This window comes from Patella vulgata, chromosome 2, assembly GCF_932274485.2.
Source record: "Patella vulgata chromosome 2, xgPatVulg1.2, whole genome shotgun sequence".
Classification (NCBI taxonomy): domain Eukaryota; kingdom Metazoa; phylum Mollusca; class Gastropoda; family Patellidae; genus Patella; species Patella vulgata.
The window spans coordinates 32,209,203-32,438,601 of record NC_065880.2 but is presented as its reverse complement, the minus strand read 5'-3'; the positions used below and the strand labels follow the sequence as shown (position 1 = coordinate 32,438,601).

General features: G+C 35.6%; 4 protein-coding genes and 3 long non-coding RNA genes across 12 annotated transcripts; 5 read left to right on the top strand and 2 right to left on the bottom strand.

The window, feature by feature from the left end:
• Positions 1-10,373: 10,373 nt before the first annotated feature.
• Positions 10,374-126,961, bottom strand: LOC126811727 (uncharacterized). 2 transcript variants are annotated; one of them, XR_008786214.1, is made up of 3 exons: positions 126,867-126,961; positions 48,027-48,061; positions 10,374-12,082 (listed from the first exon to the last, which is right to left on the bottom strand). It is a non-coding gene; the product is annotated as an uncharacterized LOC126811727 (long non-coding RNA). The 2 variants fall into 2 exon arrangements; XR_008786213.1 differs by lacking the exon at positions 126,867-126,961 and adding an exon at positions 96,286-96,628.
• Positions 15,710-34,353, top strand: LOC126811718 (uncharacterized). 4 transcript variants are annotated; one of them, XR_007675720.2, is made up of 7 exons: positions 15,710-15,816; positions 27,615-27,639; positions 27,860-27,959; positions 28,168-28,188; positions 28,343-28,387; positions 29,979-30,077; positions 30,826-34,353. It is a non-coding gene; the product is annotated as an uncharacterized LOC126811718 (long non-coding RNA). The 4 variants fall into 4 exon arrangements; XR_007675718.2 differs by lacking the exon at positions 15,710-15,816 and adding an exon at positions 19,085-19,183 and having other exon boundaries at positions 29,982-30,077; XR_007675717.2 differs by lacking the exon at positions 15,710-15,816 and adding an exon at positions 19,085-19,183.
• On the top strand, positions 39,206-45,222 carry LOC126811722 (uncharacterized). The gene is made up of 7 exons (XR_007675724.2): positions 39,206-39,281; positions 39,804-40,032; positions 41,832-41,894; positions 42,120-42,182; positions 42,746-42,790; positions 43,694-43,795; positions 44,421-45,222. It is a non-coding gene; the product is annotated as an uncharacterized LOC126811722 (long non-coding RNA).
• LOC126811714 (uncharacterized) lies at positions 93,620-169,427 on the top strand. The gene is made up of 7 exons (XM_050537577.2): positions 93,620-93,671; positions 133,379-133,444; positions 134,784-134,985; positions 139,299-139,337; positions 160,618-160,743; positions 161,945-162,064; positions 162,376-169,427. The coding sequence occupies exons 2-7, from the start codon at positions 133,418-133,420 to the stop codon at positions 163,053-163,055; spliced, it is 1,194 nt and encodes a 397-aa protein (XP_050393534.1). The 5' UTR covers positions 93,620-93,671; positions 133,379-133,417; the 3' UTR covers positions 163,056-169,427.
• An 11,614-nt stretch (positions 169,428-181,041) lies between these two features.
• On the top strand, positions 181,042-190,496 carry LOC130010754 (glutathionyl-hydroquinone reductase YqjG-like). Its single transcript, XM_056098759.1, has 8 exons — positions 181,042-181,261; positions 183,156-183,334; positions 184,927-184,999; positions 186,128-186,326; positions 186,870-186,963; positions 188,491-188,607; positions 188,942-189,058; positions 189,836-190,496. Exons 1-8 carry the CDS (start codon positions 181,174-181,176, stop codon positions 189,917-189,919), a joined length of 951 nt encoding a protein of 316 aa, XP_055954734.1. The 5' UTR covers positions 181,042-181,173; the 3' UTR covers positions 189,920-190,496.
• Positions 190,497-191,010: 514 nt separating this feature from the next.
• On the bottom strand, positions 191,011-202,430 carry LOC126810325 (uncharacterized). Its single transcript, XM_050535324.2, has 2 exons — positions 202,233-202,430; positions 191,011-192,840 (listed from the first exon to the last, which is right to left on the bottom strand). Exon 2 carries the CDS (start codon positions 192,824-192,826, stop codon positions 192,047-192,049), a length of 780 nt encoding a protein of 259 aa, XP_050391281.1. The 5' UTR covers positions 192,827-192,840; positions 202,233-202,430; the 3' UTR covers positions 191,011-192,046.
• Positions 202,431-208,972: 6,542 nt separating this feature from the next.
• On the top strand, positions 208,973-217,449 carry LOC126810324 (glutathionyl-hydroquinone reductase YqjG). 2 transcript variants are annotated; one of them, XM_056098757.1, is made up of 9 exons: positions 208,973-209,044; positions 209,340-209,502; positions 210,121-210,299; positions 211,485-211,557; positions 212,238-212,436; positions 213,885-213,978; positions 214,351-214,467; positions 215,584-215,700; positions 216,634-217,449. In XM_056098757.1, exons 1-9 carry the CDS (start codon positions 209,018-209,020, stop codon positions 216,721-216,723), a joined length of 1,059 nt encoding a protein of 352 aa, XP_055954732.1. In that variant the 5' UTR covers positions 208,973-209,017; the 3' UTR covers positions 216,724-217,449. The 2 variants fall into 2 exon arrangements, with proteins under 2 accessions (XP_055954732.1, XP_055954733.1); XM_056098758.1 differs by lacking the exon at positions 208,973-209,044 and having other exon boundaries at positions 209,304-209,502.
• Positions 217,450-229,399: the final 11,950 nt, after the last annotated feature.

The following is a 229,399-nucleotide window of genomic DNA, read 5'->3' as shown; positions in this document are numbered from 1 at the left end:
GTAAATTTTTACTACTTGACCAGATACCTGATTTCCTGGATAGTAGTTACTGTTATCCGGCCATACAGATTAAAGTTTGACTTTTAAAGTAATGTAATGTTATTGCAAGAAAAATGCATGCTTAAACTATACAAAACCTACAAGGACTTGAAGTTATTTGTGACAAACCGAAATCTGATCACCATATTTTAGTCTGTCATTTCCTTCAACAGCCTTGTATTGTCTTATTTTCAAGTCTTATCGTCTTACATGTACTTAAAAGGGAAGCATGACAAATGTCTGACAAGGACTGAAAATGTTTTTTTTTTTTATATATACTATTCAAAAAAAGTAGGGGATATTTGATTTTGGGGGCATAATACTAAAATATGCAAATGACTATGAAAAAAGTCACTATAGAACCTAACAGAAGAAACATTTCCAGTTACATGTGACGCCCAAACGCACCAACAGCTACCGCATGGAATGTAGGTGATGCTTGGGATCATCATGGGGGTCCAACCCAAGATTTGCACGACTCTGACTTTGAATGTTACAGTCATTGTGGCATTGAATTCCAGGGTGGAAACATCAGTTTAATTGTTTTAGTGACCAGAAAACAAATTTTGATATGCGTCGGCTTACCCAAAATGAAAGGTTACGTGCCCTTGGCATGCTACAGATCGGCACAACACAGGCGGTTGTGGCGCGGACGATGAATGTTTCTCAGTCTGTCATAAGCAGGCTATGGTCCAGATACCGTGATACACAATCTGTACAGGACAGACCACGCTCAGGTCGACCAAGGGCGACAACTCAAGCCCAGGATTGATTTATCCGTACCTTGGCCTTGAGAAATCGTGTCATCACAGCAAATCAGATCAGCGCTCGTCTTCAAACAGAAACTGGTGTGAGAGTGAGTGGCCAGACGATTCGGAATCGACTGCATAGGGGTCACCTTCGCGCCCGACGTCCTCGCGTGATCCCTTGTTTGAGAGATCATCACATTCAGGCAAGACGTCGTTGGTGTAGGGATCGTCAACACTGGGATAATCGACGCTGGAGCAATGTGATGTTTTCAGATGAGTCAAGGTTCACTGTTAATTTTTTGGACAGACGTAGGAGGGTGTGGCGTCATCGAAACGAGCGCTTCCAAGACGTTAACGTCATCAGACATGATCAATTTGTGGGTGGTTCTGTTATGGTGTGGGGAGGCATCACTGTTGCTGGAAGAACGGCTTTACATGTTGTTGCAGGGCGTGTTACAGGCCAGTACTACCGGGACAACATCTTGGCAGTCCATGTTGTGCCGTTCGCACGACGTCATGGCCGCCGTTTCATCTTCCAGGATGACAACGCAAGATGTCACAGGGCCAGGATCGTTACAGGTTACCTCCAACAAATGAACATCACCACATTACCTTGGCCAGCACTGAGTCCCGACCACTCCCCCATCGAGCATGTCTGGGACATGCTTGGACAGAGGTTACGTCAACATCAACAACGTCCTGCCAATGTCCAAGAACTTGCTGCTGCGTTGCAACAGGAATGAGACAATCTGGACCAAAATGACCTTAGACGTCTCATTAGGAGTATGCCACGTCGGATCAATGCTTGTTTGGCAAACAGAGGAGGATTTACCCGTTACTGACTTGGTTGTGATGCTGTGGTAACTTTGCTGTTTGACCCCGGGTATCATTTTACCCTTATAATGGTCAGTCTGTGCCTTACTTAGTCTAACGATCATTTGGAATAAATCGATGAATGTGAACTTCATTTCATTTTGTCATTTGTTTCTTCGTCAGTTTCATTAGGTGACTTTAATAACACTTAAAAATCAAATATCCCCTACTTTTTTTGAATAGTATATATAAAACATACATGTAGTTTTCCTTGGGATAAGTAGAAAACTTCCCAGTCTAATGTAGATTTAGACTGCCTTTATCCCAACCTGATACATTCACGTGAACATTACATGTAACCTACTGCTCTGACATACTATATCTGTTGGACCCTGACTAGACTACAGTGTATATGTTCGATTGCTACTCTGGTTACCCCATAAAACTAGTCCACGTAAATGTAAATAGTTAAATATACATTATGCAAGAGCTAAATCTGCCTACTGCAGGTCTTTCTTTAGGCCTGAAATGTTACATAAACTATTAATTAGACATTAATTAACTTCGATCCAGACCATAATAAACTCTCGATGGCATCTTATGTTTAGAACTTCCACTGGATTTGAATCCGATCTGCAGCTAAACGCTCTTGATTAAATCCAAAAATGGATAATTGAGACTATGTTTTTTATCCTACCAACTTTAGTAATGGGAGAGAGAGAGAGAAATGGGGTGTAACATCCACTCGACACAAACTAGGTCATTTTGGGACTAACACATGGTTCAATTTTATTTCAATAATTCGCTTGCACGTAGGGGTCTTTAGCAGTTGGAGGAAACTGGAGGACCCGGAGAAAACCCACAAGGTTGGACAGGCAACCTTCTCCTTGTCACGTACAACCAGGGAATCAAAACCACACCAGTTTACTCAATGACAGACCGTATGATACAGTGCCCACGTGCTAACCATTCGGCCATCCAACTCCCCTCCCCCCCCCACTTTAGTAATGATGATCGAGGCTAGGCTTAAAATTCAAAAGCTAATATCTCGGTTCAGAGTGGAGCAATTTGACTGAAATTTTCAACATATTCTATTTACGTTATCTATTTTTTAACTATTAAAGCGAGAACAGTCAACTCTTTATCTAATCTTCTATAATGCCATTTTAAATTTGCTAACATTATTCACTTGCCTTGTCTAAATTAAAACTTAAAGCTTAAGCTTATAGATAACAAGTTGTTTTACAAATTACTTTGCTAGGGCCTCTCTGCTACATGCATGTAGTCTACACTGTATATTAAATGAGATGGAAACTGTGAAACCAATCAAGGTCAAGATTATTGAATGAAAATGAATAGAAATCCTGACCTTGATGTATATTTACATTGATAATTTTCTAATAGACCTATACCACAAGGCAAAGACACTGTCAAATACTTACGACTTACGTACATGTATGACATGCATCGACTATATATAAATATTGATTTATGCTGATTTGTTTTGATTAAAATAGTGGCACTTACATAAATTAATTAATCTGGGAAATTCTTCCACTAAACATTCAGATAAATCCAACAGAATCCACCGGTGATCACATACAGTGCATGTTACATATTAGCTTATTGTATAAATCACAAAAAAATGAAAACATATGGCAGCAGGTGGAGATAAATTTCATTGATTATTCATGGGAAAATAATCAATTCTACATTAAGCATGTTGCCAATAGGAAGGACGTCTGCTATACAAATAAATTGCCGGCATTGGGCATTACTATGTGCACAGAATTCCAACAAATCTTATCAATCAATGAAACGATTAATCCAGCTCTAGCTCAGTAACTGGATCACAAGAATCCAAATTTTCAATCAAAAATAAAAGCTGCATTCAAAGCAGAAACCACTGTATTCCACTATAAGATACTGTCAATTCTATGAAGCCAATTCATCAATGTTGTTCGTGCTGGTAGCTAGGTCCGGTATTCCTGTATTCATTATTGATTTTTTGACAGATGAGATATCGACTTCCTTCTTTTAATGATGACATCTGGATGTCCGAGCCTAGAGACTGAAACGACAGAAATAGATGTTTTTCGACCACGAACATGAAATCATGCATCAAAGAAAGAGATTAACTTTCCCTATGTAAATATCCACATACAGCATGAATGTCCTTGCAAACTTTCAAAACAAATACTTTTGTTGTTGTTGTTTTTTTTAATTTTCAGTCCAGATTCAATGTTTTGGTTAGCAGCTCTCCCGGAAATGTAGCCTTTATCTTCCAGTCATAATATCTGTCAAACTATAAACGAAAATTGACCGCAGAGAATCTAAATTAAAGCAGTTACACGTCAGCTGCGATTAGCTAAAGTCGGGCCTATACACATGTGTGGGCCTCTATACTTTATATATCAAGACACTGTTCTCTTTATGCACATAATTATTGTTGTGCATGAAAAGTGCGGAATATAAATAATGGCATTAAAAAAGAGTTTGCTATATTATTAAAGGGAGACAACCTCAAAATGTTACCTCATGGATTATTTTATTGTAAGGTGGTGGAAGACGACCAGTCACATATTCTCTAAATTTACCTAGTAATATGAAACATTCTTCGATTTGGTCACTTTTGTTCATTAAAGGGACAATAACACTCTTGCTGGCTTGACAGCTCCAGAAAATAAAAAATAGCCTTATTCTAAGTACTAGATGTGTTAGTGTCCTACTTGTTGTGTAAATTATCCATTAAATCTTATTTTACTTGTCCAGAGGGTTCAAAAATATTTTTAAATACAAGTCACATTTTAAAAAGCTTCACGTCAGGCTTTTCAAATCATTTAGTTTAATTTTTCCAATTTTTTAAATTAGGTGTGTTAAGATGAAATTTGTATCATCAATTAATTGGAATATTGTAAAATAGTACAATTTGTTGACCAGAATAAAGATTGGGACATATTATTCAGTTACAACAAGAGTGGTATTGAGCCTTTAAACAACTTTTTAGAGACTAAATGAATAATGAAATCTGAGCTACCATTGACTTAAGCTTGAAATTTAAACAAACTGATAAAATATTATTATTAAACTAGAAAGAATTAGGCCGATATTCATGTTGTAACCACCGCTGCCCTCCGTTTCCCCGAGAAAATTTTTATTTTCAAATTAAACAAGACATTGAAGGAACTAGATGGTTTGTCTGTAGGTATCAGCTAGTTCCTTTATTTATAGGTATCAGTGTGAAAACATAGGTGGACTATAATTAATCACATCTCTTAATGTCAGCTACATTCTGTTCATTATATTACTGAACATGAAGCTTGCGTGTGCACAAAATGTTTTAATTGTTGATTTAAACATTTTTTTTATTCAAATACATTTTATGTCAGGTTCACACAGTATGATTTAGATTAAATAGGTGTTGAATTAGGTTGATATGATATTAGTGATGGAGCAGGCTCTATATGATAAAAATTGTTTGATAGATTAAGCAAGCAATATCTTGCATGGCAACCGCTTGTTCAATTTCAACAAGCCAACGTAATGGTCAAGTATTTCGTTCTAGGTAAGAGTTTACCGGTACATAGGATGTACAATGATATAGACAAGTAATATAACTTGGGGCCATTTATAGCTCACAATAGATTATAATATCTACCTCTCAGTAGCCTAATCTGTGATTGTTCTACAGGTGTCAAGGTTGATCTTTTCAAGTACGTACTTTCATCTTAGTAACAAATATTCTGGATCGCTTACCTGTAGGCCTAACATAAATGACTTCTTTATTATTTTTAGGGGCATGCTAAATACTTAAGAGCTCATAAAATGATCAAACAAAACAAATTAAATTAACCATATATTTTAATTCATTTGCGTGACAAATGTAATAGAACACACTAAAGCGGTTTTTCGTTTTGATTCGTTCTAAATTTTAACCCTGTGATTGGAAATTATCCTATCAAAATTAGGGAGAGAGAAAAGGGTGTAATGTCCACTCAACACAAACTAGGTCATTTTGGGACTAATTCATATCGTTAAATGTTATTTCAATAATTCACTTGAGCATAGGGGTCTTTAGCAGTGGGAGAGGGAAATGGGGTTTCGTCCACTCGACACAAACTAGGTCATTTCGGGACTAACACATGGTTCAATTTTATTTCAATAATTAACTTGCGCGTAGGGTCTTTAGCAGTGGGAGGAAACCGAGGACCCGAAGAAAACCTACGAGGTTGGACAGGCGATCCTACTTCTTGTCACATACAACCGGGGAATCAAAACCACGCCAGTTGAGTCAATGACAGACCTTATGATACAAAACACACACGCTAACCATCCAGTCATCCAACCCCGCTATAGAAATGAAGTGAATGTCTCATTGTAGGTATATTGTTGGCTTACACGAATTTGTTTTGATCAAAAGGATACTAGGGAATATAGCTACAGCGACTGTCATGGCAATTATACGATAATTTCTAAATATGCCCCATTCATTTCATATAAAACAAATTATTCCGTAGTTCAAGTAATGGTGTGTCATTTGCATTTTTCACTAAAATATCAAATTTCTCACGGCATAAATTATTTAAAGGACAATATTGGTGCCAGTCATTATCAGATATGTGATAGAGCTGGTTAAACACATTCCAAATATAATTTTTATCTCAGAGATCATTGCTACGATAGCTGAGTAATACAGTTTTTCTGAATCGGAAGTGACGAACGCCAAAGGAAAACACGAGTCGCCTCTCTGAAGAGCTGACTGATGTGACGAATGATAACAGATATACGGGCAAATTTCTGCTCACTAATAATTCCTTCGAAGACCAAAAGTTGTTGTGTGAGACTGTGAGAGGATATCTGACAATTCATAAAAAGAATTGACTGTCACTAGATAAGTGAACACGAAAGAAAAACAGAAAAAGTCCGTGCATTACCATGTTTTTATAAGGTATAGAATGAATATAAACAAGGGAATGTACGGACTATTTCTATTTTTCTCGTGTTCTCTTATCTAATGACATTCAATTACTTTATTGAATTGTCAGGTATCCTCCTACAGTCCCATATAACAACTTTTGGTCTCCGAAGGAATTATTAGTGAGCAGAAATTCGGCCATGTATCTGTTATCACTCGTCACATCAGTCAGTTATATAGAGAGGTGACTCATGTTTTCCTTTGGCTTTCGTCACTTCCGATTCAGAAAAACTGTATTACTCAGCTATCGTAGCAATGATCTCTGAGATAAAATTATATTTGAAATGTGTTTAACCAGCTCTATCACATATGTGATAATTACTGGCACCAATATTGTCCTTTAACTTTTAATATAGAAGACAAAATCAAAATATCAACACAAGATAATGTCCCGGCTTGGATACAATCGGATTTAAAACAGGCCTTTCAATAATAATAATAATAATAATAATGGACATTTATAGAGCGCCAACATCCAGCTAGATTAGCTGCTCTGGTGCTCTGTTACAACAACAACTAAGAAAACAACTGCGCGTAGGGGTCTTTAGCAGTGGGAGGAAACCGGAGGACCCGGAGAAAACCCACGAAGTTGGACAGGCGACCCTACTCCTTGCCACATACAACCGGGGATTCGAAAAAATTTTGGATTGATATTCCTATTAGAGATGCATCTTTCACAATACACAATATGGTAGTTTGCAAGTGATTCATATAGCGCTAAAATGAAGCATCAAGACGTGAATAATTGTTTTATTTTATTAGGGCATTAAGGAATCAGGCATTAATGAGTACACACCCCGGCTACATATATTAGCAAACACATTAAGTACATGTAATTTTGTTCTTTAAATTTTTGAAACAATCATTAAATTTACTAACCTTATAGTAAGGTTAATATAGACAGTATTGCTAATAAATAAAATTCTAAATGTTTATGTAATCTGTTAGAGCTATAGTGCTAGTCTACCAAAGTAAAGATGAAGACTAGAGGGTAAAAATAGATTTATTTGGGTTAAAATCACATTTCCTGTTTAGAACATTTACTAATTGTTAAATCCCCGTTTAGTAGGTATTGACACTCTATGATGACATATCGTTCGCGAAAAGCCAGACGAGTGCATGTATTCTTGGTAATACCATTTACATAAATTTGTAAGAGAAGACCCCATATATATACATGTATATATTATAGAACCGAGCCTTGTAATACTCTTGAGATATATCTATTCTTCAAACTATATTACTTTACAAAGTATCCCCACTACTTAACCTTGTCAAGTGTTTGTATCTTCATTCAGGACATGATCGTCATGATGGAGAAGTTATAAGCCTCCTCATTAAAATTACAAATGAACAGAATTGGCTTCTAATAGGAAGGATTAAAAAAAAAACATTTAACCCTGACCCACATTGTTAATAGACTATTTTATTCCACTTCAAAACCTAAAGGTCTAGAACTATTTACTGAATTTCTAAATGAATTCTTGGTATTGGTTTAATCTCCAATGGACCACAAATTATTGAATAGAAACCAGTGCATTTGTTTGTGATGCCCCTGCCAGATCTTTAGTCCAGAATATAAAGTGCCACGCTGGATATTCCCGTGAGCGTTGATTAACGAAGATCAATATCATATGCACCCCTTTAGCCCATTGGAGAGAGAGAAATGGGGTTTAACATCCACTCAACACAAACTAGGTCATTTCGGAACATTGTTCAATTTTATTTCATTAATTCACTTGCAGTGGGAGGAAACCGGAGGACCCAGAGAAAACCCACAAAGTTGGACAGGTGACCCTATCCTCATCACGTACAAGCAGGGAATCAAAACCACGGCACTTCACTCAATGACAGACCTTATGATCCAACGTGCACGCGTTAACCATTCAGCCACCACCGCTGGCATGAATTGGTATATTATATATACGAATCCTGTCTTTATTTGGTAACTTGCAAAACTTTTTATTGTTGTCTGTTAGCATTTATATTTTTCTGTGCCAGGCCCTCCATTATGCATCACCTACAGCCAACACTGGGATCAAACATGGAACCTCATGGTTAATGAGCCAGTGCCTTACTTACAGAGCCACCTTATTACAGATACTTTTAAACTAAAACATTGTGACTTATGTATTGCAGTTACCCCTCTTTGTCCACTACCCCCCAACGCCTTACAGAGACCAAACAACACAGGTAAACTTGATAAAAAATCAACATTCACTGCCTCAGGACTTACCTGGGGCCCAGTTTGGACTACAATGTTCAATGGAGATCGATTTGACCAGTTGCCACCAATTATTGTTACTATGAATTTACTTTTAGGCAATTTTTTTAATATAATTTTTTCGATATGACCTAGCAGATAAACTGCCTTTGGGAGATCATGTTCCGCATAAAAGCTGTATGAAAATATGTAAAAAACAAGGTAACTTCATAAATGGTGATCTAATCTGGCAAACACTACTTTGTCGCCCCTTCAAAGTCATTTACAAGAGCCTATGGTATGCACTAAACCTTATACAGTGGTATTTATTTGTTCATGTATGTTTGAGGGTGGTGATAGGTGTTCCATAATATATAAACAAAACTTATTAGCCATGCATACTCCTCAAATGAAAAGTGGTGTTTGGGGTGCTAGAAATAATTGTAGTATCAGGTGTGTGTTCAGAAATAATGTCTCAGAGCTTCCGATTTTAAGTCAAACTTTAAAAAAGAGTTGGATACTGTCTTGTCAGACTAAAGGATCTCAAAGGTTTGTAGCATAATGGAGATAAAGAGAGACTCATTTGCCTCGTAGATATATGGATATAAAGGAGGTTTGTGTGCCCTGTGGCCATAAAATATATGGAAATTGAGGAGAATCGTGTGTCATATAGTTTAAACGAGATCAGTGGGATTCATCCCATGGGATTCATCCTTCTTGTAACTTTATGGAGATCAGTGAGATTCGTGGGTAATCTTGTAACTTTAGGGCGATAATGGAGGTTCAGGTTATTGTCTTGTAGCTCTATGGGAACTAATGGGTCATGATTATATCAGAAATGTGTCGGGGAAGCTCATGTTTTTGGTAGCTTTGTGGAGATCGTGAAAGATGCATGTCCCTTGCTGCTTTATGACAATTATAGTTTTAGCTTTATGGAAATCGAGGTGTTTTTTTGTGCTTGTCACTTCTTGGAGATTAAAGATTCATGTGTCTTAACTTTATGCATATCTGTGATTTCTTGAGATTGAAGAGGTTCATGTGCCTTGTTGCCATGTGAAGATCACTGACATTTGTGACAGGCATACACCATACATTTGCCCGAACAGCACCACTACAGCCTACTCATATCAAATTCCAACTGCAAAGGGATCTTTTACGTGCACGCTAGTTTTTCATTCCATCCAAACAACTATACGTTATCCCTTGCCAGGCCCTCTGGTTTATTTATGTTCCTGTGTTATACAATACTGATATTCAGTTATAATAGTGTTAAACATGACATTGCCACAGGAGGACGTTCTTTTGAACTCCAAAGTGATGAACCTAGGTTTTATCCTTACTTAAGAAAACATAAGAATCTCTACGATAGTTCCCATGAAGCTGTTGACTAACCATCACTCTCAGACGCTTGTGTTCTTCAGTCAACATTCTAGACATAGGCCTACACCTTGTTCATGTGCAAATGTTCACAGATGTTTTGCTAATGTCATGTGAAGTAGATAACTATCGAACAGTTACTCACATGTCCTGCATTATTGTCTCCAGAACAGCATTTGTGTGCCTCAAACAAAGAATCAACAAAAATAGCTTGGTATATTATAAAATGTCATTTATTATTCATAAACAAATAAATGACTGTAACAAAATTAGAATAAAAACATTAATCAAATGAGCATTATACATGAGTAATAATTAAAATACATCCTCCCCCCTAACTATTACTCCTGTTGGGCTAAATTAGTGCCCCCATTTATGTCAAGAGCATCCGCAGCTGGAACCCAGCATAAGGATGACTAGCCCGGATGGTTTGTTTTCAATGCTGGGGGGGTTGGATGGCTGAATGGTTAGCACATGCGCGCTGTATCATAAAGTCTGTCATTGAGTAAAGACCCCTACGCACAAGAGAATTATGGAACCATATGTTAGTCCCGAAATGACCTAGTTTGTGTCGAGTGGACGTTAAACCCCATTTCTCTTTCTCTGTCTGTTTTCATTGCTGATCCTGTAAAATTCAGCACACCACTCTTTGACTAATGTTTGTGTCATTTTATCATAATGATACTTAATCACAGATCTGCAGGGTATTTCCGCATTAACTGTCATCATGAATTTGCTTTGGAGTAAAATTTTTGAAATGTAGATACTTAATCATAAATAATTTTCTAACAACATAAGTAGATTGGTTGAATTTGGGCAATCCGTTCATGGAGAGGCCAGAAACGTTTGAGACATCCCTCATATATATACATAAACAAGTCCATTCATTTACAAGTTGGTATGCATATAAAAAAACAGCGGCTGCCAGGCAGGATACACCCACATTTTGCAAGAGATGGATAGAGAACAAGATAAAAAGGAAAGAAGATCTTAGTGTGTAACGGTTATATATTCACACGTTTTTTTTAAATCGTATAAAAATTGTGACCTCTACAGGGACCACAAGCTAAAAACAGGATTTTTTGTACAATCAAGGGCCATAATTCAAGAAGTTAGAATCTGATATGCGCGAATATCAAGAGAAACCAAGATCTTTGGGTTATAAACATGTATTTCAAGTTTCATCAACATCGGATCAAAATTGTGACCTCTAGAGGGTCCACAACCACAACCTTGATATACCAGATGTTTACACATTTGCGTAAGAGGGGCGGACATTTTGTCCGGCAGTTTTGGCACTATTTTCACGAAATTCGAACTTAATCAACATTAGGGTGTAACAGTGATATATTCAAACATTTTTTTAAATCGGATAATAATTGTGACCTCTTAAGGGACCACAAGCGAAAAACGCAATTTTTCATACAATCAGGGACCATAATTCAGGAAGTTACGATCGGATATGCACGAATATCGAAAGGAACCAAGATCTTAAAATAAATTTTCATTTCAAGTTTCATCAAAATCGGGTGAAAATTGTGATCTCTAGCGTGTCCACAAGCTAAAAACGTGATTTTTCATACAATCAGGGGCCATAATCCATGAAGTTATGGTCCGATACATGGCAATATCGAAAGGAACCGAGATCTTTGGGAGATAGACCTATATTTCATGTTCCGTTAAAATTGGATAAAAATTGTGACCTGTAGAGTGTCCACAAACATTTTGGACGAACAGACGTCATAATACGTCCACATGAAAATGTGGGCGTTTAAAATCTCTTGACAAGTGGAAATTTGAAGAAAGTGGAAATACTAATGTTTGCAAAAATTCTTTCATATCAGACTGCTTGCATGTAATAATAAGATTGTGTTGATAAGTCTATTAACTACACCAAATTCCATTACTCTTCTACTAATGGTAAACCTGGAAAACATCAAAGAACAGATAATAAATAATTGTATAATCATTTTGAAAGTAACATGTTATACTTAAATTTCACTAACTCACTTGCATATATAGAGATCTTATGATCTACAGCTTACATTGTAGACCACTTGGCCACATTTGAAATCTTTCATCCAAGAGTACATGTCAGCTTACACAGTCAATCTATCAGATTTATTTGTACAAAAAAGCGAGCTAATGTAGTCAGAATATTGAACATACATTTTACACAGGGGTGAATTAATCATTAAGTGTCTGCTTAGGGCATCATTGGAAGGGAGGCACCTCAGAATTTCTGCTTTGTTAGATGACAAATTCAAAATAATATCCTTGGATGACATTTGGAAGTAGTGGTATAATTTCATAATAACACAACTTTATGGATTTATTACTTCTTTCAGTTAATTACAATTCAATACTCTTACAGGTATCTTTATTAAGCAAGATATTGAGTACTGAAACGTTGCATGTAATGAACTAAGAAGTAGTAAATTCATAATACTATGTTATAATGAACTTTTAATTAGTTTTTCAGTTTTTTCTTACATAACCTTCTTTGTCTCAATATATAATTATAATAGTGTATATTAAACCTCAAAACCAGAGGCTGCCAGGCAGGATACGCCCACACTTTGCAAGAGATGGATAGAGAACAAGCTAAAAACAAACACGATTTTTTTTACAATCAAGGCAATAATTCAGAAAGTTATGGTCTGAAATGTGCAAGATATGTTTTAAAGTATTTGTCAATAAAGTATTTGTAAATAAAGTATTTGTCAGGCTGAAAATCTGAAATGTCACGCCGATAAACAGTTCAGCCTGACATGATGTTATTTCATCAGCAGTTATTTCAAGGCTTGGGTGTAACGGTGATATATTCGAACAGTTTTTTAAATCGGATAATAATTGTGACCTATACAGGGACCACAAGCGAAAAACTCTTATTTTTCGTACAATCAGGGGCCATAATTCAGGAAGTTACGATTCGATATGTACGAAAATGGACAGGATCCAAGATATTTGGGTTATAAACATGCATTTCAAGTTTCATCAAAATCAGATGAAAATTGTGACCTCCAGAGGGTCCACAACCCTGATACACAATATATTTGCGAACGAGGGGCGGCCATTTTGTTTGCCATTTCTCATTTGAGGATTTCACATAGCTAACAAACATTTGTTCTGTGTTAATATTTTGAATCCTGTTGGGGTAACAATGTATTATTGATATTACAGTATTACAAGATCTATATAGAGGGAGTGGGATGGGGCTAAGCTATAAAGGTCAGTCTGACTTGAGGAAGTGGTTCGATTTTCGAAAAACACATTGTCCATGCACTGATCCATATTAATTTGTGTTAAGTTTCAAAATGTAACTGATGACCATAGAACGATCAGCTCCAAAATATTTGGTTAGATTTTAGAAAAAAAATTTCCAAGTATGTATCTTTGTTTCTGTTTAGTTTCACTCATTTAACTGATGACCATATTATTAGCCCTGTGAAGAGATATTGGGCATGGTCTGACATAAGCAAGGCCCGGAAATTTTGGTTACATTGTCAAATATTAACTTCAGCTATGAATACTTATTTGCTTCTAGAAGTTTCAGCCTATATATATAACTTATGACCTAATTTTTAACCCTATGGGAAGTACTTTCAGGTGCTGCTGTGACTATATGACCAAGCAGTGCCCGGTCTGACCAATTGATTTTTGATTTTATAGACACCCACTACAAATTTGGGGGGTCAAACCTTTTGTAACTGATGACCATATTATTTTGTCATTAGCTCCTGGACTACAAAAGGAAAAATACAAATACAACAATTACATTGGCCATAAATAACATAAAACAAGATTTTACGTAAATAATTAAACATATAAGAAATTAAATCTTGGCCTTTGACATGTCAAACGTTGAATAATATTATATGTCTGTCTTAGAATCTGTCAAATAAGAATATTGTGACATTGTGTATGCATTTATCAGTTTTGATATATTTATAGCATTGTCCTATATATACTATTCAAAAAAAGTAGGGGATATTTGATTTTGGGGGCATAATACTAAAATATGCAAATGACTACGAAAAAAGTCACTATAGAACCTAACAGAAGAAACATTTCCAGTTACATGTGACGCCCAAACGCACCAATAGCTACCGCATGGAATGCAGGTGATGCTTGGGATCATCATGGGGGTCCAACCCAAGATTTGCACGACTCTGACTTTGAATGTTACAGTCATTGTGGCATTGAATTCCAGGGTGGAAACATCAGTTTAATTGTTTTAGTGACCAGAAAACAAATTTTGATATGCGTCGGCTTACCCAAAATGAAAGGTTACGTGCCCTTGGCATGCTACAGATCGGCACAACACAGGCGGTTGTGGCGCGGACGATGAATGTTTCTCAGTCTGTCATAAGCAGGCTATGGTCCAGATACCGTGATGCACAATCTGTACAGGACAGACCACGCTCAGGTCGACCAAGGGCGACAACTCAAGCCCAGGATCGATTTATCCGTACCTTGGCCTTGAGAAATCGTGTCATCACAGCAAATCAGATCAGCGCTCGTCTTCAAACAGACACTGGTGTGAGAGTGAGTGGCCAGACGATTCGGAATCGACTGCATAGGGGTCACCTTCGCGCCCGACGTCCTCGCGTGATCCCTTGTTTGAGAGATCATCACATTCAGGCAAGATGTCGTTGGTGTAGGGATCGTCAACACTGGGATAATCGACGCTGGAGCAATGTGATGTTTTCAGATGAGTCAAGGTTCACTGTTGATTTTTTGGACAGACGTAGGAGGGTGTGGCGTCGTCGAAAGGAGCGCTTCCAAGACGTTAACGTCATCAGACATGATCGATTTGGGGGTGGTTCTGTTATGGTGTGGGGAGGCATCACTGTTGCTGGAAGAACGGCTTTACATGTTGTTGCAGGGCGTGTTACAGGCCAGTACTACCGGGACAACATCTTGGCAGTCCATGTTGTGCCGTTCGCACGACGTCATGGCCGCCGTTTCATCTTCCAGGATGACAACGCAAGATGTCACAGGGCCAGGATCGTTACAGGTTACCTCCAACAACAGAACATCACCACATTACCTTGGCCAGCACTGAGTCCCGACCTCTCCCCCATCGAGCATGTCTGGGACATGCTTGGACAGAGGTTACGTCAACGTCAACAACGTCCTGCCAATGTCCAAGAACTTGCTGCTGTGTTGCAACAGGAATGGGACAATCTGGACCAAAATGACCTTAGACGTCTCATTAGGAGTATGCCACGTCGGATCAATGCTTGTTTGGCAAACAGAGGAGGATTTACCCGTTACTGACTTTGTTGTGATGCTGTGGTAACTTTGCTGTTTGACCCCGGGTATCATTTTACCCTTATAATGGTCAGTCTGTGCCTTACTTAGTCTAACGATCATTTGGAATAAATCGATGAATGTTTCTTCATTTTGTCATTTGTTTCTTCGTCAGTTTCATTAGGTGACTTTAATAACACTTAAAAATCAAATATCCCCTACTTTTTTTGAATAGTATATATCTTCTTTTATAAGTTTGGGTTTACCCACTTTTACCAAGACATGCGTGTCATGTGATCTTGAACAGAACTCTCCTTTTGGCCAAATAACGTAAATAGGTGACATACCTGATTTGCATATTCTCTGAACTTGTCGGCTATTTTGTGGCAGATTCAACCAAAGAGGTAAGAGATGTATTTCGCCTATTTGTAAATTATATATACTCATGTATAGCCAGCTAATGTATAGCCTAATGCATGTAATTGTATCTTACAGTTAGATCTTTACTACATTGTGAATGACTAACCGTCAAGTGTTATTACAATAAAAACCTGAGAATAATACACTACTTATCATTCCGCTATATACTCACTCAATTTTATATTTATCAGGACTTAGTTAGTCCTGCATGGCCTGTGAAAAGTTTAAATAATTACACTACACTTTGAAGATAACTGGAAAATGACTGTAACTAAATAATACTTGATGTCTTGAATAGAATATGTATATTTATCAAATTCATCAAACTCATGTGTACTCATATTAGGCTTATTCTTCCAGAACAACTAATACTACTTCATGTGGCATGCAACATGATCAAATGTTTTTGGTGACCCAATTAAACTGAGATCGGCGACGTGAAGTTAGCTTGTGGTTCATTGTTCATTGTTCGGTATTCGCGAATAACGAGCCAGTTTGTTGTTCGGTATTCACAAATCATGAACAACAAACTGGCTTGTTGTTTGTTATTTACCAGATATGGAATTAGTAATATAATCAATTCCTGGGGGGAAAAGATTCTAACAACCTGTCTTTCTACCTGAACAACGAGCAGTTTCATATTGGCGAATAAATAACAAGCAAGTTTGTTGTTCAGTATTCGCGAATAACGAACAACGAGCCAGTTTGTTGTTCATTATTCACCAGATATGGAATTAGTGATATAATAAAGGAACTGTTGTAGGGAATATGCCGGAAGTGGGTTTTTATGAGCCCAATTAGATTGTAAAGTTTTGGGAAAAAGATTCTAACAACCTCTCTTTCTACCCGAACAGCGAGCTGTCTCGTATTGGCGAATAACGAACAAGTTTGTTGTTCGGTAGTCGCGAATAACAAACGAGCTGGTTTGTTGTTCATTATTCACCAGATATGGAATCACAAATATAATAAAGGCACTTTTATAGGGAATACACCAGGAGTTGGTTTTTACTAGCCTAATTGGTTCATCTCTCTCTCTCTGTGCATGCCAAAGTATAGACCAGACCAAACCTAATATTTTTCATACCATCCTCCTAATTACAATTTGAACTCAACCTTCATTGATGTGTAACAGTGATATATTTAAACGTTTTTAATACAAATTGTGACTTCTAGTGGGTTCACAAGCTACAAATGTGGTTTTTCGAACAATGAGGGGCCATATATTTACACTATTAGCATACAAATGGCGGCATTAGTTACTAACGGTGATATATTCAAACGATCTTTTAAATTGGATAAAAAGTGGGACTTCAAGTTAAAAACGTTATTTTTCGTACAATCAAGGGCCATAATTCAGGAAATTACGATTCAATATACACGAAAGGAACCAAGATCCGTGGGCTATAATCATGAATTTAAAGTGACCTCTAGAGGGTCCACAACCTTGATATACCATAGTTTTACACTATTTGCTTACAAGGGTTGGCCATTTTGTTCGGCAGTTTTGGTCCAATTTTCCCAAATTTTGAACTCAACTGACATTACAGTGTGATGGTGATATATTCAAACGATTTTTTTAAATCAGATAATAATTGTGACCTCAAGCTAAAACCATGATTTTTCGTACAGTCAGAGGCCATAATTTAGGAATTTACTATCCAAAATAGAAAGGAACCAAGATCTTTGGGTTATTAACATGTATTTCAAGCTTCACCAAAATCAGATAAAAATTGTGACCTCTAAAGTGTCCACAGGCTAAAAACATGATTTTTCGAACAATCAGGGGCCATAATCCATGAAGTTATGATCCGATACATGCCAATATCGAAAGGAACCAAGATCTTTGGGAGATATACCTATAATTCAAGTTTTGTCAAAATAGCATAAAAATTGTGACCTGTGGACAGGCTGTTGTCCGCACGGACGGACAGGGCGATGGCATAATACGTCCACATGAAAATGTGGGCATATAAAAATGGAGAAGTGAGATTAAGCCTCAAACAACAAGTACGGTGGTTACAATCAATGCACACATCTTGTCAAACCTTCAAAGGCTAATATCTTCACTCAATACAAGCCAACAGTGAAGCTGATGTTCCCGCTGACATCCCAAAATAAATAGATGACACATACTAATTAACTGCATCTTAGTCCTAGCAATTAAAAGCAGAGTTATGTTCCAAAGTCTTGACCAATCAAATTGCTTATCGCTCCTTTGCCTAAGCAGAAAATTCCCATCATCGGACTTAGTTATGGTATTGATGTAATGAATCTATATTCTGAGTTGCATCACTCTCACCCTATTAGAACCAAAGTAATCGTGTTCCAAAGTCTCAACCAATCAAATTGCTTATCTCTGCTTAGTCTTAGTGGAAAATGCACATTGTCGAATACTGTCAAGGTATTCGCCTAATAAACACCTCCACCAAATTTGAAAATTCTACCTCAATTAGAAGAAGAGTTATTGTTTTCCAAAGTCTCGACCAATCAGGCTAAAGTCTCTACTTTGCCAAAGAAGAAAATGCTTATCATCGAAGTTAGTCAAGGTATTGATGTAATGAAGCTATACACAAAGTTTCACCAATCACACTCGATTAGAATCAAAGTTATCAAGCTCCAAAGTCTCGACCAATCAAATTGCTTATCGCTTTGCTTACCCTGAGCCAAAAATGCGCATTATCAAATTTAGTCAAGGTATTGATGTAATGAAACTAAACACCAAGTTTCATCACTCTCACTCAACTAGATCTAAAATGTTCATCTTCAAACTCCATCAAGGCATTCATCTAATAAACACCTACACCAAGTGTGAACATTTTAGCTCAAATGAAATGAAATGAAATGGAGTTTAACGTCCTACTGTTCTGCTCCTAACCTGGGCTAATGAAGACGGGCATACGCCATACAGTGTGCTATGAGGGAAATTTTGCCCGGACAGCGGCACTACGGCCTACTCTTATATCGAATTCCAACTGCCAAGGGATCTTTTACGTGCACGCCAATGTGTACACGGGACCATTCTAGCTCAATTAGAAGGATAGTTATTGTTTCCCAAAATGTGTGACTGACGGACGGAAGGATGGATTGACTCTTTATCTACTAATGTTTCTTTAATTGATTTGTAACCACACCCGCCAACCTCTAACTTTATTCCAAACATATTTATAAATAAAGCTTATATAATTCTTATCTTTATTTTGCGTATTGAGATGACTCATTAATAAGACAGCTGTTCATGATACAAATAAGACGACTTGATAATCCAAGCTTCTATTTTCTATTCACCCACAAGTTGACTGGAAGTCGAGACTGTGACATTGACTAGACAGACGCATATATTATAGTAGTGGGGTAAGTAAAAGATCTTACTGAATTTTGATAGTCTTGTTATGAAGTATATATGTTTCTTTACATATAATAAAACAAGATTGTTAAAGAGACATTATGCAAGAGCTAAATCTGCCTATTGCAAGTCTTTTTTCTGTATTCAAAGTATTTATGGAGAATCACCTACCAGTCTTTTTTGATATCAAAAAAATCAACAAAAGTTGATAAAGTAACAAAAAAACGAGGCTCTGCCGAGTGTTGATATTTTTTGATAACAAAAAAGACGAGTAAGAGATTTTATTTATCACCCAATCCCTTCTTATATGCTGTAGATTTCACTTTCACTGAACATTACGGCATAGTGATACATCATTATTTTCAACCATTGCAAAGTCCTTTATATTGACCTAGTGTTTCCATCAAGGTCAACTGAATAACAATAGTTCATTTTTAATAAAAAAAAATAAGAAATGAACTGTTCTTTGAAAATAAAAAAGATAGGTTGCCAGGCAATGAAACATACGCCCACAACAGCTAAATCGTCCGGGCATTCAACAACAGTTGTCGCATATTTTTATTTTTTTCGGTAATGAAACATTTGTTATACACTAAAATCTGAATAAGAGCAACAACTCATGAAGTAATTATCAGAAAACCATTAGAATTTGTTTGTTTTTATAAAGTTCTGCCACATGCTAATGTTTTGTATACAAAACTTTTAATATCATGCATGGCTCGAAATGTTCGCCTGTCTACTTGTCGCCGACAGGCGATTTTTTCGTCTGACAGGTAGCAAATAAAACTACCTGTTCAGTAAATTGACCACAATACTCACGTCCACGTCACGTACATTTAATTGTTTGTTTCTAAATGCAAGAATTAAGCACGGAAATACCGCGAAAAGCCGCCATTTGCACTGTTTACATTTCGCTCTGTCGTAGGCTACAGTTACTCACACAGTTCGGAAGTAGACAATTTTATATCAATGAATTTCACAACATCTACGCTTCATCTGCTGGACACTAGTTCATCGCATTATGGAGTATTATATCTAAATAAATTAAAACGTACCCCCAAGTCACCTGAAATAATTCTACCGTAACGACACCACAGTAAATATAGTACTAGTGGTTGGAATGGAAATGCACACGGCTCGTTGCTTGGTGTATTTAATCGTTTAAAAAATTTTAAACAATTTCCATAAATAATTAATAAACTCTATGAATAATTTATAAGACAATTTGACAAAATCAAAAAATCAGGTCGGAAAAATATTTCATATATAAATATAATTTGTAGCGTAAATATAGTCCGGATATGTGAGAAGGGAATTCCAGGTGGCGTTATCTGTCCTTCGCACGCGGTACATGTAAATGGAACCAAGCTGATTGGGCCAAAAGTCAAAGCTGATTGGGACCACATTCCAGGCTGATTGGGACCACCACTAGGTTGATTCGGACCACACGATAAAAAATACTAGAAACTGAGGTTTTGATATTGAATTAAGTTTAAAGGAGTTTTACCTAGGCTATAATGTGACTATAATTATATGCTTTTATGTAGGCCTACGCTATTTATGTTTATATTCCATTTTTTTATGTCACAGTTACTATCTTAACAGAGATTATCTCATTAATCTTATGTCAATTATCATACGTTTTATGCAATTTAAACAGACCATTTTTATTTTATTTTATAAACTTCAGAGCTTGTTACGGAATCCATTATAGCCTATATATTGTGTGTAATTATACATAGAAATACTGTTTAAACCAATTTCAATAAGTCATACAAATTTCAAAACTAATACTAGCAATACAGTAGCATAACGGAAATATTGGTTTGTAAAGGAATTGAATCGCCACCAAATGTCTCGTTATATGAAATAAAATGATATTTACTAATTAAAATATTATACAAAGAACAATTTGTCTGTCATTTTTTCAACTTCACTCATTACAAAATATCGCATTCGTTGCAGTAATTATACTGATATGGGGCTATTTGACATTGGGTTACAATTTGATAATACTGGGTAGTATTTATTGTCATGCAAACATATTTAAAACACTCTCGTCATTGGTCTGATCATGGTCCGAATCAGCCAAGAATCTGGTCCCAATCAGCCAAGAATGTGAAGCATCTTCTCTGTGATTTAGCTCATTTGTATTGAAGCCGTCATTCACTAATCACACTATTATTTGTGACTAATTACACTATTTATTGTCATAGTTGTCTTATTATCAAAAATATGCAAACATATTTTAAATACTCGCGTCATTTAAGTAATGGTCCGAATAAGCCTTGTCGTGGTCCCAGTCAGCCACAAATCTGGTCCCAGTCAGCCAGGTCCCATCAGCCATGGTCCCAATCAGCCAATTACCATGTAAATACGGTGCCATGCACAGGTGTGATTTGTGTTTGATATTCAATTCATTACGGATATTTTAAAATCTGAATTCTACAAATAGATGGTGAAGTATTCGATTTAGTACGGAAGTGTGGTACCATAATACTTTGCGGAATTTACGATATTTATATAGAGCAATGTACGTCAAAGACCTAACCACGTGCGTGTGTACCTACATGTATGGATAAGTGTGATGTGATTAGTCTTTGAGTTTGATATTTGAGAGTGACAGGTTATTTACTGAAGCGACAGGTAGCTTTTTTTAAACATTTCGAGGGCTGTCATGATTTAGCTGTCAAGACATAAAAATTCATTGAAAATCAATATACTTGTTCGTCTCAAGAATTAATTTCCGTGTATCAATCTGAAGTCAATCGGATGATAACTTTAGCCTTTAGAGCGTCCCAAAGTGATCGAGGGCCATAACTTTGGCAGTAATTATCGGAAATTGTTGAAAAATCAATAGGATTCCTCGTCTCATGACCTTAAACACTGTGTATAATTTTATAAAGTCAATCAGATATTAACTTTGACCTCTAGAGCGTCCGCAAGATTTTTCAAAGTGATCAAGGTCCATAACTCTGGCAGTAATTATCGGAAATCGCTGAAAAATCAATAGGCTTCTTTGTCTCATGACCATAAACACTGTGTATAAATTTGAAGTCAATCAGACATTAACTTTGGCCTCTAGAACGTCAACAAGATTTTTCAAAGTGATCAAAGGCCATAACTATGGCAGTAATTATCAGAAATCGCTGAAAATCAATAGGCTTCTTCATCTCATGACCATAAACACTGTGTATAAATTTAAAGTCAATCGGATATTAACCTAGGCCTCTAGAGCGTCTACAAGATTTTTTGAAGTGATCAAGGGCCGTATCTCTGGCAGTAATTATCAGAAATCGCTGAAAATCAATAGGCTTCTTCGTCTCATGACCTTAAACACTGTGTATAAATTTAAAGTCAATCGGATATTAACTTGGGCCTTTAGAGCGTCCACAAGATTTTTGAAGTGATCAAGGGCCATAACTCTGGCAGTAATTATCAGAAATCGCCGAAAATCAATAGGCTTCTTCGTCTCATGACCGTAAACACTGTGTATAAATTTAAAGTCAATCAGATATTAACTTTGGCCTTTAGAGCGTCACCAAGATTTTTTGAAGTGATCAAGGGCCATAACTTTGGCAGTAATTATCGGAAATCGCTGAAAATCAATAGGCTTCTTCGTCTCATGACCTTAAACACCGACGGACGGACGGGGGCGACGACAATATGAGACCACATTTCAATGTGGGCGTAAAAAAAGGAGTTCCTTTTCAACTGACCAATCAAATTCACGTAAAGCGATATCTCCTAAGGAGATATTGCAGTAGATTATGAAATATATCAAACAAGCGATATCTACTGTAGAATGTATTATTGGGTGATAAAGACATTTATTCACATCGCATGCCCATCAAATCAACTAATGGTTTCTAGACCTAAATATTTAATGAATAACATTAAAATGGATAATCAAGATTTTGATTATTATCGTAGCAATGGTACTTGACAATGGGGCATACTTGTCAGAACTTTAATTAACACTCATAAATTTGCTCAGAATAAAGTAATTTGACTGAAATTTTCAGTAGATAAAATTTTCATTACCGGGATCTAATTTTGAACTATTATAGCAAGAACGGACAACTCTTTATCTAAATCTTACATAATGTATCTTTAATATAAATCGACACGCATGGGGAGGCGAAAGGATTCTGTAAGCATGTAAGTGTAATAATGCAAAAGCGTTGACCATTTGGTAATATTACAACCAGTTTTTCACCAAATATATTAGCATGCGTGGAACATTTATTAATAATATATAGGCACTACACAAAGTTTTTCACTGTAGGAATTAGTGAAATGAGGTTTAAAAACATCATGCTTTTCGGCACCAACTGGGCTAATGAAGATGGGTCTACAGTCTACACCATGCAGGCAGTGTGTTTCAGTATAACATATTGAAACCAAAACGCATCACACAATGCAAACTAGAAAATTATCTTGCCATTAACCTTTTCATCATCATTTAATTTTTTAAGAGAGGTGTAGTCACTGTAGTGGCACAACAAGGGCATCATTTTGCACATAAATTCTTAAGTGCTGACTTAATTACAAAGTATAGGTCTAGGTCTATAATTTAGGATTAAATCATAATTTTCAAATCCTTGGGTAAGGCATAGTTTTATCTAGATATGTAAAATTTCAAATCCTGGGTTAACATGCACCACCTTTTTTTTTTAGCAGTCAAATTCAGACAATAATTTTTAAGATTAATATTCCAGGACTATTTTACTAAAAAGATGGGTTGCCAGGCAATGAAACATACACCCACAGCAGCTAAATCGTCCAAGAGGTCAACAAGGGTTGTCGCATATTTAATCTTTTGTAGGTATGGGGGGCATTTACAGATCAGATTATAATTTTCATCCTTTGAGGGTTCACAAGGTGCTACAAACTTTAAAAAAGGCCTTTACTCTGGAAGTAACAAAAACTGTTGAAATTCAACAGTGTTTTTCGTTTTACTAATTTAAATAATGCATTTAAATTTTCATTTAGATTAGATTATGACTTATTGCTCGAGCATTCACATTGTTCAACAAAGTAAAACAAGACCCATAACTCAAGAATTATTGGAAATTGCTGAAATTCAATAGACTTCTTCCTTTCGCAAAGTTTAATAATGCATATAAATTTCATACAGGTCGGATGATAACTTTTGTTGTTAGAGCATTCACAGGGTTCGACAAAGTGAAACATGGAACATAACTCTAGACGTAATTAATGGGAATTGCTGAAATTCAATAGGCTTCGTTTCACTAATTTAAAGGTTGCACATAAATTTCATACAGATCGGTTGATAATTTCTGTCATTAGAGCATTCACAAGGTGCAATAAAATAAAACAAGGGCCATAACTCCAGAAAAAATTAACAGAAATTATTGAAATTAAATAGACTTCTTCATCTCACTGTAAACAACATATGTCAATTTCAAAACAATCAGCTTATAAATGTAGTCTGTAGAGTGTTCACAAGAAATTGTGTACGGCGGATCAATGAACGGACGGGGGCAACAACAATATACGTCCACATTTCCATGTGGGCGTATAAAAAGCCCCAAGCAAACAACCCAGCAATATTATACATTGTGTGGATTTATATGTGGAGGCAGAGTTTATCATTTGATACAGTGGGGGGGTTGGATGGCCGAATGTCATTGAGTCAACTGGTGTGGTTTCGATTTCCTGGTTGTACATGACAAGGAGTAGGCTCGCCTGTCCAACCTTGTGGGTTTTCACCGGGTCCTCCAACTGCTAAAGACCCATACGCACAAGCACATTATTGAAATTACAACACAATTAGTACTTAAATTTTAGAAATTTAATTAAATGCATTTAAGGTTACTTTACATTAACAAGCCATACAGTTAAAGGGAAGGTACTCCATTTCACAATATAACGTTACACTCTATCCAATTATAGCTTCCATTTATTACCATGGAAGTCATTAATATAGTGTGTAATACTGGGAATTACACACTATAGACAGAACCTCAAACTTCTCCCCCAAGATAATCTTTAAAGTAAACAATAAAAATATGAACAAAATTGGTTACTTGGACTATGTTAAAATCCCCTCCCTGACTTATCTGTGAATATAATTACTGCACTTAACAAAAAATCAGTTGGACCTTTAATAGCTTGAATTATAATTATATAACTATATGTGGAATTAAAATTTTGATATTTGACCTAGCTACATGAAATTTTGCCCGGCTAAAATGCTTTTGTATGTAAGATAGCAACTTTTTGACAGATTTTTTCAGTCCATGGTCTAAATAAGAAAAAACACAAGTTATGTAATTTAAACGAGATTTTTCGAGAGTTGACGTCCATTTTATTTTTTAGAAAAACATCACAGGTGAGAAAATCTGACACTAAATAGAGATCTTATTTTATCTCATCCATTAAATAAACATTGAGTATTTTGTTACAGAAAGATCTTATATATATTGTGAAAGAGCCATTTATGTTATGAACACTACTATAGAATACAGGATCAAACATACCTTTACAGAGTCATTCAGCCATTTAATCATACACAACCAGCCATTGACATTTCATTGTCAATTTAATACAATTACACAACCATTTTGGGAATCAAATTAGAAATCATAATCTGCTGAATTAATTTTTTTATTTCTTTTTGTCCATAAAATAGCACAAGAAAACAGTGTGAACTCTCCAATTTGTTTTAAGATAAGGCCCCAAGTTCACAAAGCATTCTCAGACTTAAGTTAAGAAATTACTCAACTTTCAATCACTATTTATGAGAAATATCTTTGATCCAGAAAAACAAAACTTCGCACATAGTTTTTTATTGATGTATTTAAGACAACAAATGTTTTATACAGGGCTATATTTTAGTTAAAATAAGGCTGACAATTTTGAGTAAATTCTTAACTTAAGTCTGAGAATGCCTTGTGAACTTGGGGTAAGATAGCCATGCAAAGCATGGAAATATACCCACATAGCAGCTATGTCTCAACTGCAGTAAATCTGAAATGACAATCTCTATCATGGTCACGAGATTTTCTGAAAATAAACAGGGTTCATCCTTTCTAATTCCAATGCTTCAGACCAGATTTAAAGATACATTATGGGAGATTCGATAACGAGTTGGCAGTTCTCACTATAATAATTAAAAACTAGATAATGTAAAGGCAATTTGCTGAAAATTTCATTCAAATTGATCCACTATGAACCGAGAACTAAGCGAATGAAATTTCTGCCTAGCCTCGTTCATCATTACTAAAGTCAGTACGATAAACATTTAATCGTTTAATCGAGAAGGAAAGTTGTGCAGTAAATCGGCTCACAATCCACTTAAGATTGTAGGCTAGCGATGCCATCTAGAGTTGATTATGGTCTGGATAAGTTAATTAATGTCTAATTAATAATTTAGATAACATTTCAGGCCTAAAGAAAGACCTGCAATAGACAGATTTAGCTCTTGCATAATGTATGTTTAAAAAGCAACAGGGTTAATCTTCTCACAGTCCTACTGCTTCATACCAAAGTTGAAAAAAACGCTATTGAAAACTGTAGTCTCCAACACTTTATCAAGGTTCTCCTAAAAGTGTGGGGGATCACGTGGCTAAGTGGGTAAGACACTGGCTCGCTAGCCTGGAAGTCGGGTGTTCGATCCCTGCATTGGCCGAGAAAGTTCATCTAGATTTTCCAGCATGGTTTCCCCTTGTCAATGAACCAAGATCTTTGGGTTATAAATATGCATTTCAAGTCTGTACAGGGTCCACAACATTGATATACCATATTTTTATGCTGTTTGTCCGTCGATCAGTTTCGGTCCAATTTTTACGAAATTCGAACTCAATCATTCTTAAGGTGTAACGGCGGTGATATATTCACATGTTTTTTTTTAAATCGGATAAAAATTGTGACTTCTATGGGGTCCACAAGCTAAAATCGCGATTTTTCATACAATCAGGGGCCATAATTCAGGAAGTTATGGTCCGATATGCGCGAATATCGAAAGGAACCGAGATCTGTGGGTTAAACATACATTTCAAGTTTAAACCAAATCAGATAAAAATTGTGACCTCTACAGTGTTCACAAGCTAAAAACGTGATTTTTCGTACAATCAAGGGCCATAATCGTACAATCAAGGGCCATAATCCATGAAGTTACAGTTCGATACATGCCAATATCGAAAGGAACCGAGATCTTAGGGTGATGAACCTATATTTCAAGTTTAGTTGAAATTGGATAAAAATTGTGACCTCTAGAGTGTTCACAAACAATTGTGGACGGACGGACAGGGGCGACGACAATATACGTCCACATGAAAATGTGGGCGTATAAAAAGTAGATTTGAGTGTAGCTGCCATTGTTTATATATAGAAATAGTTTAACTGTTTCCTTTAGATACTGTAAATCATCTTCTGTAAGAGTCTAAATAACTTTTTCTTCTTTTTTTTTAGAAAAGTCAAGATGCCTTTAGTACAGGTAAATATAAATTTTTTAATACAAATTTTCATTTTATTGTCTTATCCAGCTGCGAATGATGAAAATTGATAAAGACATTCTTTGAAACATTTCAAAAGCATTAACTGGAGAGAGATTCACAACTTTTTAAACTTTAACATTCAATCAAATTGAAATCATTAATTGGATATTGGAGACTTAACCTTACGGTAAATTAAGTGCTGATTTTTATATTTTTCAGAATACATGTAGAATGCTGTTTACAGCATTGATGTTTCTTTGTCCCATTATAATAATGTTTATCTACATTTTAAATATGAAATTAGACTTAAGAGATTTAGGTAAGTTGAATACCAACTTCTTACAAAGATCCAGCATATTTTTGTAGACATCTTCATCAATCACTACAGGAACAATCATAGCCAGTTTAAATGCTAGAGTGAACAGTTAACCACAATAGATATTACAGCTCAAAACAATTTTTTTTTTTTTTTCTTCAAATTTTGGTTGTTTATTTTCATTACTTTAATTTATTTTCTTATTTTTCAGAAATTAAATATTTGACTACTGGTAAGGATATGTTTATTGTTCATTAAATGAAATGAATTTTTTTATGTACCAGAGTAATTTCTGGTTTTACAAGATTCTTCCCGTTACCCAAATATCAGCATTTACAGTGAAGAATATACTACTGTAATTTTAAATATAAAAATATATTTTTCAGTGTCGCAGCTACCTGACACCATACCTGGACTCGTAGAGAATACAGGTGAATTATAATTTAGGTCATTTTATTTATAAGCAATCATGTCAGAATTTAAGTCAATTAAAGAGTTGAACTTCTAGTTTCATATTATAAGGGCAATGGTGAGATCAAGAGACCTGATTGCAATGGATGATTGAGCCTGTAAGAAATTTTGGATTTTCAAGTCTTTGCAATAGATGAATTCTTCAAGTTTCATATATGTCATTTTGGTGATTAATCATCAAAGTTCTATTTTTATCATATTAATAATGGCGAAATATAAAGAACGTTGGATAATGTACTTGAATTGCTTAAACATACATTATGCATGAGCTAAATCTGCCTACTGAAGGTCTTTCTTTAGGCCTGAAATGTTAGTCTCAGAATCACTTGCATGATTAAACAGGCTTGATGCAAGAGCTAAATCTGCCTATTGCAGGTCTTTCTTTATGCCTTAAATGTTATATATAGAGAATCTCCTACCAGTGTTTTTTGATATCAAAAAATATCAACACAATTTGATAAAGTAACAAAAAACGAGGCTCTGCCGGGTGTTGATATTTTTTGATATCAAAAAAGACGAGTAGGAGATTTTATTTATCACCCAATCCCTTCTTACATGCACAAATAGATAAATATAATTCTTTGCTGTAGATTTCACTTTTACTGAACATTACGGCATAGTGGTACATCATTTTTTGACAGCAATTCAACCATTGCAAAGTCCTTTATATTGACCCAGTGTTTCCATCAAGGTCAATTGAATAACAAAAGTTCCTATTTAATAAAAAAAAAGTTACTTTTAATAGGAAATGAACTGTTCTTCGAAAATAAAAAAAATAGTTCCTTTTCAACTGACCAATCAAATTCATGTAAAGCGATATCTACTGTAGAATGTATTATTGGGTGATAAAAATTATTAATTTGACGTTAATTAACTTACCACGAACATAATCAAAACTTGATGCCATCAGATGGCTCCAATTTTAAGTAGATTTAAACAGGTTTTGCGGTTTATGATTTTAAAAACTAAAATTGGATAATTGAGACTTTATTTATAATCTTAACAATGATAGCAATGACAATCAAGGCTACATGGTTCTTGTAATGGTGATGTCTCGGCTGTGAGTGAAGTAATTTGTCTGAAATTTCAACATATTCCCATTTCATTATCTTTTTTTATATCTATTATAAAGAGAACCATCAGCTCTCTATCTGATTTTGCGTAATTCCTCTTTAAGTCTCTCACTTTTTCCAAGTCCGCTCGCCATCTTGTTTATCAACATATTAAGCACTCACTAATGCAAAAAGGTCAGACGATCTGCGCGTGCAACCACTGACGTCACTCAAGCAGACAGCCCTAATCATCCAACTAATAATTAGTGATACCCTGTTAGTTTTGTCCCGGGTGTTTTCCAGGGAATCCAGTATTTTTCTAGTAAGATTGTGTCTCTACTTTCCATATATACCAAAATTGGCATACTCTTATTGGAAATAACCACCCGATAAATACTTTTGTGGGAATGCATCTTTAACAAGTACTATAAATATAATCATATAAATATAAATAACTATGTCTGTCCAAGTTATAATCTCTCTCCTATCTTTTTTCCAGCAGAAAACTACATGATTAGTATCTTTGACAATTTATTAATGGTTGTACTATCAGTTTGTATTTTTACGATAGTTACATGTATAGAATTCGCTGAGAAAAGTAAGTTTATATTCACACAAAATGGTACTACGTATAAAAATATATTTACAAATTTGACCAACAGCCAAGAGCTGTAGTTGAATTGAACATACATTATGCAAGAGGTAAATCTGCCTATTGCAGGTCTTTCTTTAGGCCTTAAATGTTATCTAAATTATTAATCAGACATTAGTTAACTTATGCAGACCATAATAAACTCTCGATGCCATCGTTAGCCTGTGATATTTATTGGATTTGAATACCATTTTGTGATGGACAATTTAACGTCCAAATGGATAATCAAGACTTTGTTTATTATAATACCAACATTAGTAATGATGATCGAGGCTAGCTTAAAATTGAATCGATAATATCTTGGTTCAGAGTGGAGCAATTTGACTGAAATTTTCAGCATAGTCTCATTATCCATTTGTTAACTATTACAGCCAGAACTGTCACCTCTTTATCTAATCTTACCTGCTGCCCCTTTATTAACTTATCAATGAACTATGATGAACATTACACAAAATCTGAAGTGACTACAGTTAGGATTTATCTAGCGAGTCCTCCTCTTGAAATAAATCAACTGTTTAGGAAGTTTTAAAAATTGTTTCAAGGCAAGGCAGATTAAGGTTATGTAATAATGACTTGGATTAAATGAAATATATTGTTAGTTCCAAATTTCAAGCTCCTAAGTCTAAATGTTATTATTCATTTCTTGAACTAAGCTGCTTTTGCCATTAACCTTTATCATTATTTAATTCTTAAGGGAGAGGTGTCGTGGCACAACAAGGACATCATTTTGCAGAGACTCAGTTATCAATGGTCAATGGTGCCATAGAACAGCTGACACTTCAATATGACGCGGAAAGAAACCCCACTAATTCAAAAGTACTGTCCAATGATGAAGACTCTGGATTGGGGTTAACGAGCATACCACTGCCTTCTGATAGTTTTACAGACCTAGATCTGGCGATGAGGCAAATGAACTGTCTCCCTACTACTGAATGTACAGAATCGCATCCTTTTGATACCTACTTAGAGTGCTATAGGAAGTCAAATGACACAGCCGTACATCTTGGATGCTGTTAAAATGTAAAAGGGTTAATTGAATATATTTGGTATTTTTTGCTAAGAAAGATGTTTTGTGAATAAATTAATGTATGTCTATTTATTTTCAACAGTGTGAGGGTGGATAAAACCCCCCAGCTTTTATGGTTATGATTATGAACTGTTATAAATTGAGTGTTAAACATAAAATGAGTGTTAAACATAATAATATTAATGCCAAATTTGTGAATGACTTGGGTACCAATCTGGACCTTATGACATAGTTTTTGTTCCAATAAGAAATAATATTATCTTCCCCCACCCCAACCAACCAGGGGGAGTGAGTTCAGGCACAAATAAATTACAATAATGTAATCTGAGTTGATCTTGTGACCGCGGCAGTCTTGCAAGATTTCATTTTGAGCGTATATGCCAGTGAAAGACCACATGTAAACATTTGATAGAGAATTCAATTGCCCCCCCTCCCCCTCTCCTTAGCCTGCTCCACCAAACTTATTGATGCTCTATTTTTAGATTGTACCGCTTTATGTTTATTCTTATTGGTTTTTATGTTTATGTTTGCTTTATGTTTACACACAGTCGGTGGTCTAGGGTGTGTATCAAAAAATAATATAAGTGGTTCAAAAAGGGCCTAAATTTTTGAAAAAGTATTAAATTACTGAAAATGCTCTTCTATTTTCCTTTTTTTTTAAAACTTTTAAATGGATGTTTCTGAAACTTCTGGTACAGGTAGTTAAGTATCCAAATCACTTGTTAAAACTATTTCCAAAACCGGAAGTTGTCAGGAAAAAAAAAACGTAAAAAAGTTACCTTAAAAAAGAGTGATTTCTATGCTAGATGTTTATGGATCAAACCAACTAAAGTGTCATTGGATAGCCTGAATAATGGACTATTATATGACATTGGATGGTTAGTCAATAGATTATGGGATGCTGAAAATGTAGTATTTTCCTTTATGGAGCCTTTTCAGATGCTTTTATCTTGAAAACTACTTTTATTTCTTTCCCTAAACTTCTGTTACTCAGATTCCTATCTGTCGTCTAGTGTGTGAATCCAAATGTAAAAGCCTCGCACTGATATAAAGGGTCCAAATAGGGTCTCAAACTTTGAACCAGCGCCTGCCAGGTACGATACCCCCACATTTTGCAAGAGATGGATAGAGAACAAGCTAAAAACAAACGGGATGTTTTGTACAATCAGGGGCAATAATCCAGAAAGTCATGGTTTGAAATGTGCAAATATCAAAAGGGACTGAGATATTTGGGATAGGGTCCACAACCTTGATATACCATTTTCTTACGCTATTTGAGAACGAACGGCGGCCATTTTGTCTGTCAATTTTGGGCCGATTTTCACGAAATTCAAATTCAATCGTCCCTAGGGTGTAACGGTGATATAATAATACGTTTTTTTAAATCGGGTAAAAATTATGACTTCTATAGGGTCCACAACCTAAAATCGAATATCGAAAGGAACCGAGATCTTTGGGTTATAAACTTACATTTCAAGTTTAAACAAAATCGGATAAAAATTGTGACCCCTATAGGGTCCACAACCTTGATATACCATATTTTTACGCTATTTGGGAACGAACGGCGGCCATTTTGTCTGTCAATTTTGGGCCGATTTTCACGAAATTCGAACTCATTCATCCTTAGGGTGTAACGGTGATATAATAGAACGTTTTCTTAAATCGGATAAAAATTATGACTTCTATAGGGTCCACAAGCTAAAAACGTGATTTTTCGTACAATCAGGGGCCATAATTCAGGAAGTTACTGTCCGATATGCGCAAATATCGAAAGGAACTGAGATCTTTGGGTTATAAACTTACATTTCAAGTTTCAACAAAATCGGATAAAAATTGTGACCTCTATAGGGTCCACAAACTAAAAACGTGATTTTTCGTACAAACAGGGGCCATAATCCATGAAGTTTCGATCCGATACATGCCAATATCGAAAGCAGCCGAGATCTTTTGGGGATAAACCTATATTTCAAGTTTCGTCGAAATCGGTTAAGAATTGTGACCTGTAGAGAGACGGACGGACGGACGGACGTCCGGACGGACAGGGGCGACGGCATAATACGTCCACATGAAAATGTGGGCGTATAAAAATTGTGACCTCTATAGGGTCCACAACGAACGGCGGCCATTTTGTCTGTCAGTTTTAGGCCGATTTTCACGAAATTCGAACTCAGCCGTCCTTAGGGTTTAACGGTGATATAATAATACGTTTTTTTTAAATCAGATAAAAATTATGACCTCTATAGGGTCCACAAGCTAAAAACGCGATTTTTCGTACAATCAGGGGCCATAATTCAGGAAGTTACGTTCCGATATGCGCGAATATCGAAAGGAACCGAGATCTTTGGGTTATAATCATACATTTCAAGTTTAAACTAAATCGGATAAAAATTGTGACCTCTACAGTGTTCACAAGCTAAAAACGTGAATTTTCGTACAATCAGGGGCCATAATCCATGAAGTTACAGTCCGATAGATGCCAGTATCGAAAGGAACCAAGATCTTAGGGTGATAAACCTATATTGCAAGTTTAATTGAAATCGGATTAAAATTGTGATCTGTAGACTGTTCACAAACAATTGTAGACAGACGTCCGGATGGACAGACGGACAGGGGCGACGACAATATACGTCCACATGAAAATGTGGGCGTATAAAAAGGGCCTCAAACTTTGAAAAAAAGTCGAAAAATCGTTAAATTATTTAAAATGCTCTTTAATTTTCTTTTTGTTTTAAACTAATCAATGGATGTTTCTGAAACTTCTGATACAGGAAGTTAAGTATCCAGACCACTTGTTAAAGCTATCCCGACAATGATCTGTAAACCAGAAGTAGTTAAAACAATATCCGATATTTTTTGGGAAAAAAAAAGGGTACTTTTCGTCCTGTTTGATTCCAGAAAGCCAGTTCAGTGCTGCTTACAAGTCTAGTTCTTAACGGTTTTTAAATTATATTGTCATAATCATGTTTATCATTATTGAATCTTAATTAAATTGTATTGCTTATGTTTAGATACTGACGTTGGGCCATATTTTGTCACCTTGCTAAGTCCAACATCAGGTTTTTGAAGTACTTTGTGTACAGTCATTTATTATGTTTTAGTTAGATTAAGTAAACTAAATGACATATTGAAATACTTTTTGTACAGTCTTTTATCATGTTTTAGTTACATTAATAAATGACATCTTCCTCCAACCAACCATGAGTTTGTTTATTGAAGGGGAGGGAGTCCAAGCATAAATTAATATTACGAAGTAATAGCCTTTGTGATCGGGCTGTTCTTTCCTCTGGGACTAACATTTACAGGCACTTCCGTTTCTTTCTCCTTTTCCCGCCACTTGTACAGCACTTCCGTTTCCTTCCTCTTTGTCTCGCCACTAAGCTTCGCAGAGAATTTCTTCAGAGCGCAAAATTTAACGGTTCAATGACTCTTGACCATTGCATAATATGATGACCCTGACTTTGGTCTTGAAGTATAACTTCAGGTTTAATTTATCGTTCAAAATAACAGTTTTTTCCACTTAAATAGATATTGGATGTTACTATACTCAATAGTTCATGGTGAAGTCTGTCCCAAACTTTTAAGCTTAAAACTAAAAATGTGAACAGAAAGTCATTGAAATTTAAAAACCAAAAATTTGAAATTTGATAGGCTGTTATTGAAAAATTTTGAATATCAATTGGGTTCCTCTTTAGCCCAAACGAAGAATCAACAAGTGATTGCCATGCAAGATGTGCCCACATTTTCCAAGAAATGGATAGAGAACAAGCTAATAAAAAAGTGATATTTCGTACAATCATGGGCCATAATCCAGTAAATAATGGTTTGAAATGTGTGAATATCGAAAGGAACTAAGATCTTTGGGATATAAAAATATATTTTAAGTTTCATCAAAATTGGACAAAAATTTTGACCTCTAGAGAGTCCACAACCTTTGTATTACATACTTTTACACTATTTGCGTACAACCTTCATTACAGTGCAATATTTAAACTGTTTTTAAAATCAGATAAAAATTGTGACTATAATCTATGAAGTTATGGTCTGATGTATGCAAATATTGAAAGGAACCAAGATCTTTCGGATATAAACATACATTTTAAGTTTCATCAATATCCTTGGTATTACATACTTTTAAACTATTTGCGTTCAAGGAGTGGCCATTTTGTTGGGCAGCTTCTTTCTAGTTTTTACGAATTTTGAACTCCTACAAATCAGGGTGTAACAATGATATATTTAAACGATTTTTAAAGTTGGATAAAAATTGTGACCTCTAGAATGTCCACAAGCTAAAATCGTGATATTTTTGTACAATCAGAGGCCATAATCCAGGAAGTTACGGTCTGATATGCGCGAACATTGAAAGGATCTGCGATCTTTAGGTTATAATTTTATCTCAAGTTTCATCAAAATCAGATACAATTTTAAATTATGACCACTAAAGTGTCCACAAGCTAAAATCGTGATTTTTCGTACAATCAGGGGTCATAATCCATGAAGTTACTGTCTGATACAGTATTGAAAGGAACCAAGATCTTTTGTAGATAAACCTATATTTCAAGTTTGGTCAAAATCGGATAAAAATTGTGACCTGAAGACTGTCCATAAACAAATTGTGGACAGACGACCTGATGGACAGGGGTGACAACAATATACCTCCAAATAAAAATGTGGGCACATAAAAATATATTTAAAAATTCCATGCAAAACTTTTCTTGTATTGGACAGTCAAAATTCAAAATCATTTGTGATTGAAAAATTCTGGCCTGAAAAGTGTTCACATTAATCATGGATACGCATGTAGAAACAAAGCATGTTTACCTGGGTACTATTTACCAACTCATATAGATTTCCCGGTATTAAACACTTACATGCATGGAAGTATATATACATTAACTGAAATATGGGGCATTTTCACAAAACCATATGAAAATTATCAAGTAAATCACTTAAGGTACTAGAGAGAGAGAAAGAGAGAGAGAGAGAGATGGAGTTTAACGTCCACTCGACACAAACTAGGTCATTTCGGGACTAACATATGGTTTAATTTTATTTCAATAGCAGTGGGAGGAAACCGGAGGACCCGGAGAAAACCCACGAGGATGGACAGGCAACCCTACTCCTTGTCACGCACAACCGAGGAATCAAAACCATGCCAGCTGACTCAATGAGAGACTTCATAATACAGCGCGCACACGCTAACCATTCAGCCATCAACCCACCCCTGCCACTTAAGTTACTAAGTTACAGAGTTGCGCAAAAAAGACCACACATACAATAAAAGATAGGTTGCCAGGCAACAAAACATGCACCCACATATGCTCATTTCCAGCGGCATACATATCGATTTTGTTTGGGGGGGGATGTTTAGCAAAAATGAGACTGACTGATCCACAATGCCCCTAATATGAGTGAAGCAGCCATGAGTCAAGCACTGGAGGTGCAAGCTTTCTAGGGAGGTGCGGGGGCATGCTCCCACAGAGAAATTGTTTAATCTAGAGTCCCTGAAATGGAATTTAGGGGAAGATTTTGCAGAATTATGATGGTCAGAAAAGACTTATAACATGAGTAAAATTGAGTACTATGCATGGGAATTCATGTTATTAAGAGTTTTGCAAGAACATACAAAGTACTGTGAATCCGAGACAAATTCTGAAAGTTGTAATCACATCACTTACATGGACCTACATCTTCATTAGCAAAGGTATGACTATGTCCTCATATTTTCATTTAGCATTCGCGCTTAGTCAATATTAAGTTTGACTACCTATCAGCAATTTTGTCAAGATCGATCCAGAAACCATTAGATCAAGCAAGACGTAGACATTTTAAGCAAGACCGTAGACATTTTTAAAACCAATTTAAAAACTCATTTATACAACCAAGCCTATCAGTAATAAAAAGTAGTATATATCATGATTTGACATATGTCGGGTAATGTGATATGGTGATTGTAAAGCGTTTAGAGCATCTTAGGACTATTAGGTGCTATATATTAAATGCCTTATTATTATCATTATTATTATTACAATTATTGAAGTTTTAGGATGTGAACTCCCTGTGCTGTGCGTTACACACATTTAAAAACCAATTTAAAAACTCATTTATACAACCAAGCCTATCAGTAATTAAAAGTAGTATATATCATGATTTGACATATGTCGGGTCATGTGATATGGTGATTGTAAAGCGTTTAGAGCATCTTAGGACTATTAGGTGCTATATATTAAATGCCTTATTATTATCATTATTATTATTACAATTATTGGAGTCTTAGGATGTGAACTCCCTGTGCTGTGCGTTACACACATGATAAATATGCTACTCCCCATCTATCTCTCAAATAGAACCAAAAGTTCATTATTTTCACTTCAGCGGTACTGCCCCACTGCTTCTGTATGTTTTGACAAGGCGGTGGGGCATTTCATTTACTGTACAAAAAATGTTTTATACATAATATATATACCGGTATACACCTTTAGTTTATCCTTTTCTTGATATATTGTAACCACAATGAAACTGATCCTAATATTAAGTTAGACACTGTAATATTAAGGTTCCATAAACACTGTATCAGAAAAGACACAGTTGTCCCTTTAACCAACGGGAAGGAAACTGAGAATTCCTTTATCGCCCTCCCATTCCTACACATATGCTTGACTTACCCACCTCTCAATCATGACTGACTAGCTCCAGTTGTACAACCACACCAGGATTCTCATAGAAAAAGAGGACAAATAAAAGTACAAAGAGCTTGTTTTATAAAGGTGTCTAACAATTGTTAATGGTATTCTAAAATTGTACAAGCCAACAGTGAGGCTTATGTCCCCCGCCAAAATCCCGAAAAAAGTAAATGACATTAATTAATTGCACATTTACTTTTTTCAAAATTATCAAGCAATCAAATTGATTATCAACTATACACTTAATTTCATCACTCTTTATCAGATATAATCAAAGTTATTTTGTCCCAAAGCATTAACCGATGAAATTGCTTAGCTTCGCTTAACTTTAGTGGGAAATGTTAATCATTGAACTCAGTCAAGACATTCACCTACTGAGCATCTACATCAAGTTTAAACCTTCTACCTCAATTAAAAGCGAGTTATTATGTTCCAAAGTCTTGACCAATCAAATTGTGTATCGCGCCCCAAAGTTATCATGCCCCAACGCATCAACCAATCACATTGTTTATCTCTGCTTACCATAAGCAGACAAAGTTCATCATCGAGCTCCACCAATGCATTCACCTTATAAACACTAAATGTGAACCTTCTAGCTAAATTAGAAGGAGAGTTATTGTGTTCCAAATTCTCGACCAATCAAATTGCTTATCGCTCTGCTTACCCTCAGCAGAAAATGTTTATTATCGGAATTAGTCACACCAAGTTTCATCACTCTCACTTAATTAAAACTAAAGTTATCGTGTTCCAAAGTATCAACCAATCATATTACTTATCTCTGCTTACCCTAAGCAGAAAATTCTCATCTTTAAACTCCATCAAGACATTCACCTAATAAACACCTACACCAAGTGTGAACATTTTAGCTCAATTCGAAGGAGATTTATTGTGTTCTAAAGTCTTGACCAATCAAATTCCTTATCGCTCTGCCTACCCTTAGCAGAAAATGCTCATTATCGAACTTAGTCAAAGTATTGATGTAATGAAACTACACACCAAGTTTGATCACTCTCACTTAATTAGAACTAAAGTTATCGTGTCCAAAAGCATCAACCAATGAAGTTGCTTATCTCCGCTTACCCTAAGCAGAAAATTCTCATCTTCAAACTCCATCAAGGTATTGACCTAATAAACACGTATACCAAGTTCGAACATTCTAGCTCAATACTCAATTAGGAAAGTTATTGTGTCCCAAAAAGTGTGACGGACAGACAGACAGATCCATTTTAATAGTCCCCTGCTTTCTTCGAAAGGCAGTGGACATAATTAATGGGTTGAGGTCAAAACCTTATAAAAACCTTTTTGATAGTTTTAATGGGTTATACAATTTCGAATTTTATAAATGGGTTTACCCACAACAATGTTATAAAAAGCTGTGTATGATTTGTGTTATCACAGTTCATAACAGAACATAACTGAGGGAGTGTTTACATATACTTTAAAGTGAGTACTCTTATTTACTAACAAAACTCCAGTTATCAAACTGTCGTTTATTTTTTCTGTCTTCTGACATTTATAAACCAGTAAGGTACCACATACTTGTTTTTAAAAATAATTGTTGTCTAATTTGAGAAGGAAATAGGGACATAAATCCTTTTTATACTTACAGAATAGAATGGGGCTTAACCGCATTAGCTAAATAATTGGGCAGTCATGGTGGCTCAGTTATTATTAAGTTCCAAGTTTGATCCCTGCTAGGCCGATAAAATTTCTCAAATTTCCAGCACAGTTTTTCATTGTGAGTGGCGCAGGATGGAGGGACTGGTAAAGAACTGTCTCATTGGCAAACTTTACAGTTTGAATTCAAAATAAAAACTGTGCCACTGTCTGAGTGTATGGGTGCCTTCATTAGCCAAATTGGTGTAGAAAAGTAGCCTGATATTATTTTGGCTAAATAATTGAGCATTAGTTGCTTAATTTTTTTCTGTGGTTCCAATCAATGGACATTTTTTTATAACCTTACAGATGAGTCCATCAATAGTTTTACTAGCTACTATATCATTAGTGATAACAAATTTAGAAAAATCAACAGCTGAACCTCAAAAATATGTTATGTGTGGAATTGATCCATGTGATAAAGGAGAACGGTTTTGTGATAAAATGGACATGATTTGCAGTCCATGCGGCTATCTTGAAAGCTACTGCAGGGCTAATCACGAAGATGTGGGATGTCTGATGTACAACTGTATTATTAGTAAGTAATAAATATTCCAATTTAAAAGTTTTTTATGTATTTAAAAATTCAACTAGAATTGATTCTTAAGAACAATTTGAATATAAAACATTTCAATGTGGGCATATAAATACTGGGACTGGAATCAACATTATCCATCAAATTTCCTGTCACATTTGGATTAAAAGATGTCCTATTTTCCTATACATTTCTCTAAGTAGATCATTTATCACTTCTTGCAGTTACAGTAATTTATAGAGTCTATAATTAGGGCATTTTTAATATGACGTTATTCACATTCTTGGTGAGGGTGATAATAATGTCCCTTAAAAGATGACACATATATTGTATCCCATGCAGAAAGGAGGTATGTTATAATTCTCTTGGCATCAGGGCTCACACTGTCGGTCGCCAAAGTCGCAATTTGCGATAAAAATTTGAAAGTGGCGATTAAAATTTGATTTTGGCGATGTTTTGCGGTACTGGCGATTCTTTTTGAGAACTGGCGGAAGAAAATCTCAAAATTCTAATCGTATTTATCCTGGATTAACCATTATTGAGTGTCAATCACATGGCGGGATACTATAAATTAATCAACAGGCGGATAATCCGGATCGGGTCAATGAGTAATACCAATCAGTTGTTTTGGATTAATGATTAGTTGATTGATGATTGCCAATGATATATTTAAACCTTATCTCAAGTCATTATTTACTCCTAATGATTGCGAAGAGAATTAAATATTTTAATAATTGAATTCGTTTACCATGGCTTCATATACGGCATGTAAAAAATACAAGCATGCCGATCAGATATCATTATTTCAAATTATATTATCACCACTGGACGAGAACGAGTTGAATAGTGACTATTCTTGAGCGAGAAAACAGTTCGACATTTTTATCATATTACCGTTGGTCGACAAAATGCTCTAAAAGTTAACAACAGGTTTTAAGCATCTCTTAACAAATATAATTGAAATTTATACCATTATATCAGAGATTCAGATTCTGATAACTTTCCGGTACCTGAAAATAACAATAGGCCCATTGTGCACGCAACACATAAATTTATAGAAAACTGGCAATCCTTGGATGAGATTTGACTTGTAAATACAGAAAAAATATTGTACAGTATGGTGTTCAAATAGACTAAAGTCACCAAAAATAAAATATGATCTTATTTAAAAATCCCAACTTTGCTAATCTATGTAAAGACAGAATTTTAAAGTTGTATATTGTATTGTATCTATCGGTAATTGTTTTATAATAATCCAAGTTGAGATGTAGAATTGTTATGTGTTGTCATTCAATTTTGGCAGCTAAAATATTCCAGTTGGGGGAAAAAAATATGAACATTTTTTTTATATAAAAATTATCATCCATTTTGGCAAAAAAAAAATTGAAAGCCAGTGTGAGCCCTGCTTGGCATGGAATGGTTTAATGCTCCGTCTACACAATGCTTTGGTCATTTTGAGACTAACATATGAATTTTAATTGTCACATGTACAATGTCAGAGAATTTTGCTTGCAAAAATGTGTTCCTGTCTACTTCTCTTGAATTTCTAACCACAGGGATTCCTTTATGTGTGCACATATATATGTGCCCACAATGGAACTTGGGTTGTTTTTTTTTTTGTTACTAACCGAACAACAAGGAACTATGGCACATGAGAACTGGACTGGGTTTTGAAACTTGTGACATTCAATTCAAGAGGCCAGTACCCTACTGCTCAGTATCTTAGCACATTTAATAAAGACCGATAATATGTAGGTCTATGGATTTTAACTTTAATATAGAAAGTATCTGTTCTGTTTCAGCGAAGAACCAATCAACTGACATGGAAAAAGTCAAGTCTGAATATCAACAATTTAAATTGCAAAGTGAGTCATGTGCCCACAGTGGAACTTGGGTTTGTTTTTTTTGTTACTATCCGAACAACAAGGAACTATTGCACATGAGAACTGGACTGGATTTTGAAACTTGGGACATTCAATTCGAGAGGCCAGTACCCTACTGCTCGGTATCTTGGCACATTTCAAAAAGACTGATAATATGTAGGTCTATGGATTTTAACTTTAATACAGAAAGTATCTTTTCTGTTTCAGCGAAGAACCAATCAACTGACCTGGAAAAAGTCAAGTCTGAATATCAACAATTTAAGTTGAAAGGTGAGTTATGTGCCCACAGTGGAACTTTTTTTTTTCTTTTTTTTGTTACTATCCGAACAACAAGGAACTATGGCACATGAGAACTGGACGGGGTTTTGAAACTTGGGACATTCAATTCGAGAGGCCAGTACTGCTCGGTATCTTGGCACATTTAAAAAAGACTGATCAATATATGTACCGGTAGGTCTATGGATTTTAACTTTAATACAGAAAGTATCTGTTCTGTTTTAGCGAAGAACCAATCAACTGACCTGGAAAAAGTCAAGTCTGAATATCAACAATTTAAGTCATTTGACTTATTGTCAGGCAGCAAAAATGTTTGTACAGTTCCCAGATTCCCCAATGATAATTCTAAAACTTTCATGAGCCTTATTCATGATAATCTCCATTCTTAAACACAATGCATTAATTCATTTATTTTAGGCAAAAAAGAAGCTGAAAAAAGTCCAAGTTAAAGCTGGCTTAAACTTCCTAATGAAAATTTTAAAACTTTCACAAGCCTAATTTATGATAATCTAATAATCTCCTCACTTAAATACATTGTATTATTTCATTTATTTTAGGCGAAATGAAGCTGAAACAGAAAAATTTGACAATCCTAATATTAAGTAAGTTCTGTTGAAATTCAGAATGATTGTCGGTTGATAATAACTTTGGTTGCTAGTAATTTTTACAAAATTCAGCAAAGTGAGCAAGGGTAATAATTCTCTTGCGGTAACTGACAAAACTGGTGGAATTCAATTTTATTTTCATTTATCTGACATGTCTATCAATTACAACTACAAGGCATTTGATGGTAACTTCAGACATAAAAAAAATATGTTAAACGGATGCGTAGTGTGTACGAGATCCTTTTATCGTCTAGTCAGTTCTAGGAGGTAGAATTTGGTTATTTATGTTTTTATGTAATTAGGCAAGATGCGTCCCTTCCTGTTTTTTTCACATAGTCAAAATTATTATGTTATACTTTTGATATATTCACTATTTTGGCTGGTGTTTTTGGAGAATATCTTTGCGCGTGGACCACTTAGGCATATTCTGCTTTTTTTTTTTTCATTTTTTGATTCATCTTAAATTTTTAAACATATATCTTCCAACGAAGTATTTTAGTGCATTTATAGTATCAGGAATGTATTGCAAAAAACTAATGTGCCCCTTGATGTTTCATCTTGTATTTCCAGATAAACTTCTTGATGTTTCATCTTGTATTTCCAGATAAACTAACACTATAAATCCCTTCCATTTTTCTTTTCATTGCGCATGCAGTTGAATGATCCGACACAGCCCAAAAAAGAAAAAGATACATTTGGTAAATGTAGGATGTGCAGAGGATGACTTAGGATCTCACTGTTCCATAATATCTCTTTTGTTTGATCAATGTTTGATTTGTTGTAACTTCAAGGAAACAATAAAAACAATGATATAAAACACTGGCTCTGTACAACTATCAGGACTTTATGCAATTACTACTTTTGTTGAATTACATAAGTTATTAATTTTATGTTTTACAGGTGTTGTTGTGGGTGTTTTAGTTTTTATTTTACCGATATTTCTACTAGTATTCCGCTTGAAAAAATGCCCAAAACTAAAGGATTTTTTACCAAATTATAAAGGTTGGTCAATAATTATATACTACTATAATCATACTTGGTCCTATTGAACAGTATGAAATTAATTAAAGTCTTGATATATCATTTTAACACTATGGGAGTTATTTGCAAACTACAATATTGTGAACAATGAACATCTAAGAAGGATATCAGTCCAAAGATAGTTCAATTCCACTCAGTATTTACTATGTGGAATTAAAATATCATCCATCTATACTATTTGTTATGTGATCAGCCTATTGCAATTTTGTTGTCCACAAAAATTATTTTCATGCTTGTTTTAAATCTAATTGAATTGAATCCAAGCCCAAACATTATCTAGTGTTGGTATTTTGATTTTATTTTCGAGCTAAATGTTAAATAATCAATCTGAAATACATCTATTAGCTTGGATTAATAGAACCAGACCTTATAGACAAGCCAGAAGAAAGACATAGTCATAGTATAAGCATTGAAACTAATTCCAACCACAAATTTTTCAAATCCACCTAATCAAGATGAAGCTAAAGTGGTTTGAAAAGATTAATCCCCAATTAAAATTATGTAATCTCGATGCCACAGTAACCAGGGTAAAAATAAAAAAAATTGCTTATTAAAGAAATAGCATTTGATTGTGTTTACATTTCAGATAAAAATGATATGGTAGTTTGTCAAGATGAAACTAAAGTGGTGGATCCAGATTTGCCTCCTGAAGTACAGCAACCAGAACAAGAGGCCATTTCCCTTCACCCTGAATCTAAAACACCATTACTTCGTGAACCTGTCCAAGATAACTATCCAAAGGATCCTGAATATTCAGTATGCCAAACGACTACACAAACCAAACAGACTGATCCCCATAAATTTCCTCCCTCAAATATAAACCCAACTGAAGGAAACATGATGGGAAAAACACAGATAGTGTGTAACTGAAGCTTATAATATATCTACATGTCATAGTTAGTTTTCTTAATCGCTGTATTTTGTCAGCTTTCATCAAAAACTTTAGTTCTGATCACGTATTATTCAAATCCCGTATGTAATAAAAATAGGTTCACCTCGATATTTTTGATATACGTGTTTTCGTAATATATTGATTGAATGAAAGCTCTCCGATCCTGCTTTGGCTTCAAATTTACAACAGTTATATTTCTTCAAAATTACGTGTCTTCGTTTATACGATAGCAAATGTATGCAGAACTTCCGAAATAAGAATAGTTTGTGATGTCAAAACATTGTTTTCTTCTTTATAAAATGTCAACAAAATATTCAAATGAAAATAGGAACACTTCGCTATTTTTGTATGCCCACATTCTGGTATTGTCGCCACCACATGTCCGCCCTTCCGTCAACAATTTATTTATGGGCCCTCTACAGGTCATAATTTTTATCCATTTTCAACAAAACTTGAAACATAGGTTTATGTCCCTAAGATCTTGGTTCCTTTTGATATTGGCATTTATCAGACCGTAACTTCATGGACTATGGCCCCTGAATTTACGAAAAATCATGTTTTTAGCTTGTGGACACTGGAGGTCACAATTTTTATCCGATTTTGAAAATTAAAAGGTATGTTTATAACCCAAAGATCTCAGATCCTTTCGATATTCCTGCATATCGAATCTTAACTTCATGGATTATGGACCATGATTGTACAAAAAGTCATGTTTTTAGCTTGTAGCCACTCCAGAGGTCACAATTTTTATTCGATTTTAAAAAACGTTTTAATATATCACTGTTACACACTAATGATGGCGGAGTTCGAATTCTGTGAAAATAGGACCGTAACTGCCGGACAAAATGGCCGCAAATAGTGTAAAAGCATGCAATTCCAAGGTTGTAGACACCCTCGAGGTCACAATTTTTATCTGATTTTGGTGAGACTTTTAATATATGTTTAGGTCCCAAAGATCTCGGTCCATGTCGATATTCGCACATATCGCATTTAACTTCGTGGAATATGACCCCCGATTTTCAATATATCACTGTTACGCCCTAATGACAACTAAGTTCGTATTTCATGAAATTCGAATCGAAACTGCCGAACAAAATGGCCGCTCGACATACGCAGATAGTGTAAAAGTATGCAATTCCAAGATTGTGGACACTCTAGAAACACAATTTTTATCCGATTTGGATGAAACTTAAAATGTATGTTTATATCCCAAAGATCTTGATTCCTTTCGATACTCGCTCATATCCTGAATTATGACCCCTGAATATACGAAAAATCACGTTTTAATCGTGTAGTCCCTCTTAACACCACAATTTTTATTCAACTTGATGAAACTTTTATATTATATACTTTTATATCCCAAAGATCTTGGTTCCTTTTGATATTGTCGCATGTCAGACTGTAACATACTGGATGATGGCCCCTGGTTGTACGAAAAATCGCTTTTATTTAGCTTGTTCTCTGTCTATCTCTTGCAAAATGTGGGTGTATCTTGCAGGGCAACCACTTATTCATATTTAATTCCCGTATGGTATTCAAATTTATGTCAGTAATATTCCTACAAAATTTTGTGTTTTCGTAATAGGATAGAATGAAATTTGCCGATCCGTGCCTGTTTTAATCAAATTCACGCAAATAATATTCCTCCAAAATTACGAGTCTTCGTTTATTCGGCAGCAAACGAAAGAAAGGCATCTGAAATAAGAATTATTTGTGGTGATGAATTTCGTTACTTTTCATGCTGTTGAAGATTAGTTGACAACGATTTTATTTTTTATGTTGTTAGAACAGGTCAAGCTGGAGTTATCACAATTTGAAGAAAGAGTATAATTCAGGTGTCTGCAGACATGTATTTTGTGTAGTGCCATGACACCTACGGAAAGAGAGGTTGCACTGGGTGACCATTATAATATGGTAGGGTGAGACCTGGACTATAACCACCAACCAAAACTTAGTTCGCCATTGGTCGATTGATGGCTATAGCAATGCTACACAAATGGTCGAAAATCAGCCGAAAAACATAATCAGGCTGTATCTCAGAAACGGTTGATTTCTAAAATCGGCGATTTTGGCTGGGGAGTAGGCTCGATGGGTCGACCAAACCCTGTAAATATGAACTCAATCGGCCAACGCCCACCTTCGAACCTTCTGCATGGTTTTCTCGTGGAATGACTCTTAATCCCATACATATTTTTTTTTATTTTTATTGAGATTGTTCTGAGGCCATGTAATATCTAACACCACTTCTCTATCTCCCTTATGAACAATCCTCCCATATTCCTTAGACCCCACAAAATTATTGAATATGAATCAACATGTCCCTTTACAATCTTTAACATATTACAGTTGAAAAAAACACACAAATGAATTGAACATAAAAATTCTTAAAAACAGTACACAGACTGAAATTTACTTGCTATACATAAGTACATTTTCTTCTTAATCGTTCTACAGCCTACCTACATATCTATATGTGTACAGCTAAAATTCCTGGTTACGTAATATTCGCAGAATAACTTATCTGACATTTAATTCCACTTTCTGAACAATTCAATCCCATGTTACATTTAGAGTTGTTCAACCAGACATTAGATTATACTTCCATGACAAAATCCAGACATTGGCTGATACTTTTGAAACAGTAATTTCTTTTTTCTGGTTGAGGTGCGGGTGTGGTCTTGGGAGAAGAAGGAAATTAATAACAATCTGTGCAGGACCATCCTGCACACACTCCTACATTAAACAGATCCAACTGGGAATAAAATCAATTGATTTCAGGCATTATGAACAGCTGGTAAAGTAGTTGTCTTGTCTGCCTTAGTCTGGAAATCATGGCTACTTTATTTGTGTTGTAATGAATTCATCTCTTGTATGCTTGATATTGATTTTTTTAAAAAGCAGATTGCATAGATAACTGTGATAATCGATGGACATTGTTTAAATGAAAAGTGAAAATAATTGTTTTGCGACTCTTGAATATTGATAAGTTTAATTCTAAACCTGTAACTATTCACCAGACATATCACCATGACAAACTTGTGAACTCAGATATGCTCCCCACCTCAAGCTCATAAACATTCCACAAAATATGTCAACAACAAAAATCATGATGGGTAGGTGTATGGTTGTTAGACTAAAGTAGGGTTAAAATTAAGTAGACCATGGACCTTATAATGTATGTATTATAAGGTCTATGGTAGAACTAGATTGAAAGGGAAATATGCACAAATGTACATAATATTATTTTACTGAAACTGTAGAAATTTCTGTTAAAGTTGGAAATTATAAAGTACAACTTACCCAAGTACATACTGCTAATCCTTTTTGAAATTGTCCTGGAAAAAAAAGGGTAAAATCTTAAATAATGAATTTTGATCAGCATAATTAGTGAGAATGCTAAACATATTTTTGCACATAAAAACTGTAATTCTAATTTTATGCCACGTTAATTGACTGACAGTTAAGTTCAACAGCTGGTCAATTTCACTGCCAGTCAATCAAGATCGGCAAATTTGACATAAATAAGAGCCTTGGTATTAGTGATTGAGTGATCATGTTCAGTTTTAATCCTTAGAAGTTAAGTCTGTCATTTTTGAAGTGTCATTTATACATTACAGTCATTTTGAGACCAACATATAGTTATCTATTTCTCCTACAGATGTATGTAACATTGAGGAGGCTAATTTCTACCTGTACTTTTTTCAAATTCAACCATAAACAGATCTTTTATGTTTATCAATTAGTACATCACTATTTGCCGTTTATTGGCTTACTGACGCACATCAGTATTTGCCAATAATTGGCCATTTTACAGATGTTTTGACAAAACTGCACTGACAGTAAATAACTTATCTCCGGTCCATGAAGTAGTGTTCAGCCAATGTTATGCGGATAAGAACATCCCACCAGTAGCACTGGTGGTATTAATGGGCACAGCACTGGTGGTATTAATGGGCACAGTCATCTTCTGATTCTTCTCCTATGTTCATATACCGATGTAACATTGACTGAACATTGTCAAATAGAAAACGAAAGAGAGCAGCATCTGCAGCAAGCTAGGGGACATAAATGCCTGGACAATTTTCTTATTCACATCCAGATTTATTAGTATAGAAATTTATTATTAGGAGTAGTGATTTCTGGCTAATTTTATATTTCAAAAAAAAAATTTGTCTCATTTTACGATAATTTTATGAGAAATAATGAAATTTTATACTTTTTATGATATTTTTCCATTTTCTGATAATCTTGTGAGAAATGATGAAATTTTATGAAAATATAAATGTTAATAACTAATAATCTCGACTTTATTAATTAATCATACAGCAAACAAGCCAACAGTGAGGCTGATGTCCCCCACAAAAATCCAAAAATAAATAGATGACACATATAATTAATTGCACATTTATTTTTTTCAAAAGTATCAAGCTCTCAAACTATACACTGTAGTAATGTTTTGTGTCAATATGTTTTCTGGACACAGATTCGATTTCTGCCATTAACAGCTGCGTGAAATGATAGTATGTTCACTCATTCCGCATATTTCCAACATGGCTGCCGTTTGTGGCAGGGCGCTTTCTAAACACATTACTGAAACGGTTTCTGAATCCAATTCTGCTATGTATAAGCTTGTAGCATGTTCCTGGAAGCCATTGCCATGTTTTACCCATTAGGTATATTATCCAACGATGAAAATTCCTCATTCGAGTTGACCACTGAGCTAATATCGATATTCCAGGAAAATAGTGCATTTAATTGGTCGATCAGTCTGGTTTTAAGACTTGTGGCGCCATCAAGACTTTCAGTTTATGTTGTCTGTCAGTTATAGACTAACAACTTTTGAAAAGGTAATTAATAAATTAAAGATAGGTTGCCGCCCACAGCAGCTAAATCGTCCGGGCTGTCAACAAGAGTTGTCACATATTTTTACTTTTTTCAGTAATGAAACATTTATAATACACTAAAAGAGTAACAACTCATTAAGTAATTATCAGAAAATCATTAGAATTTGCTTGGATCTTATTCAGTTCTGCCCCTTGCTAACGTTTAGCTAATGAAACATTTAATATCATGGATTTAGCAGATTCATTGAAAATCAATATACTTGTTCATCTCAAGACCTTAAAATCTGTGTATCAAACTGAAGTCAATCGGATGATAACATAAGCCTCTAGAGCGTCACAAGATATTTCAAAGTGATCAAGGGCCATAACTCTGGCCATAATTATCGGATATCATTGAAAATCACTAGGCTTCTAAGTCTCATGACCATCACTAATCAGGGGTCATAATCTAGGATGTTATGATACGATAAGTGCCAATGTCAAAAGAATTAAGATCTTTGGGATATAAACTATATTGTTGTTACAATGGGTTCCATGTCGGCCACATAGGCCGGTCAGGACGGAGGGCTTTTGAAAATGACCGAAACTGCACCAAACCCGTAGGTCATTTTGCACACTTGTGCAGCCATATTTACTGTAAAAGCTTTACTTTGATATCTTCACTTGATAACTGGAGCTAATCATGCAAATGATATATATACTCTTAAAAAAAATTAGGGGATATTCAGAAACAATACAAAACTGCGGAAATGCACTGCTGTTTTTATTAAAAGTAACCAGTGTATGTTAATAACATGCCAATTGCCTACACATGAACATAAACAGTTCATATGGGCGGCTTATCTGACGGCCCCATTTCACTCGCAAAGAGATACACCATCAAAAGTGAAAATGGACATTTTTGATTTTTGTCTTAATAACGAGTAATTGCTCCACCAATCCTCAGACATTCAGCAATTCGTCGTGGCATGCACATAATCAAACATCCAATCACGATTTGGGGCAATCTGACCCACTTCTCTTGCAGTGCCACAGCCAATTCTTGCAGTGTTGTCGGTTGACGTTGACGTCGACGAACACGTCTCCAAAACAAATTAAACGTAACACACTAAAGCAAAGATACGTTAAACAGTAAATCTTATGCAAGAACCGATAGGAAAGCAAACATGGATAGATAAACCAGCACATGGCAGTTTTCATCAACCTTTCCTTGAAGTGTCAAATTTGACAATCAACCCCTCCCACGTGTATTGCGCTATTGCGTGTCGCATGTGCAGCTCAGTTGTTCTGTTGGGGCGATAAGTTCTTCACCTGTGAACATATTCTCAAAGCATGTCAAATGTCCATGGCTATTTATCATTTCGCAACCTGCATAGGAATTTGCATTTCAATATCTCCTACTTTTTTTGAAGAGTATATATATAACAAAAGAAAGCGAGATGATGATATTGTCGTCAATGAATTCGACGTCCCTTCTTCAAGACAATTCCGCTCCGAAAACCGAAGTCTGTTGTAAAATCTCAACTAAATAGTCACAAAAATTCCTGTGGTAAAGATATGATATCCCCACACAAAAGATGTGTTGTCAGGTGTGTTTTTATTCCTTTTTTTAAATTTTATTTAACAATTGATAGACTTTACTTTGCTTGACACAATCAAGTTTTACGCTCGCTGCAAATTTGAAATATGTTCAAATATCTTTACATGTTATCAAGTGAAAATACTAGTACGATATTGTTTGAGCTCCCTAAATATCAATACGAGTTAATTTATTGATAAATTTAAGAAGTATGTTAATTATTGAACATTGTTATGACTTCAAATTATTTAAATGCGTTAATCTTTCGGAACTACTTTTTTCCTGTGTATGGAGAAATAGTCAACAGTCTACATGTAAATCGTCACATACTTTTACACACTTCGCGTACACACTAAGAGCGGCAATTTTGTCGGGCAGTTCATTTCGAATTTAACCTTCATTATGGTGGTATAGTGATAAATTTAAATGGTTTCTAAAATCAGATAAAAAATTGTGACCTTTAGAAAATCCATAAACTAAAAAGCATGATTTTTCGTGCAATCAGGGGCCGTAATCCAGGTAGTTACGGTCTGATATGCGCAAACCAATATCTTTGTGACATAAACATATATTTTGGGTTTCATCAAAATTGGATAACAATTGTGACTTCTAGGGGGTCCACAACCTTGGTATGACATACTTATACACTATCTGCGTACAAGAAGCCGCCATTTTGTCAGGCAGTTTTGGAACCCAGATGTCATTAGGGTGTAACGGTGATAAATTTAAACGCTTTTTAAAATTGGATAAAAATTGTGACCTCTAGAGGGGCCACAAGCTAAAAACGTGATTTTTCGTTTAATCAGGGGCCATAATCCAGAAAGTTACAGTCCATGCACAAATATCATTAAGAACAACGATCTTTGGATTATAAACATACATTTCAAGTTTCATCAAAATCGAATAAAAATTGTGACTTCTAAGAGTGTCCACAACCTTAGTATTACATACTTTTACACTATTTGCATACAAGGAGCAGCCATTTTGTCCAGCAGTTTCGGTCAAATTGTTACGAAATTCGAACTTAACCTTCAATGATGTGTAAAGGTGATATAATTGAATGGTTTTTAAAATTGAATACAAATTGTGACTTCTAGCGGGTCCACAAGCTAAAAATGCAATTTTTTAACAATCAGGAGCCATATCCAGGAAGTTACAGTCGGATATGCGCGATTATTGAAAGAAACCAAGATCTTTGTGATATAAGCCTAAATTTAAAGTTTAATCAAAATCGGATAAAAATTGTGACCTCTAGAGGGTCCACCACCTTGATATACCATATTTTTACACTATTTGGGTATAAGGGGCGGTTATTTTGTTCAGCAGTTTTGATCCAATTTTCAAAAAATTCAACCTCAACCATCATCAGGGTGTATTGGTGATATATTCACATGTTTTTTTTCAAAATCGGATAAAAATTGTGACCTTGAGAGGGGTCACAAGCTAAAAACATGATTTTTCACACAATCAAGGGCCATACTTCTGGAATTTAAGTTACGATCTGATATACGCGAATTTTAAAATGATCCAGGATCTTTGGGTTATAAACATCGATTTCAAGTTTCATCAAAATCGGATCAAAATTGTGACCTCTAGAGGGTCCACAACCCATGGCCTCACATATCAACCCTAGATTAGGGTAATATTTATCTCTTACAAAATTTAAGCAGCCACATGATTAAGCAACATGATTCGTTCAATTTTCACGAATCATAATTATGGTGTGATGGTGATATATTTGAACCTCTTTTTTTTAAATCTATATAGAGTCCACAAGCTAAAAACTTAATTTTTCGTAAAGTTATGGTCCAATATTTGCCAACATCGTAAGGAACCAAGATCATAAATTTTATTTATGTTATCTTTCATCAAAATCGAACAAAAATTTTAAATTCTATTCTATATTGTATCATGATTTACGATTCGATACAAGTAGATATCGAAAGGAACAAAGATCTTTGGGATATAAACCTACTTTTCAAGTTTCATCAAAATCGGTTAAAATTTGTAGAGTGCCACAAACAAACTGAGCTGTCAGCAATCATTAAGAATATTATACTATAATATATATTAATATATAATTAACTATTTATTATACAAATATTCAATATTTGTATCGGTTCATCTCTAATCGTGTATTTACATGGTTTATAAAGAAAAAACATACCTTCATGAAACCATTGTCAGGTTTAAAATAGGTATTGCTTAAAGGGGATGGGGTGTTATGTATGAGATTACAAGCAATAAATTTGGCCTCATGTGAAAAAAAAGGCTATAGACCTATATGATAAGGCGCAGTATAATATAATACTGTTTGGTATTGTGATTCAGCAAAAATTTTAATATCAATGACATTGAGGTTATATAATCAATTAAAGTAAAGCTATATACATTAAGAACTGCAGAGACTTTGTATTCATATGTTATACACGGATTCAGATTTCAATTTAAAGGAGCAGAACCTATTTAATTAGTTTTAACTTAAAGTAGTCGCCCCACATATATTACTCATGAATCAATTATCCTATGATACTATTAAGCAGAAATACCTCACATAGTAATGCCTATACCAACTGAAAAAAAGAAGACAGGTAAATGCCATACAGTGTGCTATAACCAAAATTTTGCCTGGACCACAGCACTACGGCCTACTCTTATTTCGAATTATCAAGGGTTCATTTTCATGCCTGCCAATCCGAATGACTAGGTCATGTTTATTCCCAGAATCTCCGACCTGAACAACTGACAATGGGAAACAAATCCCAGAAAATCCTGGGGAAAATGTAAGGGTTCCCCTAATCAACAGCCCGACAATTAGGAGTGTCTGCAAGCGTCACGTCAAAATCACAGAAAAAGACGCAGGCAGTGGCTAATCCGAGAATTTAATTGGGCTTTGATATTTGTAATAAATAGTCGGTGATTAAAGACAACATCATCTTGTGTATGCAATGAATTCTCCTCCTTCGAGAGAGATGTAAGTCACGTGACACAAACATGACCTCTTTTGATTGATTTTTTATAGCCAGGGTATTCTATGGCAATTGCAATGTTTTGAGAAGGATTTGAAGCAAAATTATGTTAAATTAATTAGTTTGAATATGTTTTTAGTCCAAATATATCATCTAATCACCCAGTTTGTACCTGGGAATGTATCTTTAAAACTAGCACATTTAACCTTTCTTTCCAATTTCATTGAAAAACACTCCCCAAAAATGTTTAAATGACATTGTTGAAAATAACACCTGTGCAAGGTATTACAGTCAATGTTATCCACAAACATGTTATCATGGACCAAATTAGAAAATTGGGATATTCCAATCAAAAAATCCGGGTAGCAGACTGGGATTTTTTGGCAGTATTTGTATCCAGTCCAGTGACCCATTTTTATTTAGCAGTTAGATAGCTTTATATAAGAATTTACATTGTTCTTCCTGATACTATGATGTATTGTAATTTGGTTCTTCGTCTAATAAACATAAACTGTGTATCAATTTTGAATCAATCTGGTCTAACTCGGTTGGCTACCAAAACAATGTTTGTTTACGTTATAAACAATATGCATTATTCAATAATGTTGCAAGTACCAGCAGGTATGGATTTATTACATATTGGGATTGCAGATTGTGCTCTAGCTTTGGAATAATTTAGAACAATCAGGGGCTATAAATCAGGAAGTTACAGTCCAATATGCACAAATATTTAAAGTGTCCAAGATCTTTTGGAAATAAACATATATGTTCAGTTTCATCGAAATCGGATCAAAATTGTGACCTTGATATACCATAATTAAACTATTTGCATATAAGGAGCAGCCATTTTATCTGGCAGATTCGGTCTGAATTTCATGAACCTCAAACCCAACCATTATTAGTGCGTAATGGTGATATATTTAAATGTTTTATTTAAATCAGATAAAAATTGTGACCTCTAGAGGGACCACAAGCTAAAAACGTGATTTTTTGTATCATCCATACTGCAGGAAGTTATAATGACAGGAACCGAGATCTTTGGGTTATGAACATCCATTTCAAATTACATCAAAATCGGATAAAAATTGTGACCTCTAGAGTGTCCACAAACTAAAAACGTGATTGTTCATACAATCAGGGGCCATAATTCATGAAGTTACTGTCCAATGCTTGCCATTTTCGAAAAGGAACCAAGATTTTTAAGAGTGTAACAATTTGTCAATGTTCGTTAGAATCGCTAAAACAAATTGTAGACAGATGTTCGAACGTCCAGAATGACAGGGGTGACGTATAAAAACTGTAGCCTAGCTCTATGACATTAACAAGCCAATTCAGTTTATTTTGGTAGACAAGACAAGTAAAGCTAAATCAACACGGGACATGGAGGGATTTGGGACTTAATACATATTTATTAACATATAGACCAGATCATTGTCTTTATGATGAATTATAATCATTTATTTGCAATAACTAAACTAGTATATGGATTCAGTTAATTGTTTGCTGGTACCAAGTTCTTAATGTTTAAGCCTCCAACTCTGTATAAATGTGATGATAGTCTAAAAATATTTTAATAATAATAATAACTTTATTTTCAAAGGGTTGAAAATTAGGCCAGGAGGCCTGTCTTACATATTGCCCTTTATAACAGAAGTTAAAGAAGTTAATAAACCTATTCTTCATTTTAGATTATCTTGTGAATGAATTAGGTTGCCTGGTAACTCAGGAATAATGATATAGTCTAAAAATATTAAATTGGAAATCACCTTTCTAATTATAGGCACTAGTACTTGCCTATCCCTTTTTAACTTAGTTATGTTACGGAACCAAAACACTAAAGATATTCAGCTCAGTTAGTCCTTGAACTGTTAATAGTAAGTATTGTGTAACTTAATTATGCAAGAAGCAATTATTAAGGATAAAGGATTTAATTTTTTGGTTATATGAATGTTTAAGTTTTGATATCATAAACAGTTTTGATACAATGACAATTGTAATGAAAGGGAGACAACCTCAATCAATGCTGTTACGTCATGTATAGGTGAAAAACATTTACTGTAGTTTTCTTTCACAAAATTCCCTTTTAAGTTTTCTCTAAACACCATTTTTTGAATGAACAAGTTGTTTTCTAAAATTTTACTGATTATTTGAATATATCCAGAAGCAGAACAATTTCAGGTATGTAAAATCAGACTTCTGCATTTGAAATCTTGGAAAAATCTCTTTCTAGAACATTATTGATATTAATATTAACATTTAAAATATATTTGGTAGATGCCATATCTAGGTAATCTTCTTCTCCGTTTGAAATCTCAGAAAAATCATTTTCCGGAACATTTCTGAGATTAATAGTCACATCTAAAATATCCTATGATAAAATTCCTCCAAATTCTGAATCAGAATTATTGAAAGAATGAGCATTAGAAAAGTTAAATTTGCATAACAAAATCGCCATCAACAAAAAGAATAACCCACGAATCTTTGTTGTGGCATATGCATTTTATGATTTCAATCATTAGTTCAAACTATATTTTCATTGGATAACTACTTTTGAAATGCCAATCAGCTTTTATCTATAACTTTCTTGATCAATAAAACAATACATCAAAAAGGACAACAGAGTTGTTGATGGGGATATACAGCATAAGCCGGTAAAATCAAGAAGCTAATTAGGTTAACGGAGGGCGTAACTAGGACCAAATTTTATTTACCAACTATGTTCCAAACTTGGCCTAAAAGCATAATAAACTCAAATTTGTTCAGTTATGACTGCATGAATTTCCATCAAATTTGGCATGAACAATGCTAATTGCAATTCCAAAAAAGCCACAGAACATTTTTGGCTATAGGTATCAACAAATAGTGATACTAATTTTAAATTCTTTTTCTTTTAAGAATGCATAATATATTTCTCAACTCTATATATTTATACAAACAATATGGCTGACATTAAGATTATCAGCCTGTCTATCATTAATTTAATATGTTAATATTTTGATTTAAAGTCTATAAAGTTATTGCCTTAAGCAAGAATTATCTTGACTGTGTTATAATCTTTGGGAGCCAATAGGCTTATTAAGAGCCATATCGAGCAAGGGTTATTGTACCTTCAAATACCAAAAGTATAATCTTCTTCTGTTGTATATCGATGTTGTATTTGGTGGCAAAAATTTACTATTTACGTTGCATAGCACTGGCATTTTTTATCACACAATGACCGGTCGGGTAATACTCTAAAAACAAACTGGTTTCATCACAATTAAAAATGTTTTCAGGATATTACATTTCAATAATAGACAGAATGTGCAACCAAAAATTCGTAGAGTTGGCTGAATGTTTAAAGGCTTTGATGTTTATATCAAGGTAATCAACAAAGACCAACACTAGTATTAATCTGACCGATAATTGATTGATGTTGTAATTCGTAATATTCAGAACACGGATTACTCAAACTTTTTTGGTTGAAGTAATAAGGAAATAAATTCAGCAGCTGGATGTGACAGAGTCCACTGCACTTAATTTATCGATTAGTGTCAACATTTTATCTGATTTTAAAATTTTACCACTTAAAAGAAATATCAATTTTATGACGCCACTTTAAAAAAATCTAGGTCAAATAGGTTTTTAAATGTTAAATATTGTGTAATACAACATGGCATAGTCCGAACCTTGACTCTCATATAAATAAACTATTTGGTAATAATTTGTACCTATATATATCAAACAACTATTTTATGGAATCAACGACAAATTTCAAATTCTGTCAAAGGGTTCTTTTACATGAAGGGTTCTGTCCGAATATAAGACACGGTTCCTTGCCAGGCCCTCTGTTTTGCACCAGTGAAAACGGAAACCAACGCTGGAAAATCCTGAGGTACTTTCTTGGTCAACAATGGGTAGGATCGAACCCAGGACACCATGGCTCCCGATTTTCTGTACCAACCACACTAAACCTCAGAGCGAAGCTGTGAGATTAGGACCATTTGTCACCGCTTCCTGGCTTTACACGGAGTCAATGGGAAGGCAAGAAGGAGCGAAGGAATACTTATCCATACGCTATGAAATGTGCTATGAAGAAATTTTGCCTGTACAGTGGTACTATGATCTATTTTTATTATTTTGAATACCAACTGTTTAAGGTTCTTTTATGCCCCACACCAACGGATCTCCTGGTTAGTGTGGCAGCACCTTACTGCCTGAGTGGCGGGATAAAGAATATTTTGTTGGGGTGGGGTATACAAGCAACAAAAAAACTCAAATTTACATGTTTCGCAGAAACAATAATTAGTGAATTTCATACAGTGTTTGGAGTAGTGTGTAGGGCCAGGGATCATAGGCTACTGTCTGAGTGGTGGGCACAGAATATTTTGTTAGGGGTGGGGCATCTCACTTTACCTCAAGCAACAAAAAATTAAAATTTACAGGTTTCGATGAAACACAATAATTTGTGAATTTTGTACTGTTATTGGTGAGGGGATGGGGGCTAGGGTCCCCACATATGGATCCGCCACTGGTCACAAGTAGAAATAGCATGTAGGCCTACGACAGATCTCACAGGTTTACAAAATTGGATCACAATTTTATCAGCTAAACCACCAGCATACATATTTTATCATAGTTCTATACATTTATAAGAGATAAATTGTGACTAGTTTCGTTCACATTTTGCTCTTCAGACTCAACTCACATTGCATGGTTCTATTTATCTTAAAATGTTTCCATATATAGAAAATAAAACTGTCATTGCTTCTGCATGCCATGTGTAGTAAATAATAAACCACGTTATCATATGTTTACATGTCAACAATTGGCTAATTATAGACACATGACCAGTACCTATGTCCAAATATGGTTTAAAGAGTAAGCTTCCACAGTAAAATAATCCACCAACTATGAGCGCTAAATAAAAATACTGTGGGGTTAGAACCTCAGAAATATTGATATTTTTATTCAGAATACATATCTCTTTTAGTCAAAGCAAAGATCTTTCACATTTCCTAATCGTGGAGCAAAATGTTTTTTCTGATAACATTATTTGGTGTCAGCTACTGCTGGCCTAATAGGTTTTATCAAGTATCACAATATATTGTAATATAATTTTTTGTCACAATACACAACCCTAGTATTGATGTACTAAACCTATACACCAAGTTCAACCACTCTCATTCTATTGGAATCAAAGTTACCATGCTCCAATGTAATGACTAATGAAATTGTTTATCACTCTGCTTAACCTGAGCAGAAAATATTCATTACCAAACTTATTCAGGTATTGCAATGACCACAGATCACCAATGATTTCCCCATTGACTTTAATGTTAATTCTGGTATCTTAGACCGCCTCCAACTTTTTCCCAAATATTCGTGTGACGCTTTCTACCACAGGTGGAGCAACATGTAGCAACCTCATGACCAAAAACATGTATGAGGTTCATCATGAAAAACATGAGATACACAAGCTGGAAGTAGAGACAAGTAAACATGCATTTTTCCGCCCAACATTTCAACCTAACCAACCTCTTAACTCTTGTATCCTACCGCCTCAAAATCATGAATATTCACCAAAACCTGGTAGAAAATGTATATTCAAACCTATATTCAATTCTACACCAAAAAGTCAACAAAGACTGCCATGCAAAAGGGGGAAAAAGAGAAAGGGGGAGAAGGACTATAAATAGCTTTGGCCCTTGTTTCGTGGGTGACGGCCCAGCAATATTTGGTGAGCTGTGTCCTGATGTAATGAAACTAGTTTTCACTTAATTAGAGTAATATTTATCCCAAATTATTGACTATTGTAATTGCTTATCACTGCTTAGCCTATCAGAAAGTGGTCATCATCCAGAGAGAGAGAGAGGGGGTAACCTCCACTGGACACAAACTAGGTCATTTCAAGACTAACACAAGATTAAATTTTATTTCAATAACTCACTTGCGCGCAGGAGTCTTCAGCAGTGGGAGGAAACCGGAGGACCCTGAGAAAATCCATAAGGTTCGACAGGCAACCCTACTCCTTGTCACATACAAGCAGGGATTCGAAGCCACGCCACTTGTCTCAATGATAGACATTCACCTCCCCCCCCCACCCCTGTTCATCATCAAACTCTGACATAGTCTGTTTGCAGTCTGGTAATGCCACCCTATATTCTCCTTTTTTTTGTTATGCAACAGTAAAATTTTCTTTTTTTAATTGATATGATGCTATATATATAGTGGCCGGAAATTACCTTTCTAATTATAGATCAATTTAATATTTGTCACGGTAAGTATTTGAAGTTCTTTAGAGCCTAGTTAATAATATAAAATGAAATGTCATCTCTTTCATTTTATAAAGGTTTCATTTGACACCAAACAACTTTTTTGTCTACTGTCCATTGCAGCTTTTTATTTTAGATAATAAGAGGAATATGCCTTACAGGTTTTATCATAATGTTTGTCAAGTTTTAGTGGATCATTGCTTTATGTCAATTATTTAATGAATGGAAATAAGTTAAATTTAAACATACATTACGCAAGAGCTAAATCTGCCTATTGCAGGTCTTTCATTGGGCCTGAAATGTTATCTAAATTATTAATTAGACATTAATTAACTTATCCAGACCATAATCAACTCTCGATGGCATCACTATAGCCTGCATTGTTTATTGGAATACATTCCGATTTGCTGTTCGACTTCCATTCATAATTAAATCAAAAAATGGATAATCGAGACTATGTTTTTTATCCTATCGACTTTAGTAATGATGATCGAGGCTAGCCCCAATATTCAATCGCTATAATCTTGGTTCATTGTGGATCAATTTGACTGAAATTTTCAGCAAATTGCCTTTACATTATCTAGTTTTTAACTATTATAGTGAGAATTGCCAGCTCTTTAATTAATCTCCTATAATGTATCTTAAAGTAGTTTAAGGACCTGCAGATAATGTTGATTACAGGTAAATCAGTAAATTTCATTCATAAAATCCCCTAGTATGACTGTACTAGATATTATGTAAGTATTGAATAAGCAAGTTGTTTTCGAATATTCACAGATTACTCAATGCTCCTCGGAAACCACCGTTCACTTATTCAGGTATGTACAATTTACACATTTTGAAAAACCATCGGTTGCCAGGCAAGATACGCCAACATTTTGCAAGGGATGGATAGAGAACAAGCTAAAATAAAATGCTACTTTTTATACAATCAGGGGCCATAATCCAGGAACTTAACGTTCAATATACACGAATATCAAAAGGGACAGAGATCTATTGGAGATAAACCTTTATTTCTTATTTCAAGTTCCATCATAATCGGATAAACATTTTGACTTCTAAAGGGTCAAGAACCTTGGTATTACATAATTTAACACTATTTGCCCACAAGGAATGGCCATTTTGTTGGGCAGTTTCAAATCTGATCATCAGTGTATAATGATGATATCTTTAAATGATTTTTAAAATCGGATATAAAAATTGTGATCTCTAGAAGGTCCACAAGCTAAAATTGCAAATGTTTTCATACAATCAGGGGCCATAATCCATGAAGTTACGGTCCGATATGCGCGAATATCGAGGGTAACTGAGATCTTTGTGATATAAACACATTTTTCAAGTTTCATCAAAATCGAAACAAAACTGTAAACTCTAGAAGGTCCACAACCTTGGTATTACATACATTATTAAGTTTAACACTATTTGAATACTGGGAGCGGCCATTTTGTCCAGCAGTTTCATTACGATTTTCACAAAATTCGAACTCAGTCATTTTTTTTTAAATCAGATAACCAGCGGCTGTCAGGCAGGATACGCCTACATTTTCGAGAGATGGATAGAGAACAAGCTAAAAAGAAAGTGATTTTTCGTACAATCAGGGGCCATAATTCAGGAAGTTACGGTCCGATATGCGCAAATATCGAAAGAAACCGAGATCTTTGGGTTATAAACTTACATTTCAAGTTTCAACAAAATCGGATAAAAATTTATGACCTCTATAGGGTCCACAACCATGATATACCATATTTTTACGCTATTTGAGAACGAAGGGCGGCCATTTTGTCTGTCAGTTTTGGGCCGATTTTCACAAAATTCGAACTCAGCCATCTTTAGGGTGTAACAGTGATATAATAATATGTTTTTTTAAATCGGATAAAAATTATGACCTCTATAGGATCCACAATCTAAAAACACGATTTTTCGTACAATCAGGGGCCATAACTCAGGAAGTTACAGTCCGATATGCACGAATATCAAAAGGAACCACGAACTTTGGGTTATAAACTTGTGACCTCTATATAGGGTTCACAACCTTGATATACCATATTTTTACGCAATTTGAGAACGAGGGGTGGCCATTTTGTCAGTCAGTTTTGGGCCGATTTTCACGAAATTCGAACTCAGCCGTCCCTAGGGTGTAATGGTGATATAATAATACGTTTTTTTAAATCAGATAAAAATTATGACCTCTATAGGGTCCACAAGCTAAAAACGCAATTTTTCGTACAATCAGGAGCCATAATTCAGGAAATTACGGTCCGATATGCGCGAATATCGAAAGGAACCGAGATCTTTGGGTTATAAACTTACATTTAAAGTTTCAACAAAATCAGATAAAAATTGTGACCTCTATAGGTTCCAGAACCTTTATATACCATACTTTCACGCTATTTGAGAACGAATGGTGGCCATTTTGTCCGTCAGTTTTGGGTCGATTTTCACAAAATGTGGGCGTATAAAAATTGTGAACTATAAGCTAAAAAGATAGGTTGCCAGGCAACGAAACATACGCCCACAGCAGCTAAATCGTCCGGGCAGTCAACAAGAGTTGTCGCATATTTTTACTTTTTTTGGTAATGAAACATTTATAATACATTAAAATCTGATTAAGAGCAACAACTCTGAAAACCATTAGAATGGATTTAGCTGTTCCAAGTCATAAAAATTCATTGAAAATCAATATACTTGTTCGCCTCAAGATCATAAACTCTGTGTATCAATCTGAAGTCAATCGGATATTAACTTTGGCCTCTAGGGCGTCCACAAGATTTTTCAAAGTGATCAAGGGCCATAACTTTGGCAGTAATTATCAGAAATCTTTGAAAATCAATAGGATTCTTCGCCTCGTGACCTCAAACACTGTGTATAAATTTAAAGTCAATGAGATTAACTTTAGCCTTTAGAGCATCCACAAGGTTTTTTGAAGTGATCAGGGGCATAACTCTGGCAGTAATTATCGAAAATCACTGAAAATGAATAGACTTCTTCGTCTTATGACCTTAAACACTGTGTATAAATTTAAAGTCAATCGGATATTAACTTTAGACACTAGAGCGTCCACAAGATTTTTCAAAGTGATCAAGGGCCATAACTCTGGCAGTAATTATCGCATATTGCTGAAAATCAATAGGCTTCTTCGTCTCATGACCTTAAACACTGTGTATAAATTTAAAGTCAATCGGATATTAACTTTGGCCTCTAGAGCGTCCACAAGATTTTTTGAAGTGATCAAGGGCCACAACTCTGGCAGTAATTATCGGAAATCGCTGAAAATCAATAGGCTTCTTCGTCTCATGGCCTTAAACACTGTGTATAAATTTAAAGTCAATCGGATATTAACTTTGGCCTTTAGAGCGTCCACAAGATTTTTTGAAGTGATCAAGGGCCATAACTCTGGCAGTAATTATCGGAAATCGCTGAAAATCAATAGGCTTCTTCGTATTATGACCTTAAACACTGTGTATAAATTTAAAGTCAATCGGATATTAACTTTGGCTTCTAGAGCGTCCACAAGATTTTTTGAAGTGATCAAGGGCCATAACTCTGGCAGTAATTATCGGAAATCGCTGAAAATCAATAGGCTTCTTCGTCTCATGGCCTTAAACACTGTATATAAATTTAAAGTCAATCAGACGCCGGACCGACGGACGGACAGGGGCGACGACAATATACGACCACATTTCAATGTGGGCGTATAAAAATTGATTTTTCGTACAATCAGGGGTCATAATCCAGGAAAGGAACTGAGATCTTTGGGTTATAAACACACATTTCAAGTTTCATCAAAATTGGATAAAATTGTGACCTCTAGAGTGTCCAGAAGCAATTAAGGTGATTTTTCATACACTCAGGGACCATAATTCATGAAATTGCGGTCCAATACATGCCAATATCGACAGGAACTAAAACCTTTGGGATACAAACCTATATTTCAAGTTTCGTCAAAATCGGATAAAAATTGTGATCTGGTTAGTGCCCACAAACAAATGTGAACGGATAGACAGACCCTTTTTAATAGGTCTGAATAAAACAAAGCAAGAGATAAAAAAGTCAATGATGAATATGACAATTATTATTTTCATACAAAAAATAAAACACAGATAAGCGAATATTTAATGAATTAAGTGAATAGAAGACATGTCTTTAAATGGCATTTATAATAGACGACTTCTCGTATTATCAGCACAGAGCATTTCGTCGAGAATTTTCCGGTGGTCCTAATTTTTAAAGCAGAATAAGATATACGCGGAAAATAAAGGAATCCTAATAATCAAGTTGCACTATCCCTATATTTTTGGCATTAAACGTTTTGGGAGAATTAATGACATCAAAGCTTGAGGAATAGCATGGAAGGTCACATCAAAATATGTATCTTGCCAAACAAAGTCTCCCTTTATCGCTTAAAAATAAATCATACAAGATCTTTGACACATATTAGCCCTTTCACCTTTTGAATTTCATAGCTTTATAGCTTCATGATTGGTGATAAATGGTAAATATTATCATAATTTTTGAATTAACAATTTTGATATTTAATTAATATGTAGAATTTTTTTCTTTGCAATCTACTCCAACACTTGATATTAAAATTTGACCAGCAGTATATTTCAATAATAAAGGTCGATAGGTATAAGTAAAGGGAAATAACTCTTATATGATAGCAATTATTTAACCAACGTATATATATGTATATCTCTGGGCATTCAGGGGACTACTGGAATGTGATTTCCTTTTCTAATATCCCCTTGTGTGACAAAGCAACATTATCCAAACATTTTGTAGATTAACTTAATCAAGACATATTTGGCAACAGTTCCCGCACTTGGTATGTAAAATTTCAATATAATTTGTCAACTGATTATTAGATAATTCCACAAAAATCTTCATTCACTCACATTCAAATCTGTTGATTTATACTTTTTAAGTTTAAGAAAGGAATCAGTCAAAAATTTGTCAGTTAATTCAGAATGTGAAAATCTGCATATTTTCGTAATTAATTGATCAATTTAAAGATTTCCCTGAATTATCACTACAAACAAGAAAGTCAAATTTACCCCCCAAAAAACCAAAAGATTTCCAAGTGGTTTATGTGGAGTGACGACATGAATTTGGAAATACAAAAAGCAAAGATTCTACACACCTAGACAATTACAGTAATGTTAAAAATCAGTGACCAGGAAAAATTTGAACATAAACTAATTCTTACTCATGGACCTCAAATTTCAACCAACAGGAGGGTCATTTATCAATTGGTCAGAGTCAGAGGCATCAGCATGATGTCAGTATGAAATATAAACTACCATAGTCTCAATTTTAACTAACAACAGATTTGAATAATTATTTGGACTACCATAATTTGTTTTTAGTATTAAAGTACTTTTGATTGGGTATGGTCCTAGACACTTTATTTGAATTTTTTTTACCTATTGTCCGTAAAGCATCAAATATACACTAATCATAATCCTTCAAATTATCTCATCCCCTTTGGAATACTTTTAAACATGTCCAAAAAAATGTGTTCATCATCATAAAATAACCAACCAGCTCATTCATCGTTATAATTATATTTATGGCTTCTATTACTGTTCATCTATATATGTTATTATTGGCTTGATAAAGACGAGAGTATCATTTATTGTGAAAAGTTGCATATTAATAAACCAGTAATTGTTATTCCATAAATAGCTTTTATTGTATCATAAAAGTAATTGATATTTTCAGAACAGCACTAAATTGCAAATTAGTGTTATAGAAATATTAATGTTGATTGAAATTAGTGCTCAAATGCCCCCCAAAACTCCAAAATTATTAATTTGTGCTAAAAACCAACTGAAGTAGCATACAGATATTATTCTCAAAATGACCTTAATAGTAAAGTGCCAAGGAGACCTTGGCTTGAACTCTTTTCGATTTGAGTATATTAACTGATCCTACCATCTAAATACCAATCAAATAAATTTCTTTGTTGTCATAATAGAACCTTCGAAAGCTGAAATTTGATGTTTATTTTTCTCAATTAAATGCTTAATGATCAAATTTGAGCCTGGATGAAATTGTGAAAAATGAGATATTGTCTTATGCAGAATTAAAATAGCATAATTTTAATGAATTTTTTAAAAATTCGCAATTAATCCATTCATGCAATCAAACTGAAAGTATACAGATGCTGTACAAAGGGAATTCCCTATGACGTAGTCAGTTGGTAGTATATTAAAAATCCAAGACAACACTAAAGGAAGGCAGTGGCTATTTGCCACATGTGGTATGCAAGAATGTCAAAATAGCCCTGCGGCTACAGACCACAATTATTAACCGATTTCAATGAAACTTACAGATTATAATAACATTAATAATATCTCAAAATAGCCAAAATTTCGGCCACTTCCGGTTAGCGGTTTCCGAGATATCAGGTTACCACACATTTTATGTGGCACGGCTACAGACCACAATTATCAACCGATTTCAATGAAACGTACAGCTTATAATAACATTAATGATATCTCAAACTAGCCAAAATTTCGGCCACTTCCGGTTAGCGGTTTCCGAGATATCAGGTTACCACACATTTCATGTGGCACGGCTACAGACCACAATTATCAACTGATTTTAATGAAACTTACAGATTATTATAACATTAGTAATATCTCAAACTAGCCAAAATTTCGGCCACTTCCGGTTAGCGGTTTCGGAGATATCAGGCTACCACACAATTCATGTGGCACGGCTACAGACCACAATTATCAACCGATTTCAATGAAACTTACAGATTATAATAACATTAATAATATCTCAGCATAGCCAAAATTTCGGCCACTTCCGGTTAGCGGTTTTGGAGATATCAGGTTACCACACAATTCATGTGGCACGGCTACAGACCACAATTATCAACCGATTTCAATGAAACTTACAGATTATAATAACATTAATAATATCTCAAAATAGCCAAAATTTCGGCCACTTCCGGTTAGCGGTTTCCGAGATATCAGGTTACCACACATTTCATGTGGCACGGCTACAGACCCCAATTATCAACCGATTTCAATGAAACTTGCAGATTATAATAACATTAATAATATCTCAAACTAGCCAAAATTTCGGCCCCTTCCGGTTAGCGGTTTCTGAGATATCAGGTTACCACACATTTCATGTGGCACGGCTACAGACCACAATTATCAACCGATTTCAATAAAACTTAAAGATTATAATAACATTAATAATATCTCAAACTAGCCAAAATTTCGGCCACTTCCGGTTAGCGGTTTTCGACATATCAGGTTACCACACATTTCATGTGGCACGGCTACAGACCACAATTATCAACCGATTTCATTGAAACTTTAAGATTATAATAACGTTAATAATATCTCCAACTAGCCAAAATTTCGGCCACTTCCGGTTAGCGGTTTCTGAAATATCAGGTTACCACACATTTCATGTGGCACGGCTACAGACCCCAATTATCAACTGATTTCAATTAAACTTACAGATTATAAAAACATTAATAATATCTCAAACTAGCCAAAATTTCGGCCACTTCCGGTTAGCGGTTTCGGATATATCAGGTTACCACACATTTCATGTGGCACGGCTACAGACCACAATTATCCACTGATTTCAATTAAACTTAAAGATTTTAATAACATTAATAATATCTCAATTTAGCCAAAATTTTGGCCACTTCCGGTTAGCGGTTTCCGAGATATCAGGTTACCACACATTTTATGTGGCACGGCTACAGACCACAATTATCAAACGATTTCAATGAAACTTACAGATTATAATAACATTAATAATATCTCAATTTAGCCAAAATTTAATTTCAATTAAACTTACAGATTATAAAAACAATAATAATATCTCAAACTAGCCAAAATTTCGGCCACTTCAGTTTAGCGGTTTCGGAGATATCAGGTTACCACACATTTCATGTGGCACGGCTACAGACCACAATTATCAACCGATTTCAATTAAACTTACAGATTATAATAACATTAATAATATCTCAAACTAGCCAAAATTTCGGCCACTTCCGGTTAGCGGTTTCCGAGATATCAGGTTACCACACATTTCATGTGGCACGGCTACAGATCACAATTATCAACTGATTTCAATAAAACTTAAAGATTATAATAACATTTATAATATCTCAAACTAGCCAAAATTTCGGCCACTTCCGGTTAGCGGTTTCCGAGATATCAGGTTACCACACATTTCATGTGGCACGGCTACAGACCACAATTATCAAACGATTTCAATGAAACTTACAGATTATAATAACATTAATAATATCTCAAATTAGCCAAAATTTTTGCCACTTCCGGTTAGCCGTTTCCAAGATATCAGGTTACCACACATTTCATGTGGCACGGCTACAGACCACAATTATCAACCGATTTCAATGAAACTTAAAGATTATAATGACGTTAATAATATCTCAAACTAGCCAAAATTTCGGCCACTTCCGGTTAGCGGTTTCGGTGATATCAGGTTACCACACATTTCATGTGGCACAGCTACAGACCAAAATTATCAACCGATTTCAATGAAACTTACAGATTATAATAAGAGTATTAAGAGCTCAAATTAGCCAAAATTTCGGCCACTTCCGGTTAGCGGTTTACGAGATATCAGGTTACCACACATTTCATGTGGCACGGCTACAGACCACAATTATCAAACGATTTCAATGAAATTTACAGATTATAATAAGAGTATAAAGAGCTCAAACTAGCCAAAATTTCGGCCACTTCCGGTTAGCGGTTTACGAGATATCAGGTTACCACAAATTTCATGTGGCACGGCTACAGAAGGAGTTCAATGAAACTTACATATTGTAATAACACTAATAATATCTCAAACTAGCCAAAATTTCGGCCACTTCCGGTCAGCGATTTTCGAGATATCAGGTTATCACACATTTCATGTGGCACGGCTACAGACCACAATTATCAAACGATTTCAATGAAACTTACAGATTATAATAACATTAATAATATCTCGATTTAGCAAAAATTTCAAAATTTCGGCCACTTCCGGTTAGCGGTTGGCGAAATATCAGGTTACCACACATTTCATGTGGCACGGCTACAGACCACAATTATCAACTGATTTTGGCTAGTTTGAGATATTATTATTGTTTTTATAATCTGTAAGTTTAATTGAAATCGGTAGATAATTGTGGTCTGTAGCCGTGCCACATGAAATGTGTGGTAGCCTCATATCTCGAAAATCGCTAACCGGAAGTGGCCAAAATTTTGGCTAAATTGAGATATTATTAATGTTATTATAATCTGTAAGTTTCATTGAACTCGGTTGATAATTGTGGTCTGTAGCCGTGCCACATGAAATGTGTGGTAACCTGATATCTCCGAAACCGCTAAACTGAAATGGCCGAAATTTTGGCTAGTTTGAGATATTTTTATTGTTTTTATAATCTGTAAGTTTAATTGAAATCGGTGGATAATTGTGGTCTGTAGCCGTGCCACATGAAATGTGTGGTAACCTGATATCTCGGAAACCGCTAACCGGAAGTGGCCGAAATTTTAGCTAGTTTGAGCTCTTAATACTCTTATTATAATTTGTAAGTTTCATTGAAATCGGTTGATAATGGTGGTCTGTAGCCGTGCCACATGTGTGGTAACCTGATATCTCGGAAACCGTTAACGGGAAGTGGCCGAAATTTTGGCTAGTTTGAGATATTAATACTCTTATTATAATCTCTAAGTTTCATTGCAATCGGTCGATAATTGTGGTCTGTAGCCGTGCCACATGAAATGTGTGGTAACCTGATATCTCGGAAACCGTTAACCGGAAGTGGCCGAAATTTTGGCTAGTTTGAGATATTAATACTCTTATTATAATCTGTAAGTTTCGTTAAAATCGGTTGATAATTGTGGTCTGTAGCCGTGCCACATGAAATGTGTGGTAACCTGATATCTCGGAAACCGCTAACCGGAAGTGGCCGAAATTTTAGCTAGTTTGAGATAATAATACTCTTATTATAATCTGTAAGTTTCATTGAAATCGGTTGATAATTGTGGTCTGTAGCCGTGCCACATGAAATGTGTGGTAACCTGATATCTCGTAAACCGCTAACCGGAAGTGGCCGAAATTTTGGCTAGTTTGAGCTCTTAATACTCTTATTATAATCTGTAAGTTTCATTGAAATCGGTTGATAATTGTGGTCTGTAGCCGTGCCACATGAAATGTGTGGTAACCTGATATCTCGTAAACCGCTAACCGGAAGTGGCCGAAATTTTGGCTAGTTTGAGATATTAATACTCTTATTATAATCTGTAAGTTTCATTGAAATCGGTTGATAATTGTGGTCTGTAGCCGTGCCACATGAAATGTGTGGTAACCTGATATCTCGTAAACCGCTAACCGGAAGTGGCTGAAATTTTGGCTAGTTTGAGATATTATTAATGTTATTATAATCTGTAAGTTTCATTAAAATCTGTTGATAATTGTGGTCTGTAGCCGTGCCACATGAAATGTGTGGTAACCTGATATCTCGGAAACCGCTAACCGGAAGTGGCCGAAATTTTGGCTAGTTTGAGATATTAGTAATGTTATTATAATCTGTAAGTTTCATTAAAATCGGTTGATAATTGTGGTCTGTAGCCGTGCCACATGAAATGTGTGGTAACCTGATATCTCGGAAACTGCTAACCGGAAGTGGCCGAAATTTTGGCTAGTTTGAGCTCTTAAAACTCTTATTATAATCTGTAAGTTTCATTGAAATCGGTTGATTATTGTGGTCTGTAGCCGTGCCACATGAAATGTGTGGTAACCTGATATCTCGGAAACCGTTAACCGGAAGTGGCCGAAATTTTGGCTAGTTTGAGATATTAATACTCTTATTATAATCTGTAAGTTTCATTGAAATCAGTTAATAATTGTGGTCTGTAGCCGTGCCACATGAAATGTGTGGTAACCTGATATCTCGGAAACCGCTGAGCGGAAGTGGCCGAAATTTTGGCTAGTTTGAGCTCCTAATACTCTTATTATAATCTGTAAGTTTCATTGAAATCGGTTGATAATTGTGGTCTGTAGCCGTGCCACATGAAATGTGTGGTAACCTGATATCTCGTAAACCGCTAACCGGAAGTGGCCGAAATTTTGGCTAGATTGAGATATTAATACTCTTATTATAATCTGTAAGTTTCATTGAAATCGGTTGATAATTGTGGTCTGTAGCCGTGCCACATGAAATGTGTGGTAACCTGATATCTCGTAAACCGCTAACCGGAAGTGGCCGAAATTTTGGCTAGTTTGAGATATTATTAATGTTATTATAATCTGTAAGTTTCATTAAAATCGGTTGATAATTGTGGTCTGTAGCCGTGCCACATGAAATGTGTGGTAACCTGATATCTCGGAAACCGCTAACCGGAAGTGGCCGAAATTTTGGCTAGTTTGAGATATTAATGTTATTATAATCTGTAAGTTTCATTAAAATCGGTTGATAATTGTGGTCTGTAGCCGTGCCACATGAAATGTGTGGTAACCTGATATCTCGGAAACCGCTAACCGGAAGTGGCCGAAATTTTGGCTAGTTTGAGCTCTTAAAACTCTTATTATAATCTGTAAGTTTCATTGAAATCGGTTGATTATTGTGGTCTGTAGCCGTGCCACATGAAATGTGTGGTAACCTGATATCTCGGAAACCGTTAACCGGAAGTGGCCGAAATTTTGGCTAGGTTGAGATATTAATACTCTTATTATAATCTGTAAGTTTCATTGAAATCAGTTAATAATTGTGGTCTGTAGCCGTGCCACATGAAATGTGTGGTAACCTGATATCTCGGAAACCGCTAACCGGAAGTGGCCGAAATTTTGGCTAGTTTGAGCTCTTAATACTCTTATTATAATCTGTAAGTTTCATTGAAATCGGTTGATAATTGTGGTCTGTAGCCGTGCCACATGAAATGTGTGGTAACCTGATATCTCGTAAACCGCTAACCGGAAGTGGCCGAAATTTTGGCTAGTTTGAGCTCTTAATACTCTTATTATAATCTGTAAGTTTCATTGAAATCGGTTGATAATTATGGTCTGTAGCCGTGCCACATGAAATGTGTGGTAACCTAATATCTCGGAAACCGTTAACCGGAAGTGGCCGAAAGCTAGTTTGAGATATTAATACTCTAATTATAATCTGTAAGTTTCATTGAAATCGGTTGATAATTGTGGTCTGTAGCCGTGCCACATGAAATGAGACTTGTCACATGTGGCAAATAGTCTCCGGATTGTCTTACCACATGTGGCAAATAGCCCCAGCCCTAAAGGAAAGAACAATCTGGGCGTCCCCAGATATACGAATAATCACACACCACATATTTTACATGTACATATTCCTGCTACATAACATTAAACTGAATGACAAGACTATTAAACTCATGTTACATTACTATAATACTCTATTGATTGACATGTAAGGGTAGAAATAAATAAATAAAAAAATATGTGCAGGTAAAAAATTCACCACTTCAGTTCATTCTGACATACATTAAATCATATAAGCTAGCTGTCTGCCCTCTATAGGCATCTTCAGATATTATTATTAGGCTTTCACACTTTTGTCTGAAAGCCTATTGTGATTACTAAAATTATTATTATTTATTATTATTATTTTTTTTTTTTGGTAGAGCCTATTTCTCAGTGCCTGTAACAGATACCGATATGGGACCTAATTTTCTATTAGGAAACCATGTGGTGGCTACTTGATAAACTATTTTTGAAACTTCTGCGCAGACCGGAAGTGGCCTAATTTCATGCGGTGCATAAAAATTAAAAAACGGCCGTAGCTTCCTCAATTCTGTACCTATTTTCATACAAATGACATTTTCAGAAACCCTGAGTCTTTTCTCAGACGATAGCAGTTGAAAATTTCGAAATTTCGAAACTTCGTTGCTGACTTGTAGCCTTCGAAAAATGAAAAATTTTGTTTAAAAGACAATTTTTGTTATTTTTCAAAATTTTCAAATTTGACCTACATTTTTGGATACCTGAAGACCATCCGATTCCAGAAATATAATTTTCATTCTGAGTTATCGCCCTTTATTTTTCGATTTTTTTCGAATTTTCTGCCCATTGCCCAACCCTTATATTTTTGGGAAAGAATAAATCGATAGTTCTGAAAGTCCTGGAACATAAAGCTATATAGTCAGACCGCTGGATAAAGCAATTTCAACAACCATCCGAAAACTGGAAGTAGTCGAAATAATGATAGATATTTCGAAAAAAAGGCAAAAAATGGGTGTTTTGGGGAAAAACTCGATTTCTCCGTCCATTATCAATGGATTAAACGAATTAAGCTTTCGTTGAGTGGCCCGAGGAATGGACTGTCGAATGATCCCAATTTATACGGATACTATGACCAAGCAGCAAAATATGACAAGCTGAAAATCAAGTATTTTCTGATTTTGAGCGTTTTTGGACGCCTTTATCTCAATCTGAAATGTCTGGAATAGGATAAAAAAGGGACTGAAAATCGAAAAAAGTCGAAAAATCTTGAAATTTTGGAAAATGCTATATTATTTTTTATTATTTAATCAGATTTTTATGAAAAGGTTACACATTCAGATAGCTGACCTAATTACGATTCTAACGATGTATAATATGTATTGAGTTATTGAAATTTAATTTTCGAGATTTTGACATTTTTGAATTTTTGGCACTTTTGAACATAGGATTTCTCAGGGCCATTTTATCTGATCAGATAATGTAATATATCATTACAGAGCCCTGTGGCTATCTAACTTCCCAAATTGGTTATTAAAACTACCCCGACAATAATCTCCATACCGGACGTATTCAAAAAATGAAGAAAAAGGTTAAAAAAAATTAGCGCTCGTGCGAAAAATTTGATTTCTCCATCAGATCTTAGCGGACCAAAAGAACTAAAATGTCGCTGGATAGCCCCATTAATGGACTATCATATGACATCTGAATGATACGATTTAGATGGCTAGAAAATAAATTATGGTACGCCAAAAATCTAGTATTTTCCGTTTTGGAGCATTTTGAGAGGCCTTTTTCTCAAACACAACAACTACGTTTTTTCTTAAACTTTTTTTAATCAGAGTCCTATGGGTGGACTATGGCATGAGTCCAAAAATAAAAGCATTGAAATAACATAAGTTGTCCAAAAAGAGCCTCAATCTTGGAAAAGAGTTGAAAAACCCCCAAATTACTGAAAATGCTCTTCTATTATTCTTTGTTTTGAAAACAGCTCAATGGGTATTTCTAAAACTTCTGGTACAGAAAGTTAACTATCCAAACAACATGTTAAAACTATCCCGACAATGATCCAAAAACCGGAAGTAGTCGAAAAAATATCCGATATTTTGAAAAAAACAACTTAAAAAGTAAAAAATGGTGATCTTGCGAAAAAAGTGATTACAACGCCATATTTCAACGAATCAAAACAACTAAAGTGTCATTGGATAGCCCGAACAAAGGGCGATCTTATGACATCTCAATAGTAAAAAATCGCTGGTTACGTAATATATTATGAGATGCTGAAAATCTAGTATTTTCCTTTTTGGAGCCTATTCAGACGCTTTTATCTCGAAAATTACTCTTACATGTATATCCTTTCTTAAACTTCTGTTACTTAGAGTCCTAACGCTGGTCTGGGGTGTGAATCCAAATTTAAAAGCCTCAATATAGTATAAATGGTCCAAAAGGGCCACAATATTTTAAAAAAGTCGAAAAATCGTTATATCTGTAAATCTGCTTCTAGTGGTATAAGGGAGGTAAAACTGTCCAATGGATCTTCCAGAAACTTCTGGTACAGGAAGTTAAGTTCCCATACCACTTGTTAAATCTATCCCGATAATGATCCGTAAACAGGAAGTAGTCAAAAAAATATTTGATATTTTAAAAAAAAAGACAGTAAAAAAATCGGTGCTCTTGGAACAATCAGGATTTCACCGTCGGGTGTGACCGGATCAAAACATCTAAAGTGTCGTTTGGTAGCTCGATAAATAGGCTATTGTATGACACACTTCCTGTCTAATTCCTGAAAGCCGGTTCAGTACTGCTTGCAGGTCTAGTTAATATTAAATTTATACACACCTGTGTATATATAATAGTGGTGTAGTGATGATATTGAATTATGGGGTTGCAAATATTTAATCAACAGAATTACAAGTGGGATACGACGATGCAAATATAGTCTGCAAAACCATGGTGGTTTTAGCGCGGTTTGTCAGTGTTGTAGGACAAGGTCCAGACAAAGAAAAGCGTCCCATCGTTCAAATGGGATAGAAATCCGAGATTCAGTGTACACGTTAGCATGCACGTAAAAGAACCCTTAAAAGATGGATTTACTTGCAGAATAGCCCTCATAGTACACTGCATATAGTGTATGCCTTTCTTCATTAGCCTGGCTGGTGCAGAAAATTAATTTGAATGTTTAACCACTTTTTCAGTTTACATATTGGTGTGCATTCACCTTCCTTGACATTTGCAATGGTAGGTGGAAGCATTGCAAAAATTTCCCACAAACACATCTATTGTTTGTCTGCCTTCATTAGCCCAATTGGTGCAGAAAAGTAGGATGTCAAATTGAACCCCATTTCATTTCTGTTTACAATTTATACATGTTGTTTGCATCTGTGATAACAAGAAGTTATTGGCCTTTTTCACTTTACAGATAAAACCAGATATATAACAACCCATCTCCTAGCTCAATACTTCATTATGTGCAACGAAGGTTGACCATTTGGTCCCTCCAAAACTAAGCAAGATGTAGAACTATGTATGTGTGCAATAGAATAAAATTGATAAAACAAAGTTTAAAAATAAGTTTACAGTATAGTAATAATTTTAACAAATTTGTGGGAATAAATTAAAAATCTAAAGTTTGTGCATAATTACCATGTAAACATCAAAACAGCTAGCTAAAATATCCTGAGCAGGTTATATAACATAATAGCTATATTCAAAATTTAGACTATCTAGGTCATTAGATAAGCACTCTAAAAAATGTATTCATATCTATGACTGCCGTTGTGTATAAATACAAAAGTTAGCCTAAGGGTAGGCCTATGCATGTAATATAATCAAGGCTAAGTCATTTGTCTGGTATATGGTCTATAATTATAAAGTAATACAAAAGGCGAGTTAAGTGTAAAGAAAGTATGTCTCTGTTATTTCCAATTAAAGTATGGTGTACATGGTATATAGAAAGTAGAGACACCCAGCAAGAAAAATACCTGTTTCAATGAAAAAAAAACATGGGGCGCCCACATGACATAAATGCAAAGATGTGTGTCTGATTTCCCCTAATGTGTAATATCCATCAGTTTGTTTTCCCTATATAATTGGATGTGTGTCTAAATTCCCCATGCTGAATGTGTCTGTAACTTCCCTAGTTGGATGTGTGTCTAACTTCCCCTAGTTGGATGTGTCTGTAACTTCTCTAGTTGGATGTGTGTATTATAACCTCCTCCAGTTGGATGTGTAACTTCTCCTAGTTGGATGTGTGTATGTAACTTTCATTAGTTGGATGTGTGTTTATAACTTTCTCTAGTTGGACGTGTGTGTAACTTCTCCTAGTTGGATGTGTGTATGTAACTTTCGCTAGTTGGATGTGTATGTAAACATCTCCTAGTTGGGTGTGTATATGTAACTTCCACTACTTGGATGTGTGTATAGTTGGATGTATCTGTAAGTTCCACTAGTTGGATGTGTAAGTAATCATCCCCTTGTTGGATGGATGTGTGTATTAACTTCCTCTAGTTGGATGGTGTGTAACTTCTCCTAGTTGGATGTTTGTGTAAAGTCTCATAGTTGGATTTCCCTTAGTTGGATGTGTGTGTAACTTCCACCAGTTGGATGTGTCTATGTAACTGCCACTGGTTGGATGTGTGCAGTATTCAAAACAAGCAGAAGTCAGTGCCCATAGGTCCTATAAAACGGCAGCAGACTCGCTCTTTTACAAAGTCAAGGGTTCATAATGGTAAGGTATTAAAATTTCAAGAAGTTAAAGATCATTACTCCTGGCAAAAAATATTGATACTTTTTCGCAGTCGCTTACATCAATGACAGTTAATCTTGTTCGGGGAAAATAATTGGTTTGTCATATAAGCAAAACACTTAGTCTTAGTAGTCTTTCAAAAACCCAATGGTCTATATTATAATCTTCGAGTGATTTCCAGATTCCCATATTAGCATTGTTACACGAAGAATGTCCCCCCCCCCCCCCCAACTTTGTAAACATCTAAAACAAAGATAGGTTGCCAGGCAACAAAACATACGCCCACAGCAGCAAAATCGTCTGGGCAGTCAACAAGAGTTGTCTCATACTTTTACTTTTTTCGGTAATGAAACATTTATAATACACTAAAATTTGATTAAGAGTAACAACTCATTAAGTAATAATAAGAAAATCATTAGAATTTGTTTGGTTTTTATAAAGTTCTGCCCCATGCTAACATTTAGTATACGAAACATTTAATATCAAGGATTTAGCTGTTCAAGTTATCGAAATTCATTGAAAATCAATATATTTGTTCGTCTCAAGACCTTAAACTCTGAGTATCAATCTGCAAAAAAACGGATGATAACTTTAGACTCTAGAGCGTCACAAGATTTTCAAAGTGATCAAGGGCCATAACTTTGGCAGTAATTATCGGAAATCGTTGAAAATCAATAGGATTCTTTGTCTCATGACCTCAAACACTGTGTATAAATTTAAAATCAATCGGATATTAACTTTAGCCTCTAGAGCGTCCACAAATTTTTTTTGAAGTGATCAAGGGCCATAACTATGGTGGCTGTTAGCGGCTATTCAAATGTCATCTAAATTGTCGCCTTATGAAGAAGGCATCAAGTCAACGAAATCAACCCGCCAAAATAACCCGCCGATCGTCACCTTCATTTTGTCGACTTATTGGGTCAATTCTGTCGACTTGTCGCGTCAACTTATTCACAACCTGACAAGTCGACAAAATACAATTATTTTGACTTGTCGTGCGGCGACTTGTCGCCTCGCAAGTTAATGTGTGCGCATGCAAGTTATCCAATCAGCAAATGCACAAGCTCTAGTTTGACTTCCGAGGCGACAAGTCGAAATAATTGTATTTTGTCGACTTGTCAGGTTGTGAATAAGTCGAAGGCGACAGGTCGACAGAATTGACCTGACAAGTCGACGAAATGAAGGCGACAATCGTCAGGTTATTTTGTCGTGTTGGCGGGTTGATTTCGTTGACTTGTCGCCTTGTCGGGTTGTGAATAAGTCGACAGAATTGACCCAACAAGTCAACGAAATGAAGGCGACGATCGTCGGGTTATTTTGTTGTGCCGGCGGGTTGATTTTGTCGACTTGTCGCCTTCGACTTATTCACATTTCACAACCCGACAAGTCGACAAAATACAATTATATCGACATGTCGTGCGGCGAGTTATAGCCTCGGAAGTTAATCTGTGCCCATGTAAGTTATCCAATCAGCAAATGTGCAAGCTCGAGTTGGACTTCCGAGGCGACAAGTCACCGCACGGCAAGTCGAAATAATTGTATTTTGTCGACTTGTCGCCTTCTTCACAAGGCGACGATTTAGATTCATTTGAATGGCCGCTAACAGCCACCATACATAACTCTGGCAGTATTTATCCAAAAGCACTGAATATCAATAGGCTTCTTCATCTCATTACCTTTAACACTGTGTATAAAAATGAAAATCATTTACCTTTATAGATGCAGACATTTAATTAAACTAAACTGCTAGATGGTCAAGCATATATAATCTTTCAATGATCACAGGTGGCCGGCCAGTTGATAGCAGATTGGTTTTTCAAGATCTTTTTGCTTGGTCACCCATATAGCGCAATTCATAGAAGTCACCCTAGACTCATCATTGCACAGTAAACAAAGCACAATTTAGCATTTAAAGATAATTTCATTGGCTTCATAAATATATGGCTTCCTTTACGCTTGCAGTATTATTGCTTATGGCATGTACATTTTAATACGCACATAAGGAAATGTGGGTAACTGGGTGTATAAAAATTATTGTAAAATTTTACTTTTGGTTTTGTTTCGTTTTTCTTTGAATTTTGTCATTAAGCTTGTTTAGGCAGTACATCTAGCCAATCATAAGGTCATAACCATTCTCGTCAGCCAGCCAGCCAGTAAGGCTATTCGTTGATCATTATGCAGTGTACACCAGCGCTCAGATATAGGCCTACCTAATTTAACTCTCAATTTACTGCATTTAAATAGAGGTTAAGAGCCACTTGTGAATAATACCTTAATCTAACGAGTTTGTATATCATATTAACCAGAGGTGGGAACATCGCAGGACCTCGAGTGAAAGTCGAGTCCAAAGTTGCTGCCCTTCGTGTCTTCAAGTCTCAAGTGGCTGACTTTAGTACCAAGTTGAGTCAAGTCTTCACAAAGCCCAAATCCTGTTCAAGTCGCCACTCATCACATGAGTCAGGAATTCATTGTGATTAAGGCAAGTTATGTCCACTCAAAGCGACTCGAGTCCTTAGCCTTTCAAGTCAAGAGTCTGAGTCGCAAGTTGGGTCTTTCATTTGACTTAATTCAAACTAGTGTCTGAGACGCAGGATTCAAGTTCCTACCTCTGATCTTAACTGATAATTACATCTATAGCCAAGCGTAGAAATAAGGCACCTGTCACTGACAATGTCGGGCCGAAATTCAGTCTTTGTCAGGCAATATTTGTTTAATTGGTACGTGTCATTTTGTCCAGCTCAGATTCGTCTGTTTTCTCTATTTTAATTATATTTTCTATATGTTTGGTACAAAATTAAGAATGTCCAGTTTAACTTCAGTACCAACTGACATTATTATTTTCAGGCCTGATTATAACATATTATATTCATTCTACTTTTGATAGCCTTTATTAGTCCATTTAAATGTATTCTATAAGTCATTGTCATATGTCCATGTATTTACTGCCATGTTTGTATATGCTGCCTCTAAATTGAGTGTTTACATGTATACAATACAAGCCAACAGTTAGGCTGACATCCCCGGCTGAAATCCCAAAATAAATAGATGACACATATTAATTAATTGCACGTTTATCTTTTTTCAAAAGTAACCAGCAATCAAACTGATTATCAACTATACACAAGTTTCATCACTCTCTATGATCTATGAGATAGAATCAAAGTCAAAGAAATTGCTTACCTTCCTGCTTATGCTATTTGCGTAGGAGGGGCGGCCATTTTGTCAGACAGTTTTGGTCCGATTTTCACGAAATTCGATCTGAACCGATATTACGGTGTAACAGTGATTTAGTCAAATGTTTTGGGTTTTTTTAAATCAGATAATAATTGTGACCTCAAGTTTAAAACGCAATTTTTCATACAATCAAGGGCCATAATTCAGGAAGTTACGATCCGATATGATGATTATCGACAGGAACCAAGATCTTTGAGTTATAAACTTACATTTCAAATTTCAACAAAATCAGGTAAAAATTGTGACCTCTATAGGGTCCACAAGCTAAAAACATGATTTTTCGTACAATCAGGGGCCATAATCCATGAAGTTACGATCCAATACATGGCAATATCGAAAGGAACCAAGATCTTAGGGAGATAAACCTATATTTCAAGTTTTGTTGAAATCGGATAAAAATTGTGACCTGTAGAGTGTCCACAAACAATTGTGGACGGACAGGGGCACGGACAGGGGCGGCGACAATATACGTCCACATAAAAATGTGGGCATATAAAAAGGCGGGGGACAAAAATCTTTACATACAATAAAATCTTATCTTAAATTGAACTATAAATAGAAAAAGAATGGAAATCACCTTTCTAAATATATATGATAAAACTGTTAGCCAATCAAATCACACAATCAACTATGTTTTCTCATGTCAGTATAACCTATAACCAATAAATACTTCAGCAGGCCGTAGCGGCAAGTTATAAAAGTGAACTACACTTGTGATGATCATAATCAGCAAGTACTACATAACCTGCACAGACCTTCAGCTATAACAATATTTTTGATAAAATTTCTGAGATTTCTTTCTTGTTTGCTTGAAAGAGCTTAATGTGAATGGGTTGCAAGTGTCAATAATTTTTCTAAGAATAATTGGTGGATAGAGATTCCTGGGGAACAAGATTGGTAGATAGGCTAAGGTAAAGTATTATTGACAGTAATTTTATTTATTCAATTTCTGCACAGGAATTAAAGAAGAATAAACAGTGCTATGTAAAAATCAATCTGCCTTATTTTCTATGAAATTTATTAGTTTATATTTACTCCTAATTTCAGGCTGAATGCTATATTTATCAAGCTCAAATAATTAACATTGACTTGTCACAGAACAAAGGTAATTTTTTATCATAATCTTGTGTAAAATGTTATTTTACAATGTTTGAATATAGTTTTTATGTGCCCATATTTTCATGTGGACATATATTGTTGACTCATGTCTGTCCATCCACAATTTGTTTGTGGACACTCTACAGGTCATAATTTTTATCCGATTTATCTCTCAAAGATCGTGGTCCCTTTTGATATAGGCATGTAACTTCATGGATTATGGCTCCTGATTGTATGAAAAATCATGTTTTTATCTTGTGAACACTCTAGAGGTCACACTTTTTATTCGATTTTGATGAAACTTGAAATATATGTTCATAACCAATCGATCTCAGTTCCTTTCGATATTCGCACACATCGGACCGTAACTTCCTGGATTGAGGCCTCTGATTAAATGAACCAGCGATTGCCAGGCAAGATACGTCCACATTTTGCAAGGGATTGATGAGAACAAGCTAACAAAAAAATGAGATTTTTCGTACAATCAGGGGCCATAATCCAGAAAGTTATCATCTGAAATGCGCAAATATCAACAGGGACTGAGATCGGTGGGATATAAAGATATATTTTAAGTTTCATCAAAATCAGATAAAAGCTGTGACCTCTAGAGGGTCCACATTCCACAACATTTGTATTATATACTTTTACACAATTTGTGTACGAGGGGCGGCCATTTTGTCCAGCAGTTTTGGTTCGCTTTTCAAGAATTTGAACTCAAACATCGATATTTGCGCATTTCAGACCATACCTTCCTGGATTATGACCCATGATTGTATGAAAAATCAGGTTTTTTTTTTTAACTTGTTCTCTATTTTGTCTGGCCTCGATGTGATGTGATCCATGGTAATAATCAGAGATATGTAGCTAATTTTAATCTAGCATGTGCATATGATTTTGTTTATAAAAGGTTATTGACATTTAACCTAATTTGTACTTAGGGTTCTGCATTTAATACTAAATAATGAATTATTTAATACTAAATAATGAATAACAAGCCAACAGTGAGTATATAAATAGATAACACATATTAATTAATTACACGTTTATCTTTTTCAAAAGTACCGAGCAAACAAACTGATTATCAACTATACACTAAGTTTCATCACTCTCTATCAGATACAATCAAAATCAAAGAAATTACTTAGCTCTGCTTAGCTTTAGCGGGAAATGTTAATCATTGAACACAGTCAAGACATTCACCTAATGAACATCAACATCAAGTTTAAACATTTTACCTCAATTAAAAGCAGAGTTGTTATGTTCCAAAGACTTAACCTTTCAAATTGCTTATCACTCCTTAGCCTAAGCAGAAAATTTTCACCATCGAACTTAGTCAAGGTAATAATATAATGAATCTACACTCAAAGTTTTGTAGCTCTCGCTTAATTGTAACCAAAGTTATCCTGCCCAAAAGTATTAACCAATCAAATTGCTTATCTCTGCTTACCGTAAGCAGACAATGTTCATCATAGAACTCCCATCAAATGAACACCTACACCAAGTTTGAACATTCTACCTCAATTAGAAGGAGAGTTATTGTGTTTCAAAGTCTCAACCAATCAAATTGCTTATCGCTCTGATTACCCTCAGTAGAAAATGTTCATATCGAACTTTGTCAAAAGTATTGATGTGATGAGACTATACACCAAGTTTCATCACTCTAACTTAATTAGAACTAAAGTTATTGTGTTCCAAAGGATCAACAAATCAAATTGCTTTTCTCTGCTTAACTTAAGCAGAAAATACTCCTCTTCGAACTCCATCAAGGCATCGACCTAATAAACACCTACACCAAGTTTGAACATTCTAGCTCAGTTAGAAGGAGAGTTATTGTGTCCCAAAAAGTGCGACGGACGGACAGACGAACACATTTTAATAGTCCCCTGGCCAGATTCAACCCAATTTAATACTTTATTTTGACCTAAATCCACGATGTTTAGTCCCATGAGGGCAGTTTGAATTTCTGACATATAACTTAATGTTTTTTGAATACTGTTGGTAAATATTACTAAATTTCAAAATTATGAATTTAAATATTTAGATTATAAACTCTGAAAATATATTTCAATTTGACATTTAGATGTAATATTTCAACTATATGCATTAATGTGTGCAGAATACAAATTACAAATAGAGAGATACACTAAATAAGCCTACAATAGCAAACATTAAACATAGGTAAGGACAGGTGAATCATATTCAATGACTAACTATCAAATATATATAGGTATAAGGATAACTAGTACAGGTGATTACAGATATGGGATTTCCTTTTCAAAATTTCCCATCTAAAATCTCCTTTATTAACTACAAGGGTGCATGACTCATACAATCAGTAGTTCTGAGTTGATTCTGGAACTATTCAAGTCAAAATAAGTACAGTAAGTAAAATCTAAACAAAAGTTCAGTTATATCCTTTGTCAACTAATTAATATTTATTCATCCGCATTCACACACATTTGAAAAATAAAATCAGCGGTTGCCAGGCAAGATACGCCCTTATTTTGCAAGAGATGGATAGAGAACAAGCTAAAAGCGATATTTTATACAATCAGGGGCCATAACCCAGAAAGTTGTGGTCTGAAATGCGCAAATATCGGAAGAGACTTAGATCTTTGAGATATAAAGATATATTTAAAGTTTCATCAAAATCGGATAAAAATTGTGACCTCTAGAACTAGAAGGTCCATAACCTTTGTATTACATACTTTTACACAATTTGCGTACAAAGAGTGGCCATTTTCCCGAGATTCGAATTCAACCTTCATTATGGTAGAATGGTGATATAATTAAACAGTTTTTAAAATCAGATAAAAAAATTGTGACCTCTAGAGAATCCACAAACTAAAAAACATGACTTTTCGTACAATCAGGGTCTGTAATCCAGGAAATTACGATCTGACATGTGCAAATAGTGAAAGGAACAAAGATCTTTGGGACATTGGTGTACAAAGGAGCGGCCATTTTCTCTGGCAGTTTCGGTTAGATTTTTACAAATTTAGAACTCAACTTTCATTGATGTGTAACGCTAATATATTTAAAGTTGCAATTGCAAATTTTCAAGTTATATTTTTAAAATGTATTAAAATAAAGCCTTAAAATAGATGGTATCCATAAACAGCCCTACATTGTTAACGAATAATCCTATTAATCCTATAATTCGCTATTGCCAACTGAGAAATTGGCAAAAATATCATTTTTAACTTCAAATTCCAACGTTGGAAAATGGCTGCCCCATGTTGTCAATAGCAAAACAGGGGAGGTAATTGTGTTGTTATTTCCTGTGTCATAGATTTTTAAGGGTGGGAAATAATGCCCATGATCGTATAATAGTGATTTGATAACCTATAGAGCAAAAGACAGAAATAATTATGTTTTGACTTTCTTAGAAAATTTGAAACTCTCGCTTTAAACTTTTTTTAAAATTGAATACAATTGTGATTTTTGCGTACAATCAGGGGCCATAATCCAGGCAGTTACATTTGGATATGAGCGATTATCAAAAGGAACCAAGATCTTTGTGATATAAACATAAATTTGAAATTTCATGAAAATCGGATAAAAATTGTGGCCTCTATACACTGAGAAGTAGTAAGAGTGAGATTTGTACGTTTAGGGCATAGATATCTCCCGATTTTGGTAAATTTCTATGAATATCGGTAAAATTCTAATTATCGCAACAATTCTAATACGAAGAGGCTAAAATCTGTAGGTACGGTGTGTTAATTAACAGGGGTGAGAAATTGACTGAGTGGTGATATAATTATCGCTAGGGGTGAAAATCTCGGCGACGGTGTGTTTTCTGTACCGGTGTGTTAATTAACGAACGAGTTAAAAACGACTGACACGGTGTGTCTCGAAAGCGTGTTATAACTGCACCAAAGGTGTTTTATCAAGGACGTGTTTTATACTTCGTACCATAGTCGGGCTGCAATTATTTATATATTTGTCTTTTTGTGGGTTTAATTTGTTTATATATTATCGTGTGTACCACTAAAGTATAAATGAACGTTATTTACCGATAACCGGACCAGCCTGCATTGATATCAGACTAACGAATCTGTTTCGAAAAGCAAGTTTATAAATATAAAATCGAGCAATTGATGAAAAACTATTGGTTTCGTCATGTCTATATTTACTACACGTGGGCGTTTTAATGCATAAATGTACTTTTTCTTACCTAGGTTGTAAAAAGGACTATCCAAGAAAAATTTAATTTCCACATATATAACAAATGATAATTCACATATCAAATAACACTAATGCAAATAGGGACATGCGCCGGCGGTGATATTGTCCATTGGCCTTTGACTTAATATGGAAATAGAGGCTTTACAAGAACAGCTAAATTTAAACACTTGTTAATATTTCTATTGTTGACGATTGTATGAAATAGCTTTATTATTTTCCTCCCGGTACTAATAAACTACGGGTCGAGTGGATCCAATTTTTATTATGTGATTTATCAACGTGATGACAGATCGAGAGCACGGGCTCCATGTGTCTATTTATAAAAGCATGCAATCACCTTTGGAGTTAGCTTCCAGTCTAAAACGACTTTAAAATCTCTTTTGTTATTTCGGTCGCTTTATTTGAAAAGATTTTCATAATATGCCGTAGTAATTTGTGATTTTGTTTTTATTGTAATTTCGAAATCTAAATATTTAATATTTATTCTTGGGTACGGGTTTAGAATAGTGTTATAGCATGATTTATTGTTAAAGATCTGTTAATTCTGAAACAACAATTTATTGCTGTAGTGATCAATTTCAACATTTTCACTATACATGTATTCTAAAGTCATAGTTTTAAACTTAAATAGCTTCATTTACAATATTTCCGGCCATATATTATGCTAAATTGAGTCCCACGTCATAAATGTCTTCAACTTTTAGAACCGTGCACAGCACACATTATGTCCAGAATTTGACGTTTTAACAGCTTAATTATTAAATTTGATAAAGAAAACTATTTCAGAACAACAATAATTTCTTATACACCTTTGATGTAATTAATTGTCCGTTTGACAAATTACGGTTTTGAAATAGGATACACAACACATCTATATTAATTTACAGGGTCATATTTTGAATTTTAATAAACCAAGGTTCATTCAAGAAAATTATTGTTGTGTTCTGATAAATTAAGTGTACCTGGGCCCTGTTTTTCGAAATCTTAACTAAGATAAAACACATTCACTAAAATTGTTGAGCTGGGGCAATAATTAATTTATTGCCCCTAATAAAGTCTGGCAATTAACGGTTGTTATATAACATCTAGGTCAAAGGTGATCCAAGTTGGTGTTCAGCGAAGCGTACTTCCTGCTCTGATGGCAGTTTATGTTGTAATATTATGTGACTTGGAAATACGTTTAATAATTTAACAAATTCAAGAAGAAGAAAAACAACCAAAGGCATCAAATTTTCGCATACATGTATTTCCAATATGACAATTTTTTTGTTTTGAAATATACTGTAGAAAAATAACTTAGTCCTCTAACTTAAGTACCACATGATAATAATGTAATAGTTAGTATTTCATTGTATTTAAATCTTATAATCCCTCTTGTTGTTTTCAAGTACCGTGAATGTATCGGAATCGAAATCCCAGATAGGATATAAATTTTGATATTATATGTAAGATATGTTTACAATTATACTCAGTTTTGATATTATTTGTAAGATATACTTACAATTATACTCATACTCATCGATCACTTTAGAGAATTTTGGCTCTGGTAAATGTAGCAAATGGTGGACCACCTTATTCTCACTCGATAATCGTCGCTATTTGATTCATTCTTGCATTTCCCAACAATGGTGATAGTACAATTTGAAATAATAATATCCGATTAGTCATGTTTGTATATTTTACAAGCCGTATGAAACCACGGTTTAACTATCAAAATAATTGATTCTCTTCGAAAAGAATTGACGGCCATTTTGACTATTTCCTTCTAGCTCACTCTTAAATTCCACTTGTTGACCATGTTTCTTTTGAATCGCCCTAATATTACACAAAATGTCATTATTGGAGCAGAGCTAATACGCATCGAAGGGAATGCTTCGGCCCATATCAACTGCCAATTAAAGAAAAAATAAATACAGCAGATAATTTATACGTCACAATTTAATTAAAACGTTTTATATATGAAGGCATATGCATATATCAATAATGTAATAATAAATAATGGTATTGCTTGTACTTTTGTCTTGTCTATTTTACTTGTGTGTTTGAACATTTCTCTGATTATAATATAATCGCTTGGGCTGGGTTTTTTTTCATTTGAGATACTAACCGAAATTTCCTATGAGAAACAAAATAAATTGTATACATGTTGATAAAATATCAAGCTTTATTCAAATGAGATGATAGAGAAGTAAAACATACATTTATGTCATTGCAATAAGACCAACACTGAACAGACCACAGTATGTCATTCTTGAATTAAGTGTAACAGGTAAAAAGAGTCACACTCCATCCAACTATTTCAGCAAATCCATTAACAGTGTCGCCATTCGGTCTGAGATCAAAGGGGGTCTGAGATCAAAGGGCAATATTTAGTGTGAAAAGCGTGCTCTCCGGATAGTATAAATTCTATAATAAGGATGAGACTAACAACATACCATTCAACACTAAGAACCTACTCTTCCCGAGACCAGATCTGAAACTGCAAATCTTCGAACAAATCCACGCCCTAATGGACAAAGTTGGAATAAGTAGAATAGTGAAGTAAGAGGGGGTCACGGTTAGACGGGCCCGGCATCTAAACACTAAACTACATAGGGGATTTATACCAAACTGGCAGGATAGTGGAGTAAGGGGGAGTCACGATCAGACGGACTCGGCATCTAAACACTATTCCACCAAAAACAGACACCAAACCTACAGAGTGGGATAGTGGAGTAAGGGGAGGTCACGATAAGACGGGCCTGGCACCTAAACACAAACCCCACAAAGATGACATCTACCAAACTAGCAGGATAGTGGAGTAAGGGGGAGTTACGGTCAGACGAACTTGGCACCTAAACACTATTCCGCAAATAAAACTGATACCAAACCCAGAGAGTGGGACAGTGGAGAAAGGGGAGGCCACGATAAGACGGGCCTGGCACCTAAACACTAACCCCAAACGATGACATCTACCAATCCAGAAGCAGACGAGATCATCTACCAAACGATATGTTTTGTATTAAATAAAGGGAAGAACTTCCCACTAAACCAAATCCATGGCCTAAGGCCAAATGGAAAGATTGCAAAATCATATTCTAAAAAACAGGAATCAGCTTCGGCTCTCCTATGTCTTGTCTGCGATATCACTTATGTGGAAGCAGACGTTAAACACCAAGAACGAACGAACGAACGAACGAAAACGAGACTGAATCTTGTCTGCGATATCACCTCGGTGGAAGCGGACGTAAAATACAACTAACTAACAACAACTGAGACTGAATCCACTGTACCTGTGCTTTATCCAATCGCAAACGATGGGAATATTAAGTGATGTGTTTAAATTTAGCTGTTCTCGTAAAACCCATATTTCCATAGGTCGCGATCGTAATAGGTCGGAATTGTGTATGCAAAGACAAGCTTGTTACACAAAGTGTGATGGAATCAGAGCATACCAGAAGATGTTCGACGATCAGCTCCACGTGTTGGAGGCGGACGTGAGTTCCTATTATTAGACATGATGAGTGTTATTTGGTATGTGATTTATCTATTGTTATATAGTGATGGAATTCTGTTTCCTTGGATAGCCCTATTTACGACCCAGGTAAGAAATACATTTATAAAATATAACGGTGACGAAACTTACAGGTTATCATTAATTGCGAGATTTTTTGTTTAAAATTGTGCTTTCAAAAAAAGATTAGAGCATCTGATATCAATAGAGATTAGAATATATCGGATAATCAAATGAAGGTTTAGCGGGATATTGGTAATAACGATATTGCATGCGACTGATTTTAAGACACATGCATTTATACTTCAGTGGTACGCACGATAATATATAAACAAATTAAACCCACAAAAAAGACAAATATACAGTAGAATCTGCATTAAGCAGCCACCCAAGGGAATTTTCACAACTGACCGCTTAACGGGAGTGGCCTCTTAATAAAATCTCGTTGCTTTTTGTGCCGACACTCAAATCTCGGACATAACTTAATGGGAGTGGCCTCTTAATAAAATCTTGTTGCTTTTTGTGCCGACATAAATTAAATATTACGCTGAATCTTGCGCCGAACGAAAATTCTTTACTCAAATCTCGGACATAACTTCTGTAAACTTGTCATTTTGTACCAACCTTCGATACTACTGTCTACCATTGTGATGCATTCGATAATATTTATCCATTTTTGTGAAGAAAATCGATGAATTCATTTTATTTTATCAAAAAAGCACATGAACAAAAAACATCGCTAATTTTATCACCTATTTACAGGGGGTGTAACTCTGTATGTAATGTTATAGGAGGCACTAAGAGAGATACTAGATGATCGTGACAAAACTCGGTACTTTTATTTTATTCAATCAGTATCAAATAATGTGTCGTTACGCGTGAGAACAATGATCAGGTTAGTCGTTTAATAAAACAAAAGATTAATTAACAGATAATCCCGGGTTGATTGTTATTTTTACATTTCTTTTTACCTGATCAGTGGGGGTCCAGTTAATTAACTACTACTCACGGGATTAGCGGGGGTGTTACAAAGAACGACAAGATGGTATCATTCAACAATGGCCGTTGAATGGGCGATGTTTTGTTGAATTTATTAGTAAAATAGTGACCGCTGGCCGCGTTAGAGGAGTGACCATTGAATAAAGAGATGAAACAACAGAATTTCTACGGGGGAAATTTCTCGTGACCGCTTACAAGGAGATGTCGCTGAATAGGAGTGGCTGCTCATACAGATTCTACTGTATAAATAATTGCAGCCCGACTCTCGATCTGTCATCACGTTGATAAATCACATAATAAAAATTGGATCCACTCGACCCGTAGTTTATTAGTACCGGGAGAAAAATAATAAAGCTATTTCATACAATCGTCAACAATAGAAATATTAACAAGTGTTTAAATTTAGCTGTTCTTGTAAAGCCTCTATTTCCATATTAAGTCAATGGACAATATCACCGCCGGCGCATGTCCCTATTTGCATTAGTGTTATTTGATATGTGAATTATCATTTGTTATATATGTGGAAATTAAATTTTTCTTGGATAGTCCTTTTTTTAACCCGGGTAAGAAAAAATACACTTATGCATTAAAACGCCCACGTGTAGTAAATATAGACATGACGAAACCAACAGTTTTTCATCAATTGCTAGATTTTATATTTATAAACTTGCTTTTCGAAACAGATTCGTTAGTCTGATATCAATGGAGGCTGGTCCGGTTATCGGTAAATAACGTTCATTTATACTTCAGTGGTACGCACGATAATATATAAACAAATTAAACCCACAAAAAGACAAATATATAAATAATTGCAGCCCGACTATGGTACGAAGTATAAAACACGTAGTATTCACCAAGAAATGAAATACGTATAAGAACGAACAAATGTAACTACAGGACGTATAAATCCATGTATAAGACCTACACTTAACATAATTAACAAATTATGAATAATTTACTGGAAAATTTGACCAAATCAAATAATTAGGTCGGGAAAATGTGTCATATAATATAATTTTTAGTGTAAATATTGAGGGATGTGAGGGGAATTCCAGGGGGCGTTACATGTCCGTCGCACTAGGTACATGATGGTCATGCACAGGTGTGAAGTCGTCTTTTGATAATAAGTTTACGGTATTAAGGATATTTTGGAATCGGAATTCATCACCTCAACGGCGAGAGAGAGAGAGAGAGAGAGAAATGGGGTTTAATGTCCACTCGACACAAACTAGGTCATTTCGGGACTAACACATGGTCCAATTTTATTTCAATAATTTGCTTGCGCGTAGGGGTCTTTAGCAGTGGGAGGAAACCGGAGGAACCAGAGAAAACCCACAAGGTTGGACAGGCGACCCTACTCCTCGTCACGTACAACCGGGGAATTGAAACCCCCGGCAGTTGACTCAATGACAGACCGTATGATACAGCGCAGCGCGCACGTGCTAACCATTCGGCCATCCACCCCCCACCCCCCTACCCCCTCAACGGCGAAGTATTCATTTAAAATGCAAGTTTGGTATCATGATACTTATATTTGGTGGAATTGTGGATACGGCTTATAGAATTGCACGAATCTTCGTGTCGCTGAGCCAAAGCAGATTCGCGGTCTTGTAAGAATTTTTAGGCCGCCTGATTTTGCGGAAATAAAAGGATTCATACTATCAATCAAAGTTTCCCAGTTTAAAAAATGCTGTAGTGACGAAAGTAAATTAAAAGTTTTGCCTTAGTGTACATAAAAGTTGCCGTAGTGAAGAAGGAATTACTGTGGCATTGTTTGAAAAAAATGCCTTCGTTCCAATTTCACGAATTTTGACCCCTGGACTACCATTCCTGGGTTTGAAGGTCAGGTATGATTCGAAAATGAATACCGGTTAGTAATTTTTTGAACAAGTTCAACAGTGCAACCAAACCGCATTTACATCCTTTGTTACTGCCCTTGCTCTTATTGTGACCAATACCTTAAGCAATATCTTAAGGTTTATTTAAACAAGGTTTATTTATTTGTTCTGGTTATTTGATCCTCTATAATATTAGTGACCAGAACTTGTTTTCTACAGAATGATTGACTTTAATATTATATCATGCAAGCTGTTAAAAAAACATAGTGCTCAAGAAAGATGTATTTATTTGTTTCAATGGCATTTATGCTAGGTTTCCACTATCACGATTCATGCTACGATTGAAATCGCGGTTTTAATCGTGGCGTAATCCTATCAGGTCTTATCATATATTGAGGTCGTAGCATTCATGTTGATCGCATCGAAACGTATCAGCACGTAGCAGATTGTGGGGTCAGGACCATTTCTATCGTAATGCATCGCAAGATTAGTAATTTAACTGGAATACACAGGTCACAATTCTATGAAATGTAATTACTATTTACCGAACGAAGATTTGACAAGGCTTCGATAGTCTTTATCAAGCATCGTCGCTCAGTGTAATTAATAACGCTGTAAAATGATCAAATTATTTAAATTGGAAGCTGTATAATGATAAAGACAGGAAATGTTAATACTAGTGAGTATTCTTAGATAAGAGCAGACGAAATGTGTTCAACAAGTCAAAACAATATGGCGGGTGATATACTTTGTTGTTATATTTAGTCAAACAGTAGTGAGAAGTTTTATTTTAATCAGGGGGTTGGACAGTTGAATGGTTAGCAAGTGCGCACTGTATCATAAGGTCTGCCATAGAGTCAATTGGCGTGGTTTCTGTTACCCGGTTGTACGTGACAAGGAGTAGGGTCGTCTGTCCAACCTCGTGGGTTTCCCCGGGTTCCTCCCACTGCTAAAGACCACTACATGCAAGCAAATTATTGAAATATTATTGAACCATATGTTAGTCTCAAAATGACCTAGTTTGTGTCGGGTGGACCTCTCTCTCTCTCTCTCTTTTATTTTAATCCCTTCAACCTTCTGTTTAGTGAGCCATAGGTTCGACCTTTTAGTAAATAGCTTATAATATAGCACAATCATATGATTCATACTGTATAGGCTCATATTAAAATAACAAGTATACACCTATAAAAAGATCCTTTATTGAATTGGTTGGCTAAGAAAATAAGACAGTTACACAGTATATTAAAAACAGACTGGCAGTTACATACTAGGGACTAGTAAACAGCAAAGTAGCAGTTATTCATTGGTTGACTCCTGTACATGCCCAGACCTCTTATCCAATTACACTAAAGACAGTTGGCAGTAGATCACATGACCATGGTACTATTTGTGTACCAAAGTCATATCCTCAAAATCATACTTATAACATGCTTTTCATGTCTATGCATTCTCCATGAAGGTAAGGCATTTAAATGTATCATTAAATAACCATTGATCCATAACAATAATTGCTTAGATAAGTTAATCAATTTCCATAGCAAATAATGATTCCAATATGATTGCATTTGGTTTTTTTTTTTATGAAATCAAGCATTTCTTTAAATGCACATATCTATATTAAAGAAAGTATTACCGGTAATTGTAGGTCATCAAATTTGATTCTTCTAGATGTTTCTAGACCATGACTTGTGTTTTAGTTTTCTTTAACATCAATCTGACATGTCTTGTAATATTATTTCAAATACAAGTATATATTTTATTTATTTTTTAAATTAAATTTTAGCAAATTGATTCTAGATTATTCGGAATCAGGGGAAAAACCCTTACTATAAATAGAAATAGAATGCACTGACATCTACTGCACCACATTACATCAGCCGCTATTCAAGCTACAAAGAGATATTATCATTAATCTAGAGGTTTACTTCAAATAATTATTTGACTTATAATGTATATATGAGTGTCAATGGGTGGTGAACATTAAATTTGCATATATTTTGCCTCTCCCCAAACCAGGCAAACAATTTTTTTGTCACCATTTTTACTCACCAGCTATTTATTACAACAAATTGGTGTCTTGAAATGTGATCTATTTTCAATCTTACAAAATACAAGGCTTGGGTGAACAGAACTCCAATATTTTGAGTTAACTGCTATCTTTTATATATCATATAAGAAAGTATAATACTCAATGTAATTTCCAGAGTAGCCGAGCAGACTTTAAATATTGTCCATCTATTTATGCTATATTTTCAACTTAAAGTTGTAGCAATTTCCAAGCAGGGCAATTTCGTGTAATGTCCGTTGGTTACAACTTGGAAATCGTATTTTGGTATAGTTTTCCAGTTTGACTAAACATTTCAATTAGGTGTGAGACATACATAATACACATTTTTAGAGGTTTTCATGGAGTTCCACACATGCTTTGCTAAGTAATTATGGTGGGTCTTGGAGTTTAAAGTTCCAACAAAGTTATTTTAAATATGATAGAAATGAAAATTACCTAAATTTCCCCGGTAGATACATTTTCTTGTTCATGTGATAATGTCAAAATTACTAACATAAATCTTCTTGTCAGTGGGATAAAGTGGGCAATTTCTTACATTTTACATAAATTTTCTTGTTAATGTGATAATGTCCAAAATATTCACCTTCCAATGTTTACATTTAAATTGGAACCAATATAAACAAAACTTTACCGAACTAATCAACATTCAATTCAAAGAGAGAGAGAGAGAGAAATGGGGTTTAACGTCCACACAAACTAGGTCATTTCGGGACTAACACATGGTTTAATTATTATTTCAATAATTCGCTTGCGCGTAGGGGTCTTTAGCAGTGGGAGGAAACCGGAGGACCCGCAGAAAACCCATGAGGTTGGAGAGGCGACCCTACTCCTTGCCACGTACAACCGGGGATTCGAAACCACGCCAGTTGACTCAATGACAGACTTTATGGTACAGCACGCATGTGCTAACCATTCAGCCACCCAACCCCCCCATTCAATTCATATAAGATATAAGCAGCAGTTGCCAGGCCCACATTTTGCAAGAAATGGTTAGAGAACAAGCTAAACAAAAACAAGAGCATCACTAACGCTGCAATATACGTCCACATTCCAGCTTTGATTGATATCACACTACATTTCGATCAGTTTTCACTAGTCGATATCAAGCATACAAATTAACACACAATATTATTACATAAAGAATTCACTATTCATTATCAAGCATACAAATTTCGGACAATATCTAATTTTCCACGCTATGTGCTCAAATTGATTCTTTAATCCTTTTAGAGATTCAACTTCTACAATATTGTAGTTTGCAAGAGACCCGACCAATGACAATCTAATTTACATCAGACATGGTCATCTATAGTTTGTAGTAGCTTTCAAAGAGTTTCAGCCGGCTTACTTGTCATTTTCTGTATAATATTATAAGAACCATGCCTCTACAATTGCTCCATGGTAATGCCAATACAATGAATACATTTGACACAATAAAGATACTTTTACAATTGCACAGGGAGCTTAAATTTGTATCGCTCTGGTAGAATTTGATGAGGAAGTAACTGAGCAGATGTGATGTTCAAATGATTGGAGTTTATGAATGCACAGATATTTTTGTCTTTTGTTGGGTTTTATAATTTCATAAGTTTTGTATTTTGTGTAGTTTTGGTTCGATAATCAACAAAGAGCAGCTCAGTTAATAGTATTCAACTAGGTCATTACGACCTCAGACCCTAGATAACTAAATAATGGGGTCCTGGTGACCTATTTAAACAGCAAAATTTAAGGTAAACAATAAGCATCAACGACTAAGTCCTTACAACTTCTTGTAAAAAGAATTAGTTAATCATACCAGAAAATATGTCAGTGAAAAATATCTATGACCATATTTAGACACATATATGATATATTATATCAATCAATAGTATAAAAACACTGTGTTCCCCTCCAAAACCTAGCTAACAACTCTTGCATATAGAATACAGTTTATAGAATAATGATAATCTTATCCAATGCAAAGAAAACAAATGATAAAAATAAAGCTTATGATGTGTATAATTACCGTATATGGTTGCAAGTTTTGATATATAAACATCCATAAAATTTCCCACATTAATAATAAGGTTAACTGTTGCGTAATGTGGGCAACCTAGCCGATTACAGTGTTTTTTATATTCAAGCTATATAGGATAGGACAAGGATCTTAAAGGGACACAATGCTTTTATATGCCCACATTTTCATGTGGACGTATATTGTCGTCGCCCCTGTCCATCCATTTACAATTTGTTTGTGAACTCTCTACAGGTCACAATTTTTATCAAATTTTGACGAAACTTAAAATATAGGTTTATCTCTAAGGCATATTATACCGTAACATCCTGGATTATGGCTCCTGATTGAACGAAAAATCACGTTTTTAGCTTGTGGATTCTTATCCATTTTATCCCATTTTGATGAAACTTGAAATGTATGTTGATAACCCAAAGATCTTGCAAATCAAACCGTAATTTCCTGGATTATTGCCCCTGATTGTATGAAAAATAGCATTTCTAGTTTATGGTCCCTCTAGAGGTCACAATTTCTATCCGATTTCAAAAAACATTTGAATATATCACCATTAAACAATAATGATAATTGAGTTCAAATTTTGTGAAAATCGACCAAAACTGACGGATAAAATGGCCACTCTCTGTATGCATATAGTGTTAATGTATGTAATATTAAGGTTGTGGACCCTCTAGAGGTCACAATTTTTACCTATAACTTTCTTGATCAATAAAACAATACATCAAAAAGGACAACAAAGTTAATTTTGTTGATGGGGATATACAGCGTAAGCCGGTAAAATTAAGAAGCTAATTAGGTTGACGGAGGGCGTAACTAGGACCAAATGTTGCATTCCAGTCAATTATTTGAAGCTGATTGATACTAAGCACTACAGTTACAGCATATCATGTTCGGTACTATAGGGACAATATGAATATGGTACCCCAATAAAGTCCACAAAAAAGTTTGTACATAGTACATACTGATTTGTTTTTACAAATTAGTGCTGGGGTTATCAGACAGGGCCAAAACCAGATTGTTAGAATTGTACTATAGAATGTAATCTGCGCTTAAAAAGGGTGATAAAATACATACATGAAAACCAAAATTTTAACCTTAATTTTAATATGACTAACCCCGCATCTTAAAATTAGCACTTTTTCCCACAGACACACACCTTAAGTCTTCAGAATTGACCTGTTTTATTCACTATTACAGTATAGGATATCCAAGACTACTCCTTTAAATGTATAGTACATTGTATATAATTTAAATGTAAACAGGTCAACAGTGTATAAAAATATGAAACACTATAATCAGTCACTTATTAAACATACTATTATGCAAGTGATAAATCTGACGGATTCATACCACAATTAAAAATCACGTGTCAACAAAATATTCAAAACCTGTACGTAATAAAAATAGGTTTACCTTGATATTTTTGATATTTAATTCCCCTGTCTTCATTAGCCCAGTCGGAGCAGAATAGTAGGACATTAAACCCCATTTCATTCCATTCATTCTATTTAATTCCCATATGGTTTCAAATTTATGTTATTAATATTCATACAAAATTACGTGTTTTCGTAATACATTGATTGAATGAAAGCTCTCCGATCCTGCTTCGGCTTCAAATTTACAACAGTTATATTCCTTCAAAATTACGTGTCTTTGATTATACGACACCAAATGAATGCAGACCTTCCGAAATAAGAATAGTTTGTGATGTGAAAACATCGTTTTCTTCTTTATAAAATGTCAACAAAATATTCAAATCCGAACGTAATAAAAATAGGAACACCACAATATTTTTGTACGCCCACATTCTCGTGTGGACGTATATTGTCGTCGCCCAATGTCCGCCTTTCCGTCAACAATTCGTTTATGGGCATTCTACAGGTCATAATTTTTATCCATTTTCAACAAAACTTGAAATATAGGTTTATGTCCCTAAGATCTCGGTTCCTTTCGATATTGGCATTTACCGGACCGTAACTTCATGGACTATGGCCCCTGAATTTATGAAAAATCATGTTTTTAGCTTGTGGACACTGGAGGTCACAATTTTTATCCGATTTTTATGAAACTTAAAAGGTAGGTTTATAACCCAAAGATCTCGGTTCCTTTCGATATTCCCGCATATCGAATCTTAACTTCATGGATTATGAACCATGATTGTACAAAAAGTCATGTTTTTAGCTTGTAGCCACTCTAGAGGTCACAATTTTTATTCGATTTAAAAAACGTTTTAATATATCACCATTACACACTAATGATGGCGGAGTTCGAATTCCGTGAAAAATATATGTTTAGATCCCAAAGATCTTGGTCCATGTCGATATTCGCACATATCGCACCGTAACTTCGTGGAATATGACCCCCGTTTTCAATATATCACTGTTACGCCCTAATGACAAATATGTTCGAATTTCATGAAAATCGGACCGAAACTGCCAAACAAAATGGCCGCTCCTCATACGCAGATAGTGTAAAAGTATGTAATTCCAAGATTGTGGACACTCTAGAAACACTATTTTTATCCGATTTTGATGAAAGTTAAAATATATGTTTATATCCCAAAGATCTCGGTTCCTATCGATATTCACTCATATCACACCATAGCTTCCTGAATTATGACCCTGAATATACGGAAAATTACGTTTTAATCGAGTAGTCCCTCTTAACGTCACAATTTTAATTCAACTTGATGAAACTTTTATATTATATACTTTTATATCCCAAAGATCTTGGTTCCTTTTGATATTGTCGCATGTCGGACTGTAACATACTGGATGATGGCCCCTGGTTGTACGAAAAATCGCTTTTTATTTATATAGCTTGTTCTTTGTCCATCTCTTGCAAAATGTGGGTGTATCGTGCAGGGCAACCACTTATTCATATATAATTCCCGTATGGTATTCAAATTTATGTCAGTAATATTCCTACAAAATTACGTGTTTTCGTAATAGGATAGAATGAAATTTGCCGATCCGTGCCTGTTTTAATCAAATTCACGCAAGTAATATTCCTCCAAAATTACAAGTCTTCGTTTATACGGCGGCAGCAAATGAAAGAAAGGCATTCGAAAAAAGAATTATTTGTGGTGATGTCAAATCATTTTCGTAAAATGGTATTTTAAAATTACATTGATAGTTAAATCACTTGTAAAAGGCATACATAACTTCAGCGTATGGCGTACGTGACCGTTAACATATAACACATACAGTAGTTTCGTAGTAAGCACTGCCTTACATAGTAAGCGATTTTCGTGCGTTAATCGAGATCGCGGGAAAGTGCCACTGTAAACTGGAATTTATATATGGTGTCTTAAAAGAAGTAGTTTCATTACGGAAAATAAGTTAAAGGTTTAATAGCTAACAATAGACAGAGGTTTTGAAATTTATAACGACCGTCGATTGATTTTGGGTGTTATATACTATAAGGATAATATCAAGGACTAGTTTATACGTGCTGTCAGTTGATATCAATGAGATTCAATTGTCCGGCAATGGAGAAACCACCAAGGTAATCACATAGATAAGGTTGATACTCACTCTTATTGGATTGATAAATAGTCTGACAAAAGAGAAGCAATGACTTCTGTTCAAGATTAGCTTGACGAATTTCTCGACAAAGTAATAAATCAGTCAAGCAAGACAGATTAAGCAGGTAAACAACGTAGGTGTATAGACGGTATAATACCCAGTTACGACCGTGTAAAAGGATCACATGTTCATCTATTTTGCATATTTCCAAGATGGTGGCCATTTTTGGCAGGAAAATGGGACGGTGTTCTGATATTGATTAAGTAGTTGTCTTTGGTGTAAATATATCTGTTTCCAGGTCACAGATACCATTTCTGTCGTTTACAACTGAGTAATATGATAACATGTTCACATATTTAGCATATTTCTAATATGGCTGCCATTGTTTTTGTGAAAATGGAACGATGTGCTGATTTTGATTAAGTAGTAATGTTTTGTGTCAATATGTTTTCTGGACACAGATTTGATTTCTGCCATTAACAGCTGCGTGAAATGATAGTATGTTCACTCATTCCGCATATTTCCAACACGGCTGCCGTTTTTGGCAGGGCGTTTTCTAAACATATTACTGAAACGGTTTCTGAATCCAATTCTGCTATGTATAAGCTTGTAGCATGTTCCTGGAAGACATTGCCATGTTTTACCCATTAGGTATATTATCCAACGATGAAAATTCCTCATCCGATTGACCACTGAGCTAATATCGATATTCCAGGAAAAAAGTGCATTTACTTGGTCGATCAGTCTGATTTTAAGACCTGTGGCGCCATCAAGACTTTCAGTTTATGTTGTCTGTCAGTTATAGACTTACAACTTTTGAAAAGGTAATTAATAAATTAAAGATAGGTTGCTGCCCACAGCAGCTAAATCGTCCGGGCTGTCAACAAGAGTTGTCACATATTTTTACTTTTTTCAGTAATGAAACATTTATAATACACTAAAATATGATTAAGAGTAACAACTCATTAAGTAATTATCAGAAAATCATTAGTATTTGCTTGGATCTTATTCAGTTCTGCCCCTTGCTAACGTTTAGCTTATGAAACATTTAATATCATGGATTTAGCAGATTCATTGAAAATCAATATACTTGTTCATCTCAAGACCTTAAACTGAATCAAACTGAAGTCAATCGGATGATAACATAAGCCTCTAGAGCGTCACAAGATATTTCAAAGTGATCAAGGGCCATAACTCTGGCCATAATTATCGGATATCATTGAAAATCACTAGGCTTCTAAGTCTCATGACCATCACTAATCAGGGGTCATAATCCAGGATGTTATGATACGATAAGTGCCAATGTCAATAAGATCTTTGGGATATAAACTATATATATTTTAAGTTTCAGGCCAATGTTGTTACAATGGGTTCCATGTCGGCCACATAGGCCGGTCAGGATGGAGGGCTTTTGAAAATGACTGAAACTGCACCAAACCCGTAGGTCATTTTGCACACTTGTGCAGCCATATTTACTGTAAAAGCTTTACTTTGATATCTTCACTTGATAACTGGAGCTAATCATGCAAATGATATATATACTCTTCAAAAAAATTAGGGGATATTCAGAAACAATACAAAACTGCGGAAATGCACTGCTGTTTTTATTAAAAGTAACCAGTGTATGTTAATAACATGCCAATTGCCTACACATGAACATAAACAGTTCATATGGGCGGCTTATCTGACGGCCCCATTTCACTCGCAAAGAGATACACCATCAAAAGTGAAAATGGACATTTTTGATTTTTGTCTTAATAATGAGTAATTGCTCCACCAATCCTCAGACATTCAGCAATTCGTCGTGGCATGCACATAATCAAACATCCAATCACGATTTGGGGCAATCTGACCCACTCCTCTTGCAGTGCCACAGCCAATTCTTGCAGTGTTGTCGGTTGACGTTGACGTCGACGAACACGTCTCCAAAACAAATTAAACGTAACACACTAAAGCAAAGATATGTTAAACAGTAAATCTTATGCAAGAACCGATAGGAAAGCAAACATGGATAGATAAACCAGCACATGGCAGTTTTCATCAACCTTTCCTTGAAGTGTCAAATTTGACAATCAACCCCTCCCACGTGTATTGCGCTATTGCGTGTCGCATGTGCAGCTCAGTCGTTCTGTTGGGGCGATAAGTTCTTCACCAGTGAACATATTCTCAAAGCATGTCAAATGTCCATGGCTATTTATCATTTCGCAACCTGCATAGGAATTTGCATTTCAATATCTCCTACTTTTTTTGAAGAGTATATATATATTAAAAGAAAGCGAGATGATGATATTGTCGTCAATGAATTCGACGTCCCTTCTTCAAGACAATTCCGCTCCGAAAACCGAAGTCTGTTGTAAAATCTCAACTAAATAGTCACAAAAATTCCCGTGGTAAAGATATGATATCCCCACACAAAAGATGTGTTGTTAGGTGTGTTTTTATTCCTTTTTTTTAATTTTATTTAACAATTGATAGACTTTACTTTGCTTGACACAATCAAGTTTTACGCTCGCTGCAAATTTGAAATATGTTCAAATATCTTTACATGTTATCAAGTGAAAATACTAGTACGATATTGTTTGAGCTCCCTAAATATCAATACGAGTTAATTTATTGATAAATTTAAGAAGAATGTTAATTATTGAACATTGTTATGACTTCAAATTATTTAAATGCGTTAATCTTTCGGAACTACTTTTTTCCTGTGTATGGAGAAATAGTCAACAGTCTACATGTAAATCGTCACATACTTTTACACACTTCGCGTACACACTAAGAGCGGCAATTTTGTCGGGCAGTTCATTTCGAATTTAACCTTCATTATGGTGGTATAGTGATAAATTTAAATGGTTTCTAAAATCAGATAAAAAATTGTGACCTTTAGAAAATCCATAAACTAAAAAGCATGATTTTTCGTGCAATCAGGGGCCGTAATCCAGGTAGTTACGGTCTGATATGCGCAAACCAATATCTTTGTGACATAAACATATATTTTGAGTTTCATCAAAATTGGATAACAATTGTGACTTCTAGGGGGTCCACAACCTTGGTATGACATACTTATACACTATCTGCGTACAAGAAGCCGCCATTTTGTCAGGCAGTTTTGGAACCCAGATGTCATTAGGGTGTAACGGTGATAAATTTAAACGCTTTTTAAAATTGGATAAAAATTGTGACCTCTAGAGAGGCCACAAGCTAAAAACGTGATTTTTCGTTTAATCAGGGGCCATAATCCAGAAAGTTACAGTCCATGCACAAATATCATTAAGAACAACGATCTTTGGATTATAAACATACATTTCAAGTTTCATCAAAATCGAATAAAAATTGTGACTTCTAAGAGTGTCCACAACCTTAGTATTACATACTTTTACACTATTTGCATACAAGGAGCAGCCATTTTGTCCAGCAGTTTCGGTCAAATTGTTACGAAATTCGAACTTAACCTTCAATGATGTGTGAAGGTGTTATAATTGAATGGTTTTTAAAATTGAATACAAATTGTGACTTCTAGCGGGTCCACAAGCTAAAAATGCAATTTTTTAACAATCAGGAGCCATATCCAGGAAGTTACAGTCGGATATGCGCGATTATCGAAAGAAACCAAGATCTTTGTGATATAAGCCTAAATTTAAAGTTTAATCAAAATCGGATAAAAATTGTGACCTGTAGAGGGTCCACCACCTTGATATACCATATTTTTACACTATTTGGGTATAAGGGGTGGTTATTTTGTTCAGCAGTTTTGATCCGGTTTTCAAGAAATTCAACCTCAACCATCATCAGGGTGTATTGGTGATATATTCACATGTTTTTTTTTTAAATCGGATAAAAATTGTGACCTTGAGAGGGGTCACAAGCTAAAAACATGATTTTTCACACAATCAAGGGCCATACTTCTGGAATTTAAGTTACGATCTGATATACGCGAATTTTAAAATGATCCAGGATCTTTGGGTTATAAACATCGATTTCAAGTTTCATCAAAATCGGATCAAAATTGTGACCTCTAGAGGGTCCACAACCCATGGCCTCACATATCAACCCTAGATTAGGGTAATATTTATCTCTTACAAAATTTAAGCAGCCACATGATTAAGCAACATGATTCGTTCAATTTTCACGAATCATAATTATGGTGTGATGGTGATATATTTGAACCTCTTTTTTTTAAATCTATATAGTGTCCACAAGCTAAAAACTTAATTTTTCGTAAAGTTATGGTCCAATATTTGCCAACATCGTAAGGAACCAAGATCATAAATTTTATTTATGTTATCTTTCATCAAAATCGAACAAAAATTTTAAATTCTATTCTATATTGTATCATGATTTACGATTCGATACAAGTAGATATCGAAAGGAACAAAGATCTTTGGGATATAAACCTACTTTTCAAGTTTCATCAAAATCGGTTAAAATTTGTAGAGTGCCACAAACAAACTGAGCTGTCAGCAATCATTAAGAATATTATACTATAATATATATTAATATATAATTAACTATTTATTATACAAATATTCAATATTTGTATCGGTTCATCTCTAATCGTGTATTTACATGGTTTATAAAGAAAAAACATACCTTCATGAAACCATTGTCAGGTTTAAAATAGGTATTGCTTAAAGGGGGATGGGGTGTTATGTATGAGATTACAAGCAATAAATTTGGCCTCATGTGAAAAAAAAGGCTATAGACCTATATGATAAGGCGCAGTATAATATAATACTGTTTGGTATTGTGATTCAGCAAAAATTTTAATATCAATGACATTGAGGTTATATAATCAATTAAAGTAAAGCTATATACATTAAGAACTGCAGAGACTTTGTATTCATATGTTATACACGGATTCAGATTTCAATTTAAAGGAGCAGAACCTATTTAATTAGTTTTAACTTAAAGTAGTCGCCCCACATATATTACTCATGAATCAATTATCCTATGATACTATTAAGCAGAAATACCTCACATAGTAATGCCTATACCAACTGAACAAAAGAAGACAGGTAAATGCCATACAGTGTGCTATAACCAAAATTTTGCCTGGACCACAGCACTACGGCCTACTCTTATTTCGAATTATCAAGGGTTCATTTTCATGCCTGCCAATCCGAATGACTAGGTCATGTTTATTCCCAGAATCTCCGACCTGAACAACTGACAATGGGAAACAAATCCCAGAAAATCCTGGGGAACTCTCTCTGCCAGCACCAGGATCGAACCTAAGACCTTATGCCTCATTGTTTGAAAATATCTAAGGATAATTTTCTCTCACAACAGAAAGTGGTCAAAGGCCTGTGTACACTATCCAAGCTGGCAAAAAAATCACTTATCAATGAATCTAGCATGAATAAAGATGTAGTTGCCAACAAATGTTTACTGGTGGGAGCTTGCCTTAAAGATAGGTTCCCAGAAAAGTATTTATCGGGTGGTTATTTCCACTAAAAGTATGGCAATTTTGGCATATATGGAAAGTAGAAATATCCAATTTCACTAGAAAAATACTGGATTCCCTGAAAAACACTCATGGAGCGCATACAGGACAAAAATGTAAGGGTTCCCCTAATCAACAGCCCGACAACTAGGAGTGTCTGCACGCGTCACGTCAAAGGTTGCACGCGGATATTGAGCGCTTGATGTACATGTTGATAAACTTTATGAAGAGTTAGACGTACAACACTTTCTGGGATAAAAATCACAGAAAAAGACGCAGGCAGTGGCTAATCCGAGAATTTAATTGGGCTTCGATATTTGTAATAAATAGTCGGTGATTAAAGACAACATCATCTTGTGTATGCAATGAATTCTCCTCCTTCGAGAGAGATGTAAGTCACGTGACACAAACATGACCTCTTTTGATCGATTTTTTATAGCCAGGGTATTCTATGGCAATTGCAATGTTTTGAGAAGGATTTGAAGCAAAATTATGTTAAATTAATTAGTTTGAATATGTTTTTAGTCCAAATATATCATCTAATCACCCAGTTTGTACCTGGGAATGTATCTTTAAAACTAGCACATTTAACCTTTCTTTCCAATTTCATTGAAAAACACTCCCCAAAAATGTTTAAATGACATTGTTGAAAATAACACCTGTGCAAGGTATTACAGTCAATGTTATCCACAAACATGTTATCATGGACCAAATTAGAAAATTGGGATATTCCAATCAAAAAATCCGGGTAGCAGACTGGGATTTTTTGGCAGTATTTGTATCCAGTCCAGTGACCCATTTTTATTTAGCAGTTAGATAGCTTTATATAAGAATTTACATTGTTCTTCCTGATACTATGATGTATTGTAATTTGGTTCTTCGTCTAATAAACATAAACTGTGTATCAATTTTGAATCAATCTGGTCTAACTCGGTTGGCTACCAAAACAATGTTTGTTTACGTTATAAACAATATGCATTATTCAATAATGTTGCAAGTACCAGCAGGTATGGATTTATTACATATTGGGATTGCAGATTGTGCTCTAGCTTTGGAATAATTTAGAACAATCAGGGGCTATAAATCAGGAAGTTACAGTCCAATATGCACAAATATTTAAAGTGTCCAAGATCTTTTGGAAATAAACATATATGTTCAGTTTCATCGAAATCGGATCAAAATTGTGACCTTGATATACCATACTTAAACTATTTGCATATAAGGAGCAGCCATTTTATCTGGCAGATTCGGTCTGAATTTCATGAACCTCAAACCCAACCATTATTAGTGCGTAATGGTGATATATTTAAATGTTTTATTTAAATCAGATAAAAATTGTGACCTCTAGAGGGACCACAAGCTAAAAACGTGATTTTTTGTATCATCCATACTGCAGGAAGTTATAATGACAGAAACCGAGATCTTTGGGTTATGAACATCCATTTCAAATTACATCAAAATCGGATAAAAATTGTGACCTCTAGAGTGTCCACAAACTAAAAACGTGATTGTTCATACAATCAGGGGCCATAATTCATGAAGTTACGGTCCAATGCTTGCCATTTTCGAAAAGGAACCAAGATTTTTAAGAGTGTAACAATTTGTCAATGTTCGTTAGAATCGCTAAAACAAATTGTAGACAGATGTTCGAACGTCCAGAATGACAGGGGTGACGTATAAAAACTGTAGCCTAGCTCTATGACATTAACAAGCCAATTCAGTTTATTTTGGTAGACAAGACAAGTAAAGCTAAATCAACACGGGACATGGAGGGATTTGGGACTTAATACATATTTATTAACATATAGACCAGATCATTGTCTTTATGATGAATTATAATCATTTATTTGCAATAACTAAACTAGTATATGGATTCAGTTAATTGTTTGCTGGTACCAAGTTCTTAATGTTTAAGCCTCCAACTCTGTATAAATGTGATGATAGTCTAAAAATATTTTAATAATAATAATAACTTTATTTTCAAAGGGTTGAAAATTAGGCCAGGAGGCCTGTCTTACATATTGCCCTTTATAACAGAAGTTAAAGAAGTTAATAAACCTATTCTTCATTTTAGATTATCTTGTGAATGAATTAGGTTGCCTGGTAACTCAGGAATAATGATATAGTCTAAAAATATTAAATTGGAAATCACCTTTCTAATTATAGGCACTAGTACTTGCCTATCCCTTTTTAACTTAGTTATGTTACGGAACCAAAACACTAAAGATATTCAGCTCAGTTAGTCCTTGAACTGTTAATAGTAAGTATTGTGTAACTTAATTATGCAAGAAGCAATTATTAAGGATAAAGGATTTAATTTTTTGGTTATATGAATGTTTAAGTTTTGATATCATAAACAGTTTTGATACAATGACAATTGTAATGAAAGGGAGACAACCTCAATCAATGCTGTTACGTCATGTATAGGTGAAAAACATTTACTGTAGTTTTCTTTCACAAAATTCCCTTTTAAGTTTTCTCTAAACACCATTTTTTGAATGAACAAGTTGTTTTCTAAAATTTTACTGATTATTTGAATATATCCAGAAGCAGAACAATTTCAGGTATGTAAAATCAGACTTCTGCATTTGAAATCTAGGAAAAATCTCTTTCTAGAACATTATTTATATTAATATTAACATTTAAAATATATTTGGTAGATGCCATATCTAGGTAATCTTCTTCTCCGTTTGAAATCTCAGAAAAATCATTTTCCGGAACATTTCTGAGATTAATAGTCACATCTAAAATATCCTATGATAAAATTCCTCCAAATTCTGAATCAGAATTATTGAAAGAATGAGCATTAGAAAAGTTAAATTTGCATAACAAAATGGCCATCAACAAAAAGAATAACCCACGAATCTTTGTTGTGGCATATGCATTTTATGATTTCAATCATTAGTTCAAACTATATTTTCATTGGATAACTACTTTTGAAATGCCAATCAGCTTTTATCTATAACTTTCTTGATCAATAAAACAATACATCAAAAAGGACAACAAAGTTGTTGATGGGGATATACAGCGTAAGCCGGTAAAATCAAGAAGCTAATTAGGTTGACGGAGGGCGTAACTAGGACCAAATTTTATTTACCAACTATGTTCCAAACTTGGCCTAAAAGCATAATAAACTCAAATTTTTTCAGTTATGACTGCATGAATTTCCATCAAATTTGGCATGAACAATGCTAATTGCAATTCCAAAAAAGCCACAGAACATTTTTGGCTATAGGTATCAACAAATAGTGATACTAATTTTAAATTCTTTTTCTTTTAAGAATGCATAATATATTTCTCAACTCTATATATTTATACAAACAATATGGCTGACATTAAGATTATCAGCCTGTCTATCATTAATTTAATATGTTAATATTTTGATTTAAAGTCTATAAAGTTATTGCCTTAAGCAAGAATTATCTTGACTGTGTTATAATCTTTGGGAGCCAATAGGCTTATTAAGAGCCATATCGAGCAAGGGTTATTGTACCTTCAAATACCAAAAGTATAATCTTCTTCTGTTGTATATCGATGTTGTATTTGGTGGCAAAAATTTACTATTTACGTTGCATAGCACTTGCATATTTTATCACACAATGACCGGTCGGGTAATACTCTAAAAACAAACTGGTTTCATCACAATTAAAAATGTTTTCAGGATATTACATTTCAATAATAGACAGAATGTGCAACCAAAAATTCGTAGAGTTGGCTGAATGTTTAAAGGCTTTGATGTTTATATCAAGGTAATCAACAAAGACCAACACTAGTATTAATCTGACCGATAATTGATTGATGTTGTAATTCGTAATATTCAGAACACGGATTACTCAAACTTTTTTGGTTGAAGTAATAAGGAAATAAATTCAGCAGCTGGATGTGACAGAGTCCACTGCACTTAATTTATCGATTAGTGTCAACATTTTATCTGATTTTAAAATTTTACCACTTAAAAGAAATATCAATTTTATGACGCCACTTTAAAAAAATCTAGGTCAAATAGGTTTTTAAATGTTAAATATTGTGTAATACAACATGGCATAGTCCGAACCTTGACTCTCATATAAATAAACTATTTGGTAATAATTTGTACCTATATATATCAAACAACTATTTTATGGAATCAACGACAAATTTCAAATTCTGTCAAAGGGTTCTTTTACATGAAGGGTTCTGTCCGAATATAAGACACGGTTCCTTGCCAGGCCCTCTGTTTTGCACCAGTGAAAACGGAAACCAACGCTGGAAAATCCTGAGGTACTTTCTTGGTCAACAATGGGTAGGATCGAACCCAGGACACCATGGCTCCAGATTTTCTGTACCAACCACACTGAACCTCAGAGCGAAGCTGTGAGATTAGGACCATTTGTCACTGCTTCCTGGCTTTACACGGAGTCAATGGGAAGGCAAGAAGGAGCGAAGGAATACTTATCCATACGCTATGAAATGTGCTATGAAGAAATTTTGCCTGTACAGTGGTACTATGATCTATTTTTATTATTTTGAATACCAACTGTTTAAGGTTCTTTTATGCCCCACACCAACGGATCTCCTGGTTAGTGTGGCAGCACCTTACTGCCTGAGTGGGGGGATAAAGAATATTTTGTTGGGGTGGGGTATACAAGCAACAAAAAAACTCAAATTTACATGTTTCGCAGAAACAATAATTAGTGAATTTCATACAGTGTTTGGAGTAGTGTGTAGGGCCAGGGATCATAGGCTACTGCCTGAGTGGTGGGCACAGAATATTTTGTTAGGGGTGGGGCATCTCACTTTACCTCAAGCAACAAAAAATTAAAATTTACAGGTTTCGATGAAACACAATAATTTGTGAATTTTGTACTGTTATTGGTGAGGGGATGGGGGCTAGGGTCCCCACATATGGATCCGCCACTGGTCACAAGTAGAAATAGCATGTAGGCCTACGACAGATCTCACAGGTTTACAAAATTGGATCACAATTTTATCAGCTAAACCACCAGCATACATATTTTATCATAGTTCTATACATTTATAAGAGATAAATTGTGACTAGTTTCGTTCACATTTTGCTCTTCAGACTCAACTCACATTGCATGGTTCTATTTATCTTAAAATGTTTCCATATATAGAAAATAAAACTGTCATTGCTTCTGCATGCCATGTGTAGTAAATAATAAACCACGTTATCATATGTTTACATGTCAACAATTGGCTAATTATAGACACATGACCAGTACCTATGTCCAAATATGGTTTAAAGAGTAAGCTTCCACAGTAAAATAATCCACCAACTATGAGCGCTAAATAAAAATACTGTGGGGTTAGAACCTCAGAAATATTGATATTTTTATTCAGAATACATATCTCTTTTAGTCAAAGCAAAGATCTTTCACATTTCCTAATCGTGGAGCAAAATGTTTTTTCTGATAACATTATTTGGTGTCAGCTACTGCTGGCCTAATAGGTTTTATCAAGTATCACAATATATTGTAATATAATTTTTTGTCACAATACACAACCCTAGTATTGATGTACTAAAACTATACACCAAGTTCAACCACTCTCATTCTATTGGAATCAAAGTTACCATGCTCCAATGTAATGACTAATGAAATTGTTTATCACTCTGCTTAACCTAAGCAGAAAATATTCATTACCAAACTTATTCAGGTATTGCAATGACCACAGATCACCAATGATTTCCCCATTGACTTTTAATGTTAATTCTGGTATCTTAGACCGCCTCCAACTTTTTCCCAAATATTCGTGTGACGCTTTCTACCACAGGTGGAGCAACATGTAGCAACCTCATGACCAAAAACATGTATGAGGTTCATCATGAAAAACATGAGATACACAAGCTGGAAGTAGAGACAAGTAAACATGCATTTTTCCGCCCAACATTTCAACCTAACCAACCTCTTAACTCTTGTATCCTACCGCCTCAAAATCATGAATATTCACCAAAACCTGGTAGAAAATGTATATTCAAACCTATATTCAATTCTACACCAAAAAGTCAACAAAGACTGCCATGCAAAAGGGGGAAAAAGAGAAAGGGGGAGAAGGACTATAAATAGCTTTGGCCCTTGTTTCGTGGGTGACGGCCCAGCAATATTTGGTTAGCTGTGTCCTGTTGTAATGAAACTAGTTTTCACTTAATTAGAGTAATATTTATCCCAAATTATTGACTATTGTAATTGCTTATCACTGCTTAGCCTATCAGAAAGTGGTCATCATCCAGAGAGAGAGAGAGGGGGTAACCTCCACTGGACACAAACTAGGTCATTTCAGGACTAACACAAGATTAAATTTTATTTCAATAACTCACTTGCGCGCAGGAGTCTTCAGCAGTGGGAGGAAACCGGAGGACCCTGAGAAAATCCATAAGGTTCGACAGGCAACCCTACTCCTTGTCACATACAAGCAGGGATTCGAAGCCACGCCACTTGTCTCAATGATAGACATTCACCTCCCCCCCCCCACCCCTGTTCATCATCAAACTCTGACATAGTCTGTTTGCAGTCTGGTAAGGCCACCCTATATTCTCCTTTTTTTTGTTATGCAACAGTAAAATTTTCTTTTTTTAATTGATATGATGCTATATATATAGTGGCCGGAAATTACCTTTCTAATTATAGATCAATTTAATATTTGTCACGGTAAGTTTTTGAAGTTCTTTAGAGCCTAGTTAATAATATAAAATGAAATGTCATCTCTTTCATTTTATAAAGGTTTCATTTGACACCAAACAACTTTTTTGTCTACTGTCCATTGCAGCTTTTTATTTTAGATAATAAGAGGAATATGCCTTACAGGTTTTATCATAATGTTTGTCAAGTTTTAGTGGATCATTGCTTTATGTCAATTATTTAATGAATGGAAATAAGCTAAATTTAAACATACATTACGCAAGAGCTAAATCTGCCTATTGCAGGTCTTTCATTGGGCCTGAAATGTTATCTAAATTATTAATTAGACATTAATTAACTTATCCAGACCATAATCAACTCTCGATGGCATCACTATAGCCTGCATTGTTTATTGGAATACATTCCGATTTGCTGTTCGACTTCCATTCATAATTAAATCAAAAAATGGATAATCGAGACTATGTTTTTTATCCAACTGCCAATTAAAGAAAAAATAAATACAGCAGATAATTTATACGTCACAATTTAATTAAAACGTTTTATATATGAAGGCATATGCATATATCAATAATGTAATAATAAATAATGGTATTGCTTGTACTTTTGTCTTGTCTATTTTACTTGTGTGTTTGAACATTTCTCTGATTATAATATAATCGCTTGGGCTGGGTTTTTTTTTATTTGAGATACTAACCGAAATTTCCTATGAGAAACAAAATAAATTGTATACATGTTGATAAAATATCAAGCTTTATTCAAATGAGATGATAGAGAAGTAAAACATACATTTATGTCATTGCAATAAGACCAACACTGAACAGACCACAGTATGTCATTCTTGAATTAAGTGTAACAGGTAAAAAGAGTCACACTTCATCCAACTATTTCAGCAAATCCATTAACAGTGTCGCCATTCGGTCTGAGATCAAAGGGGGTCTGAGATCAAAGGGCAATATTTCGTGTGAAAAGCGTGCTCTCCGGATAGTATAAATTCTATAATAAGGATGAGACCAACAACATACCATTCAACACTAAGAACCTACTCTTCCCGAGACCAGATCTGAAACTGCAAATCTTCGAACAAATCCACGCCCTAATGGACACAGTTGGAATAAGTAGAATAGTGAAGTAAGAGGGGGTCACGGTTAGACGGGCCCGGCATCTAAACACTAAACTACATAGGGGATTTATACCAAACTGGCAGGATAGTGGAGTAAGGGGGAGTCACGATCAGACGGACTCGGCATCTAAACACTATTCCACCAAAAACAGACACCAAACCTACAGAGTGGGATAGTGGAGTAAGGGGAGGTCACGATAAGACGGGCCTGGCACCTAAACACAAACCCCACAAAGATGACATCTACCAAACTAGCAGGATAGTGGAGTAAGGGGGAGTTACGGTCAGACGAACTTGGCACCTAAACACTATTCCGCAAATAAAACTGATACCAAACCCAGAGAGTGGGACAGTGGAGAAAGGGGAGGCCACGATAAGACGGGCCTGGCACCTAAACACTAACCCCAAACGATGACATCTACCAATCCAGAAGCAGACGAGATCATCTACCAAACGATATGTTTTGTATTAAATAAAGGGAAGAACTTCCCACTAAACCAAATCCATGGCCTAAGGCCAAATGGAAAGATTGCAAAATCATATTCTAAAAAACAGGAATCAGCTTCGGCTCTCCTTTGTCTTGTCTGCGATATCACTATATGGAAGCAGACGTTAAACACCAAGAACGAACGAACGAACGAGACTGAATCTTGTCTGCGATATCACCTCGGTGGAAGCGGACGTAAAATACAACTAACTAACAACAACTGAGACTGAATCCACTGTACCTGTGCTTTATCCAATCGCAAACGATGGGAATATTAAGTGATGTGTTTAAATTTAGCTGTTCTCGTAAAACCCATAGGTCGCGATCGTAATAGGTCGGAATTGTGTATGCAAAGACAAGCTTGTTACACAAAGTGTGATGGAATCAGAGCATACCAGAAAATGTTCGACGATCAGCTCCACGTGTTGGAGGCGGACGTGAGTTCCTATTATTAGACATGATGAGTGTTATTTGTTTCCAATAGTGGGGTATCCCAGCCAGAAATGTTTCTGAAAACCATCAATAGATTCCAACGGATCATAAATGGCCACTCCCAAGTATTTTCAGTGATGAACTGTAAATCGGACTGTTCCCATCAGTAACTGACTATAAGCGCTCACTGTAACTCTTTATGTCGAGAACAAAGGCATTTCTTGATGACCTTAAGGATTCTGATCATGAAACCTTGACAGACGAATCCAATCCAAATTGGACCAAAACTTCTGGACAAAATGGCCAACCCTCGTACGCAAATAATTTAAAAATATATACCTTGATATACCATATGACCTCAAACACTGCGTATAAATTTAAAGTCAATCGGATATTAACTTTAGCCTCTAGAGCGTCCACAAGATTTTTTGAAATGATCAAGGGCCATAACTCTGGCAGTAATTATCCAATAGGCTTCTTCGTCTCATGACCTTAAACAATTGGATGATAATATATGGGACTAACATATGGTATAATTTTATTCAAAAATTTGCTTGCATGTATATAAGGGCTTTAGCAGTGGGAGGGACAGGATTACGCAGAGCAAACACACAATGATGGGCACTCCTTGTCACGTACCACCAAACCCCTCCATGAAAAATAAAAATCATTTACCTTTATAGATGCAGAATTTAATTAAACTAAACTGCTAGATGGTCAAGCATATATAATCTGTCAATGATCACAGGTTGCCCAGTTGATAGCAGATTGGTTTTTCAAGATCTTTCTGCTTGGTCACCCAAATAGCGCAATGCATAGAAGTCACCCTAGACTCATCATTGCACAGTAAACAAACCACAATTTAGCATTTAAAGATAATTTCATTGGCTTCATAAATATATGGCTTCTTTTACACTTGCAGTATTATTGTTTATGGCATGTACATTTTAATACACACATACGGAAATGTGGGTAACTGGATGTATAAAAATTATTGGAAAATTTTACTTTTGGTTTTGTTTCGTTTTTCTTTGAATTTTGTCATTAAGCTTGTTTAGGCAGTACATTTTTACCTTCACTTTGATTTTCATCTAGCCAATCATAAGGTCATAACCATTCTCGTCAGCCAGCCAGCCAGTAAGGCTATTCGTTGATCATTATGCAGTGTACACCAGCGCTCAGATATAGGCCTACCTAATTTAACTCTCAATTTACTTGTGAATAATAACTTACTCTAACGATCTCGTTGCTACAATTTTAAAGTTTACATATCATCTTAACCTGAGGTGGGAATATCGCAGGACCTCGAGTGAAAGTTGAGTCCAAAGTTGCTGCCCTTCGCGTCAGATTCAAGTCTCGAGTGGCTGACTTTAGTACCAAGTCGAGTCAAGTCTTCACAAAGCCCATATCCTGTTCAAGTCGCCACTCATCACATGAGACAGCAATTCATGGTGATTAAGGCAAGTTATGTCCACTCAAAGCGACTCGGGTCCTTAGCCATTCAAGTCAAGAGTCTGAGATGAGTCCTATGTCGCAAATAATTTAAAAATATATACCTTGATATACCATATTTAAATTATTTGCGTACGAGGGTTGGCCATTTTGTCCAGAAGTTTTGGTCCAATTTGGATTGGATTCGTCTGTCAAGGTTTCATGATCAGAATCCTTAAGGTCATCAAGAAATGCTTTTGTTCTCGACATAAAGAGTTACAGTGAGCGCTTATAGTCAGTTACTGATGGGAACAGTCCGATTTACAGTTCATCACTGAAAATACTTGGGAGTGGCCATTTATGATCCGTTGGAATCTATTGATGGTTTTCAGAAACATTTCTGGCTGGGATACCCCACTATTGGAAAAGCCTGGCCATTGTCATTCTTACGCTGAGCATTTTGCAAAAAGTTTTGTGCGATAAGTAAATGGGCTCATCTGGCTTAACCTTTGGTGTGGGGAAATAGGAACCGTCTTCATCGGACAGCAGGAAGTTTACCCAATACTTGGGGTTGGATGGCCGAATGGTTAGTGCATGTGCGATGTATCATAAGATCTATCATTGAATCAACTGGCGTGGTTTCGATTTACTGGTTGTACATGACAGGGAGTAGGGTCGCCTGCTTAACCTCGTGGGTCTTTTCCGGGTCCTCCGGTTTCCTCCCACTGCTAAATAAAATTGAACCATGTGTTTGTGACCTAGTTTGTGTCAGTGGACATTACACCCCATCTCGCTCTCTCTATCTCTCTCTCTCACTCACCCAATACTACCCAACATAATTGAACTATTATTTTGTTTCTCACAATAATGAGGTAGTATTTGGTAGTGTTGAGATTGGGTAGTAGTGGGTAAATCGCCCAGCCCGGCGGGGATACCCCATCACTGAAAATGTCTGGAGGTAGCTAGTCTTTTTTGATATATGTGTGATTAGCAAATGAGCTAGTGGGTTGGAGTGGGGCAAATAGGTACACCTGATGAGTTTACCCCACCACTGAAAATATCTGACAGTTGTCACTTACTGAACATTATGCAACAAATTTTATGCTGTAAGTAAATGCGCTGATCTAGCTTAGCTTTTGGGGTGGGGCGGTTATGGACATCTTTACAATTAGAATTTCTCCACACGAGAATTTACTGATTTTGTCGATGGTCTAATAGTGGAAAAGCATTTGTGAGGCACAAATATATTTTCTGCATGCCAAAAAAAGTGACAAAATCCCGAACTCCTGTATCTTTTTTTTCCCGAAGTTCTCCTACCAGCCTAAAAGACAATAGGGACCGTTCGCATCGGTATGAAAACGAACACCAAAAACAAACACTGCTAAAGACCACTACATGCAAGCGAATTATTGAAATATTATTGAACCATATGTTAGTCTCAAAATGACCTAGTTTGTGTCGGGTGGACCTCTCTCTCTCTCTCTCTCTCTCTCTCTCTCTCTTTTATTTTAATCCCTTCAACCTTCTGTTTAGTGAGCCACTGTGGTTCGACCTTTTAGTAAATAGCTTATAATATAGCACAATCATATGTCAACTACTGATGCTATTTTCTCCCTATATTATCTAATTAGAAAATATCTTAATAAAAAAAACGACTTTACTGCTGCTTCGTGGATTATAGGAAAGCTTTTGACTATGTAAATAGACATAATTTATGGTACAAATTAGTAAAACAAGGCGTTAAAGGGCGTATTTTTAACATAATCAAGTCACTTTATGACAATGTCAGGTGCTGTGTCAAACATGATAATTTACTCTCAACAAAGTTTTTATGTTCAAATGGATTATTTCAAGGCAAGGTTTTATCTCCGATATTATTTTCCCTATATGTGAACGATTGTGAAGATCAATTTTTAACAGATAATTGTCCATCAATTAATTTACAAATGATCAATTTATTTTTATTAATGTACGCAGATGACATGGTTTTCTTTGCAGAAACTCCTGAAGGTTTACAAAAATTATTAAACTCATTCGAAAGTTATACCGATTCGTGGGACTTAACCGTAAACATTGAAAAAACCAAAATTATGATTTTCAGAAACGGTGGTAAAATAAGAGAAAACGAAATTTGGTTCTATAAAAATAATGTTTTAGAAATTGTCATTGAATTTAACTACTTAGGTGTACTTTTAAATTATAATGGTAAATTTAATAACGCGCAAAACGCTTAGCGGACCAAGGGCGTAAAGCTCTTTTTAGCTTATCAAATACTTGTAATAAAAACCATTTTAACATAGAAACAAAATTATCAGTCTTTGATACATACGTCAAAAGTATTTTAAATTACGGTGCCGAGATTTGGGGCACACATTCGGCTAGCGATATTGAAAAATTACATTTATTTTTTTGCAAAAAACTACTTGGGAGTCCGAAAAACAACTTGTGGTAGTATGATTTATAATGAACTCGGTAGATATTGGATTCGTCTACGTAACACCGATAATGTTATTCTCAACTCCTGTTATGAAGATATGATTTTAAATAATGACAGTTGGATTAAATTTATTAAAACTGAATTAGATAGAATCGGTCTTGGATATATATTGCTTTTAAAAGAAGTTAACAATGATACGTTCCAAATTATAAAAAATAGGTTATTTGATATCTTTGGCCAAGAAAATATGGAAAAAATAAAATCGTCCGCCAAAGGTATAATTTATCAACATTTAACCGTTAACTTTACGCTGCAGAGCTATTTAAAAAAAAGCGTTAAATCTATTTTCCTTAAAACTATAAGCAAATTCCGAATATCCGCGCATAATTTAAATATAGAAGTAGGCCGATACAATAGAATAGAACGTAGTGAAAGAAAGTGCACACTTTGTAACCTGAACGACATAGAAGACGAATTTCATTTTATTTTAAGCTGCCCTTGCTATAATGAATTGCGTCACCAATTTATCAAGCCATACTTTTTACGAAACCCTAATATATTTAAATTAATTCAATTATTAAGTACAACTTCAACATCCGAAATACGGAACCTGGGCAAATTTCTCATTTCTGCAGATAAGAAAAGAACCACTCTATTAATTAATAATTAAACTTGCCACATTACCTGACCTAACAAAAATGTACCCCCCCCCCCTTTGATTTAACTGTTTATTTTGTTATTTTTTCTTCTTTTTTTATTTATTTTTTTTTTATGGTAATAATCTAGCTTATTTTCCACCTTTTAAAGTCATTTTAGAAGTTTGGATGATTTTATGAAGCTTATAATAATTACTGCATTTTTCCGTCATGTTTAAATTTATTCTAGCAATTTAATACAATTTATTTACATCCCATCCCCATACTTTTTGTCTATTTGTATTTAATGGACATGTGTATATTGTGTTTGTGTATATGTAATTATAATGTTTGTATTTACTTGCCGTGTATATATTGTGTTTGTGTATATATGTTATCTGATGAGTCAGTAGACTTAAAGAAATAAAGAATTGAATTGAATTGAATTGATAAAGGACAGCATGCATACATATACACTTAGACATAGTCATATACATTCAATAATACATATTACATAGACAACTCAATACATTCATACAAACAGTACATGTACAACTGTACATGTATATCAAATAGTGAGTGAATGAACAGACAGTTACACAGTATATTAAAAACAGACTGGCAGTTACTAGGGACTAGTAAACAGCAAAGTAGTAGTTATTCATTGGTTGACTCCTATACACGCCCAGACCTCTTATCCAATTACACTAAAGACAGGTTGGCAGTAGATCACATGACCATGGAACTATTTGTGTACCAAACGTCATTTCCTCTAAATCATGCTTATAACATGCTTTTCATGTCTATGCATTCACCATGAAGGTAAGGCATTTAAATGTATCATTAAATAACCATTGATCCATAACAATAATTGCTTAGATAAGTTAATCAATTTTCATAGCAAATAATGGTTCTAATTTGATTGCATTTGTTTTTTATTGATGAAATCAAGCATTTCTCTAAATGCATATAGTATCAATATCCGTATTAAAGAAAGCAAATTCTTCTAGATGTTTCTAGACCATGACCATCACCATTAAAGATACATTATGGGAGATTTTAATAGAGAGTTGGCCATTCTTGCTATAACAGTTCAAAAATAGATGATGAAAGAAGAATATAGAGTAGAACTTGTATTAAGCAAGCACCCAAGGGAAATTTAAAAATGCTTGCTTCATGGAGGTGCTCTTTGACTAGAGGTATCCAATATTGCCCCAACCCCTACCACAAAAAATAAAGATATAGATTGCAGACCAAATTGTTAATGTCTTCATTACCTGTCGACCTTTTTGTGCGCTTCTTGTGAGGTGATGAATTATTTTCAAAATCATCTAAAATTTCTGCCTTTCTTTTCAAAATGCTGTGAATTTGAGTATTTCCCACCCCAACTATTTTAGCGATTACGCGACCACTTTTACCTTCATTTGATAACTGTATCACTTTGACACGTTCTTTAAGTGTCAAAACTTTTCAAGTAGGTGTAAGAACTTTACGAGGCGTAGTAATATTAGACATATTGATAAACAATGTCTTATCAATTCAGACTCTATCATCATTGGCTTGGATATGAATAGAATATTGATTAATGGTTAAAATTATCAGCTTGGGGTGTGAGTAAACTTGTTAATTAGTGATAGTTAGTTCAAGCCAAGCGAGTAAATTGTGTCAAGATTAGTGACAGTTCAGTCTCGTTCACTCAAACGAGAACGTGATTCTCAGAGATTCACTATGATGTGCTCGCTTAATGGATGAAATAGCATGATCTGGGGCTAATATAGATGCCTGTTGCACGCGTTGAACAGGTGCGTGTTTAGTAGGGGTTAAATTACTTAAAAATCGCTCGGGGGGAATTTTGGGTGCTCGTTGAAGCAAGTGTTCGCTGATTAGGAGTGCAAGTTCTACTGTATTGAAAATTTCAGTCAAATTACTTTATTCTGAACAAAGTTATCACCATTGTAATTTTTGACTAGCAATAGGAGTTAACTCTCTCTTCACCGTCTCCGAGAATGGCTGTTTGATTGACAGGCGTTAACTCCACCTACATAATCTCGATTATCAAGTAACATTTTCAATGGCTGTGGTACCGTTGGCCTATTCGGTTTGAGACGGGCTTGCAATCCAATTCGTATCACATTTGTATTTACTACAAATTAAAAATAAGACTTTTAATATATAGATAAGAAGCAAAAGTTTGAAAGGAATGGACCAAATCAATGAGGCATAATTATAGCCGACTTCTTGATAGCCTGCATGTACTCTTGCACTGTAACTGGTAGGCCTACATAACTCCCGAAGCAGACAAATAAGAAACAGTGATCCAATGGGGCTGCAATTCAACTGGGGTGATGTCAGCTGCGTTGTTTATTATTTTCCATAATTTTTCTGTAAACGCAAGTGACAAAAGAGCATATAATACCGACATCCAAACTCTCATTTTAACCACAACTATACATAATATCAAGGCCATATATATATCGAACTTTCAATCAAATTGACTGACATATGGCCACGCTCAACAGCGGCCTCGCTTCGAACAGTCTATCATTAAGCCTCGATCTAAAATTTATGGGAGTGTGACGACACCATTTAAAAATTTAATCAATCAATGAAAATCCTGTTTAAATCCAAGCCGAATCTAAGCCATCCGTGGGTCTACAGAGTTAATTTTGTGCTTGTTGTGTAAATAAAGATCTAATTTATAATTTCTATGACATCTGAAGCCTAAATACAGACTTGCAATAATCAGATTTAGCTCTTGCATAATGTATGTTTAATCTAGAGGTTTATTTCAAATAATTATTTGACTTATAATGTATTGGCCCCCACAATAATTTGGCCTAAAGTACTCTATTCTCCAGGTTATTGCACACATATAACTATTCTATTAAAATCAAAGAGGCTTGATTTTAACACAGAAGTGAGTAGAAGTGAGACTTCTAGAACGTGGACTTTCAGAAGAAGAAAACCTTGCTATGCTCTATACTGATCCCTGAGTAAAGAGACCCACGGTTGCGAGTGTCGCGATTAGATAACTGAACAGCCGATCTTTATGTCAAGTCCATCTCACGTACGTTGTATCTATGACAGGTGGCCTTAATATTTAGATCTAACCTGGGTATTACAAGCTTTTAGGGGAGCGGCCATTTTGTCGGGCAGTTCGGTCCGATTTTCAGGAAAATGTGAACTCAGCTGTAATTATGGTGTAATGGTGATATATTCGGACGCCTTTTAAATTGGATAAAAATTGTAACCTCTATAGGTACCACAAGCTAAAAATGCAATTTTTCGTACAATCAAGGGCTATAAACCAAGAAGTTATAATCTGATATGCATGAATATGGAAAGGAAACAAACATACATTTCAAATTTCATCAAAATTGGATGAAAATTGTGACCCCTAGAGTGTCCATAAGCTAAAACGTGATTTTCGTACAATCAGGGGTCATAATCGATGAAGTTACGGTGGTCTGATACACGCCAGTTTCGAAAGGAACCAAGACCATTGGGAGATAGACCTATATTTCAAGTTTCGTTAATATCGGATAAAAATTGTGACCTGGTATAATTGAACGGTTTTTACAATCAAATGAAAACTGTTACTTCTACAGGGTCCACAAACTAAAATGTGATTGTTCGTACATAATGCAAGAAGTGACGGTCCTATATGTTCCAATATCAAAAGGAACTGAGATCTTTCGGTAATAAACATACATTGTAAGTTTCATCAAAATTGGATAAAATATTGGTATTATTATGAAAATATTTGTCTTATCACAGCATTAAACCCCCATAGATCATGGTAAGGGAGTTAGAAAAGAAATAAAATTTCACTTCATTGCCGAGTAATTTTATTAGGCAGAAATCGCTCAGAAAGTGTCTCCGACGATCTAAACCCCCAAGAGCTTCCAGGGCATAGGCGGCCCCCCGACCCTCGGCTAAGGACCTAGGATAGTAGCTGCCCCCTATCAAGAATTGTTTCCGCCGGCCCAGCCCCGCCCCAAACCGGACAAATAATTTTTTTGTCAACATTTTTACTCACCAGCTCTTTATTACAATAAACTGATGTCTTGAAATGTAATCTATTTTCCATAGAACTCCAATATTTTTGAGTTACCTGCTATTATGACCAATTATAGGGGACTTATATAAAGTGGTCTAAATAGGGAAACAGTCTTATAGTGACTTAGAGAGCCCGGATACATCTTTTATATATCATATAAGAAAGTTTACTCAATGTAATATCCAGAGTAGCCGAGCAGGCTTTAAAGGACAATATTGGTGCCAGTCATTATCACATATGTGATAGAACTAATTAAACACGTTCCAAATATAATTTTAACTCAGAGATCATTGCTACGATAGCTGAGTTATACAGGATTCCTGGCTGAAGTGTCGACTGATAACAGATACATGGGCGAATTTCTGCTCACTAATAATTCCTTCGAAGACTTAAAGTTGTTGTGTGAGACTGTGAGAGGATATCTTACAATTTATAAAAAGAATTGACTGCCAGTAGATAAGAAGACACGAAAGAAAAACAGAAAAAAAGTCTGTGCATTACCATGTTTTTATAAGGTAGGGGAAAGCGGGGTTAGTCCGACCCCATTCATATCTCGCACCCACTCGGCCAAACCTCAGCAGATTCCAGTACCCTACATCTAGCCTCGGCTGTATGACGAAGTCCGCCATTGGGACTACTTTCAAGTTCCTGATTACCAACGCCATTGCCCATGACGACGCATTTAAAGAATGTTTTACCATACAAAGATTTCAAAGTCTGAAGCTGTTTTTCTTTCAAGATTATCCTATTTCCTTTAGACACGGACCAGTTTGAACTGAAAGTCTACATACGCTTCGAACGACGCAGTTTTGAGAACTTCTTTCTAAAAGCGGCAAGTTTTCCTAATAATACCCTCGTCAGACCGGGGTAGCGTCCTTACTTCGCTGCTACAGCAATGGAAAATAGGTTTAGAGCGCGTTAAGATCGCCATAAGCGTAGTGGAAACGCCAGCTATCGTGCTGTAGTCACCATGGTCGCCAATGATCGCCGAGTCACCGCATTTATTTTGAGCATGTTCAAAGCAAACGCCAAGGTTCTGCGATCTGAACTGTAAAACTATGAGAATACGACTTTTCTTTCAAGTTTGTGGTTTTTGGGGACATTTTCGCACGTTGTGTTCACGTTTGCTGGCAACCTTGTGCATTTTCTGGTCGCGGTACGGTCGCAGCAGCGCAGTAAGGACGCCACCCCGGTCTGACGGGGGCATAAGTAAACCGGTGCCGCATCGCAATTGTATAGGCGTAGGTACATATCACTTAATGTCATACAGCCGAGGATTGATGTTCACCCATTCGGACATGGTGACTTTGAGATGAAATTACTTGGATACGCCTGTCAATAAAACTTTTTAATGTATGCCGTAAATTAGCCAACTCCACGGTCTTTAATCTAGTATGGTCTGCGGCAGTGGTTCTCAAACTTTTTGTGCCAACGGCACACATTGAAACACATGAAAAAAACAGTGACACACCTGACTTAATATATATGAAAAATATTTGATTTTTTTGCAAAATAAAAAACATGGCAATTCATAGACACCATACGGACTATTTCTATTTTTCTCGTGTTCTCTTATCTAATGACATTCAATTACTGTATTGAATTGTCAGGTATCCTCTTACAGTCCCATATAACAACTTTTGGTCTTCGAAGGAATTATTAGTGAGCAGAAATTCGCCCATGTATCTGTTATTAGTCGGCACTTCAGCCAGTTATATAGAGGTATGTCCCGTGTTTTCCTTTGGCGTTCGTCACTTCCGATTCGCGAATCCTGTATTACTCAGCTATCGTAGCAGTGATCTCTCTGTTAAAATTATATTTGGAATGTATTTAACCAGTTCTATAACATATGTGATAATGACTGACACCAATATTGTCCTTTAAATACTGTCAAGCTATTTAAGCTATATTTTCAATTTAAAATCGTAGCAATTTCCAAGCAAGACAATTTTGTGTAATGTCCCTTGGTTACATCTTCCTAACTTGCTTGGAAATCGCATTTTGGTATACATGTAATTTTCCAGTTGGAGAAACATTTCAATTAGGTGTGAGATATACATAATACACATTTTTAGCAGTTTTCATAGAGTTCCACACATGCTTTGCTAAGTTTAAAGTTTAAACAAAGTTATCTTAAATATAACAGAAATTAAAATTAAATAAAATTAACAGTAGATACATTTTCTTGTTCATGTGATAATGTCAAAATTACTAACATAAATTTTCTTGTTAATGCGATAATGTCCGCAATTACTTACATAAATTTTATTGTTAATGTGATAATGTCCAAATCACATACATAAATGTTCTTATTGAATGCGATAATGTCCAAAATTACTTACATACAATAATAATCACCCTCCAATGTTTACATTTAAACTGAATCTGGCATATCACAACATGGTTGTAATGGGTGTAACCAATATAAACAAAACTATAACTAATCAATATTCAATTCAAGTAAGATATAAAATCGAATGAAATGAAATAATACTTTGTAATATGTGGTAGTCAAGGGAAATACTAATAGCTAAAACTTTTCATTTATTTATGAAAATGAAATGAAATAAAATGGAGTTTAACTTTCTACTGTTCTGCTCCAACTGGGCTTATAAAGAGAGAGAGAGAAATGGGGTTTAAAGTCCACTCGACACAAACTAGATCATTTCGGGACTAACATATGGTTTAATTTTATTTCAATAATTCGATTGCGCGTAGGTTCTTTGGCAGTAGGAGGAAACCGGAGGACCCGGAGAAAACCCATGAGGATGGGCAGGCGACCCTACTCCTTGTCACGTACAACCGGGGATTCGAAACCACGCCAGTTGAATCAATGACAGGCCTTATGATACAGCGCGCACATTTGGCCATCCATACACAATACAGTGTGCTATGAGGGAAATTTGGCCCGGGCAGTGGGGCTAAGGCCTACTATTATATCGAATTCCAACTGCCAAGGGATCTTTTACGTGCTCTCCAATGTGTACTTGGGACCTCGGTTTTTCATCCAATCCAAACGACTAGACAACTGTCCTTGTCAGGCCCTCCATCCTGCACCACTGACAAGGGGAAACCACACTGGAAAATCCTGATGAACTTTCGCGGCCAACACTGGGAGTGAACCCGCAGCTGCATGTTGCAAAATGTTTGATTATCATACATGTATCTTTGTTAGTACTAACAGAATTGAACCAATCTGGTTAAAACACAGATCCTATTTCGTTTCATTTTTATAGTTCAAAATTTCGTTTTACTTGTCTTTGTTACACTTGGATCTGGAAGATTTGTTATTTAACTCGTGTTCTGCTTGAAATGAGGGGTCAGCCAATCAAATGGTCTGTCAAATCGAGTGTTTGACCTTTTTTGCCCGGAACTGTGGGTAATCCACTAGTAACATCAATGCTGATTTGTTAATCAAATGTCTGACGTCATAGGTCAAAAGTCTGTCTTTTGACCCCTGACGTGACCTATAGCTATAACTTGTCAGATCTTCATGTAGTGTAGGCCATGTAAAGTATAAAAAAAACAAAACATAGATTTGTATTTTAATCAGATTGGAATCGAATCATATTTGGACTGATAATCCTTTTAGAGATTCAACTTCTACAATATTGTAGTTTGCAAGGGACTCAACCATCCAATTTAAATCAGACATGGTCATATATAGTTTGTAGTAGCTTTCAAGGAGTTTTAGCCTGGCTTATTGTCATTTTTTGTAATGTAAGAACCATGCCTCTACAATTATTCCATGGTAATGCCAATATATTTGACAATATAAAGATATTTTTACAATTGCACAGGGAGCTTTTGTATCGCTCTGGTAGAATTTTAAAGACGAAGTAACTGAGCAGATGTGACGTTCAAATGATTGGAGTCTATGAATGCACAGATATTTTTGTCTTTTGTTGGGTTTTATAATTTCATAAGTTTTGTATTTTGTATAGTTGCTGTTTGATAATCAACAAAGAGCAGCTCAGTTAATAGTATTCGACTAGGTGATAACGACCTCAGATCCTAGATAATTAAATAATGGGGTCCTGGTGACCTATTTAAACAGCAAAATTTAAGGTAAACAATAAGCATTAACGACTATGTCCTTACAACTTCTTGTAAAAAGAATTAGTTAATCATACCAGAAAATATGTCTGTGAAAAATATTTAGACACATATATGATATATTATATCAATCAATAGTATAAAAACACTGTGTATTGGTTCTAGAGTATGTCGTCAGCTCAAGCTTGTGTTCCCCTCCAAAACCTAGCTAACACATCTTGCGTATAGAATACAGTTTATAGAATAATGATAATCTTATCAAATGCAAAGAAAACAAATGATAAAAATAAAGCTTATGATGTGTATAATTACCGTATATGGTTGCAAGTTTTGATATAAACATCCATAAAATTTCCCACATTAATAATAAGGTTAACTGTTGCGTAATGTAGGCAACCTAGCTGATTACAGCGGGTTTTATTTATATTCAAGCTATATAGGACAAGGATCTTAAAGGGACACAATGCTTTTTATAGACCCATATATTTTCATGTGGACGTATTTTGTCGTCGCCCCTGTCCATCCATCCACAATTTGTTTGTGGACCCTCTACAGGTCACAATTTTTATGCTATTTTGAGGAAACTTGAAATATAGGTTTATCTCTAAAAGATCTCAGTTCCTTTATATATTGGCATATATCGGACCATAACATCCTGGATTATGGTCCCTGATAAAACAAAAAATCACATTTTTAGCTTGTGGATACTCTAGAGGTCACAATTTCTATCCCATTTTGATGAAACTTGAAATGTTATGTTGATAACCCAAAGATCTCGCATATCAGTCTGTTTCCTGGATTCCTGATTGTATGAAAAATAGCATTTTTAGTTTGTGGTCCCTCTAGGTCACAATTTCTATCCGATTTCAAAAAACATTTGAATTTATCACCATTAAACAATAATGATGGTTGAGTTCGAATTTCGTGAAAATCGGTCCAAAACTGGCAGGCAAAATGGCCACTCTCTGTACGCATATAGTGTTAATGTATGTAATATCAAGGTTGTCAACCCTCTAGAGGTCACAATTTTTATTCGATTTTGATGAAACTTAAAACATGTGTTTATGTCAAAAAGATCTCGGTTCATTTCAATATTTGTGCATATTGGACAAAAACTTCCTGGATTATGGCCCGTGATTGTACAAAAGAATTGTGATTTTAGCTTGTTGACGTATATTGCCGTCGCCCCCATCCGTCAGTCGGTCCGTCGGCCACAATTTCTTGAGAACGCTCTAACTCCAAAAGTTATTATCCGATTGTTTTAAAATTGATATATGGGGTTTAAATTAGTGAGATGAAGAAGCTTATTTAATTTCAATAATTTCTGTTTATTACGTCTAGAGTTTATGGCCCTTGTTTCACTTTGTTGAACCTTGTGAACGCTCTAACACCAAAAGTGATCATCCGATCTTTGTGAAATTTATATGCATTATTTAAATTAGTGAAACGAAGAAACCTATTGAATTTCAGCAATTTATGTTTATTACGTCTAGAGTTATGGCCCTTGTTTCATTTTATTGAACTTTGTGAACACTCTTAACACCAAAAGTTATCATGCGATCTTTGTGAAATTTATATGCATTATTTATAGTGAAATGAAGAAGCCTATTGAATTTCAGCAATTCCTGTTTATTATGTCTACAGTTTATGGCCCTTGTTTCACTTTATTGAACCTTGTGAACGCTCTAACGCCAAAAGTTATCACCCGATCTTTGTGAAATTTATATGAATTAATAAAATTAGTGCAACGAAGAAGCCTATTGAATTTCAGCAATTCCATCAATTACTTCTAGAGTTATGGCCCTTGTTCCACTTTGTTACACCTTGGGAATGCTCTAACATCAAAGTTATCTGCCGATTTGTATGAAATTTATATGCGCCATTTAAATTAGTAAAGATAAGAAGCTTATTGAATTTCAGCAATTTCCGTTTATTACTTCTAGAGTTGTGGCCCTTGTTTCACTTTGTTGCCTATTTTGTAAATATGCAGGAATACATTTCATCAAAATTTGTAATAAAAGGTTCTATGGTGAAATACATACAACCAAATTACACCATTCGACTGAGGACTGCTCAATGCGTATCGGCATTGTATTTATTGAGAAAATATCAAATCTCTGAAGCGTGACATCGTATAAATTCCACAACAATGTATGTTTTATCTCGAAAGATTCCACTGAATATATATATCTGACAAACAATGGTAAATTTTAGTATTCGGCACCTAGGATAAATTTACTACACCCGTTTTCGATACATTGTTGAACCTTCAGTCATGGGTTTGAACCATGATATCAAAAATATTTTACTGCTCAAATGGGCATGACCCTGTCAATATTTGTATTCCCATAGTTTTTTCTTGATTAGGACCCTGTATCCGTTGGGTGTTAGAATAGTTAGATTTTAAATTATAGAGCTACTCTCACTCGCCAACATTATCTTTATGTCTGGGAATGGAATTACGAGACTATGACCATGGGCATAGAGGCAACCCCGCGTGGTTGATTGCCTAGACTAGACTGTGACATGTTTCAGATAAAAAAGTAATATTATGGATTAACAGACTTTTAGGTGCATTTTCCGACTATGGGTTGTAACATAGCCTACAAGTTATAGAATATGGAGCTACGATAGAAAGTAAAGTAAGAAATTCACGAAAGGTAGCAGTCTACAATACTTTTATTTTCCGAAAATGCCGAAAAGTCGCGGAATTCAATCGGACTTTGTCCGTGTCCGACCAGTTTTTTCCAGGCATGATAAGAACCTCTCACCAGTAGCACTGGTGGTATTAATTGTCGCAGTCATCTTCTCCTATGTTCATGCTGGCTCGCTGGCTCGCTAGCCTAGGGGTCACAGGTTTGCTCCCTGTATTGGTCAAGCAAGTTTATAAGGTTTTCCGACGTGGTTTCTCCTTGTCTAGTCGTTCGGATGATACGAAAAACCGAGGTGCCGTGTACACATTGGTGTGCATGTAAAAGATCCCTTGTCAGTTTAAATTTGATAAAATTAGGCCTTAGCACCTGCTGTCAGGGCAAAATTTCCCTCATGGCACACTGTATGTCGTATGCCCGTCTTCATTAGCCCAGTTAAAGCAAAATTTCATTTCATATACACCATCAAACATTAACTGAATACTGTCAAATAGAAAATGAAAGTGGGCAGCAAGCTGGGAGTCATAAAATGCCTGCATGATTTACTTATCCAAAACTGGATTTATTAAGATAGAAATTTATTATTGGGAGTAGCGATTTATCGTTAATTTCATCTCATTTTATGAGAAATAGTGAAATTTTACATTTTTCATGATATTTTAACATTTTATGATAATTTTATGAGAAATGACGAAATTTTATGAAAATATAATGTATTTATATTGTACAGTCCCTGTGTATGCTGCCCTCATTACCTCAATAGGACGTTAAATTTTGATTTTCACACTCCAAGGATTCTTTGTTGAATAAAATCCGGGGGGTTGGATGGCCGAATGGTTAGCACGTGCGCGCTGTATCATAAAGCCTGTCATTGAGTCAGCTGGCGTGGTTTCGAATCCCCGGTTGTACGTGACAAGGAGTAGGGTCGCCTGTCCAACCTCGTGGGTTTTCTCCGGGTCCTCCGGTTTCCTCCCACTGCTAAAGACCCCTACGCGCAAGCGAATTATTGAAATAAAATTAAACCATATGTTAGTCCTGAAATGACCTAGTTTGTGTCGAGTGGACGTTAAACCCCATTTCTCTCTCTCTCTCTCTCTGAATAAAATCCTCAACGAACATCACACTGTTTCTCATCACTGACATTTCGTGGACGATGGTATACCATCATGTACAAGAATTTTCTATGATCTTTATGGTCACATAGTAATGTTTATTTAAAGTAGCTTAGTCTCTAACTCAATATCATCCAAAGTCTTTGACACTGAAAACACGAATTAATTGTCAATTTAAATCAACATCGGTGTTGTTATCGTATCGTGAAAAGATGGGCTTCTGATATCCAATATTTAAGACAAAATAAACATTTTACCATTGGTACATGAATCATGTACCATAATGCATTTCAGCACCATTTGTAAAAAGGGACTCGAAGAACGAGGCTATACATTATGTCAAACGGTAACGCCATATTCTTACCTGGGGAGCATGCGCAATAAATACTATATGTGTAGACTGGAATAACCAGACGCTAAAGATTGCAATTTGATTGACACGTCTGGCATATTTCGCCGAACATAACTGATTTGAAATTTGAGTAAAAACGGAAACGATTGAATGTAAATCAGTTTATATACATTCATATTACGTTATTATATGTGTTGCGACCCATTTGTGTCAATTTCTAGGTCCTAGCTCCTTTAAGTATTTACCCGCACAATAATTTGTTTATATCAAATTAAACATAGTTACCTCCATCCAGGGTTAAACAATTAAACTATCTCAGTGATTTATCAACTCAATGGCTTGACTAACAGGAGGGCACTTATAGCAAACAAAATGACAGGAACATTTTGTGAGGATGTATACAGTAAATGATGTAAACCAAGGATTATTTAGAATAGTTAAAAGAATGTTAGCTACAATAGTGCATAAAGTGTAAATGATTGTTTATTTTGTAAATGACCATCCGATAATAATTTCCATTTTTTGGGAAAGTTTACATGGGGGCTAAGTTCTTCTTGTGTGTGATGGGGTATGGTTGTTGTTAGTTGGTTGTATTTTACGTCCGCTTTCACCGAGGTGATATCGCAGACAAGTGGGGTATGGTCTGTGTGTGAAATAGCTTTATTTAACGTCCGCTTCCACCGAAGTGATATCGCAGACAATGGGGTATGGTCATTGATGTCATTTTTTTTTACTAGTCAAGTCTTTGTGTGTGGTATGGTTTGTTCACTGTTGTCAGTTCTTGTACCAATCAAGTCTATGTGTGTGGTATGGTTTGTTCACTGTTGTCAGTTCTTGTACCAATCAAGTCTTTGTGTGGTCACTATTGTTAGTTTTTGTACCAATCAAGTCTTTGTGTGTGGTATGTACCTGGTTTGTTCACTGCTATCAGTTTGTGTACCAATCAATCATTGTCTGCAGTAAATACTTGGTGTGTTCATTGTTGTTTGGATAACAAATTTAAATAATTATAATTATGCTATTATTAGTGTATCGATGTTCAAAACATAAGCATACATATCTTTTCTAAAGGAGAATTTGTGGTACAAGAAAGACAAATGTTTCAGGTGCTTAGCCAGTTCTCTTTCCTATGGAAAAGATAATATCCAAAAAATAAGTAACTTACCTTTTAAGAACTTTGTCCATTTTCTTTTTTGTTTACATTTATATTATTAAGTTGACTGAAAACAAAAAAAAATTACCAAAAAATTAATACAGAGAGAGAGAGAAACAGGGTTTAACGTCCACTCAACGTAACTAGGTCATTTCGGGACTAACACGTCATGGTTCAATTTTATTTCAATAATTTGCTTGCGCGTAGTGGTCTTTAGCAGTGGGAGGAAACCGGAGGACCTGGAGAAAATCCACGAAGTTGGACAGGTGACGATCCTCCATGTCACATATGACCGGGGAATCAAAACCATGCCAGTTGACTCAATAACAGACCTTATGATACTGCGCACACGTGCTAATCATTCGGCAATCCAACTCCCCTAAAATTAATACAATGACTGCAAGATCCATACTTTCATGTTAAGCATGATGCAGATTCCATTTAAGTGGCTTGAAAAATATGGGTACCAACCAAATATATAGCTTTAATGGGGTTTATACACTCAGTGGACCCGTTCTGGTCTGGACCGAGTACAGTTCAACCTGTGTAAACCACAAAGAATTTTGTGGAATGATGAGGTAAAAGTAAACTGACCTGTTTCTCCAATTTTCATGTATTTTTTTTTTAAAAAAAAAGAAGACGAAAAGAAGCCTTACTCATCGTTGTATATTAATTTCCAACATACCGTACTTGATTTCCAACGTATTGACACCAAATCCATTGGTGTGGTGGTGGTATATCTGGCTAGACCTATGTACATAATATAAGTCTTACAGATTCCAACTAGATATGCCTCTATACATGAAAAACAAAATTCATGCTGAAGAAGTTGACAAATCACCACATGATATATGTTAAGTTATAATTTGAATTTTTTTTTTATTTCCTTGTTGTAAAAATAGTTTTTATTAGTCATTTAAATCTTATTTTCCTCCCCCGACTTTTTAATAATTCTATATGAAAATATCTGTCTGTGCCCTTTATATGGTCCCTCTTGCAAAAAGTGTTTGAAAAATAGATTACAGCACAGAATGAACCCATTATCTTTCATAAATTAAAATGACACCCATATTTGCAAATGCCTAAACAATGTTCTGAAAACTTTGACATGAGCTTCATAAATGGCAGGGATTCTGATGAGGGCCATTTCTGAATGGACACAGAGGAACTTTTACATATTTGTTGAGATTTAATGGCTTACATTTCTGCACCTAATGAAGAGGAGCATACACCATGCACAGTGAGCTGTGTGGCCGTGGGAATTATTACCTGGACAACAAATTCCAACTGTCAAGGGTTCTTTACTTGCAAGCCATGATGTTTTTTTGTTCCATTTGAATGAATAGACAGTGTACCTTACCAGGCCCTCTATCCTGCACGACTGACAAGGGGAAACCAAGTTGATAAAGTAACTTCCTTGGCCAACACCAGAATCAAATCACGACCTCCTGGTTTGAGCTGCCAGCATCTTACTGATCCATTGTGTATATAAGAAAGTAATTAATTAGTTATAGTACGTAGTACCATTATAATCATAATCTTTATTTATTTTACAGATACTATAAGTTAACCTAAAGTCTATTATAACAACAGAAATGGCATGGTATGTCTGCTTTAACTTGGTGAGTTTATAATAGAGTTACTTCCCTTCAGACTAGATATGTCAAACTCTCCAGAAGTATGAGAGATTATAAACATATTCCAAATATAATTATAACACACAGATCATTGCTACGGTAGATGCATAACAGAGACTTGTAGAAACGGGAAGTGATGTAAAAAATAGAAAAGAGGAGTTATCTTTATATATAACTGACTGAAGAAATAATTACTGTCACGTAATAAGAGAAATTTGAAAAATAGAAAAAGGCCCCTACATTTCCCTTGTTTTTATTCATTCTATACTTAATAAAAAACATAAATAGTAATGCACAAACTTTTTGTATATTTTTTTTTCGTTTTCTCCTATATAGTGAGTCAATTCTTTTTATAAATTGTCAGATATCCTCTCATAGTCCCATATAACAATCAGAAATTCTGTTTCTTCAAATCTTCATTACCCATCTATCATAGCAATGATCTCTGTCTTAAAATAATATTTAGAACATGTTTAACCAGCTCTATTACACATGTGATAATGGCTGACACCAGTATTGTCCTTTAATTAAACCAGGTACAAGGAAATGATTTTGAAAGCGAGGTCTAAGCAGGCCCGTATCCAGCTTCAAGCACGGGGGACGGGGGATCTCCCCCCAGAAAATTTTGAAAATTGAGTAGCTGTAAACGAGTTTCTAAGCATAGAAATCGATAATTATATGTTATAAGAACAAACTATTCTGAGTGTTTTTCAAGAAATATATTCAAATCAAGAACAATGTACCACACGTAGGTAAGGCCATTGTAAGTGGGTCAGGGGTCATCCCCTAGAAAATTTTGAAAAATTGATAGATGCAAGGACCGGGGCTTTCAAGTAAAGAAATTGTCATTTTTTATAGATCAACATTTTTCTATCATACATAGGTAATTTATAATATGGTCGACAACTTTTTGTCAGGGGGGGGGGCAAGATTATTTCCAGGGGGGGCTTCGCCCCCCCCCAGGCCCCCCCTTGGCTACGGGCCTGTATGGTCGACAACTTTTTGTCAGGGGGGGGGCAAGATTATTTCCAGGGGGGCTTCGCTTGCCCCCCCCCCCCAGGTCCCCCCTTGGCTACGGGCCTGGGTCTAAGATTTGAAAAAAGAAAGAAGCGTCATTGAACAAATGTTTCTGTGAAGATTTTGGGATGTTGCAGTGATATAGACAATACTTTGCCTCCATAACTCTAAAATTTAGTTATTTAATTGGGAGAGTCTTCAAACATATCTCTTTAATATCAACAGATGTCAGTGGTTCCCAACTTTTTTCCACTTACAAACCCAGATTTTTTATTTCGATTTTGATTTCATCACCTCTATTTTTCAGCTCTGTACTGCTTTACTGCTTTTTATTGCAATTGTGGAATCCACTCAAAATTGTGGCATTGACAGATGTACATATGGAGCACAGTTTTGTGATGAATTGCCCGTTAATAATGGACGGTGTCAGTCGTGTAAAATACTTTCCAGCATAAATTATTGCGACTACAGAAATAAAAGCGAGGAGTGTCTGTTAATGGGGTGTAGAAGTGAGTTTTACAACTAGTTATATATAAAGAAGACTTACTATTTCATGCAGATTATTTTTTTTTATTCGTCTCAACATTCTATTTAATATTTTCAGAGAAGTATTCTAACTGTTAAAACAGTAGGCAACAGATTGCCCTTTTTACATATTTAAAAAAAAACCCCACACTATTAATTATGTTACAGAACCAACCAATATTTACCTACAAAATCTTTTTTTTTTTCTAGCATAGTTCAATTATTTGTGGCAACATCCCCTTTTAAAATTTCTTGTGAGTGCCCTTTCATTCTACTCTATTATATCCCTTTTTCCATCAAATTTCCTGAGCCCATCATTTACGTAGTCAACATGTTAAGTTGTCACAATTTTGAAAATATAAAGTCTTCTATGCTTCTAACATATCTGTATGATAACGTTTCCAATATTATTTCAATGTTCACGGTGCAAAATATGTCAGCAATTCAAAATACATATTTTAATTTCCATTGCTCCACAGTACGAATGTCACAGTGTTAAAATACAGAATACACTTTTCAATAACACTAAATACAGTATAATAGTCATTTTGCACATTACACTTCTCCATTCTGCATTACAGACAAATGCATAATAGAACTTACCGACGAAGCTCATTTGCATACAGAGAAAAGTGTGTACTATGATGTAAAATAATAATTTATGCGATCAATCTTCAAGGTCAGTAGAAGGGGGCCGTACTCATATTTACAGACCTTCGGAAAACGATCAATGACATAAAATGAAATGGGGTTTAACATCCTACTGTTCTGCACTGACAGGGCTAATGAAAACGGGCATATTCTATGCAGTGTGCTATGAAAGAAAATTTGGCAGGACAGCAGCTCTATATACCGCCTACAGTACTCTTATATCGAATTCCAACTGCTAAGGAATCTTTTACATGCACGCTAATGTGTGCACAGGACGTTTTTCGTCCCATCCGAAAGATTAGACAGTTGTTCTTGTCAGGCCCTCCGTCCGGCATCACTGACAAGGGGAAAGAAAACGATCAAAGTCGGGTGGTTCGAAACTCTATTAAATGACGGGGGTGGGGGTATTTAAAGTAAATATGCATGTGCCTGTTAATACGAATTATAGATATCATGTTACGTATCACTAAAAAGCATGTTCATTTCAATTAATTTTCTGGTGCATTTATATTTACATGAAATGAAATGGTGTTTGTGTTTGAAGTCCCACGGTTCTGCTCCAATCGGGATAATGAAGATGTGCATACGCGATATTGTGTGCTACGAGGGAAATTTTCCCCGGCAGCGGCACTATGGCCTACTCTTATATCGAATTCCAACTGTCAAGCGATCTTTTACGTGCACGACAATGTATACATGGGACCTCGGTTTCTCGTCACATCCGAACGACTAGACATCTGTCCTTGTCAGGCCCTCTTTCTTACACATCTTACAAGGTGAAACCACGTTGGAAAATCCCAATATACTTTCTCAGCAAATGCAGGATCGAAACACGCGACTTACAGGCAAACGAGCCAGAGTCTTTCCCACTTAGCCATTTTGACTCCCTACTTTGAAAAAAAGATAAATGTTGAAGTGAAGGGCGGGGGGTGGGGTATGAAGTATAAATGTGGGGCTTATCTAAGGTTTGGATTAGCCATACCGAGCGGCAACATACTATTTCACAGAAGTCATGGTCATCCCACGAATTCCTTATTGCATGCTAGCTTGACTCGCTCTTATTGCATGGTAAGCCAATTCATTGAGTGGTGACTTATTGTATGCCAGCTTGATCTCTGCCCATTGACCATGTAGATTGATCGAGTAAATTATTAATTTCCGTCCTAGTCCAGATTTTTTTCTGTATACAAATGAGCTTCGTTGTAGGCATATGTTCTAATATGCTAAGTTCTATTATGCATTTGTCTATTATGCAAAATGCAGAGCGGAGAAGTGTACTGTGCAAAATAACTATTATACTGGATTTGTATTATTAGGGTTTCACACTGCGTAGCTTGGGTGAAACACTATTGTTTTTGTTCGGATTATTATTTTTATTATTATTGTTATTTTTCCATTTGAGCATATCTCAGAAACTACTTGTCGGATCGATTCGATGTCTTCGGTTTTACTGGGAAAGTGGGTTTGACTTAAATTTTAAAGCTATTTCTAACGTTCTACGACAATGCAAAATGTCCGAAATCACCGAACTTGTCGTTTTTCGAAATTTTGCCGTAATGTTATCAATAATTGTCGGATTGTAATATTTGATACATTTTGACATAGCCGGAGACAAGGCACATAGCTACAGTTCTTTAGATTTTTTATTTTCGACGAATCTTCGGAGATATTAGGCGCCAAATTTTGAAAATTTAAATTTTTACAAAAAACTTTTTTATTAATGAATATTTTTATGTGGTATTTTACCTAGGGTTAAAGAGTCATCTGATTTGGCCAAAAATTGCAACATTTTTTGTCACTGTATATTTCCTTGGCCCCCATTGGATAATTTAGTTTTTCAGTCCTGGATTAATTATTTATTGTTCGATTTGTATAAAACAAAATCCATATGCTCCGTGGTCCAAAATGTCATTTTTTTTATTACCGATAAAGTTGCCTTTCGGCAACGGAAGTGACGTAAATTTAGCAAAAACTGCAATTTTGAAAGTTCGGTACCACTTTTTGAAAGCAAATATTATTTTTTTCAAATCTGGTATTACTGAAAGGGTGTGCCCTGTTAAGGCGCAGAAATCATCGTGCTAAGTTTTTTTTAATTTTTATTTCGTTTTCGGATCATTTCGATTTAAAGGTGAAAAAATGAGCTATTCACAACCCATTCAGGCTTTTCATATTTTAAAATATTTCTTCACAACTTTCATAAACTAATAATCCATACGAAGAGAATGTATGTGAAAATTAGTTTGTAATATGAGCAGTTGCCGAGAAATGGGCAATTTTGCATGAGTCACTTTTTACGCTAGTTTGCCTGTAAATTGTAAAAGAGTCAATTATTATTTGATTTTCATATAAGTGACACCATTTGATGCATAATGTCAATTTTAACTAGGTCAAACCAATTTAACATTTTCAATGTCACCGGAAATGACGTAATTTGGGCAAAAATTGTATTTTTAGCCTTCAAAACAAGTAATTTATTCAAATGAGTTGTACTTGTTATTTGTTTAAAATTTTGAAATTTGATACAAATCAACTAATAGAATGAACCCATACGATCATATAGATATCACAAAATGGTTTCTAACTTGTTCAGTTGCGGAGAAATAGACGATTTTCAACAGGTAACTTTTCAAGGTTTTTGGTCCATAAAAGTGTCAATTATTATTCGATTTTCATAAAATTTCCAGTGTGTGATACCTAATCCCATTTACGATTTCCTACAAGTAATTTAACACTTTTACTGTCACCGGAACTAACGTCATTTTGGCAAAAACTGTATTTTTAGCCTTTAAAACAGATATTTTATTCAAATGAGTCTGATTTGTAATGTTTTTAAAATTATGATATTTGATTCCAATCAACAAATAGATTGAACCCATACGATCATACAGATACCAAAAAAATGGTTTCTAACTTGTTCGGTTGCAGAGAAATAGACAATTTTCTACAAGTCACTGTTCAAGATTTTTGGTCTATGAAAGTGGCAATTATTATTCGATTTACATAAAATTTTCACCATGTGGAGCCTTATGCCATTTCTGATTTAATAAAACTTATTTAACATTTTCATTATCACCGGAAATAATGTAATTTTGTCAGGATCACTTACATGTAACAAATGTATACAATGAATTGATATAGCTTGATTTGGTTGATTCTGCATACATTTTACTTGATGTGTGCAATGCCTATATGGAAACCTGTTTAATGGTTTCATCGGTACCGGAAGTGACACATGTTCAAGGGTAACGGGGCACCGTTGAAACCCGTCATTACTGCATCGCAGTTCTAGTTGAAAATTGTATTTTGTATTTTAACACTGTGATATTGGTATTGTGGAGCAATGGAAATTGCAATTTGTAAAACTAAAATACGTATTTTCAACTGCAGTGTGTACAGTGAACATTGAAATAATATTGGCAACGTTATCCTTCCATATATCTGTCCCTATGCCATTTTTGGTATAACACCATATTGTTCTACTACAGGTTAGCTGTCCATGCCTTCATATTTGTGCTAACATTATACTGACCCTGAGGTCATATGGATTCTAAATATCCACCTTGGCATCAAGTTGGTTCAGATGTCATAGCTACAGAAATCCAAGCACTGTAAAAATAAAAAAAAAGTTGTTAATATTTATTTTTAGATGCTGAAATTGAAAAGATAAAGGAAGACTGTGAAGCTAGTAAGTTATATTTATCTCAAATATTTATTAAACCTTTTTGTTTGTTCTGTCAAATATTAGGGGGAATAATCCCCCTCTCATCCTAGCGCCCAAAAGGGCGCAGCCCAAAGGGCGTGATGGATGAGATAGCCCGAGGGCTCGAGGATTTATATTGCATATTTCTCATTGTTCTTTCAAACCATGCACACTCGCTCAAACTTTAAAGGCTAAAAAATAGCTCACAGAATCAGTGTGTATAAACACGTGACCACGTGACCACACTCTATATAAACGATCACAACACTTTCAGTATTGTCTTTATAAAGATTTGTCTCCAGCTAGGCCAATGCATATTGTTCGTAGTAGATGGCCGCCAAGAATTAAGGATGATATTAGCAGATTGCTTTGATATTCCTCTATTATAGAAGGATTGTCAGGTATCCTGCATCCTGTTAGATATATATTCTTCTCTCGAAGAGAATGTAAAGCACCATTGTGGCTTAAACGTAAAAAGGTTCTTGCGAACAGGTAACCGAACTGGGTCGGCTGTACGTGAGCATTGATAGTAAAAATTGGATACCATACAGGAGTTGACCAGCCTGGAATGATTATGGCTGCTTGATCTACTGTTTTGAAATACCTTTGCCAGAACCATTGATACATATATAGAACCAGTGGCTGCCAGGCAGGATACGCTCACATTTTCGAGAGATGGATAGAGAACAAGCTAACAAGAAAGTGATTTTTCCTACTATCAAGGGCCATAATTCAGGAAATTACAATTCAATATGCGCGAATATCGAAAGGAACTGAGATCTTTGTGTTATAAACTTACATTTCAAGTTTCAACAAAATCAGATAAAAATTGTGACCTCTATAGGGTCCACAACCTTGATATACCATATTTTTACGCTATTTGAGAACAAACGGCGGCCATTTTGTCTGTCAATTTTGGGCCGATTTTCACGAAATTCGAACTCAACCTTCCTTGGGGTGTAACGGTGATATAATAATACGTTTTTTTAAATCGGATAAAAATTATGACCTCTATAGGGTCCACAAGCTAAAAACGCGATTTTTCGTACAATCAGGGGCCATAATTCAGGAAGTTAAAGTCCGATATGCGTGAATATCGAAAGGAATCGAGATCTTTGGGTTATAAACTTACATGTCAAGTTTCAAAAAAATCGGATAAAAATTGTGACCTCTATAGGGTCCACAACCTTGATATACCATATTTTAATGCTATTTGAGAACGAACGGCGGCCATTTTGTGTGTTAATTTTGGGCCGATTTTCACGAAATTCGAACTCAACCCTCCTTAGGGTGTAACGGTGATATAATAATACGTTTTTTTAAATCGGATAAAAATTATGACCTCTATAGGGTCCACAAGCTAAAAACGCTTTTATCGTACAATCAGGGGCCATAATTCAGGAAGTTACGGTCCGATATGCGCGAATATCGAAAGGAACCGAGATCTTTGGGTTATAAACTTACATTTCAAGTTTCAAAAAAATCGGATAAAAATTGTGACCTCTATAGGGTCCACAATCTAAAAACGTGATTTTTCGTACAATCAGGGGCCATAATCCATGAAGTTTCGATCCGATACATGCCAATATCGAAAGCAGACGAGATCTTTTGGGGATAAACCTATATTTCAAGTTTCGTCAAAATCAGATAAGCATTGTAACCTGTAGAGAGTCCACAAACAATGTGGACGGACAGGGGCGACGGCATAATACGTCCACATGAAAATGTGGGCGTATAAAAAGCATTGCATGCTAGAAAAAAGGTCTGGATGTCAAGAAACATTTTTTTAAATGTCTATTAAGTCTGGAAGCAAACAGATCAACATCATGTATGAAAAAATGATTACAAATCTTTGTAAAGATATACTCGTTTAGCTTAATTCCGTTGAACTAGAAAATATTCTAGACAAAATGTCCATCAATACATTAGATTTACCAACAACATGTTTGGCTGACAAAAAGATTCCTTTCTTCAAAGACCACAGCCAAACTTCTTTAGACAATTCAAAAAGATTACCAAAATAACCACCCTGATTATTTATATAAGTAATACAAAAGTTTTATCAGACTGGATACAAATGTGTATAAAAAAACAAATATGACCACAGACAGAACATTGAATATTACTCAAACTTCTAAATAATTTATATAGTTTCCTTGCTCTTAAAGATTTCAACGGCCATTGCTTGGGAAATTACCCCTGTGGGCACCCCATCCATATGGGAAAGTATCTGATGTTATGAACCATTTATACATGTATACTAGGTGGCTGAATATAAAACCCATTATATATATAAACCTTAGATATCTACCATTCTATTTCCAAAAACATTGCCTGAATATGAATGATATCATTATCATAGCTGAAGATACAGTGTGACAGAAATATATTTTTCTGTTTGTCTAAATAATGGATAAAAATAATGTAAGTATAATAGCAGTTCTACTAAAGGAACATTGACCAATAAATGATGGCTCATATGAATTAACAAATTTGAACTAAACAAAATTTCCTCAGCCATTATTATTTATTTTAGAAACTCTCTCATATGTCAACAAGCTTGATAACTTTCTGTATTAATTATGAAGCCTAAAATACTTTCTGTATTAATTATGAAGCCAAAACTAAAAAAGCAGATAAAGAATCATCTATAAAATATGTACATATAATGTTCTGTTTCCCGAGCCAAGCAAACAAAGGTTTGAGAATTTTTGTAAAGATACATGTATGTGTAACCGAAGAAAGACCAAAAGGTAAACATGTAAACACATAAACTTGATCTCGCCATTTGAAACGTAGATATATTTGATGATCAAGACAAACAGGAATTGAAAAATAAGTCTCTTTAATATCAATGGATGTTAAAAAATCGTTCTGTTTAATAGCCTTAGGGCAATTTGCCAGTGTTTCCTGCTTCAAAGTTTGGGGTTTTTTTTGGGTTTTTTTATAATAATAATAATATAACTGTATGCTAATGATACAGAATCGATGGCTTTCTTACATATCATTTAAATGACTTCCTCATCCATTAAAGACATCTGTTTCTGATTAAAAGGCAGGCTATTTGGAATAGCCTTCTGAATATATGAGTTGAAATAAAGTCAATCTTATAACCACTAATGATATTCACTGATCTGAGGGGTAATAGTGGGCCAGTAATATATAAATTGGAAATTTGTCCAGCATAAAATATTCATTACTTTCCAATGTCTAGTGGTAGTTTTGGCGAGGTAATCTGCCTCTCGCCCTGCCCCAGTTGGAGATGACAGCCCCTGAAGGGCCTGCCGGAACAATCCAGCCGGACAAAGTGTCACCAACAGGCCTTGTTGTTAAATATATTGGGTGCTACCTTTTGCTGCGATATTTCCCAAGAAATAATCTATGCTTCAGAGACAACTCTAAATGGGCCTTACTAAGGTTATGATAGAACCTACAATAGAGGACTACCTCAGGGTCAATATTTTTATTTAAAAGAGTTATCAGAGGGCATAAACCCAGACATAACAGTTTTAGAACCTCCTGAAGATAACAATCCTGAGCCGCTTAGGGCAGGGCATGACAAATATCCCGGTCCAACAAAGGTGGCAACAATCTCTTGCATTTACCGGTAACTGATAGAGGATAGTAGAATGTCAATTACTTTTTCTCGACCATTTTTATTGGTAGCTTGGTTGATCACAGAATCATTAAAGACATCATCACCCTAAAAGATTTTGGGGATGTCAAACTTAGTTTCTTGTGTTTACTCCATGAATTCATCATACAAACTTTGAGGATCCATGATATCTAAACCTGATCCATTATTAGTTACTTAAAATGTTATTGTATACTTTTATCTTCATGATGTACTGATACCGCATCTTCAAAACCATGTGATGCAGGTCTATTAGCCGACCTAACAGACTGATGAACATCAATTACCATCAAGACTTTGATTTTAAGATGGATTGTTATATTAAATCAGTGAAGATTGGACGTCAAGGAAACCTGGTTTTGAAGAAACTCAAATTCATTTTTATCTACTAAAATGCCACCACCTGAAAATATTACTTGCATTATAATTTAAGCCTATAGCAGGGGCCGTAACGGCTCATTTTGTCGTAACGACATTATTTGTTGCAGGATTATTAATAACAACCTTTTTATTAGATCTACTTATATACTTATTATTACTACTAGTATAAGGGTAACCCTCTTTACTATTGTTAATATTATGTTAATAATCAGTACCGGTAATAATGCAAAATAATATTACTTGCACTATGAATATGATTCAAGCCTATAGCAGGGGCCGTAACGGCTCATTTGTCGTAACAACATTATTTGTTGCAGGCTTATTAATAACAACCTTTTTATTAGATCTACTTATATACTTATTATTACAACTAGTATAAGGGTAACCCTCCTTACTATTGTTAATATTAATTATGTTAATAATCAGTACCGGTAATAATGCAAATTAATATTAATTTCACTATGATTCAAGCCTATACTATAGCAGGGGCCGTAACGGCTTATTTTGTCGTGACGACATTATATGTTGCAGGCTTATTAATAACAACCTTTTTATTTAATCTACTTATTATTACTACTAATATAAGGGTAACCCTCTTTATTATTGTTAATATCAGTACCGGTAATATAATGTTAACATTACGATCATCATTATCATTATGAAATGAATATGATCATATATCAATCAAATTCTGTTGACTCAACACACTTGAATTGGATAAAGTTCCAAACCAACTATATTATTGGTGTTCAATTCTCGTTTATGAGATTTAAAGGCCTTTATAGACCTTTTAGCAGAAAATTTCCGTTATTACGCTCGTTTTTACCTATGGGTATGTTAAAAATGTTATTATCGAGTTCGGAATCGGAAGTATACCTCCATCATCGGACTGCTGTTGTAAACATCCTGTTTATTCTCGATTGTCCCACTCATGGGGAATATATTATAATCTCTTGTCTAAAAAAGCCGTATAATAATTACGACATTTAAATCTAGCAAGTTTGTGGTTACATTATGATCATTTAAAAGATCTGCCTCGCAGAATCCCTAAAAATCGCTTTCCTCCATATAAAGAGTGAAATAAAGTCAACATTTCGTGATGACCGCGACTAAAAACAAACAAAAAACGGTGAATCAGCGATTCTACCTCATACCTGTCGATGAAAACGAAGGTAGATAATATAAATGGACCTAAAAATACAGGTCTATGATAAAACATAAATGATCAACACACATTGAACACAATGGAAAGAAAATTTAAGAACATGATAACAGCGTTATCACGAACACACGAATGTGCACGATCTAGATCAAAAAAGAAAAAGACAATACTGAAAGTGTTGTGATCGTTTATATAGAGTGTGTTTATACACACTGATTCGGTGAGCTATTTTTTAGCCTTTAAAGTTTGAGCGAGTGTGCATGGTTTGAAAGAATAATGAGAAATATGCAATATAAATCTGAGATGCCCGAAGGGCATATATGGAATATAACACTAATTGTTTATCATTACTGGGAACTTTTTGAAAACAGCCTATTCTCTCTAGTCTGTACTAGTCTAGCATTGAATAGTGTTCATTCAGGCATCAAAAAGAAGAATATCCAAAAGATTTCTTTGAAAAGATATATAAAATAACCAGATGACTAGTCATCACCATCCCACACCCTTGCACTTGTTAGGAAGATAGGTTGCCAGGCAACGAAACATATGTCCACAGCAGCTAAATCGTCTGGGCAGTCAACAAGAGTTTTGCATAATTTTACTTTTTTCGGTAATGAAACATTTATAATACACTAAAATCTGATTAAGAGCAACAACTCATGAAGTAATTATCAGAAAACTATTAGAATTTGTTTGGTTTTTATAAAGTTCTGCCACATGCTAACGTTTTGTAAACAAAACTTTTAATATCATGGATTTAGCTGTTCAAGTCATAAAAATTCATTGAAAATCAATATACTTGTTCGTCTTAAACTCTGTGTATCAATCGAAAGTCAATCGGATGATAACTTTAGCCTTTAAAGCGTCACGAAGTGATCAAGGGCCATAACTTTGACAGTAATTATCGGAAATCGTTGAAAATCAATAGGATTCTTCGTCTCATGACCTTAAACACTGTGTATTAAGGTCAATCGGATATTAACTTTGCCTCTAGAGCATCCACAAGACTTCTTGAAATGATTAAGGGCCATAACTCTGGCAGTATTATCGGAAATCGCTGAAAATTAATAGGATTCTTCGCCTCATGACCTTAAACACTGTGTATAAATTTAAGGTCAATCGGATATTAACTTTGGCCTCTAGAGCATCCACAAGATTTTTTAAATTGATCAAGGGCCATAACTCTGGCAGTAAGTATTGGAAATCGGTGAAAATCAATAGACTTCTTTGTCTCAAGACCTTAAACGCTGTGTATAAATTTAAAGTCAATCAGATATTAACTTTAGCCTTTAGAGTGTCCACAAGCTATTGGACGGACGGACGGGGCGACAACAATATACGACCACATTTCAATGTGGGCGTATAAAAACAACTTCTTGGAATATCAATGGGACTAGTCCAAAGATTCATACTCAGATCACAGTAGCTCAGCATGGCAGGGTTGCTACTCCCTGTAAGGTTTGCACAACAACCTTTGCCTACCTTAATCAGCTGCTGTATGTAAAACAATAAGCTGATACATCATAAAATAAAATACTCTATATAATAGGTTGTTGTTTGTACAAAGTTTCAAAAAGATTTCTTGGAGGGATAATGAAATATTCTCCGGAAAAAAATTGGGTTTGAGGGACAGTCATCAGAAAAATGATATGTTGATGAATGTAAAAGTGTTATAAAGATATCTTGAACAGTTATGCCTAGAAAAATAGTTAAACACCAAAAACTAAGTCAAATATGTGTAGTAAAAATTAAAAAATCATTCAACAGAGAAATTTGTTTGCATTGAAACACAAAGAATATAAATCCAAGAAATTCCTAAATAGCAAAAGGCACAACTACTCGAACTATAATAGAATAGATTGATGTTTGTGCAATGTTTCAAAAAGATATCTTGAACAATTTATGAGATGTGCTAAGAAACAAAATTGTACACCAATTTGTGGATACACAAAAATGATTAAATCAGAGAAATTCCAAATTAGCAAAAGGCACAACTACTACATATATTGATGTATATACAAAGTTTCATGAAGATATCTTGTGGTTTGTAAGAAATGCCCTGGAAACAAAATTGTACACCAAAGTCAAATTTATTTCCATGGAAACACAAAGAATATAAATCCAAGAATTTCCTAATTAGCAAAAGGCACAACTACTATATATAATAGGTTGATGTTTGTGCAAAGTTTCAAAAAGATATCTTGAATGGTTTATGAGATATAATCCGGAAACAAAATTATACACCAAAAGGCACAACTACGTACTGTAATAGGTTGATGTGTGTACAAAGTTTCAAAAAGATATCTTGAACAGTTTATGAGACATGCTCCGGAAATTGTCACAAAATCGGGACGGACGGACATTCACACGGAACCCATTTCAATATTCCTCCCTAACTTTGTACGGCCTGTGATAATAAGTACTGGTAGCCCAGATCAGATACTGTATATCTCTTATGAATATCAAATCTCCATTTAGTTAGATGATATTTTTTCAGATAAGGAAGATCAATTCATTATGTTTAATAGAACAATTTATGAAAAGATCAGAAAACATGAGGGAGAGATGGACGATATGAAAAAGTACAGTGAAGATCTGGAGACTCAGATCGAAAGCCTGAATAGAACAAAAAACGAACTGCAAAAATGTGAGTATAGTATTTCTAATGTCCCATATAATCAGGGCTGTCGGTAATTTTTCACAGTTGATTAGCAGCACTGCTAATCAAAAAGTCCAATTTCGCCAAATTTGATTAGCAAATTTAAAAATTGATTAGCAGTTTTTCAGTTTCAACATAAAACACCTAAATAACAAGAAATTACTTTAATTCATAACAAATATGATGATTAGATTTCATTCTTAGATTTTTTTTAGCACTGCCACATGTAGTTGTGACAGTTTGTGAATGTGAATGTCTGAAGCCAAATCTTGGCAGTGACTTCCGAAGCCCTACTCATTTTAATTGTTATTTCTTTGTTACGTTAGAAATCTTCTTTAGAAAATAATTTCGTCAGCTTTTTATCGTGTATTACTATTTTGGTTCAATCGCGCGCACCTTTATTATTATTAACTAGACACACGCGATATGAACAATAATATTTTACGGGAATTCTTACTTTGATTTATCATGTTACAATACGTTAAGATGTATTTATTTTTATAAATTTTATTTACAATACGCGGGCATACACTGGATTTATTTCTTTCAAAATGTTTTCTGATATAATTACTTGAAATTGACATGTCCCGCAACGTGAGTGGTACTACTTGGACACAGATCACCAAATATTCCTACGCCGTCACCCACGAAACAAGGGCCAAAGCTATTTTTAGTCTTCCTCTCCCTTTTCCTTTTTCCCCCTTTTGCATGGCGATTTTTGTTGACTTTTTGGTGTAGAATTGAGGAAAAGGGTTTGAAAATACATTTTCTGCCAGGTTTTGGTGAATATTCATAATTTTGATGCGGAAGGATACAAGAGTTGAGAGGTTGGTTACGTTGAAATGTAGGGCCTGAAATTGCATGTTTACTTGTCTCCACTTCCAGCTTGTGTATCTCAAGTTTTTCATGAAGAACCTCATACGTGCTTTTGGGCAAGTGGTTGCCACATGTTGCTCCATCTGTGGTAGAAAGCGTTCTACCCAACGAAAATTTGGGAAAAAGTTAGAGCCGGTCTAAGATACGAGAATTAACATTGGAGTCAATGGGGAAATCTTTAGTGATCTGTGTCCTGTCTGTGTGTGATAAGGCTGTCACTGATATGCCTTAGTTTTGAAAATATGAAGATTAAATTCTCAGAAAATATGAATAAAATAGTTTGGCTACAGAAAAACTAAAAAAAGTTAATTAAGAAAAAAAAATCAAAGTTATAAAGAAAAATTGTGATTTTACTGCAAATTTCTCAATTTTCAATTTTTATTGAATTTTTAACAGTAAGTAAAATATTCTAATGCCCAATGTTGGCTTATTCAGTCTCAGAAAGCACAGATAAAATGAACAGTATTGAAATTTCACCAAATTTTGTCTAAAAATCAGGAATATTCACAAAAAATCTTGAGATTCCCCCCATTTGGATGTAGAAATTAATATTTTCATGACTACTAAAATGAATCAAAATGTCTAAAAATGCCCATATTTTCTTTGCTAATATAACTTAGATGGGATCTACATGTTTGTCAGGTTTAGAAATAGCTCCAGCTTTCCTACAGAAAATTGAAAATTGGTAACACTGAGTTAATAATGTACAGCAGATGGGTTTGTACAAAATGTTCAAAACAGGGGTTGGCTCAATTTTGCCACTATTTTACCCAGAATAAGCATTTTTTTCTTCTTTGAAACATTAAATTCTTGCATTTCCTTCATGTAGGAAGCAATATCCCAGCCTTTCTAGACATTTTTGACTCCATCATTCTGTTTAGAGAGGCAATAAATGCCCCACCCCACCCTTTTCTATTAATGTGTTTTGAGGGATTTAAATGCACCTGTGTTGACATGTAAATGATCTTAATTGGAATTTGTGGTTGAATTACAGCTAAGAATGTTATTTTTCACCCAAAAATATTTTTTTTGTGCATTTCAAGGATTTCTAACCCTTATTTGTTCAGAGTCAAACGTAGAACCCTGAGGCATTTCAGGCCAATGAGACCAGACCCAGATATAAAACTGGTGTAGATGTGTAAATGTCAGTTTAATGTTCAATATTTTCTTATCAAAATCCAGCATTTGTGGTGTTTGCTGCATTTATGTTGCCTATAAAACAATAAAATGTTAATTTTTCTCCTTTTCAGGCCTCTTTTTATGTTGTCAAGTCTGTCATGACTACTTTTTTGACTTCATTTTTTCAGGAAATTAATGTAAAGTTCCAGACATCTTGCTTCAGCACAAGGATTGCAATACAAATTTGTAACATGCCTCTGAGGTTTGAGATGTTGGAAACATTGAAATATTCCCAAATTTGTGAAAATTGTGTATTCTGTGACCCTTCTGTTAGAGAGGGGTGATCATAGACCAAATATGGCATTTTTTTCATTCATCAAGGCCTATTTTTAACCATAATTCATATTTATTGCACCTATTTTAGTTTATATGTGCATATGTTAGCCAGGGATGGTAAAACATAGCTGTTAGACAGATTCCTTTGGTAATGTAAGTTCTGCAACCATAGATTAGATTAATTCAATCAGTGGCATGTTCAGGGGGTAGGCATACATGTTTCAGTATAGATCTCTAATATTACAATCATTGCAACTGGTTTGCATTTTTTCTGTTTGCATATTGTCCACAGATTCTAAAAATATATTTCTTGTCAGTCCGGATATTTAGAAAAGTGGAAAATTATTGGTATTTTGAGAGATGCTACATGTAAATTTTGTACATTTTTCATCACATGGCAGTAAAAAATTATATTTTTGAAAAAAATTCCAAATTATGAGTGTTTTCTATGTAGTTTCTTTGTTACTTGTCTAATTTTTTCACAGAACTCAGATACTGCCTTTAATAAGAAAGATTTTTAAATTTTAGCACAAAAGGCCTATGGACCTGAGATGCACCAGTGTACATAAAGCAGCATGTGTACTTAAAGGGCCATCATTTTTACAGTTATTCTTTGATTTTGATTTTCTTTCACCGGCATGTTGCCAGAACACATGGGAAGGAAATAAAATAGGCCTTTTGGTGATCCCTGAAGTTTCACCCCTATATAGGACACAGATCACCAAATATTCCTACGCCGTCACCCACGAAACAAGGGCCAAAGCTATTTTTAGTCTTCCTCTCCCTTTTCCTTTTTCCCCCTTTTGCATGGCGATTTTTGTTGACTTTTTGGTGTAGAATTGAGGAAAAGGGTTTGAAAATACATTTTCTGCCAGGTTTTGGTAAATATTCATAATTTTGATGCGGAAGGATACAAGAGTTGAGAGGTTGGTTACGTTGAAATGTAGGGCCTGAAATTGCATGTTTACTTGTCTCCACTTCCAGCTTGTGTATCTCAAGTTTTTCATGAAGAACCTCATACGTGCTTTTGGGCAAGTGGTTGCCACATGTTGCTCCATCTGTGGTAGAAAGCGTTCTACCCAACGAAAATTTGGGAAAAAGTTAGAGCCGGTCTAAGATACGAGAATTAACATTGGAGTCAATGGGGAAATCTTTAGTGATCTGTGTCCACTTGATTCCCTATTTCCGGTTTAATAGTCGCTATTCATAGAGTTATGTCCCTTTATTATATACATGTAGTATAATGAATTGTGTCTGGGTAGTTCGAGAAGAAAATGTCACACGGAGAATTCAGTTTTGTTTATAAAATTTTATTCGGCATTTTATACACGTTGAAAGTGGATTATCCTTGTGTCAATATCCAAAATGACAGGCATATTAATGATTCGCAGTTACTGCGAATCAAAAACGTTAGATTTTAATTTTTGATTAGCAACGGACAAAATATGTATCGCAAATTGCGCTGCGATACTGGTTGTCGGCAGCCCTGCATATAATGCTCTTTAGTTATATTGAAAACAAATAAGAGCACTACATAATTTGGCCAAATATTACATAATGCATTTGAACCATTTATATTGTGAGAAGCTTCCGATAGACACAGGTAACAACAAAATTACAGACAGTTTGATTGGATCAATTTTGACTAAGTCAAAATGATGGAACGTTTTTTTGTGTGAAGAAATGTTTTTGTATTCTGTTTATTATTATACATCATATTGAATTTATTATTATATAACATTTTTTTTTATATTATATTCTATTTATTATATATCGTTTTGAATTGTGGCTGTATATTGCCATTGCCCCTGTCCGCGCCAGTCCATTGTCCAGAATTTCTTGTGAACACTCTTCAGACTATATTTAGCATCTGTTGTTTTACAAATTTATGTATGTTTACTTAATTAGTGAGACGAATTTCAGAGCTGTCTAATAACTTCCACAGTTATTTTTAAATCCTCCAACGAAAAGTTATTATTATTCAATTAGTTTGAAATTGATAAGCCCTTTTCAACCATTTCCATTATTTTGTGATGGCTCTTGTTTACATTGTAAATTCTTTAGAATGTTCTGATCTACTTAAAATTAATAAGCTTTGTCCAGATTGGTGAAAGAAAGAGATCTATCAAATTTCCATTTAACAAATCCACTCGTAAAACTGCACCCGTTGCTTCGGGAACATGTGATCTATACAGCTCTTGCCACATTGCTAATCTATTTCCTCTCATGGCCACGATTTGTTTCATCGGTCTATCATTGTTTTCTCACTCTGACGGGTTTCCCCGTATATAATAATACCAAGGACCTTATAATCCCCATCTCTTAACTCCCTTTCAGTAAATCTCACAAATGCTCATAAAATTCCTTCCTATTATTTATATTTCTGACACATTTACCTCTATTGGCATATTTTCAAGATTCTGATCATTTACTACATACATGTGCAAGACTTGAAACTTATGAAACTCTTTTGAAATGGGTTGAGATACCTGGGTGACTTTCACTTTGTGCATTAGCCCAGCATCCTAATTACTATTGCATAATTGTGCGCCCTACATCACGGGTGCAATTCAGGTAGTTTTCGGGCCTGAGAGTCATCAGCATTTGGCAGGCGGCGAGCTAACCAGACCGTGGTTCATTCATTTTACGTCGATCTTCTTGAACATTATGTTTCTCTTTAAAGTGGTTACTTGTTGTGAAGGGAGATGGCCGGCGCGTCGCATGGACGACCTTACCATGAACAATTCATTGATCTAGGTTTCTATTATAAGTAAAATGTGACTTTATTCTTCGAGGGGTCGCGATCTGATCCTAGGTCTGGAATGGGGTCGCCACCCAAAAAAGGTTGGGAACCTATGCAATAAAAGAATATCATCCTTTATAACAGTCTCAGTAAATTATGATGGCAATATTTGGCAAAAAAAAAAAAAAAAAAAAAAAAATGATGTATGATTCTAAATTAATTCCTTGAATAAGGTCAGCCAGTTTGGAATTATGATGGCAATATTTGGCAAAAAAAAAAAAAAAAAAAAAAAAAAAATGATGTATGATTCTAAATTAATTCCTTGAATAAGGTCAGCCAGTTTGAAATTTTTTTTAAAAAAAAACTTCACCTGTAGAATAATTTGACGGTTTTGATGGCAAGTGTAATAAATGACTGAATTTCGACAGAGACGGCCTACATGTCTATGTAATTGTTTAAAAATTATGATCTCTATAGGGTCCACAACCTATATATACCATATTTTTACGCTATTTGAGAACGAAGGGCGGCCATTTTGTCTGTCAGTTTTAAACCAATTTTCATGAAATTTGAACTCAGTCGTCCCTAGGGTGTAACGGTGATATAATAATACGTTTTTTTAAATCGGATAAAAATTAAGACCTCTTTAGGGTCCACAAGCTAAAAACGCGATTTTTCGTACAATCAATGGCCATAATTCAGGAAGTAACATTCCGATATGCGCGGATATCGAAAGGAACCGAGATCTTTGGGTTATAAACTCACATTTCAAGTTTCAACAAAATCGAATAAAAATTATGACCTCTATAGGATCCACAACCTTGATATACCATATTTTTAAGCAATTTGAGAACGAAGGGCGATCATTTTGTCTGTCAGTTATAAGCCGATTTTCACGAAATTCAAACTCAGCCGTCCTTAGGGTGTAACGGTGATATAATAATACGTTTTGTTAAATCGGATAAAAATTAAGACCTCTATAGGGTCCACAAGCTAAAAACGCGATTTTTCGTACAATCAGGGGCCATAATTCAGGAAGTTAGGTTCCAATATGCGCGAATATCAAAAGGAACCGAGATCTTTGGGTTATAAACTCACATTTCAAGTTTCAACAAAATCGGATAAAAATTATGACCTCTATAGAGTCCACAACCTTGATATACCATATTTTTACGCTATTTGGGAACGAACGGCAGCCATTTTGTCTGTCAGTTTTGGGCCGATTTTCTATAGGGTCCACAACCTTGATATACCATATTTTTATGCTATTTGAGAACGAACGGCGGCCATTTTACCCCTAAGTTAGCTAACTTTCCAATGGGAAATTAAAATGTGAAAAAAGAGCTTTAAAAGTGAACCTGACAAAATTGGTTATTTCTCGACAAGGGAAGATGCTAGAAGCAATTTGTGGACATATATATGATCGTATTGATCCAATCTATATGTCCATTGGCAGTGGCGAATTAAGCTCCACCAAGGCCTGAGGCGGCAGTTGCTGGAGGGCCTATTTAGTTTTTATACGCCCACATTTTCATGTGGACGTACATTGTCGTCGCCCCTGTCCGTCCGGACGTCTGTCCACAATTGTTTGTAAACAGTCTACAGGTCACAATTTTTATTCAATTTCAATGAAACTTGAAATATAGGTTTATCACCCAAAGATCTCGGTTCCTTTCGATATTGGCATGTATCGGACTGTAACTTCATGGATTATGGCCCCTGATTGTAAGAAAAATCACGTTTTTAGCTTGTGAACACTGTAGAGGTCACAATTTTTATCCGATTCGGCTTAAACTTGAAATGTATGCTTATAACCCAAAGATCTCGGTTCCTTTTGATATTTGCGCATATCGGACCGTAACTTCCTGAATTATGGCCCCTGATTGTACGAAAAATCGCGTTTTTAGCTTGTGGACCCTATACAGGTCATAATTTTTATCTGATTTAAAAAAACGTATTATTATATCACGTTTACACCCTAAGGACGGCTGAGTTCGAATTTCGTGAAAATCGGCCCAAAACTGACAGACAAAATGGCCGCCCTTCATTCTCAAATAGCTTAAAAATATGGTATATCAAGGTTGTGGAATCTATAGAGGTCACAATTGTAATCCGATTTTGTTGAAACTTGAAATGTAAGTTTATAACCCAAAGATCTTGGTTCCTTTCAATATTCGCGCATATCGAACTGTAACTTCCTGAATTATGGCCCCTGATTGTACGAAAAATCACGTTTTTAGCTTATTATTATATCACCCTTACACCCTAGGGACGACTGAGTTCGAATTTCGTGAAAATCGGCCCAAAATTGACAGACAAAATGGCCGCCGTTCGTTCTCAAATAGAATAAAAATATGGTATATCAAGGTTGTGGACCCTATAGAGGTCACAATTTTTATGCAGTTTTGTTGAAACTTGAAATGTAAGTTTATAACCCAATGATCTTGGTTCTTTTCGATATTCGCGCATAGCGGACCGTAACTTCCTGAATTAATGGCCCCTGATTGTACGAAAAATCGCGTTTTTAGCTTGTGGACCCTTTAGAGGTCATAATTTTTATCCGATTTAAAAAACCGTATTATTATATCACAGTTACACCCTAAGTGCGGCTGATTGTACGAAATGACGCGTTTTTAGCTTGTGGACCCTATAGAGGTCTTAATTTTTATCCGATTTAAAAAAACGTATTATTATATCACCGTTACACCCTAAGGACAGCTGAGTTCGAATTTCGTGAAAATCGGCTTATAACTGACAGACAAAATGATCGCCCTTCGTTCTCAAATTGCGTAAAAATATGGTATAACAAGGTTGTGGATCCTATAGAGGTCATAATTTTTATTCGATTTTGTTGAAACTTGAAATGTGAGTTTATAACCCAAAGATCTCGGTTCCTTTCGATATCCGCGCATATCGGAACGTTACTTCCTGAATTATGGCCCCTGATTGTACGAAAAATCGCGTTTTTAGCTTGTGGACCCTAAAGAGGTCTTAATTTTTATCCAATTTAAAAAAACGTATTATTATATCACCGTTACACCCTAAGGACGACTGAGTTCAAATTTCATGAAAATTGGTTTAAAACTGACAGACAAAATGGCCGCCCTTCGTTCTCAAATAGCGTAAAAATATGGTATATATAGGTTGTGGACCCTATAGAGGTCATAATTTTTATCCGATTTTGTTGAAACTTGAAATGTGGGTATATAACCCAAAGATCTTTGATCCTTTTGATATTCGCGCATATCGGACAATAACTTCCTGAATTATGGCCCCTGATTGTACAAAATATCGCGTTTTTAGCTTGTGGGCCCTATAGAGGTCATAATTTTTATCTGATTTAAAAAAACGTATTAATATATCACCGGACGGCTGTGTTCGAATTTCGTGAAAATCAGCCCAAAACTGACAGACAAATTGGCCGCCCCTCGTTCTTGAAATAAGGTAAAAAATATGGTATATCAAGGTTGTGGACCCTATAGAGGTCACAATTTTTTATCCGTTTTTGTTGAAACTTGAAATGTAAGTTTATAACTCAAAGATCTCGGTTCCTTTCCATATTTGCGCATATCGAATTGTAATTTTCTGAATTATGGCCCTTGATTGTACGAAAAATCACTTTCTTTTTTGCTTGTTCTCTATCCATCTCTCGAAAATGTGGGCGTATCCTGCCTGGCAGCCACTGGTTAAAGTTAGAGCCAAGGTACTTGCTAACATTAAAAACGGGATTCGTCACTGAGGTTATAATATTATTAAAATATTAGTTATAACTATTGAAATTTGTCGTACAAAATGCTATTTCCTCATGATGGTGTGTTTACATCGAAACTAGCGCAAGATCTTTTGCTAGATATTTTTTCTTAAGCCAAAGTCGTTTGATATTGGTAATGTAACTTTATATGCCCATAAATGACGTCACGTGGATACAATATATTAAGCAAGACATAACCGAAAACTTGCAAGGATTTAATGTACATTGTAGGCCTCCGTTTAAAAAATAAGATCAGATCTCCAAACAATAGGGCCTATTTAATTAATTTCGGGTCAGGGCCTATGTTGATTCCAGTTGGGCCTAAACCCCACCCCCCTAACATTCATTGTCTATGCGTTTTTAATCGTATCAGACAAGTCTAAAAAAATTTTTTTTACAAAATCTTTGGGCCTGAGGCTGCAGCCTCATCAGCCTCACTGATAATCCGCTACTGTCCATTGGAATCAAATATGTGACTGCGTATATCAGTGAGTCGGAATGCGCAAAATCTAATTTTGGACTAGAGACAAAATAAGTGAAAATATTGATTTTGATTGAAATTGAGATTTTCACAAAAATGAATCTATAAATATACTATCTATCGACACAAAGATCAAAATAGCAATAAAAGATTTTAGAACACCTTTATTAGTCGTTTTGTAAGAGTACCGTATTCTTAAATCTGTCCTATTTCTTAAAATTCTCGGCGTAATTTAGTAAGTTTTTCTTCGCTCGAAGCAGGACGACCGGTCATTCCTCTTGCATAATAATTGGTATCGCTGTAAAGCGGAGAAACTCTAGTTTACAAATATGATCAAATTAATGTCGATGAATTGATTTTGAACGGATACAATTAAGTTTTAAAACCCCTAAAAAATATAAACAAACTCCGCTTGTTGCTATGCTGTCTACAAAACTTGTTTGCTGATTGGCCCAGACACCTCGTGCAAAGCATTATGGTTACGTGGCTGACTCAAGCGGGCGATAAATATTTGGTTTTGATGATAATGTTTTTGGGTACCTACATGCGATTCACTCTGATAAGTGGCAGAAAAAAAATTAATTCTGATCGTATATAGATTGCCGTTGAGTGTTAATCAAAACCATGTGGCTGATTATGTAAATTTATCGACAAGCGGGTGTGTGTCATTGAGTAATACTAATCAATTGTCACGGGTCAATGATAAAGCCGTCGACAACTCCTTATTTACTACGAATAATTATTCCAAGCGGTGATTATTTGATATCTCATATCATCTTTAAAAAAATAATTTATAGGTCTTAAATGGAAATAAACAAAATGGCCAATAATTTTCTTTTCAAAGAGAATTTTATTGATAGATGAATTCTTTTTACGGTCGCTTCTTCATACGGCATGCAAAGTAAGGAATGCATTTACTACGATTTTCGTCGTCAGCACCCTTGAAATCTTAAATAAAAAAAATATTAAACGACAAAATAGCAAATAAATGGCGGGAATCGTCGGATCAAATTTTTACTACGATTTTCGTCTTAAGCACCCCTGAAAACCAATGGAAAGATATATTCAACGACAAAACAGCAAATAAATGGCCTGGTTGCTATGGGATTTTGTTTTGGAACATACCAAATCTTTGCCTTGCTTTTTCTCAAAATTTACTTAATTGGGTAGCTTCAAATGGACACAACTCAGTCAATTTTTGCCCGATTCAAACAAACTATACTTCAAATTGAAGGTAATGAGTTGGAGAATCTGAAAATAACAATAACACCGTTTTCAAAATTTCCTCACTGCGACTCAGTATGCCATGGGGGGTCACATATCATAATATTAATTGAATAATAAACATACCTCATTACAACAAAATATTTGTTTTGAAGGCTAAAAATACAGCCTTTGCCAAAATAACATTACTTCCGGTAATAATGAAAATGTTAAATCTGTTCTATGAAATCATAAATGGCATTAGGCATCACATGGTGAAAATTTTATGAAAATCGAAAAATAATTGCTACTGGAATAGACCAAAAACCTTGAAAAGTGACCTGTAGAAAATCGCAATTTCTCTGCAACCGTACAAGAGAGAGAGAGAAATGGGATTTAACGTCCACTCAACACAAACTAGGTCATTTCGGGACTAACATATGGTGTCATTTTATTTCAATAGTTCGCTTGCGCGTAGGGGTCTTTAGCAGTGGGAGGAAACCGGAAGACCCGGAGAGAACCCGCGAGGTTGGACAGGTGACCCTACTCCTTGTCACATACAACCAGGGATTCGAAACCACGCCAGTTGACTCAATGACGGGCTTTATGATACAGCACGCACGTGCTAACCATTCGACCATCCAACCCCCCCTGCAACCGCACAAGTTAGAAACTATTTTGTGGTATCTGTATCATCGTATGGGTTCCTTCTATTTGTTGACTGGAAGCAAATATCAACATTTTGAAAACATTACAAATGAGACTCATTTCAATAAAATATCTGTTTTGAAAGCTAAAAAAATACTGTTCTTGTCCAAATAACGAAATTTCCGGTGACAGTGAAAATGTAAAATCGGATCCACCCAGTCAAAAATGGTATTAGGCATCACATGGTGAAACAAAATAGAAAATCGGATTATAATTAACTTGTTTACAGGCAAAATAACGTGAACAGTGACTCGTGCAAAATTGCCTGTTTCTTGGCAACAGCCAATATTACAAACTTATTTTGACATACATTTTCATCGTATAGATTAATGCTACAGGTTCATGAAAGTTGGAACAGTAGGATGTTAAACCCCATTTCAGTTCATTTCATTTCATGGAAGTTGTCAAGAAATATTTTAAAATATGAAAAGCCTGAATGCGTTGTAAGTAGCTTATTTTACACCCTTTTTAACCTTTAAATCAAAATGGCGCAAATGCAAACCGAAAAAAAAACAAAAAACTAATACAGACATATTTTGCATCTTTAGTAGGAGCAATCAGCTTGATCTATTAGATTTGTAAACATTAAGATTTGCTTTTTAAAAGAATTTATACACGTCAAAAGTTCAGTTTTGGGCGATATGGGTTTTTCTTTTACACAAATCAGGCAATAAATAATTAACCCAGAACCAATGAACTGAAATTAAAAGCGAAAAATCTTAAAAAGTGATCCTTGGTTATATCTCGGCAAGGGAAGGTATTGTGATATCAATATGACCTTGAAAAGTGACCTGTTGAAAATCGCCTATTATTCCGCAACTGAACAAATTAGAAACCATTTTGTGATATCTATATGATCGTATGGGGTCATTCTATTAGTGATTGGAACCAAATATCAAAATTATAAACAAATAACAAATACGACTCATTTGAATAAATTATTTGTTTCGAAGGCTATAAATACAGTTTTTGCCCAAATTACGTCATTTCTGGTGACATTGAAAAAGTTAAATTGGTTTAGCCTAGTCAAAATTGACATTACGCATCAAATAGTGTCACTTTTATGAAAATCCAATAAAATTGGCTCTCTTACTGGCAAAATAGCGTAAAAAGAGACTTATGCAAAATTGCCTATTTCTCGGCAACTGCTCATATTACAAACTAATTTTCACATACATTCTCTTCGTATGGATTATTGCTACACGTTTATTAAAGTTGCGAAGAAATTTTTTAAATTACGAAAACCCTGAATGGGTTGTGAATACAGAATAGCTCCTTTTTTCACCTTAAAATCGAAATGATCCGAAAACAAAATCGAAATTAAAAAAAGTGAGCCCGATGTTTTCTGCGCCTTTACAGGGCACACACTCTTTGAGTCATACCAGATTTGAAAAAAATAATATTTGCTTTAAAAAAGTGGTACCGAACTGTCAAAATTGTAGTTTTTGCTAAATTTATGTCACTTCCGTTGCCGAAAGGTAACTTTACTGGTAACAAAAAAAATGACATTTTGGACCATGGAGCATGTGAACTTTGTTTTATAAAATTCGGGCAATAAATAATTAACCTAGAACCGATAAACTGAATCAGCCAATAGCGGCCAAAATCATCGAGACAAAATATGTTCACATTTTTTCTCAAATCAGACGACCCTTTAACCCTGGGTAAAAGGCCATAAAAAATATTCATTAATATTCATTTAAATTTTCAAAATTTTGCGCCTAATATTTCCGAAGATTCGTCGAAAATAAAAAATCTAAAGAATCGTAGCTATGTCTCTGGCTATGTCAAAATCTATCAAGTGTTAAAATCCAACGATTTTTGTTAATATTACGGCATTATTTCATAAAACGACAACTTCGGACATTTCGCATTGTCGCAGAACATTCGAAATAGCTTTAATCTCTAAGTCACACCCACTTTCCCAGTAAAACCAAAGAAATTAGTTCAATCCGACAAGTATTTTCTGAGATATGATCAAAATGGAAAAAAAAAAATAATAAGAAGAATAATAATCCGAACAAAAACAATAGTGTTTCACTAAGCTACGCAGTGTGAAACCCTAATAAGCTTTCATATGAAATCTTAATAATAATTTAAGTAATCACAATAAGCTTTTAGACGAAAGTCTGAAAACCTAATTATAATATTGAAAGCCTAATTCAACTCACCGATGGGTGATTAAGCCTATTTGGGCTCTTGTACATTTCAGTAAAAAATAATTTCACCATTATTGAAGAGCAGAATCGAGACAAGGATGAGAAAATTGAGAATTTGACCAAGATGATGAGATTTAAAGACGATCTGATAGTTCGGAATAATAAAGAGATAAGTTCACGTAAGTGTACTTAAATTTCTCATATGCTTAGACCTCATATGTGAATGTTGGTCAAATCCTAGGAAAAACATTAACTTTGAACCAAATACCTGATCTGTGTTACCAGGGCTCCAAAATTTTGGAATAAACTGAGTTTAAAATAAGTTTTGTATTTAAGCTGGCCAAACTCTTTAGCACATGTTACTACTGTTCTACACAGAAACTGTAGCATGTTTGCTATTTGCCTCAATTTTGACCAAAAACATGAAATTATAAATATTTTACTCAAACACTACAGTCGGGGAAAAACCTTTTTGTTTAACTTTTAAGTACCAGTACTGATTTGTATTTATTTAAGTATTCTGTTATATATATCGTCTTCATGTAAAGAACATCTGGGTACTTCTGAAAGTTGCACTATATCCTAATAATAATCATAATGTGACTTTAAACTAGTGGACCAATAGTGAAACTAACGAAAAAATTAATGTTATACGCGCAAATTGAATTAACTCATCTCTCGTGGGGGGGAGGGGGTGTAAAGGGGGTGTTCTTAAGGGAGGAAGGGTCGGGGGTCTTCTTAAGCAGTGTTTTTGGCGACATCTGACTTATGCACGAAAGTTGATCGTTGTATGCAAAAGTCAAATTAAACTCAACATTTTGTCTAAATAACACAGGTAAAAACCCAACTTAAAGGAGCTAAATCGCTAATATTTGGGATCTAGAAATTGACACAAATGGGCCGCAACGCATATAATAATGTAATATGAATGTATATAAACTGATTTACATTCAATCTTTTCTGTTTTTACTGTAATTTCTAATCAGTTATGTTCGGCGAAATACGCCAGAAGTCTTAATTGAAGACAATCTTTAGCGTCTGGTTATTCCAGTCTAAACCGATGGTATTTATTGAGCATGCTCTCCAGATAAGAATATAGCGTCACCATTTGACTTGTGGAATATGTCTAGCCTGATTCTTTGAGTCCCTTGTTCCAAATGGCATTGAAACGCATTATGGTACACGATTCGTGTACCAAAGACAAAATGTTTATTTTGTCTTGAATATTGGATATCAGAAGCCCATCTTTTCCCTGTAAGATCACAAGACCAATGTTGATTTGAATTGACAAATAATTCGTCTTTTCAATGTCGAAGATTTTTGATGATATTGAGTTAGAGACTTAGCTACTTTAAAGGTGAATAAAATTATTAATTTCAGAAAAAGTAATCATCCGAATTCTTCCAATTGTTGGATTTATACTGGGTTGCATTGTTGCTGTTGTTGTTGTTTTCAAGGAAAATCTTATTGATGCTCGCTGGAAGCAGTGTCAATCTTCAGGTATCATTAATTAGTATTTAATGCCAATGGAGAGAAATTGTATTATCATCCAGGGTTTCTTTTAAGAGATGATTTATCCGTATAGTCGAGTTTTTATATGGAATAGTAAGATAGTCATTCTGGTTAACATCTATAGGATGTTCACATACCCCGTACATACAATATTGCAAATACAGTAAGCTAAATATATAAATGACATGAAATGGGATTGATCATCATACTTTTGTGCACATGCCATATTTTAGACAATCACCCATTCAAACTTGTAAATAACTCAATAATAACTGATTAACTTATATTTTGTTTTATAGCTCTATGCTGTGGAAGTAATAAGGGAAACATGCTCACAGTAATCGTTCCTGGTGAGCAATCGCCGGAGAAGGAGGGTCTAATAGAAAACCAAACACCTCAAGAAGACAAACTTCAAGCTTATCAAAAGATTTCTTCAGAGAAGAAATGCATTTTGGTTGATCAAGTCGAAAATCAGGAATACCATAATACATACAAAACAATAGAAGATAATAATCAAGCAAAAGAGAAAGAGATCTACAGAACTGCAGTACCAGACTCTAGATCACCAATGGAAGCGTCAGCCCCACCACCACCAGCACAAACCAATAACCTCCCAGAACCTATTCATCAAGTTAACCAACCGGCTGCTTCTGAAATACCACAAAGTCCACATTTACAACAGCAAAGAACAGATCTAAACCAGACACAAGGTGTTCATGTACCTGCAACCTCATATCATGACTGTACCATTATCAATGGTAATGTGAGCACGGCAGTTCTGTCTAAAGGTCACAACGGGAATGCCAATATAAACCCTCTTGAATGCAGAAGAGATTGTGATGAACAAAATGGCGGTTCAGTAACCAGAGCTAGGATGCCTACAGAATGCTCTGAGAATTTGGTGCAGGCCACTTACAATTTGCAGCCGCCACTGGACATGGTTCGTCCAGACCACCCAATGCAAACAACAAACTGCTGATTTTCCGTTTGTGCGATATATTCATTATTTCACACATTCATTTTAACTTTATAATATGTCTTATCACTCAAATTTATTACATTTAAGACTCCACTTTATCTAAACTCCTATTTTAGTGAAAAATCTTGTTTCCAAAACTGATATCTTGCTCTGTTCACAGACCAGTAAATCTCTGTTCCTTCCGAAATGCAAAATGGAATCCATGAAACATACTTTTCATTATTCTGCATGTCTTTTATGGAAGAATCTACCTTTGGACATAAAAATGTGTAAAAATGTTGAAAATTTTAAGATTACACTGAAAACTCATTTATATTGAGCAATGAAGAAACCATAATATTCAACTGATGACATACTTATTATTTTTGGTGTATATTTAACTTGCAACTGCATTCTATCTTATTTTGTGTGTAATTTTAATGTTCTTCCTATATTTTACGTGTATATGTTGTGTAGTTTAGGAGTGACTTACTAACCCAAACTTCTCACTTTAAAATGCTATTGCATTTCAAATGATTTTGAATTTATCCTGATATTACATGTATATATGTCTTTGTAGCTTAGGAAGGACTTATGGAAGATTAGTTATTGTTTTTTGCAAACTAGTTGCCTCATTAAAAAAAGTTTTTATTATTATTATTATTATTATCCGGGGTTTCTTTTAAGAGATGATTTATCTGTATAATCAATTATGTATTGTCAAATGTGAGCGTTTTCAAGCACCATCTTTCAGATTATTCTGTAAAATCAAAACATATAATGCATTAATGTACACATGTAAATTTTAGCGATTATCACTACAACTTAGAAAACTATTGGGTTTCTACTGTCGCATAGTTTAAAACGGTTTGTCTAGCTCAAATAATGAGTGTTGGATTTATAACTGTATAGATTCCTTTCAGTTAATAATTAGTTTGTTAATTAGACATGGCAAGGTTTAGGGCCGTTTGGAAATGTTGAACCATGAAAAATTGATGAAATATTTTCTATTTTATTTTGCTGGAACATTTATTGTTTATCATATCATCTTGTAAGAGAAAGTATCTTCCACCAGATTTTATTCTGTGGTGTTTTTCACCACAAGAGTTCCACAAGATATTTGACTCGAAAAAAAGAAATAAAAAACATTTTTCAAAAATATATATGCTCAGACACCCTTATCTGCCGGTGTAGTGACACATTCCACAAGATTTTCTCAATACTTTTTGGTCTGTGGTATTTTTACCACAAAAGTGCCACAAGAATACCGGTGATTCTGATAGAATGTTTTTGGTCGAAAATCTTGTGGCATGTAGTACCACAAATGGAGATAAATGGGTCTCAGAAGAAATTTTTGAAAAATTTGAATTTTTTTCTTAGTACAATATCTTGTGAAACTCGTCTTGTAAAAAAATTTTTGAAAAATTTGAATTTTTTTCTTAGTACAATATCTTGTGAAAAAATACCACAGACCAAAATTACTTCTAAAGATAGGTTGCCAGGCAACGAAACATACGCCCACAGCAGCTATATCGTCCGGGCAGTCAACAAGAGTTGTCGCATATTTTTACTTTTTTTGGTAATGAAACATTTATAATACATTAAAATCTGATTAAGAGTAACAACTCATTAAGTAATTATCAGAAAACCATTAGAATTTGTTTGGTTTTTATAAAGTTCTGACCCATGCTAACGTTTAGTATACAAAACTTTTAACATCATGGATTTAGCTGTTCAAGTCGTAAAGATTCATTGAAAATCAATATACTTGTTCGTCTCAAGACCTTAAACTCTGTGTATCAATCTGAAGTCAATCGGATGATAACTTTAGCCTCTAGAGCGTCACAAGATTTTTCTAAGTGATCAAGGGCCATAACTCTGACAGTAATTATCCGAAATCGTTGAAAATCAATATGATTCTTCATCTCATTGCCTCAAACACTGTGTATAAATTTAAAGTCAATCGGATATTAACTTTGACCTCTAGAGCGTCAACAAGATTTTTTGAAGTGATCAAGGGCCATAACTCAGGCAGTAATTATTGAAAATCGTTGAAAATCAATAGGTTTATTATAAATTTAAAGTCAATCGGATATTAACTTTGACCTCTAGAGCGTCCACAAGATTTTTGAAGTGATCAAGGGCCATAACTCTGGCAGTAATTATCGGAAATCGCTGAAAATCAATAGGCTTCTTCGTCTCATGACCTTAAACACTGTGTATAAATATAAAGTCAATCGGATATTAACTTTAGCCTCTAGAGCGTCCACAATGACCAACGGACGGACGGACTGACGGGGGCGACAACAATATACGACCACATTTCAATGTGGTCGTATAAAAATTACATTCCACAGACTCTTAAATTTCAATGAGATTTATTTAGTCGAATATCTGTCCAATACCTTGTGCAACTTTTATGGTGAAAAATTCCACACAAAATCCCCCAAACCTTGCCATACATATAAATAGAAACTCCTGCAAAATAAGCACAACTACACGATACAGTAGTTGTATAGTGTATTTTTGTTAATTGTATGAGACTATTGTTAAAGTTGATATTGAGAAAACTGTATACTGTTAAAATTTGTGACCAATTGTGACCATTATCCAAAGCATCAAAGTATTTTGTGTTACAGGTCATAGCATATAACTGGTTGTTACTGGTAAAAATGACTGGGGTAATGAAGACGGGTCACTGGTTGAACAGATTGTGATAGATACAATTTTCTTTTTTATCAAAAATGCATTTTTTATCCCCATAAAACATTTTTTGCCCAAAAAACAACTTCTTGCAAACACAGATTATCGCCTCTTCCATATGTGCTAGGTATTAGTATTCTACGCATCCTGGAAGACAGGAACAGTGCCCGCTGATCTAGTCTAGTTGTGGGTGTGGCATTTTGAGCGTGTCTGTTAGGGGTAACCCATCGCACAAACTGACTGGCAGTGGTCATTCATGATTCCTGTGGTGGTACTGAACAACTCCAAAGCTTTTTTAGGTGGTACAGATTCCAGCTTATCTAGCCAAGCTGTGGTCTGGAAATTAGATAACTCTTGTCAGGGATACTCCACCACTACAAATGTCTGGAAATTACATAGCTCTGTCGGGGGTACCCCACCACTAGAAATATCTGTCAAAGTGTTTTTGTAATACTTGAAGATGTAATACCAGTACCGGTACTTTAAAGATATAGTCTCACAAAAGTATTTATCGGGTGGTTAATTCCAATAAAAGTGTGGCAATTTTGGTATGGAAAGTAGAAACACCCAATCTTACTAGAAAAATACTGGATTCCATAAAAAAAAAACACCCATGGAGCACATACAAGACAAAAATGATGATTAGGGATGTCTGCTCTAGTGACATCACAGGTTGCACGCTTGATGTTATATATGTTGATAAACTTGATGGTGAGCGGACTTGGAAACATGACTTATTTTTTATAGCTTGGGGTATTTCCTTGTGAATACAATGTTTTTAGAAGGATTTTGAAGCCAAATTTTGATAGATTAATTATTTCGAATGTTTTTCGTCTAAATAAATCATCAAATCACCTGGTTTGTACGCAGGAAGGTATTTTTAATAAACAGTGACATTTTTTCGGGAATTATCACTTACTCACTCCTAGGGACTAACTGATGGTTCAATTTATTTCAATAATTCAATGGTACCGGTACATGTATAGGGGTCTTTAGAAGTGGAAGGCTAGCGGAGGACCCGGTAAAAACCAACGAAGTTGGACAGACGACCCCTAATGGCAGAAAGAAATGAAAACTATGCTACGGACAATATTGGGCGAACGTATGAAGCTGAAATAAGAATGTCACAAACTCTTTAAGTGTGACTTGTAACAAATAGTACTTTGATGTGGCATTTTCTTTTTCTCGAAAAAATCGTAAGGAAGGCAACCATTTTTAATGCAAACAAAATGATGTCTGTTCATTTTATAGGAAAAAGTTAAACTAATTTAAGTGCTTGATAGCAATATTACCCTTCGACCAGACATCGTAAAAGGACAGAGAATATCGATTTTAAAAATAGGATGGCAAATAAAGAAAACGGATGGCGATTTGTGTCTTGTCAAATCACCTCTGCCTAAATGAATTAATGTATATTTATCAAATAAAAAATGAAATAAAGTAAAATAGAAAACTTTGATCAGGTGAAAGAAAATATTTAAAAAAAATGATAGGGAATAAATATAAATGTACACATTGTGAACTTCATTTCCCTGATGAAGGTCTGTGAGTAAAGACCAGAATGTTGGAAATCAAGGGTTTACTTAATTACTAAATCTATGTATATTTTAAACAAATAATGAATACAGAAAGCAGGAGACTATTAAAATGGGTCTGTTCGTCTGTCTGTCCATTTATCCTTTTGTTCATCACACTTAATGGGACACAATAACTCTACTTCTAACTGAGCTAGAATGTTCAAACTTGGTGTAGGTGTTTATTAGGTGAATGCCTTGATGGAGTTCGAAGATGAAGCCATTTGATTGGTTGATGCTTTGGGACATGATAACTTTGGTTCTAATTGAGTGAGAATGGTGAATCTTTGTGAACAGTTTCATTAGATCCCTTAACTAAGTTTGATGCTGAGCATTTTCTGCTAGGCTAAGTAGACACTTCAGTCTGTGTGTTCGAGACTTTGGAACATAATAACTCTCCTTCTAATTGAGGTAGAATGTTCAAACTTGGTGTAGGTGTTTATTAGGTGAATGCCTTGACAGTGTTTAATGATGTGCATTTTCCATTAATTTTGATTGGTTGATACTTTGGAACATGATAACTTTGGTTCTAATTGGATGAGAGTGATGAAACTCAAGAAGTATAAATTCATTATACCATCGCCTTGACTTAAGGGGGGTTGGGATGGCCCAGTGGTCTAGAGTGTCACGCTTCGACCTCTAGCTGGCAGGTTTTCTCTGGCTTGCGGTTGTGGTTTTGATCCCTGGTCTGAGCGTATATGGCTTGGAGATAGGAACGCCTTCTCAACCTTGTGGGTTTACTCTGGGTACTCCGGTTTCCTCCCACAGAAAAGACCTCTGCACGTGAGCTAAGATAATAACAATGAAAATAAGACAACTTGTCTGCGATATCACCTTCGGTGGAAGCGGCTGTTAAACAATAAGAACAACAACCATGACTTAGTTAGATGATGGGGGGTTGCATGGCCGGATGGTTAGCGCGAGCGCGTTGTATCATAAGGTCTTGTCATTGAGTCAACCGGTGTGGTTTCAATTCCCCGGTTGTATGTGACAAGGAGTAGGGTCGCCCACATCCTTCGGTTTCTTCCCACTGCTAAAGACCCCTACACCTAGTTTGTGTCAAGTGGACGTTAAACCCCATTTTTCTCTCTCTCTTTCTCTCTCTCTCTAGTTTGATGATGAGAATTTTCTACTTAAGATAAGTAGCGATAAGCAATTTGATTGGTCAAAACTTTGGAACATAACAACTCAGATTTTAATTGAATTCATTGATTAAACATTTTCTGCTAAAGCTAAGCAGAACTAAGCAATTTCATTGGTTATTGCTTTTGGGCAAGATATCTTTGTTCTGTGTTTCTGATGGAGAATGTCAAACTTTGACTGAGTTCGATCGTGAAGACTTTCTGCTTAGACTGCTCAATATTTTTCAAAAAGATAATTGATAAATGTGAAATTAATTTGTATGTATCATCTATTTATTTTGGGATATCAGCAAGGGACATAAGCCTCACTGTTGGCTTGTTATTTTTTTTTTTTTTTTAAAATAAAATCACAAAAAAAAAAAAAATGTGAAATTAATTTGTATGTATCATCTATTTATTTTGGGATATCAGCAGGGGACATAAGCCTCACTGTTGGCTTGTTATTTTTTTTTTTTTTTAAAATAAAATCACAAAAAAATAAAAAATAAACAATTACATTTTTCAATGAAAAATGTAATCTTCTTTCGTATTTTCAAATGAAAATAATGACTGGTCTATGGACCATGGTATTAAGAATGGCTGGTCCATGAAGGTTAACTTTATTAAGATGTATTTTTCTATAAGAATGGCTGGTCCATGGTATTAATTAACGTACTATGTACGTCGTATGTATTGGTTAATAAAGATCTCTGAATTCTATATCTATTTGTTGAGAGGTAATAAATTGCTGTGTGTTAATAAAATGCCCTTTTTCTTGTTATTAATCTAATTTCAATATTACATACCAGTACATCAGAATTCACACTGTACAAAATTAATACTATGGTAATTAAATTTTGAAATCAAGTTATTATATTTTGAAATATAGTAGTTACTACATTTTGAATGAGTTAAGTAATTACATTTTGAAATATATGGTGATATTTTGAAATATAATATGGTGATATTTTGAAATATAATATTGTATATATTGAAATATATGGTAGTAATTGAAATATATGGTAGTAATATATTGAAATATATGGTAATATTTTGTAACACATGGTAATATTTTGTAATATTTTTTAACACATGGTAATATTTTGTAACACATGGTAATATTTTGTAACATAATAATGTGGTAATATTTTGTAAAATATGGTAATACATACGTATTTTGTAACATATTTTGAAATAATGTTGTTATCACATTTTGAAATACATGTAGAGTTAGTATAATATACATTTAAACTTATAATTATATGTACATGTATATATGTGTCCAGTGCCAGCAAAATCAGTCGGAAGTCACATTCATTTATTTTGCACTACAGGCTATATACAGCAGTCAGTGGTGAAATTATTGATTTTCAGTTATCATCACCAAACAATAGTTTGAAATGTTTTCTTTGTTTGAACTCTAAATGCCTCAAAAATTGATTTTAATAAAGGATGTTTAATCTCCCTAAAAACAATCAAAATTAGTGATCTATTTCACTTAAAATAATTTTACAACTAGTATTCCGAACAGCAATTTTTGTTGCATTTTAATGCCTACAGTTGTGACTTGCAGGAGAACTAATTTTGGTGTAGTGACCCAATTGACTGATTATGCTGGCACCAATCACATATAATTTTACATTAGATCAGCCTATATAATCCTATACCGGTAACTATGTTTTCATATTAAACATACATTATGCAAGAGCTAAATCTTTAGGCCTGAAATGTTATCTAAATTATTAATTAGACATTAATTAACTTATCCAGACCATAATCAACTCTCGATGTCATCGCTAGCCTGCGATATTTTCTGATTTAGAATCCTATCTGCTGCTTAATGCTCATTGATAACTAAATCAAAAAATGGATAATCGAGACTATGTTTTTTATCGTACCGACTTTAGTAATGATTGAGCTAAACCCAAAATTCAATTGCTAAAATCTTGGTTCTGAGTGGATCAATTTGACTGAAATTTTCAGCAAAGTGCCTTTAGCCTACATTTTCTGTTTTTTAACTATATAGTAATAACTGTCAGCTCTTTATCTGATCTCCCATTTTAAGTTCAAATATAATTTTCATTATTTTTGTAAGGATTCATTAAATTTTGAAATATATTGTGTATTAGTGAATATTCATTCTATAGCAATAAAAATTCTATTAAACAAACAGTTGCTATGCAAGATACCCAAATAAGAGCTGCATATGGTTCACCATAAACAGTGACTGCCCTAGACTCTTTAGCCAAATTTTTAGCCAAATCATATGTCTAGGGCGGTCACTGCATTAAAGTGTGTTTGCGAAATGGCATCTACAGCGTGTTACATACCGTAATCCTAAATTTTCTGAGGAAATCCCCACCCGCATGTTTGCTTTTTGCACCTTCAACTTCAACACTTATGAATTGCTACTACCGGAGTTACCGGTACCTAAAATACCGGTACAAAAAAGTTCAATTTGGAGCTCTGAAATTTCTGGACCCCCCTCCCACCTGACATGGTATTGTAAAATATAACAATAGCCTACCCATCATTCAGAATTTCCTTGTATAAACTATACTGCTCTTGTTTAGTGCGGGGATCACGTGGCTAAGTGGGTAAGACGCTAGCCCGCTAGCCTGGAGGTCGGGTGTTCGATCCCTGCATTGGCCGAGAAAGTTCATCCAGATTTTCCGGCGTGGTTCCCCCTTGTCAGTGATGCAGGACGGAGGGGCTGACAAGGAAAGCTGTCTAGTTGTTCGGATGGGACGAAAAACCGAGGTCCCGTGTACACATTGGCGTGCACGTAAAAGATCCCTTGGCAGTTGGAATTCGATATAAGAGTAGGCCGTAGTGCCGCTGTCCGGGCAAAATTTCCCTCATAGCACACTGTATGGCGTATGCCTGTCTTCATTAGCCCAGGTTAGGAGCAGAACAGTAGGACGTTAAACTCCATTTCATTTTGCTCTTGTTAGTTTTTGAAAATTTAATTTTACTATGGAGATCTGTGACTGTTTGTATGAACTGCACTTTCACACTTCTTGCAGGGCTCTACCAGTACAATATTTGTAGCCGTGATAATTGTTTTATTCACGGCTAAAATTGATACAAACTACGAGCCTTTGCGCAAGTAAAAATAGCTTAAATTGCAAAATTTTCAACACATTTGCATAGAAATTAGTAATTATGTTACAAATAAATAGTGAAGTGTAGAACTCTGAAATCTTAATCTTTGTTACCGAATAGTTTTTGTATATTTTCAAGGTGAGTTGAAATCTTGTGCATGTTCTAATTCTGCTTCGGCAGCCATTTTAAAAGGGACAGAAATATCGCGTAGCCACTGGAGTTTATTAAATTTATGAATTTATGTGGTAAGTTTCACCTTTAATTCAATGGGGACTTGTTATATGTTAAGATGTATATATATATAGGCCTATATGCAGTTACAGTTTGGGGTCGGTTTAAAGTAGGCCTACGGTAGGCCTACGGTAGCTTAGTCTCAAACTTATATCATCCAAAGTCTTTGACATTGACAACACAAATTATTTGTCAATTCAATTAACATTGATGTTGTGATCTTACCGGGAAAAGATTAAGATGGCTTTTGATCAAAATAAACATTTTACCATTCATTATAGGTACACGAATCGTGTACGGTACCCGGTTACGTACCATTATAATGCGTTTTTCAGTGCCATTTGTAATGACATTACATTCATAATGGAATATTACATTATTTATTGGCCTATGGATTGCGCCTCATTTGTGTCAATTTCTCGGTGACAATATTAGCGATTGCTTTACCGGTAATTGGAAATTAAAGGAGTTATAGGCCAGTAAATGACGACAAAACGTGCTCAAAGGAAGTCCTTAGAAGTTAGACCGATCCACTACAGTCGCTGGAGCAAGAAGGAAGACATCAGATCAGTAGGCTATCGGATATCGGAGTGCATTGCCCTAGTACATTGGAACCATTTCTATAGGCCTCCCATTTACCAGTTCTTATTGTCCCATAATCAAACCACAAAACTTACCTGATTGAAAACACCTCCGGTAAAATCAAATCCATTGTACGTAGGCCTACTATTAATTATTCCAACGAATAAAAAATGTTCTCTCTTGAAACATGGAGTATGCACTGTATGGAGGAGGATCAAATATAGTGTAGCAAACTGAAACTGGAACTTGGAAGCTAATTGACCGAACGCAATTTCTCATCCGCGTATTGCGTATTCCATCACCCGGATTCGAAATAAAGTTAGCAAACATATTCCTAGCGCCAATCATGAAAATAACTATTACCTTTAAAATGAAATGAGAGAGAGAGAGAGAGAGAGAGAGAGTTTAACGTCCACTCGACACAAACTAGGTCATTTCGGGACTAACATATGGTTTAATTTTATTTCAATAATTCGCTTGCGCGTATGAAATGAAATGTGATTTAAGGTAGGGGAGAGCGGGGATGGTTCGGACAGTTGGATGGTCCGGAGACCCCCCATAGTTTTAATCTTTACAATGCTATCCGTTTTCTGATTGACTAATGATCTCATCTTGTAACATGAAAAACACATGGCAGAGATAAACATTCAAATGTAGATGCAGATAAGATTTTTCTATTTTTGACAAAGTTGATGTAAAAAATTTCTAATGTTAAATGGTTAAATCAATTCTTAACAAGTTTCTTTTTGGGGTACGCTGTCATCTCTTTCTTCCTTCGCTAATTAATAGAAATAGATTGAAAATCTATCATATTTTCATTGTAAATAAACATAATTGCGGCTTACATCAGAATTATGGGTTTGGGGTACATCCGGACACTGTCCGGAATTACCCCACAAGTGTTTGGATCAAACTGTTAAATATTTCCAAGAGTCAGATTTGATAAAAAAAAAAAGAAAAAAAAGAATGATGACTGGCAGTTACGGGGTCTATTAGGTTTACTGAAGTTATGGGTACTGCTTTACTTCCATTAAATCAAATTCTGTCAATTCTTCATAAACCCTTATCCAGTAGCAATAATGGGGTGAGTTATTACTACAAATTTTGCAGAAATAAACATTTGGTAGCGTTTTCGATGTAAATTATGGATTGACATCATACCTAGAGAATAGCAAGAAGCTTTAAAGCTTTAGAATTATCAGTTAATTCCTTTTTAAATATGTTCATTTATTTCCATCCAGATATGTTTAAAAAAATGCCTCAGATAGATGACATTTTGCTTTAAATTTATCACTACTGGTTTAACTTTATTGTTAACGGTATTTTTCGAATGAATACAACTAAACTGTGAAAGAAACCTTTTCAATTTGCTTTTGTTTAATCGTCCTTTACTTGTCCAAAGTATCCCCCAGTAGTGACCGGTGTCTCCCTGCAATGGGGTTAATCCGGACATTTTACTAACCTCCCCAAAGGATGGTCCAATACGAAGAATTTTATAGCTACACAGCTGTATCACTGACTGAATATAGCCAATAAGGTAGAGTCTATTTTAAGTTCAAAGACAAGTGCATTAGTAATTGCACAAATGTGAAAAACCCAAAAGTGTCCGAACCAACCCCGCTCTCCCCTACTGCTCTGCTCCGACTAGGCTAATGAAGACGGCTATTACCTTTTATGTTAGAAAATGACATTATAAGACATAAGGAGCTATAACCTCTAACTCGATATTTTCCATCATAATTAGGCAATAGCTATGGGGTTGGGCGCCATTTGTAATGCACAAAAAAAACCACATCCTACAAGACAATGCAGAAGTATGGTAATTAGTAATGGCTGTTTGTACGTGTTTCACAATCGACAAAATAGGCTATATATAAGGATTTAAAAAAAAAATGTGTAACAAAGCAGTCGTTCAATTTAGACTGTTGATGTATTTCAATTGATGAGAAATTAGATCTGCAATAGTATTTAAAATATATTCATAATGTGCTTTTAATTAACCCTTGTCCGTCTGTTTTAAGGTTCCGGTTCCAAAGAAAGTAGGCCTACCAAACGCACTTTGTGTCTTGTATGTTGCCATATTGATATAAACAAATATTTTGTTATCTTCAGATGTAGGAAATGGATGGGATTTAGTGTCCTACAGCTTTAATAAAAAAATTGCCGGGATAAGCGGTGCTACGACCCACTCTTATTTTGAGGATCCCGTCTTCATTAGCCCAGTCAGTGCCAGGCAGGCCCATAGCTAGAGGGGGGGGGGGGCAAGGGGGAACGCGCCCCCGAAAAAATATTTTGCCCCCCCCCCCCGGGATAAGCGGTGGTACGACCCACTCTTATTTTGAGGATCCCGTCTTCATTAGCCCAGTCAGTGCCAGGCAGGCCCGTAGCTAGAGGGGGGGGGGGGCAAGGGGGGAATGCGCCCCCGAAAAAATATTTTGCCCCTCCCCCCCCCCCCCCGAAAAAAAATTTGCCGATCAAAGCTGTAAAATACCTACTGTAGACTGTGCCGGGTGTTGACCCCGCCCCCTCCTAAAAACTTCACTGCCGCCAGTGTCGTAACTAGCTCAGAGCAACGAGGGGTGGGAAGTGTTCTCAGGGGTAAAATTGACGGAGAATGTATATCTTATATCTATGGTCGACAATTTTGTCACGGGGGGTGGGGGCTAGTTACCGACAGAACAGTGTGGGGAGTTAAAGCCCATTTTATTTCATTTCATTACTTCGAGGATTCTTTTACGTGAACGCCAATGTGTAGCCTACACGGGACCTCCGTTTTTCGTCCCATCCGAACGACTAGAGGCTTCCCTTACCAGGCCTCACGCCCTGCACCACCGAAATCGAACACGCGACCTCCAGATTAACTAGCCAACGTCTTACACATTGAGCCACATCAGCATTCGGGGCGGATAATTAAAAATGATATATGGAAAAACCCACAGTCTAAAATCTTTTTTACCCCCGTCAGGTCTACATTTCAAACGGCGAGTTGCGCCTAATCAGGGTCTATTCCACGTGGGGTCGCGATAGTCGAGCCGTACGGAAATGACCTAATCTATTTGTATAATTTCCGGGCTGGAATCACGGGTTGATCCGAGAAGGACCTATAGGCCTAGGCCTACGGGATTTTCCAAGCTGAGTTATCAAGGAGAGCGTGCCGAGTCGTTTGGATGGGATGGAACGAAAAACCAAGGCTGGCCCGTAGCTTGCACGTAAAAGAACTCTATATAAGGCAGTTATAATTCGAACAAATGCGTTCCCCACTGCCTCGCGCATGACATTCACCCTGCCGTCATCTTAAGGTCTCAGTGTGCCATTTGCGCAGGGCCCTACTGGGGTCTCCGAAGGAGGCTAGGCACACCGAACTTAGAACACTTTAGGTGGGCAGCACCAGGACATTTTTGGTTCTGTGGCACATGCTATCTAGTAGAATCGATTTGACATATCTGAGCCATGACATCCATACGCATTGACACTTTGCTAAGGCATTATAATTGTATGATTAAGTCCTGAACATCAACATTGTTAGCAACAATCAAGAACTAAACGACGGGTAAAGAAAAACAAACATCAAAAATGACAGGTATTCGATTCCGTTTGCTAATGAGGCAAGAGTAGCACTTAACTAAGAGACACAACCCTATAAGCTAAAAACGTGATATTTCGTACAATAAGGGGGTCATAATCCAGAAAGTTACGGTCCAATACGCGCCAAGATCTTTGGGATATAAATATATATTTTAAATTTCATCAAAATTGGATAAAAAATTCGAACCGCTGCATGGTCTACAACCTGGGTATAACGGTCATATCTAAATATTATATCCACCGGCAGATTTCTTTAAGGTAACGATTGGGTTAGGGCACGTGATTGTTGCCGATGATTGTGGGTTAGGAAGGGCATAGGCGTACGGGGAAATTTTTGACTGGGGGGGGGGGGGCGGTGGTGGTTGGTGCCCAAAAAATGTAGTTAGGTTCTTAGTATGTTACATAATGATAATAAATTTGCTGTTAAATTGGACACATTCAAGAACACAACATTTTGTTTACAACTATGTGCCCAAATTTTCCCAGCAATTGGTGCCCATGAGGAAGGGCTAGATCTTGGGTAGGGTTGGCGCAAGCCCTGTTTACATCTCGTGACCTTGGCGAAATCTGCAGGTTGCCTTAATATTTAGATCTAACCTGGGTATTATTACACGCTTTTATGGGAGAGGCCATTTTGTCGGGCAGTACGGTCCGATTTTCAGTAAATGTGAACTCAACCGTAATTATGGTATAACGGTGATATATTCAAACGACTTTTAAATCGGATAAAAATTGTAACCTCTAAAGGAACCACAAGCTAAAAACGCGATTTTTCGTACAATCAGGGGCTATAATCCAGGAAGTTACAATCACATATGCACGAATATGGTAAGGAACCAAACATACATTTCAAGTTTCATCAAAATTGGATGAAAATTGTTACCTCTAGAGTGTCCATAAGCTAAAAACGTGTTTTTCGTACAATCAGAGGTCATAATCCATGAAGTTACGGTCCGATACATGCCAGTTTCGAAAGGAACCGAGACCTTTGGGATATAGACCTGTATTTCAAGTTTCATCAGGGTCCACAAACTAAAATGTTATTGTTCGTACAATCAGAGCCCATAATACAGGAAGTGACGGTCCTATACGCGCCAGTATCAAAAGTTTCATCAAAATCGGATAAAACTTGTAACATCTATATAGTGTCCACAACCTTGATATTATTATGCGTATATATTTGTCAAGTTCAGCATCACCGGATTAAACCACTATAAATTGTGTTTTCATGGTAAAATTTCACTTCATTGCTGAGTAATTTTATTAGCCAGAAATCGCTCAGAAAGCGTTTCCGATAATCTAGACCTCAAGAGCTTCCGGGGCCTAGGCGGCCCATTGGCCCTCGCCTAAGGACCTATAAGGATGGTAGTCCCCCGCCCCCAATCAAGAATTGCTTTCGCTGACCCTGGTTAAGTTAATTAATATCTAATTAATAATCTAGATAACATTTCACGCCTAAAGAAAGACCTGCAATAGGAAGATTTAGCTCTTACATAATGTATGTTTAATCCGGCTGTGAAATCTAATCTGGAAGCCATTAGTGGGAATCAGGGTCGGATTAAGCTTGCATGGGCTGAAAATGTCACTGTGGCCTTTGCTGCAACAGTGAAAAAATGGGTATATTCTGGTCATTGTCAATCACACACACAATGCAATTTGTATGGTTGATAGATAGTTTTATTTGGCACAATAGCCCGGTTAACACCCCGCTTAATACGGGCCTGGTGGATTGGATGTTGGATCCCAAAATAAAACTTATGCCAAACTCCGACACTTTTTGGTCCAGGGCAAGTTGTTCTATAGAAATGGTTCCACTACTGATGTCTCCAGTCTTGCTCCAGCCACAGTAGATGGACCGCCCTAAAGCCTTCCTTTGAGCATGTTTTGTGGTCATTTGACAACAAATAAAGTTACTGGCCTCTAACTCCCTTAATTCCCAATTATACTGACCCAAAACTGTACTGCACATAGCTTAACATAATAATAAACCAATTCCCATTGAGATAAAGAGGAAACCTTGCCGAATAATTATATGATTTGATTAAACCCAACTGCTATGCGAAATTTCTATTCCATTTAAAATGGCCACCCCTGAGAACGCTTCCCGCCCCCCTCGTTGCTCTGAGCTAGGTACGGTCCTGACTATAGTTAACTTTTTTTTAAATTCAAGGGCACTTTTTTAGAAATGGTTGCACTTTTTCGGAATGGAGGAAACATAGCCACACACACACCGACACACACCCCTATATACTCAATCTGATTAAAATACAGATCTATATTTCGTTTCTTTTTTATACTTTCGATGGCCTACACTACATGAAGATCTGACCAGTTATACTGGAAGGTCGCGTCAGGGGTCGTATGAGCGGCTTTTGACCCTATGACGTCAGACATTGATTAATAATATTAATCAGCGTTGACGTTTCTAGGGGTTTAACCACAGTTCTGTACAGGGAACGCCAAGAACTCGCCGTAACAGACCGTTTCCTTCTCTAATTCCCCACATCAATAAGAACGCTTGTTGTAACAACTCTTCCAGATCCTAGTGTAGTAAAGACAAGTAAAACGAAATTTTGAACTATAAAAAACGAAACGAATTAGGATCTGTGTTTTAATCAGATTGCCCTTACCCGGGTAGGAAATCTCATCGAATTCGAGCGTTATCAACCATTTCCGGGTTCTTTTGTTTTTGTATTTATCAGGACAGGGTTAGGCAATTGCCCACCCGCCCAGTACGTCTCTGTTTTGCAGGCATACCAAAAGATAAAAATAGCGAAGATTAGCCAACAGGTGGCAGCTCTTGTTTTTGACCATGAAGTTTGCAAGCACTGAGTTTAAGCCCGTTTGGCAACTTTTTTCAGAAGAGAACTAGTTTGGTGTGACAGGGGCTTAAGGTGGAAATAGAATTCTGCTATTACGTGGAACGCCGAGGATCAGATTTTGTTACCCAATAGTCTTAGATTCTTACTACCACGCCTTCCCCTGTTGATAGAACTTGAATATTCAATCATTATTTTAAGGAACTGGTGTTGTTTTGTTTTTTTGGGTTTTTTTTATGTCGAGTGAGTGTACCCTTGCCAACATCTTCAATAGAAGGCTTGATACCTCGCCTTAACTACGTAAAACTCGCGGTCATTGCTTCAGGAACATGCCTTGCCAAGGGCCTTGATTTAGGCCTATTGAGTTATTCAACCGACGCACGTCGCCTCGAATCCGGGTGCTCTTAACTTTGCGACGATATAACTTGATTTAGCCAGCATAGACAGTTAATTAAGTTTGGCATGAAATACCTTGTGCATTTGTAGATTTGGTGAAATAAAGATCTTCAGTTAGCCTAGTGTGCGATATTTTAGTGTATTTTTTTTTTTTTTTTTTTTTTTTTTTTTGTCTAATTTTCCCACGCACCTGGACGTTCAAAGCCAAATACTAGGGGAGATAACTTTTTTACCGAGTGTTTTTAACTCGATTTTTCTGAACTTTGAAGATGATTTCGTTTGCCTTTTATGTGTGTTGTTCAGATAAATGAACGTTTTGATTTTAGTTGTAGTATTTATAAGAATTATAGGCAGTAGGATAGGATAACTCGCACGTGAAACCTTTTTGAAACTGTTATAATATGAGGAGCTTGGTTGGGGTCGTCTTGCCGACAAGGTTTTTTGAATTGATGCAAAATGGCGATGTCTTTCCGGTTTTCATTTCGCTAAATAGTGCTTGATAATGTTTCTGATAAATATTTTAAAGGAATCATCTAGTACCGGTATATGATTATTAACCCTGGGTGTAAACTCCCGTAAATTCAGATACTTTGCAAACAGGCCTAATATGCAGCCTAACTTACTACTCTGCGACTGCAAAATTTCCATTTCAATAGGCCTAGGCCAGGGCCTATATTATATATATAATAACAACCGTTATGCATTATAGTTATACGTAGGCCTATAACCAAATACGGTATTATATTTGGTACACGGAAACTGTCGAGTTTTAAAACACACATTCATATCAGTATTGTGGTTATAGCTAGTCCGGCGGCTGAAGGGGGGGGGGGCGAATCGCCACCCGAGCTGTGAATTTATAAAACCAAGTTTTTCTAGACCAGTTTATTGCATAGATTTCGAATATGTGTGATGATCAGGCGTCTCTGAGGGGCGTTTTCGAGATATGGGGGGGGGGGGGGTCCAATGTCTACAATTGGGGGGAAATGTGATTATGTTGACATAAATGATCATGATGATCATGTTATAGGCTATATATTGATAAAAGTAAAACTTAAATTTCTAGGACTATCCATCTCTAAATAAGTGTATATGATGCCCCTGAACAACTATTTTGATTTGTAGGGAGGTGGGGTGGGGCTGCATGTGTGCGTATATGGAAGAGTGTGTGTGTGTGTGGAGGCCTGGAGGGGGGGGGGGTAGTTCATGTTGATGTAAATGATGATTTTCTTAGAGCTTGGTAGAAACATTACTTTTTAATATCGCGGCACATCTATTAATATGTGTATAAGATTCCCATTCAGGCCATTGTGTGTGTGTGGGGGGGGGGGGGGGTGCCAGGGTGGTGCAACATGTATTTTTGGGAACAGAAATCATTTGGTTCAAAATTGACCTTAAAAGTGGCTTCTCGTTCTGTCCCGAAAATACCCACCCACCCCCGACACCCACTCCCCACTCAATGGGAATCTTATACACATATTTAGAGATGTGCAGCAGCATATAAAAGTAATGTTTTTACCAAACTCTAAAAAAAATCATCATTTACATCAACGTTAACTCATTTCCCGCCAATTTTACCCCCTCCTCCTCCCACTCTTCCATACACGCACACATGCAGCCACACCCACCTCCCTACAAACAAAATAGTTGTTTCACACAATATTCGGGCAAACATAGAGAAATTCGGGCACCCTGTCTCTCCTCCAACCCCACTGACACAGACGCCACCGTAGCTACCACCCCCACCCCCACCCCCACCCCCACCCCCACCCAAAAAAAAGAGTTCCCTGCCCCTATATAGCCAGGGTCTGGACAAACACGGACACCACCCATCCACAAACAATCGCATAGTCGTCGTGATGGTAGGCTACATAACGCAAACCACTATAGAGGCAGCAGCCTGTTAATAGTGTTTTTCAAAGTTAATGCATTTTTATGACGGTTTTTTATTTATACATAGCGCTGCAGGTTTATAACCCGTTTTAAACTGTGCAGTGTTCAGCACCAGCAACTATACGCTGCCATGTCTACCAACGGCGACACGAAACAATCGGAGGATACTAAAGGAGCTTTCCAGAGAAAGGATGCTGCGTTTTGTAATCACATAACAGGTAGGTTAAGATAACAATTCATTTTGTTTACTTTGCCAAGTTACGTAACAACCTAGTGGGTATTTATACGGCCTTAAAGTATTTAAGACAAAATAAACATTTTACCATTGGTACACGAATAGTGTACCATAATGCGTTTCAGCGCCATTTGTAACGAGAGACATATTCGACATTTTTCACAAGTCCTGTCAAACGGTGACCTCATATTCTTATCTGGAGAGCATGCGCAAAAAATATCAGTGTCAATTTGTAGGTTCCAAATATTAGCGATTTAGTTCCTTTAAAATCGCGATGGTGATTAAACCACATAATTGATTTGTAAATGAAATGAAATGAAATTGGGTTTAACGTCCTACTGTTCTGCTCCAATGCTGGGCTAATGAAGACGGGCATACGCCATACAGTGTGCTATGAGGGAAGTTTTGCCCGGGCAGCGGCACTGTCGCCTACTCTTATATAGAATTCCAACTGCCAAGGGATCTTTTACGTGCATTCCAATGTATACACGGGACCTCGGTTTTTCGTCTCACCCGAAGGACTAGACAGCTGTCCTTGTCCGGCCCTCCGTCCTGCATCACTGACACGGGGGAACCACGCCGGAAAATCTGGATGAACTTTCTCGGCCAATGCAGGGATCGAACACCCGACCTCCAGGCTAGCGAGCCAGCGTCTTACCCACTTAGCAACGTGATCCCCCATAATTGATTTGTTAAAAAAGCAATCTGATTAAAATACAGATTTATATTTCGTTTCGTTTTTTTATACTTTCGATGGCCTACACTACATGAAGGTCTAACAAGTTAGAGCGATAGGTCACGTCAGGGGTCAAAAGACCGACTTTTGACCTATGACATGAGACATTTGATTAACCAATCAGCATTGATGTTACTAGTGGATTACCCACAGTGCCGGGCAAAAAAGGTGAAAAACACTCGATTCGACAGACCATTTGATTGGCTGACCCCTAATTTCAAGCAGAATACGAGTTAAATAACAAGTCTTCCAGATCCAAGTTTGGTAAAGACAAGTAAAACGAAATGGAATAGGATCTGTGTTTTAACCAATTTGTTAAAAAAAAAGAATCAAATTTGGCTGACAATTCGTCAAAATCGGTTGTAAAACGAGTTATATGTCACCCAAAACAACTAAATGATTTTAGAAACTATTTTGGCTCCCAATCTTACCCCTACTCCCCATCCCCAAAACACACACACTCCCTTTTGCACGCTTTTGCATGGTTTTCGTATTTCCGCCAGTCATGAAACTTTTAATAATTAATTAATGTCGCCTAGATAATCCAGGCTCTATGTCATGCTAATCTTAGTCTGTCTGTCTACAGTTAGCTCCACTTGAGAACAGACACTAAGATAGTTGACCGACATTTTGATTTTGAAATCGACGATTTTAATCGAAAACACTATATAAAGTATACTTTGAAAGTTTTGAGAAGTATATATTCTGCTTTCATATAATGAAATTAAAAAAAAAGTTTATTTAATCTTTGTGTGTATGACAGATGTGAAACGGAGTAGAACCACATTACAAAACAGGATATTAATTTTTAGATATGGCGGTCATTGAGGGCAGAGATCTAGATGGATCTCTGTGTGCAGAATGGCTCTAATTGCGCCTTTCCGTTATACAAATATGTTTATAAAACGCTATAAGCTGTGACGCGTATTGTTAAAAAGGGCGGGAAATTCAGATTCACTTATCTAATTTTTGAAATAGAACCTGCTTTAATTTTTAAAGTACAAAAAATCTTCAGATATGTAAACTTTCTAAATGCAGTGGTGACAGAATGTCAAATTATAGGATCAAATTAAAATTCATGTTCATATTTGAAAAAATCAATAAATACGTTCTTAAAATAGATTTATTTTTTTCTAAACAGCTGATGGTTCGTCCGGCTTTAAAGCGGAAGCAGGGAGATATCATCTGTATGTAGCGTTGTCCTGTCCCTGGGCTAGTAGAGCTGTTATAGTTAGAACCTTAAAAGGCCTAGAAGACGTCATCTCAATGACAATCGTTGATTGCCTGATCGGTGAAAAGGGATGGTCGTTTACTGATAAGGTGAGAAGAATGATTAGACCAGTTGTCACCACTATTTATTTTTACCCCGTGGTGCTAGAACTATCTGGATGGCGTTCACTTCGTTTCTTCTGGTGGAGACTAGAATTAAACGTTGATGACCGCAATTAGCCGTACGTTTGACGAAGCATTCTAGAAACCACAGATTTTTTTTTAGTCTAACCAGTTTACAATGTACATGACAATAGTCAGTTATCATTGGGGTTATCTGTGATTTATTAGAGGATACAGACAGTAGATTTCTTGTGACTGGTTGACGTAGCTGACCGTTCAGAAAAGTAGGACGTTAAAGCGCAGTTCATTCATTCAATCGTAGCTGACCAATTGTTTCCACCTGGGTTACTTTTGGAACTTGAACACTGCACTATATTTATTTTATGCCATTGTGATTAACTTTGATATTGTGTCTGTGCTGTTCTGTATTTTTGTTGGACAGTAATTAGTCCTGCACTATAAAACTGCCGAATTACAAGAATGATAGAAGATGCCTGATGTTTACTCTAATTATTTTATAGCTTCTGTTTAGAGTGGAATTAAGATTCTGTGGCTTCTGGGCTAGAGTAAAGCAGTACGTTGGGTGTTTTTTTGCGTCATTTTAGCGCTATAGTAATCACTTGAAAAATCTACATTATTGTGAAAAATATACCTCTAATAGGAATATCAGTATAAAGCTGGTTCAATTCAATGTTCAGTATTTACAAAGATATGTGGAGTTGAATTTTCATCGATCTATGATGTGTGACATTTTGTTGTCCGCGAAAATTTATTGGTAGAAATTCGATTGAATCCAAGCATATCTAGCATTGTTAATATGATTTTGTTTTCTTGCTAAATAATCAATCTGAGTACATTAGCGTGGATTAAGTCGTGAGAAATTTGATATATGAGCGAAAAATGCAAATGACGCATCGTTACTTTAATTGAACCTTTTAAATAGGTAACAGTACAGGGGCGGATCCAGGAATTTTTGCAGGAGGGGGTTTGCCAGGTTCCTGAGACAATGTATCCCCCTCCCCCTCCCGAATGGTCTCTATCGTTATTTTGGCGTATATACATACACATTGAGCCTTTTAAACAGAGAAATTCAACACCTCGTTTGACGTCAATTTTTATTATGAATTAATACAATGACAATGTGATTCAATTTCATGGATGCAAAACATTAATTGTGATATCACATAATGTCTATATCATTATCTCGTGCTTTAAGTGCCCATCCTGCCCCACATCTGACGATAAAGGATAAAGCACACGGCCGAGAAACTTTTCCCATAAAAAGTGTTGATTTACAAAAAAAATTATGTAGCTGAGCCCCCCTCCCCCACTGGATCCGCCCCTGCAGTACGTTCATTCAGCATTCACAAATTCTATGGAGGCTCTCGCTCTGGAGCGCCTAAAGCCCATGCCTTGATCCGATTGCAAATTCTGTTTACCTACTAACCATATGTGTTGTATCACAGAAACCCAAATGGACCCTGGATACCGTGTACCTTCTAACCGTATTTTTTGTATTGCAGAAACCCAAATGTACAGTGGACACTGTGTACCTTCTAACCGTATTTTTTGTATTACAGAAACCTAAATGTACACTGGATACTGTTAATGGTTGTAATTATCTAAGAGAAGTTTATAATCTTGCTGATCCAGGTTTGTCACTCTTTATCATTATATTTCTTTAAAAATGTATTTTAAAAGCGCGCGTATATTCAGAATAATTTTCATGTTGTGGAGTGGGTGGCCGATTGGTCTAAAGTGGTGTGCTGTTAATAACAAAAGTCTGTTATCTATCCAATTCCACACAGTATGACGACCTGTCTAACCCGTGCACAAGCGAATAATGACATAGTCTCAAAATGACATAGTTTGTCTTGGCTGGACGTTATATCCTCTTACTTGCAATTTGCAAACATCAATCCTATAATCATGTGGTTAAATTTGTGTTTGCCATGAACTAAAACCCACTGCGGTGTAATACCATTGTTTACAAACATTTAAATAAAATAATAAATTTGTAAATTTTATCCAAATTTGGACTGGGGGTAGTTGGAAGAGTAAGCCTATGTAAGAGCTAAACTTGCCCAATGCAGATCTTCCGTTATGCAATATAAATCATTAATTAGATATTTATTAACATGCCAAGCCCACAATCAACTCTCTATCTAGACCATCGGATGGGTTTGGTTTTCAACGGATTTAAACACGATTGCTTGTTAATAATTTGATTACAAAATGGACAATTGAGACTTCGTTTATTATCACAACAACGATAGCAATGACAATCGAGACTACTCAGAATGAAGTAATTTGACTGAAATTTGCAACATACTCCCCTTCCATTATCTATTTTTTAACTATTATCTAAATTACATAATGCATCTTTAACTCTTGCCTGTTTAGATAGCAAATCTAGGCGACAGTATTGTAAACCAAACCATTTAGTGGATACATCCTCTATTAGTTTATTTCGTATTTCTATTAAACATCATATAGAAGAGCGTTGGTTAAACTTTTCGGAAATGTATAGTTGAGTTCAATGAGTCTCATTAGCAGGAGCCATTGTGAGTTGAAATTTTTAGACGACTGTATTAATAACTAGAGCAGATAATATAGAACATTGGGCCCGATTCCTAGAAGAATAATGTTTTTGCGCTTACCTCTAAGGGGATACCCCAGGGGAAGATAATTAACCAAAGCACACTGCTTTAAAATAGAGTGTGTTACAAATATAATATAATATTGAATTTTGTGAAATATATGTTTATGTTTTATAATCAGGCTATACGGGTAGAGTCACTGTACCATGTTTATGGGATAAACAGAAGAAGACTGTTGTTAATAACGAGTCGAGTGAAATAATTAGAATGTTTAACACAGAGTTTAATACTTTATGTAAAACAGACGATCAGAAACGACTTGATCTATATCCCAGTAATCTAAGAGCAGAGATTGATGAACTCAACTCATGGATTTATCCGTATGTTATATCAACTATTCGTTTTATAGAAGGGGATTGGGTGGTCGAGGACGAGGTCGAGATGTCCAATGTGTGCACTTTAGATCGTATGGGCTACCATTGAGCCAAATACCGTGGTTTCTAACCCATGCTTGTACGTTGAAAGGAACGTGGGTTTGCCTGTGTCTAACCACGTGATTTTCTACAGACTTTTTAGTTCGAACCCTCTGCTAAAGACCTCTGTGCACAATCACATTTATGTTAGTCGTGATATAAACTAGCTTGAGTTGAGTGGATTTTAGCCCCCCCCCCCCCCTAAAAAAAAAAACTCGTTTGTAAAATTATTTAAAATAAAAATGTCCGCGTCTCAATGTAGCTTGACATATTTTCTTGGGTATAGGCTTACCATCTATTTTGAATATCCCACATGCAGCTATATTGTAGTCAAAGCCATCACAATGTGTTCTTCCGACGAGTAGACAAACATCACTGCCAAAACGTCTATGTATCTTGACCAATTGATTCTATAAAACATAATAGCATGTTTTATTTCCCTGATTTCAGTCAGATAAGTAATGGTGTGTACAGAAGTGGGTTTGCAAAATCTCAGGAAGCTTATGACCCAGCTGTCGTAGACGTGTTTAACGGTCTGGATAAGGTTTAGTTATTTTTTGATATTGTTGATGATTGCTTCTATACAGCTATAATCCAGAAGCTGTGGGAGACTAAAAGGGTGAATTATGGTTTGATATACACGGTTATTTAAGAATATGCATCTACCATCGCGATTTGGTAGATATTCCATACCACCAGTTCCATCAACTTGTGTTTTCATAATAAGATTTGATTTTTCTACTCTATATATATACTACCACATCTCGTGATGCATGGAAAATCAGATTAAAAGATATAGTGCCTATCTCTTATTTATTCTGAAAATAATACCGCCCGATATCAATATCAAGCTTTGCAATACAGCTCTTTTATACTGTCAAAAAATACTTTGAAGTCAAACAGAAATACGAGAATTTCTTACAAACAATATTTAAGCTGAATTAGGCGGGAATGGGTATTGCTATGGGTACCAACCGTGTACCTATATTTACTGAACTATTTTTTCGAACGAATATGAATGTATGTAATATTTCGAACGAGAAGGAATTTATGTAATATTTCGTAAAATGTAACAGAAAACTTGCATTCACGGGAATATAGGCGTCAGTATACTATTGACCGATTTAGGGCTGGGGTCTCTGTGTAAGTCGTGGGTATATTTACTTTTTTTCTAACCACATGCTACTACTTTGTCATAGGCATGTCCATGCCTTATTACACTAATTAGACTCTAGGGATGGAGGATATTTGAAATTTTGATTATTGCGAAAACGATATAAAAATCCACAATATTTATTACCATTCTTGCAATATTTGACAATATTATAGTGCTTCCAGCAATGAGACGCGAAACAATACGATGAACCTCAAAACTCTAATAAAATTTTTCTGGGAGAAAATTAAAATCCTTGTTAGGTCAAGCTTAGAGTTTAGTTCAATAAATGGAATAAATATTTCAGAGAATATTGTTAGGGAAATGGAGATATGTTCAAATAACTATATTGATTATCGTGGCATCTTTAATGGTCACAACATATTGTCAATAATATTTACATATTACGATATATTGAATTATTGAAATTAGTAGTGTCCCGCCCTGTCTATTTAAACACAAACGTATGCGTCAATAAAGCAGTGTTGATTGTAGATATAAGAATTCTTGTCTATGACCAATCTGATTTACAGTACACTTTGTTTCAATAAAATAAAATGATATTTCAGAGAATATTATCGAACTATTGTTGGGGGGTTGGATGGCTGAATGGTTAGCGTGCGCGCGCTGTATCATAAAGTCTGTCATTGAGTCGACTGGCGTGGTTTCGAATCCCCGGTTGTACGTGACAAGGAGTAGGGTCGCCTGTCCAACCTCGTGGTTTTTCTCCGGGTCCTCCGGTTTCCTCCCACTGCTAAAGACCCCTACGCGCAAGCGAATTGTTGAAATAAAGTTAAACCATATGTTAGTCCCGAAATGACCTAGTTTGTGTCGAGTGGACGTTAAACCCCATTTCTCTCTCTCTCTCTCTCGAACCATTGTCCAAGCCTATTTAGAAACATTCTGATACATTTACAGGTTGATGGCATACTATCAAAGAGAAGATATTTAACAGGCCCTTGTTTAACAGAAGCTGATGTCAAACTCTTTACTACATTAATTAGATTTGATTCAGTCTATCATACACATTTTAAGGTAGGATTAAACTTGAATCAGTTTGCATGTATAATACACATTTTAAGGTAAGAACTACTTTGATTAGATTTGATAATCTATCATACTCTCTCTACTTTAGTCAGTAACAATAACATTTTTTTCCGTTTTGCGTTACCTCTGGATTTGTGTGATAACATTATATTTCGAATCACCAACAATATTGCCCTGTCGCATTCAATCCATTAATGAAAAAAGCCATTCTCGTTATGACCTTTGACAGAACTAGACTAATATTGAGCTGGAGCGATCTACGATCAATTAAGTTTTGGTTTTACAGAGATTTAATTATTTTAAATTTTAATATATTTTCCAGTGTAATAAGAAGAGGATGGTTGATTATAAAAATTTATTTGGTTATATTTGTGATATTTATCAGATACCTGGTATAGCTCAAACTGTCGACATGGATCATATCGTCAATCATTATTATGTGAGTTTTCGTCAGATTATATTTGGATTAGGTTGCTTCCTACTATAATAACGATGATTTGGTGGTTTCATGCAATGGAAACACAGCAGTGTCCCGGTTTCTAGCCCCGCCCTTGGACAAGGAATTTGACCCCTGTTGGACTAACAAAGCAAATGTGACTAGTCCATCGGTGGGATTTAAAACCAAAATCAACGTATAGCGTAATTGACAGCAAGACCTTAAACTGTATTTCTTTTATTACCAAACATTATACACAAAATCTGATTAAAATATAGATTTAAATTTCGTTTCGCTTTGACATGCTTTCGATGGAATAACTACTTGTATTGAAGTAAAAACAGTTGATTGATCCTCTCTCTACGATAAATGAACGAAAATATACATTAAAATGTCTCAAATATATAGTCTAACTCTTTTGTTACGATCACGGTTGTTTCGATGACATGACTATATCTGTTGCTATACTGGTTTCGAGGAATGACTGTCTACTAGTATCTCCAATTACAAATATAGTGTTTATTTTTATTTGAAAACGATCCTATGTACTATCAGACTCGATAATACATAATGTCAATACCCCCGTTATGTTGAGACCATTATTAATTTAAATAAGGAAATTTATGTTGGTTATATCGAGAACATGGCCATCTACTTGTACCTCGAAATACCGATATCGTGTATTTTAGAATAATTCATCACAAATTTCATACGTTGTAAAAATAATTGTTCAATTTTTCGTTTTCATATAAACACGTGAATCCATTCTCTTTATTTCAGCATACTTCTATTAATCCATACCATATTGTACCTATTGGTCCTGATAATGATTATAATTCACCACATAACAGGGACAAGATGTAAACAACGTTGTAAACACATTGTCCTTATCAAATAACATAGAGAAGATTTGATCATTGCCAAGTTACACACATGTCTTTATCGAATATTCAAGATGTGCAAATAAATCTGAATTTTATCATTATCGTAACACATATAACTATTAACATGGTAATATAGTAATTATGCTGGGACCATCTATTGTAGAATAAATTAGGTGTACATTGTTTTAAGTGGTGTCGAAAGAGTATTATTATAATATAATATATTACAATGTGCTACGGGGGAATTCTCTGAGCAGACAGCGGCGCTACGGCCTTCTCTTATTTCGAAATGCCAAAGGTTCTTTTCGTGCACGCCAACAACATGTTGTTGTCCCTGGCCTTGCCCATGACAACCGAGGAACTTTCTCGGCCAACATCGGTAGCGAACCCAAAACCTCCTGCTTAGCGAGTCAGTGCCTTACGCACTGAGCCACCGTGGCACCCGTATTACCATATATTTACTTAATTAAATAGGGATTTGTATTTTAAACTAAAGTAAATGTATTTAATTTTGATATATTATCAGTAGACATAATAATGTGATGTAATAAATATGTTTCTAGCGAAGCATTCTTTTGTTGTGCCTGTATTGATTGATATCACGTGACATACTGATAAAGGGCCATAAAGTAATGGGACATAATTTACAGCCCGCTTCCCACTGTATTCAATTGAATGAAATGTCGGTAAATGGAGTAAGACCGGTAGATGAAACAAATCTTTTGATGGTTTGATCCATAATACCGTTACATGGAAATCAATTTTCAATTAACTGAAATTTAACTGGTTCATTTTCTTGACATTAGAGGCGTATTTAAAACTGAACACATAGTGTTCTGAAAGTAAACACAGTGTTCTGAAAACAAACACATAGTATGCTGAAAGTAAACACATATGATAGTATTGTGAAAGCAAATATTATGTTCTGAAAGTTAACATATTTTGTTCTGAAAGTAAACACATAGGGTTCTGAAGAAACTATGTTTCATAGTTCATGTCTGGTAATTGCCCTGTTCATAATATATTGACTTATTTTTTCAGCAGAAATTGAAATTAAAAGTAAACACTATATTGAATAAATAACTCATTTCTTTTATTATCTACATTTATATAAGGAGATCGTGGTTATTTATTGACATATAGATAACAGGATGAAAGACAATACGATACGCTATACTATAAGTACTTATACAATGATCAGAAAATATATATTATAAAAGGTTTTAAACTTAACTAGTCGAATCGCTTCTTAGCTTCGACTTGTCCATTTCTTGCCATCGCACTGAACCTTCGCCTTCGCAATGGGATAACTTGAAGGCAAGAAGTACAATTTTAATTTTAAAATAGTTACTGAATTTATAACTCATTCTAAGCAAAACTTACAATAGTTTCAATATTGGTTATTCAACAGGTTGATCTGTAGACTGTGGAGGTGGGTCAAGGCTCCGATGAGGTGTAGGCTGCCGGCCAGCTGCGCCGTTTGCGAAACTAGACCACGGTAATCGAAATCTCCCTTGTAGATGTGGAAACACAGAAATACATGTAGATAATAGTCTAACATTACCATATCAGTCGGCCTGCGACAATCAATAGATGATCAGCGCCAAGTATGAAATTAAAACAAACGTAATAAATAGTACTATTAATTTCTCATTTCTTAAAAGAAGCACCTTTCTTAAGCAATAGCAACAAAGGCTTGTGTTCTATGAGTAATACCAAATCAACAAAGTATTAAATCCGGTCACTGAGCAATAGGTACGGTCATATCGTGGCATGAAAACTTAAAAACGAAACAAAGATTAGTGTAGTTGATCTTAATACGTCAAAAGAAAGATTTGTATTTTGAATTGCATATTAGCCTATATCAAATCAACTACTGAAATTGGAGAGAAGACGAATGGTTGTTTGGGAATGGGTCATTCACTAGTATATTAGAATAAAAGAGTTTATATTCTGCATCAATGATTAAAGCATTAGGAAAATAACTGAAAGAAATAAATAACAATTGGTTAATATCCAACTCTGGGAATAAATATATTTTAATAGACATCATAATATTCCCAACGGCGTGCTTGATTGTTTACAGTAAACCACTGACATTCAAAAATTATTTTCTTGGACTTTTTTTCTTTTTATCATATGTCGTCATATATCTATCTATGGCTTCTAGGCCCATTCTACAGATTTCTATTGGTGGATGACAGAGTGGATTCCCATCTAAGGCTGATGACGTATAACGGTATCCCCAATCCAGATGAACCAATTTGGGGAAACCCCTTGGAAGTTGTCGAATTCTGTTGTTTCCAACCCAAAGACACCTCAGTTCAGTCAGTTTGCACAGAGATTCTGGTAATTTGGACAATTCGTTGATAAAAAGTAGCAACGTTTCTAGTTTTTTCAAGTTGTCGATGTTTTCGGGTAAAACTGTAATATGATTGTCACTCAAATCCAGAAATTCCAAATCTTGCAGTTTCAGAAGTTGGGATGGGAATTCATAAAAGTCGTTATTAGCAAGATGGACGCTTCTTAGGTTTCGAAGATTCACAAATTCGTTGGGTAGTTTGGAGAGTTTGTTGTTGCTTAGAGCAACGCGTTCGAGGTTTCGTAACAAGGCAATTTCTGGCGGCAAGTCAGTCAGATCATTCGTATCGACCATCAAAACTCGGAGATTAACCAGTCTCCCGATTCCAGAAGGTATTCCCGGTAGTTTATAATCCAAACACGACTCTCGTTCCGGACTTAAATCCAACACCTCCAATTCCATCAAATGAAATATAGCATCCGAAATATTTTTCAGATCCCGTCCACGGATTTTTAGTTTTCTCATTCCATAATATAACGGATCTTCCAAATCGATACGCATACGAAAATTCTTGATCGCCGTCATTTTAACTGGTCTGTCTGCAAATATACAATGAAAATAAATATGTTACTTTAAATATTTTAGACAGAAGAAAAGTAATAACCGTTTTATAAGTTGGTAAGAACTGTATTACAAATAACGTAGCCTCAAACTATTTATTTCGCTACAGAGGGTGGGTGGGGTGGGGTGGGATCGGAATTGTTGCTGGAATTTCTAAACCAGGATATATGTTTGACACTGACAGGGATATTATGATTATGTAGAGTGTTAAAACCATGTTAATTTTTTTTCTATTTTAGAGTGATTACAAACACTCAAGGGTGTTCAAAAACTATACCCAGTATAAATACAGCACAGTGTAAATTGAACCATGGGCCATGCCAGCATGGGAGTGTTGCTATTAACATAGGGGAGATAACTAGTGTTCCAAAGCAGACGAACCGGTGCTTGGGAATCTCCGTAAAGAAGAATTCCATATTAAATCAAGTTTGCAAGGCAACGGAACAAACAGTCAAATCATCCGAGTAGTTCACAAAGGTTGTCTCATTGTGAATCTTTAGGCTTATAAAAAGCAAACTCTTTAGAGTCACAACGCTGGTAGTAATTAACGGAAAATCTGTCTCAAAGTAATCACAATATGTTTGGCGCAATATATCCCGGTTGGAGCTGATGTGCCATAAAACTCCATTTCATTTATTCATTCATCGGCTTCTTTACTTCAGTAATTTAAATAATGCATAGACCTCTCAATAACATGCATATCGGATGATAACATTTATCCTTAGAGCGTTTGTCCCACTAGATCCGGTGCTCTACAGAACAGATGATGTCATTTCACTATAGACCAATCGTTTGTCTTTTTAAACTATGCAATAATATTATTTATGACTATTTATACAACAAAATAAACCTAGCGACATTATCAGTAATAAATAACCCTTTCATAAATACATGACCGCAATTATCTCTTTCAGATATAAAATACAAGCACATGCACACACTTATATGAAGGAGCAATTGACGTTTGATTGCAAACTTGAAGGGGGTGATTGGGTCGTTTCTATTCTGGGTAGCACTCGTCCCAAGTTACACTCCAGATTTGTGTTATGTATTCAAATTGTAATGTTGATTAGAACTATTGTATTGATATCCTCGTTGTGTTGTTACTTAACATTGTATTAAAAAAAGACAATCATTAAAATTGAACTTTATCACCAGGTCCAAATCCGGGATTCTCTGACCCATCACGGCTCCCTCAAATTTATAAACCGAAGACTCAAGACCACAGCCAAGAGTATACATGAGACACTCAAAACTAATTAAAAAAAAAATGAGCAAGTTCTGTCTTATAATAATAATAATGAGGTTTTATATAGCGTCTTCTCCATGTTGACACATGCTCAAAACGTTTTTATTAATCTGAATTAATGGCTCTACTGGTAAAACTGTCGAAACAGTGCGGATTTAAATTGATTAAAAGTCTGTTGTGTAAGTTTGTTCCATAATCTAGGACCAGCTGAACTGAAAGACCTATACCCATATGACTTTAAATTATATCTTGGAACAACTAGTAAATGTTTATTTTTAGAGCGAAGTGATCTAATAGGGTCGTTGTCACATAGTTCAGATAAATATTGAGGGGCTGCGTTATTGCGATATTTATACACTAATGTTAGCAGGTAACCAGTGTAACGAAGCTAGCACATTCTGGATGTGATCAAATTTATGTGTCCTTGTCACTATTCAGGCTGAAGTATTAAGAACTTTCTGGATCTTGGCTAGAAGTGCTTGTGGGATTCCAGAGAGTAGACTATTACAATTATCAATCCTGAATAAAATCATTGATCTCACAAGTAGTTTACACACGTCAGCAGTGAGATAGAATCTGATGTTGCATATACAGCGTAGATGATAGTAGCATGTACGGCATATCATATCAACCTGAGTGTCCATCGTCAGAGAAGGATCAAATATCACTCCAAGGTTTCGAACATTTTTGAATTACCAATGGTGATTTTAAGATCAGGTAGTAACTTGAGTTGTTTTGATGGGCCTACTAAAAGAGATTCGGTTTTATCGTCGTTCAATCTTATATCCTGATTTAAAATACAGATGTGACGTCATCCTTTGATGTTGGCGTATCATTATTTCAAGTAAAGGTACAGGCAATGTGCCAAGCGTACATGATTTATACTAGTCAAATGTTTTGACCCGTGTGACGTATTTCATTGCAATGCACGTGCGAGTGTCTGTATTTTAAGTTGTTTAATGGTCTCGAGCTTAAGACATTGCATAATATATTGAAACAACAGCTCGTGACTCGTACGTGTCCACTCGTGTTGTTTCAAAATATTACTTAATGTCTCGCTCTCGGCCATTAAACCACACTTAATAATACGTTAGTCGATTACCCAGATTAGCATAGGTAGAACCCTGAACAGGAAGGGGTATAACCGGAAGTGATAGTATAACGTCACCAGACTCAAACTACCCTTAAACCCCAAATTTTTGCCTACGGGCTTATTTATGTAAATTGCTCAAACATTTCTCTAATTATCTTCTTTGATTGTCATTTAGTAATTTAAGATATTAACACAAGGTACACAAGGTTGCTTAGTCTTAAACTTAGTAATTGTGTATCCTTAAAATTGTACCTGTGCTAATTTCTCCAATTACTATATATAATACCCCAAAATACGCCAATTCTTGCCAAATAGTATTGTTATGACCCCGACTCGTTGCATGGGACGAAAAACCGAGGATCCGTTCATTTCTTTTCATTTTGAACGATGGAAACAATCTTCAGAAATATATATGGGTTTCTGACTCCCGCCTATGACAATCCACAATATATATTCTGATTTAATTGGCTTTGACAAGAACCACGGAACTATATTACTTGATATTGATCGCAAAGAACTATGACATTTCCTTATATAGTACGTCTACGTGCTTATCCATATACACTACGCGTCAATCAATATCTAATTTTACAGTTGCACACTTTCAAAAAGAGTTGCCAGTTAACGCAACAGACACCCGCGACGAATATCTGCATTTTTATTACTGTATTTATCTAAAATGTTTTAATAGCGCATTTGAAGACCTTTGTTCATGGAAGATTTCACAATATAATAAAAAAAACAACCCTATATACTTCATATCTGTGATAATTAAGATCTAATTAACATAGAATGGGTTATACCATAAACCAAATAACTATCTATTGGGGGAGGCGTACACAAGGCAGGCTATAATATGCTACTTTCTGTTTTCGGTGTTGGTAGCTATATAGAGGATATTTGTCGTTTTAGAGTGAATAACATATTTTATTTCATCGAGAAGCAAGAAAACTTATATTTTCACGAATGCGTAGCAGGAGTGAAAATATAAAAGTTTTCTTGCTTAGAGATGAAATAAAATATGTTATTACCGACAAAACGACAAATGTTCTATTTATTTTATGATTTGACAATCATTTTAGGTAAAAACAACTAGCCAGTGGAAAAACACTTTTATTTCACTGATAAAACGCGGTATTCCACTACTGATCATAAAATAAGATTCGATATTTAACTGTTTATCTCTGATAGGAAATCGATAAATGGAGAGCTTTAAATCTTAAATCTAGGTGTTGGTCTACGCAATGTTCATTATAATTCAGTCAATACGGATTATGGTTTTATAACAGTTCCAAGCTTATTGAATTAAATCCTTGACTGACATTTAGCGATTGAGCACATTTATGGCACATTGCATTTGAGCTGAAGCGTTCAGGATTTGCTATCTGACCAACTCTGACATTAAATATATCAAAGGTTTAACCATTCATTTTGTTGTTTATCAAACCAATTGGAAGGGATTTACCATGTTTAGGTTACAATGCTTTCTAATTAAAATTCGATAATACATGTACAATTTCGTTGCGGTTTTTTTTCTAATGTTCACACCAAAATGGTGGTAAGAGTTCACTTCTCGGTCCGTTTGCGAGTTGGAGATCCCCATGCACCCCAATATAGAGACCATGTTAGAGTAAAGCTCGGTTCATACTACATCCGTATCCATAAACGTACCCGCACCCGTATCCGCGTTTTGCCGTTCAAATAGAAAACGCAAAAACGTCCGGCTTTCTAGACTGAATTGTCTGTCAGAGATTGAGTTTCTATTTGGGGAGATGATGTAATAAGGGGAAAGTACTCGCTGATTGGCTAAAGCTCGGCTCACTAGCCGAAATGCCGGACGCACATTACAAAAATACGCCCTGGGAGCAATCAATCCGGCTTAACGGACGCAGTTGTTTTTGTGCGCAATACGTGCCGGATTCTATTTGAACCCTTTCTCTAAGAATGACTAAAGTATACCAGTACGTGTTCACGCACGTATTTACAGATACGGATATGGATATAGTATGAACGGACCTTTAGGGGGTATGTACAGGTATTCCTACCGCTAACATTAGAGACTTTTGTCAAGCATAAATTCCTGGTCAGCATCGCGTATCCGTATGGATTTTGCGTGTGAAGTCATCAATGTACGTGTGTATTTCTCATACGTGATACGCCACACGGATACGGCAGCACGTATCGAACAGCTTTCATACGGAAAAGGTCCGTATAACATTGTCGTCTTTTTTACCGTCTTTTTTGCTACTTTTAGACGCCAAAATGTTTGTATCATATACGAAGGTGTATATTTGATGTGATTTTAACCATGATAAAGACTGGAATTTAATCATTATTTTTGATGGGGTTTTCTCGGAATTTTCATACTTTTCCTGTCTGCATTCTGGTTGATCTACGTTCTAAATAATTTTATTCTATGGTAAAGAGGGATATAAACATTCTGAAATGATACATTAGTGAAACCAAAAACTGCTGTTGAGTCGAAGTCTACGATTTTTTAATAAGACTGGCCATTAATTTTTTTTATTAGCTCAGCGACTGTCGAGCGACTTCGCTCCCTCTGGGGAATTGTAGGTATAGGCACTTGACTGTACTGGTGGTGAACTGGTAGATATCTGTCATTATCATGCTGTAATAGAACTAAGTTCAGCCCAGCGATGAATACGTACGCAACGCGAACATCTGTCAAAACTCTAAAACTACATTGACGCAACGTATGACGTAAACGATACGGATACCTTATACGGATGGGAACAATTCCGCTTGCCAGAAGTCTAGAATAACCTAGAATGTCCGTTAGGTTAATTTTACGTATGGAAATGACCTGCACATGGTCAGATCTAGTACCTAATCGGTCTGGTGTCCTAAAACGTGGTGAACTCCATCAAATAATCCGCAAAGGTTAATAAAATGTATTTTTTTAAGAAAAGGATTGTGTAGGAACACGGACTATGTTTGATGACTGGATGATATTAATCTTATGAATACTGAACAATAATCAATGGCCACATATTGAATAACTTTCTCTTTCCCCGTCGAAGCCCATCAATCATCAACAATGATAACTACTAACGTAATGGGCATGTAAATAATTAGACGACAGTGTAATATGATTGTCGAACATTCTGGACTTACTTTAATGATTTAATGATGTGGAACTACCACGACCCTTTTATTTCGCACTGGTCATTTACAAGTAACTACAGCGCCCTCTATGCATATTCGTTTTTATTTTGGGTCCCTTACCGAGCTCCGTTCAAAGCCTTTTAAAGAATGAAAATGTTTCAATTTGTCTCATATCCAACCCGGACAGAGTGTACATATAATGCCTAGTGTACCATACCAAAAAGCTATGGGGCCGAGGTAATAACTCTTCGCGGGACAACGAACTAGTTTAGTAATATAGAATATGTCTAAATTTAATCCATCACTATTCATTTTAAATTTACTTTTGATATGTTGGTAATTTAACTTTGACATTTTGATTTGACTTTCAATCTTGATATTTTAATTTGACTTTCACTCTTGATATTTTAATTTGATATTTAATTTGACTTTTAATCTTTGACATTTTAATTTTACTTTTAATCTTTGTCATTTTAATTTGACAATCAATCGACTTTTAATCTTTGACATTTGAATCTGAATTTGAATTCCAATCTTGACATATTAATTTAACTTTTAATCTTTATATATTAATTTGACTTTTAATCTTGATAATAAGTGTATTATAATATGTAACACTACAGACAACAGAAGATCAGCATATTGATAAGACCTTTATTAATAACATGAAATAGGGCCAGTAAACTCTTTGTTATACAGCCCAACAATTAGGGAAAATAGATACGAACGAAAAAAGGACTTCTTTTAAGGAATTTGAATCTTAACAACACGAAGTCATCAACATACATGTATATATACTTTTCAAAATAAGAAACGCATAGCCCATTTGTCATCATTTTCTTTATAACGGGATTGTTGTTTCAATAAATCTTACTTGATTTTAATGTCATTATAAGGATAAAAGAAACTCATGATTGGTTTTATCTGTGACTGGTCATACTTTTTGCCAAAATTTGTTTTCGCTTGATTGCACAAAGATACAAACACAAATCTAAGGCCTTTAAAATCTCGGGGTTCTCAGTTTCAAAATCAGTTGCACATGTAAACACTCGCCAGGCCAATTAGTGATGCCACATCCGAACGAAGGCCAACGCAACAACGCTATCGGTCGATTACAAGCACGTGAATCCCAGAAAGATGTAGCCAGGCTGCATTGTTCTCAATGGTACCATCTCTCGCCTTTGGGGGGATCACGTGGCTAAGTGGCTAAGACGCTGGCTCGCTAGCCTGGAGGTCGGGTGTTCGATCCCTGCATTGGCCGAGAAAGTTCATTCAGATTTTCCGGCGTGGTTCCCCCTTGTCAGTGATGCAGGACGGAGGGCCTGACAAGGACCAGCTGTCTAGTCCTTCGGATGATACGAAAACCGAGGTCCCGTGTATACATTGGAATGCACGTAAAAGATCCCTTGGCAGTTGGAATTCGATACAAGAGTGGGCGATAGTGCACACTGTATGGCGTATGCCCGTCTTCATTAGCCCAGTTCGGAGCAGAACAGTAGGACGTTAAACCCCATTTCATTTCATTTCATTTTCTCTCGCCTTTGGGATAGGTAGCGACAGCCCAAGCACAGGCCAAATAAGAGTGGTCTCGCCTGCCATGGATCGTCACACCCTAATGTGTCATTTGCGGAAACGGTTCACAGCAGCGACCTCTTTTGCAGAAGCAATTCTCAGGATCTCAGACAAGTAGCATCTCAGACCAGACAGTCCGTAAACGCCTACGTGTAACCGGATTACGAGCCAGAGCTTCTGTTTCGAAATACGCCGACACCGTCAAATCCCACTTCAATGGGTTCAGACACACAGGGTATGGCTACAGCAACGCCGGAGAACAGTTTGGGTCAGCGACGAGTCGTGGTACCTGTTGCAACGAGACTATGGTAGAGCGAGGGTACACCGACGACGAAATGCAACTATGCGTTTCTGTTTTTTGAAGAGTATATGGAATTGTTTATTTACCACGTTATTGTATGTATAGCTGACCGTATACGTATTTCATTTTAAGACAATGGCCATGTTATACACAGATCACATGTAGTTTGTCAATGACACGTGGGATCAATTAATTCTTTAATTCCAAAACAGCGAATACATTCTTCGTACAGTTGAATTGATGAAAATTATTTAACACTTTGTCACAAATAGCCAACGAAAAATTATGTGGGCTAAACCCTGTTTGTTAATAATCAGTTTGTCTCGATTAATCGGTTAATATAAGATTACTTTTCGCGTTAAGATTTAATATTTATAGGATTTAACATTCCCAACAGTCTTATCTAATTCTAAGTGGTTCGAGTACTGCAGAGGAAACACGTGCGTATTACCCTACTTAGTAGTAGTAGTAGTAGCGGTAGTTGTAGTATTAGGTAGCAGTAGAACTGAAGTAGTAAGTAGTAGCAGTTTATGAAATGAAATGGAGTTGAAAGGCCTTCTATTCAGCACCACCCGGGATAATACGCCACACTGTACTACTCGAATTCCAACTGTCAAAGGTTCTTTTAAAAGAGACGAGTGCCGCTTTTCGCCCCATCCGAACGACTAGATGCTGTTCCTTGTCAGACTCTCAGTCCTGCATCACTGACATGGGGAAATCACCCGAGAAACTTTCTTGGACAACACCTGGATCGAATCCGGGACCTCCTGGAAGTGCGTCAGCGCCTTACTCACTAAGCCACTGTGGCTATAAGCAGTATGCTTGTGGTTATTCCGTTTAATAGTGTGTTGACTGGGTCACGAATCAAATACTTTTCCATAAATATACAGTGGACTCTGTCACATCCGATCTCTAATCACTCCGGATTGCTGTGACATCCGGTATGATTTTCATGTCCCGATTTATTTCCTTATTACTTCAGCCAAAAAATCGCTGGTAAATCCGAATTCTGTATGTTCCGGATTCCGATATTAATCAGCCGTCCCGTCACATAATTTCCATTGAAACGACACCGTATAATCAGTACTTCAAACGGTGGGTGTGAAGCATCCAATTATCGGTGAGATTAAAACACAATGGGTGTGAAGCCAGAAAAGATTAACAAGTAATCACCAATCAATTATCGGTGAGATTAAAACTCGCAAGAGCCGGTCTGTGTTGATGTATATCTATTTAGTACGTGCTGGTAAATAATAAGTCTACGTATTGTACGTGCCAAACTTAAAGTTTCTAATATACTTATATTAGCTTATTAACCCGAATGATCAATATAGACACATAATAAAATGCTGATAAATTGGTAATCCGTATAACTGAGTCAAACCTCTAAGAAAAAATAAAGTATAAATAAAGTTGATTATTTGCCCGGTTCATTTCATTTCGCGTTTCTTCGCTTAATGGTCAAGCAAGACCAATACTATATATGATTTTTGAGAGAGCGGCAGAGAGAGAGAGAGAAAGAGAGAGAGGGGGGGGTGTGTGTGGGGGGATTACGCGGAAGTTAGGCTTTTTATTCATTATAGTTTCACAGTTAGGCTTATTGTGTTGGCAAGGGAACACGAAATCTGTTATATCTCAACGTTGACTTTAGCCACCGATATCGGTACCTAAATAAAACTGTCATCCCAAAAACAAATAAACATATAACATCTGTGGAAATCGACAATTGTTTGGGGTTTTTTAAAAAAAAAATACACCAAAAACTCTCAATTTTCCAGAAAGGGTAAACACACTTTGTCTTGTGCATGACCCATTTTGCTGCCTATAGCGTAGACCACCCCAATAAAAGGATGTAAGCACGTCATGGCAATTAACGTTAAAGCCCATTACATTTCAATTCATTTCATGACAATATTATCACATTATTCTTTGACATACAATAAATAAATCTCATTGAAATTAAACACAGTTCAATAAATTTGTGACTGAAACCCGAGAAGATAACTATAATATTTATAAATTAACTCACCTTTCTCTTAGTCAGTAACCTCTTAATTTAAATCATTTTCCTTTACAAAACAGTAAATAAATAACAGTAATATCACAACTAGAACATTCTCAACAATTTAACAGAAAACTCCCAACTTATTAATTCATTAACTAAAGAAAGGGCGAACTGGTCGATCATATACGTCTGAGCTTGACTATCAGAGAGAGCGAACGGGTTGCTAAGAAGCGTTGCTAGCACTAACAATGGTGGCCGTTTATGAAAGTAAAGTAAAAAAGGGTGTATGTATATGAATAGCGTGTAAATAATAAGAACGATAAGCTAATTCACTGAGATCATTTATAACTTGACAACTCCTTCAAATCTCGACATAATCAGCCTTTTGTCAATACGAACAAAGATCAGTACAGAGGGGTTTATATTTAGTTAATTGTTCATATAGAAAGTTTAATAATACTGACAAAAGTACTTTGATAGTCGTATTATAACAATGATTACACTTCGGTTACTGTGTCAATATAATTTATAACTGAATATTTGAATAAGATATAATATCTTATATTAATTATTTAAAGTAGTAGTAGACATAGTTTGTTCTAGACACCTTACTTATCGCAGAACAAGAATTTTATCATAGAAAATTTAACAATGACGACAATGATTCTCATCTAGTTGTATTAATTACTATGTCAATATCCGTTGATTAACTTCCGACATCTGGTCCATAGGGTTTAAATATACTAATGTCTAAAAGAAAGTATACACTGTGCATTTTGTGCTGCATCAACCAAAGTCGTTTTCCATGGTATACGGTATTGGTAGAATGTCAATTTGTTTCACATTTTTATTTTGCTTACAAATATTGAGTTTGGACGCAAGAGACAAACTCAGTAATGCTTTATCAATTGTTTTTAATCTAAACCAAACTTAGTCATACTTTTAGTGTGTATACTTTCTTTTGAACATCAGTATATATACAAAGAAGACACAAGACACAAACAACAATTCCGATACTAACATAATATAACTCTTTTTCAGCAATTCACTTGGGCGTTGGGGTCTTTAAAGTAGCTAAGTCTCTAACTCAATATCATCCACCGTATTCGAAAACACTAATTATTTGCCAATTTAAATCAACACTGATGTTGTGATCTTACCGGGAAAAAGTGTGTTTCTGATATCCAATTTTTAAGACAGAATAAACATTTTAGCATTGGTACACCATTTGTACACGAATCGTGTACCAACTTGCGTTTCAGTGCCATTTGTAACAAGGGACTCGAAGAACGAGACATGTCAAATGGTGACGACATATTCTTATATGGAGAGCATGCGCAGTAAATGCTATCGATGTAGACTGGAATAACCAGACGCTAGAGATTGTCATTCGATTGAGACTTCTGGCGTATTTTGCCGAACATAACTGATTAGAAATTACAGTAAAAACATAAACGATTGAATGTAAATCAATTTATATACTTCATATTATTGTATGTGTTGCGACCCATTTGTGTCAATGTCTAGGTCCCAGATATTAGCGATTTAGCTCCTTTAACAGTCAGAGGAGACTAGAGGATCCGGAAAAAAACACCAGGTTGGGAAGGCGACCATATTGCTTGTCATGTACAAGCTTAGGATCGAAACCATGCCACTTAACTCAATGACAGGCCTTGTGTTCTCGAGTGTACGGGTTAAGCCATTATTATAAGCCACCCACCCTCCTAAGAGCTTAAATAACTGCTGCAAATAGAAGCTAACTCCTTTGTCTGTGGTTGTACTCGGCGGAAGCAGGCGTTAACCCGAACGAACGAACGAAAGGGGCTAACATTTGTCTGCAATCTTACTACCGTGGAAGCAGACGTTAGACAACAAGTAGCAAACCAGTTTTTAACTGATCAGGGTTAGTGTTTGTTTTAAAAAAAAAACATCCGTGGCCCAAAACGTCGTATATTCGCCAATATCATTTATAATAAGATTTACTCAATATTATATTACTTTGATGTTTTTAGAAAATGTGATTTTATCCCGTCGGTGTCGGATTCGATCAGACAAGGCTATAGATCATCGAAACTCAAATCTGTTTTCAAAATAGTTTATGACCGCTACCTAGAAGAGATCATTGAGATATACAATAGATCTGTGATTACAGGCGCGGATTCGGGTAGGGGATTCCTGCTCTGGTTCAATTTATGGCATCTGGGCCCCGAAATAGTTGGAAACGGAATTTACAGTGCTTCATTTTCCAAATGATCTGGGGTAGGTCCAATAACAAAGACCCCAGTCATGAGTTTTCCGCACCTTCGGCGCTTGCGAATCGCCTGAAAGTTATTTTCTGGCACTCAGTATATTGTTGCTTTGGATGCCGCCCGCGGAGCAGAGTATGATTATTCTTCTATGAACACCTGATACTGACAGGAAATGCAATGGCGTTTAACGTCCTGCTTTTTGAACCAACCGGGGCTAATGAAGACTAACATGCCTTCGCCTATTCTTCATTGAATTCCAACTATCAAGGGTTCGTTTACGTGCACGCCAACATGTACACGCGATCTCGATTTTTTTTGTTACATCCAAACGACTAGATGATGTTCCTTGTGAGACTGCCTATTGGTACCTTTCCGTACAATTTCGCCCCGACCTAACGTGTCGCTCCTGGGAGCACGTGATAAAAAAGTAACTTAACCAACGTGATAAAAGAGTAACCTAACCAGGACCGTATGAGGGTGGGGGTGTGGGGGCAAGTAGGTGTTCACTGACCTGAGTTGCAGTCCTCTCTCCGATCTAGAAATGGTTGATGGATAATGAGGTTGTACGCTGGCTAGGACGACATGGTCCATCTGCCATTATCACTGAAACTTCTAAGTAGAGTATTTTTGTTTTCGCCAGTTCCTCTTTACATACATAATATATCGTCAACCTATAGATTATATCGTCTACACTGAACGTTCGTGAAACAGAAAGAGAAAGCGTGATATTAGATATGTAACCAGAAGATTATGATCAAGTCAAATCAAGTACAAGTACTTTAGGTTCTAAACCTAGGATTATACCTGTTTTTTTATTCAGAACTCAATTATTACACGGTTGGTGAATTATATAGTGTAATACAAGATCATTGTACTGTAGGGGTGTGTATATCATGTCAATCCTACCTCAAAAGACATAGAAGTTTCAAAACAAGCGCATAAGCATATGGTCACTTTTGTTCATTACCATGGTCGCTATTGTTTTATTGATACAGGCCACGAACAAAACAAGTGAACATACTCGTATATCAGCACCTGATTCATAAGCGGGCAATACCCCCTCCCCCTCCACACACACACACTGGCTTATATACATGTATATGACAACTGATATTTCCATTTCTTACAGTAGATTAATCAGTTTTGGAACCGAAGATATTTTTTCGAACGTTTTGGAACCGAAGATATTTTTTCGAACATATGCGATTTATCATTTAGTTTAGTTACAGAGTTTCTATATTTTGACTTTGTGTGTAACTTTACCTGAAAAGAGTAAATGGAAAATAATTATGATATTATTTCTTAGCTTGGGACTGTAAATTCATCGCAATACAGTAAATGGAAGATTACAGTAAGTTTGTCTTTTAACTTTCAAATGTAAATTTACCTAAAAGCCGTAAATGAAAAATTACAGACAAATGTTAAAAAATACAATGACTAACTTCTGTTTACCGTTTTTGTTTCAGTTAACCAACAAATTCACCGTAATAATATTATTTTAAAGTGAAAGAAAAATAAAATCTCAACTGAATACGAGACATTTAAAGACTAATCCTGTTTTGTACACGATAGCAAATTGTCATCCGAAAGGTAAAGGTAACACAGCTTGAAACCGCTGCTCGTCAGTGATTGCGGTGGTTCCAGGTGTAAGCTTGTGGTACTGTCTACTTGCAGGCATTGAAACTCTGCTTTAGAGACAGTCCAGCTAACACTGACCAATCGGTTTAATTAACCGTCTTCAAGCGAGCTTGATTGCGAGATAATACAGCCTACGGCTAGTAAGTCAAAACATTTTTTTTAATATACGTTTATGAATATACTTACAATCTGATTAATGTACGATTGATAATAATACAACCTATACATGACATGCAATATACCAAATTTCACAAAATGTGATTGTCCATATTATGGTTAATAAATTGGAATGAATACTATAAGAAGATAATTATTAGGAATAGTTCGTTGCTATGGAATACTAAATAAAATAAGTGACAGTAAATATATCGATTTCGCTAACATAAGTAGATTTACAAAATAATGTGACTAAGCTTAAATCTGTAAAATTACATGCTGGCTTTGTTATTTTTAGTTCAATATAGAAATATTACATGTAAGAATGTATTTTACCGAATTTTGAATGTGCCTTTGATTTCATCAAAGTTTATTGTGAAAAAGAATGAAACTTGGTAAATATACATCATTTTGGTAAATATTCCGAACATTTTAAGGTAAAAACAAATGATTTAACTGCTGTAATTTTACTTATACACGTATTTCTAATCTAGAAGTGAATTTACACAATAATGTGAATAAACGTAAGATCTGTAAAATTACATGCTTGCTTATTTATTTTCAGTTCAATTTGGAAATATTACATATGTAAGAATGTATTTGTACTGATTTTGAATGAGTTTTTGATTTCATCGTCGTTTATTGTAAAAAAAAGTCGCGAAACTCTGTAAACATACACGAAACTCCGGAAAAATACACCAGGCTTCGTAAAAGTACTATTGTGGAAATTATACCGACAATAATTAAGGTACAAAAACTACTTGTACTACTTAACTGTACATACATACATTTCTAACAGTGTGAGGTTTATAGGACAATCCAAGTCTTCGCCTAATCCAAAATTCCCCATATCAAGTATTGGCACCGAGGATGTGTTCTAGCGAGTAGCCTTCGCGTCTTTAGCTATATTTTTTCGGGCTTTTTCCTTGGACGACCACCGTAAGGGATTTTTAGAAACTTAATAATGTATATTTCAAGACCGAGCGAAGGGAATCAGACGATATAGTGAAAAATATACATTACGGAGTTACATAATATTTTCGTGGTTGAATACGAGCTTTTCTCTATTTTTAGTGAGCCAGCGTCATACTCATTTAGACACCACGGTTCCCTTCTTTACGGACACATAGAAATGGAATTTAAACGTTCACAACAAAACTTGTCGATTTGTTACTCGTCAATATGATACATGTTTATCTGATTTGGATGATTTATTTACGACAGTTGGTTTAAAGTAGCTAAGTCTCTAACCCAGTATCATTCAAAGTCTTCGACATTGAAAACATTAATTTTGTCAATTTAAATCAACCTTTGATGTTGTGATCTTACCGGAAAAAGATGGGCTTCTGATATCCAATATTTAAGAAAAAATAAACATTTTACCATTAAGACTTCTGACTTCTAACTGATTTGAAATTAGAGTAAATCAGTTTAAATACATTCATATTACATTATATATTATGTGTTGCGACCCATTTGTGTCAATTTCTAGGTCCCAAATATTAGCGATTTAGCTTCTTTAAGGGACCATGATTTGTGTATCACGGTAGAACAAATCGACATTCCACAGTTAGTGGGATTACGAATCACCATTAAAAATGTTTTCTTTTTAACTGTGAAGCTTTTGAATTTGTATTTCATACGAATATTAATCTTAACAAATTTAGAGACAGATGCATAAGCCCCAAACTTTAATTTTGCACACAGTAGCATCAAATAATATCTCAGTATAGAGATACACTCCTCCTGCTCTATAATCCATAGCTAAAAAATTATTTTTTCCGGGGTTTCGTAAATATTGGGGGCCACTAAAAGGTCAACCTAGTCTAGGCACCCCCTTAATCCGCCACTGGAAGAATGACAAATGTGTAGCAATCTTATGGCCTCGACCTAATATTGCCTTCGTATTCGTAAAAAGGTTTTATTAGATAGATATCGCGTAATACTTCGGGAATAGATGATATTTTTTATATATTAAAAAGACCCATACGTTAACAAAACAAGCCAGTGAAAATTTACCAGATATGATGTCAAAGTTACATATCCATATTTGGCTATTTATTATGTCATTGGGCATAATTAAAATCGGTTAACTAATAACTAGATATCATCGGATATCAGGGACAGTTTTCCAGCAGTCTTGGACAGACTGAACTGGGTGGGTTGAGACTATAAGAGAATGAATGACATGTTATTTTTGAATTTTATGTTGAATTAAGCTCGGTTCATACTACATCCGTATCCATAAACGTATCCGCATCCGTATCTGCACCCGCATCCGTATCCGCACCCGCATCCGTATCCGCGTTTTGCCGTTCAAATAGAAAACGCGAAAACGTCCGGCTTTCAAGGCTGAATTATCTGTCAGAGATTGAGTTCCTATTTGGGGAGATAGTGTAATAAGGGGAAAGTACCCGCTGATTGGCTAAAGCTCGGCTCACTAGCCGAAATGCCGGACGCACTTTACAAAAATACGCTCTGGGAGCAATCCGGCTTAACGGACGCAGTTGTTTTTGTGCGCAATACGTGCCGGATTCTATTTCAACCCTTTCTCTAAAAGTAACTAAAGTATACCAGTACGTATTCACGCACGTATTTACAGATACGGATACGGATGTAGTATGAACGGACCTTTATGCTTGTAAACTTTTTACCCTGCTTGATACGATACGGATGGGAAAATTCCGCTTGCCAAAAGTCTCTCGGCCAACACCGAGATTGAACCCGTGACATTGTATTCACTGAGCCACCATTATCAAGTCATTCATGAAAGTGAACCGTGTATTATTTGGGGTATTTGAGTATTTACTACATATTTTTGCAATTAATTTATATACTTAACCCCACTAATTTTATCAACAGTTAGTCTTTGATATATGGGACTGCTCGTTTTAATTATTAATTATGTTGACTAATCGTTATAATGTGAGATGGTCGGTTCGTTGAACACGATTTTCCTAGTACTGAGCTAAAATGGGTGAATTACAACAGAATAAAATGACTCCGCGCATGAACAGGTTTTGTTTATGCAAGCAGTGCTATTAAAGTTCACAAAGTAGGTTTGTTTATGTTAGTTTATTATTTACAGCGCTGTAGGTTTATAACCCTTTTAAAGCTATTCGCTGTTCAACAAAAACATCTATACTCGACCATGTCTACCACCAGCGACAAGAAGCAATCATGGCTGTCGTCGGTAGATTCTAAAGGTGCTTTTCAGAGAAAAGAGTCCAGTTTTCGCCATCAAATAACAGGTAAGAAAAGCTGATTGCTACGTTGTTTGATACAGCCTACGTACTGTATGTCCATGTACTTTATTTTAGTTCCGCCATGTTATAAAATTGCTCGTGCGATATCTACACCGGTATTGTGTGCCACGTTAAACGGTCATTGATTATAAATGCCACGAGCGGTGTCTTTACATACCAGTACTTCTCATGGTGTACACATTTTAATTTTAGTTTGTATTAATACCGATTGAGACATGCACAACCACGGGTCCATTTTTATAATCATGTTTGTATTGCCCTTAATATATGTTTTAATTGTGATAAGAAAAGTCCAAGGTCGACTGAGCTATATTATTATTCAAGCCCTGGCACGTGCTGGAAAACGAAGTGAAGTGACCTGCTTCATGAATTTTAAACATTGTGAATTTCCAATAAAGTAGTGTCACGTATTTTAAAAAAGCGACAGTTTATAAGTTTATGCAAGTCGCCATTAATATACTAATATTTGAATATGCATATTAATTTAGAAAGTCTAATAATTTAAGCCCCAATATTTGCAATATTCTTGAATAAGATCTATTGGTTATCTCTCGAAAAGGCCACTTTATAAATTAATAACAATAGTTTTCTGTCTGTGAACAGCTGATGGTTCGTCCGGCTTTGAAGCGGAAGCAGGAAGATATCATTTGTATGTGTCATTAGCCTGCCCCTGGGCTTGTAGAACTCTTATGGTTCGGGCCTTGAAAGGCCTAGAAGACGCCATCCCGTTAACAGTCGTTGATTGGTTTCTCGGAGAAAAGGGATGGTCGTTTACCGATCAGGTAAGATGATTGATTTATTTACCCACCTCATTTTCATCTGGCTCTGAAGCAAGTTTTAGACGATATGTTGAAATGGACTCCATCGGTCCATCAGTCCGTCGGTCCTTAAGCTCCGGTTTTGTTTGTTAATGCGTGCAACATCTAACAAATAAGATAATTTTATACAAGTATGGGTAATTAAACATAATATACCCACAAAAGTGTAGCGCCATTATGTAAGCCTGTCTGTTTGATTGGCTGTTTTTTGTAGCCCCTTCGTTTTAACGTGGAAAATGCCTGCTTAGTAACGACTTGCCCGCTTCGATTTATATGAGATCATTTGGGTCCGTGTTATGCATACCCCTCGCAGTGTTTCGTTTGATTAGACCTAATCCCACTCAAACTCTGATGTAACGAAAGCAAATTTTTGTTCCAAATTATGACTGGTCAATATTCCGATTAATAACTAATACCTAACTGCGTAACAATATCATTCGGGTTTAAACAGAGCTCCAGATATGTTTACATAAGGTTACGTCATGACTCGCGAAATTTATTACGCCCAATTAACCAGTACATAGCAGAATATACAGAAAAACTAAATGCGTGACATACGAGGCTATCAAAACGGCTAAAATATAAACAATAATGCTTGGAGACGAACAATACTTTCGCCACTTTTAATACCTTAAATCACAATTTAAAGTTTTAGGGAAGACCCCAGATTAAACAAAGGGCTGTCATGTTGCTGTACTTAGGATAGATTTGATTGAACGGGAAGAATAGGCACACTCCCTCAAAAGCTCAAGTATCAGATGTCAATCCAGCCATGGCCAGAGACTGATTTCACGAGCCATTGCTTCAGGAATATGGTGTTATGTGTTTAATTGTAGTTAGGATACTGTGGGAATTGAATAAATAACAATAATCAATCGTCGTTGTAAAGAAATACATGATAGTTTTTGCTCTGTTAATGCCGGTATGATTCACTATGCGTCATAAACCTCTTCTCGGGACAAGAAGTACCAATAATCAATATCTACCAAATTCAAGAATCCAATCATTTCGTGTAATCATGTGTTTTGTTTTACAGAAACCCAGATGTACCCTGGATACTTATACCTTTTAACCGTATGTTTTGTATTACAGAAACATAAATGTACAGTGGACACTGTGTACCTTCTAACCGTATATTTTGTATTACAGAAACCCAAATGTACCCTGGATACTGTTAATGGTTGTAATTATCTAAGAGAAGTTTATAATCTTGCTGATCCAGGTTTGCCACTCTTTATCGTTATATTTCTTTAAAAATGCAATTTAAACTGTTTGGGGTAATGAGAGGACCAGCTCTATCGGTTTTCAGAAATCCGAGACCTTTTCCTTCCTGTGAATGCGATAGGGTCTACAATTAACAGATTATTTTTACAAATTTTGCGTGAATTATTGAAAGAGGATGAGCCTTGCCGATTTTCAGCGCCCCTCCTTTTCCGCGATAAAGTTTTAGGACTTTCTGTTCTGAGATATTTTACATGTCCGGAAAAGCCTGTGGACTCCATAGAGAACATATTTATTGACGGCATAACGGATTCTTATCAAATTTGGTAAGCATCCGGGTTTTCTTTCGGATAATCTGTTGTCTATGACCATCTTTTATCCTTTTTGATCAGCTCAACCAATTAGGATGTCCTCTTGTAATATTCCTCACCCAACAGTCACTGCGGCTTAAAATTTAACCAAATGAGTCAGATAATTATGTCTACCGAATTTATTTTCAAAAATAGCTTTGTCATCGATGCAAATGGTTGCGAGGTTTAGATCCCACAACTGACGAACTTCTAGGATTTTCCCAGGTTCACACGTTTATAACTCCCAACTAAAAGGTAAATACATATTAATCCGGAAATAACGTGGTTTGTTTTTGAATGGACGTTAAACTACATTTCTCTGTAATCTCAGATTATTCAGGTAATATCACTGTACCATGTTTATGGGATAAACAGAAGAAGACTGTTGTTAATAACGAGTCGAGTGAAATAATTAGAATGTTTAACACAGAATTTAATACTTTCTGTAAAACAGACGACCAGAAAAAACTCAACTTCTATCCCAGTAATCTAAGAGCAGAGATTGATGAACTCAACTCATGGATTTATCCGTATGTTATATTCTTTATTTATATGTCCACGTTTTCTTATATAAAAAAATCAATCTAACATTAAATACTGAATTTGCATTGGTTAATAGTTAAATACCAGTAAAGATTTTAACTCTCAGCCAAGGAAATTCAGAAAGCAGCTTTAAAAAGCCTTGTTTTTGGTAACCCGTTACAAATTGAGTCCACATTTTTTTCACGTTAATTTAAATATATGTAACTATTTAATATACATGTATAATATATAATTGTAGGCGATATCCCTTCAGTGGAAGAAACGTGCATTAACTAAAGCTACGACGTATTTCACACAGTAACCCGTGCCGAACCTTTTGTTTTTGTCTGTGATATCACGATGTACCAAGGGCAGACGAGCGTAGTTTTCGCTCAATCGTGTCGATTTTTAAAAACGCTCGAAAAAATCGCCCGTGTGCACGTTCTTGGCGACGACGATCCTGCTCGGCGAACCATGTCTTAGATATTTTCGGCCGAATATTTTACGCCAACGATCGATTCGCCCGTGTCCAGTGGGTTAGATCTATTTGATAAGGCCAACTTCAATTTGGTCAAAGGTCACGAGATATAAGCAGGGCCAGCGCTAACCCCAGCCCTATGCATAACCCTGGACGTACCCATTAAGCTTACCCTAACCATAATCTACAATCACTTGCCATAACCTTATTTACATCTCAGCGACCTTTACAAAAATTGAGTTGGCCTTAACAAATAGATCTAACCGTGTCCAGCGTATATTGTCGGGCGAATCATTTTCCTAAGCGAATCGGAGACATCATTGATATCACATGATCTCAAAGTGGCCGCCTCCACTGCCGAAGCGTGGAGTCTGAGGAAAGAAGAAGAATTAATGATTCTTTGTTCAGAAAGGCCTTGCTTGTTTGAAGTCACGATTCCAGAGTTTTAATAGTTTTAGGCGATTCGCCAGTTTGGACAAGTCACGTCGTCGACGTAATTTACTCGTAGAGTGACGTACGCTCGTAATCGGCCGTAAAAAATCGCTGGCGAATTTCAATCGCCCCGACCAGGCGAAAAAATACTCTCGTCTGTCCATAGCTTAAATATAGTGGAAGCATCAGTTAAACATCGTCTACTTTAGTTGAGTGCGATTTGCGAATTTTTAAAGGAGGGAGAAGCATAGTAGGAACGGGAGAAAGGTTCATAAGACGGGCCATATAGGGCATAAGGTGTTTGTTCCCTCCGCTTAAAAAACATTTTATATAAAGCATAAACAAGGAAGGTACATAAAGGTACAGTAGATTAGGAAAATAATGTTCTTCTGATTTCAGTCAGATAAATAATCCCGATTATAAGCGCATCACAATGTGTTCTTCCGACGATGAGACAAACATCATTGCCAAAACATCTATGTCCATGTATCTTGACCAACTGATTATATAAAATATAATAGCGATTTTTTATTTCTCTGATTTCAGTCAGATAAATAATGGAGTGTACAGAAGTGGGTTTGCAAAATCTCAGGAAGCTTATGACGTCGCTGTAACAGATGTGTTTAGTGGACTCGAAAAGGTTTGGATTATTAAATTAAAGTTTACCAGCGATGGATAGACAGAATTTTCTCAAAGTTCAATACATTTTGAGCATGCTCCATGTCGAATAAAGACAATCGAAAATTCATTTTACCGATCCGTTAATGTAATGGGCTTTAACGTCCTACCTTTCTGCTCTATCGCGTCTTATGCAGTATGCTATGAGGCACTACTCCAAGATACACAGGACCTCGGTTTTTGACTCCAGGTCGTCAACGGGCTTATATCTTATTCCTCTTTATTGTAAATTAGCTAGGTGGTACCCTATTAAGTACAACCCTACAGGTGAGTGTCAAGCTAAGTTGTTGATGATAATATGTACATGGTGTCATAAATATATTTTTTTATGTAGGTTGAAGACATATTATCAAAGAGAAGATATTTGACAGGTCCTTGTTTAACAGAAGCTGATGTCAGACTCTTTACTACATTAATTAGATTTGATTCAGTCTATCATACACATTTTAAGGTAGGATTAAATTTGATTCAGTGGTCTGTCTAATACGTGAACTGTTGATCAGTTGGCCCGAGTTGTAAGATTACCAGTCCAACCTTGTTGAATGAAAATAAAATATGCCATGTTAGCCTCGAAATGGCCAACTTTGTGAATTGTGTTTAGTCCTATTCTCCCCTACCCCCTACCTCACACATACACCTTTCTATCTATAATTTTATTTCTGAAACAGGAAAAGGGGAGATAACTGCAATAAGCAACTTGTGGTTGTGGTTCTGTCGGCTTTTCACATCTATTATACTTTTAAAAAAATCATTCAAACTATGCGTCTTGTTACAGTGTACAGAATGTCGTGCGTATAAAAGAACCATTGGCAGTTGGAATTCGACGAAGAGTATGCAAAAATGCCCGAAAACAAAATTTCTCTTATTAGCCCGGTTAGTGCCGAAACAAATAGAATGTTAAACCCAATTTCATTTTCTAGAAATGTATTCTTGCCACTCACTGAATAGTGACAATAGAGGAGAAAGAGGATTTCGAGCTACAAAGTATGCGGCAATCCCGCCTCCCCAGTTGAAACATGTTGGGCATGTTTGATTATGTCACCGCAGTGGCACAGGCACGGCGAATAAGGCACTGGCTCACTTACCCAGGTTTGCCGGAGTTTGATTCCGGTGGTGGCCGAGAACGTTTCCGGGAATTTTCTAGCATGGTCTTCCCTTATCAGCCTTGCAGGACGAGGGGCAAGGGCCAACGTCTAGTCGTTCAGATGGTACCAATAAACGATCCCAATTACACTTTGTGGTGCACATAAACGGACCCTTGATGGTTGCAATTCAATTTGAACAACATCTCCCTTATAGCACACTGCCTGGGGCAGAAAAGTAAGACGTTAAAACCCATTTCATTCGTTCACTACTCACATCACATCAGTTATCGAGACTGAATTCATTGTCACTCGGTTGAAATTCTGCCAATTCGGAACGCTCCGAGTTACAACCCAGAAGTGAATCTAATTTGACCAGAAAAATTAAATTAGCAGAAGCTGAACTTAAATATATACATGTACTAATTATAAATTCATATGATTTTTTTTCTTTTTTTTTTAAATTGACTATTTTATTTTTCCAGTGTAATAAGAAGAGGATGGTTGATTATAAAAATCTATTTGGTTATATTTGTGATATTTATCAGATACCTGGTATAGCTCAAACTGTCGACATGGATCATATCGTCAATCATTATTATGTGAGTTTTCATTGGATTAAATTTTCTTCCCGGGTCAGTCCTAGTAGTCGTTTTGGTCGAGTTTAAGTGTGGTAAGGACACTAAACTCCGACCGGGCCGAAACAACCCTGGGTATTTTCTTTTTTCAAGTTCTTTCCTACTTTTTTCGTTCGAATTGTATGGCATTCTTAAATGGTCCAAATATGCAGTTGAATTCAGTTTTTATTGCCAAGACCAGGATTCTGATTAGAGTCAAAATAGCGTTAATCCATTTTTAGCTTATATGGCCGTTCATATATCATGTCGAAATCAAGTCGGATATTCGTAGGAAATCTTTGAAAACGAACCCAGCTTAAAACTAGGAAAGTGAATTTGGTGTTCTGTTGGTTATTTGTATCTCGATTATAAATTCCACGGTATTGTCGAATGGGCATGTTTTTTAATGGTAATATTTTAATAGCAGGAACTGGTTCCATATGATACATACACTTGTTAATCTTTCTGTTTCTTGTCGTTGTCCGCCAATTCAAGGACATGTACACTGTTCTTTGCACAAGTGCTCATTGATCGTTGAACTTTGATTTTTTATATGTTGTCACAATTCCAAGATGGCTGGTAAATGAAATGAAATGAAATGGCATTTAACGTCCTACTGTTCTGCCCTGGGCTGGGCTAATGAAGACGGGCATACGCCATACAGTGTGCTATGAGGGAAATTTTGCCCGGACAGCGGCACTATGGCCTACCCTTATATTGAATTCCAACTTTCAAGGGATCTTTTACGTGTACGCCAATTTGTACACGGGACCTGTTTTTCTTCCCTTACGAACGACTAGACAGCTGTCCTTGCCACTGTCAGGCCCTCCGTACTGCATCACTGACAAGAGGGAACTACGCCGTAAAAATCTGGATGAACTTTCTCTAACATGTTCCTTATCTTTTTATTTATTTCAGCAAAGTCACGGGGCTATTAATCCATACCGTATTGTACCTATTGGTCCTGATAATGGTTATAATTCACCACACAACAGGGACAAGATGTAACCCACAAAATATATTTTATCATTAATCTTATATATACACAACTCAAATTATAGTTATCATGCTTAACCGAATAATAATGGAGGTTGTTAACGCACTCGGTGTTGGTACCGTAGCGGTGTTAACGTCGTTTTACTCAGATGGCAGGTAAACTTTGGCGAAAATATCTCCAAACTATCGGGCGCCATTGAATAAATTGTATTTTGATTTTGATATCAAGGTCAATCTAATTAAAATATAGATCTATATTTCGTTTCGGTTTTTATACTTTCGATGGCCTACACTACATGTAGATCTAACAAGTTATAGTGGGGGTTCACGTTCTATGACGTCAGGTACCAAGCAAGCGACATTTGACCCGATTACGTCAGTCATTCGATTAACCAATTAGCGACCACCATGTATTTTTTATCTACTTTTGCTTTGTTTTGATTTCTATTGCCGCTAATGTCTACCCACAGTTCCGCGCAAAAAAAGGTCAAACGCTCGATTCGACAGACCATTTGATTGGCTGACCCCTCATTTCAAGCAGAACACGAGTTAAATAAACAACGCTTCCAGATCCAAGTTTAGTAAAGACAAGTAAAATCGAAATTTTGAACTATAAAAAACGAAACGAAATTGGATCTGTGTTTTAATCAGATTGATATCAAGGTCTGTGAATGGGTATTTACTGTCAATACATTAACTGTAATTGTCTGTTATCAAATAAAGGATGTTTAAATACGAGTTTGAGATATTGGGAGGTTGAAAGTTGTTAATATTGTGTAAGTGCTGTTTATCTCCGGTGTTGTACTTGTTTTAACCTTGATATTGTGAAAGTAAAAGTAAAATTGTAAACATATATACAATATGCAACATGGTGTTCAAAAGACCTTAAACCTCACCGGAAAAGCTTCATAAATCGTTTAAATAATGCAAGTAATTATGTCAACATATCCGTTCCATAAGTATAAAATGATCCCGAATGTCAATTTCCTGCCACCGGTAAACTTCAACGTTAGCGATTTCCGCCGTTCTCCTTGAGTCGTGGTAACTTTCCGCCAATAAAAAGCCGTGACGTAATTTTAGTCCTTCTGCTCATTGATATAGACTAGAAAATGAGCCGAAAGTTCCCCGACATTTGGATATCGAAGTAATAGTAGGTTTCAGTGGAGCGTTGGGACAAGATTTCGCTCCAAATGTCCGAATTCTTTAGACCGGATTGTACAGAAAAGCAGGACGTTAAACCCCATGCCATATCATATTAAACTGTTATGCGATCAAAATTCACCCAGCTGAAAATGACCAGAAAGAAAGGGTAAACAAACAACATACTACTCATTATGTAACATCACGTGTTTTTATTTCCCATAAAGAGCAAGAAATACTTACGTAACGGGGGTCGTCTGTTGGGCATAATTGTTTATTAGCGCTACACACAAACACCGATCACGTTTGTCCCATGGTGGAAAAACATTTTTTATTTTCTTAGTTCTAAAATTTTTGTAATTCCACCTGTGTGTCATGACGTCAGGTATTACCATAGTGTAGATTAGCATACTTTAAAGTTATCAATGCCACTTAACGATATCTGTTCATCAGTGCCCGTTTAACCTAATAGCAATTGCTACGCCCACATACACTTTCAAGGGCTCCACGCTAAATGCTTTCCACCTATCAATTCCAATTCAGTCATCCTACCATGATTCTACATTAATCCATTAACTGCCTTCAACTTTAATGAATAGCATGATGTTTCAAGTTAATGATTTTTAGAATTAATACATATATCATTGAGGCAAATAAACGTTTAATTATTTTCCAGACTATACTACATGAGTCGAATGTGTACCGTATCTGACAACTGATAGCCTTGAAACCATTTGAGAGGGGTTGCAAAAACTCAGTGGTTTGCAAAATCTATAAACCCATCACGCAAAGCGCGAAACAGCCCGCAGTCCACCGACCACCCCAATAACCCATGTGCAGTTCCGAGTAAAAGATGCTGACTCACAAGTCAGAAAGATTACTTGAGTTGGGGTTTCAGAAAGATTTCTGTCAATGAACTTGTCCTGCTTTATATAACAAAATGGTCACTCCCACCAATATCATTATTATCCCAAAGTTGACATTGTAGTAAACAAGAGTTGGAGAAATTATGGTAACTTCTAATTAGGTAGGTAGTCATTAAATTTTTGCCATAATCTGGGATGAGTGTCGGACTACTTCAGGGGTGTGTCCAGGAATTTGATCAGAGTGGGTGTCCTGGGTGAAGACAACGTTTGGCGTGAGAACTCAAAGCTTGGCGTGAGGTGTGGGGGTTTACCCAAGAACTTTATAGAATCAGAAACTCTGAGACAATATTTAAGTTCATTAGAGAATCGATGTTATTGTGATGATGATGACGATGATGATATGGTTAATATTGTTACTCTAACTATTCACATATCGTCGTTACATTCTCCCTTGCAGCTAAATCTAATATAAATTGAAGCAATTTCTAAAAACTTTCGCCTAATAAGGATCATTACGTCTAGTATCAACAAAAACGGTGCATACTTTAAATGGGTTTTAATGGTGTCTTTGGTTAGTTTTTACGCCATTACTGAGTGATTATGTACAGGTAATGAAGTAAATTACTGTTTGATTTTCCATATTGAATAAAACTCAGTTGATAAATCATACTAATTATAATTATATAATAAAGTTTAATAAACATTTTACGTAAGTCTCCGGTTTTAACAAAGACCATACCCTGAACTGGAAAACACGTTTCTTTGTTATTGTTACTGTTACGGTGGAACCAGAGGCTTGGTAATAATCCATTAATGTAATAGTGTATTTATAGAGCACTGGGCCTGGAGACATCAGGCGTGTTTGCACTAGAGAAGACACATGTATTAAATGTCCTACTGGTCTGCATGTCATGCAGGGTGATTTCGGGACAGTGCCGTTTCCGTTTACCCTTCGTCGGAAACCGACTGTCATGGATTCTTTTACGTGCACACAATCGTGTACTACGGATTATCGTCCTAGCCGAACGACTAGATGTTGTTACTTACATGGAGGAGCACTATAGACACTATACTTGAGTCTTGGGCCCATACAATCCAGCATTTGGCCCTAAACCTTTGCACGCCACTCCCTAAACGTCAACCACTATTTGTTGACTAACTACATAACGACAATCCCTAGTAAAGCCAATTAGGAAATTAATCTATCTATTAAGTCCATCCATAAATGAGAATTCCTTGTTCATGAATTGTCTCTTTAATTGTGTCAATTGGTGTTACATCTTTACTAATATTTATGAATGTCGTTTGTCTGTCTATTCAGAATCGGCAGCTACACCAGGTCTGTCACGAGGCTGAAATTTGGTGTATAAGGGTAGATTGGACCGGGGAATAACATAGGCCTGGTGGCGTTGGCCTACCGCGTCCGATTTCGGAGTTATAGGCACAACCCGTGCCGTGCCGGTTCATTCGCTATTTAATGACATATTTGTGTCGTTTCTTGAATGGTTCTTGGCCACCGGTGGACTGGATTATATTGATTTCATTAACAATTTGGAAAAAAAAACAGTAAAGCCCAATAAACATAATTCAGGTTGAACAGAGTTTACGGGTTGTAAATAATCTTTAACACCTTAACGCCATTATATTGGCTTCCCAAAACAACACAGAAATCTTCAAAAGAAAGCCGTAGGTGTGATTCCTTCGAGGTGGTGGATGGCCGAATGGTTAGCACGTGCGCGCTGTATCATAAGGTCTGTCATAGAGTCAACTGGCGTGGTTTCGATTCCCGGTTGTTCGTGACAAGGAGTAGGCTGACCTGTCCAACCTCGTGAGTTTCCTCCGGGTTCTCCGGTTTCCTTCTACTGTCAAAGACCCCGACGCGCAAGCGAAGTACTGAAATAAAATTGAACCATATGTTAGTCCCGAAATGGTCGACCTAGTTTGTGTCGAGTGGACGTTACCCCCCCCCCCATCTCTCCCAACTCCTTCGCCCAAAGGATTTATTTTTGGTCACGGTCTGTAACTACCGCCGTCTAGCGAATACACCATATTAGAGATCTAATATATTAATTAGCACCTAGCGGTTCTGAGGATTATTAATGTTGATTGGATAATCAAGTTTAGTTCTGTAGATCATCAAAGAAGCCGCCAGAACTGTAAATGGATTCTTCAATGTTCGTCACGCAACGGATTTAACGTACCGAGAAAGACACACATTCTCGAAAATGAATCCTGTGGATTGAATTCCCGAGCCTTATTTGATTTATTGCATTTTAAATTTTTATTTACACATTTTAACGACAAGCGGTGATATATAACGATTAGTCTGTTGAGGTGAGTCGGTAATATCACTTCAGCAGAAGCAGACGTTAAATAAAGCTATTTCACACACGCACACGCACGTCATGGGTAGTGCGTGTGACGTCACACAACCATCTCCTCTAACACTAGTGTTATTGAAAAACTCAGATGGTTGTTTGAGCGTGCAACAACGTCATCGGTCATATTTCGGATATTTCCAGTCCTATTTGTGTGGGGTCCAGCGGTAGCCGAGAAGGCACCTATGTTCGAATCGAAGAACCATCGAAATTTTTCAAGCGAGGTCTTCACTTGTGAGGGGTGGCGCCTGCTGTGCTGATAAGGAAAATTTGCCTAGTCATTCGGATAGGACGAAAAATTGAGTTCCACTCGTGTACATATTAGTGTGCACGTACGCGATTTTCGTATATCCTCCGAGGCTTAGTGTTATAAAGTTTTATTAAACTGTCTTGGGTTCGAATCCAGAATTTAACATTGTTGTCAACCGGGCAAGAATTACTGGCCTTATTCCAAACGTATGCTTTAGCGTGTACATTTATCTTACCAGTCGTCGAGGTTTTTTTATTTTAGATTTGCAGCAGCATGCGGCTTTAACGATCAACTGATGTAAACAAATATCCATTATTAATGACACAAATTAATTTATATTGTAATAATACACAGTTATTGAATTATATTTCCATGAGAGGGTCTCAAGCTGACCACTAACTGCGTTACTGTATCTCTTTTAGAATTTATTAGTGTAATGAAGTCCTTTATACATGTCAAATGGCGATACGTCTGCATGTGTAAGTGGCCCCGGTGAAGCGTCTGGTTTATTTTAAAGGAATGTATAATCCTCATGGACGATATGTTGACGTTTGGTCTGTTCTTAATTAATTTATAGTGAGCTCGTTGGAAACTTATAGTCTATAATTTGATTTTGAATGTTAGTAATACGTTGCCTATATCCAGTGCGAATCGTGTGCTGCTGTGAGAAGGTAGAACGCTTGGGTAGGACGCTTTCTGCCACAGCAGGAGCAACATGTGGCAAACTCTTGCACAAAAGCATGTATGAGGTTCACCATGAAAAACTTGAAATACACAAACTGGAAGTAGAGACAAGTAAACATGCAATTTTCGGCCCTACATTTCAACCTAACCGACCTCTCAAAAGCATGAATATTCACCAAAACCTGGCAGAAAATGTATTTTCAAACCCCTTTCTTCGATTCTACACACAAATCGCCATGCAAAAGGGGGGAAAGGGAGATAAAGACTAAAAATAACTTTCGCCCTACATTGGTGGGTGACGGCGTAGAAATATTTGGGTATCTGTGTGCGTAAAATGTAGCCATTGTGCATGTAACTAACTTTTAACTTCCGAGTCGAGAGTCGCCGTTAAGCCAGACTTTTTCGTCGCGTGGCTTAACGGCGACTCTTGTGTTGTGAAAGTCGCGGATCGCCGTTAAGCTAGTACGACGAAAAAGTCGCCGATCGGCGCCTTTTTCGGCGCCTTTTTCGCCGCTCTGGCTCTCGCGTTGTATCTAGAAACCCGCCGATCTAAATGGACGCTTTCAGCCACCATAGTAATAACTAAAGACTGGAACTATCCTTGAAACTATTTATTGGCGGAAACCATTAAACATCATATACGGAGAACAACACGTTCGACAAGCAGAGTAAAAGTCCTGGAAACGAGATAAAACCTAGAATGCTATATGAATGTGTGACAAATAGCTTTATTTTACGTCCGCCTCCACCGAGGTAAACATCGCAGACAAATAAATGTACAAATCGGTATTTATAATAAAATGGTGTCTAAGGAATTAAAGTAGCTAAGTCTCTAACTCAGCATCATCAAAAGTCTTCGACATTGAAAACACAAATTATTTGTCAACTTAAATTAACATTGATGTGATCTTACCTGGAAAAGATGGGCTTCTGATATCCAATATTTAAGACAAAATAAACATTTTACCATTGCTACACGAATCGTGTACCATAAAGCGTTTCAGCGCCATTTGTAACAAGGGACTCGAAGAATGAAGCTAGACATATTCCACAATATACGTCCAACGGTGATGTGATATGCGCAATAAATACTATCGATGTAGACTGGAATAACCAGACGCTAGAGATTGCCATACGATTGAGACTTCTTGCGTATTTCGAAGAACATAACTGATTTAAAATTAGAGTAAAAACATTCATATTACATTATTATATGCGCTGCGACCCATTTGTGTCAATTTCTGGGTTCCAAATATTAACGATTTAGCTCCTTTAACAATATACACCAATGTTATTAATAACAATTAAAGACGAAAGATTAAAATATAAAAGACATTGCAATAAAATAAAACAATAAGATAGTAATTAAACTCATTAATGTGTCAGCTGTCAACCGCCTGACATTAGATTAGTAGCTTAGCGTTTAATAATGAGGGATTAACAGAGACATAAGAATAACAGAAAGGTTTAATTGAATGAATTAATACTTAACGAATAGAATATTGAAAGAATGAAATAGAGACAATTCATAAATTTATCACATTTATAATATAAGGGAAAATTTGTCCTGTTACTGAAGCTATACGGCCTACTCTTATTTCGAATTCCAAGGGAGTACACGGGATCTCGATTTTGTGTTCCACGCGAATTACTAGACGCCATTCCTTGCCAGGCTCTCCGACCTGCACCATTGACAAAATGTAACCACGATGGAAAATCTCGGGGAACTTTTTCGGACAACACCGGGATCGAACCCGAGAGGGAGAGATGGTTAACACATGATACATATATATATTTAAAAATCTTTCGAGGTAACGGAGGCGACCCTATATTTCTTGTCAAATACCAGGACCACACTCATACACGATGACTTGTTAGACTACTCTGCCAATGGATAATGCAGAATAAAATAAACATTCCCGGAGAAGTAAAAACACTCTGTTCCTCGTACAGGGGTGATGGTGATATCTGGTTTCAGTAAGAGAGAAAGGGAGCTTCTTATACATTTATTGTTTGCTTAGTTGACAGAACGATAGTCCATTATTTTATCTTATTGTTCTTTGAACCAAATAAATGTCTAAGTTGTCTAATATTTATGTAGATAGTTTTCCATATCGAAAAACAAATATCACACACCAAATGTGATTAAATCCAATATGTCAAATCTAACCTATATCAAAGAGGTCGTGCCCGTTAAACCCTAACCCATCACACCCTACCCCCTTCATCAAGCCAACATCTTAAATGGACCGTTTTTGGAAACGGGCGTGTATAAAATTAGGGTCACTTGAGTTCGTTTAGGACGCTTTGTCCCCTGACCCCGATTTCGTCACTATAAAGTACTTAGATCCGTCCTTTACGAATAACATTAAATGTTTCAGTTGGACAACAAAAATACGTCCAAAATTGGAGGCGGATTATCCAAGTAAAGTAGGCAACTGCCTTCGGCCCGTCGAAAATTCGGCCAATTGGATAATTGAATTGCATTGAAAACCAGTTCTAAGATGGTCAGATTGGCATGACGAGAAGTTTAATCCCGGGTGTCAATTTTCCATTTGACGGCCGATCTGATCCCGAAACCAGTGTCGAAACATCACCATGCGCGCGATTGTGGCCGTCGGGTCTGTATGGTCGATCGTGGTTTTGGTGGTATGATGCTAGCCGCGCACGGCCATACGGTCGGCCACTGGGCCGATATGCCCTGCGGGTTGCTCTCTAATCACCCCTGTCCTATCGATATCTGAGCATAGCACCAAGCATCTGACATCATTGGTATTAGCTTTTTGGTTCCAGTTTGTTATGTAAAATTTCAGTTTCGGAGTTTTGGCAACGTGATCTTGAGTTGCTGTAAATAAACGCCATATTGCTTCGTGAGACCATAATTATATTTGTCAAAATTTTCCTAACCCAATGGAACGCCGACCAGAAAGGGTGAAAATTAGTTCAACGAAAAGTATATAAATTAATTTTTGAATTTTGATGTCCATCGGATAGCTAGGATTGGTACCCCTCTCTCCCTCCCCTTTGGTGTCGCGACTGCTCTACCACACTGACTGATAATCTAAATACACATGTACAATGTTACTTTTGTTTCACTGTAGGCAGACTATAGGCTAACATAAACTTGTATTATAATACACCCCGCCCTAATAGTAAATACGGTGTTACATATCAGAACAATACTTCATTACACTGATTCATTCATACACTACATACAATTTTACGCGAAACATCACGTTCTGGGAACCATGCCAACATATTGAAACGGCTGGTACTTCTAGCGCATTCTATTACAATAACTCGACGGCAGCATAGTAGCAGCTTTACAGCTTGTCCATTTACTTACTTACTTTTAGTCTTGCTTAGAATTTGAAATTTTGTAGGCATTTAACCGACAAAACATCAGACCCAGTCTATTAGTAAGTACTGGGGGACCACACAAGACAAATGTATTTACATGTTTGTGGTGTTTGTTAACGTTACACTGCAGAAGTCCAACCCGCCACATTCTATTCTTGAACATCCGAACCGTTTTTAAAGTAGAAGTTTTTAAATAATTTTTTTTTAGAACTCGGATGTCGAGACAAATTCTCACCTTCGCACTGTACACGTATGTTAGTCACAAATTACCGAAGTATAGGTTGTCGAGACGTTAATCCTTATTCCTGTTAATCTCTGACATACGTCAGATCACTGTAAATTATTCGCACATGTTTTCTGCAGTAGTTTCGTGCCCAGAACAGATCGTATTTTACAGACAAGCCTCTTGTAAAATCTGAATCATTTTACTGAAAGACTTGAGGTGGTTTATTTTTTCATTGTTTGCCAGTCCTTCTGTTTAAACGATTTTATAAAAACGTAGAAAGTATAGAAGGTTAGAATAACTCGACCTTGGGACATGATTCAGACCACACCAGAACTCATTGATTGAAAGATAAAACAGGCTTGGTTTCAAGTAGCCTACAGTTTCCTCAGGCGGTGAACAAAATCATCCTGTCTGGAAAGGTAAAACAAAACACTCAAGGAACTCAAAATTAAAGCTCCAACAAAGCTTAAAACCCCACACATGGTACTTCTATTAAAGAATGACAACACCCCAATCTTTTTTACCAGTCTACTTGGTTGAAACCCTAATACTTTTTACCTGACTCATTATTACCTGTTCCACTCTTACCTGCGTCCTTGCATGTATTATAGTTCACTGTGTTTTTATAAACTAAATAGTGAGAAAAGTTCATTTTAAAGCGAAAATGGACAGCAATACCATAGCACTAATCATTTTGATAATTTCACATAGACAACACATTTTGTGATAAACTGTTTCGGTTATTACCCCTCAACATGAAAACGGATATTTCCGAGTCGAATGTAACGACGCAGAAAGCTTGACATTGGATTAATCTGATTTTTTCTTCATACTCATTTTTTTTTATATTATTATAAACAGAAACTCCCAGAAATTAAAAGTAAAAGATTACAATGAGTAATAGCTGTATACAACAGGGTGTATGTATAACAACCATCCTATAAATGATAACCTAGTATATACAAGATGATAAAGCTACAAATAATAAACAATACAGATATATTATATGAATCAAGGCTTTCTCGGTTCACACCGGGATGGAACACCAACCACCTGGTTATTGAGCTACAGTGGCTCCCTAATGTAGATAATATAGATAAATAAACTCAATGAATTTGGTGATAAATGTTTTCTTTTCTGTTGTTGGTGCAAAATAAGCCTGGAATGACATGCACTGCCCCTGTGAATGGATCCCTTATAGAAAGCGGTACAGGGTTCGAGTCAGATGTCGGCCGAGAGTGTTCCTTGCGATTTTCCAGGGTGGTTTCCCTTGTCAGTGGAGTAGGAAGGTGGACCTGGTAAGAATCAGCAGTTGAAACTCGATGAAGAGTAGGCGGAAACGCCGCTGCCCGAGCAAAATGTCCCTCACAGTACACTGTTTAGTAAACCCAGATTGGTGCAGTAAAATAGGACGTTAAACCTCATATTTTTTTCATTTTGGTTAACGGATATGTAGCAGTTGTTAAGATAATTAAATAATGATTCTTAGTGTAGTTTATTTGGACTTAATTTTTAGAATACTAACTAGACTGAAAAAAAAAATGTCACACTGCTCTAATCAAATAAGGAAGCAACGAGGCATCACGCGCTTTGTAATATTTGAGTGAGGGAAAGTGGCATGTTTAGGTTCACATTACACTTGTTACACAAAGCGCAGAAACAACCTGCGTAAAGTGTCGACGGTTCGGGAACTTCCAATCCAGTCATTCATAGGCTATATAGGTAGATGGAAAGAATTTGAGTTCAACGGGCTAAATTGTGTGGATCATAGCATCAAATATATAACATAAATAAATAGGCGAAAATGAAGAACTAGGTCTGTTTTCAAATATTTCAGCAAGGAATGGAGAGAAAGGGTCTTCTGAGGAGGTATTATCAGAAGATTTGATAAAACACGTGTTCATGACGTATTACACATGTTGCTAATACTCGTTTCACAGATCAGTGCCACAGTGCGTGCCAATTGGCGCGAAAATTATCTCCACGTACGTGCTGAGTTTTGGTGACTTTCAATGTTTCTTGTTTAATTATATTTTGGCGGGAAATGCGCAGGATCATAATTCAGTTTAGAGTAATTGGTATCAATAACAGCACAATAAAATAATATTATTTTTTCATAAACGACCTTTTTACCCAGGCAACGCTATTTTCATGTCGATTGGGTTTTTTTTCTTCAGTTACCGAAAATTTTGTTTTGGTCATGCTCCATCAAAGCAACAAACATTTCTGGTCTATTTTTTTGTAATTATAAATGTGTGGGGTTTGGTCAATAGGGGCAATAATTAATCATTACGGTCCGATAGGATGGGTCAAGAATGTTCTATGTAAAATATTGTCAATCATCACAATTCTTAGTGAATGAAATTTTTAAATCGGAGTTTCTGCACAAGCTGGAAATGAAATGAAATGGGGTTAACGTCCTATGTTCTGCCCCGACTGCAATGGTGAACCGGTGCACCAGCCAGGCTCATGAAAAGAAACACACGCCACGCAGTAAGCTCTGAAGAAAATTTTGCCCGAACAGCAAATGTATGGTCATAATTTAAGTTATAATTCGTTTTGGCACCTAGAAATGTTCGGCGTACTACGCGAAGGGTCCAAATTGAATGGCAGTCGTTGACGTCTGGTTATTCCAGTCTACACCGGTAGTATTCTACCCTGTGGGATATTTCATCGAGTCGCTCCATTACAAATTGAGCTCCAAAGAATTCTGGCGGGCGATTCGTGTGCCAATTTTAAAATTTTCATTTTGTCTTAAATATTGGATATCAAACGACCATCTTTTCACGGTAAGATAACAACAACCATGTTGATTCAAAGGAGCTAAATCACTAATATTTTGGACCTAGAAATTTTCACAAATGGGTCGCAACACATATAATAATGTAATATGAATTTATATCAACTGTTTTACATTCAATCGTGTCCGTTTTACTGTGAATTGTCATCAGTTATGTTCGGCGAAATACGCCAGAAGTCTCAACCGCAAGTCAGTTTCTAGCTCTGGTTATTCCAGTCAACACCGATATTATTTATTGCGCATGCTCTCCAAATAAGAACATGATATCACCGTTTGACATGACATAGAATATGTCTAGCCTCATTCTTTGAGCACCTTGTTACAAATGGCGCTGAAACGCATTATGGTACACGATTCGTGTACCAATGGCAATGGTAAAATGTTTATTTTGTCTTAAATATTGGATATCAGAAGCCCATCTTTTCCAGGTAAGATCACAACACCAATGCTGATTTAAATTGACAACGTCGAAGACTGTGGATTATATTAAGTCAATGACTTGCCTCCTTTAATAAATCTGAATAACTGTTGAAAATTAAGTGTTGTTTTAGTAAAATATTTTTGATTGTGTAGCCTACTGTTTTAAATTCTATATTTAACCTTTATTTTGGTGTAACGGCACAATTCACCCTACAAAGATTGCAAAAATCAGTTTGGAACATTATTATGTACGTAGAATAAGATTAATTATCATTCTTATGGGGATACAAACGAAATGTATAATATACGAAATATGTACAAAGCAGCGAACTATATAGGCCTACCTGCATCCATAACAAGCCTACATAAAAAAAAGAGAAAAAGTCACGGGCCGGTTAGGACATTTTTGAGTGACATACACATTAAATTAATGATGGATGAATCATATCTCTGAATAAATCTCTGAAAAAAATAATTAATTTTATGTATTGTTTATAGATTCTATATTTTTATAGTCACATTATATATTTGTTTTTATCATACACTCGTGCTTTCTATTACTCA

Coding starts and splice junctions, on each gene's coding strand:
- LOC126811714 (XM_050537577.2), top strand. CDS start 133,418: ATGGCATGGTATGTCTGCTTTAACTTG. Junction 134,986..139,298: donor TCTGTTAATGGGGTGTAGAA/GTGAGTTTTACA, acceptor ATTTATTTTTAG/ATGCTGAAATTGAAAAGATA. Junction 139,338..160,617: donor AAAGGAAGACTGTGAAGCTA/GTAAGTTATATT, acceptor TGTACATTTCAG/TAAAAAATAATTTCACCATT.
- LOC130010754 (XM_056098759.1), top strand. CDS start 181,174: ATGTCTACCAACGGCGACACGAAACAATCGGAGGATACTAAAGGAGCT. Junction 181,262..183,155: donor GTTTTGTAATCACATAACAG/GTAGGTTAAGAT, acceptor TTTTCTAAACAG/CTGATGGTTCGTCCGGCTTT. Junction 186,327..186,869: donor CTCAACTCATGGATTTATCC/GTATGTTATATC, acceptor CCCTGATTTCAG/TCAGATAAGTAATGGTGTGT.
- LOC126810325 (XM_050535324.2), bottom strand. CDS start 192,826: ATGACGGCGATCAAGAATTTTCGTATGCGTATCGATTTGGAAGATCCG.
- LOC126810324 (XM_056098757.1), top strand. CDS start 209,018: ATGAAAGTGAACCGTGTATTATTTGGG. Junction 209,045..209,339: donor TGAACCGTGTATTATTTGGG/GTATTTGAGTAT, acceptor TATTATTTACAG/CGCTGTAGGTTTATAACCCT. Junction 213,979..214,350: donor TGTTTAGTGGACTCGAAAAG/GTTTGGATTATT, acceptor TTTTTTATGTAG/GTTGAAGACATATTATCAAA.